The following is a 288,358-nucleotide window of genomic DNA, read 5'->3' as shown; positions in this document are numbered from 1 at the left end:
TGTCTCAGGCTCTCTTTCTTCTAGAAATGGTAAGACTCCATTGACTTTATTAGGCTTTGGATGAGGGTGCTATTGCAGAAAGGAATTCCAGGAATCAGGTCTACTTGGGGAGAAGTTTGGCTGCAAGGTGTGTGTTTGCTTTGAATAAACTGTATCAAAATTTTATGTATATTTATCATGATTTCCTATTTGTATGCAACCAAACCCAGGAAAGGAGGGAACTCACTGGAAACAGGGGGTGTGGAAGTTTAGGGAGTATGGAGAGAGCTACTGAGACTAGGGGAGAGTCAGTTAGCTCGAGGGTGGAAAATGTGGTCTTGATTTTTCCTACCTGCCCCCTGGCTTGATCCCAGGCATTCCTATGGCCACTCCATCCCTCCAACTCTTGCCATTGTCTCCATGGTACCCAACCTTCTGCACGTGTGTTAGTTTACATGGGGACAGAGCCTACACAGGAGTTCCATTGTGGGGGACTTATCTCCCCTGCCATCCCTCATAGTATCACTATCCCTGTGCAAACCCAGTACAGAAGGGTGTCAGAGCCTTAGACGTGGAAAATAATTATATTGAAAATCCTGTCAAGAGTGTAGCTTGTTTGTTTTCTGTAAAGAGAGAGAGAGACAGAGAGATGGTTAGGACACCATGGGTATTAAGGAAGACTTTAAAACTCTTTGTTTATTTTTCATTATTATTATTAACATTTTGTTTAAATGATTTGTAGGCAGTTCAGAGATAAACTTTACTTGTTAAAGATTCAACAGTCCCTCACCCAAGAGTACAGGGTTGGGAAACTTTACAAACATTTCTCTGGGGCCTCCAAAGAGCCTTCCAGCAAAAGAAGGAGGACAAGGCTTGACTTTCCTCATATTTCTAAGGCATAGAATAGAAGAAAAAACAACAACACCCACCAAAAAAAAGAGAACACTTTAAAAAATACTCCACTTCTGGTCTTCTCCTAACTGTAAAGAGATAGAAAAGAACACAGGCCCAATGCTATGGTCTCCTCTACAATGAACCTGCACTAACCTGAGTTAAATATCTACAGTGTGTTAGAAAATGCCTGATCTTGTGTGTAAAGAAGAAAAGACATGTCCTGCTACTAAAGAAAGGGAATTCCTATTTTTCAGAAGATATAGGAGGCTTTAGTCTCTAAGGGGAACTGGTCAGATTTCTAAGATAATGGGAGGAGGAGTGGGCCATCAACCACCCTCCAGAAAGTCAGCCAAGCAATGGGACATCTCCTCAAGATGCTGGGGGGTAAGGGTGGGAGGTGGACAGGCCTCTGCAAGAGCAGAGCACAAAACAAGGAGAAAGCATAGGGGTGTTGGGAAGGAGGGTTCCCTCCTGAGAAGTCTATGGGAAACGAGGTTTGATTGGACACAATGGACACCCATCTTCCTGATGGATGGAGATTTGGGGGCAAGCTAAGGAGATGCCAGTGTATAAGTGAATCTTCCTCAATTTTCACCCAAGAGTCACTCAGGGCCAGCTCTAGATTTTTTGCCGCCTCAAGCAAAAGAAATTTTCTCTGCCCTTCGTTCCAGCCCTAGGCTCCCCCCCGCACCCCCCTGCTGCCCCAGCCCTGGGATCTCCCCCTCCACCCACCCACTCTTCCGTCCCAGCCCGGGCTCCACCCTTCCACACCACTAGTGTCCTACACACACACCCCCTGCTGCCCCAGCCCTGGGCTCTCCCCCTGCCACCTGCACCCTCCTTCCGCCTCAGCCCTGGGTCACTGGTAACTCGCTCCTAGGGTGGGTCATTCAGCAGGAATTTTGGATGTGTAACCCTTCTATCCCTCTGAGTTGGCAGCTACAAGGGCCGGGTTCAGTATCCAGGGGTTCCGTTTCAATAATGCAACACAAAACCGGCTCGAGCCCCCACCCAGTGATCTGGGACAATTACATACCACCCCCTGGGTGCCTCTAGGAGGCAATACTTCCCCTCTCGCAAGCACAGAGTCTGAGTGTAGCAAAATCCTTTTAATAAAGGAGGGAAACAATGTGGCATCACATTGGGGGAACACCACAAATAGGAGTCATAACATAAAGCAAAAGACTCACCAAGTAAGTTTGGCAGTGTCCTTTTCCCCTTAGGGTCTTAAGTCCAATCACCTCAAAGCCCAAAAATGCAAAAGTCTCTGTCCCTGGTCAGTGCTGCCCCAGAGTTTAACAGTTTATCTGCAGAGTTTTAGCCCCCCAGCCTGGGTGGGAATGGGGGGAAGCACACAGGGTGTTAAGGGGCACCTTACGTGGGCTGGGGCTGAGTGCCCCTCCTCTCCGTGGAGTTCTGAAGCCTTCACCAGGACAGGCTCCACTCCACCAGCTGTGCCGCTCCTCCAGCTGACCCATGAACCGCTCCAGCCGTCCCCACAAACCGCTCCACTCAGCTCTGCTCCGCTCACTGTTCCATGGGCCACTCCAACCATCCCACAAACCACTCCGTTCTGTGAACTACTTCAACAATCCCACAAACTGCTCAGCTCCACTCTCTGTTCCATGGGCTGCTCCAACTGCTCTGCTCTGCCAGCCACTTAGCAATAGATCTTCAGGCTCCTCCACTAGTTAGCACAGCACTCAGTGATCTCAGCTCAGTAAGTTTATCTCTTTTAGTGATTTCAGCTTGTAATAGGAGAGCCCCAGTACTGGTACACTATTAGCCCAAAGTGGATTCAGCTTAGCAGCATCTAGATGGATTCCTAATGGAATCAAAATTAGCTCTGCTTTTCAACAGTGGAGAGAGAAAGCAGTGTTCTAAACCCTCAAAAGCAGCCCATACCATCACATACACACACACTCAACTTCTCTCAATTCACTGCATTTTGGCACCCATGTCCCTGGTCTAGTGAGTGCTACTTACTTGATGGTGAGATCCTCTGTCATAAAACCGGTTCATAGTCCCTCATTCACATAATCAGAGTAACAACACTTTATTCCTCCTACCCCAATAACAGAGAAATTGGGGATCCCATAGCTGTCAAAGTGACCATTTTAGGCTGCCGTGGGCTGTGCTAGGCGGGGTGGGTCTGCCTATGCAAACAAGATCAGCCCCTGAAATTCTTTTCCACACTCACCATATCTCACCACCAGATGTCAGGGTAGAGCTCATCCTGACTCTGCTTACGGATGTGCACAAAACACAGACAGGATTGGTTCCCATATGGTTACAGAACTGCAGTAAAGTGGAACAATTTTCAGCTTGTGTGATTGAAGGATATCTGGATGCATATTATAAGACTGTCCTCCAGAAATGAGGAAAAGTTGAGGTGCCTTTATTATTCTTTTATTCCATTCTTTCTTTCTGTGGGGGATTTGCCAATGCAATATCACTGTCTTCCTTTTAAACAATCAAAGAAAAAAAAGGCAATGGCTGTTGAAATAGCAATTTCAGTTCTAATGACCACTGGGAAGCATTTCTTGCTCAATTTTATCCTACTTTTTCTACAGCAAGTTGCAGTGGATCAGTATATTTGATTTGGGAGAAATGAAGTAACAGCTGCTCAAGTTGAGCTTGAGCACTCCTGAATTTTGAGGTGTTCAAATCTGGAAGGCAGGTGCTGTGTGTGTGGGGGGGGGCTGTGGGCTCCGCAGGGAAGCACGGCAGCATGTATGCAGTAGCGTGTCTGGAGCTGTGCGGAGCCAGACACGCTGGTTTGAGTGGCACAGTAAGGGGGCTGGGCGGTTGGAGAAGGGGTAGGAGGTTCTCGAGTGGCAGTCAAGGGACAGGGAGCGGGGGGGTTGGAGGAGGCAGTGGTGCTTAGATAGAGAGTGAGATCCCAAGGGGCAGTTAGAGGCAGGGGTCTCGGGAAGGGGCAATCAGGGGACAAGGACCAGCGGTGCTTAGATATGGGATGGGGTTCTGGGGGGCAGTTAGGGGCAGGGGTCCCAGGAGGAGGTAATCAGGGGACAAGAACCAGAGGCGCTTAGATATGGGATGGGGGTGTGGGGGACAGTTAGGGGTAGGGGTCCTGGGAGGGGGCATTCAGGGTACAAGGACCAGCAGCACTTAGATAGGGGGTGGGTTCTGGGAGGCAGTTAGGGGCAGGGGTCTCGGGAGGGGGCATTCAGGGGACAGGGAGCAGTGACACTTAGATAGGGGGTGGGGTTCTGGGGGGCAGTTAGGGGCAGGGGTCTCGGGAGGGGGCATTCAGGGGACAGGGAGCAGTGACGCTTAGATAGGGGGTGGGGTCCTGGGGGGCAGTTAGGGGCAGGGGTCCAGGGAAGGGGTGATCAGGGGACAGGGAGCGGAGGGGGGGTTGGATGGGTTGGGGTTTCTGCAAGGGGCAGTCAGAGGGAGTGGATGGTGGCAGGTTGGAGCTACCCTCCCTCCCCGTGGAGTGTCCTGTTTTTTTAATGTTAAAATACGATGGCCCTACACACTGCAGATCTCCATTCACAGCAGGCTGCAGCATGAGGTCCCTCTCCTTCCTTTCAAGTTGGTAGTGGCCAAGGGAATTCTGGGAAATGTAGTTCTTTCCCTGCTCCAGGGCTGGCTCTATAGACAGAGAGCTAACCAAGGAACTACAGCTCCCAGAGCCCCCTGTTGGTTCTCAGTTCCCAGGCTGGATACCTGCTGCCCCTGCAAATGGGCTGTCCCAACAGGTGTTTGCTTTGTGGTGCCTAGAGCCGCCTCTGGTACTAAGGTTTTTGCCCAGGGGGACATCCTGTGTTTTAAATTTGTTGTCTGTGAGATCAGCTTGAATGCTGTCTCTCGGGATTTTTTTTCTTTTACTTTTCTTTTCTTTAATTAAAAGCCTTCTTTTTTAGAACCTGATTGATTTTTTCCGTTTTTTAGATCCAAGGGAATTGGATCTGGGCTCACCAGGGATTGGTGGGGCAGGGGGCAGGAAGATGGAAGGAGTAATTCTTCGTTGGATAAAATCCAATGATCAGTGTTCACCAGGGACTTGGTGAAGAAGTCTCTCAAGACTATCCAGAGAAGAGAGTCAGTACTTGGGAGTGGTGGCAAAAAAACCAGATCTAAGCTGGTAGTTAAGCTTAGAAGTGTACATGTAGGTCCTCATATCTGTACTCTAAAGTCCAGAGTGGAGTGAAACCTATGACAGGGAACAAGGAGAATATTGATCCCCCATATCCTCCTGAGGGACGGAGATTTGGGTGCAATGTGCGTGGGCACCACTGAGACAATGAATCTTCCTCAAACTTCTGCAAAGTTTTGCTCCAGTTTCCAATTGGCTGTGAAAAGACGCCAACATGAGTTTGTAGGCAATAGAAGGGGAAGAGTAGGAGGTTTTTGTTATTTTTTGTGCAGGGAGTGAATGTTATTTTATCTAGAACAATTTTGCCCATCCCTACCTCTGACACACACATCCTGCAGCCTTTCCCAATGCCAGGTGGGCTCATCCATGTGTCAGTTGTGCTCGTCCAGTGCCAGTTAAGGGCAGATGCATGGTTTCCAGCCAGCAGCTGAAGGGGACCCATCTGGAGCATCTGCACCTGGGTGAGAGTATGGTGTATTGAAAACTGTATTAAAATTGTAAACTAAACCTTTAAACAAAAACTCAAGGTTTTGTCCCAGTCCTGGTTGCAGCCAAAGGGACTTTGCAGGGAAGCAGGCCCTCTAGTCTCACTACAGTCATTCAACAGCCAGGCAGTCTAGTACATGATGTGGTTAATTGTGCCTTTCTGTTTTAGGGATCAGCCTGTTCTCGCTTTCACTCTCTCTCATTCCATTTTGGGGGTTGTGTATGTTATCGTTCTGAATTCTAAGAAATAAAGAACTGTAATGTTGCAACTGTCCAGAAAAAGTATTTTTGTTCAATCTAATTTCTCTGTGTGTATGGCATGGTCATAACAGGGAAAGAAGGGGAGTAGTGTGGACAGACAAGCTGACGTGCCTGCTCCTTGTGACCCCTCCGGCCAAGGAAACGTCTAGGATTCCTGTTCTGTGTCTGTGGAGAAAGTGGTAGGTGAGGAGACCAGCACCCTTCCTAGAAAGACAACTGAAATAGAGGGCAATGACTGACAGACTAAGGAGTCAGTTCTCTTCTAACTCCTCACTGCCCTATGTATGTTCCTCTCTTCCCCCATCGTGTGACTGCAGAACCCAACCTTCAACTTTTTGTATCTGGTGCTTCCTGCTGGATGGAAATGGGGAAAACAGCAAGGTGATGATGAGGAGGGAGATTTTCAAGAGTGTTGGGAAGATTCACGGAGGTTCATATTTTGTCAGTTCTGGGCTCTGGGTAGAATGAATCCTCCAGAGAATGCTGAGGTGTCAAACTCCTCTATAGAAACCTTAGAAATGGTCCTAAATATTTTGACTGCACTTTAAGCCCTATCACTTTTTGTTCCCCATCCCTGAAAAATGAGACAAATCCTGAGCGGTGCTTAGCACTGGTGAATACCACTGGCTTTTCACTGGTTGGCTAAATCAACACTTAATGTCTGTACTTAGACTGTTATTATTAAGGCTGATACTTGTTATGGGGATTCAAAAGGAAAACTCATGGTTTTCCTGCACCACTAACTTTAAAATTCCTCAGTTTAGATTTACAGGGGAAAAACCCCATAACCATACATTCCTGGCACACAGTATTTTCAACGTGATCCATTTTATTTTTCACTTAAAAGAGGATTTTAGCTCTCTTTGTAATGGGTTTTGATGCATAAAATTAGGAAAATTCCCAAATTACACGTAAAACATTGATGAAAATTGTACAAAATAACTCCAAAAACCTCACCCAGTTGCTTGCCAGGAAAAGCTGTGTTCAGGAATTGTGTTGTACACTAGGACTCTCAACTGACATCAGTGGGAGGCTTTCCACTGACTTCAAAGGGCTTTAGACCAGGCAGGTGATGTTTCCTAGATGTAAATATTCATATTATAACTTCCTGAATGCAGGGAGTTGTCAACTGTATTTCCCTGAAATTGTTCAAGAATTGTTATGGAGCTGTACAAATAAATCTCTTTATAATTAACAGATTGCACCACACATCTTGTAAATGTCACTTGTATCAAAACAAAGATTCAACAGATCAGCATTTCACAATCCCCAGTGCCCTATAAATTGAAAAAGTTTCCCTCTCCTGTCTATCTTGGAGTCTCTTCTCCCAAGTGACATTTAGCTCCTGTCCAAACAGCAGCCATGAAGATATTTTACCTTCTTTTTGCTCTCTTCTTCTTGATGGCACAAAGTGGTGCTCAAGGTAAGATTTTATTGAAATGAATGGGGACTATGGAAGGATATTTGTGAGCGTACTCTAAGTTTCCCTAAAATGCTGTGTCATTTTATTTCCAAATCATTTTCTAAAGAGCTCTAGTGTTTATATGGCTTGCAGCAGACACCTGAAATTTGGCTGTGACATAGTCCTGGCTCAAAAAGGTGCCTTTGCTGTGCCTATGAAAATTCATTCAGATGTGACAAAAGTGTAATACAATGCTGCATAGAAAATCTAGGACATTTTTGGAGAGTGTTGGGGCACCTTCCTGGTGTAAGTGCTGGAGGAACCAACTAAGGGACATGCTCCTCTTGAACTGCTGCTCACAAACAGGGAAGAATTCGTAGGGGAAGTAGACGTGTGTGGCACCCTGGGCAGCAGTGACCATGAAATGGTCGAGTTCAGGATGCTGACAAAAGGAAGAAAGAAGAGCAGCAGAATATGGACCCTGCACTTCAGAAAAGTAGACATTGACTCCCTCAGGGAACTAATAGGCAGTATCCCCTGGGAGGCTAATATGAGAGGGAAAGGAATCCAGGAGAGCTGACTGTATTTTAAAGAAGTCTTATTGAGGCTGCAGGAAAAAACAATCCTGATGTTCAGAAAGAATAGCAAATATGGCAGGTGACCAGCTTGGTTTAACAGAGACATCTTCGGTGAGCTTAAGCACAAAAAAAGAAGCTTACAAGAAGTGGGAACTTGGGCAGATGACTAGGGAGGAGTATAAAAATATTGCTTGAGCATGCAGGGGTGTAATCATCTATGCCAAAGCACAATTGGAGTTGCAGCTAGCAATGGATGTGAAAGGTAACAAGAAAGGTTTCTACAGGTATGTTAGCAACAAGAAGAAGGTCAGGAAAAGTGCGGGATCCTTACGGAATAGGGGAGACAACCTAGTGACAGACGATGTGGAAAAAGCTGAAGTACTCAATGATTTTTTTGCCTCGGTCTTCACAGACAAGGGCAGCTCCCAGACTGCTGCGCTGGGCAGTACAGTATGAGGAGGAGGTGAGCAGCTCTCAGTGGTGAAAGAACAGGTTATGCACTGGAAATGCACTAGTCTATGGTGCTGGATGCAATGCATCCGAGAGTGCTGAGGGGGTTGGCTGACGTGATTGCAGAGCCATTGGCCATTATCTTTGAAAACTTGTGGTGATCTGGGGAGGTCTCAGACAATTGGAAAAAGGCAAATATAGTACCCATCTTTTAAAAAAGGGAAGAAGGATAATACGGGGAACTATAGACTGGTCAGCCTCACCACAGCGCCCGGAAAAATTATGGAGCAGGTCCTCAAGGAATCAGTTGGAGGAGTGGAAGGTGATCAGGAACAGTCAACATGGAATCACCAAGGGCAAGTTATGCCTCACCAGCCTGATTTCCTTCTATGATGAGATAACTGGTTCTGTGGATATGAGGAAAGCAGTGAACATAATATACCTAGCAAAGCTGTTGATATGGTCTCCCACAGTATTCTTGCCAGCAAGAATGGATGAATGGACTATAAGGTGGATAGAAAGCTGGCTAGACCGTTGGGCTCAATGGGTAGTGATTAATGGTACAGTGTCTAGTTGGCAGTTGGTATCAAGTGGAGTGCCCCAGAGGTTGGTCCTGGGAGGGTTTTGTTCAACATCTTTATTAATGATCTGAATGATGGAATGGATTTCACCTTCAGCAAGTTCACGGATGACCGTAAGCTTGGGGAAGAGGTAGATACATTGGAGGGTAGTGATAGGGTTCAGAGTGACCTAGACACATTGGAAGAATTGGGCCAAAAGAAATCTAATGAGGTTCAACAAGGACAAGTGCAGAGTCCTGCACTTAGAATGGAAGAATTCCATGCACTGCTACAGGCTGGAAACCAAATGGATAAGCTGCAGTTCTGCAGAAAAGGACCTGGGGATTATAGTGGACAAGAAGCTGGATATGAGTTAGCAATGTGCCCTTGTTGCCAAGAAGGCAACAGCATATTGGGCTGCATTAGTAGGAGCATTGTCAGCAGATCAGGGGAAGTGATTATTCCCCTCTATTCGGCACTGGTGAGGCTACATCTGGAGTATTGCGTCCAGTTTTGGCTCCCTCACTACAGAAAGGTGTGGACAAATTGGAGAGAGTCCATTGGAGGGCAATGAAAATGATCAGGGGGCTGGGGCACATGACTTGTGAGAAGAGGCTGAGGGAACTTGGCTTATTTAGTCTGTAGAAGAGAAAAGTGAGGGGGGATTTGATAGCAGCCTTCAACTATCTGAAGTGGGATTCCAAAGAGGATGGAGCTAGGCTGTTCTCAGTGGTGGCAGATGACATAACAAGGAGCAAAGGTCTCAAGTTGCAGTGAGGGAGGTCTAGGTTGGATATTAGGAAAAACTATTTCAGTAAAAGAGTGGTGAAGCACTGGAATGGGTTCCCTAGGGAGGTGGTGGACTCTCCATCCTTAGAGGTTTTTAAGGCCCGGCTTGACAAAGTCCTGTCTGGGATGATTTAGTTGAGGTTGATCCTACTTTGAGCAGGGGGTTGAACTATATGACCTCCTGAAGTCCCTTCCAACCCTAATCTTCTATGATTCTATGACCTGGAAATATATCTCCTACATTCTATCTATTTGGGTTCCTCTGAGATTTGTTCTTGGTCCTCCAGTGGGTAACATTTTTAATCAGTGGCCAGGAATAAGACAAACTCACTGATGACACCGAAATTGGGGGAATGGTAAATTCTGAAGAGGATAGATCACTGATATAGAATTACATGAATCACTTTGTCAGCTGAATGCAAGCAAACAATATGCATTTTAAAAAGGCTAAATATAAATGTACACATCTAAGAAGAAAGAGTGTAGGCCTTACTTACAGAATTGGGGCCTCTGTCCTGGGAAGCCGTGACTCAGAAAAGGATTTGGGGGAATGTGCTGAGCAATGAGTTGAACATGAGCCCCAGTGCGATTCTCTGGCCAAAAGGGCAAATGCGACTTTTGATTGCATAAACACGAGAATCTCACGTAGGGGTAGAGAGAGTATTTTATCTCTCTATTACGCAAGGTGTGATCACTGCTGGGATACTGGATATCATTCTGGTGTCCACAAGTAAAGAAGGATGCATGTGGACACTATCTAAAGGATATATTGATTGCACTGCTCACAATCAAATTTAGCCCAGCCATCCCTCCACCATTTCGAGTGCCTTCTCCAAACTTCCTTTTTCATTCCCTCCCCCCATCAAGATATCCCTGAGGCCGAACAGAACTGAACATCTGTGTGGGACACATTCAACATGTGTCCTCTTCGTTTCACCTAATCTGACGAAAATATCCCTTGTTCTAGTGGATGAGGAACCAGGTTGGGAATCAAGAAACCATGAATTAGATTCTAACTTCTTCTGCTCACTAGTGTTAATTATTCAGAGCTTTCATATCTCTTATTATTGATCAAAGTCTCACACGCCAATGGGATAATACACAATCTGGGATGAAACCTGTGATCTTTAATGTGGCACATCATTGTCTCAATGTCTTAGCTACACCGTTCCCCAGGCATAATCTGTCATATTTTTTGTGCTTGGCTTCAATACTGGAGATACCATTGTGCTGGTTTGAAACCGGTTCTACAGAAATGGCTATGCATTTGCTTTATGTATGTATATATGTCATTATTAAGTTATCACCTAGGAACCTCAGTCATGGACTGGCAGCTGATTGTGCCAGGCTCTGTGCTAATGATCAATAGAGGCACACCCCTGCACCAAAGAATTTACACTCTGTGTATAAGACAAGAGAGAAAACGCAGAGAGCAGCAGCACAAGGAAGCAATGAGACAATACTACTTGGGTCTTGGGCTTATGTCTGTGGGGAGTGAATACTTCAATGAAATCACAGCTAAAATTCAGTTTAAAATATACAAATCTAAATATCCCAAAGGGTGCATTTGTACAACATTCTCACTAGGACCTGGCAATTGTCTTCACCTAGCAATTGATCAAGAAGAAACTGAGCAGTGATTCTTCTCAAGAATATTTGAACAGAGTCTAGAGACCATGAGGCATTTGGATTTGAAGGCATTCTGTTTCTAAATTCTGCAGCCATCCAACCCATTGCTGAGCCTGTTCAGCCCTGCTCAGCCAATCAGCATTTGTGATACTGCCTGGTACATCACTGTTAGGAGTCAGAAAGTGTCAAAACCACAACAGCAAACACTAAGAGAAGTTGACAATGCAGGCGACTACCTGCTTTCCTATCTCTTAACTGTGCAGGGCTCTGCAGTGAGTAGCCAAGAAGTCAGGGCCGTCCATAGGCATAGGCAGCATACGGGGCTGTGCAGAGCATCTGAAAATTTGGGACACCTCTGGGTCATAGTGTCCACCTACCCAACTGTTCCTATCCCTATTTTGCCCCTTCTTGCAGGCTCCCACAGCTAGCTGCTGCAGCCAGGTGAGTCTTCCTCTGGAGGGGATCTAGTTCTTAAAAGTGAAAAAGCCTTCCACCTATTAGCACAACACTGAAAGTGCTAAAGAGCCATTCAACGGGTAATGAAGCCATTTAACAGGCATTTTCCAAACCCCATGTATAAACTGTCAGTTACTGAATTTTCTGACAAAAACAGTTGTGCATGACTCAGAACATGTTAGTCTACAGGACCTTAGTTTAAAATTTGCTCTACAAGTATTTCATTAGTGTGTTGCTGCAGCTTATAATATCACATCTCTAAAAAATCCTTGCATAGATTTTTAGATGCTCTCTTCAACAGAGGGGTGAAGGAAGAAAGGGGTGGACAGATAGGACAGGAAAACTTTTTTGCACTATAATAATTAAAATTGAAATGTGTATTTTAGATAAAGGGGGTCTTTTGAAGGATTTATTTAAAAAACAGTATATCTGAAGATCCACGTATTTAAGGCTAAATACGTGGATCTTCAGATATATTGTTTTTTAAATAAATCCTACAAAAGACCCCCCTTATCTAAAATACACATTTCAATTTTAATTATTATAGTGCAAAAAAGTCTTCCTGTCCTATCTGTCCACCCATTTCTTCCTTCACCCCACTGTCGAAGAGAGCCCTTAAAGGGAAAACACCCTTTTCCTTCCAGATAGCTGGAGAAAGGAGTTTCTGTTTCTTTCATACTGACTATTTGATGAACTAGTTTTAAGAGAACCCTCCACCAAAATCAGTACCTTAGTAAGATATAAAATGCTTTGTTATGCCTAAAATCTTTGGAAACATATTTTTTAAAGTTGGAGAATTTTTATAAACATGTGTATTGTTATGGAGATCACACACAATAAATTAGAGTTCCCTTTTTCTAAAAACAATGATCATTGTTATGAACACACTAAACCTCTGTGACTGATTAATTTAAAATTATGTCTTTGTTTCAGTGAGTTAAATCTGTCGGAATCTGGAATGATTGCTTTTTAAGAGAGCATTTAAAATATAAAATCAGCTTAGAAATGCTGATTAAGAAAATGTAAAACAGAGAAGAGCTGCATCATGTATTCCATAATATTTAACGTTGTATTCAGCAGGACAGCTGACTCGCCCTTACTGCAACGTTTTTGCAAATAAATCTCTGACAAACTTCAGGGTATATCAAAAAAACCTGTGACTGGCTTTTTTATTCCCAAATTTAGTTCTTTTAATTAGGTACCTTCTGCATGTCCAGTCTTCACTATCTGGCGTGCAGTGGAAAACATGCTCCATTTTCTTTAGAAAGAAATTGCAGAAGAGTGTTTTTTTTCAAATGTTATTTGCTTCATTTGGGTCAGGGATTTGGCTGGAAGGGGTGAGCGGGGGGGGAGGGAAGAGAGGAGGGAGACAATGGGGAGAGGGCGGGGCCTGTGTAGAGTGGGGGCGGGGCCTTGGGCAGAGCAGGAGTGGAGTATGGGTTGGGCCACAGGCGGAAGAGGTGGGCTGGAGAGCGGGCCTCCCCAAGTGACAGCTTCACCCACTGCCCATGACAGCAGGTAAGAGCGGGTCAGCTCCCGCACTCCCAGCACTCATCATTGCAGTCTCCTTAGGCAGAGGACATATTCGCAGAGCCGAATGCACTGATGCCACCCATTCTGCATGAGGGAAAGGGTGTGGGGGTCTCTGCAAAACTGTGACTATGCTGCCGTCGGGGAGAGGGGAAGGCGGCCATCTCGATATCCTTTGCTGCCTCATCCTTTCCCCTGGGCTGCAAGCCTGGGCTGCTGTTAGGTACAGGGGCACCAGTTTAATAATACAGCATAGGGCCACATAAATCCCAAGGATGGCCCTGCAAAAAGTCAGTGCATCTGCTTAATGAATTCACTCCGTTCTCTTCTTAAGGGCAGTCATTGAATGTGCAGAGCACTACAGCCATTTAAGTGCTATTAAAGATGTTGAAAAATGGTGTTCGGGATGACAATTGGGCTGATGCGTCAAGGTCTCAGTGAATGGGAAATTCATTGAATGAAAAATGCCCATCATAATGCAATCACAATTCTTTTCTCCTGCTGTGTGAATGAAAATCAAGACTCTTTTTTTTTGTTTTGTGCAGAGTCTGACCGTAATATTGGGGCCATCATCCCCGTTGCTGTATGTATCGCTCGTAAGGGTAAATGCTATTTTCGCCGATGTCCTCCCAGGAGGACTCGCATTGGACGCTGCGCTGTTTTTTTTCCTTGCTGTAGATGACGGGTAAGTTCAGGATTCCATAAGGGAGACATTACGGTGTGAATAGAACTATTTGTTTCTCTCCTTTATATATCCAAGCAATTGTTTAATTCTCTCGGAGACTTTGCACACAAGGCACAGCCCAGAGGCAGGAGGCAAAGAAGGCTCCTGTGGCTGCCCTGATACTGGATTGTCTGGGGGCTGGATTGACCCTTGTTGACTTCTTTTACTTGCAGATGCCCCAGTCCACAGCCTGTAGGAGTCTCCTAGTGCTCGGTGCTATAGAGATTGCCCTTGTGAGACCTGATACCCCTTAGCACCATGTCCAGCACCCCCCACCCCCAAGTTAATGTTTGCAAGGTGGGGTGCATAGGGCCACTTATTTCAGCCATGTGTTGCTCAAACATTGGGTTACTCTCCTCCAACCCCTTTTACAGCCCCTCTATGTCACCAGAGCGTCATATGACGGACAGGGGCTGCTGCCAGACTCACCCCCTATGGCTACATTATTGTCTCATTTTAGAAGAGAAAAAACAACAGGGAAGAATAAAAGTGAAGCCTCCAGGAGAGAGCACAGAGGATATGTCTTATTTGTATCAGTCTGAAGCAAGGGTTTGCCATACCCCATTAGAAAATGTTTGAACCTATCGCCGACCAAGTAGAATAACTAGCCATGTGTTGACTTTTAATTGAGGCTACAACTTTTAAATGATTCAGGATTTTTATGTGTCACTTTCCCAGTCACTGATAGAAGGATCCTATTTTCATTAATTAGCTGAGGATAGTTGCAGACACACCATTTTCTTGGTTCTGCCCATAATACGGGCAGCTGTCAATCTTTTTCATAAGAACACCATGTTCTCACATGCTTAGTTATATCTTGAACAGTCTTCTCTTCAGGAGAAACATCCATGCTCAATCTGCAGCCAATGGCAGAATATTTTTTTGAGAGTTTGAGGAAAATTCATTCGGCTATATCTGGTGTGTAATGTTTTTGACACAAGTTCCTCTCACTCATGGGACATGGCATTTGCCTAAAATAGAGGATTTCTGGGTCTTTTAGTCAAGCAATCATGGGAACTGTGGGCTTCTAGCAAAGCTTTCTAGATATGAAAGCCCTGCTGTCCTCAGCCTGAGGGGAATTGTTGTGACTCTCTGCAAGTAGGGTAGCAGGGAAGAGGAATAGGGCCGACCTTGTTAAAAGGAAGATTACTTGAGAATGAAGCTGGCAAAAGCAGCCTGAAGAGGACAGGGTGCTGATACGCAGTGATCTGGATCATTTGGTAAGCTGGGCTAAAGAAAACAATATATGTTTTAAAACAGCTAAACATGAATGTATACGTCTAGGAATGCATGCCATAGTTACAGGATGGGAAGTCTGTCTTGCAAAGCAGTGACTCTGAAGATTTGAGGGTCCTGGTGGATAATCCACTGGACAGGAGCTGCTTGTGTGATACTATGGTTAAAAGGGCTAATGTGATTGGATTGCATTAACAGGGAAATGTCAAGTGAATGGGGACGTTATTTTACCTCTGTATTTGGCAGCAGTGCGCCTGCTGCTGGAATACTGTGTCTCATTCTTGTGCTTTCAATTCAAGAAGGATATTGATATAGTGGAGAGGGTTCAAAGAAGAGTCACAGGAATGATTAAGTATCAGAGGGATAGCCGTGTTAGTCTGGATCTGTAAAAATCGACAAAGAGTCTTGTGGCACCTTATAGGCTAACAAATGTATTTGATCATAAGCTTTCACATGCGTCTGATGAAGTGAGTCTTCAGTTTTAGTCTATAAGGTGCCACAGGACTCCTTGTTGCTTTTTACAGGAATGATTAAAGGATTAGAAAAAACTGGTTTATAGTGATAGACTCAAGGAGCTCAATCTAATTAGTTTACCCAGAAGAAAGTCAAGGGATAACTTGATTACAGTCTATTAGTATCTACTTGGGAATAAAAATTAATTAATTGGCTCTTCAATCAAAGGAGACAAAGGTATAACATGACACAATGGCTGGAAGGTGAAGCTAGAAAATTCAGAATGTAAATAAGGCTGAAGTTGTTAACAGTGATAGTAATTAACCGATTGGAACATTTTCCAAAGATTCTGTTGTATTCTCTGTCACTGACAATTTTTAAATCAAGACTGGGCGATTTACTAAAAAAAAAAAAAAAAAATCTTTTAGAAATTGTTTTGGGGAAGCTCTATGGGCTGCATTATACAGGTGGTCACAGTGATCCACTTTCAGCCTTGGAATGTATGAATCTTGGAAAACTAAAATGTACTACAGTAAACAGCTGTTTAAGCTACAGTTTAAACATGAAGTTTCCTACAGTAAAGTTAACTTGGGGTACGTCACGGCGGGTAGCGATCGATTTATCAGGGCTCGATATATCATGTCTCATCTAGACGCGATATATCGATCCTCAAACGTGCTCCCCGTCGACTCCGGAACTCCACCGGAGTGAGCGGCGGTAGCGGAGTCGGCGGAGTAGCTGTGGACGTCGATCCCGAGCAGTGAGGACGGGAGGTAAGTTGGAATAAGATACTTCAGTTATGGTATTCCTGTAGCTGAAGTTGCGTATCTTACATCGACACCCGCCCCCTCCAGTGTAGACCAAGCCTTGGATGCGCTGCAGATCTACAGGCCTTCATATTCTCATTCTTTTATCTGCTAGATGTTTAATAAATGATACAGAATGCCCAGCATGCTCAAATCAATGATGCAGCAGGAACAGGTCCCAGAGAAGCAATTGGGAGGGTAAGAGACTTTCCCAATCACTAAAACAGCGGAGGAAACTTGAAGGCAGGGCATATGAAACTGAGAGTTCCCTCGTAAGCTCGTTTCCTGAGCATGAACCAGGCAGGCCTCTAGCATGAAACTGCCTCCAGAAGAGGGTCAAGCTTTAGGCTTACATGACCTGGGAGACCGAACTGGTATGTCCATGCATTTGTTAAGAATAAGGTATTGATCATGTAATTAAATATTTGTTGTTTCAGTTTTTACTATGGACATAAGTATGTTTGATAGAAAAACTATATATGGATGTGAGTCATATTGTTCTACACTATTTATGTTTTTGATTTTATTTTTATATGTCATAAAGTTAGACAAACATTTTAAAGTTCACAATTTTGATTAAATCCCTCAATGGAATTTCTAATTTCTGTATTTTCATTTGTATGAGCATTCAAATGAAAAATTATATCATATTTACAGCAGTTCCAATATTTCATTAGCTGTGGTTCTCTTTTTTTTTATGTCCTCGATTAATTTATTTTTTGTGGTTGTTGTTTAACTTTGTAGAATGTTAATAGGAATGCTTTCTTAGAAAAATATAGAATCTGCCTTTTTGACTATAGAGTAAGGGGCAAAAGGAGAAGAAATCCTTATTCAGAAGTTTAGTGTATATAAACGGTAATCCAGGTAGGCAGCCAGCTCACATGTTTAGCTATATATGACTATCTTCATTAAATCTGTGTGGCAGAGTGTTGTCATAGGGAAAATGAATCCCCTGCTCTGGACTCAACCAGGGATACCTGCACTCATCGTTCAGTGAGGGGGAAATTCCTGCTCTGCCTTTGATTGGAAAGTAAATATAACTATGCCCTTCTTTTAATGGGTATAAACACAGAATCTAAGTGTTTCTTTTCTTTTTGTTTTATTAAAAGTGAGCGATGGCATCAGAGAATATCAATGCAGGACCTCTGGGAATCTGGCAGACTACGCTTTGCTTCTAAAATCTAAAAATTGGATCCATTTCCTCTGGGCTGTAAAGAATCTTGTGAGCTGGAAAAAAATCCACAGAGGAGCTCTTACATCACAAATAACTTATTCTTCTCCTTCTAATAAAAGTAACTGGTTGTGGTGGTATACTGCTGAAACACGTGTGTGTGTTTTAATTGGCGCACAGCAACTGTTTTGCTATTTCTTTTCCATAAAAATCCCTTTCTTTTTTTCTTCCAAGGGTGTTCCTAAACCAGGAAACATATATATTTGTATTTTTCAGTGAATGCCTGTGAATAAATCCTTTCCTGTTCCTTACAACTTTTACAAATCCATTTAGTTTATGTTATTGGCAGAGGAGTTGGATCCAGTCACAGTTTGACTTTGTGGTGTGTAACGTCCACATTGGAATTCCAAAGTACCTCGACCTTCTCCCTATTCCCCTCTGCTCGGAAACTGTCCCACAGCCAGGTCCTCTTCTCTTGTGCCAGAGCTTCCAGGCATGGCTATATGCAGCAGGTTCTTTTGCAGGAATGGAAATGACCACAGAAATCCTCCAAATATTTAATTGTGCTTGTGAGAACTCAAGAGCTCTGGGAGATTATCCAAAACAAGTCCATACCAAGCAATGGAAATCAGGCTAGACTGCTTTAAAAGGGTTAAGACCTTAAGGCTAAGGAGGACCTGATTATAATCTATAAGTAGTTACACGGGGAACAACTCTTTAAAAATGCGTTCTTCAGTCTAGCAAAGAAAGGTGTAATCCAAGCCAATGACTTGAAGTTTAAGCTAGACAAATTCTAGAAATAAAGTGTAATTTTTTATCAGTGAAGGTAATTAACCCTTGGAAAAATGTACCAAGAGTTGTGCTGGATTCTCAATCAATAACAATTTTAAAATCCAGATTGTCTGTTTTCCTAAAATATAGGATTTATGAATTATTTTGGGGAAGTTCTATGGCCTGTGTTAAACAGGAGGTCAGACTACATGATCTCTATGATCCTTTCTGGCCTTGGAATCTATGGAAACTCTTGTACGTGAAAAACTGAACGGAAGAGATATCCAATCAGCCCCTGACGAAGCACCTCTAGCCCAGAAAATTTTAGTTATTTTCTTTTTGACTATATTGTTTGTCCCAAAAGGGGAGGTTTTGTTTCAGCCAAGACTAAATCACCACCCAACAGGAGAAACTGAGGCACTGACCAAGTCTGATGAGGATGTTGGAGACAAAAAGAGTTCTCACTCTCAGGTTGGGTGCAGCAAGTCAGATACTTTATTTTCTCTAGAAATTGCATGGAGGGAGAGAGCAGAGCAGGTCTCTCTCCAGGTAAACAATTACAGCAAACATTTATACCTTTTGTTACAAACAATAATGGGTGACAGCTGCATTTTGTTTATACATAGGTCATCCTGATATCTTATTTTCCTCAACAATTTAGACTATAGTCTATATTCCATACTTATCTAACACAAGGTCTCAACAACTTCTCACACAGTTCTTTCCCAGTAGCCTCACACAATCCTCACTTCTACAAATCTCGCGTTATTAGGGTTACAGCTAGCCTGACTCTTGCTCACACAAGGGGACTGTTTGAAAATGAAATCCACTTCGAATCCCTGTCAGTTCTCTCTCTACTTCCACAATGAGAAGATAAGCTGTTCCCAGGGCAAAAAAGTATTTTCAAACCAATTCAGTGAAAAGGGTAGTCAGTGTATGGACTAGTCCTCACACCAGGATCCACCCCTGAATGAACCAGTGTGAAAAATTGGAAATTAACTAAATGATACATGTGTGAAAACTGCAGTGATAGCAGGTGCAATGCAGCATTCTTGGAGATGTGTTATGGAATACTTGGGTACAGATCCTGCAAACATGAGGAGCCGTGTTGAGGATAAAATTACTCGCTTGTTTCTGCAGGATGGAGGTGTTGTCAAACATGAATGTGTGATGACCATTGTGCCTTCTTGGTTTAAACATGAAGGTTCCCACAGTAAAGTTAACTTGGCCACATTGAAAATCTGCAGCCCTTCCCATCTCTGTTCTTCTTGTTACCTGCTGGGTGTACCATAAACAGCAGTGCAAGTAAGGTGGTCTGGTCCAGTACGCCACACCAGCAAGATATTTATAGGTGGTATGGAGTACTGGAAAGAGGTGCAGCAGGAAGAGGGGTAGCTGCTAACCAGATTAGGTGTATGTGGAAGGGTCTAAATGACTTGTAAATTTTCTTTACTTAAGTCAAAATGTATATTTTCTTAAGGAAATCCATGTGGGTGTCTGGAGATTCTTCAAACATAATTACAGAAACCTCCAAACTTCAGGTTTCAGAGTAGCAGCTGTGTTAGTCTGTATCCATAAAAAGTACAGGAGTACTTGTGGCATCTTAGAAACTAACAAGTTTATTTGAGCACAAGCTTTTGTGCGCTACAGCCCACTTCATCGGATGCATAGAATGGAACACATAAGAAGAGTATATATATGCATACAGAGAAGATGCCATACCAGCTCTAAGAGGCTAATTAATTAAGATGACCTATTATCATCAGGAAAAAAACTTTTGTAGTGATAATGAAGATGGTCAATTACAGCCATTTGACAAGAGGTGTAAGGATAGTTATCATATGGAAAAAATAGTGTAATGACTCAGCCATTCCCAGTCTCTGTTCTATCCAAACTTGAGGACATTTAACCCATCTCTCCCCCTCTCTCTCCCTCTCTCCACTTTCTTTCTCCATGAAACACACACACACATACATACATACACACATACACACACACACCCCATCACCCTCCTTTCTACAAGAGGATTCAGTTCCTTTCTTCCAAATATCTTGCGCTGTGATAGGGTCCCCTGGGCTTTTATATCTTCTGATATCGTCAGGTAAACAGCCATCCTTATGACAAATGACCAGATCAACAGACACATACTGTGAGAGATAGAAAGAGAGAAAATTATATGGTTAGGAAACCACAAGTCTAAGGAAGAATTTAAAACTCTTTGTTTATAGTTTCTTTTTATTAACAAATATTTATTTCAAACAATTTTTAAGCAGTTCAGATAAAAACCTTCTTTGTTAAAGATTTAGCAACCGTTCACCCCTTCAGCTCAGTGTTGAGAAACCTCACAGATGTTTCTCTGGGGTCTCCAAAGAGCCTTCCAGAAAAAGGTGGATGACCAGACTTGATTTTCCTGATATTTCTAAGGTGTCAAGGCTGATTCCCCACTCTGGGACATAGAGTGCAGAAGGTGGGGATTCTGAAAATTAATATTGGCCACTGCAGGCTTGTATTAAACTCCCAAGGTTACAGCTTTCTCTGACCTTGGATGGGTAGAGGCTGCCACCACCCAAGTGCAAAAAAACCCTTTGGACCCAGGAAGAAGCACTTTGGAATTCATTCCTGTGGCATACCCTCAAGGCCTTTTACCCTTCCCCCCTCCGGAAAAGAGCTGAGAAGAAAACAAAGGAAATCAGCTGTTGCCACCAGCTAATTAAATAACATATGCACAACCCTCTTAGGACACTAAAAATCCAACCCTGTTCTTATAAAAGGTAAATTTTATTAAAAATAAAAAAAAAGAAAATACATCTGGAACTTTGGCTTTTGCTAGATTTAAAAAAAAACACGTACAAAAACTAAACATCAAGAGTAACCTTCTTGAGGTTCAGCTTAAAGGTTATAAGCAAAACAAAAGCATTTGGGGTTAGCACAGAGGAGTCACAAGCCTTAAAAAAGAAAGGAGATAAACTTAATCATGTTTTCCTAGACATTTTCTGATCTATTTACATATCTGGGGCTTTTAAATAAGTAGTTCTAGGTGCGATCTGATGATTTTTCATACCTGGCTTAAAGCTTCTTATAGCATTGCTGCTCTGTGTCTTATCTCTCTGGAGAACAACCACAGACAGACAAGGGGAAAGGTTTTTTTCTCCAATTTTAAAAAGTTCAAGCCTTCCCATTGGCTCTTTTGGTCAGGTGCCCACCCCCTTCCTTTCACTTGTGGACTTTTTTTAACTCCTTGCAGGTAAAGCAAGTAGAAAACAGCTACTAACATGGATTTTATAGCTAAATGATTGGCTGGGTGTCCATAAAAGGGAGCTACTTCCCCCGTTTCATTTATCACATAAGGTATGCAACAGCAGGAAATAAAACAACAACCACCTCACCCCCCCCAAAAAAAGAAGTGTCATGAACTGCTGCTAAAGGCATTGCTTTATTCAGAAGGTATTAGAGGCTTCAGTCTCTAATGGGAGCTGGCCAGGCCTCTAAGATAGTGGGAGGAGAAGTGGGCCACCTGTGGAAAAGTCAGCAGACCAGAGCAGAGGCCATCTCCTCAAGATGCTGGGAGAGAAGGATAGGAGGTGGCCAGCCTCACCCAAGAACAGGGCACAAAGGAAGGGGGAAGCATATGGCTGGTGGGAGGGAGGATTCTGTAGTGAGAAGCCTCTGGGAGATGGGGTCTGATGGGAAACAAAGGGAATATCTAGAGCACCATCTCCCTGATGGATGGAGGTTTGGTGGCAAGGTAGGTGGGTGCCAGTGGGTGAGTGAATCTTCCTCAGACTTCAGCCAAGGTTTTGAAAAGAGGCCAATGTGAGCTTAATTGGTAGAAGAAGGGGAAGAGGAGGCCTTTTAGATTTTTTTGTGCAGGGAGGTGTTTCTTATTTTATCTGGAGCAGTTCACCCATCCCCACCTCTAACACCCTCATTCTCCAACCTCTCCCAATGCCTGGCATGGTCATCAGTTTAATAACGAAGTGCCAATTAAGGGCAGATCCATTGGTTCTAGTCAACAGCTGAAAGGTACCCAGCTCGAGCATTGCCACCTGTGGGGAATGCATGTTGTGTTGAAAACTGCATTGCAGTTCTTTGCTATTACTTTAAGTGCTCCTGATTGTGTCTGAAGGCCAGGGAAGTATGTGATCTTGGCTTAGTAGCCAGTCTGCAGCAAGCCAGCCTACAGTGAGGTGGGGTGAGTTGTGCCTCCTGTTTCATTCCCACCTTCCCGCAAGTCAATTTCATTTAATTCAACTTTATTAAATGTCTGTTGTGAACACAAAAATAAAACTATGAACAATCTAAAACAATAGCCACATCCATATGTAACCCTTCTGCCCCTCTGAGTTGGCAGCAACAAGGGCCGGGTTCAGTATCCAGAGGTCCCGTTTCAATAACCCAATGCCAAACCAGCTCGAGCCCCCACCCAGTGACCTGGGAAAATCTTACACACCCCTAGGCGCCTCAAAGAGGCAATGCTTCCCCTCTCGCAAGCACAGAGTCTCGGTGTGGCAGAAAAGATTTAATACATGAGATAAACAACAAACACTAAATTGGGAAAAACACCTCTACTAGAGTTCATAGACCAAACCGTGAGCAAAGACCCACCCCAGGAAATTGGGCTGTGTCCTCTTTCCTGGGCTCTTGAGTCCAGCAACCCCCAAATCACCCACAGTCCCAAAAGTCTCTGTCCTGGGTCAGTGCAGCCCAAAGTTCGAGAGTCTATCTGCAGGTCTCCCCCCCCCAGCCTGGTAGAAAGGGGCACCTTACGTGGTCCGGGGCCAACTGCCCTGCCTCTCCGTGGGTTCTGCTCCCGCCTTCTCCACGAACTGCTGCGCTTTACCAACCGCTCCACTCTGCTCCTCCAGCCATTCTCAGAAACTGCTCCGCTCCGCCAGCTGCTCTGCTCCACCAGCTGTCCTGTGAGCTGCTCCAGTTGCCCCTGCAAACTGCTCAGCTCTGCAGGCCGCTCACAGCTACTCCGCTCTGCCAGTCGCTCCGCTGCCACCAGCTGTCCCGTGATCCGCTCCAGCCGTCCCCACAAACTGCTCCACTCCGCCAGCGGCTCTGTTCCACAGTATAGCTTTGGGCTCCCCACTAGTTAGCACTGTACTCAGTGCTCTCAGCTCAGTGATTTTAGCTCTTTAGTGATTTTCAGCTCTTAGTGATTCCAGCTCATAGTAGGGGAGCCCCAGTGCTAGTGCACCATTAGCCCAAAGTGATTTCAGCTCAATAACCTATAATTAAATTCTTAAGGGAACAAAAAAAACAACTCTGACATTCCACAGTGGAGAGAGGAGGAGGTGCAACTAGTGCTTCTGGCTCCACAAGGAGACTGCACCACCAGGCACAAATACCTGTCCCCAGCAGCAGCAGCAGCAGCAGCAGCAGCAGCAGCAGCAGCAGCAGCAGCCGCCGCCGCCGCCGCCGCCGCCGCCGCCGCCGCCGCCGCCGCCCTCTCTCGCCCTCTCTCTCCATTCTCTGGGTTTTGGAACCCATGTCCCATGTCTAGCCAGTACCACCCAACTGAGGGTGAGCAATTTGTCACCAAGCAGTCCCACAGCTTGGCAGTCTGGGATAGGGTGGGCGTGCCTATGCAAATACACTTTCTCACATTCTTTCCACCAGATGTCAGGGTAGAGCTTATCCTGACTCTGCTTACATCATCCCCCCAGCCAAGAATTTGTCGTCCCGACAAATCACATTCCCTACTATACCAACTTATTGGTCCTCTCCAAAAGGCATTAGATAGCCCACTTTAGCTTTCACAAACCTGTGTGCTAAATGTATAGGCTCCTCACTAATCACCCTAGGTGCATTGTAAGTTAACCGTTTCACTGGTCTTATTACCCTGTCTCGCCTATTGAGAATCTCTGTTGCTATGGTAGAGGGGACATCCTCTTGAGTGATGGATGGGGAGGTTTCCTGTGAGTTCCCCTCGGGTACTGGCATAGGCCCCTGCATTTCTAGTTCTAACAGTGGAGGGTCGCAGGTGCTCTGGACATTCTCCATCTGTATGTCACCACTGTCCAATAGTCTGTGTAAGTCATTACACGGGGGTCCCACCAGTGGCTCAGGGGTGTCAGGAATGGGCCTAAATACTTCTGCCATAGGGTTTAGGGCGGAAGAGGATGTGCTCTCTTCTGATTCAGCGGATCGAGACTGAAATCTTGTCTTCATCCCAGGATACACCATGGTTGTGTCTTCCTCCTCAGACTCACTCTCAGATGTGCTGAGTAGGGGTAGGTTAGCTGCAGGGAGCCGGCTGTCCACGTTGGAAGGCGGCTTTGGCACAGCACCTTTGTTCTGACCAGTTGCCCGGTTGTGGCCAATCTCATAAGGGCTGCCTACCAATTCCCTCACAGGGAGCAAAAGGTTTCTGTGCACGGTCTTGGTCTGCCCTGTACCCTCTTCAGGTTTGATCTTATAAACCGGCAGGTCTCCTAGCTTTTCCATCACTAGGTAAGGTATTGCCTTCCACCTGTCAGCTATCTTGTGTTTGCCAGCAATACCCAAATTTCGCAGTAGGACTCTGTCCCCTGGCTGGAGCTCTTGCAGACATACCCTAGCATCATATCGATGTTTGTTGCGGCCTGCATTCTTCTGAGCTGCAGATGTAGCTAAGTGATAAGCATCCTGCAGCTTTTCTCGTAGTCGGGATAGATATTGCTGGTGAGTGTCATAGCTATCTCCATCCTCGGATACACCAAAGCACAGGTCTATGGGTAATCTTGGTTCTCGCCCAAACATTAAGAGATATGGGGTGACTCCCGTAGCGTCGTTCTTTGTGGCGTTGTAGGCGTGCACTAGAAATGCGACATGTTGGCTCCAGGTTGCCTTCTGCTCTGGCCGCAAAGTCCCTAACATATCTAACAGGGTTCGGTTGAACCTCTCTGGCTGCGAATCACCCTGTGGGTGATAAGGCGTTGTCCTTGACTTTTTAATTCCTGCTATCCTCAGCACCTCCTTCAGAAGGTGACTCTCAAAGTCTCGTCCCTGATCCGAGTGTATCCGGGCTGGGAATCCATAAACTGAGAAATATTTTTCCCACAGTACTCGAGCGACGGTAGTGGCCTTCTGATCACGTGTGGGGTATGCCTGCGCATATCACGTATAATGGTCGGTCACTACTAGAATGTTCCCAATATTCCTCTTGTCTACTTCTAAGGACAAGAAATCAATGCAAACCAGCTCCAGAGGTTTGTTGCTGGTGATGTTCTTCAGATATGCGGCCCTTGTGGGCAGAGTTTTCCTTTGAACACATCGAGCACAGGTATCACATTTTCTGCGAACATCTTCGGCCATCCGAGGCCAATAGAACCTACTACGGATAAGTTCCAGGGTCCTCTCCATCCCTAAATGTCCAAAATCATCATGCAGGGCCCTCATGGCCAGGGCTCTGTACTCTTTTGGCAGCACTAGTTGATTCCGTTGCTTTTGTAGAGGGTCTGTGGTCACGCGGTGTAGCACTCCCTGAATCAGTTTCAGTTTGGTCCATTCTCTCAATAGTAGTTTACCCTCTGGGGTAGGTGGGACAACCTCAGCTGGGCCTTGCCCCTCTCTTTTGGCAAGTAGTGTATCACAAATGTCAATATCTTGCAGCTGGGCTTCCTGCCAGTCAGCCGCATTGAGCATGGGCAAGGGAGATTGGTCCAAAGCAATATAGTTCACTGAAGCAGAAGGCACGCATTCAGGGGGCAGGCCCAAAGCTTCAGCAACACATCCATGAAGGCTCTCAGGGGCCTCTGGCTCTCGGCGACTCACACTGCAGATAGCTCTCACGCCATCCGTGGGTATCACAGCAACATCAGGTGCCTGCGGACGTCTGGACAAGGCATCTGCATCTACATTGCTCCTCCCTGATCGGTATTGAATGCTGAACTCATAGCTAGCCAAGGCAGCCACCCATCTCTGGCCTGTAGCATCCAATTTAGCACTTGTTAACACATAGGTCAGTGGGTTGTTGTCTGTCCACACCTGGAACTGAGCACCGTACAAGTAGTCTCGAAATTTCTCAGTGATGGCCCATTTCAAGGCCAAGAACTCCAGCTTGTGGATGGGGTAGCGAGTTTCACTGTCAGACAGTCCTCGGCTGGCAAAGGCTACCGGTTTGCATTTGCCTTCCACTTCCTGATACAGTACTGCTCCCAGACCCTCCAAACTGGCATCAGTATGCAGGATAAACGGTTTGCTTGGGTCAGCAAAGACTAGGATGGGAGCATGAGTTAAGCGAGTAATGATTTCCCGAAAAGCTCTCTCACATCTTTCATCCCACTGCTGCCCAAATGGTTCGAAGGGGCCATAGTGTCTCTGCAAAGGAGTCTTTGGAGGCCTTCGCTTATTCTGGGTCTTAGATTTGTTCTTGTTGGACTGGTATCCCCTGGTAAGATCATTCAGAGGTTTTACAATCGTAGCATAGTTCTTCACAAATCTGCGGTAGTAGCCACTAAATCCAAGAAAAGTCTTGAGTTCTCTGTAGTTAATGGGACGTGGCCAGGTAGTGAGTGCTTCTGTTTTATCGGGGTCAGTACTCACACCCTCTTGGGACACGATGTGACCTACATACTTCACTGAGGTTTGGCAGAACTGGCATTTATCAATTGAAAGCTTCAAACCGTATGCCTCCAACCTATCGAGCACTTTAAGAAGTCTTTCTTCATGTTCCTCCAGGGTTCTTCCAAACACGATCAGGTCATCCAAGTAAACTAACACCTGCAGTAAATTCATGTCTCCCACGACTTTTTCCATAAGTCGTTGAAATGTGGCAGGGGCCCCAGAAATCCCTTGTGGCATGCGTTCGAACTGATAGAACCCTAACGGGCAGATGAAGGCTGTCTTCTCCTTATCCTCTTCTCCCAGAGGGATCTGGTAGTATCCACTCCGAAGATCCAACACAGAGAACCACTGACTACCCAGCAAACAGTCCAAGGCATCTTGTACTCGAGGCATGGTGTATTGATCAACTGTAGTGCGCCTGTTTAGGGTGCGGTAGTCAATACACATCCGGATTTTTCCACTCTTCTTACGAACGACCACAATGGGTGAGGCATAGGGGCTTCGTGACTCTGTGATGATACCATTCACGATCAGCTCTTGAAGATGATGGCGCACGTCTTCCATCTCAGAAAGGGCAATCCTCCTAGACCTCTCCCTGAAGGGTCGGGGATCTTGTAGCCTGATATGGTGTTCCACTCCCTTTGCACATCCCACGTCCCACTCATGTAGTGAGAACACCTTGGATCTCTCGCAAAGCTTCTTCCTCAGGCGATCCTTCCACTCCTCAGACAGCGGTGAGTCCCCGAAGTCAAACTTCGCAGGATCTATCATTGGAACTTCAGCTTCACACTGGGGTCTCACAACGCTTTCAGGCTCAAAGATGTCTGCAATCTTCTGCCCTGGTTTTACAAACACATCACGGCGTGTTTCATTAGCAACCAGTATCGTCACCTCCTCCGGGGCTTCAGCAGGTAGGGTTATGACTCCACTGAGAACCAGCACTCCTTCTGGGAGCCCTCCCTGGGTTGGCTGCTCTACCACAGCTAATGTTCCCTTACTGCCTTTTAGGCAGGTACTCCTGACAATCACCTCCTTTTCTGACATGGCAGGCACCACTAAAGGGACCGGGCCCGCATACCTCAGTGCTCCTACTGGCAAATCAGGCATCACTTTTCTTGTGTCCTCAATTTTTCTGTAAGCCGCGGCACAGTGTGTGTGTATCACCAAGGTGTTCAGATATTGGTCTCCTGCTTGCTGTCTGCAGTAATCGGCCAGTATCCTAAAGAGGCTGGAGTTGGTCCCTATTAGCACAGACACATCAGAGGCTCCTTTGGGGTCAGGGCATATTAAAGCAGCAGTGTCCACCTCCTGTCTTACCCCAGCAATCTCTTCTGGGAATTCCAGGTGTACTATGACATAGCCCTGATAAGGGTATTCATCCATGCTGAGGCCACATAGGCCAAGCCCTGTCAGGGGCCGTATAGGCAGATGCCCAAGCATCTGCTGGTAGAAAGACTGGAATATGATAGTCACCTGGGATCCAGTGTCAAGCACTGCTCTACATTCTGTCCCTTCAACCTTTACAGTGACTTCCGCTCGGGGTCCTATCAATCCTGGGGGGATTCGGGCCGCATGGTTCCTTCCAGGGGAGCGCCGCATCCTGCAGGCCTAGGCGGCTCCCTTCCCAGGCCCTGGGGCTGTAATAACCTTAGTCCCAGATCTGGACCTTAGCGTCCAAAATATGGGGGTTAGCATGAAAACCTCCAAGCTTAGCTACCAGCTTGGACCTGGTACTTGCTGCCACCACCCAAAAAATTAGAGTGTTTTGGGGCACTCTGGTCCCTCTGAAAAACCTTCCCTGGGGACCCCAAGACCCAAATCCCTTGAGTCTCACAACAAAGGGAAATAATCCTTTTTCCCTTCCCCCCTCCAGGTGCTCCTGGAGAGATACACAGACACAAGCTCTGTGAAACTACACAGAGAGACTCCCCCTCTCTGTTCCCAATCCTGGAAACAAAAAGTACTTTCCTATTTCCCCAGAGGGAATGCAAAATCAGGCTAGCAAATTTAACACACAGATCTCCCCATTTCTTCCTCCCACCAATTCCCTGGTGAGTACAGACTTAATTTCCCTGAAGTAAAGAAAAACTCCAACAGGTCTTAAAAGAAAGCTTTATATAAAAAGAAAGAAAAATACATCCAAATGTTTCTCTGTATTAGATGATACAACACAGGGTCAATTGCTTAAAAGAATATTGAATAAACAGCCTTATTCAAAAAGAATACAAATTAAAGCACTCCAGCACTTATATTCATGCAAATACCAAAGAAAAGAAACCATATAACTTACTATCTGATCTCTTTGTCCTTACTCTTAGAAACAGAAGACTAGAAAGTAGAACTACTTCTCCAAAGCTCAGAGAAAGCAGGCAGCCAGAAAACAAAGACTCAGACACTCAAATCCCTCCACCCAAAGTTGAAAAAATCCGGTTTCCTGATTGGTCCTCTGGTCAGGTGCTTCAGGTGAAAGAGACATTAACCCTTAGCTATCTGTTTATGACAGGGGCCGTTTCCCGGCTTTCCCCAGGTGGTCCTCAGCTTTTGATATACCAGCATGGGATTCTCTGCATTCTGACACCTTGCAGCAATGTGCCCACTCTGGCCACACCGGTAGCAGAAGAAGGATTGTCCTTTCCCTTGCTGTCGAGGGGGTGCAGATGTTCTAAACGTAGTCCTCTGGACCATGGTAGCAGAGGGTTCCTTGCACCTTGAAGTCTTTGCTGAATCGAGGGTACTCTCTAGTTCAGTCACTTTCTGTGTTAAGGCCTGCACTCGCTGAGTAAGTTCTTCTTGAGGATTCACCATTAGTGCCTTGGGTGTCCGTGTGGATGTTGTGCCAGATGCTTGGTGTTGCTGCACCTCCCAAACCTCGCCAGCTGCCTGCCTCTCTTCTTCTTCTCGGACCTCTTTTATCAGGCGAGAGTAACTTGGTGGACTATCTTGCCGTTCCCTTAATCGAAGGTGGAGAAGGATTGGGTTCTAATATTGAATTCCTCTCACAATCTGAGCCAATCTAGTCCGGTCCATTTGCTCAACGGCTACTGCTCCCCTCATGATGGCTCTCTGTAATAATTTCTCCAATCTTTGGACATAGGCAGAAACCTTCTCTCCCTTTTGTTGCCTGGCATTGAGGAATTTGCAATAAATATCCTCTGAACCCTCAGTTCTCCCAAAGGCATGGTCCAGGGCCTCTAGGCAGTCCCTCACCTTGACCCCAGGGTTACCGAGTTTCAGGGTGCGAATCACATCTAGAGCTGGCCCCCTGAGACACTCTACTAGTCGCCTTCTCTTTTCAGCCTCAGGCACCGCCCACTCCTGCAGCATCTCTGTGGTGTGCTCCAGCCAGGGTTCAAATGCTTCCTCCCCAGGTATTGGGGTGGGACCCCCAGAAAACAACCTCAGTTTACGATAGGGGCTTGACTCGGGGTGGGGTGGCATGACCTTCCCTAATGCTTGCTCCAAAGCCTTCACCCACTCATAAGGTGAAGGAGCAGTCTCCTGTTGTGGGGCTCTCGGCTTAAGGCCCAACAGACCTGGCATATCAGCCAAAGTTTTTCCCTCTTTCCCCAAAAAGTCTGACATTTTCTTTAAAAACTCTACATCAGCAGTAGGGGCTGGTGAGGGCTGGCTCCCAGTGGTTATTACCTTCCACTCACCATCATCCACTGCTATCGTGCCTGGAACCTGTAGAGGGTCCACAGCCGAGGGCAGCTCACACAATACAGCAAAAGCGCCCTCTTCCCTCACAAAAATGCGCCCACGCATTTTGCACTTACACAAGTACTCAGTGGATGACCTTAAGATAGGTTCTATTGAGCCCTCATCGACTGCCTCCAGCACCCCCGTTACCAGAAGACAGTTCCTGGGGTCAATATTCATCCCCTTGCACCAATCCTCTAACAAGTGTAGAGCCATTATACAAACTCTAATCTTTTCCCAATACAACAGATCAAAAACAACAAGGTAATTAGGGGTTTTCCCAATTCAATGGATCACTCAAAATGTGCTTGCGAGGGGTACTGACCTAGGATATCCCGGACGAGCCCCCAAAATGTAACCCTTCTGCCCCTCTGAGTTGGCAGCAACAAGGGCCGGGTTCAGTATCCAGAGGTTCCGTTTCAATAACCCAATGCCAAACCAGCTCGAGCCCCCACCCAGTGACCTGGGAAAATCTTACACACACCCCTAGGCGCCTCAAAGAGGCAATGCTTCCCCTCTCGCAAGCACAGAGTCTCGGTGTAGCAGAAAAGATTTAATACATGAGATAAACAACAAACACTAAATTGGGAAAAACACCTCTACTAGAGTTCATAGACCAAACCGTGAGCAAAGACCCACCCCAGGAAATTGGGCTGCGTCCTCTTTCCTGGGCTCTTGAGTCCAGCAACCCCCAAATCACCCACAGTCCCAAAAGTCTCTGTCCTGGGTCAGTGCAGCCCAAAGTTCGAGAGTCTATCTGCAGGTCTCCCCCGCCCAGCCTGGTAGAAAGGGGCACCTTACGTGGTCCGGGGCCAACTGCCCTGCCTCTCCGTGGGTTCTGCTCCCGCCTTCTCCACGAACTGCTGCGCTTTACCAGCCGCTCCACTCTGCTCCTCCAGCCATTCTCAGAAACTGCTCCGCTCCGCCAGCTGCTCTGCTCCACCAGCTGTCCTGTGAGCTGCTCCAGTTGTCCCTGCAAACTGCTCAGCTCTGCGGGCCGCTCACAGCTACTCTGCTCTGCCAGTCGCTCCGCTGCCACCAGCTGTCCCGTGATCCGCTCCAGCCGTCCCCACAAACTGCTCCACTCCGCCAGCGGCTCTGTTCCACAGTATAGCTTTGGGCTCCCCACTAGTTAGCACTGTACTCAGTGCTCTCAGCTCAGTGATTTTAGCTCTTTAGTGATTTTCAGCTCTTAGTGATTCCAGCTCATAGTAGGAGAGCCCCAGTGCTAGTGTACCATTAGCCCAAAGTGATTTCAGCTCAGTAACCTGTAATTAAATTCTTAAGGGAATAAAAAAAACTCTGACATTCCACAGTGGAGAGAGGAGGGGGTGCAACTGGTGCTTCTGGCTCCACAAGGAGACTGCCCAGCCAGCCAGCCAGCCAGCCAGCCAGCCAGCCAGCCAGCCAGCCAGCCAGCCAGCCAGCCAGCCAGCCAGCCAGCCAGCCAGCCAGCCAGCCAGCCAGCCAGCCAGCCAGCCAGCCAGCCAGCCAGCCAGCCAGCCAGCCAGCCAGCCAGCCAGCCAGCCAGCCAGCCAGCCAGCCAGCCAGCCAGCCAGCCAGCCAGCCAGCCAGCCAGCCAGCCAGCCAGCCAGCCAGCCAGCCAGCCAGCCAGCCAGCCAGCCAGCCTCCTTTTCTCTCTCCATTCTCTGGGTTTTGGAACCCATGTCCCATGTCTAGCCAGTACCACCCAACTGAGGGTGAGCAATTTGTCACCAAGCAGTCCCACAGCTTGGCAGTCTGGGATAGGGTGGGCGTGCCTATGCAAATATACTCTCTGAAATTCTTTCCACCAGATGTCAGGGTAGAGCTTATCCTGACTCTGCTTACACATATAATACCTTATAATGTCAGAACCTAATAAAAACTCTCTATTGTGAAAAAACATATTAAAAGATTTGGTTATGAACGGAGATTGAGGAAAAAAGTAAAACAAAAACAAAAAAAATTCATTATCCTGGAAAGTTCTACAATCCAAAAGATAACGGGGACTGATCTTCTTACGCTTTGGATTCATATTGGAAAAAATGAAGATGTGTGTAAGGCTGTGTATGTATGTATGTAGGTTCTGTCATATCCCAGTATAAAAAGATCGAATCTATCACAAAAAACTAGAACAACTAGCCACATGCTGGATTCTTATTGAAGCTTTAACTTTTAAACTTTGGTAGGTTGGTAGGGGAAATAGAAGTGGGTGCAAACTTGAGCAGCAGTGACCACGAGATGGTTGAGTTCAGGATGCTGACAAAAGGAAGAAAGGAGAGCAGCAGAATATGGACCCTGGACTCCAGAAAAGCAGACTTTGACTCCCTCAGAGAACTAAGGGCAGGATCCCCTGGGAGGCTAATATGAGGGGGAAAGGAGTCCAGGAGAGCTGGCTGTATTTTAAAGAAGCCTTATTGAGGAACAAACCATCCCGATGTGCAGAAGGATTAGAAAATATGGCAGGCGACCGTCTTGGATTAACAGAGAAATCTTCGGTGAGCTTAAACACAAAAAGGAAGCCTACAAGAAGTGGAAATTTGGACAGGTGACTAGAGAGGAGTATAAAAATATTCCTTGAGCATGCAGGGGTGTAATCAGGAAGACCAAAGCACAACTGGAGATGCAGCTAACAAGTGATGTGAATGCTAATGAGAAGAGTTTCTACAGGTATGTTAGCAACAAGGAGAAGATCAGTGAAAGTGTGGGACGCTTAATGAATGAGTGAGGAAATCTATTGACAGATGAGGTGGAAAAAGCTGAAGAAATCAATGTTTTTTTTTGCCTCAGTCTTCATAGACAAGATTAACTCTCAGACTGCAGCACTGGGCAGCACAGTATGGGGAGGAGGTGAGCAGCCCTCAGTGATGAAAGAATAGATTAAGGACTATTTAGAAAAGCTGGACATGCACAAGTCCCTGGGGCCAGACTGATTTCCTACAGGCTGAGGACTGACTGGCTAAGCAGCAGTTCTACAGAAAAGGACCTAGGGATTACAGTGGACAAGAAGCTGGATATGAGTCAGCAGTTTGCCCTTGTTGCCAAGAAAGCTAATGGCATATTGGGCTGCATTAATAGGAGCATTGCCAGCAGACTGAGGGAAGTGATTATTCTCCTCTATTCAGCACTGGTGAGGCCACATCTGGAGTATTGCATCCAGTTTTGGTCCCCCCACTACAGAAAGGATGTGGCCAAATTGGAGAGAGTCCAGTGGTGGGCAATGAAAATGATCAGGGGGCTGGGGCACATGAATTACAAGAAGAGGCTGAGGGAACTGAGCTTATTTAGTTTGCAGAAGAGAAGTGTGAGGTGGGATTTGATAGAAGCCTTCAACTACCTGAAGGGAGGTTCCAGAGAGGATGGATCTAGGCTGTTCTCAGTAGTAGCAGATGACAGAACAAAGAGCAATGGTCTCAAGTTGCAGCGGGTGAGATCTAGATTGGATATTAGGAAAAAACTATTAAATTAGGAAGGTGGTGAAGCACTGGACTGGGATACCTAAGGAGGTGGTGGAATCTCCTTTCTTAGAGGTTTTTAAGGCCCAGCTTGACAATGCTCTCAGCCACTAGATAACAGGGGCAGCAAAAAGATGCTCCTACTAACTGAACATCAGTGTTGGAAAAGGAACCATCTGTCTCACAGTGCAGCCTGCTGGACTATAGTGACGGTGCAGTTAAAACAATCCTGGAAAGACAATAGCCTCTGCCTAGTTAAGGCTGTGATAAGTTTTCATATTCGGATCCCACACATCTAAAGTGTTAAAAAGAAGCCAACTGAGATGAAAGGTTTGATGTGTGGTACAGTGACTGAGGTCAGTTTCAGGGGCCCTTTAGAGTGGAATCAGATAAGGTTTTGGGAGATCACATGACCATTTTAAATAGCGAAGACATCTCTCTTGTGCAAACTTGTTGCAATCTTTCTATGGAAAATGATGGGTCTGATTCTGATCTCCCTTGTGCTAGTTTCACACCAGTGCAATTCTACGATGGATTCAATGACATCACTCCTCATTTACACCAATAAGCATAACAGGGAACAGAATTACGTCCTAGACCTTAAGAGAGGTTGGCCTCATTTTTTCTCTTCACCAGGATATGGACTTCTGTGGGGAATTTCTCAGAGCTGGGGTCCCATGAGCACAACAATATGCTGTCATTTTAATTTCTGCAAGGGAACATGCTGTTATGTCTGAAAGCTCTGTCAGAAGAGAAGGGAACCTGGAGGTGGGGATGTTGCAGAGCAAAGAAAAAGTCTAGGTACTCTGAAGCTCCAAAATGGGGGTTACACACTGTACGGTCAAGCTGTGACTGGATCCAGCTCCAATAACAACACAAATCAAAATGATTTGCAACAAGCATAAGGACTAAATGCAGATCTGCCCACATGAACTCACTGAAACATACAGAGACATTTAGACTATTGTCTATAAACCGCCTTGTGTGACCTTAACACGTGAAAGGGACTTCTTAGAGTATTTTATTTTAATTTTATAAATATAAAAGAAATAGATTTCTAAGGTGAACAATAGAAACTGTCCCCGACCCCAATCACCCCACCACAATGCACGTTTGCCTGTTTCAGCAATATGATCTCACACCAACTTGCTTTGATTGAAAGAAAAGAGACAAATGGGTGATACAAAGGCTCCCTTCCGGAATTTCTCCAGCTCCCAGGGTTCTTTAGAGCACAGATGAATGACAATTCTGACTTCCTTTGAAGCAAGAGACAATGATTTTAGAAGCAAGGCATCATTTCCCAGATTTTCAGAGATCCTCCCTAGACAGTCAGTTCTGCCTTTGCCTGTGCAAAGAAGAGAAACTTTCATATTTATTGATGTGCATAACAACAGGGATTATATAACATTTGATTTCAAATCAAAGGCACAGCAGGAATTGCCCAGTCAGTCAATGATGAGTGCAGATGTTCCTGGTTAACTCCAGAGTGGAGAATTCATTTTCCCTAATACAATATTAGAGTTTTAATTGGGATAGTCATATGCATCTAAACAAGTGAACTGGCTATCTATCTGGCTTAATGGGTAAATACCTAACTTCTGAACACAGAATCTGCCCTGCACTCATTTCTAACTCTCTAGTAAGGAAAACAGGTCCTTCACTTATTTTAACATTCTTCCCATTAACATTCTGCAAAGTTAAAACAGTGATCACAAAAAATAAATCCAGCTGTTACATGATAGAAAAGAGAACCAAAACTAATTAAACATCAGAGCTGTTCAAAAAATCTAAAACTGTATTTGAAATGGCATGCCTTTTGTTTTTAAAATTCAAAACTCTATTGAAAAATTTAGATGAAATTTGAAATTATATAATGAAATAATAAAAAAAATCTATGCTGTAGAAATATGACGCTCACATCCATGTACAGCTGTTCTATCAAAAACAACTTCGTCTGATGTGCAAACAAAAGTGACAAACGTGTATTTAGGTGTCAAATAGCTAATTCTGAGAGAGCGCAGGTAAACATCAATTCTGCCTCAAGACTGACCCCGTTCTGATGACCACTGAAAACTACCAGCCCTATCTGGTGATAGCACAGATCTGCTCAGTGGTGGCAGATGACAGAACAAGAAGCAATAGTCTTAAGTTGCAGTGAGGGAGGTCTAGGTTGGATATTAGGAAACACTATTTCACTAGGATGGTGGTGAAGTGCTGGAATGGATTACCTAGGGAGGTAATGGAATCTCCATCCTTAGAGGTTTTTAAGGTCAGGCTTGCCAAAGCCCTGTCTGGGATGATTTTGTTGGTATTGGTCCTGCTTTGAGCAGGGGATTGGACTAGATGACTTCCTGAGGTCTCTTGCAACCCTAATCTTCTGTGATTCTATGATTCTATCTCTGTGCATGCTTAGTGAACAAATAGCTACGTGTCTACAGAATGCAGCCGTTCTGTCTCCAAATTACTGCAGACTGAGACGGAGCAGGCACACACATGTATGCGCTGTCTCCAGGACACTTCATTTGTTCTTTCCTGTTGTTTTCCACATTCAGAGATGAAACAACAATACTCTTGCAATATATAGGGAAGGGGGAGAGTTATTTCAATGCTTAACTCTCGTGAACGGGGGTCCACAAACAGGGGAGTTTGAAACGGGCAGAAGGAGATCCCCCTGCTGAACGAACAAGGTGCGAGTACTAACTTTGGAGTGAGTAGGTTTGTTTGACTGTTTGTGTGTTTCTTTCTCTTTCAGGTTATTTCAATTGTTTCAGTTACTGGGTCAGTTGGGATTGTGGGTCTGAGGACTATTTGACACTTTGATCCCTGGATCATTCTTGATCATCTTTGACCAGCCTCAGTCAGCCTTGTGATCACCCTCTCCTTGTGTGATTGATGAGGGGCTAGGGCAGACCTAGAGAGAAGCCCTTTAAAAGCCAGAGGCTAAGCGACCACGGGGAGCTAGCAACAGGGACCGCACACAGAGAGTTTGAAGGGGAGCTTGTTAGAGGGAGTCATAGTATAATCACTATGGTTAGTAAGGGCCACATTGCCAGTACCAGTGCTGCTTCTGTCTCCTTCACTTGCCCCTGTATCTAGACAGACAGCGTAGGCATGGATGCCTCTACCCAGATCCTGGTGTGGACTTGCAGAAACTGTGGCCTGCATTTCCAGCACACAGAAAGCCAGGCTGTGGGGACCATCCAGTGTGAAAGGTGCCTGCTCAGGGAATCTCTCAGGAAGCAGGTGGGAGAGTTGCAGGAGGAGGTGACTAGGTTGAGGAGCATCCATGCCCATGAGGAATTCCTGGACAGTATTCACATGGAGACATCCAAGACTGAGGAAGCTATCCAGCTACAGAGGATTGCTGCCACACCACGGGGGGAGGAGGACATAGCTCTGTCACAGGGAGGACACTGACTGTTGGTTACTTCTGGCAGCAGATAGTATTCCACTCTTACTCCCAACCCAGCCACCATGGTGATGGAAAAACTATATGCTGCCCTGGCAATGAGCGATGAGGAATCACCCCCAAAGGTGGAGGAGGAGAAGCCACTCCCAAGAGGAAATGTAGGGTAGTGGTGGTTGGTGACTCTCTTCTGAGGGAGACTAAGGCACCCATCTGTCTCCCTGACTTGGCATCCTGCGACGTATGTTGCCTGCTGGGGGCCCATATCTGAGACATTACGGAGGGACTGTCGAGGATCATCCAGTCCTCTCACTACTATCCTATGCTACTCATCCATGTGGGTGCTAATGATACTGCAAGTATGACCCTCATCAGATCAGAAGTGACTACAGGGCTTTGGGAGTAAGGGTGAAGGAGTTGGGAGCACATGTGGTGTTCTCTTCAGTCCTTCCAGTCAAAGGTAGGGGCCCAGGCAGAGACAGATAAATCCTGGAGGTGAATGTCTGGCTGCGAGGATGGTGTCTCCAGGAGGGCTTCGGCTTCCTTGACCATAGGGTGCTGTTTCAGGAAGAAGGACTGCTAAACAGAGATGGGGTCCACCTATTGAGGAAGGGGATAAGCATATTTGGATACAGACTGGCTAACCTCGTGAGGAGGGCTTTAAACTGGGTTTGAAGGGGGCAGGTGACCAAAGCCTACAGGTAAGTAAAAAACATGGAGAACTGGAAGAAGGGTCGGAATCTAGGGGGAATCATGGGCTGTTATAGCAGAGATAAAGGAGAGACAAGACAAAACTGGTGGGGGGAAGGAATCAAATCAGTATCTTAGATGTCTGTATACTAATGCAAGAAGTATGGGGAATAAACAGGAAGAACTCAAATGCTAGTAAATAAACACGACTATGACATAGCTGGCATCACAGAGATTTGGGATACTACACATGACTGGAATATTGACATAGAAGGCTACAGCTTACTCAGGAAGGACAAGCAGGGAGCAAGTGTTGCCTTATATATTAAAAATGTACACACTTGGACTGAGGTTGAGATGGGAACAGGAGAGAGACTTGTTGAAAGTCTCTGGGTAAGGATAAAAGGGGCAAAAACAAAAGTGATGTCATGGTAGTGGTCTACTACAGACCACCTAACCAGGAAGAAGAGGTGGATGAGGCTTTTTTGAAACAACTAACAAAATCATCCAAAACACAAGTAGACTTCAACTCAGATACCTGTTGGGAAAATAACACAGCAGGGCACAGATTATCCAACAAGTTCTTGGAATGTACTGGAGACTTTTTTTTTTTAATTTCAGAAAGTGGAGAAAGCTGCTAGGGAAGAGACTGTTCTAGATTTTATTTTGACAAATGGGGAGGAACTGGTTGAAAATGTGAAAGTGGAAGGCAGGTTGGGAGAAAGTGATCATGAAATCATAGGGTTCATGATTCTAAGGAATGGTAGGATGGAGAACAGCAAAATAAAGACAATGGATTTCCACAAGGCAGACTTTAGCAAACGCAGGAAGTTGGTAGGTAAGATCCCATGGGAAGCAAGTCTAATGTGAAAAACAATTGAAGACAGTTGGCAGTTTTTCAGAGATATTATTAGGGGCACAAGAGCAAACTATCCCACTGAGTAGGAAGGATAAGTATGGTAAGAGACCACTCCGGCTTAGCCACCGTGAGGGAGGGTGGCAGAATCTGGCCTCATATCTAGTCATTGTGCCCTGTTCATTTCTTATGCTGCTATTCATGCTGTGGAAACAATCCTACCAAATCACAGCCTCTCCCAAGCCGAGTGGGTGCTGGTAGTCACCAACTTCATATGTCCCAGCTTATTATTCCATATGTCTACAGTGACATTGCTTGGTGCAGTAATATGGGCCAGTGGGCTCTTATCCATTCTGATATCTTCAGGTAAACAGACATTCTCAGACAATGGGACTGGATAGATACAGACATACTGGGACATGGGGTGAAGGGGAGCCACAGAGGCAGGAGAGAGAGAGAATAAGAACTGGTAAGGATATGACATCTACTAAAGAAGAGTTTTAAACTCTTTGTTCAGTGTTTATATATATAATTAGCAAATATAATTAGCAAATGTCTCATTGGAATGCTTTTTGAGCACTTAGAAGAAAAACTTTTATTTTAAAAAAAAGATTCAAGAACTCCACCTCTTCAGCTCAGGGCTAATGAACTTTGCAGACATATCCCTGATGACACCAAAGATAACTCCAACAAACAAGGGAAGGCTAGATTTGATTGTTTTGATATTTCTAAGCTAAATAACAAGCAGAAGGGAAAACAACAACAATAACCCTTCAGATACTTAACACTTTATATAGAGGCAAAAAAAGAGCACAGACCCAATGCTAATTTCTTCTTCGTCCTTAATTTGAAATAACTTGGGTTAAATATCAGTGTGACATGCCTGACCTGGTGCATAAAGAAGAATTACCATGTCCCACTACTACAGGATGAGGAAGGGCATTTCTTCCTCAGAAGATATTGGTAGCTTCAATCTGTGAGGGGGGATGGCTAAACTTCTAAGATGATGGGAGAGGAGAAGTGGGCCACCGACCACCCTCTGGAAAGTCAGGAGGGTGATGGGCCATCTCCTCAAGATACTGGGGTCGGGGAGGTCAGAGATGGATGGTCCTCCCCTCAGAAACAGGGCACCAGCCAGGGGGAAGGGTGGAGTTATTCAGAGGGAGATTTCATTGTGAGAGCCCAACAAGAGAGGACATTTGGTGGGCCACAAAGAGAATATTGACCCCCCCCCAATTCCTCTTGATTTGGGTACAAGGTATGTGGGTGCCACTGAGTAAGTGAATCTTTCTCAAACTTCGGCAAAGTTTTGCTCCAGTTTCCGTTTGGCTGTGAAAAGAGGCCAAGGTGGAGTTTGTTGTCTGTGGAAGGGGAAGAGGAGGAGGTGTGTGTTATTTTATCTGGATTAATTTTGCCCATCCCTACCTCTGACACCCACATTCTGCAGCCTCTCCCAAAGTCAGGTGTGGTCATCTGTGTGGCAGCCAGTGCCAAGTAAGGGCAGATATTTGGGTTCCAGTCAGCAGCTGGAGGGGACCCAGCTGGAACATTGCCACCTGTGGGGAAAGTGTGGTGTATTGAAAACTGTAGTAAAGTTGTAAGCTAAAACTTTTAATACTCAAGGTTTTGTTCTGGTCCTGGCTGCAATCTAGGGGACCTTGCAGGGAAGCATACATGCTAGGCTTAGCAGAATCAGTCAACAGCCAGACAGCCTAGAATAAGGTGAGGTGAATTGTGACTCTCCGTTTTAGGGAGCAGCCTGCTCTCTCTCACTCTCTCTCATTCTATTTTAGGGATTTTTTGTGTTATTGTTCTGAATTCTAAGAAATAAAGGAGTGTAATATTGAAACCTTGCAACAAGAGTATTTCTGTAAAAGCAGTAAAGAATCCTGTGGCACCTTATAGACTAACAGATGTTTTGTAGCATGAGCTTTCGTGGGTGAGTACCCACTTTGTCAGATGCATGTCAGAGTATTTCTGTTTCTATCTAACTTCTCTGTGTGTATGGCATGGACATAACAGGGAAAGAAGGGGAGAAAGGTGGCCATACAAGATGATGTGCCCATTCCTGGTGTCCCCATTGGGTAGGGGTAGCCTTTTGGCTCCCTGACCTGTGTCTGTGGAGAAAGTGGTACGTTAGGAGACCAGGTCCCACCATCTACAGAGAAACAATTGAAATAGAGGGAAGTGACTGGGAGATTAAAGGGACAGGTCTCTTCCAACTCCTCACCACCCAACAGATGTCCCCCACTCCAACATTTTGCATCTGTGTCTGTACTATAGACTGTTATATTTAAGGATGATATTTGTTATGGGAGATTTAGAAGGAAAACTCATGGTTTTCTCCCATTGCTGGCATTAAAATTCCTGTTTAAATTTACAGGGAGGAAAACACCATAACCATACATTCCTGGAACACAGTATTGTGATCCACTTTATTTCTCATTTTGAAAAGGATTTTAACCCTCTTTGTAATGGGTTTTGATGCATGAAAATAGAAAAATTCCCAAAATCCACGTAAAATATTGATAAAAATTGTACAAAATAACTATAGAAACCCATACAGTTGCTTGCCAGGTAGAGCTGTATTCTGGAATTCTGCTCCATACTAGGCCTTTCATCTGACATCAGACTTCAAAGGGTTTTGGACCAGGCAGGCAATGTTTGCTAGATGTTAATATTCATATTGTAACTTCCCGAAGGCAGAGACTTGTCAATTGTATCATTATATAAAGAAGGATCATTATAATTAACAAATTGCAGCACATACCTTATAAATGGTACTTGTATCAAAACAAGGTTTCAGCAGATCAGCATTTCACAATCCCCAGCACCCTATAAATTGAAAGCGTTTCCCTCTCCTGTCTATCTTGGAGTCTCTTCTCCCAAGTAACATTCAGTCCCTGGCCAATCTACAGCCATGAAGATACTTTATCTTCTTTTTGCTCTCTTCTTCTTGGTGGCACAAACTAGTGCTCAAGGTAAGGTTTTAATGAAATGTGAGGAGTCTATAGAAGGATATTTGTGAGCATGCGCTAAGTTTGACTGAAACTTTGTGTCATTTTTTTCCAAAATGTTATCTACAGAGATGCAGTGCTTACATGGCTTGTAGTAGATACTTGAAATTTGGCTGTGAAATAGTCATGCGGTCAAAAAAGTGCCTACATTCAGATGGAGTAGAGTAGGAACAGTAGGAGTAGAGAGGGTATTTTAACTGTGAGGGGCTTTGAAGGAGACCCAGGCTCCTTTTTAAGGTTCTGCAGTGTGCAGACAAGAAGCCAGAGCATCTGGTTCATGAATCACTCTGTTCTCTTCTTAGGGGCAGCCACTGAATATACAGAGAACTACAGCCATTTAAATACTGTTAAAGGTCTAGTAAAATGGTGTACAGGAGGATAATTGGGCTGATTTTTCCAGGTCTCAGTGAATGGGAAATTCATTGAATGAAAAATGCCTGTCATACTGCAATCACAATTCTTTTAAAATCAAGACTTTTTAACTTTATTTTTGTCTAGTTTCTGACCGTGATGTCAACAAAATACTGCGATGTTATCGTCGAAGAGGTAGATGCTACGTGAGCCGATGTCCTCCCAGGACTAGGCGTATTGGACGTTGCACTAGCTTTAGTCTTTGCTGTAGATGATAGGTAAGTTTAAGATTCTACCAAGGGGGACATTACTGTGTGAATAGAACTATTTGTTTCTCTTCTTCATATATGTGAGCTGTCTAATCCTCTTAGAGGCTCTGCACACAAGGCACAGCCCAGAGGTAGGGGGTAAAGGCTGCTCTGATTCTGAGCACTTTGGGAGCTGGCTTGAACCTTGCTGACTTCTCTTACTTGCAGATGCCTTACCCTGCTTACCCTGCTGCCCATGGCCAGTCCACAGCCTGTAGTAGACTCATAGTGCTCAGTGCTATAGAGATTGACTTTCTGAGACCTGATAACCCCAAGCACCATGTCCAGCACCATCCCTAAGACAGTGTTTGCAAGATGGGAAGCATAGGGCCAGATATGTCAGCTGTGTATTGCTGATACATTAGGATAACTCTCCTCCAACCACTTTTACAGGCCTATATGTCACCAGAGCATCATAATAGGGACAGGGGCTGCAGCCAGACTCACCCCCTATGACTACATGGAAATTAGAAGTAAAGCCTCTAGGAAAGAGCACAAGGGATGTGTCTTATTTGTGTCAGTATGCAGCAAGAGTTTGCTGTATACTATTGGAAAATGTTTGAAAGTATCGCTGACCTAGTTGAATAGCTAGCATTGGCTTGTAAGTCAGTCTTATATTTTTAAATGATTCTGGATTTCTATATGTCACTTTCCCAGTCATGGACAGACGGATCCTATTTTCGATAACTAGCTGAGGACAGTTGTAACCATTTTCTTGGTTCCATTTTTTTCCCATAATAACTCCATGTTCTTACATGTTTGCCTATATTTTGAACAGTCTTCTCTTTAGAGGAAACATGTTCAATCTATGGCCAACAGTGGAATATACTCCGATATAATGCTGTCTTTGGGAGCCAAAAAATCTTACCGTGTTATATCAAACTTGTTTGGATCTGCTGAAGTGCCCAGCCCGCCTACCCGGAGCACTGCTTTCCCACGCTATATCCGAATTTGTGTTATATCAGGTCACGTTATATCAGGATAGAGGTGTATATATATAAATTTGATTGTTTGAGGAAAATTCATTCAGCCATATCTGATGTTTAATGTGTTTTACACAAGTTCTCTCCGTCATGGGACATGGCCTCTACCCAAAACAGAGAATTTCTGGCTCTTGTAGTCAAGCAATCATGGGAACTGTTGGCTTCTAACAAAGTTTCTAGATATGAAAGCCCAGCTGTCCTCAGTCTGTGGGGAATTGATAAAACCTGTTGTGACTCTCTTCAAGTACGGTAGCAGGGAAGAGGAGGAGAGCTTGTTACCTGGCGTTCTTGCCACCCAAAGCTCTTGGTAACTTTTACTCTGTGCGAGGCGGTATCAGGAAATAAATCAGGGGAGACACGGTCGTCCAACCAATAGATGGCTGGCACAAACAGGACAACACAAGAGTGCTTTCACTTAAAGCTAAACTGTACTTAGTCTCAAGCACTCACCCTTGTCCGCAATAGGTTAGTAATATATCCCCAACTCTCGATAATTACCAAAGATGAGTGTGGCTCTCGAGTGGCACAGCGGCAGCCCATCTGCCAGTGGGGAACACAAGATGCATCCAGAGGGAGAGAACAGTCCTGACAAGTCCCCCCCATCTCAAGCTTTTGTCCTGTCTTTGTACATTAGTAATAGACTGACATGTCCCTTAAAGAAAACTTGTTAAGTAATTAGTTTCAATGATCAAGCAACAGGTTCCTTCTGATTATTGATTAACCAGGTGTGGGTTTTTCAAGAGTTTACAGCCTTGAGACCCCAATAGACATTCCTGAGACATATCCTACTCTTTTAAAATGCATGTATCAGCAATTTCAACACAATTCTTATCAGAAAGGACATGAGGTCAAGCTGCCCTTTCTGTGGCACCCCAAGCCCCTCTCCCTTCCTGCCATGGTCAAGCTGAAATTGCTGACTGGCCAATTTACAGCTTGCTGACTAGGCCACCTTTAACAAGAAGGCATAGTGGTTTCAAGTACTTTACTGGTTTGCCAAAGTCTCCCCGTACAGGCTGACCTTGTTAAAGGGAAAATTACTTAAGAATGAAGCCAGAAGAACCAGCCTGAAGAGGACAGAGTGCTGATATACAAGGATCTGGATCATTTGGTAGAGCTAAAGAAAACAATATATGTTTTAATACAGCTAAACATAAATATATACATCTAGGAATGCATGCCATACTTACAGGATGAGGAGTCTGTCCTGGGAAACAGAGACTCTGAAAAAGTTTTGAGGGTCCTGGTGGATAATCCACTGAACATTAACTGCCAGTGTGACTCTATGGTCAAAAGAGCTAATGTGACTGGGTTGTATTAACAAGGGAATTTCAAGTAGGCATAGAGAGGTTATTTTACCTCTGTATTTAGCAGCAGTGCGCCTGTTGCTGGAAGAGTGTGTCCAGTTATGGTGCCTTCTATTCAAGAAGGATGTTGATGAATTGGAGAAGGCTCAAAGAAGAGCCACGGGAATGATTAAAGAATGAGAAAAACCTGGTTTAAAGTGATAGACTCAAAGCTCGATCTATTTAACTTAACAAAGAGAAGGTTAAGGGATAACTTGATTACAGTCTATTGGCATCTACTTGGGAAAAAATATTTATCAATGGGTTCTTCAATTTAGCAGACAAAAGTATAAGAATGATACAATAGGTGGAATCTGAAGCTAGAGAATTCAGACTGGAAATCAGGTGAAAATTATTAATAGTGAAGATAATTACCATTTGAAAAATGTACCAACGATTCTGCAGCATTCTCTATCAGTGACAATTTTTAAATCAAAACTGGATGATTTACTAAAAAAAAAAATCCTCTAGAACTTATTTTGGGGCAGCTCTATGCCCTGTGTTATATAGGAGGTCAGACTACATGATCACAGTGATCCCCTTCTGGCCTTGGAATATATGCAAAATAAATTGTGCTACATTAGTTCACTGAAGAGCTGTTTAAATTACAGTTTAAACATGAAGCTTCTTACAGTAAAGTTAATTTGGGAGCAGGCCTGGCTCTAGACCAAATGGTGCCCCAGGCAAGGAGCCTCTTCGATACCCTCCCTCTGCCCCCATTTGTTAAACTTTTGAATGCTTAATTTTTTATTGCATGTGTAGCTAATTCCAAGACTTTGATTCACGTTTGCATGCATGATTTACCCCTGTCATACAAGACAATACATTTACACTCTAGGACATGTAAAACATTTTAGTTCAAACATTCTATTTTCCCTTTTGTTGCTACCACCAAAAACAGTACCCTGAGCCTTGTGCCTGCCAAGTCCAGCACCCCGGGTGGTCATCTGGACCCAGAGGCACCAACGTGATGATTTCACAGGGGGTGCTTGACGCCCCTCTCTACCCTTGCCCTAACTCTTCCTGCCCCATTCCCCATTCCTCTCCTGAGCACACCCCACCCTCACTTTGCCTCTTCCTGCCCAAACTCCTTACCTCTCTCCCAGTGTCTCCTGCCCACCGTTAAACAAATAAATCCACAGCTCTGGAGTTAACAAGGAATATCTACACTCACAATTCAGCGAGGGGAAAATTCCTGCTCTGCCTTTGATTTGAAATTAAATATAACAATGTCTTTCTCTTAATGGATATAAATACAGAATCTCAAAATGTTTCTTTTCTTTTTGCTTTATTGAAAGTGAGCGATGGCATCAGAGATCATCAGTGCAGGACTTCTGGGAATCTGGCAGACGACGTTTTGCTTCTAAAATTGTTGGATCCTTTTCATCTGGGCTGTAAAGAATCTTGTGAACTGGAAAAAATTCACAGAGGAGCCCTTGTATTACTCATAATAGCTTGTTCTTCTCCATTCAATAAAAGTAACTGGTTGTGGTGGTGTATTGCAAATATGTGGAGAGTGTTTTGATTGGTGCCCGGGGGCTGTTTTGCTATTCCTTTTCCATAAAAATCCCTTTCATTTTTCTTTTTAAAATCATAAATAGATAAAATCCAAGATCCTTATAATCTGATAAATAAATCCCAAGGTGTTCCTAGGCCAGGGAACATATGTATTTGTGTGCTTCAGTGAGTGCCCATGAATTAATACTTTCAAATTCCTTATAGCTTTTATAAATCTGTTTGGTTTATGTTATTGTCAGAGGAGTTATGTCCAGTCAGTTTGACTATGTAGTGTGTAACACTCACCTTGGTACTTCACAACACCTCGACCCTCCTTCTTTTCCCCTCTGCTCTGAAACTGTCCCACTGCCAAGTCCTATTATCTTGTGCCAGAGCTTCCAGATATGGCTATGGGCAGCAGGTTCTCTTGCAGGAATGGAAATGATGGCAGAAATCCCCCAAATATTTAAATGTGCATGTGGGACCCCAAGAGCTTGGAGAGATTCGTCAAAACAGGTCCATATTGAGGAGAACAGAGGTAATCCAGCTAGGCTGCTTTAAAAGGACTGAGGTCTTAAGTGTATGGAGGACCTGATTACAATCGTCAAGTAATTAAATGAGGGAACACATCTTTTACAATTAGCTCTTCAATCTCGCAAAAAAAGGTGTAATGCAATCCAATGGCTGGAAATTTAAGCTAGATAAATTCAGACTGGAAATAAAGTGAGAGTAATTGGTAAAAATATACCAAGATTTGTGCTGAATTCTCCATTACTGACAATTTTAAAATCAAGATTGTATGTTTTCCTAAAATATAGGATTTATTAATTCTTTTGGGGCAGTTCTATGGCCTGTGTCAAACAGGAGGTCAGATTATATGATCACTATGATCCTTTCTGGCCTTGGAATCGATGAAAACTGTTGTACATGAAAAACTGAATGGAAATATCCAATCAGCCTCTGAGTAAGCACCTCTAGCCCAGAGAGTTTTGTTGTTTTTCTTTTTAACTATATTGTTTGCCCCAAGTGGGCAAGATTTTGGTTCAGCTGAGACTAAATCACCCACCCAACAGTGGAAACTGAGGCAGTGACCATCTGATGATGAGAAGATAAGCTGCTCCCAGGGTAAAAAAGTCTTTTCAAACCAATTCAATCAAAAAGTCAGAACACTGAAAGTCAATGTGTGGGCTAGTCCTCACACCATGGTCCATTCTGAATGATCCATTGTGAAAAATTGGTGCATGTGTGAAAACTGCAGTGATACCAGGTGCAGTGCAACATTGTTGATGTATTACAGAATACCTAGGTACAGATCCCACAAACATGAAGCACCGCGTTGAGCATAAAATTGCTCCTGTGTTTCTGAAGGATGGAGGTGCTGTCAAGCATGCATGTGTGTTGACCGCTGTGCCTTCTTGGCTAGTATTCTCTGGTTTGAACCAGAGCCCTTTGAAGCTAAAAGTACACGTGTCTATAGCTTGAATAAAAGAGCCATCTTCTACCTGCAGGCTGTAACAGATTCACAACCTGTACCGAGGGGGATGCATAATATACACTGATCAGTGATGACACATGTATATCATCAGAAGTGCTCACTCTTCACATTCCTTGATAATTCTCCACTTCTTTCATACTTCATCAGGTAGCAACATAACTTATTTGACTCATTTACTTTATTTATCGTTAATAATATTGGTAACAAATAATGGAGTACTAAGAAAACAGCTGTAGAAACCTCTCTACCAGTAACTGGTAATTTTGTATACTTCAGATGTAAGTTAATAGGATCATGTGAAATGCTGTTCTATATCTGTAATTGGCAATCAAATTATTGATCAATCTTTTTTTCATTTAGGCTTTATAACATTTCATTGGATTTCACCTTACAGCTTTTCACTTCACACTGGTTTCTCAATATACTAGTTGAATGTGTCACCTTCTGTAGTATTAAACAATCTTGTTATACCTTTAATATGGACAAGTTAATATATATATTAATCACATTTCTATTTAAAGGCTCTTAAGCAAAGTAAGCAGTCATGGGATAAGAGGGAATGTCCTCTCATGGATTGGTAACTGGCTAAAAGATAGGAAACAACGGGTAGGAATAAACTATCAGTTTTCAGAATGGAGAGAGGTAAATAGTGGTGTCCCTCAGGAGTCTGTAATGGGACCAGTCCTATTCAACATATTCATAAATGATCTGAAAAAAGGGTAAACAGTGAGGTGGCAAAATTTTCAAATGATACAAAACTACACAAGATAATTAAGTGCCAAGCAGACTGCGAAGAGCTTCAAAAGGATCTCACAAAACTGAGTGACTGGCTAACAAAATGGCAGATGAAATTCAGTGTTGATAAATGCAAAGTAATTCACATTGGAACACATAATCCCAACTATACATATACAATGATGGGGTCTAAATTAGCTGTTCCCACTAAAGAAAGTGATCTTGGACTCGTTGTGGATAGTTCTCTGAAAACATCCACTCAATGTTCAGCAGCAGTCAAAAAAGTGAACAGAATGATGGGAATCATTAAGAAAGGGATACATAATAAGACAGAAAGTATCATGTTGCCTCTGTATAAATCCATGGTACGCCCACATCTTGAATACTGTGTGCAGATGTGATTGTCTCGTCTCAAAAAAGATATATGAGAATTAGAAAAGGCTCAGAAAAGAGCAACAAAAATTATTAGGGGTATTGAATGGCTGCCATATGAGGAGAAATTTATAAGACTGGGATTTTTCATCTTGGAAAAGAGACAATGAGGAGGAGGGGGGATATGATTGAGGTCTATAAAATCATGACTGGTGTGGAGAAAGTAAATAAAGAAGCGTTATTTACTCCTTATCATAACACAAGAACTAGGGGTCACCGAATGAAATTAATAGGCATCAGGTTTAAAACAAATAAAACGAAGTTTTTTTTTTTTACACAGTGCACAGTCGATCTGTGGAACTCTTTGCCACAGATTGTTGTGAAGTCCAACACTATAACAGGATTCAAAAAGGAACTAGATAAATTCACGGAGGATAGGTCCGTTAATGGCCATTAGCCAGGATGGGCAGAGATAGTGTTCCTAGCCTCTGTTTGCCAGAAGCTGGAGAATGGGCGACAAGATGGATCACTTGATGATTGTCTGTTCTATTCATTCTCTCTGGGGCACCTGGCATTGGCCACTGCCGGAAGACAGGCTATTGGGCTAGATGGACCTTTGGTATGAACCAGTATGGCCGTTCTTATGTTATTATGGTGAGTTGTCTTGCTAAATAAATGCCCTCAAACTACTGGATTCTGTTACAGAATGATCAACGTATTTTTGAGACAAGGTGAGTGAGGTAATATCTTTTATTGGACCAACTTCTGCTGATGAGAGAGACAAGTTTTCAAGCTTACATAGAGTTCTTCTGTAGGTCTGGGAAACTTACTCAAAGTGTGATAGTTAAATACCAGGTGGAAGGAGGGGGAGGAAAGGCAAATGATACGGGTTGTTAGTGGATTATAGATTATGTCGCTCTAACCCACTAACAATGCCCTCAGATTCTTTCTCTCCCTTTCTTTCCCTCCATGACTGTAGGAATGTTAAAGATTTACTTTACTTTGAATGGTCCCTTGGAATATGTGTTAACCACTTAACCACTAAACAATGTCTTCCACTCTGTATTTAGCTATGGCACTAAGTATGTTTTCCAACCTGAAGAAGAGCTCCGTGTAAGTTCAAAAGAGATAGAAGCAGTCCCATCCCCCATCAGAACACACACACTCCCCATTCATCAAACTTATTTCACAACTTGCTTTTATTAAAGGGGAGATGCAGTCTTTCATCTGTGTCGTATACTTTTCTTTTTGGATTTCTCCAACACACATGGTTGTGTACAGCCCAAATGAACAGAATTCACATTTCCTTTGAAGCAGGGTCCAATGATTTTAGAAGTGATGGAACATCTCCCCGATCCCCAGAGATCTTGCCTAGACAATCAGCAGAGCCATCTGTGATGCCTCTTGCAAAAAGGAAAGATACTCTCAGATTGCTTGTTCATATGCGTAAAAATGAAACTATATGATGTTGGATTTCAGATCAAAAGTCACAGGATGAATTTCAGTAATGGGGCCTACAAAAGTACGATCGATAGATAGATAGATAGATAGATAGATAGATATTCATGATTAAATCCAAATGGGGATTGATTCTTTTTGACTATTGCAACATTCTGCTGAAGCATTTTAATGAGAATAGGCATATGTATCTAAACAGGTGAACTGATTATCTCCCTGGCTTATGAAGTAAATTCTACACTTCTGAACATGGATCTCCCCTCAGCTCTCCCCTAACTCTATAATATGGAAGGATGTTTTTTCTATTATCATTTTGCAAAAGATAAAATGATAATGACAAAAATAAATCCAGATGTGACATGAAAAAAACAGAACCACAGCAAAATAAGTATTAAAGCATTTTATGAAAAACGGGGCAAAACTTTTCTAAAAATTTTCATGAAATTTGCATTCCCTTTTAATGACTAAAATTAGCAACTGACATTTTTTCATCAAAGACTGATATGTTAGTGAAAAATTCCATCAACATTTTTAGTTTCAAAAAAAATTCAGACCAGGTTTAGATTTGGTCAAAAAACAAGACAATATTTCCATCAGAATGGCATCCTTTTCTTTTGTTGAAAAGTTACAGCTTCTGTAATTAAAGATGAACTTCTCAGTACAGAACCAAGCGCCTTTGCTATGGGCTTCAATATTGTAAACAAGCCACTTCAAACAAATATTTGTTATCTTCTGAAAATGTATCTGTGTTTGGGGGGTTACATTTTCACTCTTTGTCATGGTTTCCCAACAGTAAAAATACATAAAATCCCCCCTCAGTTTTCCACCCTGCCTGCCCCTCCCTTCTTCTGGGGGAAAAAAGAGAAATTTCTAAAAAAAGAGAGCAGAAGGAAGACAAAAATTCCAAAAAGTGAAAATGGAAAACTAGTTTGTTTCAGTTTCCAAAACCCAACATTAAATAAAAGTTCAACACATTGAAATGTTGTTTTGAAACAAAAAACTTTCCTTTACAAATGTCTCACAGAAAACCAAAACATTGCAAAAGGGAAACTTTCCCAGGAAAATATCACTTGTCCAACCAGCTCCATGTAGGGATATTTGTACCAATGTACTAGGAACTAATGTACTAAGAGCTCTTGCACTGGGGATACGCTTCCTGAGGAGGGAACCCCAGTTACTAGTAACTGCCAGGTAATAGTAATGGAGGATTCAATTATTATAAATATAGATAGTTGGGTTTGTGATAACCAGGAGAACCATATGGTAAATTGCTTGCAGGTTGCGAATCTCATGAGACATCTAGACAGATTTACATGCAGTGCTGGGGTGGAGCTGATGGTCATGGTTCATGGTACGCGTAGGTACCAATGACAGAGAGAAAGGTAGAAGAGAGGTCCTAGAGGCTAAATTTAGGCTGCTAAGAAAGAGATTAATGCTCCATGGTAGCATTCTCTGAAATGCTTCTAGTTCCATGTGCCAGACTTATTAGACAGGCAGAACAGCAGGGTTTCAATGTGAGACGAGACAATGGTGTAGGGATGAGGGTTTTCGGTTTATTAGGAATGGAGGAACCTTTTAGGAAAGGAGGAGCCTGTACAGGAAGAATGGGATCCTCCTAAATCAAAAAGGAACCAGACTGCTGGCATGTTGAATTAAAAATGTTGTGGAGGATTTTTAAGCTAAGGGCCGAGGGAAAGCTGATAGGTGCAGATGAGCACATGGTTCTGGTGGAGATATCCCTGGGAGGTGAGTTGACTCTTCGTGCTAATAAAAAGGATAGAAAAGAAGTTGGTAAAGTACAGGTAGGTGTTAGAGAGGAACGGTTAAACATAAGAGTCCCATTTAAATATAACACATGAAGGCAAGCCATTGAATATTGACAAAATGTACAAGTCTTCTATACAAATACTATCCTTCTAAATACTATCCTTCTAACTACTAAAATGGGTGAATTGCATTGCCTGGCATTAATGATTATGATGATATATAAGCTTCATGGAAACTATTGATATATAACGGTGTTAAAAGATAGAAACACTATTTCATATGTTGAAATCAACTGTTTGTTGGTAGCTGAAGGGGTTTATTTATTTATTTGGTCAGCCTTCTGCACAAATGACCCACCTAGCCTCATAAAATTCTCATATCAGCCCACGGGTAGATCTAATTGTGTATCACTGCCCTGTAGTGTTAAAACTGAGAGGTACTAATGCAGGGGCGGCCAAACCGTGGCTTGTGAGCTGCATGTGGCCCTCTTACAGTTAAAGTGTGGCTTGCAGAGTCCCTCCCCCGCATTCCCTGCCTACCAGACTGTTTGGGGGAAGGTCGGGGCTTCTACCCTGTGGCAGGGCAGTGTGGCTAGGGGTTTCTGTCCAGCAGGAGGAGGGTATCTGGGCTTCAGCCCCATGGGAGGCACCTGCTGGGCTCAGGGCTTCAGTGGGTATGGGGCTTCATCTCAAGCCTTGGCAGGCGTACTCTAGGGGGCTGAAGTTCCAAGACCGCCCCAACCCCGCAGGGCAGTAGCCCTTAGCCACACCAACCAGCTGCAGGCTGAAGCCTGGGCCCCATCAGGCATACCCCGGCTCTCGAACTTCTGAAGATTGTCATATGTGGATCGGAGGGTCAGTAAGTTTGCCCACTCCTGTGCTATTGACTGAATGAATCATACACCTCATTGAATTTGGTAGCTGGGAATTCACCCTTCAGTTACACAATTAATGACAAATTAATGAAAAGCTCTGGCCTAAGACAAAAAGGAATTTTGGAAGGAATGTCTGGGCATTGCTGCAAGTTTGTGAGTCATGGAGAGCAATGTCGTATTCACAGAGTGTAATCATATTCTATGGGAGGGAAACTGAGACCTGTGAATGCCTGATGGGAGGGGAGATGTATTAGGCAGCAGAGGGGTGAGTGCTGGAGAAGAGGGTTGCAGTGAGGGGAGAGAGAAGACTCATAGTGAGGCGGATATATTGGTCTGTATGGAAAGTGACGGGAGAGAGGTAGGAGCTCAGGTGAGGTAAGCGTGAGGCTTAGAGGGAGTGAAGGAGTGGGACACTTGTCATAAACAGATAGCTAATGGTTAATGTCTCTTTCACCTGTAAAGGGTTAACAAACAGTGACCTGAAACACCTGACCAGAGGACTAATCAGGAGACAAGATACTTTCAAATCTGGGTGGAGGAAGTTTTGGGTGTAAGTTCTTTGTTCTTTGTCTGTTCTCTCTCTGGGCTCTGAGAGGGACCACAAGAATCTCCAGGCTCTCTAATCTTCTGTTTCCAATTTGTAAGTACAATGGTAGAAAGACAATAGGCTTTTACATTGTTTTTCTGTATTTGTAAATGTGTAGTCTGCTGGAAATAGTTGAAATTGTATTTTTTCTGGATAAGGCTGTTTATCCACTTTCTATAAGCTAAAAGACCCTGTACTGGTTACCATCTAAATTGCAGAGATAAACCTTTTACTTTTTCTTTCTTTTTTTATTAAAAGTTTTGCTTTTTAAGACCGGTTTGATTTTTTTTCTCCTAGTTAAGGTTCAAGGGAATTGTGTCTGTACTCACCAGGAAATTGGTGGGGAGAAGGGAAGGATAACTTTTCTCTTTGTGTTAGATTCACGCAGCTTGAATCTGCATTGCCTCTGGGTGAGGGGGAAGAAGGGAGGGGGAAGGTAACACTCCTCTCGGTGTGATGATTCAAGAAGATGAATCAGGTGATCTCCTAGTGTTCCCAAAGTGGGAAGGAGCTGGGAGGAAGAAGGGAGGGGGAAGGGAATGGTTTATTTCCCTTTGTTGTGAGACTCAAGGAATTTGGGTCTTGGGACCCCCAGGGAAGGTTTTTGGGGGAGACCAGAGTCTATCAGGCACTCTACTCTAAGTCCTGATTGGTGGCAGCCTATCAGATCTAAGCTGGTAATTAAGCTTAGGGGAATTCATGCTAGTACCCATATTTTGGATGCTAAGGTCCAGAATTGGGAATTATACTATGACAACACTTGGAAAGGGGATGTGGGGGTGAATCATAGAACTGGAAGGGTCCTCGAGAGGTCATCTAGTCCAGTCCCTTGCACTCATGGCAGGACTAAGTATTATCTGGCAGAGGGACTGGGAGACCAGAGGAACAAGGGCACCTATCAGCCCCACATTCTCCCTTCCCATGTGTGCCAGGGTCTGGGACCTGGCTTTCAGAACTTTGAGTTTTGTTCAACTAAGCGTTCTGCAAGGGGATGACATACCACTTTACGACATATCAGCTTTAATGCTGCATTAACATAGCTTTGCTCCATTTAATTCATAGAGCACTAGTGACTGTGCTATATAGAACTGCAGGAGTTTTGTTTGATACAAGTGATATTTATCAGATGTGGGCTGCAATCTCTTAATTATATTATTTTCATTTGGCCAAGACTATAAAAATTCCTGGCACATTTCTGGGAATTACAGGTGGCAAATGCCTGGCTTGAGGAAGCTGCACCTGATAAGTTGTACTACTTGATCTAGTGCCATTTAAAATCAAAGATAAGACTCCCATTGACATCATTAGGGTTTGGATGAAGGCCCAACTGCCAGAGGAATTCCAGGAAACTGGTCTGTCTGGGGAGAGGTATAGCAGCAAGGTATGTGTCTGTGTGTTTGTTCTGAACAAGTTGTACCAATAGTCTATGTGAATTTAGTTTTGTTTTACTGTTGTATGCATTCCAGCCCAGTGAGATAAAGCCTTGCTGCAAATGTGTGTGTATGGGTGTGGGGAATGTGGAGGTGGCAGGACAGCAGGGAGAGCAAGGGTAGCTACTGAAATTCAGCAAGGGGATGGCCAGCCAACTCAAGTGTGGGAATTGGGGTCCCAGCAATTCCTTCCTGCTCCCTAGTCTGATCCTGGGTGCCTCTGCAACTGCTCCACCCACTCTGGGTGTTGCTATAGGCTTCATATCCTCCAACCCCCATCCCCCTCACAAGTGTGGATTAACATGGGGGAAGAGCCCCTGCAACATTTCCATAAATCCAAAATTCTTAAAATGGGAAAGAAACACAGGCAATCTCTCCCTTTTTCTTATGGTTTTGGTTTGTTGCTGTGACAACCAGCTGCCTTCACAATACCAGTGAAAAGGGCAAGACACTTTTGGTGTGTTGAATATGTGAGAGTCAATGGCCCCTGCAGAAACTAAGCACCTGTTAAGGATTTGTCTCATTCACGCTATTCAGAGAGGAGAGACTGAGAAGTGACTGGGCTACAGCTGCAGCCAGGAAAACTGAAGAAGATTGCTAAGACTTCTGTAGTGGAATTGGGCCTATCAATGTAACTAGGTAGTCACGGCTCACTGGGTGCCCAAGTAGGATGAAAGATGTTGAGCAGCTGTGTTCTTGATAACAGTTAGTTTTTCACCTAGTGAAGCAGACCTGCTAGTTTTGAAGGCCTAGATTCTGCCAGACTTATATCTACATTACAAGTGTTAGAGCTGCACAGTGGCAATTCTGGAGGTCTGCCACTGTAGCGTGAATATGAAAGGGGGTTTTCTGTCACTGCACTAAATTCACCCCCCAAAAAGGCATAGCTAGGACAATGGAAGAATTCTGCAATCAACCTAGCAAAGTCCACACCAGGGCTTAACTACACCAGGTCAACTTAACTATGTCTTACGGGGTGAGTTATTCACAACCTTGAGTGATGTAGCTGGGACAACCTATCTTTGAAATCTTTTGAATCTTTGAAAACTCATGGCAATCGGGGAGGGGCGAGGGGAAGATCCCATAAGATTGGAAAAAGGCAAATGTTGTGCCCATCTTTAAAAAAGGGAAGAAGAAGAACCCAGGGAACTAAAGACTGGTCAGCCTCACCTCAGTCCCTAGAAAAATCATGGAGCAGGTCCTCAAGGGAACCCATTTTGAAGCACTGGAGGAGAGGAAGGTGATCAGAAACAATCAACATGGATTCACCAAGGGCAAGTCATGCCTGTCCAACCTGATTGCCTTCTATGATGAGATAACTGGCTCTGTGGATATGGGGAAAGCTGTGGAAATCATATATCTTGACTTTAGCAAAGCTTTTTTTTTGGTCTCCCACAGTATTCTTGCCAGCAAGTTAAGAAATAGTACAGATTGGATGAATGGACTATAAGGTGGATAGAAAGCTGGCTAGATTGTTGGGCTCAATGAGTAGTGATCAAGGGATCTATTTAGTAGCCGGTATCAAGCGGAGTGCCCCAGGGGTCTGTCCTGGGGCCGGTTTTGTTCAACATCTTTATTAATGATCTGGATGATGGGATGAATTGCATCTTCAGCAAGTTAACAAATGACACTAAACTGGGGGGAGTATTAGATATGCTGGAGGTTAGGGATAGGGTCCAGAGTGACCTAGACAAATTGGAGAATTGAGCCAAAAGAAATCTAATAACATTCAACAAGGACAAGTACAGAGTTCTGCACTTAGGACAGAAGAATCCCATGCACTGCTACAGGCTGGGGACCGACTGTATCAGCAGCAGTTCTGCAAAATAGGACCTGGGGAATACAGTGGATGAGAAGCTGGATATAAGTCAGCAATGTGCCCTTGTTGCCAGCAATGGCATATTGGGCTGTATTAGTAGGAGCATTGCCAGTAGATTGAGAGAAGTAATTATTCCCCTCAATTTGGCACTGGTGAGGTCACACCTGGAGTATTGCATGCAGTTTTGGGTCCTCCACTATAGAAAGGATGTGGACAAATTGGAGAGAGTCCAGCGGAGGGCAACAGAAATGATGAGCAGTCTGGGACACCTGATTTATGAGCAGAAGCTGAGGGAACTAGGCTTATTTAGTCTGCAGAAGAGAAGAGTGAGGCAGGAATTGATAGCAGCTTTCAACTACCTGAAGGGGGGGTTCCAAAGTGGATGGAGCTTGGCTGTTCTCAGTGGTGGCAGATGACAGAACCAGGAGCAATGGTCTCAAGTTGCAGTGAGGGAGGTCTAGGATATTACGAAACAGCAGTTTACTAGGAGGGTGAAGCACTGGACTGGGTTACCTACGGAGGTGGTGGAATCTCCATCGTCAGAGGATTTTAAGGCCTGGCTTGACAAAGCCCTGTCTGGGATGATTTAGTTGGTGTTGGTCCTGCTGTCAGCAGGAGGTTGGACTAGATGACTTCTTGAGGTCTCCTCCAACCCTAATCTTCTATGATTCTGTGGTTTAGGTGTAGATCAGCCTTACATTGCATCGTTCCATCATCCAGAAACAGCCCCACTGGTATCAATGTCACAGTTCACAGACCAAACACTACTCTCCGTGAGGGAGGATGACAGACTCCTCATATCTAGTCTTTGTGCATTGTGCATTTTTGGGCTGCACATTGGTGCTCTGGACACAATCCTAGAAAATCCCAACCTGTCCAAAGCACAGTATGTGCTGTTAGCCACCAAAGTCATATTCTCCATAGCCTACCTAATTATTATATGAGATTGCAGTGAAGCTACCTGGTGCAATGTTATTGGCCAGTGGGCTCTTTTCCCTTCTGATATCCTCAGGTGACCAGAGATTCTTATACAATGGGACCAGAGAGATTGATACACAGAGAGAGAGAGATCTAATCAGGTCAAGACACAATGTTTACTAAGGAAGAGTTCAAAACTCTGTGTTTATTTAAAAAAAAAAGCAAATATTTCATGCAAATGCTTTTTAAGCACTTCATAGATTTTTTTTTAAATATTCAAGAACTCCACCTCTTTATTTCAGGTTAATGAACCTCTTAGACATTTCCCGGAGGACTAAAGAGATTTCCAACAAAAGAGGGAAGACCAGACTTGACTTTCTTGATATTTGTAAGCTAAATAACAAGCAGAAGGGGAAAAAAAACCACTTTAAAATACAAAAACCTTTTCAGGTATCTTAATACTTTATAAAGAGACAAAAAAATAGCACAGACCCATTGATATTTTCTTCTTTGCAATTGCCCTACAATAACCTGAGTCAAATATTGACAGTGCATTAGAGTACTAAGACATGCCTGACATGGTACATAAACAAGAGTATCGGTAGATTCAATCTCTGAGCAGGGCTGTCCAGTCCTCTAAGATGATGGGGGCAGGAAGTGGATCACCAATCATCCCCAGCAAAGTCAGGCGGGAGATAGGCTATCTCCTCAAAACGCTGAGGGGAAGATGTAGGAGGCGGACAGACCTCCCCTCAGGAATAGAGCACAAAGCAAGGAGGAAGGATAGGGCCATTAGAAGAGATGGTTCCATTATGAGGGGCCTCCAGGAGAGGAGGTTTGATGGGATGTAAGAAGAATATTTAACTCTCCTATCTCCCTAAGCTATAGAGATGTTGGCTCCATGTGTGTGAGTGTTCCTCTAATGTTGGCAAAGTTTCCCTCAAACTTGTGTTTGGTTCTGCAAGAGGCCAGGGTGGGTTTAATTGGCAGCAGAAGGGGCGAGGAGGCATTTATTATTTTTTGTGCAGAGGGGTGTTTTCTATGTTTTCTGCTGCAGTTTGCCCATCCCTGCTTGTGACACCCACATTCTACAGCCTCTCCCAAACACAGATGTTGTCATCAGTGTGACAGCCAGTATCAATTAGCAGCAGGTCCTTGGGTTCTAATCAACAACTGGAGGGAACTTAGCTGGAGCATTACCACCTGTGAGGAAAAAGTGGTGTGCTGACACCTGTATTAAAAGTGTAAGTTATCACTTTAAATGCTCAAGGTATTGTCGTGGTCCACCTTGAAGGCTAGGGAAGTTTTTGCTCAGGGCTTAGCAGAGTCAGCAGCTAGATAGCCTGAAATAAGTTGGAGTGATTTGTGCATCTCTGCTTAACAGGTGTTGTGTATTGTTGTTCTGAATTCTAAGAAACAAAGGAATGTTAGGATATAACCTTCCAGCAAGAGTGTTTTTGTTTCTGTCTGACTTCTCTGTGGGTATGGCGTGAACATAACAGGGAAAGACGAGTGAGGTGAGCAGCCAGAGTAACATGCCCACTTCTTGTGTCCCCGCTGGGTGGGATAGCATTTCGGTCCGTGTCCTGTCTCTGTGGAGAAAATGGCAGGTGAGAGGACCAGCACCCTACATCTATAGAGACAATTGAAATACAGGGCAAAGACAAGAGGATGAGAGAGACAGGTCCCATCCAACACCTCATTGCCCTGTTTTTGTCTCCGTCTGTGTGGCTGTAGTACTAGTGGATTCTGATACTTGGTCCTCTCCCTTCTCCCCTCAGTATTTTTTTATTTTATTTTTTGCCTACAAATGGGTGAAAATGAAGGAAAAAGGAAGATGAGGACTGGGAGGGAGATTCCAAAGCAGGTTGTTAAAGTTTGTGGTGATGCATTATTTGTCAGCTCTGAGGTTTAGTTAGAGTGAATTCCACATGCAACACTGAGGTGCCAAACTCCCTATAGAACCCTTCAAAATTTTCTTGGCCACAGTTTTAGCCCAATAACTTCTTGTTCTCTCCTCCATGAGAGAATGAGACAAATCCTAAGAGGATCTTAGCACCTGCCAGTGCCTTTGGCTTCCACATGTTTGATTCATCGACAGTTTATGTTTGTACTTTAGTTTGTTATAAATCAGGCTGATGTTTGTTAGGGGCAAAAAATCAGGTAAACTCATGGTTTCTCCAACTACTACCCGAGTTTAGATTCAAAAGAGACAATGCAAAAACATAACAATGCATTTGCTCAAAGTGTCGTCACACCGGCTCTAGGCACCAGCCCTCCAAGTATGTGCCCCCCTCCGTTTTTTGTTTTGTTTTGGTTTGGTTTGTTTTTTCTGCTTGCGGCCTCATTGCTGGGAGCCGGCCCTGGTGCAGCCACTCGCCCGAGCCGGGATCCGCGTCCACTGCCCAGCCCGGCGGCGCCCTGCAGAGCCCACTCGGAAAGGCGGCGCCGCTGGGCGTGGCAGCGGCAGCGGGACCCCTCCTCCCTCCGTCCCCGGCTCCTCACCCAGCCGAGCCCGGGCTGCGGCGGCGGGGAGAGGGGCTCCCGGAGTGTGTGAGGAGCCGGGGAGAGAGCGAGAGGGAGGCGGGGTCCCCTGGAGCCAAGCCCGGGCTGCGGCGGCGGGGAGAAGGGCTGCCCGGGCGGGGCGAAGTGAGGCAATTTTCTCCGGGCCCCTGAGGCCGTGTCGGAGGATCCCCCCGCCTCCATCTTCCCCCATCCCCGGTGTCCCCGCTGGTGGGGGGCGGGGCGGGGCGGGGCGGCGACTTGCAGCGGAACCGCGGGAGCTCAGGGCACCACGCGCTGTAGCGCTGTCGGGGAGAGGGGTAAGCGGCGTGGGGAGGGGCTGGGCCGGAGCCGGGCACCCCCTGACCCCATCCCCCCACAGCCCTGACCCCCAGCTCTGACCCCCAGCTCCGAGCCCAGCCCCTCTGAGCCGGGCACCCCCTCAACCCATCCCCCCCACAGCCCTGACCCCCAGCTCCGAGCCCAGCCCCTCTGAGCCGGGCACCCCCTCACCCCATCCCCCCCAGCCCTGACCCCCAGCCCCTCTGAGCTGGGCACCCCCTCACCCCATCCCCCCCACAGCCCTGACCCCCAGCTCCGAGCCCAGTCCCTCTGAGCCGGGCACCCCCTCACCCCATCCCCCCCAGCCCTGACCCCCAGCCCCTCTGAGCCGGGCACCCCCTAACCCCATCCCCCCACAGCCCTGACCCCCAGCTCCTCTGAGCCGGGCACCCCCTAACCCCATCCCCCCACAGCCCTGACCCCCAGCTCTGAGCCCAGCCCCTCTGAGCCGGGCACCCCCTAACCCCATCCCCCCACAGCCCTGACCCCCAGCTCCGAGCCCAGCCCCTCTGAGCTGGGCACCCCCTGACCCCATCCCCCCACAGCCCTGACCCCCAGCTCCGAGCCCGGCCCCTCTGAGCCGGGCACCCCCCGACCCCATTCCCCCACAGCCCTGACCCCCAGCCCCTCTGAGCCGGGCACCCCCTCACCCCATCCCCCCACAGCCCTGACCCCCAGCCCCTCTGAGCCGGGCACCCCCTCACCCCATCCCCCCCAGCCCTGACCCCCAGCTCTGAGCCCAGCCCCTCTGAGCCGGGCACCCCCTAACCCCATCCCCCCACAGCCCTGACCCCCAGCTCTGAGCCCAGCCCCTCTGAGCCGGGCACCCCCTCACCCCATCCCCCCCAGCCCTGACCCCCAGCCCCTCTGAGCTGGGCACCCCCTCATCCCATCCCCCCACAGCCCTGACCCCCAGCTCTGAGCCCAGCCCCTCTGAGCCGGGCACCCCCTCACCCCATCCCCCCCAGCCCTGACCCCCAGCCCCTCTGAGCCGGGCACCCCCTCACCCCATCCCCCCACAGCCCTGACCCCCAGCTCGGAGCCCAGCCCCTCTGAGCCGGGCACCCCCTCACCCCATCCCCCCCAGCCCTGACCCCCAGCCCCTCTGAGCTGGGCACCCCCTCATCCCATCCCCCCACAGCCCTGACCCCCAGCTCTGAGCCCAGCCTCTCTGAGCCGGGCACCCCCTCACCCCATCCCCCCACAGCCCTGACCCCCAGCTCGGAGCCCTGCCCCTCTGAGCCGGGCACCCCCTCACCCCATCCCCCCCAGCCCTGACCCCCAGCCCCTCTGAGCTGGGCACCCCCTCATCCCATCCCCCCACAGCCCTGACCCCCAGCTCTGAGCCCAGCCTCTCTGAGCCGGGCACCCCCTCATCCCATCCCCCCACAGCCCTGACCCCCAGCTCTGAGCCCAGCCTCTCTGAGCCGGACACCCCCTCACCCCATCCCCCCACAGCCCTGACCCCCAGCTCCGAGCCCAGCCCCTCTGAGCCGGGCACCCCCTCAACCCATCCCCCCACAGCCCTGACCCCCAGCTCCGAGCCCAGCCCCTCTGAGCCGGGCACCCCCTCACCCCATCCCCCCCAGCCCTGACCCCCAGCCCCTCTGAGCTGGGCACCCCCTCATCCCATCCCCCCACAGCCCTGACCCCCAGCTCCGAGCCCAGTCCCTCTGAGCTGGGCACCCCCTGACCCCATCCCCCCACAGCCCTGACCCCCAGCTCCGAGCCCAGCCCCTCTGAGCTGGGCACCCCCCGACCCCATCCCCCCCACAGCCCTGACCCCCAGCTCTGAGCCCAGCCCCTCTGAGCTGGGCACCCCCCGATCCCATCCCTCCCACAGCCCTGACCCCCAGCTCTGAGCCCAGCCCCTCTGAGCCGGGCACCCCCGACCCCAGCCCCCTAGCCCTGACCCCCAGCCCCTCTGAGCTGGGCACAATCCCCTGCCCCGTCCCCCCCACAGCCCTGACCCCCAGCTCTGAGCCCAGCCCCTCTGAGCTGGGCACCCCCCGACCCCATTCCCCCCAGAGCCCTGACCCCCAGCCCCTCTGAGCTGGGCACCCCCTCACCCCATCCCCCCCACAGCCCTGACCCCCAGCTCCGAGCCCAGTCCCTCTGAGCTGGGCACCCCCCGACCCCATCCCCCCCACAGCCCTGACCCCCAGCTCTGAGCCCAGCCCCTCTGAGCTGGGCACCCCCCGACCCCATTCCCCCCAGAGCCCTGACCCCCAGCCCCTCTGAGCTGGGCACCCCCTCACCCCATCCCCCCCACAGCCCTGACCCCCAGCTCCGAGCCCAGTCCCTCTGAGCTGGGCACCCCCCGACCCCATCCCCCCCACAGCCCTGACCCCCAGCTCCGAGCCCAGCCCCTCTGAGCTGGGCACCCCCCGACCCCATCCCCCCCACAGCCCTGACCCCCAGCTCTGAGACCAGCCCCTCTGAGCTGGGCACCCCCCCGACCCCATCCCCCACCCCAGCCCTGACCCCAGCCCCCTAGCCCTGAACCCCAGCTCTGAACCCAGCCCCTCTGAGCCGGGCACCCCCTGACCCCATCCCCCCACAGCCCTGACCCCCAGCTCCGAGCCCAGCCCCTCTGAGCTGGGCACCCCCCGACCCCATCCCCCTAGCCCTGACCCCCAGCTCCGAGCCCAGCCCCTCTGAGCCGGGCACCCCCTCGCCCCATCCCCCTAGCCCTGACCCCCAGCCCCTCTGAGCCGGGCACCTCCTAACCCCATCCCCCCACAGCCCTGACCCCCAGCTCCGAGCCCAGCCCCTCTGAGCCGGGCACCCCCTCACCCCATCCCCCCACAGCCCTGACCCCCAGCTCCGAGCCGAGCCCCTCTGAGCTGGGCACCCCCTGACCCCATCCCCCTAGCCCTGACCCCCAGCTCCGAGCCCAGCCCCTCTGAGCCGGGCACCCCCTCACCCCATCCCCCCACAGCCCTGACCCCCAGCCCTGACCCCAGCCCCTCTGAGCCGGGCACCCCCTCACCCCATCCCCCCGCAGCCCTGACCCCCAGCCCTGACCCCAGCCCCTCTGAGCCGGGCACCCCCTCACCCCATCCCCCCGCAGCCCTGACCCCCAGCCCCAACCCCAGCCCCTCTGAGCCGGGCACCCCCTCACCCCATCCCCCCCACAGCCCTGACCCCCAGCTCCGAGCCCAGCCCCTCTGAGCTGGGCACAATCCCCTGCCCCATCCCCCCCCACAGCCCTGACTCCCAGCTGTGAGACCAGCCCCTCTGAGCTGGGCACCCCCTCACCCCATCCCCCCCCACAGCCCTGACCCCCAGCTCTGAGCCCAGCCCCTCTGAGCTGGGCAGCCCCCACAGCCCTGACCCCCAGCTCTGAGCCCAGCCCCTCTGAGCTGGGCACCCCCTCACCCCATCCCCCCACAGCCCGGACCCCCAGCTCTGAGCCCAGCCCCTCTGAGCTGGGTACCCCCTCACCCCATCCCCCTACAGCCCTGACTCCCAGCTCTGAGACCAACCCCTCTGAGCTGGGCACCCCCTCACCCCATCCCCCCAGAGCCCTGACCCCCAGCTCTGAGCCCAGCCCCTCTGAGCTGGGCACCCCCTAACCCCATCCCCCCACAGCCCTGACCCCCAGCTCTGAGCCCAGCCCCTCTGAGCTGGGCACCCCCTCACCCCATCCCCCCACAGCCCTGACCCCCAGCTCCGAGCCCAGCCCCTCTGAGCTGGGCATAATCCCCTGCACCATCCCCCCCCCACAGCCCTGACTCCCAGCTCTGAGCCCAGCCCTTCTGAGCTGGGCAGCCCCCGACCCCATTCCCCCCACAGCCCTGACCCCCAGCTCTGAGCCCAGCCCCTCTGAGCTGGACAGCCCCCACAGCCCTGACCCCCAGCTCCAAGCCCAGCCCCTCTGAGCTGGGCACAATCCCCTGCCCCATCCCCCCCACAGCCCTGACCCCCAGCTCTGAGCCCAGCCCCTCTGAGCCAGGCACCCCCCGACCCCATTCCCCTCACAGCCCTGACCCCCAGCTCCAAGCCCAGCCCCTCTGAGCTGGGCACAATCCCCTGCCCCATCCCCCCCCCACAGCCCTGACTCCCAGCTCTGAGACCAGCCCCTCTGAGCTGGGCACCCCCTCACCCCATCCCCCCCCCCACAGCCCTGACCCCCAGCTCTGAGCCCAGTCTCTCTGAGCCGGACAACCCCCAACCCCATCTCCCCACAGTCCTGAGCCCAGCCCCTGTGAGCCGGGCACCCCCCAACCTAGAGCCCAGCTCCCCACCCAGCCCTGGGCAACAGCAGCACCGGCCCCAGGCAGTGACAGCCCATTGGCACCAACCATCACCATCACCCAGTAACAGCCCGTTATGTAACTGCAAATATATACATACCAGTAAAGCTTTTAATGTTTTTAAATAATGTATTTGGTGTATTTTCAAATTATTACAAATTAATTTTTGAATGTATTTCACTAGTTATTTTTTACATTTCCAAATACATGTTGTTATAGTATAGTATTGCAACTTTTTTTTATGGAAGGGGCTGTCATAAACAGATAGCTAAGGGTTAATGTCTCTTTCACCTGAAGCACCTGACCAGAGGACCAATCAGAAAACCGGATTTTTTCAACTCTGGGTGGAGGGAAGTTTGTGTCTGAGTCTTTTGTCTGCCTGCCTGCTTTCTCTGAGCTTTGGAGAAACAGTTTCTACTTTCTAGTCTTCTGTTTCTAAGTGTAAGGACAAAGAGATCAGATAGTAAGTTATATGGTTTCTTTTCTTTAGTATTTGCATGAATATAAGTGCTGGAGTGCTTTGATTTGTATTCTTTTTGAATAAGGCTGTTTATTCAATATTCTTTTAAGCAATCGACCCTGTATTGTATCATCTTAATACAGAGAGACCATTTGTACTTATTTTTCTTTCTTTTTATATAAAGCTTTCTTTTAAGACCTGTTGGAGTTTTTCTTTACTTCAGGGAAATTGAGTCTGTACTCACCAGGGAATTGGTGGGAGGAAGAAATCAGGGGAGATCTGTGTGTTGGATTGCTAGCCTGATTTTGCATTCCCTCTGGGGGAATAGGAAAGTACTTTTGTTTCCAGGACTGGGAACAGAGAGGGGGGAAGGGAAAAAGGATTATTTCCCTTTGTTGTGAGACTCAAGGGATTTGGGTCTTGGGGTCCCCAGGGAAGGTTTTTCAGGGGGACCAGAGTGCCCCAAAACACTCTAATTTTTTGGGTGGTGGCAGCAGGTACCAGGTCCAAGCTGGTAACTAAGCTTGGAGGTTTTCATGCTAACCCCCATATTTTGGACGCTAAGGTCCAAATCTGGGACTAAGGTTATGACAGGGGCCCCGACATTGCTTTGCCCCAGGCCCCCTGCATCCTCTGGGCAGCCCTGCCTAGAGTGTGTGAGGAGCCGGGGAGGGAGGGAAACGGGGTCCCCTGGAGCCGAGCCCCGGCTGCGATGGCGGTGAGAGTGGCTCCCAGAGTGTGTGAGGAAGTGAGCAGCTGGCTGGGCTCGTCGGTGCTGGGCAAGTAGCCCCGCAGCCGGAGATCCTCGCCTTCCCTCCCACTGGGGCTGAGCCAGGGCACCATGAGGCTGAAAAGCAGCAGGTCCGGGGGGCTCTCCAGGTCCTCAGCCGCCAGAATGTCGGGGTTGAGGGCGGTGAGCACGAACTGATCCAACTTGGTCACCAGCAGCGCCTCGAAGCCCAGAGAGGGGGCCGTGTTCTCTAAGCTGCCCTGCATCTGCGCCGCCACCTGGAAGTACTCCCACTCCATGCCGCCCAGCAGTTCCACCCACGTGAGGACAGAGTCGCAGCTGGGCCAGGGCTCAGCTTCAGTGTGCTGGTAGCAGATCCCACGTTTGGGGGGAAGCCCAGTGCTGGGGCAGCAGGGGATGTGAGTAGGGGGCCACTGGTGGGCAAGAGGGGGAACTCTTGTCTGGGGGAGTGGGGAGGCAGCCAAAAATTTTTTTGCTTGGGCCAGCAAAAAACCTAGAGCCGGCCTGCCTGGCGCACAGTATTTTCAGTATGATTCACTTTATTTCTCATTTTAAAAAGGATTTTTTAACCTTTTTGTAATGGGTTTTAATGCATGAGTTAGGAAAATTCCTGAAATACATGGAAAATACTGGGAAAAAATGTACAAAAATATACAAACACACACATCCTTCTACCAATTGCTTCTTGAGTACTGCTGTGTTCTAGAATTCCCCTCTGCACTAGGGATCTCATCTGAAGTCAATGGGAGGATTTCCATTGACTTCAAAGGGCTTTGGACCAGGCGATAGATGGTTGCTAGGTGTAAATATTCATACTGCAACTTCATAACAAATCGCCCCCTTCAACTGTATTTCTTTGATGTGCCCTGGGAATTTCTATGCTGCAATACATATAATAATCATTATAATTAAGAGGTTGCAGCACACATTTTATAAATGTCACCTGTAACAAAACATAATTTCCATAGATCAGCATGTCACAATGCCCACTGCTCTATAAATAGAGAAGCTCCCAGTCTCCTGTGTAACCTGGAATTTCTTCTCCTCAGTGACACTGAGTTCCTGGCCAAACGTTAGGCATGAAGATACTTTACCTTCTTTTTGCTGTCTTCTTCCTGGTGGCGCAAAGCACTGAAGGTAAGACTTTGATGAAATGAAGGGAGAATATAGGACATCTGTGAGCCTGTATTAAGGTTGCCTAAATCTTTGTATCAGAGATTTTTTCCAACTCTTCTTCTAAAGAGCTCTAGTGCTCACAGGCTTTGGAGCAGATACTTAAAATTTAGCTGGGGAATAATCCTAGGGTCAGGAAATTTCCTTTATCAAAATCTGTTCAGATGTGGTTGAACTATGAGCTGTAAAAACATCACCTACATTCTGTGTAGTGGAGTGCATCTGGGGTTGGTTCTTGGTCCTGTCCTATTCATTTTTTTTATCAGTGACCTGGAGGAAAACATAAACTCACTGATAAAGTTTGCAGATGACACAGAAATTCAGGGAGTGGTAAATACTGAAGAGGAAAGATCACTGACACAGAGTAATATGGATTGCTTGGTAAGCGCGGTGCAAGCAAACAATATACATTTAAATAAGGCTAAATTTAATGTCTATATCTAGGAAAAATTAATGTAGACATAGTTACAGGAGGTGCTCTGTCCTGGCAAATGGTGACTCTGAAAAAGATTTGGGAGTAAGTGGAGGATAATCAGCTGAACACAAGCTCCCAATGAGAAGCTGAGGCCAAAAGGGCTCATGCAATCCTTGGTTGCATAAACAGGGGACTCCTGAGTAGGAATAGAGAGATTATTTTACCTCTGAATTTGGTACAGGTGAGATTGCTACTGGAAAACTGGGTCTAGTTCTAGTGTCCACAGGTCAAGACTGTTCAACACACTTCATGATTTAAAGGATACATTGGTCAGAATACCAGTTAAATTTGGCCCAGCTGCTCCTCCATCATTTTTGGGGCACCTCTGCAAACTGCCTCTTTCGGTCTACCACACCCCAGGTGGCCCTGAGGAAAGACTGACCTAAATATCTGTGTTGACACATACAAGATGTATCCTCTTCCTTTGGACTGACCCCATGAAAATACAGTTTGGTCTAGAGGAGGGTGAACTAAGTAGGGAACTAGGAGAACATGAATTAGAGTCTAACTTCTTCTGCTCACTAGTGTTAATTATTCAGGGCTTTGATGTCCCTTATAATTAAGTGTTGTCTCACACTCCCAGGAGAGAATACACAATCTGGGACTAAAATCCAAAGCTTTAAAGTGGCAAATCATTTTCTCAGTGTCTTAGCAGCACTGTCTCCCAGAAATAGTCTGCTATATCTGTGTTCTGGGCTACATTACTGGAAACGCCATTGTGCTGAGTTGGAGCAGCTTCTGAAGAAATGACATTGCATCTGCATACATTATTATTATTTTATTAATGAATTAGCACCCAGGAGCCCCAGGAATGGATTTGGACCCCATTGTGTCAGGTGCTAAGACATACTCCCTACAAGAAACATGTATAAGATGAGAGAAATTACATACAGATAGGGGGAGCTCAAGAAAGCAATGAGACATTACTGTTTAGGTCTTGGGTTTATGCCTGTGGGGATTGGATACTTTAATGAAAGCATAGCTAAAATCCAGTTTAAAATATTCTAATCTAAATATCCCAAAGGGTGAGGTGATGGACATTTAGGCTACTTTTTCAGAAGGACTAGCCTGTCCATCATGTCTATACCTGGCAACTTGCCAGGAAGAAACAATTCCTGAGTGCTGTGTTGTCGCAAGAATGTTGCGCAGTGTCTCCCAGACCGCATGGCATTCAGTCTTCAAGGGACTTGCTCAAACCCTTCTGTTCCTAAATGCTGTAACCGTCCATCCCTGTGCTGAGCCAGTTCAACCCTGCTCAGCCAATCAGCATTTAATTTGTGAACCTCACTGTTACAAATAAGAAAGAGTCAGAACCACAGCAGCAGCCACTAAGGGAAGTTGGCGATTCAGGCAGCTACCTGCTTCCTGTCCCTGCAAGGTGTGGCGCTGTAAAGGACACCCATGCTCAGTGCTACAGTTCTGTAGTGTGCAGCCAGGAAGCCAGCACTTCTGCTTAATTAACTTGCTCTGTTCTCTTCCTAGGAGCAGCCATTGAATGTGCAGAGAACTACAGTCATTTAAGTATTATGAAATATCAAGTAAAATGGTGTACAGGCAGATAATTAGGTTGATTTGTCCAGGTCTCAGTGAACGGGAAATTCATTAAATGAGAAATGCCCATCATGCTACAGCCACAGCTCTTATTTCTCTGCCGTGTGAATGAAAATCAAGACTCTTTTTTATTTGTGTGTGTGTGCAGTTTCTAACCGTGGAATCATTGCCACTGCCCGATGTCTACGCCGTAGGGGTGCATGCTTCCTTTTCAATTGTCCCATCTATACGGTGCGCATCGGCCGCTGTGGCGTGTTTTGGCATTGCTGTAGAAGGGTAAGTCCAGGATTGCACAAGGGAGACATTGCACGGTGAACAGAAGTATTTGTTTCTTTCCTTTATATATCCAAGCTGTAGTTTAATGCTCTTGTCGGCAGAGGGCAAAGGAAGCTCCTATACTACCATGATTCTGGACTGTCTGGGTGCCACTTGGACCCTTGTTGACTTCTCTTACTTACAGCTACCATACCCTGCTGGCCATGTTTGGACAACAGGCTGGAGCATCTGTAATGCTCAGTGTTATTGAGGTTGCTTTTCTGAGACCTGATAACATCCAGCACCATCTCCAGCACTACTCTAAGACAGTGCTTGCAAGTAGGGTGTCAGTGGGCCAATTATGTCATATCTGTATTGCTCGTACATTAGGGTAACCCTCCACCAACCTTTTTTATATCCCCTCCATTTAGCCAGAGCATCGTTAAGCGCTCATAATACAGGTAATTTCCAATCTCTTTCCATAATAACTCCATCCTCTCACATGCTTGTCCATTTTTGGAAACACCTCCTTACGGTGTACAGCCATGCTTGTTCTACAAGCAACAGTGGAATTTTTTTTTGTATTTTTGAGCAAAATTAATTCAGACATTTCTGGTGTTGAATGTGTTTGACACAAGTTCTGTTCACTCCTGAGACATGATCCCTGCCAAAATCAGAGGAATTCTTTGACTTGTAGTCAAGGAATTATGAGAACTGTCGGCTTCTAATAAAGAATTCTAAATATGAAAGGCCTGTTTTCCTCAGTCGGATGGGAATTGTTAAGACCTGTTGTGAGTCTCTCTGGCAAGCAGGACAGTGTGGAAGATCAGGAGGGATGATACAGTGATCTGGAACACCTGGTAAGCTGGGGTGAAACACACAATATGGGTTTTAATAGAGCTAAATATATATGTATACATTTAGGAATGTAGGCTATACTTACATAATGGGGTACTCTATCCTGGTTAATGGTGACTCTGAAAAAGATTTGGGGGTCATGGTGGATAAGCAGCTGAACATGAGCCCCCAGTGTGACCCTGCAGTCAAAAGGGCTAATGTGATCATTGGATGAATAAACATGGGAATCTCAAACAGGAGGAGAGAGACTATTTTAACTCTGTATTTGGCAGTGGTGTGGAGTCATTTGTCTGCTTCTGGTGCCTAAAATTCAAGAAGGATGTTGATAAATTGGAGAAGAGCCACAAGAATGATTAAAGAATTAGAAAGCATAGCTTATAGTGATACCTCTAGGAGATAAATCTAGTTTATCAAAGAGACTATTAAAGGGTAACTTGATTACAGTCTATAAATATCGACATGGGACTACATATTTAATAATGGGTCTTCAATCTAGCAGACAGAGGCTAGAAATAGATGCTAGGAAATGTTCCAAAGGCTAGAAATAGAAGCTAGGAAACTCAGACTGGAAATAATGGGGGGGTTAGTTAAGAGTGATGCTAATTAATCACTGAAAATAAATATCGAGTATAGTGCAGGATTCACTATCACTGACAATGTTTAAACCAAGACTGGATGTTTTTCTGAAAAAATATTCTCTAGATATTATTTTTAGGGAAAACTCTTGCCCTTTTTATACAGGAGGTCAGACTAGATAATCATAATGGTCTCTTCTGGCCTTGGAATATAGATCAAGTATTGTGCATGAGAACAGCTGAAGTGAAGAAAAGTCCAATCATCCCCTGAGGAAGCGCTTCTAGCACAGAAAATTTTATATTTTCTTTCTGACTACTTTGTTGGCCCCATATTTGGGAGATTTAGGTTCAGTGTTAATGAGAAGATAAGCTACACCCTCACAGCATGGAAATCATGATGATTTTCCCAAAGTAAAAAAGTATTTTCAAATCAATTCACACAAAAATGGCAGAGCATTGAAACTCAGTGCATGGCCTAGTCCTCACTCCAGGGTCTGTCCAGAACTACTCAATGTGAAAAACTGGAAAATAACAAACTTATAAAGTGGGAAATTTGCAGATCCAGCAGGTGCAGTGCAGCATTCTCAGAACTGTGTTACAGAACATCTGGGTCCAGCTCCTGCAAACATGAGGAGCTGTGTTGAGCATAAAATTGCTTCCACATGTCAGCAGGATGGAGGCACTGTCAAGCACCCATGTGCGATGGCTGCCATACCTTCTTTGTCTGCAGTCTGTGGTTTGTGCAGAGCCCTCCACAGCTAAATGTACAGATGTCAACAGCTTGAACTAAAGAGCTAGCCTCTAGTTGGAGGCAGTAACACTTACAGCTTACGCAAAGGGGGATGTGTAGCACTCACTGACCAGTGGGTGATGGATGTGTATCAGGAAAACCTTCATTCTTCAATGCAATTCAGTAAGCACTAGGATTGATGCTACTTTCATTCCTTAAGGTACCTTAGTACATACTCTGAACTTTTGTCATTCTCATTTCAGAATTCCAGAGCGATTACAAATCTTGGTAATCCAAGTGTTACCATTGCTCAGAATGTCTTTTTAATGCTTTAAACATGACAGTCCCTACAGTAAACTTGGCAACATTGTAGATCTTCAGCCCTTCTTATCCTTGTTCTTCTTGTGAGCTACTGGGTGTACTGTAAAGAACTGTACAGGATGCCCAGCATGATCAAATTAATGTTGCAGCAGGGACAGGGTCCCAGAGAAGCAGTAGGGAGAGGTCAGAGATTTTTCCAACCACAAAGCCAAGAGGGTTGGCTTGAGGACAGGGGTTGTGAAGCTGGGAGCTGCATGCGAGTGACTGCAGTGCTGCTCTCCTGGCTGGTTCACTGGGCATTTTGAGAGCTCCATGTTTTCACCAGGTCAGGCTACTAGCATGGAACTGAGACTAGCATATGGTCAGGCTTTGGGCTTACATGAGCCAGGAGGCAGAATTGGAACTGCCACACATTCATAGAAGATTACAGTTAGAAGGGGCCTCAGGAGGTCATCTAGTCCAACTCCCTGCTCAAAGCATGACCAATTGCCAGACAGATTTTTACCCCAGTTCCGTAAATGGCCTTCTCAAGGATTGAACTTGCAATCCTGGGTTTAGCAGGCCAATGCTCAAACCACCAAGCTATCCCTCCCTCCCCATTTTTGGAGAATAAATAACTGATCATGTAAATAAGTAGTTATTTAATTTTTGCTATAGGCAAACCTGTGTTTGTCAGAAAAACTGTATGTGGATGTGAGATGCATTGTTGTATTTTGGTTTTATTTTTCTATATGTAAAAGAAGCAGTGAAGATTTTTAATGTCACGGTTTTGATTAAATCCCTCAAAGGAACTTCACATGTCTTTTTAATTGTGGTGAACATTTTAATGAAAAATGTATATCATATTTACAGCAGGTCCAATATTTTTGTTGTTGTTTTTTAATGTCCTAGAATAATTTATTTTTCTGGTTGCTGCTTTACCTGTGTAGAATGTTAATAGGAAGGATATATTTTTTAATAAAATTGAGAATCTGCCTGCTTTACTAGAGAGTAAGGGGTAAAAGGAGGGGAAATCCATGTTCAGAGATCTAATGTATTTACCTGGTAAGCCACATAGACAGCTAGTTCACATGCTTAACTAGAGCTGACTATCTTCATTGACACTCTATAGCAGTATGTTGAATACCAAAAAATGAATCTCCTGCTCCTGTGTTAACCAGGAACATCTGCACTCACCGTTCAGTGATGGAGAAATTCTGCTCTACCTTTGATTTGAAAGTAAATGTCATAGTTTCCTTGTTTTAATGGATTTAATCACAGAATCTGAGAGTCTCTTTCCTTTTTTCCTTGTTTAGAGATGAGTGATGGCACCAGAGATTGTCAATGCAGGATCTCTGGGAATCTGACAAACGGTGCCTTGCTTCGAAAATTATTGGAGCCTTTTCATCTGGACTATAAAGAATCTTGTGAGCTGAAGAAAACCCACCAGGGAGCCCTAGTATTACCCATAATGCCTTGTTATTCGCCTTTAATAAATGTAGCTCCTTGTGGCTGTGTGTTGTTAAAACATGTGTGAGTAGTTAGATAGGTGCACAGGGGCTGTGCAGCTATTTCTTTTCTATAAAAATCCATTTCTTTTTTCCTCTTGAAATTAGAAATAAAAAATATAGAGTCACTATTGCATGCTAAATCCACCCAGGTGTGTTCTGAGATCAGGGAATATTAATATTGTTTATGTTTCAGTGAGCTCACATGGATACATCTTGACCTATTCCTTACACCTTTCACAAATCTATTTAATTTGTGGTGGTGTTCGAAGACCTGGGTCCAGTCACAGTTTGATTATGTGGTGCATAATGCCCATCTTGGTACTCCATGGCACCTCCACTATCCCTCTGTTCTCCTTTGTTCTGTAACCTTCCCATCACCTGTTCCCCTTGACTTGTGGCAGAACTTCCAAACATGGCCATGTGCAGCAGGTTCTTTTGCAGGAATGAAAATGACCACACAAATCCTCCAAACATTTCATTGTGCAAGTGGGAGCTGGAGGAGGCTGAAACATTCCCCCCAAAACAAGTCCACTCAGAGAAGAACAGAGGAAATCAGGCCAGGCTGCTTTAAGGGCTGGGGCCTTAAGGCTAAGGGGCAATGTGGTGACTGAATTACAATGTATAAGTACTGTACCTACATGGGGAACAAATAGTTAGCAACAGGGCTGGTGCTTCCATTTAGGCGACCTAGGCGGTCGCCTAGGGCACCAGGATTTGGGAGGGCGGCAGACTGCTCCTGTGGACCTCCCACATTAACGCCTGCGGGAGGTCCACCAGAGCCGTGGGACCAGCGAGCCGGCCCTGCACCTAGGGCACCAAAAACCCTGGCACCGCTCCTGGTTAGCAATGGGATCTTCAGTTTAGCGGACAAAGACAGAACACGATCCAATGGCAGGAAGTTGAAATTAGACAAATTCAAATTGGAAACAGAGCATAAATGTTTATGTTGAGAGTAATTAACAACTGGAACAATTTACCCTGGGTCATGCCAGATTATTCGTCATGGGTGATTTGTAAACCAAAACTGGGTGTTTTTCTAAAAGATCTGTGCTAGGGATAATTTTGGGAAAATTCTATGGTGTGAGTAGCAAGTGAGACTAGATGATCACAGTGAACTTTTCATGCTTTGGAATGTATTAATCTAGGAATTCTGTTCCCTGTTACACTTACAGCTTAGGTGTACTGGTGCAAAACTGGTATAAGAGAAATTGGAATTGGGCCCATGACATTCCACAAAGAATTTAGAATCAGTTTCCTAAAGGGAAATGTCTGTGCTGTTTCAGTCTCAATACCTTAACACCTTATCCGATCCTGCCCCCACAGTGATCAGAAATTAACCGCTGCCATTAGATCATTTACAAGAAGTTTAGCAGTGTGGGCTTCAAATGGAAAATCTCACCCCAGACTTAACTAGGCAGAAGCTATGTCTCTCCATGATTCTTTCTTGCACTGTCACTGAAGTCCAGCAGGCTGCACTGTGCTGGTTCCTATTGCAAGGCTGTTATTCCAGATGGAGGAGCAGCTTTCCTTAGCCACCTCGGACTTGTGGTTAGGACAGAGGACTGACAGCCAGGGGTTAAGTAAAAGGCACTTTAAAAGTGTAGCTAGATTTCCCCTCCCTTGATAAGGAAACCTGAATCTCTCCGTTCCCTAGATGTACAGAACTTCTCAACCTCCACATTGAACTGGGCACACTTGGAAAGAGGAATTATAGAGTTGGCTTATGAATGGGTCATAAAAATTTGTCATTTTTAATTATCCATCTTGGAGGGTGGACAGCTTACCATAGAATAATAGAATATCAGGGTTGGAAGGAACCTCAGGAGGTCATCTAGTCCAACCCCCTGCTCAAAGCAGGACCAATTCCCAACTAAACCATCCAAGCCAGGGCTTTGTCAAGCCTGACCTTAAAAACTTCCTAAGGGAGGAGATTCCACCATCTCCCTAGGTAACCCAGTCCAGTGCTTCACCACCTTCCTAGTGAAAATGTTTTTCCTAATATCCAACCTAAACCTCCCCCACTGCAACTTGAGACCATTACTCCTTGTTCTGCCACCTGCTACCACTGAGAACAGTCTAGATCCATCCTCTTTAGAACCCCCTTTCAGGTAGTTGAAAGCAGCTCTCAAATCCCCACTCATTCTTCTCTTCTGCAGACTAAACCATCCCAGTTTCCTCAGTATCTCCTTAGAGTTCCAGCCCCCTAATCATTTTTGTTGCCCTCCGCTGGACTCTTTCCAATTTTTACACATCCTTCTTGTAGTGTGGGGCCCAAAACTGGACACTGCTCCAGATGAGGCCTCACCAATGTCGAATAGAGGAGAATGATCATGTTCCTCAATCTGCTGGCAGTGCCCCTACGTAAACAGTCCAAAATGCTGTTAGCCTTCTTGGCAACAAGCACACACTGTCAACTCATATCCAGCTTCTCATCCACTGTAATCCCTAGATCCTATGTGAGGATTCTTAACATGAAGAAATAGATTCAATATGTCAATGATCCCAGTCACTCCCAGTCTCTGTTCAAACCCAAGTAAATGGTATCTAGTTTGCAGATTAATTCAAGCTCAGCAGTTGGAGTCCAATGAGAGAGGCTGAGATGGCTGGGTCATTACACACATTGAATCTATTTCCTCATGTTATGTATCCTCACACTTTTGCATCAACTGTCTAAAATGGGCCATCTTGAGTATCACTACAAAGGTTTTTTTTTTTCTCTCCTGCTGATACTAGCTCATCTTTATTAATTAACCTCTTACAGTTCGTATGGCTACTTCCACCTTTTCATGTTCTCTGTATGTATATATATCTTCTTACTATATGTTCTATTCTATGCATCTGATGAAGTGGGCTGTAGCCCATGAAAGCTTATGCTCAAATAAATTTGTTAGTCTCTAAGATGCCACAAGTACTCCTGTTCTTTTTGCGGATACAGACTAATGTGGCTGCTATTCTGAAACCTGTCCTCAGGCTTTCTGTAAACATTTCAGCTGGCCAGGAAGTAAGGGCTGCTATGACTCAGCAAGGGCATGTGACCAGGTCATAGGATACTGAACTCCATTTTGGTACCTCTACTTTTCCACAAACTGAGCTGGGAACTGTTAAAACTATATAAGGGTGTGTGTGACATCATCTAGGAGCCGCACTCCCCACACAAGAGAACTCCTAGAAACACCTGAGGAACAAAGACTGAACTGGGGGCAAGTGTTGATCCCAGGCTAAAAGGATTTCTAGCCTGTGTAGAAGCCTGGTGAACTGCTTGTATCATCAGCCAGGGTGAGAGATTGCTTATTCATATCCAATCTTTCTAGTATTTTAGGCTTACTTTGTGTTTTTGTTTATTTACTAGGTAAACTGCTTTGATCTCTCTGTTATCACATATAATCACTTAAAATCTATCTTTTGTAGTAAATAAACTTGTTTTTTTGCTTTCTCTAAACCAGTGTTCTTTTGACTGAAATGTCTGGGAAAATCTCAGCTTGGTTAACACAAGTTTTTTCATATTCCTCTCCACATTGAGAGAGGGGTGAACTATTAATGATCTTGCTTTGTATAGGTCCCTGTGCAGTGTAAGATGGTATAATTTGGGGTTTATACCCAGCGGGGTGTGGGGATGTGCGTGCCTGGGGAGCTGGGATATTGGCTGGTGTCTGCTGTTTGTACTTGAGTGGTTTAGGCAGAGCACTCTCAGGTAGCTCAGTTGGGTGGGTGGTGCCACCTGTTGTCATATTGAGTGAAAACAGGGCCTGAAGGGGCTGTGAGTCACCAACACAGCACTGTAGGAAAAACCAACCTAAGTGAATTGTTAGGGGACACAGCAGTTCTCTCAGCTCCCAGACTGCACCCCAGGGGTGACAACCCATCACAACATTTCTAAAAATGTTCAGGAAAATAAAAGGGAAGGAAGGGGATTCCTTTTTTGTTCATCACTTCACAGGCGACATGGGGCCTATGATCTTGGAATTTGTGAAAGGTGGAGCCCCAGCTATGTGGTTTGAGTATGCTGAGGATTGGCTTTAGGTGAGAAATTGCCTAAGACCAGGATAGCAATCTTTCAAGTTATAGACACTAGAAAATACATGGCTGGATGACCCTAAGCTGGAGAGGGGAGAGGTAGATAGGCTGGAGGGTAGGGATAGGGTGCAGAGTGACCTAGACAAATTGGAGGATTGGGCCAAAAGAAATCTGATGAGGTTCAACAAGGACAAGTGCAGAGTCCTGCACTTAGGATGGAAGAACCCCATACTCTGGTACAGGCTGGGGACCAACTGGCTAAGTGGTAATTCTGCAGAAAAGGACCTGGGGATTACACTGGATGAGAAGCTGGATATGAGTTGACAGTGTCCTTGTTGTCAAGAAGGCTAATGGCATATTGGGCTGTATTAGTAGGAGCATTGCCAGCAGATAGAGGGAAGTGCTTATTCCCCTCTATTCAGCACTAGTGAGGCCACATCTGGAGTATTGTGTCTAGTTTTGGGCCCCCCACTACAGAAAGGATGTGGACAAATTAGAGAGAGTCCAGCAGAGGGCGACAAAAATTATTAGTAGGCTGGGGCACATGACTTGTGAGGAGAGGCTACGGGAACTTGGCTCATTGAGTCTGCAGAAGAGAAGAGTGCTGGAGGATTTGATAGCAGCCTTCAATTACCTGAAGGGAAGTTCCAAAGAGGATGAAGCCCAGCTGTTCTCGGTGGCAAATGACGGTAAAGAGCAAAGGTCTCAAGTTGTAGTGAGGGAGGTCTAGGTTGGATATTAGAAAACACTATTTCACTAGGAGGGTGGTGAAGCACTGGAATGGGTTACCTAGGGATGTGGTGCAATCTTCATCCTTAGAGGTTTTTAAAGCCCGGCATGACAAAGCCCTGGCTTGGATGATTTAGTTTGTGTTGGTCCTGCTCTGAGCAGAGGGTTGGACTACATGACCTCCTGAGGTCTCTTTCAAACCTAATCTTCTCTGATTCTATGATTACAAACAAAGGACATCAAAAATACATTCACATCTAAGGTACACAAAGTGATCAAGATGCTTGAAAAAGCAAATTGACCAGAAGATAAACAAGCAGTTTGGTGACTGCTCCCCAAAGAACAGCAGCGGGGGAAGGGAACTTTGTCGGTGGCCTGTGTGTACTCAGTCTTTGCTTTCCTGGTCAGAGGACCCTCCCCTTAGGGTCGGAATTTTCACCAGTATCCTTGCTGGGCCTGTCTCCTGGCTGAGTGCTTCCCTCAGCTGGTCCTCCTGCAGCTCTCTCCCTGCCTAGGCTTGGAGCCTCCTCTTTGTTTCACCCTCTCCCAGTCACCTGACAGCACCTGGACCCTTCCCCGGTGGGTCTAATTATCCCAAACACCTGACTGTGCTAACTGAGGGAGAGGTCAGCCTGCCCCCCTGCCCCACTGTACAAGGCTCCTGGTTCCAGGTCCCTTGAGAAGAAATAGCCTGGATTTTCTCTAAACTTTCGCCCTCCCCGATACTAGCTATTCCCCAGGACCATCTTCTGGTCACTCAATAGGCTGTTTTAATTATTTCAGACACCTGGGTAACTAGCATTCCATGCTGCCTTAGAAAGCCAGTCCCCCATTGCACCATGCCAGGGAGTGGAAGAACTCCATGGCTAGTAGGGCTGGAGATGGTGGAGCTCAGCTGCTTGTGAGTCTGGGCTTTTCCTGAAGGGGGGGAGTCTGCATCACTTGCCCTACTGATCTTGGTGCGCTGTGCATTGGGGCCCCAGAAAATGCAGATGGGCATAAGCCAAGGGACAGGGAGGAGATGGAGGCTATTCAAGCTTCTGCTAGAAGATTACTAAGAGCGGAACCAAATCTAAGATTTTGGTGTCTAAGGATGGTGGCAAAGGGTCAGAGAGACATGTGGGGAATGGAGACAGGTGGGTGAGATGGGGAAAGAGTCACATAGAAGGGAAGAGGGATAGGGATCCCCTGAGCAGCTGTAACCTTGTAGGACTAAAAATGCCACAAGCCCTGACATGGGCCTCTGGCAATGAAATGAGCGGAGCAGAGAACTATTGTCTGAGGGAGCTAGAAGTCTGAAAGGAGTGGGGAGGTGGGTGCTGGGGTTTTGGGGAAACCAGATTGAGCTGACACTTTGGCTGGAGCATATAGTGGGGAGCTGGGACTTCGAAGGGGTGTGTGTGTGATCACCTGGTTAGGAAAATAGGAGCTGAGAGACCAGATCCTAGAGAGAACCTGTTTCACAGGGACTAGTGATTTGTTACCCAAGAAACCAAAGACAGGTTAAGGAGGGTGGGTCAGGGATGTTTACTAGGAGAGACGGGACTTCCACTGAATACACAGAAACCCCATCCTTCCCAGGTCTTGGCTATAAATTCTAGAGACTATTCCTTTTTTCTCAATGTCCTCATATAGGTTGGATGCTCTGAGACCGGGGGACGGGGAGGGGAGGGATGGCATGAGTGCCCAGAATGACAGGGTGTGAAGTATACAGGGTTTAAGTGTGCAAAATGATTGTGTAGAGTAAGCTGGTGAGTATGGAGTGGGGGGACAGGTGTACAGAAGTGTGTATATATATTTATGTGAGGTGTATGCAAAATAAGTGTATAGGAAAGTGTGGGTTTCGTGAGGGTAGGCAATGCAGTAAGATGTCTCTTGAGGAGTAGAGTGTAACAACTGTGGGTGGAAAGAAAGGTTGAAGTGAGAGTGGGTGTGGAATAAATGCTAGTGGAGATATATGGAATAAATGCACCGAGTGGGTGTGAGCAGGACAAACAGACAATGTGTCCCCAAATTTACATATATCTTCTTGCAAATCAGGGTCTACTGGTTTTTTGTCTGTATATCTTGGCAGGGATGCTGCTGGGAGTTGGTGCAATCTGTTGGGTTTCTCTTCAGTTGTCTGGGAATGAGCATCTTACTCCTTGGGGGAACTGTCACATTTCTCTCCACAGTGACCTTGCACACCTCAGCTCCACCCCCATCAGGTGCCATGACAAACTGCCTCTCCTTAACTGTTTAGAGGCATGTCTTGAGGCCTAGGCTGGCTTCATACTATCTGAAGAATTTATCCCATTTAGGGCTTCCTGGGAAACTTCTTCCATGTCCAGAAATTCACAAGCGAAAGGAGGGTGTAGAGAGCGATTGTTGTTTATCACATTTCCATGATCTCAAGCTGTGTTTGATTTGCATGCAGGAACATCCTATCGAAAATCCTCAGACTCCTCCACTTTCCCTGGGTGTTTTTTCCCCACAATCACGGATGTGCAGTGGGAAACTGTGTCTCAGAATTGTCCATTGGCATTCGTTGATGTCCGCCATTATGTAATGTTCAGGCCTGAACTCATTGGCAGGTCTAGTACCTTGGTATGGGTATTCTCTATGGACGTGGCCTGAGCTGCCATATTTCCAACATCATTAAATGTCTGCAATGAGGTTGGGGTTACATTCCTTACAGTAATGCTGTGTCTGCACCCAGCTCCTCCAAGAATAACAGAAGGCAAAAGGATTTATTACATGTGCAAGAAATAGGTAAAGAATATATCAATATGAGCTTCTTGATGCATAAATAGATGCATAGAACTTTGTGACCTAAATACCTATGTGCAAATTAACATTCCCTTGGGTTTTAATATTTTATTTAGTTCCAATTTTCAGAAGGAAAAAAGTTGAATTTGATGGAGAAAACAGATAGAAACAGTCCCTGACCCCTCCAAAACATACATACGTCACTTTTCAGCAATGTGATTTCACATCAACTTGCTTTATTAAAAGGAAAAATATAGTCTTTTAACAGTCATAGATGCTCGTCTTTTTTGGATTCCTCTAGCACACACAGTTCTGTACAGCCCAAATGAACAGTGCTTCAGGCTTGGATTGAAGCAAGATCCAGTTATTTTAGAAGTAAGGGGACATCTCCCAGATTCCCGGAGATCTTGCTAGACCAGGGATCGGCAACCTTTGGCATGTGGCCCATCAGGGAAATCTGCTGGCAGGCTGGGGTGGTTAATTTACCTGCAGTGTCCACAAGTTCAGCCGATCGCAGTTCCCACTGGCCATGGTTTATTGTCCCAATAGGGGCTGCGGGAAGCGGATTTAACAGGCAGTATCATAAATGCTAATTGGCTGAGAAAAGTTGAAGCAGGTCAGAATTGAATTGAATGACTGCAAATTTTAAAATTCAAAAAGATTAAATTAGGTCCCTTCTATTTTGAATGTCTGCCTATTTGTAAGTCTCTGTGCAGAAGTCCTTGTGAAGACTCAATGCTTTGGAATAGTTTCCTCATGACCAATAGCCAGCTTTTGGTTATACAAGAAAGGCAGATTCTTTGGAAATGCAGCCCAAATTTCCCCAGCTCTCGTCCTTTAGAATACTTAAGAGCAAATATTTTTAATGGTAGATGCTTTGACAAAACTATCCAATACCCTCAGATCTGAGCCAAAGACCTAAACTGATATATTGGTTTATCTGCATATACTGCCTTATCTGAGGTCACACCATTTCCAGGCCAAAGCCAAGCACATAGTGTGGCAAAGTCTTTCTGAGAAAGTGCTGCTAAGACACTGTAACATGGGTCTGCCACATAGAGATTTGTGTTCTATTCCTAGGTTGAGTAAGCTCTCAGTGGTGCCAGAGGCTTGGTTTTACAATATGGGGTGTGAAGGGCACTGAATTACTAACTCTGTTCAGCAGAAGATTAATTCATGATCTCCTGATTTCCATCTTTTCCAAGAAAAAAGTATTTTTCAAAGGAGCAAAGCTAGAGATAAAAAGTTTATTTTCTGTGTCTCATCCAGATAGTCTGTTCTGAGTGCCATGTCAAAGCAAGGACATAGAATATCTGGGTTGGAAGGGACCTCAGGAGGTCATCTAGTCCAACCCACTGCTCAGAACAGGGCCAATCCCCAGACAGATTTTTGCCCCACATCCCTAAATGGCCTGCTTAAGAATTGAACTCATAACACTGGCTTTAGCAAGCTAATGCTTAAACCACTGACCTATCCCTCCCCCAGTGCTCAATACAACTATAATGTTGGTGTGGGGTTGTAGCAAGGCTCTAGCAAGCTCTACCGAGGAAAACACCGAGGGGAAATGGGGATTTTTGACAGGTCAGAATCCAGTCGTATTTGAATTGATTTTTCAAGGGGACAGCAAAGGCACCACTCTGATCCCAGAATTAGTCTCCTGCCAAAGTCCAAGTTCTGTTACATGCTAAGGAGGCATTCCAGAGTTCTTTAAACAAAAATGTGAGAATTAATTATTATAATGTAATGTATTAATTGGAAATTTTAATACCGGGTGACAAATATCCTTGTATATTATGTTTCTGTTTTATGTACATCTTATCAGGGGCAATCTGGAACATGAAGACAAAAACCACAATATGAAGGTTGTCACATTGTCTGGGATTGGCTCACGACTGTGAGTGCCTACCTCATGGCAGACTGTCAGAAAACTAGGCAACCACCCTGTGGTGGGGCGATGACTCATTGGCTTGGCACCTCCTGCTGGTTGTCTAGGGAATAAGCTCTCTTCCAGCTCCGGAGCACCCTCTACCAGATGATCCTTCACCTGTCACTGGCCCCTGTGTCCCTCCTGGACCCTGGTACCCTTCTATGTCAGGGTTCTGCCTCTGCAGTAATCCACAATCTGGGTATCCCCATTTAGGGGAACCCGCAACCCCCTATCCCCACCTTTCCTCAGTGGCTACTGCCAGTCATCATTGAGCCCCTGCTTCCTGGGGCAGAAGGCAGTGTTTAAACCACTCATCATTGGTAAGGGGGGGTGGACTTAGCTGCCTCTGCCTAGATCTGGGCTGCCCCTCTGCAGCCCCAGTACCTTTGTGGGCCCTTAACTCAGCCTGCAGCCTGAGGTTTTGCTAGGCTGGAGTTCCTCAGCTCCCTCTGCCCTTCCTCAGCACTGCACCGCCTCAGGGTACCCTGCTCAGCTCCCAGGCAGTCAGGTCTTTCCCTCTCAAAAGCTAAAGAGAGAATCTCTGTCTCAGCCTTTGGCCCTCAGCCCTCTTATAGGGCCAGATGTGGCCTGATTGGGGTGTGGCCCTACCTGTGGCTGCTGCCCCCAATCAGCCTGGTTTTTCCTACTGCAGCCCTCTCCAGAGCTGCTTTAAGCCCTTCATGGCAGGAGCGAGGTGACCACCCCGGCATACACCCCAAGCTGATGGTGTGTTCTATTATTAGATTTCACCAAACCAGGAACAAATGTATACTCAGTCTTACCATGGAGTCATAGACAGTCCTCTTAGACCAGTGGTTGGCAACCTGCGGCTCGGAGGCCACGTGCAGCCCATCAGGGTAATTCGCTGGTGGGCCACCAGACACTGTGTTTACATTTTCACACATGCACGCAGCTCCCAGTGGCCTCTGTATGCTAATAAAGAGGATAGAAAAGAAGCTGCTAAAGTACAGGTAGAAGTTAGAGAGGAATAGTTAAACGTAAAAGACACCCGTTTAAATATAACACAGGAAAAGCAAGCAACTGAATATTGACAAAATGTACAAGTGCTTATACACAAATGCTAGCCTTCTAAATCCTAAAGTGGGTGAATTAGAGTGTCTGGTAATAAAAATGCTATTATTGTAATAGGCATTGTAGAAACAATTGATTTATAAGCTGTGTTAAAAGATAGAAACATTAATAGATATGTTGCAATCAAGAACATATTTATTGTCTGAGAAAGTTTGTTTGTTTTGTTTTTTGTCAGCCTCATCTCATAAGATTCTCAAATCGGCCCATAGGTAGATGCAATTGAGCATCACTGCTCTATATCATTAAAATGAGAGGCAGTAATGACTGAATGAATCATAGACCACACGGAGACTGATAGCTGGGTACTCAGCCTTCAATTAACACAACTAAGGATAAGTTAATTACAAGCTCTGACCTAAGACAAAAGATGTTTTGGACTAAATGGCCAGGTATTGCTGCAAGATATTGCCCGAATTAATCATAGTCTACAGGAGGAGAAATTAGATCAGTGAATCTTTACTGGGAGAGGAATTAGGCGGCAGAGAGGTGGGTAATAGGGGGAGAGAGCTTTGGGGTTGCAGTGAGGGGAGAGAGAGGACTTATGGAGGAGGAGATAAATGGGGCTGTGTGGTAGCAGTGGGGACAGAGGTGGGAGCTCAGATGAGTCACATGTGAGACTTTGGAAGAGTGAAGGTGTGGAACACTTGAAAAGAGGATGTGGGGATGAGTGATAGGGGACTGGGAGGGAAGAATGTGGGACTGATAAATGCCCCATTCCTCTTCCTGCCTATGTGTGCCAGAATCTGGGACTTGGCTCTCAAAACTTTGAATTTTGTTCAACTCAACAGACAACATACTGCCGAGCAATCTTACTGCTGCATTAACATAGGTTTTGCCATTGAATTCATAGGGCTCTGGGGATTATGATATATGGAACAGCAGACATTTTGTTTGATGCAAATGGTATTTATCAGATGTGTGCTACAATCTATTAATTATAATTATTTTTATTTGTCCAACACCATAAAAATTCCTGGCACGTTTCAGGGAATTACACGTGACAAATGCCTGGCTTGAGGAAGCTGCACCTGGTAAATTTTACTACCCGCGCCAGTGCCATTTAAAATCAAAGATAAGACGCCTGCTGACATCAGTAGGGTTTGAATGAGGGCCCTATTGTGAGAGGAATGCCAAGAAACTGGTCTATCTAGGAGAGGTATGGCAGCAAGGTGTGTGTCGGTGTGTCTGTTCTGAACAAATTGTACCAATAGCCTATCTGAATTTTGGGTACTTTCCTATTTTTATGCATCTAAATCCAGGGAGATCGAACCTTACTGCAAATATGGGAGGTGGAGGGATAGCAGGGAGAGCAAGTGTAGCTACTGAGATTCAGCAAGGGGATGGTCAACCAACTCCAGGGTGGGAAATGGGATCCTGGCAATTCCTGCCTGCTCCCTAGTCTGATCTTGTGTGCTTCTGCAACTGCTTTCCCCCATCCCTGGTCCTGCTATAGCCTTTGTATCTCCCAACCCCGCACGTGTGTGGGTTAATGGGGGGCAAAGCCTCTGCAACATTTCCACAATTCAAACATTCTGAAAATGAGGGAGAAACACGTGCAATCTCTCCCTCTTTCTTGTGGTTTTGTTTTGTTGCTACAACAACCGGCAGCCTTCACAATAGCAGTGAAAAGGGCAGACACTTTTGATGAATTGAACATATGAGAGCCCATGGCCCCTGCAAGTAACACCTGTTCAGGATTTGTCTCATCCACACTACTGAGAGAGGAGAGAATGAGAAGTGACTGGGGCTGCAAATTTCTAAGCCTTCTGTAGTGGAATTGGACCTATCAATGCAAGTAGGTTCCAACAAGGGGGAGAGAGAGCTCAGTGGTTTGAGCATTGGCTTGCTAAACCCAGAGATGTGAGTTTAATTCTTGAAGGGGCCATTTAGGGTGCAGGGGGGAAGGGAAAAAAACAAAAACCTAGTTAGGGACAGTATTTGGTCCTGCTAATGAAGGCAGGGGACTGGGCTCAATGACTCTTCAAGGTCCTTTCCAGCTCCATGAGATAAGTATGTCTTTAAGCACTGAGTGCTCACTGGGCACCCAACTAAGAGGAAAGAGGTCAAGCACAAAGCAAGGGGGAAGCATAGGGCTGTTAGGATGGATGGTTCCATCACGAGGGGCCTCCAGGAGAAAAAGTTTGATGGGATGTAAGAAAAATATTTAACTCTCTTATCTCCCTAAGGAATAGAAGTGGGGTTAAATTGGCAGCAGAAGGGGAAGAGGAGGAATTTGTTATTCTTCTGTTCACAGGGGTGTTTCCTAAGTTATCTGGAGCAGTTTGCCCATCCCAAGCTGTGACACTCACATTCCACAGCCTCTCCCACACCCAGGCTTCATCAGTATGACAGCCAGTACCAATTAAATGCAAGTCCTTGGGTTCTAGTCAACAGCTGGAGGGAACCTAGCTGGAGCATCTGTGGGGGAAGAAGTGGTGTGCTGACACCTGTATTAAAAGTGTAAGTTATCACTCTAAATGCTCAAGGTATTGTTTTGGTCCGGCTTGAAGGCTAGGGCAGTTTGTGTTCTGGGCTTAGCAGAGTCAGCAGCTAGACAGCCTGGAATCAGTTGGAGTGAGTTGTGCCCCTCTGTTTAAGGAGCAGCTTCTTTCTCTGTCTCTGTTTAACGGGGGTTGTGTATTGTTGTTCTGAATTCTAAGAAACAAAGGAATGTTAGGATATAACCTTCCAGCAAACATGTTTTTGTTTCTGTCTGACTTCTCTGAGGGTATGGCATGAACGTAACAGGGAAAGACGAGTGAGGTGACCAGCCAGAGTGACATGCCCACTCCTTTTGTGTCCCCACTGGGTGGGATAGCATTTCGGGTCCTTGTCCTGTTTCTCCACAGGTGAGAAGACCAGCACTCTACATCTACAGAGACAATTTAAAGACAGGGGAAAGAAGAGGGGATGAGAGGGACAGGTCCCTTCGAATGCCTCATTTCCCTGTTTTTGTCCCCCCTCTGTCTTGCTGTAGGACTAGTGAATTCTGATACTTAATCCTCTCCCCTCTCCCCTTTTCTGTATTTTCTGCCTACAAATGGGTGGAAATGAAGACAGGAAAAGGAAAGTGAGGCCTGGGAAGGACATTACAAAGCAGGTTGTTAAACATTCTGGTGATTCATTGTTTGTCAGCTCTGAAGCTTGGTTAATTCCTCAGGGGACACTGAGGTGTCAACCTCCTCTATGGAACCCTTAGAAATTTTCCTGGACACAATTTCAGCCCAATTGCTTCTTGTTCTCTCCTCCCTTATAGAATGAGATAAATCTAAAAAGGAGCTTAGTACCTACAAGTGCCTTTGGCTTCCACATGTCTGATTCATCGACAGTTTATGTCTGTACTTTAGATTATCATTAAGGCTGATGTTTGTCGGGGGGTGAGGGTGAGGGAATAAGGTAAACTCATGGTTTTCTACTATCACTGCCTGTACAATTCCTTAGTTTAGATTCATGGGGAAACAAACCAAAAACTTAACAATACATTCCTGGCACACAGTATTTTCAGTGTGATTCACTATATTTCTTATTTTCAAAAGAATTTTTAACCTGTTTGTAATGGGTTTTAATGCATGAAGTTTGGAAAATTCACAAAATACATGTAAAATTGAAAAAAAATGTACAAAAAATATAAAAACACACACATTCTTCTGCCAATCGCTTCTTGAGTAGTGCTGTGTTCTAGAATTCCCCTCTGCACTAGGGCTCTCATCTGAAGTCAATGGAAGGATTTCCATTGACTTCAAAGGCTTTGGACCGGGAACTAAATGGTTGCTAGGTGTAAATATTCGTATTGCAACTTCATGAAGGCAGGTATTTGTCAATTGCATTTCCTTGGTGTGCCCTGGGAATTTTTATGCTGCTGTACATATAATAAATAATTATAATTAAGAGGTTGCAGCACACACTTTATAAATGTCACCTGTATCAAAACAAGATTTCCACAAATCAGCATGTCACAATGTCCAGTGCCCTATAAATAGAGACACTCCCAGTCTTATGTATAACTCGGAGTTTCTTCTCTGCAGTGATACTCAGTTCCTGGTCAAACGTTAGCTATGAAGATACTTTATCTCCTTTTTGCTGTCTTCTTCCTTGTGGCGCAAAGCACTGAAGGTAGGATTTGCATTAAATGAAGGGAGAATATAGAAGGACATGTGTGAGCCTGTACTAAGGTTGCCTAAATCCTTGTATCCTAGATTTTTCCAACTCTTCTTCTAAAGAGCTCTAGTGCTTACAGAGCTTGAAGCAGATACTTAAAATTTAGCTGGGGAATAATCCTGGGATCAGGAAGGTGATTTACATGTGCCTATAAAAATCTGTTCAGATGCTGTTGAACTATAACCTGTAAAAACATCACCTGCACTCTATCTAGTGGGGTGCTTCTGGGATTGGTTCTCGGTCCTGTCCTAGTCAATTTTTTTTATCAGTGACCTGGAAGAAAATATAAACTCACTGATAAAGTTTGCAGATGACAAAAGGAATTTGGGCAGTGGTAAATATTGAAGAGGACACATCTCTGATACAGACTGATGTGGATCACGTGATAAGCAGGGTGCAAGCAAACATTTAAATTTAAATACACATTTAAATACGGCTAAATATAAATGCATAAGTTTAAGAAAAAAGAATGTAGACATAGTTACAGAAGGGGGCACTCTATCCTGGGAAGCAGTGACTCTAAAAAAGATTTGGGAGTAAGTGAAAGATAATCAGCTGTGTCTTCATTTATTCACTCTAATTTAAGGTTTCGCGTGCCAGTATTACATTTTAATGTTTTTAGAAGGTCTCTTTCTATAAGTCTATAATATATAACTAAGCTATTGTTGTATGTAAACTAAATAAGGTTTTTAAAATGTTTAAGAAGCTTTATTTAAAATTAAATTAAAATGCAGAGCCCCCCCACACTGGTGGTCGGGAACCAGGCAATGTGAGTGCCACTGAAAATCAGCTCACATGCTGCCTTTGGCATGCGTGCCATAGCTTGCCTACCCCTGGTTTAAAGGATACATTGGTCGGAATGTCTATCAATCAAATTTGGCCCAATTGCCCCTCCATCATTTTGGGGGACATCTGCAAACTGCCTTTTTCGGTCTGTCACAAACCAGGTGGCCCTGAGGAAAGACTAACTTGAATATCTGTGTAGACACATACAAGGTGTATCCTCTTCCTTTGGACTGACCCCATGAAAATACAGTTTGGTCTAGAGGAGGGTGAACTAAGTTGGGAACCAGAAGAACATGAATTAGAGTCTAACTTCTTCTGCTCACTAGTGTTAATTATTCAGGGCTTTGATGTCCCTTATAATTAAGTGTTGCCTCACACTCCCAGGAGAGAATACACAGTCTGGGGCTAAAACCCCAATCTTTAAAGTGGCAAATCATTTTCTCAGTGTCTTAGCAACACTGTCTCCCAGAAATAGTTTGCTATATCTGTGTGCTTGGCTTCATTACTGGAAACGCCATTGTGTTGAGTTGGAGCAGTTTCTGAAGAAATGACATTGCATCTGCATACATTATTATTATTTTATTAATGAATTAGCACCCGGGAGCCCCAGGAATGGATTTGGACCCCATTGTGTCAGGTGCTAAGACATACTCCCTACAAAACATATGCATAAGAAGAGAGAAATTACATACAGATAGGAGGAGCTCAAGGAAGCAATGAGACATTACTGTTTAGGCCTTGGGTTTATGCCTGTGGGGACTGGATACTTTAATGAAAGCATAGCTAAAATCCAGGTTAAAATATTCTAATCTAAATATCCCAAAGGGTGAGGTGATGGACATTTAGGCTACATTTTCAAAAGGACTAGCCTGTCCATCATGTCTATACCTGGCAACTGGCCAGGAAGAAACAATTCCTGAGTGCTGTGTTGTCGCAAGAATGTTGCGCAGTGTCTCCCAGACCGCATGGCATTCAGACTTGAAGGGACTTGCGCAAACCCTTCCGTTCCTAAATGCTGTAACCATCCATCCCCGTGCTGAGCCAGTTCAACCCTGCTCAGCCAATCAGCATTTGTGATGTTGCCTGGAACATCACTGTTACAAATAAGAAAGAGTCAGAACCACAGCAGCAGCCACTAAGGGAAGTTGGCAATTCAGGCAGCTACCTGCTTCCTGTGCCTGCAAGGTGTGGCGCTGTGAAGGACACTCATGCTCAATGCTATGGTTCTGTAGTGTGCAGCCAGGGAGCCAACCCTTCTACTTAATTAACTTGCTCTGTTCTCTTCCTAGGGGCAGCCATTAAAGTATCAAGTTAAATGGTGTACAGGAAGATAATTGGGTTGATTTGTCCAGGTCTCCGTAAACGGGAAATTCATTAAATGAGAAATACCCATCATGCTAAAGTCACAGCTCTTCTTTGCCTACTGTATAACTGAACATCATGATTCTTTTATTTTTTTGTGCAGTTGCTGACCGTGGAATCTTTGGTACTGCCATGTGCCTACATAGGAAAGGTGCCTGCTTCCTTTTCCATTGTCCTCTCTATACAATGCGTATCGGCCGCTGTGGTCTGTTTTGGCATTGCTGTAGGTGGTAAGTTCAGGACTTCACAAAGGAGATATTGCACTGTGAACAGAACTACTTGTCTCTCCTTTTTATGTATCCAAGCAGTTTAATGCTCTTGCAGGCTTCAGACACAAGGCACAGCCCAGAGACAGAGGGCCGTGGAAGCTCCTATACTACCCTGATTCTGGATTGTCTAGGGGTCGCTTTGATCCTCGTTGACTTTTCTTACTTACAGCTGCCTTACTCGGCTTGCCATGGCTGGTCCACAGGCTGGAGCATCTGTAATGCTCAGTGCTATAGAGATTGCTCTGCTGAGACCTAATAATATCCAGCACCATCTCCAGCACTGCCCCTAAGACAGTGCTTGCAAGTAGGGCAGCAGAGAGTCATACATTGGGGTAACTCTTCTCCAAACCCTTTTACAGCCCCTATGTGTTGCCAAAACATTGGTAAACCTCACAATAAAGGCAGATTCCAATCTTTCATTAACTCCATCCTTGCACATGCTTGTCTATTTCTGGAACAGCCTCTTCCTTAGTAGGAATATCCATGAATGTTCTACAAACAATAGTGGGATTTATTTTTTTTAAGTGTTTGAGCACAATTCATTCGGCCATTTCTGGTGTTGAATGTGTTTGACCGAAGTTCTGTTGACTTCTGGGACATGGCTTCTGGCAAAAACAGAGGGAATCTTTGATTTGTAGTCAAGAAATCATGGGAACTGTAGGCTCCTAACAAAGCATTCTAGAAGGCCTGTTTTCCTCAGTCTGAGGGGAAATGGTAGGACTTGTTGTTAGTCTCTCTGGCAAGTAGGAGAGAGGGAAAGAGCAGGATACAGCATGATCCAGGTAAGCTGGGCTGAAGGACACAATATGGGCTTTAATACAGCTAAGTATACATGTATACATCTAGGAATGTAGGCCATACTTATAGGATAGGGTATTCTATCCTGGAACACAGTGATTCTGAAAAAGATATGTGATCATGTGGATAATCAGCCTAGCATATGCTTTCACTGTGATGCTGTGGCCAAAAGAGCTAATGCAATCATTGGATGAATAAGAACATAAGAACGGCCATACTGGGTTAGACCAATGGTCCATCTAGCCCAATATCCTGTCTACCAACAGTGGCCAATGCCAGGTGCCCCAGAGGGAGTGAACCTAACAGGTGAAGATCAAGTGATCTCTCTCCTGCCATCCATCTCCATCCTCTGACAAACAGAGGCTAGGGACACCGTTCCTTACCCATCCTGGCTAATAGCCATTAATGGACGTAACCTCCGTTAAAGTATCCAGTTCTCTTTTAAATGCTGTTATAGTCCTAAACATGAGAATCTCAAGTAGGAATAGAGAGGTTATTTTCCCTCTGTGTTTGGCACTGGTGTGCCTGTTGCTGGAGTCCTGTGTCTGCCTCTTGTGCCCAAAATTCATGAAGGATGATAAATTGGAAAGGATTCAGAAAAAGAGCCACAAGAATAATGAAAAAATTAAGAAGCATAGCTTATAGTGATAGACTGTATGAGAGCAATCTATTTAGTTTATCAAAGAGAAGATTAAGGGGTAACTTGATTATAGTCTATAAGTATCTAAATGGGAATAAATATTTAATAATGGGTTCTTCAACGTAGCAGACAGCAGTATAGCATGATCCAAAAGCTGGAATTTGAATCTAGGAAACTCAGACTGGAAATAAGGTGGACAATGTTGGTGATGGTAATTAGCCACTGGAAAAATTTACCAAGTATTGTGAGGATTCGCCATCACTGACAACATTTAAATCAAGACTGGATGTTTTTCTAAAAAAAATATGCTTTGGATATTATTTTGGGAAAACTCTAAGGTCTGTGTAATACAGGAGGTCAGCATGCTCAAGGTAATGTTGCAGGAGGGACAGGACCCACAGAAGCAGTAAAATGGTGTGAGAGATCTTCCCTGCCACAAAAAAAGCAAGGGAGCCAACTTGCTGGGAGCTACATGCAAGTGACTGCAGTGCTGCTCTCCTGGCTAGTTCACTGAGCATTCTCAGAGCTGCTACAATGGAACGGCCACCAGCATGGTCAGGCTTTGGGCTTACATGAACTGGGAGGCAGAACTGGAATTTCTGTGCCCTCTGAAGAATAACATTGATCATGTAAATAAGTATCTGTTTTTTAAATTTTGCTATAGACAAAGAAGTATTTGTCAGAATTGCTGTTTGTGGATGTGAGACTTTATATATTTTTGTTTTATTTTTCTATAGGTAACAAAATTTGTCTTTTTAATTTTGATGAAATTTGCAATGAAAAAATTGTAGCATCTTTACAGCAGTTCCAATATTTAATTTGATTGTTTTTTTTTAAACGTTGCTTTAACTATGTGGAATGTTAATAGTCAGGATTTTTTAAATACAATTGAGAATCTGCTTTTGCTAGAGAGTCAGGGGTAAAGGGAGGGGAGATCCATATTCAGAAATCTGGTTTATTTACCAGGTAGGCCAGAGAGGGAGCCGTTCACATGTTTAGATATATCTAAAACTTTGTAGCAGAATGTAAAATACAGAAAACACCTGTTCTGGTGTTAACCAGGAATATCTGTACTCATCATTCAGTGCTTGACAAATTTCTGCTGTGCCTTTGATTTGAAAGTAAATGTTATATTTTCCTTTTTTAATGGCTATAAAGAGAGAATCTAAAAGTTTCTTTCATTTTTGCAGTAATAAGATTAACTGATGGCTGCAGAGATTGTGAATGCAGGATCTCTGGGAATCTGGCAGAGGATACCTTGCTTCTGAAATCAACGGATCCTTTTCATCTGTGCTGTAAACAATCTTGTGACCTGGAGAAAACCCACAAAGGAGTCCTAGTATTACCCATAATGACTTTAATAAAAGTAACTTGTTGTGGTTGTGTATTGTTGAAACGTGAGTGGTGTGCAGGGGCTTTTTAGCTATTTCTTTTCCATAAGAATTAATTTCTTTTTTTCCTCTTGAAATTAGAAATAAATGAAATAAAGGGTCACTATTATGCATTAAATCCACCCAAGATGTTCCAAGACTGGGGAACATACATATTTTTATGTTTCCATGAGCTCACATAGATAATCTTTACCTATTCTGTACACCTTTCATAAATCCATTTTGGTTTGTGGTGGTGTCAGAGGAGTTGGGTCCAGTTACAGTTTGACTGTGTGGTGTATGTCCACCTCAGCCCTCCCTCTGCTCTGAAACCTTCCTGTTACCAGTTCCCCTTCACTTGTGGCAGAACTTTCAGACATGGCCATGTGCAGCAGGTTCTCTTGCAGGAATGAAAATGATGGCACAAATCCTCCCAACATTTCACTGTGCAGCTGGGATCTCAAAGAGACTGAGACATTCCCCCATATAAGTCCACACAGAAAAGAACAGAGGACATCAGGCCAGGCTGCTTTAAGGACCGAGGCCTTAAAGTTAAGGGGCAAAGTGGTGACTTGATTACAATATATAAGTACCTACATGGGGAACAAATAATTAAAAAGGGAATCTTCAATCTCACAGACAAAGTTATAGCAGAATCCCATGGCAGGAAGTTGGAGTTAGACAAATTCATATTGGAAATATTGTTTTTAAAGTTGAGAGTAATTAACCACTGGAACAATTTAGCCAGGTCATGGCAGATTCTCCATCACAGGCAATTATTAAATCTAGAATGGATGTTTTCTAAATGATCAGCTCTAAGAATTATTTTGGGGAAATTCTATGGCCTGCATTATACACAGAGCCATAACCAGGGCAGGGCAAGAGTGCAGCTGCCCAAATTCAAAGCCACAAGGGATGAAAAATGGGGTGGAAAAATGCTGAAAAAATCTGGTATGGGGGCGCAAATATGCTTGGTTGCCCCCTGGATGCTAAATGTCTAGTTACAGCTCTGATTATACAGGAAGTCAGACTAGATTATTACAATGGACCTTTCAGGCCTTAGAATCCATGCATCTATGAATCTGAGTTCTGCTCCCCGTTACACTTGAATTGTGGATGTACTGGTGTAAAATTGGCATAAGAGAGATCAGAATTGGGCCCTTGACATTCCACAAAAGAGGTTAGAACAAGTTTACAAAAGAGAAATGGCTATGCTGTTTCAGTCTCAAATCTTAAATGCCTTTCCTGATCCTGTCCCAAGAGTGCTCAGAAATTAACTGCTGCCGTTAGATCATTTATAACAGGGTTTCTCAAACAGGGGTCACCGTTTGTGTAGGAAAAGCCCCTGACTGGCCGGGCTGGTTTGTTTACCTGCCTCATCCACAGGTCTGGCCGATCGCGGCTCCCACTGGCCACAGTTCACCGCGCCAGGCCAATGGGGGCTACAGGAAGTGGCGACCAGTAAGTCCCTCGGCCCACTTCGCTTCCAGCAGCGTCCATTGGTCCAGAGCAGCAAACCGCAGCCAGTGGGACCCGCGACAGGGCAAGTAAACAAATAGTCCTGGCCCACCAGGGGTGTTCCCTACACAAGCAGCGACCCCTGTTTGAGAAACCCTGATTTATAAGAAGTTTAGCAGTGTGGGCTCTAAATGGAAAATATCATCCCAGACTTGGCTAGGCAGAAGCTATGTCTCTCCATGATTCTTTCTTGCACTGTCACTGAAGTCTAGCAGGCTGCGCTGTGCTGGTTCCTACTGCAAGGCTGTTATTCCAGATGGAGGAGCAGCTTGTCTTAGCCACCTCGGTCTTTAGGTTAGCAAACAGGACTGACAGCTGGGGATTAAATAAAAGGCATTTGAGAAAGGTATCTAGTTTCCCCCTCCCTTAATAAGAAGACCTTAATCTCTCCCTTCCACAGATGTACAGAACTTCTCAACCCCCATCCCCCGCCATCGAACTGAACATTCGGAGGGCATGGTGGAAGGGGAGGGGGATAAGAGGGTCTGAGCAGTGGGAAGTGTTTGAGTCCTTTCTTAGGGTTAGGGAGGGTTTGATAGCTAGGAGGTGGGAGTCAGGGGCTTGTCCATGGGGTGAGGACTCAGGAGAAATTTCAGGCCCTGGTTGTGTCAGCTGGAAATTGAGTGACTGATATCTTTCCTAGGGGTTTATGTTGATTGCCAAAAAAGCTGTTGTTTTTTTTTAGCCTGGGATAATTAACGCGTGTGAGCTATCCCAAGGTAAAACACTGTGAACACAAGGCAATATACTTTGACCACAACATACCTTTGGCAAGGTCAACCGGTTGTCTTAATCGGGCCTACAAGTGTTCCTTAACTGTGAACACTACTGCGTAATGTAGGGAAAGTTCATAGTGTCACAATAACATGTAACAATAAATGTTCATAGGAAAAGGTGTAAAAGGGAGATAGACAGTGACTGAATTACTCCAAACAAAAAGACCATTTGATATAACTCAAGGACTATGTTAAGATCGTGCTTGATAAACAAAAGAAGTGTGGGACCAGAAATGAATGAACTGAAATTGGTGTGTTGGAAACTACGTCTAACTGGTGGACAAAATAAAAAGGGCATGGGCTATTCCATGCATCACCATATTGGGTTTTTTAAAAGGCAAAAACTTTTGGAGGAAAATCAGCTGAAGAAAAATCAGCTTTCTGCCAACAGCCGCTGAAGCAAGCTTTCCTATCCTGGCTGCCTACCTCCACCATTTCCTGGAACCATGGGTTCTAGCATGACTCCATCCAGGGCTGGCTCCAGGCCCCAGCGAGCCAAGCGCGTGCTTGGGGCAGCATGCCATGGGGGGAGCTCTACCGGTTGTAGGGAGGGTGGCAGGCGGCTCCGGTGGACCTCCAGCAGGCAGGAGGGTCCATGGGTCCCACGGCTCCAGTGGATCATTCACAGGTACGCCTGCGGGAGGTCCACCGGAGCCGCGGGGCCAGAGAGCGGCAGAGCACCCCCCACGGCATGACGCCGTGCTTGGGGCAGCGAAATGGCTAGAGCCGGCCCTGCACCATTGTTCCTTCTTCATCTTATCCTGAGAGATGTTTTCACCAGACCAGGCCAGAGAGAGTGACTCGGATAACATCACCATCTCCACCAGCTCCAGCTAAATCCCAGCCACCAATTGGGATGAAAGATTTTGTCATCACCACCTCCGTGTTTTTTTTCTTTCCCCTCTTTATTTTTTTCTTTTTTCTAGCCCTCATTTGCCATCTGTTTCATAAGCATCTGGCTTAGCCTGTCAAGACCAAATATTTTGCAACACAGCTTTGAGTGTGTGACCAGAAAGAGGCAGTAAATCAATGCGCTAAACAGCCTGAGGTGGTATAACTTTGCCAGGTTTCTGAGCGGCCGATGAGACCATGAGTTTTGCCTATGTTTCTCTAGCAATGTGGCTGCAAGTGAAAGTGTACACCAGAGACTGCATTTTTTGGCTTTACACTTCTTTGTTTTTTTCCATCTTCCTTGTGCTTGTCTTCTTTTTTTGTTTTTTTCCTTTTAGGAAAAGAGATTGGAATTTAACAACGGTAACAATGACAGCTCCAGCTCAGCTCAACTAACTTCTGCTTTCCCTAAAAGAGCAGGTTTTTTCCATCTTTAATACCATTGAAGAGACTGTCAAACAAGTGTTTTTATTTCCTTTCTATTTACTTTCTCCATCTAAATAGAAAGGGATCAAGAGATGTTGTTAAAATGGAATCTTTACTTAGTGCATTTCATTTCAAATATTTTAACTGTTTTCCTGTCTTTTCAGTATTGTTAATACTGGGTAAAATAAAATAATAATGGTGTGATTGCCATGGTCCTAAGCAGGCTGTGATCTCTGCATGCCAAATCTCAACCTTTGTTTAACATTGTTACATATCGAACAGTTACTGGGTCATGTTAATACCTTTGTCTCTTTGGGCCCATGTATTCCATCTAAATTATCCTTGGCCCTGGTGAGTTTACCTCACAGTAAAATTAAAGTGTTTTGTCTTCACTGTGTTTTTTACCTTGAAAGAGCTCATGTGCCTTAGTCACCCTGAGGTAAGATACAACTCTTTTAGCAATGAAGACGAGCCCTTAGCTATATCTCATGCTGACTTTGGGGGTACGATCAATGAATCCCAGCCCATGCCAGACACAGTGGGTAGAGTTAGGTGATAACTGCATTGTTCTTGTGAGAGTTTGTTCTGTGGGCCTCTGCTAAGGGCCTGCCAGCATGCAGCTTCTTCTGCTCAACGACTGATTTCTGTGCAGCGCCAGAGTCCTTTATGTTACAACTCTGTTTTCAACTATTTCTTCTTCTTCCTTTATTATTTATTATTATTTATTTATTATTTATTACTATTATTATTATTATTATGTTTATGTTTAAAGGCATAAGACTTGATAACAGTGCCATTGTGCTAGGCACCGTACATTGTAAATGAAGGTCTCTTCCACCAAGAGCTTACTCTCAAGATTGACAAGACAGACAAAGATAATATAATTATCCTCCTTCTATAGATAGAGGACAGGGCCCCAGAGAGATGAGGTGACTTGTCCGACACCACAGAAGAAGTCTGTGGCAGAAGTAGGAACTGAACCTGACTTTCTCTGTCCCAGTCTAATGAGTGAACCTTAAGATCATCCTTCCTGACTATACTTGGCATTGTGGCAATTACTGTCCATTATGTCTAACTTCTGCCCTGGCAAATCAAAGAATAAAAGCAGAATCTCTGTAGAGAGGCTAATGGAGCCATGGGTAGGAGCAGCATGTGGGTTTGGACACAACAAGCCTTGCCAGACACACTTGACTGTGTTATTTGCAGAATTATATAATAAGTGGCTGAGCAGAATACAATAGATGTAATGTGGTAGAATTTCTTCAAAGCACTTACTACAGTGAAAAGGACACTGTCTTTTAACTTCAGTAGGTACTGGAACAGATCCAGATTTAGAAGTTGTAGTCAGAGTGTAACTTGCTTAAAGCCAGGATTTGTACAGTGTAATGATGGCACAGAAATTATGGAATTTATTAGTACTAATAATGTTATAGACATCCATGAAGAGGCCAGAATCCTTGGTGTAACTCAGGCCAAAGACTTTAAAACACAGCAAATGGCAGAGATTGCTTTTGAATTTGTCTTTTTTTCTTCCATATTATAAACTTTGTGCCCAGAAGTTCATAATAAAGATACAGCACATCAAGCTCTTACTTGATATGACAGTGTAATTTATCATTTTATTAAAGGGGTTAAAGAGATGTAAATGTCATCAAATAAAATTTAAGAAACTTGATTTGTAAATATTCTGAGGGTTTTGTAAAAAGGGCCTGCAATCTGAGGAAGCCTGAGATTTACCAAAATGGCCAGACGTCCCAGAGTATTGCAAACACTGAGGACAGTTCTGTCTCTTTAAAATACAATTGTGATTAATTAAAATATATATATGTCTGGTTGATAATTAATAAAAGTAGAAAAAGGCCTTTGTTTTATATTGGGGAAGGCAATACACTCAGTTGGTATGGTGAGAAGCCAATGAGAAATGAAAATCTGTAAGATGAATACAACTGAAATGTTAGGAGGTCTAAAGGACCACAAGGCCTGATCATTGCCAATTGCACAGAGTCAGCTAAACATTTGAGTCGAACCTACTAATTTACAATGAAAGTGTAGAGAATTACCAGGTACCAGTAGAGAAGAACATACAGTTGTTTTGTCTTCGTACTCCATTAATTGTTACCCACATAACTGGAGGTGAACCAAGTCAATGAATCAAATGACTTTATGTTGCTGCCTGATGAGTTGTGGGAAAACATGACACAATCATCAAGGAATGTGAAAAAGACTTCACCTAAAGTTTCCCTCCTGCCTTCAGAATGGACGTTTTCACAGACAGCTCAAAATGCTGACAGAGAAACTCCCCACTCGGGGAAGGACAAAGGTGCAGATCTCTAAAGCCAGAGGTCTCACTTTCTTTTTGTTCCTAAAAACTCATGCTTCAGAGTTTCAGCCAGCCATGGGTAGGGGTCAGGAAGGGGTTTCCCCACAGTGTATAGTGTGTGTGGGCGGGGGGAGATTGGTCTCTTTCCTCTGAAACATCAGGGTTGACCACAGCTGGAGATGGGACATTGGGTGGATGGGCCAGAGCTCGGAGGTGGCACTGCTCATTCTCTTGCTCGGGTGCTTAGCCAGCTGGTTCTTGCTCACATGCTCAGGGTCTAATTGTTTGCCATACTTTGGGTCAGGAAGGAATTTTCATGCAGGTCAGATTGGCAGTGACCCTGGGGGATTTCATGTTCCTCTGCAGTGTGGGGGCGAGTCACTTGCCAAGATTAAATGGATATTCCTCACTTAACCATTTCCCTGCCATTGCATGGACCTCAGGCATTGGCGCACCTGTGTCCCACCTATACTCTCCCAGTGGCACATAATACTCTAATCTGCTGTGGGTTGCAATACTTTGATCTGATTTCAGTTGTTGTGGTTAGCTTGCAGGTGCTGAGTTGTGCTGGTGGCCTGTGATATACAGCAGGTCAGACTAGATGATGTAGTGGTCCCTTCTAGCCTTAAACTCTGTGAAGCTTTGATTATTATGCTAGTCCAGGGTTTGTTTGTTTTTTTATAATCAGACCCTATTTTCACCTATTATTATTATGAGAGATTCAGTGTGGCAGTGACATAATATCTTTTCTTGGACTAACTTCTGTTGGAAGGGACAAGCCTTTGAGCATTATACAGCTCTTCCTCAGGTATAGAGGTAAACTCACACCCCACCACCACCACTGTACAATGCTTCTGGACCCAGCCCCCGCTGGGAGAAATGGTCTGGATTTTCCCTATATCTTTGTTCTCCCAGACACTAATTATTCCTCAAGACCATCTTCTGCTCACTCAGTAGGTTGTTTTGATTATTCCAGACACATGGCACTGGGTAACAGACTCTCATGCTGCCTTAGAGAGCCAATTCCCCCATTGCACCTTGCAAGGGGGTGGAAGAACTAGTGGGCTAGTAGGGTTGGAGATTGTGGAAGTCAGTCACCTGCAGGTCTGGGTCTTGACAGAAGGTGGGGAATCTGCATTACTTACCCCTACTGATCCTGGTGCTCTGTGCATTGGGGACCCCAGAGACTGCAGATGGGGGTCATCCAGGAGCTAAGTGGGAGAGGGAGGCTATTGAGGCCTCTGCTAAAAGATTAAGGCAAGAGGGGAATGAAGCCTAAGAGTTTGGTGTCCAGGGAGGGGAGGAAGTGTCACAGCGACATGGAGGGATGGAGACAGGTGAGTAAGATGAGGACAGAATCACATGTAAGGGACAAGGGATTGGGATCCCCTGGCAATCGTCATCTTGGGGGATTGAGGATGCTACAGGCCCTGACCTCAGACAATAAGCAGGGGCCTCCTGGAGGTTGGAACAGGGAGCTGCTGCCTGAGGGAGCTAGGAATGTGGGAGGAGGGTGCTAGAGATCTGGAGGAAACTAGGCTGAGCTGATCCCTTAGTATGGGAATAAAATGAGGAGCTGGGGCTTTGAAGGCGGAGGCATGTGATTGTTTGACAAGGGAAATAGGAGTGAGGTGTTAGAACCGGGCAGGTCTGTTGCCGACAGACCTGTTGCCAACAGCAATTCTGGGCCCCAGGGCCAAACAGTGAATGGCTCCCCTAGAAAGAGATGTCTGAGGTTTACTACCCTACTTTTTACCTTGATAACATATTACAATCCACTCTGCATGAGTTGTGGCATTGCTTGATCTAGTTACTGTTTATACTCGTTCATAAGCCGAATATTTTTGGTAAAAAAGTGATGCATCAAAGAGCGAGAGTCGACTTATAAACGGGTCTACACCAAAATTTGATGATTTTAAACTCTATGTATTCATTGAATTGAATATCTAATACATTGTCATTTTGTTTACCTGGAGCATCTGCAGACACAGAGACCCTCAGTTCCTATTGTCCGCAGTTTGCAGTTCCCAGCCAAGGGGAGCTGCGGGAAGCAGAGCAATAGGAGTTGAGGGGCTCCATGCCAGTGAACACTCCAGATAAACAAAATGTCCCAACCCACCAGCAGCTTACCCTAATGGGCCAGGAGCCAAAGTTTGCCAACCCCTGAAATATAGGGTCGGCTTATGAAAGTGTCACACAGTTTTTGCTCTTTTTACCTAACCATCTTGGGGGATCGGCTTATAAACTAACAGGCTAATGAATGCGTATATACAGGTAACTTTTTTTTTTCCAGTTACTCCACTGATATTAAACAAACTGTGAGCCTCAATATAAGATGTAGCATTTGTTACTTTGAATTATATTTAAAGTAAATAAATACATTATGGAATGAAATGAAATAATATATAAAACATTTAAAGAAGCACAAAGTAAGAAAACACCTAAAGTATCAAGAAGGCTAATTAAACACCTAATCGTGATTCATGTGTAATCTAAAATCAAGGAAAAAAATTGATATACAAGATGTAACTGAATATGATCAGCCAAGTTAAAATATACAATACATGTGCTGCTGGTGCTGTAGTACATTAACACGCAGGGCAATGAGGAGGCAATAGGAATGTGCACCACATCTATCAGGAGATCTCCCAGGAGGTGGTCAGGTGCGAAAGCAGAGGGAAAACTCATGCCTCGTTCTCTGGCTGAGCAGTGGAGGTGGCCCCTCATCTTGCACTCGTTATACCAGCTCGTTAGCCAGTGCTAGTGGCAGCAAAGCGAGGGGAGGGCTAGCCCCGGCTACCTCTCTGCAAAATTAGAGAGGCTTGATTCTTGCTGGCTTGTGTTTGGCGAGGAGCTGCAGCACCGGAGGGAGGAAATCTGGTAGTGCAGAGGGAGCTTGTTCCTCTTTATAGTTTCCCTGTCCTCAGCCGCGCAGCCAGGAGCTAACACAACAAGCACAGCGGCTTCGGAGCAGCCAGGGGAGGAAGCAAGCTCCGCAGTTCCCAGACCAGCAGGATCCAGCTGCACACTGGCAAACTGTTACTGGCACTATGAGGAACGGTGCTTTGTACAGAGCAGCAGGAGGAAACTGAATTTCTTTTTAAAAAAAATCTTAATTTTTATTGAAAAAATGCGTATCTAGCCCATCCGCCTGGCCCTTTTAAATTGCCAGATCCCTGGAAAATTGCCCCCTTTATGCCCCCTGAAGAGAGTCTGTTTCATAAAGTCTTGTGTTGTTCCAGTTTATTGCTCAAGAAACCAAAGACAGAGATAAAGAGGGAGTGGGATGGGCCAGGGATGTTTCACTAGGACAGATGGGCCTTCCACTGAACACATAAAAATCCCATCCTTCTTTAGGATTGACTATAAATGCTAAAGACCATGACTGTTCTCTTCCTGCCCTCATATAGGTTGGATGCTCCTGGCGGGGATGGTATGGGTTCTCAGAACGAGTGGGTATGACATGTAGAAGGGTTAAATATGCAAAATGATTGTGTAGAGTAAGCTGGTGGGTATGGTGAGGAAGGATGGGTGTGTGCAAGCATGTATCTATATTCATGTGGGGCATATGTAGAAAAAGTGAATAGGACAGTGTGGGATTCATGGGGGTAGGTGATGCAGTAAGTTGTCTCTTGAGGAGCAGGGTGTAACGACTGTGGGTGGAAAGAAAGATTGAAGTAGGTGTGGAAGGATAATGGAGATATATGAAATATTTGTGCTGAAGTTGGGTTACATTCCATACAGTAATGTTGTGTCTGCACCCAGACAATAACACAAGCCAAATAGGTAAGGAATATATCAGTATCAGCTCACTGATGCATAAACAGATGTACAGAGGTTGGTGACCTAAACACCGGTGTGCGGATTAACATTCCCTTGGGATTTAGTATGTTATTTACTTCCCATTTTAAAAAGGAAAAAGTGGAATTTGGTGGAGAAAACTGATAGAAACAGACCCTTTACCCACCAGATCACACACACACCTGTCAGCACTGTGATTTCACTACTTGCTTTATTAAAAGGGAAGATAGTCTTTTAACAATGATAGATGCTCTTCTTTTTTGGATTTCTCCAGCACACGTGGTTGCATACAGCCCAAAAGAACAGTGCTTCAGGCTTTCCTTGAAGCAGGATCCAATGATTTTAGAAGCAAGGGGACATCTCCCAGATCCCTAGACTATCAGCAGAACCATCAGGGATGCCTTCTGCAAAAAGAAAAGAGATTCTTGGATTGCTTGTTGATATCCATAAAAATAGGAAGATTTGATGTTTGATTTCAGATGCAAAGGCACAGGAGGAATTTTCCTCTCACTGAATAGTGATTGTGACAGCTAGGATAAGTCACTTAGGGTACGTCTACACAATAAACAGGATGTCACAGCAAGGAGTCTTAGAATTCAGGTCTCCAGACTTGCAGATTTGGCCTTACGAGACTCACACTATGGTATTAAAAATAGCTGTGTAGATATTTGGGCTCGAGGTTTTCCTCTGAAGCTTATCCTTTCACCCCCTTCCCGAGTCTTCAGAGCCCAAGCTCCAGCCTAAGCCCAAATGCCTACACAAGCTCAGATACTCTCTGCTGAAGGATTCTGCTTGCTGTGTAGGCATACCACGAGTTTCTTTTGGCCTTAGTTTCCCTTCTTTAAAATGATGATAATGGCACTGCTCTGCTCCACAGGGGGTTTGAGTCATTAAATACTTAAAGATTTTGAAGCGCTAAGATGCTTCAATAATGAGGACTGCAAAAGTATAATAGACACATAGATATTGGTGATTAAATCCAAAAAATGGGAATTCATTTTGCCCATTGCAATATTCCACTAGAGTGTTTTAATGAGAATGGTCATAAATATTTGAACTGTCTACCTGGCTTAACAGGTAAATACCAAACTTTATAACATGGATCTCACCTGTTATTCTCTAATATGGAAGGCAGGTTCTCTCTCTTTGATTTTGATGTCCTTCCTATTATCATTCTGCAAAGTTAAAATGACAATGACAAAAAATAAATCCAGATGTGCCACAACACAAAATAGAACCACAGCAAATTAAATATCAGAGCAGCCTGAGAACAAAAAAGGTAGGGAATTGTGAACATTTTCATGAAAATTGCATTCCTTTTTATTCATTGAAATTAGAAACGTATAATTTTTCATCAGAGTCTGAAGTGTTGGTGAAAAGTTTCAACAACTTTTAATTTCAAAAAATTTCAGACCAGATTTAGAGCGAGTCAAAAGAGCAAGATAATATTTGCATCAGAATGGCATCCTTTTATTTTGTTGAAATTTTACAGCTTCAGTAATTCAACATGAATTTCACTGTACAGAACCGAGTGTCTTTGTTACTGGTGTCAACATTTTGAAGAAGCCTCTTCAGACCAATATTTATTATCTTCTGAAAATATGTGTATGGGAGGAGGGATTTCTTTTTCACCTTTTTAAAAAAGTTGTCTAATAGTATAAATATGCTGAATTTCCCCTCACTTTCCCAACCTCCTCCCCGGATTGATTCCCATTGGAAAAAAAGATAGCTATTTGTAAAAAGGGAGAGGAAAGACAAAAAAATCCAAAATATGAAAATGCAAAACAAATTTTTCTGTTTCCAAAACCCAAAGTGAAATGAAATTTCATCACACTGAAATGCTGTTTTGAAACAGAACTAGTTCATTTAATGACAGGTTTCAGAGTGCTAGCCGTGTTAGTCTGTATCAGCAAAAACAACAAGGAGTCAATTAATTGAATTGGCCTCCTTAGCACTAACCCCTCCATTTGGTAAGGTAATTCCCATATTTTCATGTGCCGTAATATATATTCTGCTTGCTGTATTTTTTACTCCATGCATCTGATGAAGTGGGTTCTAGCCCACAAAAGCTTATGCCCAAATAAATATGTTAGTCCCTAAGGAGCCACAAGAACTCCTCATTGTTTTAGTTCATTTAGAAATTTCTCACAGAAAACCAAACATTTCTAATTAGAAATTTTCCCAGGGGAAAAAAATGAGTTTCCTGACCAGCTCCATGTGGGGATATTTGTACCAGTTTAGGTACCACAGTGCTGCAGTTGTTCAAACCCCCTGAGTTACAACCCTGCAGTATGGAGTTTCATCCCTATAGAAAGACTGAGAAAAGAAAGATCAGTGCAAACATGCTCTTAGGCTATGTCTATATTCAAATGCTACAGCAGTATAGCTGCAGCTGCACCTCTGTAGCACATCTGTGTAGACACGTCAGTATAGCCATGGGAGGAGTTCTCTTGTTACTGTAGTATTTTCTCCCCCCACAGAGGCAGTAGCAAGGTTCATAGAAAAATACTCTCAATAACTTAGCATTATCTATACAGTGACCTTGGTCGGCATAACCACATCACTTGGGAGTGGGGACTTTTCATATCCCCTAGCCACGTAACTGGGTCGATCTAATTTTCTAACGTAGACAGGCCATTAGTCTTGTCTTCTTGAAACACTTCTTTCTGAAGACATCCAGGTTATGTCTATGCTACATCTGGAGCAAGAGTCCCAGCCAGGGTAGACAAACTCATGCTCACTGGGCTCAAGCTAGAGTGCTACAAATAACAGTGTGGCTGTTGCCTCTAGGGTAGCAGCTCAGGGCAGGTCTACACATAAAACACTGCATCAGCACAGCTGCTCCAATGCAGTTGCACTGCTGTAGTGGTTTAATGAAGACGCTCGACACTGACGAGAGAGAGACCAAGATCTCCCACTCGCATAGTTAATCTATCTCCCCAAACAAAAATAAGGTCTCTAATCTCTAAAATGAGTCTGATCGGCTTGGTCAAATGGTATCTAGGACTCTTTAAACAGGCTCCCCACCATCAGGGAGAAACACATGTCTTCACTCCCTCTGACTTTCCTTTGGATTTGGCATCACTATCCCCACTTAGCGAGTGAGGTTCCATTTGGTGAAAGCTCCTGCCCCACTTAGCGTGTATTAATTAATAATTCTGCTTCTCTTTAGTTATATTATAATGATAACTACATTATATTACTCCTTTGTTTAAGAGCTAAATGAATTTTAACTCCAAGCAAGCAGAATTCTTACTCTCATGTACCTAAGGTCTATCCCATTTCTTCTGTGCCTCCAAGAAGCACAGCACAGACTCTCTCCCTGAGAGCACATATGTTGCTTTTCTGACTGTGGAAACAGGCAATGGCTTCTCTCAACCGCACTCATTCACAGGTTCACCTTCTTCCACCACCACTCCACATCAGAGCTTTATTTTCTTAGTAAACAAACAGGATTAAAAAGCCATTGGTTTATCAAATGGAGAGCAACGAATATTTCTGGCCATGATGCCATGTCCGACTTGTGCAATTTTGCCTTGTGGTTTACAGCAACTGTCCCAACTACTGCAGGTCCCAGTGTTTTCAGAGAAATCAGGTGATCTCCCAGGTTAGCAGGAACCCCTGTTGTGTCTACATTTCAAGACATTGTTCTGAAATGCTGCACAAAGAAAAAAGTCTTAATTTTTGTTCTCAGAGCAGGGTACATAAGATCTGTGATTCCAGCATGACAGGCATTTCCCTTTGCTTGAATTTTCCATTCATTAAGACCCAGCCAAGTCATCCCAATTATCCTCTGGGGCACAACTTGATAATAGCTTTAATATTACAGAAATCACTGCAGTTCTGTGCATTTGCAATGGCACGCTCTATGAAGAGGACAGAGCTAGTTAATTAAACAGGAGTGCTGGCTCCCTGGTTGCAGAGTTCAAGGACCATATTTCTATGCACGGGTATCCTTCATAGACTCATAGACCTAAGGTCAGAAGGGGCCATTATGGTCATCTAGTCTGACCTCCTGCACAACACAGGCCACACTTGTTCCCTCACGTTTAAGGGATGGCAAGCTGGTAATTCCCTGCCTTACCAATTTCCTTTAGTGGCTGCTGCTGTGGTTGTGACTTTTTACATCTCTTGTAACCATTATAAATGCTGACTGGCTGAGTAGAGTTGAAGGAGATTAGAACTTGTTGAATGACTGCAAATTTTAGATTTAGAAAGGGATAAGTTAAGTTCCTTCCACTTCGAAGGTTTGATTTTTTGTGGGACTCTGTGCACATGTCCTTATGAAGACTCAATGCTCTGGAATAGTTTCCATATGACCATATATATATTCTGAAGGAGCAAGACGAGAGATGGCGTATTCATTTTGTTTGTCTCAGCCAGATGCTCAGACTTGTGCATCATGAGCAGGGAAAAGCAAGCTCCGTGTAGACAGAATATAGGAGGGCTTAGTAGCAAACCACCAGAAAGCTCTACCGAGGAAAACCTGGAGGGGAAATGGGGATTTTTTGACAGGTCATAATTCAGCCATATCTGAATTGTTTTTCAAGGGGTAGCAAAGGCGCATCTCTATAACTGGAAGTGGTTTTGCTCCTCTAGGGGAGTCTGAGCCCTCTCCCTTCCCCCCCTTATAAGAGTTTGGATTTGGGGGTGCTTTCTCAGGCCCTTGCCTTGACTGAACCCCTCTCTTTTAGTCCCATGTGTGTGCTAGGATCCTGGGGGCTCCTCCCTGGTTTTCAGAAATTTTAGTTTTGCTCAACTCAGTTTCCTGCAAAGGGATTACATAAAACCAAGCAGCCTTAATGCTGCTTTAACATAGGTTTTTGATATACTGAATTGCAGGTGTTTTGTTTAATGCAAGTGATATTTATCAGGAGTGATCTGCAATCTGTTAATTATCATGTTCTGTTGTTGTACAACACCATCAAAATTCCTGGCACATTTCAGGGAAATACAATTAACTAGTCCCTGCACTGAAGAAGTTGTACCCAATAAACATGTACTGCCTGGTGCAAAGCCAATTCAAATCAGCAATGAGACTTCCACCGAGTTCATTAGCATTGAGATGATCAGTCTATTGCAGAGAGGAATGCAGGAAACAACAGGTCTATCTGGGAAGAGGTGTGGTAGCAAGGTGTATTTGTTTTGAACAAATTGAATCAATATTTTTTATGCATTTAAGGCATTTTCCTATTTGTATTCATCCACACCCAGAGGAGAAAGGCAGAAACTTACAGCACCTAGGGATGGGAAACGGCACAGGGAAAGCAGGGGAAACCAGTGATAGTTAGTGTGGAGAAGAAAGGAGTTTCTTGTTTTGTTGTGACAGCCTTAGCAATAAGAGGGGAAAGTGCAGACTCAGAATGGTGCTGCATCATACATGTGAGAGCCAATGGCCCCTGCAGATACTAAGCATATTTTCAGGATTTGTCTCATTCACACTCTATAAGAGGAGAGAATTAAGTGACTGGGCTGTGGTTGTAGCTAGGAAAACTGATGAAAACGTCTGGTGCTTCCGCTTGAGTTTGGCCCCTCAGTGCTCATTGAGAAATCCAAGTAGAATCAATGAGATAGAGCAGCTGTGCCCTGATAACAGTTCATTTTTCACCTAGTGAAGGAGACCTGCTAGCTTTGAAGTGCTAGAATCTGTCACGCTTACATCTTGTTGTGCTAACTTCACCTACCACCCTATTAATTTCAGCGTCACCGTTCACAGAATAAGAAGTACTCACTGAGAGCCAAGGTGGAAGAATCTGGCCCTGTATCTAGTCCTTGTGGATTGTACATTTCTTGTGCTGCTCTTGGAGGTCTGGGAGCAACCCTAGCAAATCCCAGCCTCCCCTACGCAGAACTGATGCCTTTAGCTACCAAATTTATATGATTTATATCCCAGTTCATGACTGAATGAGCCTGCAGTGACAACACTTGGTGTAGTGATGTGGGCCAGGGGCTCTTATCCCTTCTGATATCTTCAGGTAAACAAATATCAGAGGGGTAGTTATGCTAGTCTGGATCTGTAAAAGCAGCAGAGTCCTGTGGTACCTTATAGACTAACAGATGCATCCAATGAAGTGGGTATTCATCCATGAAAGCTCATGCTCCAATGTGTCTGTTAGTCTATAAGGTGCCACAGGACTCTTTGCTGCTTTTTCAGATAAACAGACATTCTTCTGCAATGGGACCAGAGAGAGAGACCTGATAAGGCCAGGACATGACAGATATTAAGGAATATTTAAAATTCCTCGTTTTTTTATTTTATTTTTAACAAATATGTCATTCAAATGCTTTTTAAGCCATACAGAGAAAAAAATGTTCCTTGTTAAAGGTTCAGGAATTGTTTACCTTCAGTTCTGGGTTGATAAACTTCACAAACATTTCTCTGGGGCTTCACAGATATCTGCAGGAAATGAAAGAAAACTAAACTTGACTTTCCTAATATTTCTAAGATAAATAACAAGCAGAGTAAAAACACTTAAAAAACAAACAAAGAAAAAGCCACCAAACACATCAGGTCTCTTAATACCTTATAGAGAGGCAAAAAAGAGCAGAGGTCCAGAGGTATTTTCTTCTTTGCAACTATCCAGCAATAATGTGGGTTAAATATTGACAGTGAATTACAGTGTTAGGACATATTTGACCTTGTGTATGAAGAATTGCCATGTCCTGCTACTAAAGGAGGAAATGCTTGTTTCTCAGAAGATATCAGTAGATTCAGTCTGTGAGAGAGGCTGGACAGACCTCTAAGATAGTGAGAGCAGAGATTGGGCCACCAACCACCTTCTGGAAAGTCAAAAGTGTGATAGATCATCTCCTCATAATGCTGGAGGGGAGGACTAAAAAGAGGATGGGGTCTCTCTGAGGAACAGAGCACAAAGCAGAGGGGGAGCAGAGTGTTGTTGGGCAAGTTCCATTATGAGGGATCCATAAGACATGAGTTTTGAGGGGACAAAAGGGAAATATTTAAACACCTCTTACCTCTGCCCTGTCTTCCAGAGAAATGGGGATTTGAATGCAGAACAGGAAGGTCTCAGTGGGTAACTGAATCTTCCTTAAATTTTAGCCAAAGAATCATAGAAGATTAGGGTTGGAAGGGACCTCAGGAGGTCCTTTAGTTCAAGTCTCTGCTCAAAGCAGGACCAACACCAACTAAATCATCCCAGCCAGGGCTTTGTCATGCTGGACCTTAAAAACCAATAAGGATGGAGTTTCCACCACCTCCCCAGTAACCCATTCCAGTGCTTCACCACCCTCCTAGTGAAAAAGTTTTTCCTAATATCCAACCTAGACCTCCCCCACTGCAACTTGAGACCATTGCTCCTTGTTATGTCATCTGCCACCACTGAGAACAGCCTAGCTACATCTTCTTTGGAACCCCCCTTCAGGTAGTTGAAGGCTGCTATCAAATCCCACCTCACTCTTCTCTTCTGCAGACTAAATAAGCCCAGTTCCCTCATCTTCTCCTCGTAAATCATGTGACTCAGCCCCCTAATCATTTTTGTTGCCCTCTGCTAGACTCTCTCCAATTTGCCCCTCTGTAGTTGAGGCCCCAAAACTGGATGCAATACTCTAGATGTGGCCTCACCAGTGCCAAATAGAGGGAAATAATCACTTCCCTCAATCTGCTGGCAATGCTCCTACTAATGCAGTCCAATATGTGGTTAGCCTTCTTGGCAACAAGGGCAAACTGTTGGATCATATCCAGCTTCTCGTCTACTGTAATCTCCATGTCATTTTCTGCAGAGCTGCCACTTAGCCAGTCAGGCCCCAGCCTGTGTAGCAGTACATGGGATTCTTTCTTCCTAAGTTCAGAACTCTGCACTCGTCCTTATTGACTCTCATCAGATTTCTTTTGGCCCAATCCTCCAATTTGTCTAGGTCACTCTGAACCCTATCCCTACCCTCCAGCATATCTACCTCTCCTCCTAGTTTCATGTCTTATGCAAACTTGCTGAGGTTGCAATCCATCACATCATCTAGATCATTAATGAAGATGTTGAACAAAACTGGTCTCAGGTCAGACTCCTAGGGCATTCCATTTGTTGCAATAAAAGCAAACATGATTCTGGGATGCATTAACAGATGTGTTGTAAACAAGACACGAAAAGTCATTTTTCCACTTTACTCTGCGCTGGTTAGGCCTCAGCTGGAGTATTGTGTCCAGTTCTGGGCACCACATTTCAAGAAAGATGTGCAGAAATTGGAGAGGGTCCAGAGAAGAGCAACAAGAATGATTAAAGGTCTTGAGAACATGACCTATGAAGGAAGGCTGAAGGAATTGGGTTTCTTTAGTTTGGAAAAGAGAAGTCTGAGAGGGGACATGATAGCAGTTTTCAGGTATCTAAAAGGGTGTTATCAGGAGGAGGGAGAAAACTTGTTCACCTTAGCCTCCAGTGATAGAACAAGAAGCAATGGGCTTAAACTGCAGCAAGGGAGATTTAGGTTGGACATTAGGAAAAAGTTTCTAACTGTCAGGGTAGTTAAACACTGGAATAAATTGCCTAGGGAAGTTGTGGAATCTCCATCTCTGGAGATATTTAAGAGTAGGTTAGATAAATGTCTATTAGGGATGGTCTAGACAGTATTTGGTCCTGCCATGAGGGCAGGGGACTGGACTCGATGACCTCTTGAGGTGCCTTCCAGTCCTAGAGTCTATGAGTCTATATGACCGCCAACTAGACATCGAGCTATTGCTCACTGCCCATTGAGCCTGATGATCTATACAGCTTTCTATCCACCTTATAGTTCATTCATCCAATCCATACTTTTTAAACTTGATGGCAAGAATACTGTGGGAGATCGTATCAAAAGCTTTGCTAAAGTCAAGATATGTCAAGTCCAACACTTTCCCAATATCCACAGGACCAGTTATCTCATCATAGAAGGCAATCAAGTTGATCAGGCATGACTTGCCTTTGGTGAATCCATGTTGACTGTTCCTGATCTCCTTCCTCTCCTCCTTAAGTTCTTCAGAATTGATTCCTTGAGGACCTGCTCCGTGATTTTGCCGGGGACTGAGGTAAGGCTGACTGGTCTGTAGTTCCCCAGAATCTCCTTCTTCCCTTTTTTTTAAAGATAAGCACTATATTTGTCTTTTTCTAATCACCTAGAACTTCCCCAGATGCCACGACTTTTCAAAGATAATGGCCAATGGCTCTGCAATCACATCTGCCAACTCCCTAAACATCCTTGGATACATTGCATCCGGCCCCAGGGACTTGTGCATGTTCAGCTTTTCTAAAGTCTTTAACCTGTTCTTTCACTACTGTGGGCTGCTCACCTCCTCCCCATACTGTGCTGCCCAGTGCAGCAGTCTGAGAGCTAACTTTGTCTGTGAAGACTGAAGCAAAAAAGGCACTGAGTACTTCATGTTTTTCCACCTCATCTGTCACTAGGTTGCCTCACTCATTCAGTAAAGGTCCCACATTTTCCCTGATCTTCTTCTTCTTCTTAACATACCTTTAGAAAGCCTTCTTGTTACCCTTCAAATCCCTTGCTAGCTTCAATTCCAATTGTGCTTTGACCTTCCTGATTACACCTCTGCATTCTCCAGCAATATTTTTATACTCTTCCCTAGTCATCTGTCCAAATTTCTACTTCTTGTAAGCTTCCTTTTTGTGTTTAAGTTCACCAAAGATTTCTCTGTTAAGCCAAGCTGGTTGCCTGCCGTATTTGCTATTCTTTCTGCACATCAGGATGGTTTGTTCCTGCTCCCTCAATAAGGCTTCTTTAAAATACAGCCAGCTTTCCTGGACTCCTTTCCCCCTCATATTAGCCTCTCAGGGGACCCTGCCCATCTGTTCCCTGAAGGTGTCAAAGTCTGCTTTTCTGAAGTCCAGGGTCCATATTATACTGCTCTCCTTTCTTCCTTTTGTCAGAATCCTGAACTCGACCATCTTATGGTCACTGTTGCCCAGGTTGCCACCCACGTCTACTTCTCCTACCAATTCTTCCCTGTTTGTGAGCAGCAGGTCCAGAGAAGCACAGCTCCTAGTTCATTCCTCCAGCACTTGCACCAGGAAGTTGCACCATGTTTCGCTCCAGCTTCCAGTTGGAAGTGAAAAGACGCCAAGGTGGGAATTCCTGGCAGCAGGAGAAGAGGAGGCATTTTTTAATTTTTGTATGGAGGATGGTGTTTATCAAGAACAATCTGCCCATCCACACCTCTGACACCCACATTCTCCTGCCTCTCCCATACCCAGGTGTGGTCATAAATGCAACAGGCAGCTACCATTTAAGGGAAAATCCTTGGGTTCCAGTCAGCAGTTGGAGGGGATCCAGTTGGAGCAGAGCCAACAGGGGGAAAGTGTTGTGAATTGAACAGGATTCAGGGGGTCTGGAGTCTTCGGCAGTGAGACTCCTTCTGCTCCGGGTCTTCAGGGCACTTCAGTGGCAGATCCCGGAGTGAATGAAGAACCCACCACCAAATTGCCGCTGAAAACTCTCATGGGGGCCCCTGTGAGGCCCGGGACCTGGGGCAAATTGTCCCACTTGCCCCTCCCCCGGGCGGCCCTTGAATTGAAAACTGTGTTAAAATTGTAAGCTAAAACTAAGCAGTGTTTAGCCCTTGTCCTGCTTGCAGGCTATGTGGCTCTGAAGGGAATTGTGTGTTCTGGGCTTAGCAGTCAGTCACCGGGCAGATAGGTTAGTATATGGTGAGATGAGTTGTATCTCTCTGATTTACAGAGCAGCCTGCTTTCTCTCTCTCTGTTTTTGTGTTTGTGTGTGTTATCAGCCAAGAAATAAAGGAGTTTAATAATTTAACCTGCCTAGTTTTTATGTAAAATGTCTCTGTGTTTACAGCATGAACATAACAGGAAAAGAAGAGTGAGGTGGCCAACGAGACTGACTTGCCACCTCCTGGTGTCCCAAATGGGTAGAGAAGCATACAGTGTCCCCTGTCCTATCTCTGTGAAGGATACGATAGGTGAGGAAACCAGCACCTTCCATCCTCAGAGAGATGGTTGAAATAGAGGGCATTAATGGGAGGATGAGAAGGAAAGGTTCCTTCCAAATCCTGACTGCCCTGTTGATGTCCGTCTCTTTGCGGCTGCAGGAAACATGGATTCTCATTCTTGATCCCTTCTCCTCAACATTTTGTATTTGGCACCTCCAGATGAGTAGAAATGTAGGGAAGAAGGGAAGTGATAACTAGAAGGAGATTCTGATTGGGGTTATGATGTGTTATGGGCCCTGTTAGAATGAATCCCCCAAAGACTGCTGAGTTGTCAAACTTCTCTATAGCACCTTAGACATTTTTCAAAATTTTCCTACCTTCAGTATAAGCCCAGTCACATCTTGTTCTCTCTGCTTCCTGAGAATATGAGACAAAGCTGAAGAGGAGCTTACCACCTGTGTGTGCCCTTGGTGTTCACATGTTTGATGCATCAGTATTTTATGTCTCTAATTCAGACTGTTATAATGGAAGCTGATGTTTGCTATTGAGGAGGGGGGGATCATGATTTTCTCCAATCACTAACTGTAAAACTCTTCAGTTTATCTTTACAGAAAACAAAACAAAACAAAAAATCCATACATTCTTGTCACAGAGTATTTTCAATGCAATTACATTTATTTCTCACGTCAAAAACAATTAAAAACTCTTTGTAATGGGTATTTGTATATGAAATTAGGAAAATGCCCTATATACACAAAAAGTATTGATTAAAAATTGTTAAAAGCGAACGCTCAAATGCACACACCCCACTACCAATCATTTCCCTGGTAAAGTTGTGTTCTGGAATTCCTCTCTACAGCCCTCTTCTGAAGTCAATGGGACTATTTTGGACAGGCAGTAGATGTTTGCCAGATTTAAATATTCATATTGTAACTTTCTCAAGGTAGGGACTTGTCAATTGTGTTTCCCAGAAAATTGTCCAGGAATTTTTATAGTGCTGTATAACTAACAATCCCTGTAATTGATAGATTACTGCACCCTTTATGAATATCAGTTGCATCAAAACAAGATTTCAACAGATCAGGCCATATTCTAATCCTCAGCACCCTATAAATAGAGAGACTCTCAGTCTCCTGTCTATCTCGGCATCTCTTCTCTACAGTCACATTGAGTTCCCAGCCAAACTTCAGCTATGAAGATCCTTTACCTTCTATTTGCTGTCCTCTTCTTGGTGGTGCAAATCAGTGCACAAGGTAAGGAGACTATAGAAAGATGTTTGTGAGCATATACTAAGATTGCCTAATATTTTGTGTTAATTTTCTTCTCAAATCTTGTTCTAAAGAGCTCTAGTGTTTACAGGGTTAACAGCAGATACTCAAAATTTGGCTGTGACATCGTCCTGGGATCAAGAAGGTGTTTATGATGTGCCTTTGAAAATCCATTCAGAGTTGGCTGAACTATGACCTGTGAAAATATCCCCAACGTTCAATCTAGTGGAGTCCCTCAAGGACTGATTCTTGGCCCTACACTATTCTACATTTTTATCAATGACCTGATCACATGAAATCATCACTGATAAAGTTTGCTATTGAATGTGCACAGAATTACAGCCACTTAAGTACTCTATTATTAAATATCAAATAAAACTGTGTACAGGAAGATAATTGGGCTGACTTGTCTGGGTCTCGGTGAATGGGAAATGCCTGTCATCCTGCAATCACAGCTCTTGTTTACCCTGCTGTGTAAATTAAATTCCAGCCTCTTTTTTCTTTGTGCAGGACCTCGCTGTCCTAGACCTTCACGGAGATGTTTATTGTTGGGGGGTAGGTGCGTCCCTCGTAGATGGTGTCGCTCCCAAAATGTCATTGGACGCTGTGGTGGCCGGTGTGTTTGCTGTAGACGAAACGTAAGTTCAGGATTCCACAAGGGATAAATTATTGTATGAACAGAAATATTTGTTTTCCCACTTTCTATATCCCAGCTGTTGTTTCATTACCTTGGAGGCGTCTCATTCAAAACACTGCCCACGCTTCTGTGTTGCCCTGATTCTGGATTGTCTTGGGGCTGGATTGGCCCTTATGTATATTAGAGCAACCTTATTGACCTCTTTTACTTAGAGCTGCCTTACTCAAGCTACCCACTGCCAGCCCCCAGCTTGAGGAATCCATAGTGCTCGGTGCTATAGAACTGGCCCCTCTGAGGCCTTATAACACTCAGTATCATCTCCAGCACCACCCTTAGGACAGTGCTTGCAAAGGGGGCAGCATACAGCCAATTAGGTCAGCACTGTGTTGCCCATGGATTGGGGAAACTCTCACAGCACTTATATTTTGCCAGAGCATCATAATATAGGTAGAGACTGAGGCCAGACTCACCCGTGTTCTACATTGTTGTTTCATTTTAGAGTAGAGAAAAGAACAGGGAAGAACAGAAATTAAGTCTCCAGGACAGAGTGTGGAGGATGTGTCCTCTTTTTACCAGTCTGCGTAACTCTGCAACCAAAATGGCTGCTCTCCACAGACAGGCAGCATCCTTAGAACTTTAAAGCTTAGTTGACAAAAAAGAAATACCTACAAGTTTCCAGCTATTTTACACTCTGTATGTGTGTGTGTATGTGTCCAACTAGAATAACTAACCACATGTAGGCTTCTGATCAAGGGTTTCACTTCTAAATGTTTCAGGATTTATGTGTGTCCCTTCCCAGGTATCTGACAGAAAGATCCCATTTTCAATCATTAACTCAGGACAAATTCAACTATAGCATTTTCTTGGTAGTGTTCATAATAAAAGACAGCTGCCAATCTATTTCCATAATAACTCCATCTTCTCACATCTTTGTCCATCTCTGGAAATGTATAATGTTGGCCATACTTACATGGGGGCTGCGCTCTGTCCTGGGAAGCAATGACTATGAAAAAAATGTGGGTGAATGATAGATAATCAGCTGAGCATGAGCTCCCAGTGCAACTCTATGACCAAAAGGACTGATGTGATCCTTGGATGCATAAACAGAGGAATCTCTGAATTTGTTGCTGATGCAACCACTGCTGGAATATTGTTTCCACTCCTGGTCCCACGACTCAAGAAGGATGTTGGTAAATTTGGAAGGGTTCAGAAAAAAAGCTATGAGAATGTTTAAACAATTAGAAAGTATGCCTTATAATAACTCAAAGAACTCAATGAAGTTAGATAAATAAAGAGAAGACTGAAGGGTAACTTGATTAAATCTATAAGTACTGCTCCTAAATGGGGAAATTGATAAAGGGTTCTTCAATCTAGCAGACAAAAGTATTCGACTGGTTGCAAGTTGAAACCAGGGTGTAAATCAGATGTAAATTTTTAATGGAAATAGAAAAGGAGTCTGAGGGCAGAGCCCAAATGTCTAAACAACTATTTTAAAACCCTGCTACCCCAACCAAGATCATAAGTCGGCTGACTTGGGTCATGCATGGGTGTTTCATTGCTGTATAGAATTACCTGGAGAGACATGTAAAGCTGGGAGCTACATGCCAGCAACTGCAGTGCTTCTGTCTTGAATGGTTAAATGAGCATGTATAGAGATCTCTGTTATCATCAGGCAGGGCTATAGCATGGAACTGCCACCAGGAAGTGCCAGGCTTTAGGTTTATGTGAGCTAGGAGACAGAACTGGAATTTCCAGGCATTCTTTAAGAATAACTTATTAATCATGTAATTAAGTATTTGTTGTTTTTATAATTTTAGTTTTAGCTACGGACAAAGGTGTGTTGGATAGAAAAACTGTACATGGATATGAATCACAATGTTCTACATTTTATGGATTTTTTTGTTTTAATTTTTCTATTTGTCAAAGAGCTAGTCAACATTTTTAAAGTTCACAATTTTCATAAAATTCCTCAGTGGAATTTCAAATTTCAACATTAAAAAAAAATTGATGAACATTTCAATTTAAATTTTGTATCATATTTCCAGAAGTTCTTATATTTAATTTTCTGTATGTTTTTTCAATGTCACAGAGTAATTTATTTTTTGTGATCATTGGCTTAATTTTCTCTCATGTTTATAGGAAGGAATTTAAAACAAACAAACAAGTAATAAAACAATCTGCCTTCTTTCATAGAAAGACAGATGTAAAAGGAGAGGAAATCCATACTCAGAAGTCTGGTATATTTACCCATTAGACCTTGTAGGCAGCTAGTTCATAAACATAAAATCAAAGAAGGGTAGGGCTGGAAGGAACCTTGAAAAATCATCTTATCCCGTCCCCTGCACTGAGTCAGATGAAGTAAAATTGGACCATCCCTGGCAGGTATTTGTCCAACCTGCTTTTAAAAATCTCTAATATGGGGATAGAATCATAGAACTGGAAGGGACCTCAAGAGATCATCTAGTCTAGTCCCCTGCACTCAAGGCAGGGCTAAGTATTATCTAGACCATCCCTAACAGGTGTTTGTCCAACCTGCTCTTGAAAATCCCCAATTATGGAGATTCCACAACCTCCCTAGGTAATTTATTCCAGTGCTTAACCAACCTGACAGTTAGGGGATTCCACAGTCTTCCTTGGAAGATTATTCCAGAGTTGAATTACGCTTTTAGTTAGAAATACTTTTTCCTAGTATTTATCCTAAATCTCCCTTGCTGCAGAATAAGCCCATTACTTCTTGTCCTACCTTCAGTGATCATGGAGAACAATTGATCACAGTCATCTTTATAACAGTCCTGAACATATTCAAAGGCTGTTCTCAAGTCCCCCTTCAGTCTTTGTTTCTCAGGAGAAAACATGCCCTGTTTTGTAACCTTTCATCACAGGTCAGGTTTTCTAAATGTTTGATCATTTTTGTTCCTCTCCTCTGGACTCTCTTCATTTTGTCCATGTCTCTCCTAAAGTGTGAATCCCAGAAGTTGACAAAGTACTTTAACTGAGGCCTTACCTGTGCCAGCTACAGTGGGACAATTACCACCCATGCCTTACCAACAACACTCCTGCTAATACATCCCAGAATATTAGCCTTTTTTGCAGCTGCATTACATTGTTGCCTCATTTTCACTTTGTGATCCATCCTAACCCTATAGCACTACAACCTCATAGACTCATAGACTCATAGGTCAGAAGGGACCAATCTGATCATCTAGTCTGACCTCCTGCACAAGGCAGGCCACAGAACCCCACCCATCCAATTTTATAACAACCTTTATCCCAGGACCGAGTTATTGAAATCCTCAAAAGTGGTTTGAAGACCTCAAGCTGCAGAGAAACCACCAGCAAGCGACCCGTGCCCCACGCTGCAGGGGAAGGCGAAAAACCTCCAGGGCACCTGCCAATCCGCCCTGGAGGAAAATTCCTTCCCGACCCCAAATATGGCGATCAGCTAAACCCTGAGCATGTGGGCAAGCGTCACCAGCCAGCACCCAAGAAGGAACTCTGCAGCAACTAAGTACCCATCCCATGCAACATCTCCCCGCAGACCATTGAGCAGACCTGTCTGGTGGTAATTCAAGATCAATTGCCAAATTAACGATCCTATCATAACATCCCCTCCATATACTTATCAAGCTTTGTCTTAAAGCCAGGAAAGTCTTTTGCCCCTACTACTTCCCTCGGAAGGCTATTCCAGAACTTCACTCCCCTAATGGTCAGAAACCTTCGTCTAATTTCAAGTCTAAACTTCCTAATATCCAGTTTATACCCATTCGTCCTCGTGCCTACATTAGTACTAAACTTAAATAATTCCTCTCCCTCCCTAACATTAACCCCCTTGATATATTTATATAGAGTGAGCATATCCCCCCTCAGCCTTCTTTTGGCCAGGCTAAACAAGCCAAGCTCTTTGAGTCTCCTTTCATAAGGCAGTTTTTCCATTCCTCGGATCATCCTTGTAGCCCGTCTCTGGACCTGTTCCAGTTTGAATTCATCCTTCTTGAACATGGGACACCAGAACTGCACACAGTATTCCAGATGAGGTCTCACCAACGCCTTATATAACAGTACTAACACATCCTTATCCTTGCAGGAAATACCCCGCCTGATGCATCCCAAAATTGCGTTTGCTTTTTTAACAGCCGTATCACATTGGCGACTCATAGTCATCCTCCTATCAACCAGTACCCCAAGGTCCTTCTCCTCCTCCGTCGCTTCCAACTGATGCGCCCCCAACGTATATCCAAAATTCTTATAATTAATTCCTAAATGCATGACCTTGCACTTTTCACTATTGTATTTCATCCTATTTCTATTACTCCAGTTTACAAGGTGGTTCAGATCTTCCTGAAACCTAGCCAATTTTTCCCCAGTTTGTAGCTTTGCATTTGATTTTTTCCTTTTTTATATGTAGCACTTTTCACTTAATTTTGTTGAGATTCATCTTGTTGAATTCAGACCAGTTCTTCAGTTTGCCTTTTGCAGTCTAATCCTATCCTCCAAAATGCTTACAACCCCTCCCAGCCTGGTTGCATCTGCACATTTTATAAGCATGCTCTAACTATATAATCCAACTTATTAATGAACATATGAAATCATACTGGACCCAGGACGGACCACTGTGCAGCCCCACCATATACACCCTCCCAGTTTGAAAGTGAACCACTGATAACTACGCTTTGAATATAGTCTTTCAACCAGTTGTGCCTCCACTTTATAGTAATATAACCTAGACCACCTTTCCCTAGTTTGCTTGTGAAAATGTCATGTGGAACTATGTCAAATGCCTTACTGAGATATATCATGTCTATGTCTTCCCTCATCTACTAGGCTCGTCATCCTGTTAAAGAAGGAAAATCAATTGGTTTGGCATGATTTATTCTAGACACATCCATGCTGGCTATTATCCTCTAGGTGCTTACATGTTGATTGTTTCATAATTTGTTTCAGTATATTTCCAAGTATTGAAGTTAGGCTGACAGGTTTATAATTCCTTGGGAACTCTTTGTTCCCCTTTTCAAAGATATGTACTAGCCTTGCCCTTCCCCAGTTCTCTGTGACCTTACTTGTCCTCCATGAGCTCTTGCATATATATAACCATTTTTATTAAAACTCTGTGGCGCAATGTTTCATAGGAACCATGAATCCTCTGCTCTTGAGCTAACCAGGAATATCTTCACTTACTATTCAACGATGGGGAAATTCCTGCTCTGCCTTTGATTTGTAATGTAATATCATATTATTCTAGTTTTCTTGGATCTATACACAGTTCCTGGAAGAGTGACAGCATCAGAGATCATCAATTCAGAATTTTTGGGAATCTGGGAGATGACGTCTTGCTTCGAACATCCTTGAGGAAAATCCACAAGGGAGCCTTTCTATCACCAAACAGCATTTCCAGGAACCTGGGAGATGATGTCTTGCTTTGAAAATCCTTGGAGAAAATCCACAAGGGAGCCTTTCTATCACCAGTATAGCATTTATGGGAACCTGGGAGATGATGTCTTGCTTTGAAAATCCTTGGAGAAAATCCACCAGGGAGCCTTTCTGTCATCTTGAATGTCTTCCTACTCTTCTTTTAATAAAAGCAACTGGTTGAGATGGTGTAATGCAAACACGTGTGTGAGTGCTTTGATTGGCACACAGGGGTTGTTTTCATATTTCTTTTCCATCAAAGTCCCTTTCTTCTTTCTCCTGTGCATTTTGATACAGTGCAATGGGGATGATGGCCATGCTTTGAAATGTTTGCAATGCTGAGTTGCTAAAAAGGCCTGTGACAGAAATGTCATCCATGTTCTATGTCCCAGCCTTGACATGGTTCTTATATGGCTGTCACAGTAACTTTAAGCATGTGAGAGAAGACTGGAGTGTCTCTCTCTTACTCCCCCACCTGCCCCATCATTCCCCATAGCATATAGCCCCCTTAGCACTCCACTCTCCCCTTCCCTTCCTATCAGTTAAGCACTTAGCTGGGAGTTTAGAATCCATTTACATGTAAGAAGTTGCTCTCTGCTGTCTACTGTCTTCTCCTGCTGAGCTCACATATCATAAGCAGAAGCTTACACACTATGCTATCCAAAGATTCACACTGAGCTGGGCCCCTCAATCCCACCACCCACTTCCAGCTGGGAATCCTGCCTCTACTTCAGACTGGGTTCCCCAGCCACGTCCACCCAATCCACCCCTCACCCACACACAGCCTCCTCCACCCCCTAGGTGTGATATGCATCTTAACTATCCATTTTCTGGATTTCAAATGTTTAAATTTACATTACTTACAATCCCACTACCTCATCCCACAGCCTAGCTCACATGGAGAGACAGGGAAAGGGGCTCAGACAGCCCAAGAGAAGCAGGCTCCTGGAGATCCAAGGACACACAGCGGGCAGGGAGAATGGCTTGGAGCCCTGCGGAGAGGTTGTGTTCCCACAGGAGGAGAGAATTCAAGGCTGACATTCTCCCACCCATCCTAAACCCTCAACTTCCTCTGCAAGCCCTCCAGTTCTCCAACCCATAACACCTTCTCCCCTCCCCTGTACCTGAGCCCCCTAACTCCTCTTCCCCCTTCCGCTGATTCCCACTCATCCCTCTCCTCATAATTCCCTCATCCCTCTGTGCAGATCCAACCCCCTATTCCCATCTGCTCTTGCTCTCTTAGTCAATCACCTTGCCTGTGTTCTCAAGTGGACTTTTTTTTTTTCAAAAATAGTTTCAATGCTTTCTGAATAGTCTGCTGAGTTCAGATTCCATTTCTTAATAACATAATAATTGATTATAATAATTAATAATAACATCAATGACTGAAGTATTTTCCCCAAAATGTTTAAAGTTCATTCTCATATTTCTGCCCAAGGTGGGTTTCAAACTCCAAAGTTCCAGGCTCAGAGGAGTGATAAAAGGTCCATTAATCGCAATAAGATAGTCTCAGTGGAATGAGAACGTGCTCTGGAGATGATTACAATCTGGAACAATAGCTCTGTGACTTATGAACTCCATTCATGTCCCTGGGTGTTTCCTTCCCGTCTCCAGTGCTGCAGAATTTCTGACGTGTGTCAAACACACCCTTTCTCCGCTCTTTGCATCAGTCTCAGGGGTGTGCTCTTAGTGCATGCTCTGAACATGCCTGTTCTAAGTTCCATACCCAGACAGGCAGGGACTCTCAGATCTCAACTCCGTGGACGGATTACAGGGAGAGAATTCAGATGCCCGAGATACTGGCTCACACAAAGAAAGGAATTTTTCCCCTGCCTCTGACCCATATGTCTCTCCCTCTCCCCCTTACCTGAGTTCCCCAACCATCTCATTTCCCCTACCACCCATCCCTATTTGCCCCCCTCCCAGCTATGAAGCCCCAGGTTCTCTCACCTCATTTCCCCTCCATTTCTCTGCTCCCTAAAGGCTCCTCCCCTGTCCACAAGTATTGGCGTATTTATTTTGTTATTGACCTTGCTTAAATTCTCTCCAAATAAAAATATCCTCTGACAGATTTTAGCAATATACCATCCAGACTTTTCCAAATCACTGTCCCAAGTGGGGTTCAAACCAACACTGGCTACTCCCTAGCTAACACCTCTTTTAACTCCTCTATTCACACATGCTCAGTTGAATCTATTTTGTACATTCTTTGGCACAAGAGGCTTCCGATACACCAATGAAGAGAACGAATATCTTTTTCAAATAAACTTTTAACTTGATTTTCCCCAAAGAGCTGGTGGGTGCGATACCATCTGTAAGAGTATCCCTGGAGTGCAGAACACCCTGGTGCAAAGATCTGAGACCTGGATTCATTGCAATCTGAGGACAGAGAAGTTTTCCATAATCTCTCTACTTTAAGAAAAGCTACAGGGTTTGGGGGGCTGTATCTCAGGAAACCTTTGGTGAAATGGCCACACATTTGGACCACTAACAGAACCCTGATCTCTCATGAGGCATACCGCATTTAAAGGCAATCCATGTACCTGGGTAGCTTTAAGAGCACTTTGAAGAGGCAAGCTTTAAACAGAAATCTGGCCCAAACCTTAACTACAGCAGTGTTCATGCCCTGCCTTAATTTGGAGAAACCAGTCATTGCTACAGTGCGGCTGAAGTGGAGAAACACCTTCATGCCTGTTTCCATTACTATGTAGCAATAATGCATGCATTTTGTGTACTCAGATGAAAAGGTTATTTTAAAGCTAAATGCATCTCAGAAAGTAGGTACCTGCCCTAAAGTCCTGTAAATGAGTGAAATATATAAAGCTCCTATTATTTTAGTGGTTCCCTAACAACATTAAACTTGGTTGTTCAGAAATTATGGTAAATCAATATGTCATTAAGAATAATGAGGCTGAACCAACTCATTACATGAACTAAGCATAGTATTTGATCAGATAAGAAAGTGTGCCTGTTTATTTAACTGGTTCTTGGAAATCACTTTCTAGACTCAGTATTACCAACACAAAGCATCCAAAACTCATGAGATTGGCTTAAAAATCAGGATAGCTTTAAATATAATAACTTTTGGGTTGAGGTTATTTTCCTTCTGGTTTATAAGCATGTAAAGTACACTTGTTTCATGTTGCCAAGTTTCCCTCTGCAATCAGGATGTGCTAAAATATTACATGTGTTCAGAATGATAGCTGAGATTTTCATGCAATTCATAACTCCAGCAGTTGGCACATTAGGAGAAAATCATGAGGGTTGGCACCTCCCCTGGGTTAAAATCCTGCAAATGAGGAAAATGTATAATGTGAACCTGTATTTCACCAACAAGTTGAATTGTAGTTTCCTAGCTGTTACGGTAAGTCAATACATGGTTAAATCATTCCACTAATGAACTTAGTATTATTTGTAATAGGAAGCCATACAAAAGATAGGTCAGAGAAACTCTGTGTGTTTCTCAGTTAGCTTAGATATCATACAGATTTTGTGCTTGGGAGAAATTGTCAGCTTCCTACTCAAAAGAGAAAGAAGATTTGAATTGTAAGATAAAGATTTTTACCACTATTTGAATATAAAGTTAAAGCAGCAAAAGAACCTGCTATACTGGTGAAAGTCCAGAGAAATTAGAATAGTTGAAATCATCAGCTGGCTTTTATGTTTGTGGTTCAAAGTGTGATCATTAATTTAACTGATATTCTTGATTTAATGGGAATTAAGTGTCCAAATAATTTTAAAAATCTGGCCTTAAGTTACTGAACTAAGTTTCTAAATCTAACTTTGGAGCTCTTTGATTAAACTGCCACAGGCTGTCCCATATTCCCACTGGCAAATGTGCTTAATTACAAATTAATAAAAATCTGTAACTAGGATCTATAGTTTCATATTGCTACCAGTGTTACTTGTCCAGTTCAGACCTACAATAAAGCAAGACTACATAATAAGACTGAGATAAAAACTTGAATAAATTAATTTGATATATTAGCTCTTGATAAATGGTAACAATCATATTGAATTCATCCTAATAAGTTTCATAAACCATCTTCCTTTTGCTCTCTCAAATTATTAATTGCTTTCAATTCTATTTTGACTAATAAAAATCATGATTGTGCAATAATTCTCCAGCATGTACTTTGGTTAAGGAATAGAGATGCATAGAACCATGAGAAATATCATGCAAGCAACTAGTTAATCAAACCTATTTACTCAACCTTTGTTTTAAAACATATTTTTTCTCAAAAAATTGCATTTCTTGAAACAATCCCAGGACATCTTTGTTGCCATGTAGAATATAATCATTATTAGTAACAGATTGCAGCCAATGTACAAATGTCATTTGGATCACAAGATTTGTTCAGCTCACTATATTGAAATCCCTAAGGCCTGGTAATTAAAGGGACTTTCTTTCTCCTCGTTGTCTTGGTGTCTCTTCTCTCAGTGGACCTTCAGCCATGAGTCATGACGATCCTTTACCTTCTCTTTGGCATTGTCTTCTTGGATCTCCTGGGTGATCTAGGTAGGATGTCAAGGAAACCACAGAATTATATAGAGGGATATTTGTGTGTATTATACAAAGGTTGACTAACTCTTCCCATTAAATCAAATTTTCCAACTCTTTATAAGCAGCGATCTAATGCTGGCATGGTTTGCAGCAGACACTGGGAATGTGTCAGAAGAACAGTCCTTGGGGTCAAAAAGATGACTTTGTTGTACCAACAAAAATCCATTTAGAATTGTCTGAATTGTGACCTATTGAAAAATCCATATTTCTCCTATATGTTCTCCTCATTACAACTTGCAAGAGGCCTGCTGCTGAACTTCCTCATCATTTTATCTACGAACATGCTCTAGATACAGCATGCCACACGGGATTGAACATCCAGATGGGACACAGACAAAATGAATCCTCCTTCTCTGATCCTACCCTGATGAAAGCATCCTTTGTTTAGGGGATGGGCACTAGGGTGGAAACTCAATCATAAACTAAAGTCTGATGTTCTAATGATGAGTATTGATCATTTGGTACCTTCATGGCATTTACTATAAAGGAAGGTCTCATGCCCTCCTAAAAGATTACACAAATTGGGTAAACAGCACAGATTTTTACTATGGCAGATCCTCAATGTTACCCACACTGTCTTTCAGAAATAATCTGCTGCAGCTATGTGCTTGGCTTCATTCATGGAAAGGTCATCATCATGCATTGGGATAGTATGTCCAGAAATGACAATGCAGCAGTTTAAGGTTTTATATCTGTGGGTTGCCCTAAAAGCAGTGGGAAAGTATATGTTTTTATGATTTTGAGTACATGCAAGAGACCAGTGTGCACGTACCCAACTACATCTTTATACTGTGCTTAAGCACAAAGCAGAACTCATGGAATCTTAAGAGTGAAGAATGTTTTTTTTTGGTTTCTCAACACCATTATGGCTATGTAGTTTCAGAAGTAAGTGTTCATAACACACAGCTCCAAAGGTTATAAAATTTACTGTGTTAGACAATTGTTAATGGGAAAAATGAAAATAGACCTGATGGTTCAGAAAGGTAGATAATGAGTGTGAAGGTTAAAGCCTTGAACAAACATTTTGACTGTTTAAACTTTTTCCTCATGAAGTTCAGTAAGATGCTTCAAACCATGGGTTTTTAGGGTGCCAAAGTCTGTTTTCCACATTTCTTTAACATTTTAAACAAACAAAACTGTTATGGATGTATTGGGGAACAATTGAATACAACTGAATACCCTAAACTAAACTGGAATACTAAGACTTCAAAATCAAAATTACTAACAAGACTTTTAACGATGCCTAACTTGGGTGGACTCGACATATCTCTGGTCTACACTACAGAGTTAGATCAATGTAAGGCAGCTTACATCAACCTAACTCTGTAAGAATCTACACTGAGTTGCTCCTGTCAATGTAACTCACCCGCTACAGTGACTTAAAAGTCCACCACCGCAAGAGGTGTAGCGCTTAAATCAATGTAGTTAAGTTGATGTAGTCTCAGTGTAGACACTGCATTGCTTACATTGATTGTTGCTGCCTTTCAGAAGCTATCCCACAATGCCCTACACTGTCAGTTAAATCCATGCAAGAGCTGCTGATGAGGATATGCACCCCTGACACAAGGTGTGTAGTGTGGACACGAACAATTGATTTAATTTCTGAGGTGGCTGTACATTGACATAACTTAGGTCGACATAATCCTGTAGTGTAGACAAACCCTCAGTTTCCTACTTTACAGGCCTATGGCTAAAGTGGAGAACTATGAGTGTGATTATATGTTCCCTGAGGAGAAAGAAGAATTTCTGAAGTGGTGTCAGTTTAATCAAGGTCACACATTTGACGTACAAAAAAGGTGATACATTATTATTAGCAGGATGTAAAATTTGGAGTCAAGACTGCATCTGCTACAGAAACAAAATTACAGAGATGCCTGTAATAGAAAATCTTAAAGAGCTTCATTTTGGTTAAAGAGTCTATAGATCCACGTGGGACCTCAGTCTGCATGGCTATGTACAGGATTCAATTTTTAAAGCCCTTTACTATAGGACTTCACCCTCCAGACAACTACCATAGGCAGAAAAACAGATAATCTACCCCAGCTGTCTAGTGGCTTATGTATACAGCCCCTAAAGAAAATATATGTATTTGGCATGGCATACATGATGGGCCCCTACTTTCTGGATGGCTATACAATCATAGATGGTAAACCCATGGCTTTTGATTTTAACAGCAGGTTTTTTTTTCCATGGGAGTGCCTTGGGGGTGCCATGGTGTGCAATGGTGCAGAACCCTCAGGTCAGCCAACTTTTGGTCAGCTTTATTAGCAGATTCAGTTTATAGCAGACTTTCTGGAAAGGCCAGAGTATGTAATCAGAACCCTAGGGGAGCACCAGTCGATGGCCATGGTGGAATCAGACAGGGTGTTTGTGGAATTCCTAACCAATACACAGGAGCCTCAACCTCTGGTGCTCAGAGATGCTCTTTTCAGGAGAAGGACTAACACTATCTATCTATATTATAAACCTGAGGCTGGTGAGCAAAGCCACTATTATGAATTTACCAGTCTGTACCTGTGTGTAAATAAGACCAAGGAATACCCTATTGGAACCTCAAAATCCTTTGTGACAAATTTGTCCCAAGCTCAAACTATTTCAGAATTGCCAAGGTAAAAATACCCTCCCAGAGGACCTTGTTTCTCAGTGTTGCCTGTCAGGGCAGAGGGCAAACTCGTGTTCCCTCTGTGCCTGGCATGTGCTGAATCCAAACAGCTGCTGCCTTGCACTCACGGTAATGAGAAGAGGGCCCTCACAGGCTGCTGGCGCACAGTGGAATTGAACCTGGCAATAAAGAAGAGGTACAGGGTGTTCACAAGCTACAAAGTCTGGCATTTTTCTGAAAGTTCAGACAAGTTATTTCCAGAGCACTTTAAATTACACCTCCATCCGAAATAAGAGGTGTCAGGGTTTCCCACCCTGTGTATGGACATAGAAGAGTAGAACCAATACATTAATGATTTCTATAAGAAGGAAGGCACTCTTTTATGCAGAGATGAGATTACTGTGAACCTGGCTAAAATGTAAATTGTTAAATTGGTTCTAATCTCCTAACACCAGTCTTGTTAGATCTTGACAAACATGTTAAGTATGTCTTTTCCCCATTTTATGAGGTTTCTTCCAATGAATTTATCAACAATGAAACAACTTGTGCGTGCTGGAGATATGTAAAAAAGCATTATACATCCTCTGCAGACGCCTGCATTTCCATTGCCGCTTTCGGAACTGCTTGCACAGACCTAGAGCTCTACAAGCTATTAGTCAAGCACTGCCCGTACCTTGACACAGACGGTGAGCTTTGTGAGTCACAAGAAGGAGGAGAAACCTTCTCTGGGTGATTACTTAAGGTTGCTGACAAGAGAGAATCTGACTGATCAGCACAGCACAGGTTTTTTTGTCAGCAAGACCAAAAATTTATGGGTACAAACTCTCCAGGGGAAGCTCTGCATGAAAATTAAAGGGATTAGACAGAATGTGGAGAACAGTGGAAAGATCAGCTTTGAGAGTTTGGACCCCACACCAGAAGTTAAGAACAATGAGAAGGAGTTTTAAAGTATATTAGAACCAAAAAGAATCCTACCAATGGTACTGGTCCATTGCTTGATGGAAATGGTAGAATTATCAGTAATAAGGCAGAAAAGGCAGAAGTGTTCAATAAATATTTCTGTTCTGTATTTGTGGGTGGGGGCAGTCATCTCATATTATAACACTCTTTACATTCCATTAGTATCTCAGGAGGCAGTTACACAATAGCTACTAAAGGTAGACATTTTTAAATCAGCAGGTCCAGATAACTCGCATCCAAGAATTTTAAAAGAGCTCACCGAGGAGCTCTCTTCCAGGAGAATGGAAGAAAGTTAATGTTGTGCCAACATTTTAAAAGGGTTAACTGGATGACCCACTTAATTATAGGTCTATCAGTCTGAAATTGATCCTGGGCAAGATAATGGAGTGGTTGATTAGGAACTTAATTAATAAAGAATTAAAGGAGAGTGTGGAGTCTGGTGGTACCTTAAAGACTAACAGAGACTGGGAGTGGCTGGCTCACCACAAAAGCAATTTTCCCTCTCTTGGTATTGACACCTCCTCATCAATTATTGGGAGTGGACCACATCCACCCTGACTAAATTGGCCTTTAACATTGGTTCTCCATTGTAAGGTAACTCCTTTCTCTTCATGTGCCAATATATATTTATGCCTGTATCTGTAATTTTCACTCCATGCATCTCAAGACCTGGTTTTTTTACCCACAAATGCTTATGCTCTAATAAATCTGTTAGTCTTTAAGAAGTCACCAGACTCTTCATTATTTTTGTGGATACAGGCTAACATGGCTATCCCTCTGATAAAAGAAGGGTGTAATGTTCCTCTCTGGTGTTATCTGGACCAGTGATTTGCTAGTATCCCTCCAGTCCTTGACTCTGGGAGCCAGCCTTACTCTGCTCTGCTGTGAGAACTCCCACTCCTGGGGTGTTCACACACAGCTTCTGGCATGTAAGCTGCTCCTTGGATTGTGCAACCAATGAGTCTAACCAATATCTCCAGTCCCAGACAAAAATCCTAGGAACCTCTGTCTTGCAGGGTCCAGTTATGCCCGCTGAACACTGCAAGCTTAAATGAGTTTGTCAATTTAACAAAGAAATTGATATGTACCAGGGTTGTTATCCCAAGGGAAGTCTCTGACATGCTTCAAACCAAATGCACTGCTTCAAATAGAATAAACAAACAGATTTATTTACTATAAAGATAGATTTTAAGAGATTATGAGTCAAAGCATAACAAGTGAGATTTGGTCAAATGAAATAAAAGTAAAATGCATTCTTAACACTTTCAGTGCCCTTACAAACTTAGATGCTTCTCACCACAGGCTGGCTGATTTCTCTTCAGACAGGCTTTCCCCTTTGATCAGTGCTTCAGTTGCTTGGTGTGGTGTCTGTAGGTGTAGGTGAAAGAGAGAGGAAGACGATGGCAAGTGTCTTTCCCTTTTATCATGTTCTTTCTTCCCTCTTGGCTTTGCCCCTGCCTTCAGAGTCAGGTGAGCATTACGTCATTGCAGTCTCAAACTGACCACAAGAATTGTAGAATAGCAGAGCTAGAAGGGACCTCAGGAGGCCATCTAGTCCAACCCCCTGCTTAAAGCAAGACCACTCCCCAAACAGTTTTTTGCCCCAGACCCCTAAATGGCCCCCTCAAGGATTGGACGCACAACCTTGGGTTTCACAGGCCAATGCTCAAACCACTGAGCTATCCTTCTCCCCCAACTCACTCTAGTGCCCAACTGAGCCTTTTGTTGCTGCCTAGGCCAACATCCTTGTTCCTGTGAGGCTGGGCTGGGTTTGTCTCATACATGCCCTGACGAGGTGTGAACTCCCTCTCTGCTCTTGGAGAGTTTTTGCCTGGGCTTATTTGAAGCCATGAAAACCCATTTTCAGCCTCATAAGTACATACATGAAATTATAACCTATAACATTACTGTAACAACAGTTACTATAATATCACTAAAACAACACTGCTCAGTGCATTATGAGCCTTCCAAAGACACTCAAAAGTACAAACTTTGCATTGGATACCACACAATCATTTTACAAGAATGAATATGGGGGTGCTGCATGTTCCCCCAAGGTACAGAGCATCACAAAGGGCAATAAAATTAATGTTAATCAACATGGACTTATGGATAATTGATCCTGTCTAACTTGATATCTTTTTTTGATGAGCTAATACGTTGGATTGATTTAGGTAATAGTATTGATGTCATATACTTAGAGTTCTCTAGAGCATTTAGTTTGGTATCATAGGACATTTTGATTAAAAATGTCAGCATGCTATAAAATTAACACAGTGTACATTAGAGGGATAAAAACTGGCAAACTGTGTTTCTAATGGGATCTGTTCTTATCCCTTTGCTACCTAACATTTTAATTAATGATTTGGAAGAAAACATAAAATCACTTATAAAAATTGCAGATGACACAAATATTGGAGGAGTGGTAAATAATGAAGAGGACAGTCAGTGATACAGACCATCTGAATCATTTGATAAACAAGCTGCAAGCAAACAATATATGTTTTAACATGGATAAAAGTAAATGCATATGTAACTCTCCTTTCCTCCCTGGGTGACTTGGGAGCAGGCAACACTCACCTGTGTGCCTGGTTGCCTGATGTTGTTGTCAGCAAAGGAGATCCTGAGTATCCCAGTGGTGATGTTGGATAGATGGGAATCCTCTATCCGCTGCAGCTCTTTTACTTATAAAGGAGATTAAAATTGGCATTGCTTCAATCTGGCTGGGTCCTGTACACACTCACTGGCGTGCCTTGGGAGCCCCCAGGAAGAAACCTAAATCTATGTGATTGGTTTAACTCAAAGTACCAATTATAAACAATATACAGCCAGATACACTCAGCTTTGAGTAAACACCCCCTTTACTTAACTTAAGAAAACACGACATAACAGACAGGTTAAATGTCACCACTAATTTAAATCAGCAGGGGGAAGTTCATTAAATTAATTAACAAGTACAGTTTGCAGTAGTAAATGAAACATATCTAACTTTCATTTACATTGTCACCATTTACCCCACCCCCGAGTGTACCCTCCTCTGGACTTCAGAGTTCTGAATGCTCGGGTGGGCACTCTTGAGGATCTTGAAGCAGGCGACAGCACTCTGCTGGTTCAGTGTATCAGTCCAGCCAAGGCCACAAGGGGCAGAACCATTCTAATTTTGGATCATTCCAAGTGTACAGCCTCTCTGAAGATGGGAGTTGTTTTACCCAGAGGTCAGCAACCACGAGTTCTGGTCTGATGCCAAGACCACTCCACCTCTTCTTAGACACAATCTCTTTAAAGCCTCTTTGCTGTCCCCCTTTCCTTGCAAGCATTTTCCCAAACAAGGATGGTGGTTATTGACGCTGCCTTCACTGCAGGTCAACTTCAGTCAGCTCCGGGCACTGCAACAGTCTCTGCCCCGGCTCCATTGAAGCCACCAACAGCCTCTGAAGCTCCCTGCTTGATCAAAGCTCCAGCAAACTCTCAGCAGCAACTTCTGGCTTCCTAGCAGCAGTTTAGCAGCAGCTCCTGGTTTGAATAGAGCTCCATAAAGCACTCTCAGCTCCTCTCCAAAATGGAGCCCACTGCACCCGTAGTCCAGCACAGTGATGGGATGTGTAGTCTCCAAGATTGGATTGCAGCACCCAGGATCTTCCCCATTAAATTCAGTGCCCTTCTAGCAAAGGGTGCCTACATATAGATCTAGGAACAAAGATTGTAGCCCATACTTACACAATGAGTGACTCTATCCTGGGAGGCAGTGACTCTGGAAAAGATTTGGGGGTTGAAGTGGATAATCAGCTGAACATGAGCTCCCAGTGCAATGCTGTGACCGAAAAGCACTAATGAAATCCTGGGATGCATAAACAGGGGACTCTCAAGTATTGATAGAGAGGTTATTTTACCTTTCTATTTGGAATCGGTGCAACCACACCTAGAAAACTGTGCCCATTTGTGGTGTCCACAATTCAAGAAGGATGTTGATAAATTGGAGAGGGTTCAGAGAAGCGCCACAAGAATGGTTAAAGGATGAGAACCATGCCTTATACTGACAGACTCAAAGAGCTCAGTTTAGCTTAACACAGAGAAAGTTAAGGGGTGACTTGATTACACTCTATAGGTACCTACACAGGGAAAAAATATGGACTTTTCAGTCTAGCAGACAAAGATATAATGCAGTCCAATGGCTGGAAGTTAAAGCTAGGCAAATTAAGACAGGAAATAATGCATAAATTTTTAACCATGAGCATAATTAATCACTGAAACAACTTGTGAGAGTCTTGGTGGATTCTCTATCACTGACAATTTTTAAATCAAGATTGGATCTTTTTTCTAAAAGATACCCCCTAAGACTTACTTGGGGGGAATTCTATGGCCTGATTAGATGCTCACACTGGTGCCGTCTGGACTGGCGTTGGAATTGATGTTTCTGTCTACATGACCATTTATGTCAGTATAACTTATGTCACTTGGGGTGTGAATAAGTCACCGCACTGAGTGACATAAATTACTGTGACCTAAGTGACAATTAGGTCAGTGCTATGTTGGCAGGGAAGAGAGTTTCTCCCACTGACATAAGTACCATTGCTTGTTGGAGATGGATTAATTAAGTGGATGGGAAAGTTCTCTCATTGGCTTAGAGCGGCTGCACTAGAGAATTTACAGTGGCACAGCTATAATTCATCCTATACATTTCCACACAGAGACAGATGATAATAAAACAAGATTGAATCCATCATCATCATGTTCTCACTACTCCTCTGGAGTTTAGGGCAGTGACGAAGCTCCTCCACTCCTGTCTGTTTCTGGCAAGTCTTTCAATGGTTCCCCAGTTGTGCCCCAGGTTTTTATAATATAATAAAAATAATGATTGGAGATATACCTATCCCCCAGAACTGGAAGGTACCTTGAAAGGTCATCAAGTCCAGCCCCCTGCCTTCACTAGCAAGACCCAGTACTGATTTTTGCCCCAGATCCCTAAGTGGTCCCCTCAAGGATTGAACTCACAACCCAGGGTTTATAGCAGGTCAATTCTCAGACCACTGAACTATCCCTCCCTTTTCATCTCAGCTGCTACAGCTTTTTGCCATGTTGTTTTTGGGCGGCCTAATTTTCATTTGCCCAAGTATCTGAATGTTTCTACATTGGTGAGAACATGATCCTCTATCAGTACTGGTGATGGTGAGACAATATTAAAGATCATGATATCTGTCTTATTGTGGCTGATTTTCAGTCCAGTTTCCTGGCTAAATGTAAAACTGGATTAGACAGACACACAGCACCACCAATGTTACATGGGACAGTCTCACCTAATTAAGAATAGTATAATTATTTAATAATGGGAATGTTTGAAACTCATTAACACCTTCCCACCAGGAAGATCCAAACTCTTCCTGCAAATGAATTAACCTCACAACATCTCTGGCAGGCAGATAAGCAAAATACCTGCTGTTGTAATTAAGCCATGTGCTGCATCCCAGAATTAATTTCAACCCTATAATTATCAAGTGAAAAAGGAAATTAAAAGCAGATAAATAACAGATCAGAAATAAACACTCATTGCCCAACTTCTGAGAGTCACAAACCTCTCCTTGTATTGTGACCATTCCTTGTTAGGCAGCTGTCATGCAGACCTGAGCATGTAATATCATACGGCAACAAAAAAGGACATTGGAGTGTTGGGGCAGCATTCACAGCAGCATCACATCTTGGTCCCTCCATCTGGAATATTGAGTTCAGGTCTGAACCCTGCCTTACTTGAGAGATATTGACAAACTGGAGAGAGTTGAGAGGTGAATGAAAAATGGCCGAGATGTTGGAGGGGTTGAAATGGAATTTGAAACAGAGACTGTACATGTATCGCTTGGTAAGTTAGCCAGTAAAGCAGGGTGGGGCAATACTAGCAGCCTATAGATATTTAAAGGATGTTAACACCAAGATGGGAGATGGATTATTTAACCCGATACAAAGAGGGGGTCTACTGAGAAGCTGTGAGGTGAAATTAAGAAAGAGAATATTTGGGCTGAATCTCAGGGAGATCTCATTGAGCTTGGTGACATCTGGGAGGAGGGGAAAGAGTCACCACAAGGCAGACCCAGGTACTGGTTCCCTGGCTGTTGTGGCAGCCAGGCCCTGTGGTCTCTCACTTTATGTTTGAGACCTTCCAGCTCTCAGAGCCCTTAGTACTCAATCACTGCTGGATCTTCCTCCATGTGGACAATATTTCTGACAGGACTCTGTTTCTCTACGTATTTAGGCCATGGACAAGTGCCCAGGATCTCATTTCATGCAGCATGGCCCTACCCTGATCTCCAGGCCATTGACAGCCATTGAATATCTAGCTTTAAATGTGCCATATTAACAGGCATTCTCCATTTCCTGGGGGAGGGGAGGGGAAGGCCATGCACCCCCTCAAGAACAGACACAAGGGGAAGGGGAAGCGTGGCCTGTTGGGAAAACTTGAGTGAGTGAGGTGAGCAAGGTTTGGCCCTTTCAGGCCTAGAGAAATTCAAACACATTACGTCTATCATTCGCTGCTCGGCCACTAAGCTTATAATTGTACCACACAAAGCAGTCAGGGGTGTCTGGCAAGGATTGTCCTTTATAAACTTTGTGCTGCTCCTGCCTGGGGTTCCATTATCCTCGCTCTAGATTTTTTTTTTTCTTTTACAATTTGATCTACTGGGGTAGAATTTGCTTCTCGGATACTAATTGCCAGGATCATTTCTCTTTTCTTATCTGTAAAGCTCAACCAGGAAGGATGGTCTCATGCTTCAGTCACTAGACAGGACTTAGAAATCTGGGTTTAGTTCCCGTTCTATCGCAGACTCCATATGTGGACTTGGGCAAGTCACCTCTTCTCTGTTGATCTTGGCTACTCGTTTGTACTAGTGGGTTAATAGTACCTTTTTTATTTTGTCTGTCCCATTTCAATTGTAAACTCTTTGGGTCTGGGACCATCCTTTACTATGTACAGTGCCTAGTCCAGGGGTCGGCAACCTTTCAGAAGTGGTGCACTAAGTCTTCATTTATTCACTCTAATTAAAGGTTTTGTGTGCTGGTAATACATTTTAAAGTTTTAGAAGGTCTTTTTCTATCAGTCTATAATATAGAACTGAGCTATTGTTGTGTGTAAAGTAAATAAGGTTTTTAAAATGTTTAAGAAGCTTCATTCAAAATTAAATTAAAATGCAGAGCCCCCAGACCGGTGGTCAGGACCTGGGCAGTGTGAGTGCCACTGAAAATCAGCTCGCGTGCCGCCTTCGGCACACGTGCCATAGGTTGCCTACCCCTGGCCTAGTCCTATGGGGGTCTCTTCTAGGCTGAAGCCTGTAACCATGACCATAATAGCAATAATAGAAAACAGGGTTTGATTATAATAATAATTGATAATAATCAGCCAATGACTATGACAGTCTGCACCATGGGAGGCCCTGAGCCAACATAACAAGATCGTGCACGAAAAATGTGAACTTATTAATTGACTTCATCCCTTGGCAGAAGAGGGAATTTGCTGATGTTGTTCCAAAGCCTTCAAGGCACTTGCACGTTTCAGCAATATGTTCTCAAGCCAGCTTGCTTTCATTCAAAGGAAAGTAACAAATCTTTTACAGGTGATACAAGGGCTTCCTTCAGGAATTTCTCCAGCTGACGAGATACTTTACAGGAAAAATTAACAGCACTTCAGGCTTCTCCTGAAGCAGAAGCAAATGATTTCAGAAGCAAGGGATGTCTCCCAGATTCCCAGAGCTCCTGCCTACACAATCAGTCATGCCTTCGCCTGCACAAAGGAAAGAATAAAGGCTTTATTGATGTACTTAAGAAGAGGGATAATATAACATTTGATTTGAAAGGAAAGGCACAGCAAGAATTGCCCAGTCACTGAAAGGTGAGTACAGATTTTCCTGGTCAACTCCAGAGCAGGGAATTCATTTTCCTGACTGCAATATTCTGCTACAGAGTTTTCGTGAAGATGGCCGTATGTATCCAAACAGGTGAACTGGCTGCCTATCTGGCTTAACAGGTAAATAGCAGGCTTCTGAACATGGGATATCCTCTGTTCTCCCCTCTAACTTTCTAAAAAGGAAAACTAGTCTTCTGTTTTTGTTTTAACATCCTTCCTGTTACCAGGCTGCAAAGCTAAAACAACGATCACAAAAAAATAAACCCAGTTGTCATATGATAGAAAAAATAACCACAACTAATTAAATATTGTATTCTGCACAATATTTTTGAGTCCCAGGGAGAAACAATTAATGATCCATGGGAGCCTGAGGTGCAGACATTTGCTCGGTAGTTCGAACAGTCAGCAAGACGCTCCATAGAAAACACAAACACCTGGGGAATTATTGTTTGGGATGGTAATTGTTCTTATTTTGGGTCTCAGGCCTGAAAATAAAGGACTGTCCGTACAGCTGTAAGCCTGTGGAGAGCAGTGTCTGGGTTCATTGTGAGCTGTATGATAAAGTCTATGGAAGTTGGAAGTGCCTGTGCAGGTACAGTGGGGAGGAGTTACTGATCTCCTTAGCTTATATTGTCCAGGGGTTGAAGAACCTGACCAGCAGCATGGGATGAAGCAGTGTATTTCGGCTTAATGTAGCCTCAGTGAGCAGCCTCTTCATCTCTCTGTCCTTCTCCAGGCTCTCTTTGCTTATGGCAATGTTTTCCACGGCGACCTCTACACTGTCCTCAGCCACTGCCACAATCTTCTTTGAGAGAACCATTCCTTTCTTTCTCTGGGTCCTTCAATTGTGCCTCCACCTTTCTCTCATTTTGGATTTTTCACAGGATTCCGTAATGAGTTCTGCAAACATCTCATCCTGAGGCTTCCTTATTTGCCCCCTCAGGGTGGTCAGGTGCTCTGCTGTTGATAGAGGCCTTGTCTTTGATAGTCTGACCACTGCAGGGGCCGTAGCTGTGGAGTATAATAATAAAAAAAAAAAGTTTATTTTTCATTATCTAGACAGGTCATGATAGCATTTCCTCAATGTGTATTTGTGCCTTTACCTCCCTGAGAATCTTCCCTGTATTGGGGGAACCTCAGAGATGGTAAGTGATGTGAGTGTGGGAAAGGTATTGGGCGCATTGAGATTTATGTGTGTGCAGTATATGCTGTGTTGCTTGCCTGCTGAGCTTCAGAGGGCTGGGGGAAGGGAATTATATTCCTGGCCTGGTCCAGTTTTGTATGTGTGTTTTAGGCAGTTCTATGCTGCCGAAGGTATTATGGTGGGCATCAGTGTGCTGGCTGGATAATAATCTCCTCCTTAGGCTGTCCTGACTCTCCATGATGTTCCACTGAGGCAGCTGACTAGAAGGCAGAGAATGGCCTTTTTCAAAAAGGCAAAGGGTAGACTAGTGAGATATGCTGTGAGGTTATTTGCCACGATGGTCTCCCCAGAAGTGCTGCACAAGAGGAAGGGACTTGCAAGCTATACTCAGGGAAAAGACTCCCAGCCATCCCCTGTAATGTGAGAACCAAAATCGAGCAATTTATCAGTCTTAAGTTCTGCTTTCTCTCTCCTGCAGACATAGGGACAATGCAGAGAAAAATCAAAAGGGTCCTGCGCTGATTTTATGGCAGAATGTGTCTTACAGGGCATTTATACCTCAGCAGGAGCAACACTTTTTGTACCTGTGCTGGACATACATTATGCATTTTTACCTCATGTAAATGATGAATACCAACCAAACTTCTTTCCCTGTAACCACTGTCTCAGTGAACAGTTGATTTTTAGGAAGTAAATTATTTCCTTATTTGAATCTGCCATGAGAGAGGGCAGTGTACAGGCTGTGGTTACGTCATGCTGCCAGCTCCCATTCTGAGACGGCAAATGAGTGCCGGTGGGGGGTGCAGAGAGAGGCAGTTACCCAGTGTTACATGGCGGTCACTGCTTGTGCACCCTGTTGTGGCCAGGGGTGCTCTGCAGTGCCCTACTTCTTGTTTACCCTTCTTCAGAGCTCTAACAAATCTTCCATCCATCCTTAAGGTTAGCCTGGGTCCCTCTTCCCTGAGGTACTGTCCCTTCCTACTCCATTTATTTAGTAAATGGAAGAAAGCATTAGAGAAAATTATTTTAAAACAACAGCCAACAGACATGTTTAGACTCATCTAACCTTATGCTTCATTGCATGTTAAATTAGATGGGCTTCAGTCCAAGCTTCAGGAGTAGAACAGGCACAGGTACCAGCTTGCAATGTGTGGAAATCTACTGTATAACAATACCAGGAGCATATTGCTGTAGTTACACGGGATTAATTATATCTTTGTAATTACACTGGAGCTACCCCCCATGTGGAAACTTTTGCTCCCTAATAAGACTGTTGTTTCCAACCTGTCCCTTCCATCCCCCACTCATTGCAGCCTATTTTAATTGTCTGCTGTGGGTGGAGGGAGGCCGCGGAGACAGTGACCTCTTCTGCTGCATTCTACAGAAACAGGGACACAAGGAGCAGACATGTCAGCCTGGCTGGCCACCTCCGCACTCTTCTTTCCCCACAGATGTTGATGCTCCAGCTGTGTTCCTGCCAGCTGCTAACTGGAACTCAAGCATATGCCCTTAATTAGCACCTAGCTGTCTCACTGGTGACCCCACCTGGGTTTGGGAGGAGCTGGCGAATGTAGGTGTCACAGTTGAGGATGGGCACACTGCCCCAGATAAAAAAAATCACCTTCCACACAAACAATAAGAAACACTTCCTCTTCTCCTTCTGCTGCTAAACAAACCCCACCTTGGCCTCCTTTCTGAACCAACTGGAAGCTGGAGTGAAACTTGATCAATGTTTGAGGAAGATTCACTTACGCTCCTAATGCTCTAATGCCCTGAAGATATTTAACCCAGGTTATTGCCAGTTAATTGCAACAAAGGGGAAAAAAAACTCTGCATCTGCTCCTTTTTGGCTCTTTATAAGATATGAAGATACCTGAAGATTTTTTTGTTTTTTAAAGTACTTTTTCTCTGCTTGTGATTTATCTTAGAAATATCAGGAAAGTCAAGTCTGGATGTCCCTCTTTTGCTGGAGATCTCTTTGGAGATCCCAACGAAATGCCTGCCAGAGTCTTCAGCCCTCAACTGAAAGAGTCTGTGGAATCTTTAACAAAGAAAGATTTTCTTCCAACTACTTTAAATCATCGAAGAAAATAGGTGTTAATAATAACAACAATTAAGAAAGAATTTTAAACACTTCGTTGGTACCTGTTGTGTCCTACCTTACAAGTTTTCTTTCTCTGTACTTGTGTCAAATCTATCTGGTATCACAGCATAAGCCTGGTTGTTTACCTGAAGATAACAGAAAGGGAAAAAGCCCACTGGACCATATCACAAAACAAAGTATTTGGTCTAAATGAGCTCTCTCCTGTCATCTATTGATGAACTGGAGGAACAGACCCCCTGAGAAGACCTTATTTGCATAGACACACCTACTTTGCCAAAGTGCTCAATTTTGGCTGATTTAGATTAAAAGTCACTTACATCTTGGGTATAGGGGTCATGAAATCACAATGATCCCTTCTTGTCTTGGAATGTATGAAATGTTGTTATTCCTATTGTATGGCTAAACGGCAGCGGAATTGTATTTAATATGCCTTAATTAAAAGGTAACCATAACTGAAAGCTCACTCTCTAGTTGTGGGAAAGTGAGCCAATTATACAGGAAAGAGAGAGGGGGAGGGGGGAAAAAGAGATGTTTCTAGCTGGCAAGGAGGAGTCTGTTGAAGGGTTCTAGAAACCATTTGCTCTTTCCCCTTCTGTGTTTAAAGACAAAATTAAATATACTCAACTAAGAGTTTTTGTTAAACCTTATGTTCTCTGGGATTTACAGCTCTGTGGAAGTGGGCCTGCTAAAGTCCTGGATAGAGCTAGGTTTTTCTTGAGTGCTAAGTTCCCTTCTCTGTGCTATAGCAGCAGTGCTCAGAACCCTGGCTAAAACTAGGACTTTTGGAGCTGCTAGGCTCCAAACTCTGCCACTGGCCCCAAGAGAATCCTTGAAGACCTGACTGGAAGTGGGGCTTTCAGGGCTAGCTAGGCTCCTTGCTCTACAACAAGCACCAAAGCAGCCTTAAAAGGCCTGGGAGAGTTGAGGCCTTCAGCCCTGGCTAGGCTATTTACTCTACAAAATTTCACTGAGAAATTTTGACAAATTTGGTTTTGTAGCATGAACTCAAATTCCAAAGACACAAAATGTCTTGCAAACCCCAAATCTTGAATTTTGGCCAGCTCTAGGACAGAGATCTCTGCCACAGATACAGATGTGGGAAACAGAGCCAATGGCAGAGGGTGTGCAGTGAGTGAGTGACTAGGAAGCATTGATGGGAAGAGGGACCAAACTGAACCCAACAGATAGTGTGAGATATCAAGCTAAAAGATCTGGCCACACACCTCCCCCTTAACAAATTAAAACATTGCACAAAGCAGACACATAACTCATCTAAAATCAGCAAACCTTCTGAGGCTTACAACCTGCCCCCCTCCCTGCATCCTGCCCTATGAGAAAGACGGTGTTTTTCTGTAGAAAATACATTTCATTACTTAGTAGCCATTACACAGACCTGGAGTTTGCAATACAATACATCAGCCAAAACAACCAATGTATGACACAACATATGAGCAAAATTTCCAAGCAGCTTCTGTTATTTGCCTGCTTCTGATCAGTGGCACACTGCACCAAGCAGTGTCATTGAAGGCTCATGAAATAATAAGCTAGGATATGGAGGCTATGAATTTGGTGGTTAATGGCATCCCCTCTGCTCGGACAAGCTGGGATTTTCTATGATTGCTCAGAATTAGTTATTCATCACCTAAATAAGTATTTGTCATTTTAGCTTCAGCTGTGGCCAAAGGGATGGGGATCTTGTTCTTCTAAAGTGTCCGTTTTATCATATTTTTCATATATAATTTCAAATGTCAATGTCCTTTTAATAGATTTTTTAATGTTGATTTCAATAAGTATTGGAGCACTGGGGAAGTAAGCTAAGGTTGTGTCAATTGAAAAAAAAAAAGGAAATGGGATCACCTGGGCAATTACAGTCCTGTCAGCCTGACATCAGTCTTGGGCAAGATAATGGAGTGGATGATAAGGAAGTCAATTAAAGGAAGATAATATAATTAATTCAAATCAACCTGAGTTTATGGGAAATAGATCCTGCCAAACTATCTTGATAGCTTTTTCTGATGAGATTAAAAGTTTGTCTGACAAAATGTATAGCGCTGATGCAAGATACTTAGACTTCTGAAAGGCGTTTGACTTGGTACCACACAACATTTTGATGAAAAAACTAGAACGATATAAACTTCCCACAGTACGCGTTAAACGGATGAAAAACTGGCAAACGGATAAGTCTCAAAATGTAGTTGTAAACAAGGAATTTCCATTGAGTGGTTGTGTTTCCAGTGGGATCCCACCGGGATCTGTTCTTGGACCTGTGATATTTAACATTTTGATCAATGACCTAGAAGAAAACATAAACTCATCACTGATAAAGTTTGGAGGTGACACAAAAATGAAGAGAGTGGTAAATAATGAAAAGGACAGTTCAGTGCTTAAGATCAGTCTGGATTACTTAGTCAACTGGGTGCAAGCAAAAATATGCATATTAATATGGCAAAATTTAAATGTATGTCTCTTGGAACAAGTAATGTGAGACATACTTTCAAAATGGGCACTCAATCCTGAGAAGCAGTGACTCCAGAAAAGATTTGAGGGTTGTGGTTGACAAGAAGCTGAACATCAGTTGCCAGTGTGATTCTGGAATCTCGAGTAGGAGTAGAGAAGTTATTATGCCCCTTTCTTTGGCATTGGTGTGACTGCTGCAGGAATAGTGTGTCCCATTATGGATTCCACAATTCAAGAACAATGTTGATAAATTGGAGAGGGTGCAGAGAAGAGCCATGAGAACAATTAAAGGACTAGAAAATCTGCCTTATAATGATAGACTCAAAGACTACAATCTGTTTACCTTTAAAAAAGAGAAGATTATGGGGTGACTTGATCATAGTCTATAAGTATCTACATGGGCAACAAATATTTAATAATGGGTTCTTCAATCTAGCAGAGAAATGTATACCATGATCTAATTGCTGGAAGCAAGACAAATTCATATGGGAAATAAGGTGTACATTTTGAACAGTGAGGGGAATTAACCATTGGAGCAATTTACCAGGAGTCATGGTGGATTGTCCATCACAGATTATTATTATATCAAGTTTGGATGTTTCTTCTAAAATATCTGTTCTAGGAAATTTGGGGAAGTTCTATGGCCTGTGTTAGTACAGGTGGTTAGACTCAATCATCTAAATGGTCCTTTCTGACCTGGAAATCTAGGTACATCCACAAAGACAATGGATAACATTGAAATGACAATTTTGGATTGTATTTAGACCAACTCTCATATTTAATTACCCGTGGTTCTTTCTGGCATTATGGCATAGATAGATTTATTGTTTTGTGATGTGAATTTTAATGTTGCAGACTGTTAATGGGAATGACATTAAAAAATAGAGTGAAACTGCCTTTTCTGCTACACAGAGATGGTGATGGGAAGGGAGATCCATGTTCAGATGTCTAGTATTTACCAGGTGAAACAGTAGGCAGGTACTTGCTTAGATACATATGAATATTCCCATTAAAACTCTGTAGCAGAACGTTGCAATCAGGAAAATGAATCCCCTGCTATGAAGTTAATCAAGAATATCTGCACTTACTAGTCAGTGACTGGGTGATTCCTGCTTTGCTTTTCATTTGTAATCAAATGTTTTATTATCCCTGTTCTTACGGTTGCCCATAAAAAATCTGAGTCTCTTTTCTTTCAATGGCTGGGGGCATTGCTGATTGTTTTGCTGGCTGTCTGAGAATCTGGGAGTCATCTTTTCACGTCTAATATCTTTGAGTCCTGCCTCAATGGAAGTCAGAAACTCTGCTCATTTGGGCCATTCAGAACCTTGTGAGCAGGAGAAATGCCCAATAGGGGCCTTTGTACCACCCACAGAGGATTTGTTACTCTCCGTACACAAGTGTGTTGGGAGGGATGGAGAAGGGATGGACAAATGATTCTATCATTTGTCTCCTTAGAAATCCATTTATTTTATTTTGTTAAGATTAGAAATAAAACACACCCTTAAAAAGTCCCTGTTACTTGTTAATACCACGCATGACTGTTTATAGACCATGCTCAATATTTCTCAGTATGTTTCAGCAAGCTCATGGGCAGATCTTTATCTATCCCTTATACCTGGTTACCAATCCCTTTGGTTTGTGTGGTTATCAGAGCTGGGTTCGGTCACAGCCTGACCATATGGTGTTTAGCCTTCCCCTCAGTGCTGCATGGTACCTAGACTCTCCTCACTGCTCTGCACTCGCCCTACCCCCAGGACTCCTTGTCTTGTGACAACGCCTCCAGACATAGATAGATCCATCAGCTTCCCTTGCAGAACCTAACGTACAGCAAAAAACCTCCAAATATTTCACTGTGTGTATGGGACCCCAGCAAGATCTGAGACATTTCCCCTGAACATGGCCACATTGAAGAGAACAGAAGGATTCAGAGCAAGTTTCTTTAAGATCTAAGGCCTGAATTTGCTCTCTGTTATCCTGACTGGCATAAACCCGGAATGATTCCTCTGAAGACATCATCATTACACTGGTGTGAAACTGTCATGTGGGAGATGAGACTCAGGTACATAACTTTTAATTAGTGTGACCAGTCAGAAAGTGTGAAAAATCAGGACAGGGGGTGGGGGTAATAGGAGACTATATAAGGAAAAGACCCTAAAATCAGGATTGTCCCTATAATATCAGGACATCTGGTCACCTTACTTTTAATGAAGAGAGCAAAACAAGTTTACACAAGGAAAATGTTTCAGCTATTTTGGTGGGTCACTTGATCTCCCAAAAACCTTATCCAATCCCATCTTGTGCAAGTTTGAGATGTGGGCCTGTCCCAGGTGTCTGCCTCTGTGCCAAAGGGAAAAGCCTGAATGTCTAAGGGGAGCAGGGTTTGACTCTTTCAGAGTAAGATTTCACACAATGTTGTCCTAAGTGCTTTGTTGAAATCCCAACAGGTTATCTCAATGATGAGCCACTCAACCACTCATTGTATAATTCTATCACACAGAGCAGTCAGGTGTGTCTGGCAAGGAGTGTTATCTCCAAACCTACCTGGTGTTCCATGACTCAAACTCTTTTCTTGTAGATTATGTACCAGAGTAAAATTTAATTCTCACTCAGTAATTCCCAGCATCACTCTGTTTTCCATTGTTATAAACCTCAGGCAGGAAGGATGGTTTATAGTTCAGTCACTAGAGGGCACTGACATAGTCAGGGCTTTGTTCTTAGCTCTCCCACAGACTCTGTGTGTAACCTTGGGAAAGTCCCATGGGACAGAGTTGTAAAGGTATTTAGGCACCTAAAGATGTGGTTGACACAGGGTAAACTTCATAGATGTTGCTCTAAAGTTCTCACACCAGCAAAAGACACCTAAGAGGTAACCTACAGAAGAAGTCAATTTCAACCTGACATGCCCACAACCTCAGAGCACCCTCTGATGTATGACCCCCACCACCCCACGGAACAAACTCTTCTTATACTCTAAGAATAGCCTCAACCACTCCCGGTTGCCCAAATCTTCTTAACTCCTTCTCCACCTCCCCATAATTTCAAGTGACCCTAAGTCTATGACTACACTGGAAGTGGAGATGTAATTTTGGCTAGCCACTCTGAGTAAGTGTCCAGAGTATCAGATGGGATCCGACTCGGGGTGGCTAGCCAGTTCCACCACTAGCACTGCCATAGCTACATTTCTATTTTTAGTGCACAACCTGAAGCAGAACTGCAGTGGGTATGTCTAGTCAAGCTGAAGATGATACCTCAAGCCCCAGAGTAAAGATACCCTTAGAGGATGTGAGAGTTGATAAGCTCTTCATGGTTGGGGAAGAGAGAAGTCATGGGCTTATCACCCATGATCTATCTACCTTTCTGAAGTGTCTTTCACTGACATTCCTCGATCTCAACCACTCCACAACAGCAGCATCAGAAAGATGCTCTTTCTAATTGAGCATCGTCTTTGAAATTGGAACCTGCTGTCTTACAGTGCAACCTGCTGGACTTTAGTGACACTACAATGAATACAATGATGGAAAGATGACAACCTCTGCCTAATTAAGGCGAGGATAAAAAATTTCAAATGTAGATTTCTTCACATCAAGTGGATTAAAAAAAAATCTGCCTCAAATTTCTGATATGTAGTCCAATGGTAAATTGTTGTTTCAGGGAACCATTGGGATGCGATGAGAAATGAATTTTGAAGGATCATGTTCCCTTGAAATAATCAAAAACTTTTCCTTTAGCAAATTTTGTATTTTCCTTTTGTGCACAAAAGTGTATGTGATTCTGATCTCAGTTATGCCAGTTTTATGCCATTGCAAGTATAACAGTGGCTTCAGTGGAGTTACCATTGATTTACAGCAGTCTGTGTAACAGGAAGGAGAATAAGGCCTTACACCGGAATCCAGACCGGCCTGATTTCCTCTATTCTCCTCAGTGTGGATGATGAGTTTTGGAACACAGGGAGGGGGTCTAGAGGCCATGCAGCTCCACGGTCAGTCTGTGATGGGACCCAGCTCCTCTGACACCACAAACTGAAAGGATTTGTACAAGTTGTAAAAATTAAAGATCTACCCATAGGAGCTCACAGAAACCGACAGAGATGTGGAGACCACGGTCTATAAACACCCAGGTGAGGAAATAACATGCAACAGGGAGATTTTTTAGGGATTTTTATTTTATTTTAAATTTAAAAAAAAAATAGATGGAATTCTAAAGGAGATGAATGATAGAAACAGCTCCCTTGCCTCCCACCAATACACACTTCAGCAATATTATCTGAAACCAACTTGCTTTTATTAAAAGGAGAGTAACAAATCTTATATGAGTGATACAATGAATCCCTTCTGGAATTTCTCCAACTCACAAGATTTTTTACAGCCCAAATAAACAGCATGTCAGTGTTTCATTGAAGCAGGATCTGATGATTTTAGAAGTAAGTGACTGTGTGCCACATTCCCAGAGATCCTTCCTAGACAATCAGTCAAAAAGTTGCCTGTATGAAGGAAAGAGAATCAGATTTTTGGATGTTTTCCTTTAGAACAGAAATACTATGATGCTTGATTTCCAATCGAAAGGCAGCGAAGGAATTGCCTTGTCACTCTATGGTGAGTGAAGGGATCCCTGGTTAACTCCAGCACAGAGAAGCCATTTTCCCTACTGCAGCATTCTATTACAGAGTTTTAAGAGGGATAGTCGTATGTATCCTAAACAGGTGAACTGGCTGCCTATAAGAACTACAGTGGAGAAAAGCACAATGCTCATCCAGGCACAGTTATTCTATTAAACACACCTTAGGCACAGCTGAAGCTAAAAGGATAGATAATTATTTAGGTGATAAATAACTTACTCTTCAAGAAAAAGAGAAATTTCACTTCTATCAATGGTTAACATTGTTCTGAAGGCAATGCCATATTAGCAGCCTGGGCTGATAATAGCATGGATATCTGAGCATGCTCAGTGAATCTGCCAGAAGGGTTGCCGAGCAGATGCAAGCCTGGATACTCCAGCCTAGTTCCCTGATTCTCATTCTGTAGACTAAAGGGGCTCCCAGCTTCACATTGCTTGCTCCCGACCTGCGTATTTGGTGTTTTAGTAGATGGGGAAATCTCCCACCCTCCCAATTGCTCCTCAGGGCCCTGTACATTAATAGGACCAGACAGTGTTTCCTGTATAGTTTATAACAGATAATGTCTGAAACAAGCAGAGCAGAAATAAAAAAGCTTAGAGATTTACAATGTGGCCAGTCTAATTTTAATTGGAACTTTGATGTTTAAACCATTCATAAAAAATATGTATAGCGTTCACATTGACATCACCAAGATTTTTACAGCTACCTCCCTTGGTTAAGGGCTAAGACTCTGAACTGAGCTGCGTTATGGATGGAAGGAATCATGAGCCCTTAAATGGTTTTAAATCCTTTATAGACTGGTGCTGTTTTAATTATATAGAAGAGTGAGCACTCTGATAATATGCCTGGGTCACCCACTGGTCAGCATGTGTTACGTGTCCCCTTTGGTCCCCTTTGTGCATAATCTACAGAGAATGGGAGTCTGTTACAGCCACAGCTAGATAGCCTGGACCTTCGATCTGTAGAGACCCAAGAGCTTCCTTCTGGAGATATCTGCTTCATTCCCCAATCTGTTGAACAAGATAGTGCCTAGCACACTGATGTGTTACAGCATGCCCAGTCTGTAAGCTCTCATACACAGGCTACTGTATTTTAACATAGTTCCTCATACGCATTAACATTAGCAGCATCTGGACCCACATATACTGTAAGGAAGCCCAGTGACATGCTGCACGGTGCTGGTCGGACACAATTTTAATGAATTTGACAATTTCCACTCAAATATTCTTCACACTAGGTCTGTCTGGATGGATCCTTGAGGGAGGACCAGGACATGTGTCCAGTTACAATATTCTGACAGTTGTGATTTAACTAGTTTGAAAATACTTCACCTTATTTACTTTTTTACCCTCCTCACACACACACAAACTGACACCCACCCTCAGGTGTCAGTAAACTCCAAACTCTTCTGCTTCTCTTTTTTTATTAAGCTGTAGCTTTAGAGTTTGCAAGCTGTATAAATAACAACTCTCAGCTGACAACACCTATTTGTTCCCAGAATTTCATAGCTTTTAAGGCCAGAAGGGACCAATAAATCATCTAGCCTGACCTCCTGTAAGACAGGCCATATAATTTTCCCCAGTTACCCCTATATTGAGCCCAGCAACTTGTATTTGATTATCTTCCACAAAGGCATCCATCCTTGATTTGAAGACATCAAGAGATGGAGAATACCTCATTTCCTTCGTAGCTTGTTGCAATGGTGAAACACTCTCACTATAAACATTTTTCTACTATTTCTAACTTGATTTGTCTGGCTTCACTATCAGCCAGTGCTTTTTGTTTTGCCTTCTCTGCTAGATTGAAAAGCCCTTGAGAATCTGGTATTTTCTCCCTGTAAATATACTTAAACACTTTAATCAAATCACTGGAGACACCCACATTAGATGATGATTCCTCATTGACAAGTATATATTATATTATATTATATTATATTATATTATATTATATTATATTATATTATATTAATTAAAAGTGTGCTCTACTGAGATTGTAAGGTATTAGGTTTTCAGTCAGATTCTTGAGCAGTGCTAAGTCAAACTCTTTGCAATAATATATTTATGTTACATCCTGGCAGTTATATTTATCAATTAACCTTGAAAGTCACCAAAAAAATTAATTAAGTTTCTTTAGCAAGACCTAATAGGCTAAAATCCATGTTCACTGGTCTTAACTATATTCCTAATCTTTAATTCTTTATTGATTGAGTCATTTTTTTTCTATTATTTTGCCAGGGATTGATGCCAAACTCACTGGCCTCTAGTTTCCTGGGTCATCTTGCCTGTCCTTTGTGCCTATTGGCATAACATTATCACTCTTCCCATCTTCTGGAATTTCCCCAACATTCCAAAATGTCTCAGAAAGGATCAGTGGAACAAAGATCTCCTCACCTAACTCTTTGAGGATTCTCTGACAGAAGTTATCTAGGTCTGCTGATTTAAAAATGTTTATCCCTAGTAGATGCTAACATCCTCCTTAGTTACTAATGGACTAGATAGAAGTCACCATCCTCTTGTAATATCAGTACATCAACCTGCTGATTTCCAAATACAGAACAGAAATATGTATTGAACACTTCTGCCTTTTCTGCCTCGTTATGAAGATTTTTTTCAACATCTGGGAATGGGTCTATACCATTATAAGCATTTCTTTTCTTCCTGAAAATTTAAAAAAATGCTTTCTTGTCCTTACACCTGTCAGCTGAGGATTCTTCCCTTTTCATATTGCTGCACTTCATTACTTCCAGTTTTAGATTGATTGCTATTTCCTCTGTATCCCATTTGTTATAGATAAGATTCTATTTCTAACAGTTGCCTTCACTTCTCCTGCAGACTCCTACAGAGTAGACACAGCCCCCACACTCTCTTTTCCAGACTTTTGTTTTTCCTGCTTGATTTCTATATTCTAAAATATAAAAGCAATGTAAACAATGGTATATTTGGGCTTCAATGCCTGCCCGTATATGAAGCTATGACAGAACATGGAGTTTGTAAAAGGGGCCCGGGGAGCGGGGGGCAGAGGGGGAATTCTCCCAAAGCATGAGCAACACACGGCTGCCATAATAGATCTATTCTGTCCCTGTTACAAGCCCTGGAACTGGATGGTGCTGGAGATGTTGCTGGAGGTTGTCAGGTCTCTGGGGGCAATCCCAGTAGCACTGAGCATGGCAGAAAATCTGGGTCTGCTCCCGGCTGTGGAATAGCCCATGTGCAGCCTGGGTTGGGCTGTTCTATGTAACAGAAGCCACTGGGATGGTTCTAATACATGCTGGGACCACTCCAGCCCTCAGGTGGCCTATAATATTAGCAGCACAAAAGTGGCTTAAAGCCTCCCTTTGGCCCTGCCCTTGGGCCACATGTGCTGAGCCTCTGAGAGCATTAAACAACAGCTCAGATGTGTGAAGGAGAGGAACAGGCATTTCTGTTCACACTGCAATATCTGCCTTGTGCAGTGCTGAACTTACCTCTGACAGCAGAAATGAAGTCTGTCACATATGCCAAGGATTTTAGAATTGAAGAGACATCTCTTAAAGTAACAATTACCCCCACGGAGTCTACACTGCAGGAAAGGATCCTTAGCCTGGGAGAATTCTGCACACAGAAAAAAAGTCAGTCATCATTCTTCAGGGCTAAATAGGCACTGTGATCCCAAGAGGACAGGCATTTCTTATTCACTTATACCTGACCGTATCAGCCCAAAAGTTCAAGCCCAAATATTTATCACAGGGTTAGTGCTATTGAAATGGATGCAGTTCTGTGATCATTCCATGGCTGCCACTAAGAAGAGAATGCAGCAAGTTAATTAAGCAGGGGCACTGGCCCTTGGGCTGCAGAGTTGAGAACTGTAGCTCTCAGCATGGGGTGCTTTGCTGCCCTCTGCCTTTAAGCAATGGAAAGGAAGCAGCTGCTCAGATCACCATGTTGCCTAGGTGGCTGCTGCTCTGGGTTTGATTCCCTCTGCCTCTAGCAGTGACGAGCCAGAAAGTATCATAAATGCAATTTGGTGAAATAGGATAGAACTGGGTTGGATGGCTACAAACTTTTTAAATAGAAAAGCTTGAAAAAGTCCCTTCCCATTTCAAATCGTGCCTGTCTGTGAGACTCTGTACAGATTTTTTTTTCTCTGAAATCTCAGTTGGAAATCATGTCTTCATGACCAGTTGCCAGATTTTGGTTACATATGAAAGGCCTGTTATTTTGAAAATGCAGCCGCAGTGTGCACACCCAAAGCTTGTAGACTCTTTAGGTTAGAACATTTTTAACTGAAGGTTATTGTGCAATCTAAACAGATATATTGTCATGTCTGCAAACACAATCCCACTTTCAGATAATATAATTTCTTAGAAAGCAGCAGCCAAGTACACAATAGTGACAGATTCTTAAAGAGAGTGGGGCTAAGACACTAAGATGAAGGGCTGCCACTTTAAGGATCTGTCTTCTGTTTCCAGCTGTGTAACCTCTCAGTTGGACATGAGGCCTGACTTTATAATAGAGGTTGTGAAAGGCACAGATTTACCAACACTAGGCAGCCGCAGAAGTTATATTTTAACTCCCAATTCTACGCACTTTGCCTTTCACCAATGGGCGCATTGAACAAAAGTTGGCCACACCTCAATTTCTTTACCAATTTCTTCACCATTCTGATGTTCAGTTCTGTGATTGCCTGTTAGAGGAAGAGTATGCGCAGTGCAGAGAGAATATAGGGTTGTTTAAGCAGCAAGTCTCAGAAAGATCTGAGGAAAACATTATGGCAATACTTTTTTCACTGGTCATAATTCAGTCAAATCTTTCTGTATTTTCTTGGGGGCAGCAAAGACACACTCCTGACATCCAGACAATTCCACTGCCAAATTTCACATATTGTCTGCAAACTTCAGAGGTGCTAGAGCTCCTAAGCGAAAAGTCAGAAACACATTTCTGATAGACGGTATTAGACAATCTTAGTATAGATGCCCTTATATCCCTCTGTATCATGCATCATTTTCATTTACCTCTTACCTGGTGCACCCTGGAGCACTAGAAGGAAAACAGCAAACAGCAGATAAAGGATCTTCATTGCTGAAGGTCAGCCGGCAACTCAGCGTAACTGGAGAGAAGAGCCAGAAAGACAGGGAGGAGGCAAAAAGTCCCTATATTTACAGGGCAGTGGGGATATGCTGAGCTGTAGAAACAGAAGAAGATTAAAATTTACTGGGGCCCAGGGCACAAAGAACATTTTGAGACTCCCACAGACAACCCCTCACCACACGGCCCCGCCTCCTGCTCCTTCACTTCCTCCCAAGGTCCTGCCTTTCGGCCAGGCTGGAAGCCAGACCTGGGCTGTGGTCAGGGTCACTGTGGGGGGGCCACAGACCCTCCACCTGCCCTGGGTGGCACATTCTGGGTGGCTGGGACATGAGTTAGGGGCTGCTCTTGGGCATCCTGGCCCCCCGCCCAGGGCAGGTAGAGAGTCCGGGGCTCCCCAGAGCGGCTCAGGATCCCTGGGTGCCTCTTAATGTGGCTTGGCTCCAGCTTCTGGCCTGGCCAGGGGGTAGGATCCCCAGGAAAGAGGAGGAGCAGGGGATGGGGCCACAGTTCCAGTGGACCCCGCACTTCTACACTGGTTCTGGTGCTCCTACAGGGGCCCCCAAATTGGGCAGGGCCCCTGGGCATGGGCCCGATAGACCGGTGCATTAATCTGCCACTGTGTAGAAATATTATTTTCATCCAAATGGCATTTATAATATGTGTTCTGTAGTCTCATAATAATAATAATGATTTTATCTCTACAGCTGAATAGCTCCTAGGAATATTTCAGGGAAATATGATTGTGTGATGCAAAATATATTTAAAAAAAACAGATTTTGTGTAATGTTAACTGAGTGTCTTAAATTGGGTTTCTCTTGCTAATCTCTTTTTCCTAAGCCAAAATAAGAATTATTGGAGAATTATTGCACAATTATATATTTTATTAGCCAAGATACAATTGAAAGCAATTAAGAAATTACAGAAAGTAATAGAAAGGTGGTTGGATGTTCATGTTTATGAAATGTGTAATAATGAATGCTACAAGGTAATAAGTCACATAAACTCATTCAAGGCCTTATCACAGTTGTGTTACATAAGCAAACTTTACCCTAGTTCTTTACTATGTTGGGCAACTGACTTAGGTACTAACAGGAACTATGAATTCTTTAGTGCAGATTCTTATCCATTTCTAATCAAAATGTTCCCCAGTGGAATTAAGGCAGCATCCTCTGGCAGTTTTAACAAATAGCTCTAAAGTTACTATTTAGAAAATCAGACAAATTACTTAAGTACTAAGAATTAATTCACAATTTGTTTTCACACTTTGTGTAGATAATGATTCAAACTATTTGAATTTCTCTGGAATTTTACCAGTATTCTTTGTTCTTAGTCCACTTGAACTAAATATTCAAGGTTAACTCAATATTCAGATAGTGGGAACAATCTTTAGTTTACCAGCCAATTCAAAGTTTCTTCCTCCTTTTGGAAAGAAGCTATGAATTTCCTGACTTCAACACTCAGAATCACATACTTACCCTAATTTCTAGACAACAAAGATTCAGTTTGTTAGTGAAATATATGTATACATCACACATTCTATTACATCACACTCCCATTTATCTGACCAGCCTGGGCAACATCCAGACTTTCAGATAACTGGGCATTTCAACAAACGGAAGAAGTGTTAGAGAATTTAGTGCTTGAAGCAGAAAGAGTAGGAGGAGGGGAGGGGGCTGAGCTAATCTTCGTTTCCGCATGCTAAGATGATGGTGGTCTCCAAGGTGCTGCATGGACAGAGCCCAGGGGAGGCAGAGAGGAGGGTGGAGGAGGGAAAGGGGGAAGGAAGGATGGATGAAAAAGGAAAGGATGGCAGAGGGGCTGCAGGAGACGGAAGCCTCCTTGATGTTGCTTGAGCATTTCCCAGCACTGACAGATCCAAGGGAGTGAGACAGCCCTACCCCTCACTATTTGTACTAGTGTTGTGAAGCCCAGAGCATCAGTGCCGGGATGCCCTCATGAAGCACAAAGGTGGCTGTGGTGTCAGGTGGCTAATTAACCTCTTCCTGCATCTTTTTTCTTTCCACTTTTCTCTCCTCTATCCTCCTCTCTACCTCCCTTCTCTCCCCTCCCTCCTGCCCTGTTCTCTTTCCCTTAATTTCTCTTCTGTCTGAGCCTGTGGTTCTCTCCCTGAACCCTTCTCTTTTCAATCTCCACCTTAATCTTTACATCTGTTTTCTTTTTGCCAGTTCTCTCTCTCTCACTCACATCACTTCTTCTCTCCTCCCCTACTTTCTCCCGGTTTTCTCGCTGCCATCATTCCTAACTTCAAAAATCCTCCCAAATCTCAGTTCCCAGAGCCCTACGGTTAGCTAATCAGTGGGTGATTAGCTAACACACCACTACGGGGGGACATACTGTGCATTCAGATAACTAGGATTTCTGGATACAGGGAATTTTGATAACTGGAATTAACCTGTAGATGGTTTTAATTCAAGTATCTTTACAAAAACCAAGTCTTCATTGGGGCAAACAAAATGCATGTAATTTTACCACTTATCCGCTAAACTGGCATAAAGGCGTGTTCTCCAGTTCTGCATCACAGTGACCCTGAGTAGTCTCTTGAGCTCGCTAGAAAGTTCATTTAGATAGTTCACTCACTCAAGGGGTTATGACAGCTGTGTTCGTCTTCTCTTTTTAGATCTCACAGACGTCTCCCTAGATGGAACATTAAAGGATGTGTTAATAGGGTGAGCATAAAGGAAGTGACTTTAGTAGTTACCAGACTGGGGGTGCTCTCAGTAGCCAGGTGATGATAGTCCCACTCGCTGTGTCTCTTATCCAGATATATGAGTGTCACATGGACGCTTTGACCCAAACTGCTTGTTTTATACAGATTGTCAGGGCTTGGTTTCTTCTTGGCAAAGCTGCTGTGGGCCAATCAGAAAGTGACCCCTGCTTCTGGGGAAGATTTGAACTGTCCAATCACAGTCTGGATCCTGGAATTCTTGCAACTCTGTCTCTGCAAAATTCCATGGTCTTTGTGCAAAACATCTTGTGCCCTCCCAGATTGTGTAAGACACATTAGGCCACCGTGTCTTGTGCAAAACATCTTGGGACATATAACGAACACCTGCTGATTTAGCTCTGCTCAACAACTTATTTCTGCAAGCTATTTCCCACAGGCCTCCTTGCGGTGGGGACCTTGGCCAACTTGACACAACTCTGAGACCTTCCTCAAGTGGCAGTTTCTCTGTCAGCACTTTGAGCTGCCAGCAGAAATACCGACTCTGAAGGAGAGATACTTTGCACAAAGCTCTTTCACATTTCTTGATGATTCTGTATGTTTTTTCATAACTTATAATGCTGCAATATAGAGTCATTTGACTCATTTGCCTGGTGTATTACTGATAATGTTGGCCACAGTTAAATCAATATATAAAACAAATTGCTCTTCATGACTCTGCACCAGTAGCTCGATAATCTCTACATTTGATTTCTAAAATGGTAGGCTTGACTCATGTGTTTATATATAGTCATAAATAATACTTATACTTATTAGTAATAATAATGTTAAAATTAATCAGGCATTGTGGTTGTTTAATTCATATTACATTTTAATTGAGTTCACTTTACAGATTTCCACTTCCCATTGGTTTTGAATGTATCACTTTGTAGAATATAAACCACACACTTTCTTCCCTTTGTTAAAATTAGTTAAACATTATAGGTGCCGCTGCAGGGAGTAACACCTTAATTTGAGATTGGCCGACGCATTCTTTTATATGCCCCTGTTTTCAATTACTTCGAAATTTACCATATTTAAAGTGTTTAAAGTTCTCTGTGCCATGCAGCGAACAGAGAATGTTTGGGTTGCTTTTGATTTGGTTTTGTTTGTTTTTAGTAACATTGTATCAAGTTCTACTGAGGAAAACACATCTGTGAAATGGGCTTTTTGATCTTTTATCATTTAACCAAATCTGAATGGCTTTCCACAGACACAGAAAAGAACCTCCCTGGCTGTTTGCCTACCAAATATTACATTTCTACTGCAATCCATGAAAGCTTTAGAATGTTTCAGAAAAAAAAAGCTGGAAAAAATATTATAATAGAAAGAATTAAGCAACCCAACCCTAGCCTCAAAAATATCCCTCTATACTATCCCTGGATTTTATTTAATTCTTACCTGAAGCAATCTGGTGCACAAAAACAGCAAGGAGAAGGTAAATTTAACAGCCTTAGTAGAACTTTTATCAACTTTTTTATATATAGGATTTCTTCCCTGCAATCTTATGCATCCAAGCAATTACAGGAAATTATAACATCCTTGTAAAGACTAAAAATAACATTTATAACAAGACAATCCTGTGAGCCATGAATGAAGGAGGTTATTGTAAATCTAACATGATACATTCAACAGCTTTTGCCAGGACCAAGCTGTGATTTTTCCCCATTATTTTTGCCCTCACTAACCACCATCATTAACAATAACAGTTAAAAGTATAGATATAAACTGTTGATGAGTTAAGCCAGACAAAGCCCAAGGGGGCTGGTTGTGCTAAGCACCTCATAGACTCATTGACTTGAAGGCCAGAAGGGATCATCCTGTTACCTAGTCTGATGTCCTGTGCATTGCAAGCCAGAGAACTTCACACACCCACTCCTGTAATAGGCTCAGAACCTCTGGCTGAGTTACTGAAATCCTCAAATCTTGGTGTATAGACTTCAAATTATAGAAAATCCACCATTTACTCTAGTTCAAACCAGCAAGTGACACCTGGCCTCTGGTTCCTCTTATTCACATAATTCAAGAGGCCAAGAACGAGAAGAAATTGGGTTACACACTTGCCAGGAAAATATAAAACGAATTCTAAGGGGTTTTAGGGTGGATGCCCTGGTTATTGGACTGATTGCACCTCTGTCTCATTACTGACGTCTCAGTGCCCTCCTTACATATAAGGCCTCGGGCCCTGATTGGTCATGGCATAGAATTATGAAACTGTCTGATACATCTCTCCTTCTATGCTAACTGCTTATTGCCATGTTTGTCTGACTGGAAACCTGCATCTCTTCCCTTTGGGGGCCTATCACCAGAGCTATCCAGGGACAAAGGGCCTTCTGAGAACAATTGAGTTTATGTAGCAAATGGAAGAGGGAATTAGAGAAAATGATTTTAAAACAATAAACAGCCGACACGTATTTAGACCCAATTCACTTTATGCTTTGCAGCTAGTTAAGCTAGATGGGCTTCCTTTCTGAGTTACAGGAGCAGAAAAGGCTGAAATAAAGGCTAATCTACATAGGGAAATCTACGGGTATAACTACACTGGTGTAATTATACCATGATAGTTATACTAGAACAAATCTGTGTGGAAACTTAGTCCCTAAAAAGAGTGCTGTTTCCCAGTTTAGCTTATGTCTCTTTGGAAATGGATAGGAGCAAGGGTGACATATAGATCTAATCTCCCACTCATTGCATCTTATTTCAGTTGTCCGCTGTGGGTGGAAGGAGGCTGCAGTGGTGCTAACCTCTCCTGCCAATTTCTCCACAAAGACAGGACAGGGACACAGGATGCTTCCCTGCCCAGTGGAGACACAAAGAACAGCCACAACAGCCTGGCTGGCCAGCTCAGTCCTCTTCTTTCCCAAGAGGGGCTGATGCTCCAGTGGGGTCCCTTCCAGCTGCTGATTGGTGCCTCAGCACCTCTCTTTCATTGGCATCCAGCTGTTGCACTGTTGACCACAGCTGACTTTATGAGAGGCTGGGGTTTGTGGTGTCCCAGGCATGGATGAGTGAACTGCGACAGATAAAATAACAGTCAGTCCCTGCACAAATAATAATGCTTCCTCTTGCCCTTCCTCTGCCAATAAACCCTACCGTGGCCTCTTTTCAGAACCAACTGGAAGTTGGGGCAAAACTTAACTGAAGTTTGAGGAAGATTCATTTACGCTCCTACTGGCAGCTTTTAGAATTGATCTGAATTCAGCAAGATTCAATTCTATAACAACAGGTGCAAAGTACTTCACTAAGGAAGAAAAAACCAACTGCACAGCTACAAAATGAGGAATAACTGGCTAGCTGGTAGCACTGCTAAAAAGGAGTGAGGGGTTATAGTGGACCAGACACTGAATATGAGTCGTCATTGTGAGGCAACTGCAAAAATGGCTAATATGATCCTTGGTCCTAGGCCCCCAAAGGGAAGAGATGCAGGTGTCTTGTCAAAGCTGCACAGTAATAAGCAGTTTGCATAGACATGATGTTGCACCCAGGTACTTACATGGTTCTATATTAACAGGAATGTTGTATGTACAACACCGGAGTTAACTGTCCTGCTCTACTCAGCACTGATCAGGTCCCAGCAGGAGTACTGTGTCCAATTCTGGACACCACTATTTAGGAAAAATGTGGACAAATTGGAAGCAGTCCAGAGGAGAGCAACAAAAATGGTAAAGGCTTTAGAAAACCTGACCTGAAAGGTTAAAAAAAATGGGAATGTTTAGTCTTGAGAAAAGAAGACCGAGTGGGGACCTGATAACAGTCTTCCAACATGTTAAGGTCTGTTATAAAGTGGACATCTCCGTGTCCACTTAAGGTAGAACAAAAAGTAATGAACTTAATCTGCAATAAGGGAGATTTAGGTTAGATATTAGAAAAAACTTTCTAGCCATAAGGATAGTTAAGCTATAGGCTCCCAAGAGAAGCTGTGGAATCCCCATCATCGGAAGCTTTTAAAAACAAGTGGGACAAACACCTGTCAGGGATGGTTTAGATTTATTTGGTCCTGCCACCATGCAGGGGGCTAGACTTGATGACTTCTTGAGGTTCTTTCCAGTCCCATATTTGAATGATTCTATGATTCTAATACTCAAATGCACTGTAGATATTTAACCCATGTTATTGCAGGTTAATTGCAAACAGAAAATAACATAGACCCTGTGCTTCCTTTTGCCTGAAGAGGTGTTGTTTATTAAAGTGGTGTTTTTCTGCTCTTGGTATCCCTTATAAATAATAAGAAAGTCATGTCAGGTTTGCTTTCATTTGTTGGAGATCTCCTTGGAGGCCCTAAAGAAATGTCTGTAATGTTCCTTCTCCGTGAACTGAAGAAGTTAGTTTGTGGAGTCTTTAAAATAGAAAGATTTTCTCCTAACTACCTAAAAAGCATTTGAATTAAAGAGTTCTTAATAATGAAAATAATAAACAGGAAGTTTTAAATACTTCCTTGGTACCTGCATTGTCCCAATGTTAACAGTTCCCTCTTTCTGGACATGTGTCTATCTATCTGGTCATACAGCATAAGAATGGCCTTGTACCTGAAGATAATAGAAGGGCTAAAAACCCAAAGAACCTCATCACAGTACTAAATATTGAGAAGCAAGTGAGAGCCATTGGACTGAATGAGCTCTTACCTGTCACCTGTTGATGAACTGGAGGAACAGACCTCCTGAGCAGACCTTAGTTGCATAGACACACCTATTTTGCAAGTGTGATCAACTTTGGCTGATTGGGTTTAAAATTCATTTATGTATTGGATGCAGGGGTAATGAAATCACATTCATTCCTTCTGGCCTTGGGATCTATGAATTCATTAATTTGTGGCATGTTGTTATCCTTATTATGTGACTAAAGGACAGCAGAAGTGTACTTACTATGCCCTATCATGGGGAACTGAAACCGCACACTGTCAGCATGGAGTAGTGAGTCAACTCCAAGTGAAAGAGAAGGGAGGAGCGTTGGGTGGGAAAAAAGTGTTCCCAGCTGGCGGTCAGGCCTTTGCTTAAGGGTCTAGAGGCCTTTTGACCCTTTCCTCCAGTGTTTAAAGATAGATCTAGACATATTCAGTTGAGAATGGTTGTCACTTCTCAGTGACCACTAGGGCTGAAATCCCTGATAAATGGGCCAAGGGACTTAACTATTAAAGATTTCACAAAACTTGTGTCAAAACACAGGCACTTTGCTTGGTAACCTTCTGGTGCCTTAGGGTCCACAGATGTGGAATGAGGTAGGGGGGCTGCCAGAGCCGTGGATGGAGTCTTGGCTAGAACTTGGGTTCTTGGGGGAGCTTAGGGCAACAAGGAGTGTCAGATCCAACTAGAGGAGTAAAAGCAGCAGAGTCCTGTGGCACCTTATAGACTAACAGAGGTATTGGAACATGAGCTTTTGTGGGTGAATACCCACTTCGTCAGACATGCATCTGACGAAGTGGGTATTCACCCACGAAAGCTCATGCTCCAATACCTCTGTTAGTCTATAAGGTGCCACAGGACTCTTTGCTGCTTTTACAGATCCAGACTGACACGGCTACCCCTCTGATACTCGACAACTAGAGGAGTGGTTTTCAGGGCTGGCCAGGCTCCTCACACTGTGAAATTTCATCAAGAAAGTTTAGCAAATTTGGTTTTGCAGAATGAACCATAATTCAAAAGACCCCAGATTTCTCACAAACTGAAAACTGTGACTTTTAGCCAGCTCTAGTGCAAAGCCCTCTCCCACCGACGCAGAACAGGAGTGGAGACCAGGGACGCAGACCCAAAAGCAGAGGGTGAGCAGTAAGTGAGCAACTCTGTGGCACTGATGGGAGGAGGGACAAAGTGGGACCAACTCCAGCAAGTATTACATGATATCAAGCTAAAAAGTCTGACCTTGCAGCCCATTGGAAGAACAGCTCCATATACTTCCATTAGGACTGCCAACCAACCTGAGACTAATCACTAACAGTGAGTAATTAAATTATATTCAATTAAATATATTGGGCACCAATTAGCACCTTCATTCCAGGAATATTCAATTTCTTCCCACAATTAATTAGCCTCACACCATCCCTGAAAGGCAGACAAGTAGTTACTGGCTGTTCTAATTAAGCCATAAGCTGCATCACAGAATTAACCTTAACCTTTTAATTATTAAATTAAAATGTTACACAAAGCAGACAAATAGCACATCTGAAATTAACATGCATTGCAAATTGTCTGAGGTTCTCAACCCCCTCCTTGCATCCTGTCCTTCCCTGTGAGCTTCCACAAAAAACACTAATGTGCTTCTGTAACAAATGCAAAGTTCATAGGGGTATTTTGCAATTTTTACAAAGATTTGAATCCTCTCTCAAGCGGGTGGATGCATAAAAATAGGAAAATGAACTCAAATATATATAGAATATTGATCAAAGGTATATAAAAGAGATACACAACCCCCCCCCACACACACACACGCATAGTCTGGTCCCAAGACACTTCCCAGAGGGATCTGTTTCCTTAATTCTTCTCTGTACCATGGAGCCTTGTTTAATACTCACTGCAGTCAATGAGATCCTTTCCATTCACTTCAATCCATTTTCTATCAGAGTGATGATGTTTAATCGATGTAGATGTTCAGGATGTGATGCTGGCCCCAAGGAAGTCAATGAGAAAACTTCCATTGACTTCCCTGGGGACAGTATTTCACTCTAGACCGTAATTTCCTCCAGATAAGAATTTTTCAACTGTAATGATGACTCTGAAAACATGGAATATATTATTAATAATAGTGTCACATACATCCAGGCATAGCCCATAATCCTTGGCATCATTTCAGCCTAAATTCTTAAAACATCTCAAATATCACATGCTGCATCTGTGGTTCACACAGGAGTTAGACTGAATAACAGCAAAAGTTGCTAGCAAAGCTAGCCACAAACTATTAGTAAGTTCTGAAGCAATTTCATCTTTTATTAGTTTTTTCTATATTATTTTCTTTATGCCTAGATGTTCATAATAGAGATACAGTAGATCAACTCTTACTTGATATGGCTGCATAACCTATTATTTGGTAAACTATATAAAATATTAAAATCTATCTTGAGAATTTGGCAACAGAGCTCTGCAGTCTGAGGATGTTGCATTGCCAAGGTGATCTAATTAAAAGGAGTACTGTAAGCATTTTAGACAATGTTGTTTATTTTATATATATATATATATATATATATATATATATATGTAACTAATTAACAAAGGTATAACAAGGCATTTTTTATTATAAAGAAGATGATAGTTTATCAGTTTTCAGTTGATATGTTCTGAAAACAATGAAAAGTGTAAATCTGTAAAAAACCTGTAGGACACTTGGCCTGATAATCTGTTGGACAGCCAGTTCCAAAGAGATCTCATAACAAATATAGCCATCCTTCTAACTATCCAATGAAATGTACAGAATAAACAGGTGAGGGTACAGCTGTTTTTTTCTTATACTCCAATAATTGTTAGCAATATTATTTGTGGTGAACCAAGCAATTGCATCAAATTACTTTCTTAAAATGTGACTAATATAACTCTTAGCCATGCAATAATTCTCCAGACTGTATTTTGGCAATAGAACAGAGGTCCAAAGAACCAAGAGAAATTCTCTAGGCTTGAACTCACCCATGGAAATGCCATTATCTGATCATGGGACAGTATGGACAGAAATGACAATGTATCAGTTTAAATTTTGGGCTCCTATCTGTGGTTTGGGGTTAGTTTTGTGAAAACACTTCTACCTCAAGTTTCAAAAATATCAGCTCTTCTGTCCCAGGAATCCATGAATCTCCGCAAAGAAAATGGATCAAATTTAAATAACAATTTTAGATTGTATTTAGCCCAGCTCTCACATTTAATTAGCCGTGGTTCTTTCTGGTATTATGCCACAGCTAGATTTATTGTTTTGTGATGTGAATTTTAACATTGCCGACTGTTAATAGGAATGACATTAAACAACTGCCTTTTCTGCTAGACAGGGATGGGTGATGGGAAGGGAGATCCATGTTCAGAGGTCTGGTATTTACCTGGTGAAACAGTAAGCAAGTACCTGTTTAGATACATTTGAATATCTCCATTAAAACTCTATAGCAGAACATTGCAATCAGGAAAATGAATTCCATGATCTAACATTAACCAGGAATATCTGCACTCACTAGTCAGTGATTGGGCAATTCCTGCTGAGTCTTTCATTTGTAATCAAATGTTTTATTATCCCTGTTCTTGTGGATGTCCACAAAAAATCTCAGTGTGTCTTTTCTTTCAATGTGACTAAATGTCCTGGCAGTATGTCTGGGAATCTGGGAGTCATCCCTTCACTTCTAAAATCTCTGAGTTCTGCCTCAATGGAAGTCAGAAGCACTGACTCATTTGGGATGTAGAGAACCTTGTACGTTGGAGAATGTCCTGATGGGGGCCCTTGTACCCATCATAGAGGATTTGTTACACTCCTTTTAATAAAAGGAAGTTGGTGTAAGATCACATTGCTGAAATATGTACACTTGTGTTGTTATGAGTGGAGGAGGTGGAGGGTGGGGCTGTTTCTAGCAATTGTCTCCCTAGACATCCATTTGTTTTATATTTTTAAGATTAGAAATGAAATAAAATACCCTTAAAAAGTCCCTCTTCCTTGTTAATGCCACACATGGGTGTTTATAGACCATGCTCTGTACATCTCTATATGATTCAATGAGCTCATCTGGCAGATCTTTACCTATGCCTTACACCTGTTACAAATCCCTGCGGTTTGTATGGTTATCAGCCACACCCTGACCATATGGTGTTTAGCCTTTCCCTCAGTGCTGCGTGATACCTAGACTCCCCCCACTGCTCTGTAATGGCCTTACACCCAGGACTCCTTGTCATGGATAGATCCATCTGCTTCCTTTGCAGAATTTAAGGTACAGCATAAAACCTCTAAATGTTTTGCTGTGCAAGTTGTACCCCAGGGAGCTTTGAGAGATTCCCCAGAAAGGAGTCTAAATTGAAGAGAATAGAAGGATTTAGGCAAAGTTTCTTTAAGATCTAAGACTTGAATTTGCTCCGTTACCCTGACTGGCGTAAACCAGGAGTGACTCCACTGAAGCCATCATCATTACTCTGGTGCGTAACTGTCATGAGGAAGAAGAGATTCAGGTGCATAACTTTTAATGAAAAGAGCAAAACGAGTTAACACAAGGGAAATGTTTCAGCTATTTCTGTGGGCCATCTGATATCCCAGAAAACCTTATACAATACCATCTTGCATGAGCCTGAGCTGTGGGCCTGTCCCAGAGGTCTGCCACTGTGCCAAAGGGAAAACCTAAGTGAGTGAGGTGAGCAGCATTTGGCCCTTTAGGGTAAAATTTCACACAATGCTGCCCTAAGTGCTGTGCTGAAATCCCAACATGTTACATTAATGATGTGCTGCTGAGCCACTTGTTTTATTATTCCATCACACAGAGCAGTCAGGTGTGTCTGGCAAGGATTGTCATCTTCAAACCCACGTCCTGCTCCCATCCAGTTTTCCATTATTCCCTCCATCCAGACTCTTTTCTTTAATGCTTTGATCTACGAGGTAGAATTTAATTCTCTCATAGTAATTCTCAGCATCACTCCGTTTTCCTTTCTTATAATTCTTAGACAGGAAGAATGGTTCATAGTTCAGTCTCTAGAACAGATTGAGAAAGTCAGGGGTTAGTTCCTTGCTTTGCCATAGAATACATGTCTGACCTTGGTCATGTCATTTTGGGACAGATTTGTAAACGTATTTAGGTACCTAAAGATGGAGCCATGTGCCCGGTGAAATTTCAAAAATCTATGCACTTGAGATGACTAAATAACTTTACAAATCTGGCCTTTTTGTCTTTCTGGCCCTCTGCTCCTCACCTGCTAAATAGGGTTAATAATATTTCATCTGTCTTGTCTCTTCTGGTTGCAATCTGATTAGATAGGGCACAGTATTTGACTAGGAATATGTGCAGTACTTTGAAGAATGAGGCTCTAATCTAGAGGCCTCTAAGTATAACCATTGAAGGTATGGTTTGAACAAAAAGTTCCCTGGTGCTGCATAATAACAATCACTCATTGATTACAACAATCTGCATCTTGGCAGATCCTTAGGACAGGCTAGAATGAGCTCACTCAAGAAAGCTTCCTAGATAATGCACTCAGTGTGTGGCGTAGGGTAGAATTCATGGATGTTGCTCTAAAGTTCTCAAGCCAGCAAGAGACATGTCAGATAAAATCTACAGAAGTCAATTTCAACCTGACATGTCCACAGACTCAGAGCATCCTCTGGAGTCTGACCCCTAGCGCCCCAGTGATCAAACTCTCCCTACACCCTCAGAATGGCCAGTTCCACCACTACATTTCTATTTTTAGATCACTAACTGAAGCAGAACTAGTGTGGGTACATCTACTTGAGCCGGAAATGCCACTTCAATCCCCAGTGTAAAGACATCCTTAGAGGATGTGAGAATTGATAAGCTCAGCACAGCAGGGGAAGGGAGAGATCAAGGGCTCACTATACATGATATGACAAAGTTCCTCCTCTGCTTTGCTGGGTCCTGCACTTATTGGCAGATTTGCTCACCTGAGAAATTCACGGTGGCCCTCAGTTTGCCAATTTTGTGGCTCAAATCTGCTGTTCACTTAGCTAACTGCATCACTGGCCACATGGGAGAAAGGAAGAACAATCCTCGCAGTCTCTGCTGATCCACCAAGTGGGTCAGGGAACAGACCAGAGACCTTCTCCTCTGATGGAATCCACAGTCCAGGTGAATTCCTCCTGTATCTGATCAGAAGTTGGGAGGTTTGGGAGGAACCCGGGCCCGCCTTCTACTCCAGGTTCCAGCCCAGAGCCCCGTGGACTGCAGCTGTCTAGAGTATCTCCTGTAACAGCTGTGTGACAGCTACAACTCCGTGGGTTACTTCCCCATGGCCTCTTCCCAACAGCTTCTTTATCTTCACCATAGGACCTTCCTCCTGGTGTCTGATAATGCTTGTACTCCTCAGTTCTCCAGCAGTATGCCTTCCCACTCTCAGCTCCTAGTGCCTCTTGCTCCCAGCTCCTTGCACACATGCCTTACTAACTAAAGGGAGGTCCTTCTTAAACTCAGGTGCCCTGATTAGCCAGCCCGTCCTAACTGATACTAGGAGCTTCTTAATTGTCTCCAGGTGTCCTAATTAGCCTGCCTGCCTTAATTGGTTCCAGCAAGTTCCTGCTTGTTCTGGAACTGCCCCTGTTATCTTGCCCAGGGAAAAGGGACCTGCTTAATCTGGGACTAATATATCTTCTGTAGTCATCTAGCCTGACCCTGTCACAATGATTACTGTAATTTCAAAAGTGTCTTACACTGGCACTCCTGGCTGTCAACCACTCCAGCACAGCAATGTCAGAAAGATGCTTCTTCTAACTTAGCATCATGCTTCAAGTAGGAATCTGATGTTTCAAAGTGCAGCCTGCTGGACCTTTGTGACACTACAATGAATACAATGATGGAAGGATGACAAGCTCTGCCTAATTAAGGCGAGGATAAAAAATGTCAAATGTAGATTTCTTCACATCAAGTGAATTAAAAAAAAAATCTGCCTGAAATTTCTGATGTGTGTTACAATGGTAAATTGTTGTTTCAGAGAACCATTGGGATGGGATGAGAAATGCATTTTGAAGGATCATGTTCCCTTGAAATAATCAAAAACTTTTCCTTTAGCAAATTTCGTATTGGCCTTTTGTGCACAAAAATGTATGTGATTCTGATCTCAGTTAGGCCAGTTTTATGCCATTGCAAGTATTATGGTGGCTTCAGTGGAGTTACCACTGATTTAGAGCAGTCTATGTAACAGAAAGGAGAAACAGACCTTACACCAGAGTCCAAATTGGGCTGATTTCCTCTGTTCTCCTCAGTGTGGATGATGAGTTTTGGAACATAGGGAAGGGGTCTAGATGCTGTGCCACTCCACAGTGGGTGTTACACACTGTACGGTCAGTCTGTGACTGAACCCAGCTCCTCTGACACCACAGATTGAAAGGATTTCTACACGTTGTAAAAATTAAAGATCTACCCACAGGAGTTCACTGAAACCTACAGAGCTGTGCGGACAGACCATGATCTATAAACAGCCAGGTGAGGAAATAACATGATAGGACAGTTTTCAGGGTATTTTATTTTATTTTATTTTAAGTTAAAAAAAAGTTAAACAAGAGGGATTTCTAAGGGCGAGGAAGAATAGAAACAGCCCTCTGGCCTCCCATCTACCCATCAGCAAGATTATTTCAAACCAAATGTTTTTTGTTAAAAGGAGAGTAGCAAATCTTATAGGGGTGATACAAGGGTCCCTTCTGGGATTTCTCCACTCAGGAGGTTCTTTCCAGTCCAAATGAATGCCACCACAGGGTTCCATTGAAGCAGGATCTGATGAATTTAGAAACAAGTGTCTGGCTGCCGGATTCCCAGAGATCCTGCCTAGATAATCAGTCAAAAAATCACTTGTACAAAGAAAAGAGAATCAGATTTTGTGATGATTTCCCATAGAACAGGAATAATATGATGTCTAATTTTTCTAATCGAAAGGCACAGGAGGAATCCCAAGTAACTCTATGGGGACAGAAGGGGTTCCTGGTTAACTCCAGCACAGGGAATTCATTTTCCATACTGCAACATTCCGTTACAGAGTTTTAATGAGGGTGCCTGTATGTATTGTGACAGACCCAGACCAGTGGGGTACAGGAGTCTGGTAGAGGGCAAATATACTGGTCCTATTGGCATCCAGCGGGGGTGGGCAGGCGAAGCCCGCCCACTTCTAAAGGGCCTCCCCCCAGCCTAAGGGGAGGACCCACAGGTCTGGGACACCAAATAATTACGGGGGACAACTAATGAAAAAACCAGGATCGGGAGTGAGGTCATAGGGCTAAACGAAGGGAACCCCGGACAACGCCCACTGCTCCTCGAAGACGTCAAGGGAGCCAGTGGACGCCGCCCAGAGGAACTCTGCCCGGATGCGTGAGCAGACGGAGTAACGGAAATAGGCCCTACAGTCGCAGGAAATCCCGTCGGCCAACCTCCTCTCCCTGGTGTTGTAGATGGTCAGTTTGGCCAGGGCCAAGAGGAGGTTGAGAAGGAGATCCCGCGACTCCGTGGGGCCACGGATGGGGAGCGAGTAGATAAAAAGGTGAGGGGAAAAGTGCAACCAAAAACGCAGGAAAATATTCAGGAGGAGCCGGAACAGGGGCTGCAACCTGGCGCACTCCAAATAAACGTGCGCCAAGGTCTCCTTCTCACCACAGAAAGGGCAGGTGCTAGGGACAGATGTGAACCGCGCCAAGTACACGCCCGTGCTCACGGCTCCGTGAAGGAGCCGCCAACTGATATCCCCGGCGGGCCTCGGGACCAGGGCAGAGTACAAGCTGGCCCACCGGGGCTCCTCACCCTCGAGAGGCGGCAGGAGGTCCCGCCATTTGGTATCGGGGCGGGATGCGAGGGTGAGGTAGTGAAGGGTATGGAGCACGAGCGAGTACAGATGTTTCCGTGGCGCGGTCTGGAACAAAACCGGCTGCAGATCATGCAGCCGGCTGGCAGTGAAAGGGTGAGGGGGCCGATTGGGTCCACGGGGCAGGGGCCCGATAAAAATGTCCACGGGGCCTGGGGTGGAGGGTGGGCGGGGCGTGCCCTCTCGCAGGACCCGGTCGAGGTAAGCCCGAGCAGCGGGCAGTAAAGCGGCCTTCACCTCCTGAAGTACGCGCTGGGGAGTACGAGGTCTGGAGAGCCCCATGCGCTGAGCGAGCGTCAGGGGATCCAGCCAGTCTCCCCGGTCGTAGTCCAGGAGGTCTCCGACCCTGGTGACTCCCGCCGAGACCAACCTCTGGCACACCGTGGGGGACTCCGCCACCTGCACACGAAGCTGGGGATTGTGTAGCAGGGGCTCCGCGAGGAGGTCAACCCCCACGGTGGCCGCCACAGACCTGGTCGTTGAAAAGAGCTTCCAGGTCCGGAGGAGGTCTTGGTAGAAGACCGGCAGCCCGGAGAGGTCTCGCGGAAGACCTCTTGGATGGAGGTAAAAGAGCTGCCGGTCGTATCGGAGCCCTCGGAAGCGGCGGAGGAAGGCGTGCGCCAATACGCTCCACGCCGGACTACCCGCACCAAACAGGAGCCTCTGCAGGGCCTGGAGGCGGAAGACATGGACCTGAGCGCGTAAGCACTTCAGGCCCTGCCCCCCCTCCTCCAGGGGCAGGTGGAGGACCCCTGCAGAGACCCAGTGCGTCCCTGGCCAAAAGAACTCCAGAATCACCGTCCGGAGGTTGGCCAGGAAACCCGGGGCCGGGACCAGGGTGTTGAGTCGGTACCAGAGCATGGACAGGACCAGTTGATTAAGCACCAGTGCCCTCCCCCGAAGGGAGAGGCACCGGAGTAGTCCTGTCCATTTCCGGAGCCGCTCCGTCACCCTGCCCTGCAAATCCTGCCAGTTCTCCGGCGGAGACGGATGCGTGGCAGAAAGGTAAACGCCGAGATAGAGCAGCGGACCCGCGCTCCACCTGATGGCCTGAAGCGCAGGTGGGAGGGAGCTCGCCTGCCACCCGTCCCCGACCACCAGGCCAGAGCTCTTGACCCAGTTGACCCGGGCGGAGGAGGCCGCCGAGTACACAGCCTGGCAAGCCTCCACCCGCGCCAAGTCGCCCGGGTCCTGGACCATGAGGAGCACATCGTCAGCGTATGCCGACAGGACCAGCCGCAGCCCCAGCTCCCGAAGCACCAACCCCATCAACCTCTTGCGGAGGAGACAGAGGAAGGGCTCGATCGCCAGAGTGTACAGCTGGCCCGAGAGGGGGCACCCCTGCCGCACTCCCCGCCCGAAGCTGACCGGCTCGGTCAGGGTCCAGTTGAGCCTGACCAGACACTCCGCAGAAGCGTACAGCACCTGGAGAAAACCCACAAACAGGGGTCCGAAGCCGAACGCTCGCAGAGTGCCCAGGAGATACCCGTGATCCATCCGGTCGAACGCCTTCTCCTGATCCAGGGACAAGAGGGCGAACGACAGACCATCCCTACACCCCAATTCCAGAAGGTCCCGGACCAGATACAAGTTATCAAAGATGGTGCGGCCCAGGACGGTGTAGGTCTGGTCTGGATGGACCACGTCCCCCAGCACGGACCCTAGCCGCATCGAGATGGCCTTCGCAACAATTTTGTAGTCCGTGCTGAGGAGCGAGACGGGACGCCAATTCTGTAAGTCGCGGAGGTCCCCCCTCTTCGGCAATAAGGCCAGCACGGCTCGCCTGCACGAGAGAGGGAGGACCCCGCTCTGCAAAGCCTCGGCCCAGACAGTGACCAGGTCTGGGCCGAGGACGTCCCAGAACACGCGGTAGAACTCCACGGTCAGCCCGTCCAAGCCCGGAGATTTATTGGTGGGCATGTGACGGAGGGCCTCCGAGAACTTGGCCAGAGTGAGAGGCAGCTCCAGCCGGTCCCGGTCGCCCGTGCTGACCGTCGGGAGCCCGTCCCAGAGCACTCGGCAAGCGTTAGGATCGGTCGGATCCGGGGAGAAAAGAGTGGCGTAGAAGGCCCTGGCCCTCTGGCACATCTCCGCCGGATCCGTGAGGGGGGTGCCGTCCTCCGCCAGGAGGCAGGTGACGTGCTTCTTGGCCCCCCTCCTTTTCTCCAGGGCGTAGAAGAAGCGGGAGCCGCGATCCATCTCCCGAAGGAGGTGGATGCGGGATCGAACAAAAGCACCCCGGGCCCGATGGTCATCGAGGGCCCGGAGCTCCTCCCGCTTCTCCCGGCACGCTCCGCAGAGGGATGGATCCGCGGGGTTGACGGCCAGACGCCTCTCCAGCTCCAAGACCTCCCGCTCCAACTGCCCTATCGCCGCATCCCTCCGTCGGCTGGCACCCCGAGTGTAGTCACGGCAGAAGAGCCGGGCGCGCACCTTCCCCAGATCCCACCACCGCCGCGCCGAGGAAAAGGCGCGCCTCTGCCCTCGCCAGGCCAGCCAGAACTCCCGGAAGGACGCCACGAAGCCCGCATCCTCCAGCAAACTATTATTAAAGTGCCAATAGGCCGGCCCCGGCCTCTCCGCGCAGAGAGAGGCCGTCACGGTGGCAAGGTGGTGATCCGAAAAGGGGGCCGGCCGAACGCTGGAGGAGTGGGCCCGTGAAAGGTGGAAACGTGACAGGTAAATACGGTCCAGCCGGGAGTGGCACGACCGATGGGCCTCCACCCGGACGAAGGTGAACGTCGAGACGTCGTCTGGGTGGTGGTCGCGCCAGACGTCCACCAGGGAGTGGCGGTCGACAATCTCCCGGAGGACGTCCACAGCTGCCGGGCACTGCTCGGTCCCCGAGCGGTCCCGTTCCTCGAGAGTGGTGTTAAAATCCCCTCCCAGGACCAAGCACTCACGAGGATCCAGGGAGCCAAGGAAGGCGGATGCCTGCTGATAAAAATGTAGCCTCTCCGGGGCCGATGTCGGGGCGTAAACGTTGACGAGATTAACCACAAGCCCCTCCACACGGACCCGGAGGTGCAGCAGGCGACCCGGCACAGCCTCAGCGACACCTAGCACCTCGGGCCGTAGGTCGGGGGAGAACAGGGTCGCCACTCCAGCCGCGCAGACAGAGAAGTGGCTAAAGTAGGCCCCGTCCCCCCACTCCAGCCGCCAGCTAGCTTCAGCGGCAGGATCCGTATGGGTCTCCTGCAGGAAAACCACAGAGTACCCCCCCTCCCGGAGGAAGGAGAGCACCTGGCTCCTGCGGAGACCCATCCTACAGCCTCGGGTGTTTAAGGTGGCAAGGATGATCGGCGCCATGAGGAGGGCTGGGGGGGATCCTCGCTGGCAGACACGCCCACGGCCTCCGGCAGGCCGCGCAGCAATCCGTGACCAACCCCGAAGGTGAGTAAGGAGTCACGGAAGACACGGACCCGCCGGTAGGCCGCGGCGGCCTGCTTCCCGGTCCTCTTACCCTCCCCCATGAGGGCCCTCGCGGCCCGGAGGACCTGATGGAAATCCCCCCACCGCTGGAGCGCAAGATGGACTTTGTTCCGGGAGCCACGGACGTCCTCGAGGAACACCCGCAGCTCCTCCCTCAGCGCATGGGGGGGTGGGGTCACAGATCGATGACTGGCCCCCAGTGGGGCCCCCGTCACAGCCCCGTGGCCCACCAAGGTGGGTAGGCAGGGGGCAGATCCCCAACGTGGCAGCAGATGGACCAACTCCACACGACCCGCCCCGCTCCCAGAATCAAGAAGGGGCGGTGGAAGGGGAACAGCAGCCCCTGGGGGGTCGGGACAGGAAAGAACTAGTGAACTCGCTCCCTGGGAAGGATTGCCAGGGGCGGCACTGGCATCACAGGAAGTGGGGGGGACAAGGACAGAGCCAACAGGAGTAGGGCAGGGATCAGGGAGAGAATCCGGGAAGGAGGTAGAGGCAGGATCCGGAGCCTCCATAGGTGAGACGCCGGAAGGTGGCTCCTCCTGGCCAGGCTCAAGGATCTGGGAAATGGGCAGGGGACCCCTAACGATGCCGGGCTCAGCCACTGTGGCACGTGCGGCAGCCTCGGCATCCAGAGAGAGATGGTGGTCAATGGGGTCCCCGCTGGGGAAGGAGGGCGGGTCCTCCACACCAAAGAGGGACACCACCTGGGAAGCGGGGCTCGGCAGCGAGGCACTGGCCGTCGCCCCAAGGGGCTCGGCGGCCGTCAACAGAGTGCCACCCGCAGCCAGGTCGATAGAACATTCCAGGGGACCCTCAGAGGTGGGAGCAGAAACAGCGGGTAGGGGAAGGGAACCCAGGGACAGGGGGGATGTAGGGAGGTCACCCAGATCGAGGCCTGCCGGCAGAGGGTTGTCCTCTCCCTGCGTGACCGGGGTCAAGCCCAGGGCCTCGATCTCCGCGTAGATGGGAGGGAGATCACCGTTCACCACCCCAGGGCCCTCCCCATCAGCACCCGAGGCGATACCCACCGCGGCACTCTCAGAGGTGTCAAGTGGGAAGGGGGCGAGAGAGGCTCCCTCGGGGGCTTCCACGGGAAGGGACCCCGGAGGAGGGGCGGTGTTACCTTCCGGTGCTGCCACAGCATCCCCAGCCAGCTCTATACAACGGGAGTCATCAGGGGGCAAGGCAGAAGACTCGTCATCGGTGCCCCCCTTCCTGCTCTTCCGGGGGGCCTCCGAATCCGAAGGATGTAAGGAAACTCGAGCCTTCTGCTTGCCCCGCTTCCCCTGCACTAAGGACCAGCCCTCCATGGCATCATCCGGGGGCCGGCTAACAGGGGTCGGCTCGGGGGGCAAGGGCAATGGCTCAGGGACTCGGGGAGGCAGTGGTGGGACAGCAGAAACCAGAGAGGATTCCCCCTGGGATGAGCCCTCTCCCACGTCCGGCGGTAGCCCCGCCACACCCTCCTCCACAGAGGTGGATCGAGAAGGAGGAGGAGGGGCAGCTTCGGGTGCTGGGCAGCCAGGGGCACCGGCGATGACAGGGCCGGCGCCTTGCCGGGGCTCGGGGGTCCCCGACACTCCTCCGTGCTGGGCCAAGGGACAGTCCCTCCGGACGTGCCCCATCGCCCTGCAGAGGTAGCACCGAGCCTCCCCCGTTGAGTAATGCACCCGGTAGTGGGCTCCCTGGTAGGGGACCAGAAAGGACCCCTCGAGCGCCTCTCCGCCACGCGCCGCCGGCGGCAGTAGAAGCTGCACTTGCCGGCGGAACGAGAGAACATGACGGAGGGCGGGGTCCTTGCAGCCCAAGGGGAGAGGGCTGATGACAGAGACGGGGCGTCCCAGGGCAGAAAGAGCGGGCAGCAGGACGGCATTGGGCAGGAAGGGAGGGACGGAGGTCAAGATTAAGCGGACCCCCAGGTCTTCCAACGGCTCCAGGGGGACGAACACGCCCCCCACCGCCAGGCCTGTCTCTACCGCTTCCTGGGCGGCGGCCTCTGATGCCAGGAAGAAGACCACCTTCCCGTACATTTTGGAGGCCGCCACGATGGCCGTGGGCCCCACCACCCTCGCCAACGCCCGCACGTAGGTCTCCACGTGGGGCGAGGCGGGCACCAGGAGGCAACGGACGCCGTGCTTCCTGGTCAAAGTGGGAAAGGGGCCCCGGCCGCTGTAGATGTTGGCGGAAGCAGCAGTCGGAGGAGCAGCAGCAGGCGGGGGGGGCCGCCGCCACCTGGGCGTACGCCCTGGGGGCCGGGGGAGGGACACCTGCAGAGCTGGTGGAGGGAACAGCGGGGAGGGATGCCGCAGCCGGTAGCGGGGCTGCGGCAGCGGGGGCAGTCTCCGCCATGGAGGGCCTGGCCTTTCTAGCGGGGCCCTTACCCTTCTTCCCACCCCGACCCTTCCCACCGGCTGGGGGGGCTCCCCCCGAATCAGAAGGGGCGAGAGAAGTGGCAGCAACGGAGGTCTCCCCAGTACTCGCCGCCGCCGGTGCCCCAGCAGGGGCGGTGGTAGGTGGATCGGCAGCGGCGGTCGAGGTAGAGGCTTGGGCAGTGGACACGGGGGCAGGTGGAGGAGGGGTAGTGGGAGCATCGCGAGGGGTCTCCCCCGCCGCATCCCCCGCCATAACGAGAGCGGGGAGGGGGACAAACAGCGAGGGGAGGGGAAGGAGAGGAGGCGGCCACCCTTCCCCGCTAGGCTGCAGGCAGGGGAGGAGGGCGCCAGAAGGGGAAGGCTAAAGGGGCGTAGGGAGCAACCAAGGACTAAGGGTGGGATTGTTTCAGGGCACCAACGCAGAGGGGGGTTCCGGCTCCTCCAGTTGCACTAGGGGAGCGGGGGGGCAACGGCAGAGGGGGGAGTGCAGTGAACAAGGGGAAACCAAATGGGGAAGGGCACAAGCGCCTGAGAGGGGGCGTGGGTGCATGGGGGGGAACCGATCAGGGCTGGGGGAGCACAGGGTGGGGGGAAAGGGCGAGCTGAGATTGGGGTAGAGGGACTACGGGGACAGCTACAGGGCCGGGGCAGAACTATCAGGCAGCAGAGGGAAATAGGTGGGGTGGACAAATGTGGCAAAGGGGAGGGGGTCAGTCCAGTATGAGGGGGGAGGTGGTGCACCCACAGGCACTTGTGCCAAAAAGTCAATGGTTGGCTGCTGCTGCTGCAGGCCCAAATGGTGGAAGTGGGCGTGGTGAGCCAGGCGAGCAGCTCAGTCCCAGAGGCAGGAGTCCAAAGCAGAAGGAAAACAGCCAGCGGGGGTGGTGGAGGGGGCAACGATGGTGGTGGGGGCGAAGGGGGACACGGATGGACTGGGGACAGGCTCCACGCCACACCCCCGGTGCCCCAGCAGACACAGTCCAAACCCCCACCACAAGAGCACAGTTTGAAAAAGACTCAGTCCAGAAAAGCCCCCTCCACAGTGGTCTTCATACTGTCTCCAGCAGCGGGTGGTCGACTCCTCCTTCTTCTTCTCCTCCGGGCACCAACAGCTCCCCAGCAACAGCCACAGTAGGCCCAGCAGCTCCAGGTGGTGGTGGTCTGGCGTCCAGGCAGGAGGGACCCCGCTCAGATGGTGGTGTCCCCAGCAACAAGAGCTGGGGTCCCTCATTCCCCTCCTCTCTGGGAAGCAGGCCAGCAGCCCCCCCCCCAAGGGGCTGTAGGTGGAATAACAGCAGTAACTGAGGTGGGGGGGAACCACCAGCCAGCCAGCAAACAGACAGCAGAGAGAGGGGTAGGTGGTGGTGTCTAGCCCAGCCAGGGAAGCAGCAGGAGCAGGAACAGCAGCAGAAACAGCAGCAGCGAGGGCCCAGCGCCCAGCAGGAACAGCAGCAGCAGCAGCAGCAGCAGCAGCAGCCCTCTCTCTCCTTCCTCTACAGCAGAGTGGTAGAAGGAAGAATCAGTACTGGCCACAGGAGAAGCAGGCTTCTGTGCCCTGAGGGACCAGAGCAGGGGCTGCACTAGAGTAATCAGGAACCTGCTAGAACCAGTTAAGGCAGACAGGCTGATTAGATCACCTGCAGCCAATCAAGGCAGGCTATTCAGGGCACCTGGGTTTAAAAAGGAGCTCACTCCAGTTAGGAGAGGGGGAGCCAGAGGAGAGGAAGTGTGTGTGAGGAGCTGGGAGCAAGAAGCACAAGGAGCTGAGAGTGAGAGGCTGTGCTGCTGGAGGACTAAGGAGTGCAAGCATTATCAGACACCAGGAGACAGGTCCTGTGGTGAGGCTAAAGAAGGTGTTTGGAGGAGGCCATGGGGAAATAGGCCAGGGAGTTGTAGCTATCATGCAGCTGTTACAGTAGGCACTATAGACAGCTGTGATCCACAGGGCCCTGGGCTGGAACCTGGAGTAGAGGGCGGGCCTGGGTTCCCCCCCAAACCTCCAAACTCCTGATCAGACACAGGAGGAATTGACCTGGACTGTGGGTTCCATCAGAGGGGAAGATCTCTGGTCTCTGGTCTGTTCCCTGACCCACTTGGTGGATCAGCAGAGACTGCAAGGATCATTCTTCCTTTTTCCCATCAGACACAGGAGGAGTTGACCCAGACTGTGGGGAAGATCACTGAGGTGAGCAAATCTGCCAATAAGCACGGGACCCACCAAGGTAGAGGAGGAACTTTGTCACAGTATCTAAACAGGTGAACTGACTGCCAATGAAAACTATACAGCGGAAAAGGACAACTCTCATCCAGGTTCGGTTGTTCAATCACACTCACCTTGGGCACAGCTGAAGCTAAAATGATGGATAATTACTTAGGTGATAAATAAGTTACTCTTAAAAAATGAAGGGAAATTCCAGATCTATATGAAAGCTGGCTCCATTCTGGTGGTAGTTGCACATTAGCAGCCCAACCTGATGATAGCGTGGGTCTCTGGGCATACTCAGTGAATCGACCAGGAGAGTTGGCGAGCAGCTGCTAGCATGGTCACTCCAGCCTACTTCCGTGACTTTCACTCTGAGGCCCAGGGGGCTTCCAGCTTGACATTGCCTGCCCTTGACTTGTGTCTCTGGTGTTTTAGGAGATAGGAAAACCTCTCACCCTCCCAACTGCTTCTTGGGGAGCTGTACTTGATGCAACATTAATATGTTCCAACTGGGTGACCTGAATAGTTTATGGTTAATAGTGTTGAAACAGTCAGAACATGAATACAAAGGGGTAGAGATATACAATATGGCCAGTCTAACTTTACATAGGAACCTTGATGTTTAAACTATTCAAAAACCTTCTGAATCATGTTCACATTGACGTCACCAGGCTTTTTACAACTACCTCCCTTGGTTAAGGGCTAAGACTCTGTACTGAGACGCTTCAATGAGCTCTTAAATGGCTTTAAATCCATTGTGAACTGGTGCTGTTTAATTAGAAGAGTGAGTGGTTCTGATAATATGCCTGTGTAACCCACTGCTCAGTGTGTGTTACGTGTCCCCTCTGTGCCTGAAATACAGAAAATGGGAGTCTGTTACAGCCCCAGCTAGAAAGCCTGGACCTTCGGTGTATAGAGACCCATGAACTTCATTCTGGAGTTGGCTGCTTCATTCCCCAATCTGCTGGGCAAGATAGTGCCTAGCACACTGATGTGTTACAGCATGCTCAGTCTGTGAGCTCTCATACACAAGCTACTGTATTTTAATGTAGCTCCTTATATGTATTAATATTAGCAGCATCAGGACCCCATATACTGTAAGGAAGCCCAGTGACATGCTGCACGGTGCTGGTCTGACTGCAATTTTAATGAGTTTGTCAGTTTCCACTCAAATATTCTTCACACCAGGTCTGTCTGGAAGGACCCTTGAGGGAGGACCAAGACATGTGTCCAGTTACAATATTTTAAGATAACTTGTTTGAAAATACTTTACCTTATTAACTTTTTTACCTTCTCTTCACACACACAAACTTACACCTACCCTCAGGTGTCAGTAACTCCAAACTCTTAGACTTTTCTTTATTATAAAGCTGTAGCTTTACAGTTTGAAAGCTTTATAAATATCAAGTTCCTGCAGACAGCAACCATTTTTTCCCCAGAATTTCACAGATTTTAATGCTAGAAGGGACCAATAAATGATCTTGTCTGACCTCCTGTAAGACATAGCCCATAGAATTTCCCCGCAGTTACTCCTATATTGAGCCCAGCAACTTGTATTTGATTATCTTCCACAAAGGCAGCCATCCTTGATTTGAAGACACCAAGAGATGGAGAATACCTCATTTCCTTGGTATATTGTACCAGTGGTTAAACACCCTCACCGTAAACCTTTTTCTGTTATTTCTTGTCCGAGACAAATTCAGGTTCGAATAAGTATTTGATTGAGAGAGGAAAATCAAAATGTGACAGATTGAAATTCAAACCACGTGGCCATTTATTAATGAGGGATAAGTTACAACTTGGGCTGGGGAGAAGCACCTTTACCAACTAGCAATACTATCAGAACAGGAATACACACACACAACTTGAAAGAGCCTATTTACATCCAACAACAAGAAACCAAACGATCTATGATTAACTGCTCACTAAAATCCAGAATAGGTACACAAAACTTATCAAACTGTACACACGTTAACCGAATATTGTAAAATACATCAACTAACCACAACAGCAATCAATACAACAATTTGGCTCTCATATACTATATACACAACTTTGCACCAAGTAAGGGAGGGGAAAAAAAGGGAAAAGGCTAAGCAAACAGAGTATTTACAGAAATTAAAATGCACATACCACACTCCAGGCGCAGCTGACCAGCAGTACGGACACCAAGGGCATGACGAATTGGGGAAAATAATCCAAAAAATGACACGACATGAGCCGGCAAAATCCGGAGGACACCGTGGCTGAAAGGGTGATCAGGCCTTTCAGCTAACACGCGGATACTCCTGCCACTTTTGGCATGAGACATAGTTTTATTTGAAGACTCTTACTCGTGTCAGCGTCTGATTGGTCCCTAGCTCCTTCACCTTCCAGGTTCCGAGCAGGTGCCCTTTACGTAAACAGGATCTATACCCGGCACACTACTCTTTTGCACACAATACCCTACTCTTTTGCACATGGCACTAACTTGACCCACAATTGACCAGATAGAAGGTTCAGAGTAGACACACGGCACTATAATGTTGTACACCACACCATGGTGTTGCACACGGCACCAGTGTGACCCCTGACCGACAATTGGCCATACAGATGCCATGTTTGAGCATAGATTTAGGGTTGTGACATTTCTAAATTGATTTGTCTGGCGTCAGCTTTCAGCCAGTGGTTCTTGATCTGCCTTCTCTGCTAGATTAAAGAGTCCTTGAGAATCTGGTATTTTCTCCCTGTAATATACTTAAACACTTTAATCAAATCACCCACATTAGATGACACCCACATTAGATGATGATTCCCCATTGGCAAGTATATTCTATTCTATTCTATTCTATTCTATTCTATTTATTAATGATTTATTAATGTGTGCTTTACTGAGATTGTATGGTGCTAGTTTTTTAATTCAGAATCTTGTGCAATGTAAGTCAAGTTTTTGCAATAATATAATTATGTTACCTCCAGGCAGTTATCTTTATCAACTAACTTTAAAGTCATCTAAAAATAAAGTAGGTTTTTTTAGCAAGACTTAATATTCTAAAAACCCTGTTCACTGGCATTAACTATATTTCTAATCTTTAATTATTTATTGATTGAGTCACCTTTTCTATTATTTTGCCAGGGATTGATGTCAAACTCACTGGCCTATAGTTTCTTGAGTCTTGATGCCTGTTCTTCATGTTATGCCTGGGCAGAGGTATATTAGTACTGTCACTTCTCCATGGCAACGGAGACTTGTCAATTTTATTTTGCTAACACAGTGTGGTGCAGGATAGATAATAGTCACTAATATTATTATTATTATTACTATTATTACTATTATTATTAAGAAGCAGGGGTGGCCAAAATTACTGACCCTGCTCCTGCTGAAGCCCCAAGCCCCTGCAGGCTGTGCCCTATGGGATTGAAGCCCCAAGACCCCTCTCCCTGCTGGGCAGAAGAAGTCCTTAGCCCCATTACCTCATCACAGGGAAGAAGCCCTGAGCTCTTCCTCCCCTCCCCCAAGTGAGGTATGCAAAGAAGGGGGGTGGCTCCATGAGCCATATTTGAACTGTAAAAGAGCCACATGCAGCTCGTGAGCCATGGTTTGGCCACCCTTGTTATAAAAGGTATAAGGAGGTTTTAGAACAGAGGGAAGGTCTAGGTGTATTGGAGCACCATATTCAGGGTTACACTCTGTACAGTCCAGCGGGGACTGAACCCAGCTCCTCTGACACCACTAATTCATTGGATATGTAACAACTGTAAGAAATAAAGATCTACTCAAAGAAGCTAATTGAAAAACATACAGATGTGTGTGGACCATGGTCTATAAATACTCTTGTGTGGTGTTAATGTGATAGGGCCTGTTTTATTTCATTTTATTTTATTTTTAATTTTAAAAAGATAAACGAGATGGATTTCTAATGCAGAAGAATGATAGAAACAGCCACATTATCACCTGTATAAAGAAAAGATCATCAGAGTTTTTGATGTTTTTCCATAGAAAAAGAACGAGAGGAACCTCCCAGTCACTGAATGGTGAGTGAAGAGGTTCTTTGTTCACCCCAGCACAGGGAATCCATTATCTGCACCGTAACATTCAGTTACAGACTTTTAATGGGGATAGTTATATCATGTGTTTCTAAACTGCTTAACTGACTGCCTATCAGAAAATCTAGAAAAAGCACGACTCACACCCACGTATGGTTGTTCTATCAAACACACCTTGTCTACAGCTGAAGCTAAAATGACAGATAGTTATTTAGTTGTAACTAATTCTTAAAGAACGCAGGAAAACTCTAATTCCACCTCAACCCTGCCTCTGTTCTGTTGGAAATCCAGTGCTAGCAGCCCTGCCTGGTGAGAACATGGATCTCTGGGCATGCTCAGTGAATTGGCTAGGAGAGCAGCCCAGCAGTTGGTAGCAAAAGTGCTCCAGCCTAGGTCCCTGGCTTCTGCTCTGCAGAAGCAAGGAGCTCCCAGCATCACATCTCTTACCCCCATTCTGCCTCTCTGGTGTTTTAGTGAGTGGGGAAAATTCTCATCCTCTCAAATGCTTCTCTAGGTCCTTTTTTTTCTGCTACATTAATGTGACCATACTGGGCTTCGTCTACATTTTATGGTACATACAATCAGAAAGAAGCAGAACAAGAATGGAAAGAGCTGCAGATTTGCAATGCCTCTCAGTTAACTTAATGGAGAAAACTTCTTCCTGCTTAAACCATTAAAATTCATTCTGAACAATGGTCACACTAACGTCACCAAGATTTTTATAATTACCTCCCCTGGCTTGCAAAAGAGGGAAAATAAAGGGGCAAGACTGAAGCTGCTTTAAGGATGGAAGAGTCCATCAGCTCTTAAATGGAAAGAAAGTAATGAACAGTTCTGTTCACACTGAAGGATCTCTCTTGTGTAATGTCGAGTTTACCTTCGGCAGCACCTGCCACCATCAACGCAGTTTCCAATGGTCTTATAAAACTTGAGACACATAGGGTAACATTCACCACCTCTGTGTTCACATTCCCTTCGGGACATCTTAGCTTGGGAGAATTCTGACAAAGAAAAAGAGTCTTAATCAACATTCTGCAGAGCAGAGTAAATAAGGGCTGTGATTCCAGGATGCCAGGCATTTCCCATTCACTGGCATCTGGCCAAATCAGCCCAATTGTCATCCAGTGTGAAAGTTTATCACAGCATTAGTGCTCTTTAAATGGTTGCAGTTCTATCCACATTCAGTGGCAGCCTCCTGAGAATGGAGTGCTTTAATTAAACAGGGGCACTGACTCTCCAGCTGCAGATTTTGGAACTAGATCTGAGCACAGGCGTCCTTCACTGCCTCACACAATTGAGGGATGAGAAGCAAGTGGCTGCCTGCATTGTTGACTTTCCTTTGTGGCTGGGGTGTGGTTTTGATTCCCTCTGGTTCTTACAGTGATGTGCCAGCCAGTATCATCAATACAATTTGACTAAGTAAGTTTGAACTGGCTCAGTGCTCAGTTGGATGACTACAACGTTTTGAAAGTGAAGAGCTTGAAAAAGTCTCTTCGGGGCTGAATGTCTGCAGATCTTTGAGACTCTGCTCAGATTTCTTTGCAAGATTCAATTGAGAATAGTTTCTTCATGACCAGTTGCCAATTTTTGGTTTACCTAAGTGGCCTGTCATTTTGAAAAGGCATCCAAATCTTTTAGAGTACTGAATTTAGAACATTTGTTGTGTTTTCACAAAACTGTCTACAACCAACAGACAGAAACCAAAACCCTACCTGATTCATTGTTATGTCTGCAAACAATGTCCCACCCCCAAATGACATCATTTCTCAAAACAAAGTGAAGCTCATTGTTGTGGCAGGTTTTGAGACCCAGTAGGGCTAAGACTCTGCGATGAGCGGCTGCCGTTTTAGAGATTTCAATTCTGTACCCAGCTGTGTAACCTCTCAGTGGGGTATGCTGCCTATTTTATAATGCAGGTTGTGAAAGGCAGAATAATTAACAATAGTCATCAGGAGAAGTTATATTTTAAGTCATGGTCTCCTGGCTCCTAGCCCTATGCACCATCTCCCAAACCCAAGGGTATATTGAGAGGGGTTCACCAGACTTCATTTGTCAGTATTGCATCCAGATGTTCAGTTCTGTGATTGCCCATTATAGGAAGAGTTTGTGCCATGATGACAGAACATGGGGTGGCTTAAGCAGCAAACCTCAGCAAGATCTGAGGAAAACTCTTTGAGCGGGGCATGGATATTTTTTGACTGTTCATAATTAAGTCAAATCTCAATGGCTTTTCTTGGGGGTAGGGCTAGAGCTCATAAGAAAAAAAAAGTCTAATGGAAAGCATTAGGTCACCTCTGTAGAGGCTCCCAAATATCCCTTTATATCATTGATTATGTTCATTGACATCTTACCTGGTGCATCCATGAGCACCAAGAAGACAACAGCAAAGAGCAGGAAAAGGATCTTCATGGCTGAAGGTTGGCCAGGAACTCAGAGTCACTGGAAAGAAGAAACACCAAGACATAGAGGACACAGAGGACAATAGGATTCTGGGGATTGTGACATGCTGACCTATAGAAATATTGCTTTAATCCAAATGACATTTTTAATAAGTGTTTTACAATCTCTTATGAATCCAGCACCATAAATGTCTGAGGAGAATTTCAAAGAAATACAATTTTGTGAGGCAAGTTATCTTTCAAAAAGAGATGTTTTGTAAATAACTTATATTAACCAATTATTCACATGAAGTTTCTCATGGAAATCTCTTTTTCCTTAGCCAAAGTACAGGCTAGAGAATTATCACACATTTTTATGTGTTTTATTGCCTGAAATAGATTTGAAAGCAATTAAGAAATCGCGAAAAGCAAAAGAAAGGTGGTCGGCTGCTCACGTTTCTGAAATTTCTAAAAATGAATTCACTATGTGATTTACCAAGAAATAATAAATCATGAGTAATACGGAGCCCCAAATTTGAGTGTGTGGCCTTGTTACCAGGCACCCAGGAGCTCCACATCACTCACTCAAGTTTGATACAGCCACCCTGTCATAAACAGATAGCTAAGGGTCAATGTCTCTTTCACCTAAAGCACCTGACCAGAGGACCAATCAGGAAACCGGATTTTTGCAACTTTGGGTGGAGGGAATTGTGTGTCTGAGGTCTTTGTTTTCTGTCTGCCTGTTTTCTCTGAGCTTTGGAGAAGTAGTTTCTACTTTCTAGTCTTCTGTTTCTAAGTGTAAGGACAAAGAGATCAGATAGTAAGTTATATGGTTTCTTTTCTTTGGTATTTGCATGAATATAAGTGCTGGAGTGCTTTGATTTGTATTCTTTTTGAATAAGGCTGTTTATTCAATATTCTTTTAAGCAATCGACCCTGTGTTGTGTCATCTTAATACAGAGAGACCCTTTGTATGTATTTTTCTTTCTTTTTATATAAAGCTTTCTTTTAAGACCTGTTGGAGTTTTTCTTTACTTCAGGGAAATTGAGTCTGTACTCACCAGGGAATTGGTGGGAGGAAGAGATCGGGGAGATCGGTGTGTGTTGAATTGGCTAGCCTGATTTTGCATTCCCTCTGGGGAAATAGGAAAGTCCTTTTTGTTTCCAGGATTGGGAAGAGAGAGGGGGAGTCACTCTGTGTAGTTTCACAGAGCTTGTGTCTGTGTATCTCTCCAGGAGCACCTGGAGGGGGGAAGGGAAAAAGGATTATTTCCCTTTGTTGTGAGACTCAAGGGATTTGGGTCTTGGGGTCCCCAGGGAAGGTTTTTCAGGGGGACCAGAGTGCCCCAAAACACTCTAATTTTTTGGGTGGTGGCAGCAAGTACCAGGTCCAAGCTGGTAGCTAAGCTTGGAGGTTTTCATGCTAACCCCCATATTTTGGACGCTAAGGTCCAGATCTGGGACTTAGGTTTTGACATGAGTGGCAGCGGGTGGGAGATAGACAGTATCCAGAAGCCAGTAGGAATATTATATTTTTCTTTTCTCTGCTAAGGGCTTTTTAGCAGAGAGAAACAGTTTGGTTTTAAAAGGGAACCAGAGAGAATTTTTTTTTCTGCTCTCTCTGGCAGTTTGTGGCTTGCATGTTAAGCAAGAAGTCGTTAAGGTGCTATCACGAGTCTTTTGTCACACAATAGCACTCCCATTGAGAGTCATACCAGCACTATATAAATGCAAATAAAGTGGTTTTTCAGGTTTACTTAACATTGAAGATTCGCTAAAGGCACTGTTGCTAGGCAGACTTCAGGAGGCAACAGAGAGCCTGCAGTTCAGAAGAGAAACACCGGAGGGCACCCCAACACAAGAAAACAGGAACCATGTCTACCAAGGCAAAAATTGAGGCCGAAGACCAATTCAGAGAAGCTGAACACAGGCGACAACTGGAAATAAAACAAACAGAGATGGAAATAAGAGAGAGAGAAAGAGAGGCGGCCCACCGCCGAGAAATGGAAAAACACCAAAAAGAAATGGAAAAACAACAAAAAGAGAATGAAGAGAAGGAAAAACAGAGAAAACATGAACTGGAGTTGGCAAAAGCTGGGCTGCATGTGCCAGCCAACCCTAACAACCCGGCGCCAACTATTGCTCCACAGCACAGGAAATTTCCCACCTACAAGGCAGGTGATGACACCGAGGCCTTCTTGGAAAATTTTGAAAGAGCCTGTCTTGGGTACAACATCCCTGACGACCAGTACATGGTAGAATTAAGGCCACAACTCAGTGGACCTTTAGCAGAGGTGGCAGCTGAAATGCCTAAGCAGCAAATGAATGACTATAAACTTTTTCAAACCAAGGCCAGATACAGGATGGGGATAACCCCAGATCATGCCCGTCGGCGCTTCAGAACCCAAAAGTGGAAACCAGAGGTGTCATTTCCCAAACACGCCTACTACATTGCAAAAAACTATGAGGCCTGGATAACAGGAAACAACATTCAAACCTTGGAAGAACTGAACCTCCTCATACAAATGGAGCAGTTCTTGGATGGTGTTCCTGAAGACATCACACGGTACATACAAGATGGAAAACCCAAAGATCTCGCTGAGGCGGGGGAGATTGGAGCCAAATGGATGGAACTGGCAGAAAGCAAGAAAGCTACTGTCAAGGGGAACGATTACCCCAGGGGGCACACAGACCATAAACCCTACAACCGAGGACAGCCAAAGACCCCACATACCACCCTAGTAAAGCCACAGACACCCTACCCTTCCACCTCACCAGTCTCCAGTAACTCACCTCGGCCCAGTGACCCATCAGATGGAAGATGCTTTAAGTGTAATGAACTGGGACATATCAAGGCCAACTGTCCAAAGAACACCATGCGAGTGCAATTCATTACACCACCATCACACCAAAAATCCTCAGGCCCAGATGCCTCTCAAATACCCTTGGAGCGAAGGGAAAATTTGAGAGTGGGCGGAAAGAATGTTACTGCGTGGAGAGACACGGGGGCACAAGTGTCAGCTATCCACCAATCCTTCGTTGACCCCAAATTCATCAACCCAAAGGCCAAAGTTACAATTTACCCCTTCATGTCACAAGCTGTAGACTTGCCTACAGCTCAACTGCCTGTCCAGTACAAAGGCTGGTCAGGAATGTGGACTTTTGCAGTCTATGACAATTATCCTATCCCCATGCTACTGGGGGAAGACTTGGCCAACCAGGTGAGGCGGGCCAAGAGAGTGGGAATGGTTACACGTAGCCAAACCAGGCAAGCTTCCAGACCCATTCCTGTTCCTGAGCCGTCCACAGAGGCCCCGTCTGTGTTACCAGAAACCCAGACAGAGGTAGTGGACCCGGATTCCATGCCTACTACTGAAACAGCCACAGCATCTCCAGTCCCAGGCCCGGAACTGGAACAGCAACCAGCACCAGCAAGTGCAACCACATCTTCAAACTCAACGCCAGAGGGCGCCAGCGAGCCAGAACTGGCAGAAGCAAAAGACAGCCATACCCAAAAGGCTCAGCCAGAGCCTGAAATACCCTCAGGTGCACCAGCGGAGAGCGGTTCACCAGCACCAGAACAACCCCATCACCTACATCGCTTCCAAAGGGACCAAGCCCAAGTCCACAGTCTGAGGAAGAACTGGTGACCCCAGCCTCAAGGGAACAGTTCCAGACTGAGCAGGAAGCAGATGACAGCCTTCAGAAAGCGTGGGCGGCGGCACAGAGCACCCCACTGCCTCTCAGCTCTTCTAATCGATCCCGGTTTGTTATAGACCAAGGACTTTTATACAAGGAAATTCTTTCTGGTGGACACCGGAAAGAATGGCAGCCGCAAAAACAGTTGGTGGTTCCAACTAAGTACCGGGGGAAGCTCTTAAGCTTAGCCCTAGATCATCCCAGCGGCCATGCTGGGGTGAACAGAACCAAAGACAGGTTGGGGAAGTCCTTCCACTGGGAGGGGATGGGCAAGGATGTTGCCAAGTATGTCCGGTCTTGTGAGGTATGCCAAATAGTGGGTAAGCCTCAAGACCAGGTCAAGGCCCCTCTCCAGCCACTCCCCATAATTGAGGTCCCATTTCAGCGAGTAGCTGTGGATATTCTGGGCCCTTTCCCAAAAAAGACGCCCAGAGGAAAGCAGTACGTACTGACTTTCGTGGACTTTGCTACCCGATGGCCGGAAGCAGTAGCTCTAGGCAACACCAGGGCTAACACTGTGTGCCTGGCCTTAACAGACATCTTTGCCAGGGTAGGTTGGCCCTCCGACATCCTTACAGATTCAGGGTCTAATTTCCTGGCAGGGACCATGGAAAAACTGTGGGAAACTCATGGGGTGAATCACTTGGTTGCCACCCCGTACCACCATCAAACCAATGGCCTGGTGGAAAGGTTCAATGGAACTTTGGGGGCCATGATACGAAAATTCATCAACGAATTCTCCAATAATTGGGACCTAGTGTTGCAGCAGTTGCTGTTTGCCTACAGGGCTGTACCACATCCCAGTTTAGGGTTTTCACCATTTGAACTTGTGTATGGTCACGAGGTTAAGGGACCATTACAGTTGGTGAAGCAGCAATGGGAGGGGTTTACGCCTTCTCCAGGAACTAACATTCTGGACTTTGTAAGCAACCTACAAAGCACCCTCCGACACTCTTTAGCCCTTGCTAGAGAGAACCTAAAGAATGCTCAGGAAGAGCAAAAGGCCTGGTATGACAGACATGCCAGAGAACGTTCTTTCAAGGTAGGAGACCAGGTTATGGTCTTGAAGGCGCAACAGGCCCATAAGATGGAAGCATCATGGGAAGGGCCATTCACGGTCCAAGAGCGCCTGGGAACTGTAAACTACCTCATAGCATTTCCCAATTCCTCACTAAAGCCTAAAGTGTACCATGTTAATTCTCTCAAGCCTTTTTATTCCAGAGACTTACAGGTTTGTCAGTTTACAGTCCAGGGAGATGATGCTGAGTGGCCTGACGGTGTCTACTACGACGGGAAAAAAGACGGTGGCGAGGAAGAGGTGAACCTCTCAACCACCCTGGAACTTCTGCAGCGGCAACAAATCAAGGAGCTGTGCACTAGCTTCGCCCCATTGTTCTCAGCCACCCCAGGACGGACTGAACGGGCATACCACTCCATTGATACAGGTAATGCTCACCCAATCAGAACCCCACCCTACCGGGTGTCTCCTCATGCCCAAGCTGCTATAGAACGGGAGATCCAGAACATGCTACAGATGGGTATAATCCGCCCATCTACCAGTGCATGGGCATCTCCAGTGGTTCTGGTACCCAAACCAGATGGGGAAATACGCTTTTGCGTGGACTACCGTAAGCTAAATGCTGTAACTCGTCCGGACAACTATCCAATGCCACGCACTGATGAGCTATTGGAGAAGTTGGGACGTGCCCAGTTCATCTCTACAATAGACTTAACCAAGGGGTACTGGCAAGTACCGCTAGATGAACCTGCCAAGGAGAGGTCAGCATTCATCACCCATGCGGGGGTGTATGAATTCAATGTCCTTCCTTTCGGCCTTCGAAATGCACCCGCCACCTTCCAGAGGCTGGTAGATGGTCTACTAGCTGGACTGGGAGAATTTGCAGTTGCCTACCTCGATGATGTGGCCATTTTTTCAGACTCCTGGCCCGAACACCTACTACACCTGGAAAAGGTCTTTGAGCGCATCAGGCAGGCAGGACTAACTGTTAAGGCCAAAAAGTGTCAAATAGGCCAAAACAGAGTGACTTACCTGGGGCACCAGGTGGGTCGAGGAACCATAAACCCCCTACAGGCCAAGGTGGATGCTATCCAAAAGTGGCCTGTCCCAAGGTCAAAGAAACAGGTCCAATCCTTCTTAGGCTTGGCCGGATACTACAGGCGATTTGTACCACACTACAGCCAAATCGCTGCCCCACTGACCGACCTGACCAAAAAGACCCAGCCAAATGCAGTTAAGTGGACTGATGAGTGTCAAAAGGCCTTTACCCAGCTTAAGGCGATGCTCATGTCTGACCCTGTCCTCAGGGCCCCGGATTTTGACAAACCATTCCTAGTAACCACAGATGCATCTGAGCGTGGTATAGGAGCAGTGCTCATGCAGGAAGCAACAGATCACAACTTCCATCCTGTCGTATTTCTCAGCAAGAAACTGTCTGAGAGGGAAAGTCACTGGTCAGTCAGTGAAAAGGAATGCTATGCCATTGTGTACGCCCTGGAAAAGCTACGCCCATATGTTTGGGGACGGCGGTTCCAACTACAAACTGACCATGCTGCACTAAAGTGGCTTCATACTGCCAAGGGGAACAACAAGAAACTTCTTCGTTGGAGTTTAGCTCTCCAAGATTTTGATTTTCAAATTCAACACATCACAGGAGCTTCTAACAAAGTAGCTGATGCACTCTCCCGTGAGAGTTTCCCAGAATTCAGTAGTTAAAAAGTATTCTTAAAATGTAGAAGTCTGTTAGTTATATACTTAGGGGTATATGTAAAGGTGCATGTGTTGTATTAATCTGTTTATTTTCAAGTTCTAGAAGGAAATCGCCGCCAGTGAGCTTCCCCACTGTCTGCAATTTGGGGGGCGTGTCATAAACAGATAGCTAAGGGTTAATGTCTCTTTCACCTAAAGCACCTGACCAGAGGACCAATCAGGAAACCGGATTTTTGCAACTTTGGGTGGAGGGAATTGTGTGTCTGAGGTCTTTGTTTTCTGTCTGCCTGTTTTCTCTGAGCTTTGGAGAAGTAGTTTCTACTTTCTAGTCTTCTGTTTCTAAGTGTAAGGACAAAGAGATCAGATAGTAAGTTATATGGTTTCTTTTCTTTGGTATTTGCATGAATATAAGTCCACAGTGCCATTCAAATACGGCCCAGTTGCTCCTCCGTCGTGATGAGGAAGACCAGCAGTGTCAAATTTGAGTGAGTGGCATTGCGACACTATGTAGTGACTGGATTACTAGAAGGTTCAATGCTCTGCCCTTAGAAAGTGTGACAATCCCCTCCCCCAGGCTAAGAACTTCTCATTGAAACTATTCCAATTTTTCTGGAATTTTACCAGAAACCTTTGGTCTTAGGCCACTTTTACTAAGTATTCCAATGGTGAAACAATGTTTTACTTACCAGACAATTCAAAGCTTCTTCCTCGTTTTGTCAAAGTGCAGAGTGGGGAATTATTACACATTTACATACTTTAATGCATCCATAGTTTGTGCAAAACGTCTTGCGACATATAACGAATACCTACTGATTTAGCTCTGATCAACAACTTACTGCTTCAGACCACTTCCCAGGGCCTCCCTGCAGTGTGATGCTTGGCCAGCTTGTCATGACTCTGTGTGAAGCAATACTAGTGAACAGTATAGACACAAATTGTTGATGTGCCAAGCCTGGCAAAGTCAATGGTGCTTGCTGGTGCTAAACACCTCTCAGAGTTCATCTCATTCACATGATCCACGTAGGAGAGAAGGAGAAAGGATTGGGCTTATACTCTGCCTAGGAAAATGTAAGAAAAATCAAAGGATTCTATGCTGGATGTTAAGATAAGAGCTGCTTGCACCTCTGTCCCCTCACTGGTCTCTAGTGTTTCTCTTACGCATTAGGACTTGAGCACTGACCTGCCCTGAGTTCAATTTCACAAGTCTCCCACTCTCAGGATATGTCTATACTGGAATCAGTGTTGTGACTGCAGCACATGGACTCACATCTGAACTAGCTTTGATCTTGCCAGCTGAGGAACCAATAGCAGCAATGCCACAGAAGTACAGGTAAGCAATTCTAGTACATATCCAGGGTCCTGCGTGGACTTTTACAGTATTTGCTACTGCCTGAGCTGCCAGGACTTCACTGATATTGTTATTCCAACTATCTAAACAAAGCTAGCTTGAGTACCTCTAAATAGGCTGCAGACACACCTCTGACTGCAGTTCTGACATACCTGTGATTGGGTTTGGGTACAGCGCCCCATCTATGTCAACCTCTTATTATCATACAGGTCGGTCTGGCTTCTGCCTCTTACCTTCAAGAGCTTGTGATAACAGCTAGTGTCATAAACAGATAGCTAAGGGTTAATGTCTCTTTCACCTGAAAAAAAAGTATCTGAAGCACCTGACCAGAGGACCAATCAGGAAACAGGATTTTTTCAACTTTGGGTGGAGGGAAGTTTGTGTGTGAGTCCTTTGTTCTTGTCTTCTGTCTGCCTGTATGCTCTCTCAGCTATGAGGGGATTTCTATTTCCTGCTTTCTAATCTTCTGTTTCCCAGTTGTAAGTACCAAAGATCAGATAGGGATTTATATGTTCTTTTGTATTTACATGTCTATAGTTGCTGGAGTTCTTTAAATTGTATTCTTTTTTAATAAGGTTGTTTATTCATATTTCTTTTAAGCAATTGACCCTGTATTTGTCACCTTAATAGAGAGAGACCATTTGTATGTATTTTTCTTTCTTTTTTATATAAAGCTTTCTTTTAAGACCTGTTGGAGTTTTTCTTTAGTGAGGAACTCCAGGGAATTGAGTCTGCAGCTCACCAAGAAATTGGTGGGAGGAAGAAGTCAGGGGGAGATCTGTGTGTGTTAGATTTACTAGCTTGACTTTGCATACCCTCTGGGTGAAGAGGGGAGTGCTTTTGTTTCCAGGACTGGAATTAGAGAGGGTGAACTCCCTCTGCTTAGATTCACGGAGGTTGCTTCTGTGTATCTCTCCAGGAGCACCAGGAGGGGGGAAGGGAAAAGGTTTATTTCCCTTTGTTGTGAGACTCAAGGGATTTGGGTCTTGGGGTCCCCAGGGAAGGTTTTTGGGGGGACCAGAGTGCCCCAAAACACTCTAATTTTTTGGGTGGTGGCAGCTTACCAGGTCCAAGCTGGTAACTAAGCTTGGACGTTTTCATGCTAACCCCCATATTTTGTACGCTAAGGTCCAAATCTGGGACTAGGTTTTGACAGCTAGTGACAAACAACCTTGTGAGAACAAGGGGGTAGATCTAGCAAACAGAAGCAAGCATTAGAGAAATTGATTTTGAGAGAACAAAGAGCCGACACACAGGTTCAGACTTATTTAACTTTACACTTCACTGCATGTTACTGATGGGCTTCTCCGGTGAGTTACAGGAGCAGAACAGGGCGAGCCAGTGGCTTATGTGGGAAATTCTCCTGATATAACTATACCAGTACAATTATAACTCTGTAGTTATGCTGGAGCAACCCTTCATCTGGACACTCTTATCCCTTTTCCTGGTTTATTTTATGTCTCTTTGGTTGGGGTTTAGAGTAGGGGTGATCTGTCCATCTAATCCCCCAATCATTGCATCCTATTGCAGTTGTCTGGTATGGGTGGAGGGAGGCAGCAGTGGTGATCACCTCTCCTGCCACTTTCTCCACAGAGACAGGACGGGGACACTGGACACTTCCCTGCCAGTGGGGAAAAAAGAAACAGACATGTTGGCCTGGCTGGCCAGCTCAGGCCTATTCTTTCCCCACAGGTGCTCATACTCCAGCTGTGTCCCTTCCAGCTGTAGATTGAAACCAAAGCATCTGCCCTTAATTGGCATCTGACTGTAGCACTGACGACCACACCTAGGATGCTCCATTTTGCCTCTGTATGGCACCAGTGAATCTGAAAGTTTGTGTTTTTCAATGTTTTTTTCTTTTCTGCTTGCTTGTGATTTACCTTAGAAATATCAGGAAAGTCAAGTCTGGTACCTTTGGTGGCCTAACCTTATCTGTTTTCTTTCTCTGTGCCTGTGTCTATCTATCTGGTCCCACCCCATAAGCCTGGCCATTTGCCTAAGGATAACGGAATGAGCTCTCTCCTATCCTGTATTGATGAGCTGGAGGAACAGACCTTCTGAGCGGTGGCTGCAGCAGACATCTTGTGGGCACAAGTACATATTTCTTTGTTTAACAATACACATTTAACCATGTATGTGGTTCATCTATGTGGCCTATTTATGTGGTTCATCTATGTGGCCTATACATCTATGTATCTATTTCATCTATGTGGCCTGGTCCACACTACGCTGTTAAACCAATTTTAACAGTGTTAAATCGATTTAACGCTGCACCCGTCCACACTACACTGCTCTTTATATCGATTTAAAGGGCTCTTTAAATCGATTTCTGTACTCCTACAAAACGAGAGGAGTAATGCTAAAATCGATATTACTATATCGATTTAGGGTCAGTGTGGATGCAAATCGACGTTATTGGCCTCATTATTTTACAGTAGCTACCCACAGTGCACCACTCCAGAAATCTACGCTAGCCTCGGACCACGGACGCACACCACCGAATTAATGTGCCTAGTGTGGACGTGCACAATTGACTTTATAATATCTGTTTTATAAAATTGGTTTAAGCTAATTCGAATTTATCCTGTAATGTAGACGTACCCTGTGTGACAATGCACCTCATAAGGCTTTAGGGAAATATGCTTATGAACGTATATATGACATAACTGGAATATGTTTCATGCTACATATGCCATGTAACATATCTCTGTAAAGGTTATAATCTACTGAATCTATTCATCCTATTTGTATGCATGTATCATTTTTGTATTCAAAATTATGATTATTGGCTGTGTACTTGCTTGATTTTTAAGTAGCCTTAGTAAAGCATTGGTCAACTTCTTGAGAAAGGAATGTTCAAATTAAGTGCCCAATGAAGAAACACTTAACGAACAATGGATCTTGGAAGGCTCCAATTCACATTAGAAGTCTTCCTGGAGACTTTCAAGATAGCATGTGGACAATGGCTGCTGCCTGCAATAACTGAGTCATGCATGGACATGTGACTTGCCCATGTGCCTTCAAAACTTTGTCTTGGAGCTGGACTTTGCATAGGAGAGATGAGAGAGGAGGGGGTCTCCACCCACAAAGAAAGTCTGTTTAAGCCCGTGGGAGACCCCTCCATTTTGTCTTCAGCTGGTTCAAGAGATAGCCACACCCCCTCACGGATACCTGAGAGAAACTGGAACAAAGGACAGTAACTGTGAGGGGTGTGAGTTATTGCTGGACCCAGACTAGAAGGAGATTAGTCTGTAAAAAGAACACCTCTGAGGGTGAGGTTTTATCTGTATTCAGTTTTCCTACTGTATTAGGCATAGACTAGCGTGTTTTGTTTTATTTTGCTTGGTGATTCACTTTGATCTGTCTGCTATTACTTGGGACCACTTAAATTATACGTTCTGTATTTAATAAAATCACTCTTTACTTATTAATTAACCAGAGTATGTATTAATACCCGGGGGAGGACAAACAGTTGTGCATATCTCTCTAACAGTGTTATAGAGGGCGAACAATTTATGAGTTTACCCTGTTTACCCAAATGGATCTATTTGGAGGTTGGACCCATTGGGAGTTGGGATCTGAGCGTTAAAGACCGGAACACTTCCTAAGTTGCTTTCAATTAAGCCTACATCTGAAGGGGACATGGTTCAGACCTGGGTCTGGGTTTGCAGCAGGCTAGTGGGTCTGGCTTAAAGCAGGCAGGGCACTGAAGTCCCAAGCTGCCAGGGCAGGAAAGCAGGGGCAGAAGTAGTCTTGGCACATCAGTTGGCAGCCCCAAAGGGGTTTCTGTGATCCAACCTGTCACACTATGTTTTCCTCAACAGGAGAATACAAATATATACAGACAGACAGGTTTTAAACTTCATCCATGGCAGCTCACTGCAGCACTATTTATTCACAGAAAATTAGCAGGGAAAAAAACTTAAGTCAATAAATAAATAAACTATTAATACTAATAATATTAACAATAATAACAATAAACAAATGCAAACTTCTGGAAAAAATTACAGGTTAAATAATACTAACAGCTAATTACCTTAAATTGGAGAAAGTAATGTATTATATTTTAAAATTAGCTATGTGCTCACACAAAGAAAACAAAACAATCTACATGCACTACTATTTAAAGCAAAATAAACAATTGACCATAACTAAGTACCCTTTCCCCCACTAGCCGATCAAGCCTGGATTTCCATTCTAATCAAATCAAAATCCAATCAAATACATACAACCTGAAAATCCAAACCATGTTTAAAGCTGCTGTGGTTTTTTTTCCAGGGGAGGGGGGTCACTTTTCCTGTGACTGTTGTGCAGGCACATGAGATGCTGGCTTTGTGAAAGTAACTAAAGCGATTTGGCTCTTAACGAAATAAACTGCCAATTAATACAAAGACACCAAAAACACACAAATAAAGCCCTGCCAAATAGGGCACAGTGTGTGAGGGACACTGCATGTGTGTGTGAAAGAGAGTGTACTGGGGGAGTGTTGGGGGGGAGGTTATGTGTGTGCCTGAGTGTCTGTGCACACTTTAAGCCCAGCATTCAGGGGCTGAACACTTGTTCAGTGCAGAAGCAGCCGTAGCTCCCACTCCTGAGCCAGAGGTACCAAGGGGGACACACTCCTGTCCCCTCACCCCAGCTTAGCGGAAACCCACTTGGGCATGGGTTTGTTCTTCTCCTGTAATTTAGGAATGAATTCCATATAGCTTAACTAGAAGTGAAGCATAACATGAGAAGAGTCTAAACGAATGTTGGCTGCTTGGTGTTTTAAAATTATATTCTTTAATGCTTTCTACCATTTGCAAAATAAACCCAGTTGTTCTCAGACGGCTGTTTGTCACTGTACTGCTCTGGCCTCAGGCTGCCAAAGGGAAGAGACGCAGGTGCCTGGTCAGAGCTCTATAGCAATAAAGAATTGGCATGGATGAGTGTTATACCCAGATCCTGATCAAAGAGTGGAATAATTGTGTGACTCCACTCCTGGACAGCTCAGAGTCTGAGGCCTAATGCCTGAGGGGAGTGGAGGGGCAGACTAAAGACCACTGAAGGGTCACAGAGATGCCAGCAGCCCCATAACTGTAACATCTATCATAGAACCTTTTCAATACTTCTCACATTTTTCTAGCCATAGTGTGAGCCCCATCACTTCTGGTTCTTTCCTCTCTTAATTGTGGGAACCAAGCGAACCTTGAGAGGTGATTTGCAGCAGCAGCCCGGCTTGCCACATCAACAGGCTGTGTGTTTAGTTTTGCCTGTTATAGTGAAGGTGAGGATTTGCCTGGCAAAAAATAATGGAAAAGTTCTAGTAAAAGCTGTTAAAATTATCATATTAGATTTACAAGAACACCCATAGATTCATGGCACACAGTGGTTGTCTATGGCAGTAACTTTATTTTCAGTGTTTAGAATTATATGAAACGTCCATGTCATTATAGAAAAACAGGAAGAAAACCCCAAACCCTAAATAAACAAACAAACAATCAAACCAACCAACCAAGCAACCCCCCGACCCCCCCCCCACACACAGAGGCCTGGTCCACACTACACAGTTAAACCGATTTTAACAGCGTTAAATCAATTTAACGCTGTACCTGTCCACACTACAATGCACTTTATATCGATTTAAAGGGCTCTTTAAATCGATTTCTGTACTTCTCCCCAACGAGAGGAGTAACGCTAAAATCGATATTAACATATCGATTTAGGGTTAGTGTGGCCGCAAATCGAAGTTATTGGCCTCCGGGCAGTATCCCACAGTGCACCACTGGCCGCTCTCGATAGGAATCTGAACTCTAATGCACTGGCCAGGTATACAGGAAAAGCCCCGCGAACTTTTGAATTGCATTTCCTGTTTGACCAGCGTGGAGCTCTCATCAGCACAGGTGACCACGCAGAGCTCATCAGCACAGGTAACAATGCAGTCTCCTGAGAACAGAAAAAGAGCACCAGCATGGACCGCATGGGAGGTACTGGATCTTATCGCTATATGGGGAGAGGATTCAGTGCTAACAGAACTGCATTCCAAAAGACAAAATGAAAAAACTTTTGAAAAAATTTCCAAGACCATGATGGAGAGAGGCCACAGCAGGGACTCAGTGCAGTGCAGAGTGAAAGTTAAGGAGCTCAGACAAGCCTACCAGAAAACCAAAGCAGCAAACGGAAGATCAGGGTCAGGGCCAAAAACATGCCGGATCTACGCTGAGCTGCATGCAATTTTAGGGGGCTGCGCCACCACTACCCCCCCGCTTGTCTGTGGATTCCGAGGTGGGGGTTATAATCTCAACCATGGATGAGGATTCAGCGGAGGGGGAAGATGAGGAGGAGGAAGAGGAAGATGAGCTTTCAGAGAGCACACAGCACTCCATTCTCCCCAACAGCCAGGAGCTTTTTGTGACCCAGACGGAATTACCCTCCCAGCCCTCCCAAGCCACTAGCCCAGACAGTGAAGCCATGGAAGCGACCTCTGGTGAGTGTACCTTTGTAAATATAAAACATGGTTTAAAAGCAAGCGTTTTTTAATGATTGATTTGCCATAAGGGCTTGGGATGCATTCGCGGTCAGTAAAGTTACTGGAAAAGTTTGTTAACATGTCTGGGGATGGAGCGGAAATCCTCCAGGGACATCTCCATGAAGCGCTCCTGGAGGTACTCCAAAAGCCTTTGCAGAAGATTTCTGGGCAAGGCAGCCTTGTTCCGTCCACCATGGTAGGACACTTTACCACGCCATGCATGTAGCAAGTAATCGGGTATCATTGCATGACAAAGCCTAGCTGCATATGGTCCCGGTGATTGCTGGCATTCAAGAAACATCCGTTTTTATCTCGCTCTGTTATCCTCAGCAGAGTGATATCGTTCATGGTAACCTGGTTGAAATTAAGGAATTTAAGCAAGGGGACAGAGAGATGGGGGAGGGGAGGAAGGATAGCACTGAGCTTTTTAGCGTTTGGCCAGCAGGAATCTTCCCAGCTACCAGCCACGCGATGGGGGGGAGAAAGGAGGGTGATTAGCAGTGATCTTCCCAGCTACCAGCCACGCGGTGGGGGGGGAGAAAGGGGGGTGATTAGCAGTGATCTTCCCAGCTACCAGCCACGCGGTGGGGGGGGAGAAAGGGGGGTGATTAGCAGTGATCTTCCCAGCTACCAGCCACGCGGTGGGGGGGGGGTGAAAGGGGGGTGATTAGCAGTGATCTTCCATGATACCAGCCATGCGGTGGGGGGAGGGGTAAAGCAATTCTAGAGAATTGGATTGGGAAGGGGAGGGGTTGACGTTTGCTGCTCCTTGTTAACAGGAAAGAAGCAGCAAAGGGAATTGTCTGAAGGCTGGAGAAGCTGTGCCTTACCATGACCGCATGCAAGGTGAATTGTGATGCCCAGGCCTGTGTCTGCGAGATCTGTAAGACCAGAGCCGCAGGCACAATATTAAAAGTTTCCAAATGCGACCTTGTAGTGAAATCACATGTGCTATGTAAGGTGAATAGTGTTGTTCACTGTGAAAGAGTATAACCATTGTTCTGTAAAATGTATCTTTTTAAATCCTTCTCTCCCTATTTTCCCCCCCTCATGCAGCTGCACATTTTTCAAGCCTCCCTACTCCATCCCGAAGGCTAGCTCAGATAAGGCAGAGGAAGAAGAGCACGCAAGATGAAATGTTCTCAGAAATCATGGAAGTAACCTGCAATGAAAGAGCTCATCTGAGGGAGTGGAAGGACATGGTAGCAAAGTACAGGAAAGATGCCAGTGAACGTGATGATAGGAGAGACGCTCGAGATGAGAGGTGGCGGCAGGAGGATCAGAGGTGTAGGCAGGAAGATCAGCAGTGGCGGGATGCAACGCTAGAGCTGCTGCGTGATCAAACTGACATCCTCCGACATCTGGTGGATCTTCAGGAGGAGCAGCGGGGTCACAGAGTGCCGCTGCAGCCCATGTTTAACCACCCTCAGTACTCACCATGTTCCATGTCTTCCTCACCCAGACGTGTAAGAATGCATGGGGGAAGGCTTTGTGCACCAGCCCACTCCACCCCCGTGGACAGTCCGACCAAAAGGCTGTCATTACATTGAAATGTGCTTAATGGCCTTTTCCTTCCCTCCTATCCTCCTCCCAAACCACTCCTGGGATACCTTGTTAATTCTCTTCCTCTTTTTATAATTACATGCTTTTTAAACGAAGGGGGAGGGTGGGTTGCTTACAGGGAATGACTTTTAATAAAGAATACATGCTTTTTAAATGATAGTGACTTTATTTCCTTAAGCAAGCTGTAATCGAAGGGGGAGGGTGGGTTGCTTACAAGGAATGACTTTTAATAAAGAATACATGCTTTTTAAATGATAGTGACTTTATTTCCTTAAGCAAGCTGTAATCGAAGAGGGAGGGTGGGTTGCTTACAGGAGGAGTCAATAAAGGGGGGGAGGTTCATGAAGGGGAAACAAACACAGCAGTCACACTGTACCCTGGCCCGTGATGAAACTCATTTTCAAGGCTTCTCTGATGCACACCGCTTCCTGGTGAGCTCTTCTAATCGCCCTGGTGTCTGGCTGCGCATAATCAGCAGCCAGGTGATTTGCCTCAGCCTCCTACCCCGCCATAAAGGTCTCCCCCTTACTTTCACAGAGATTGTGGAGCACACAGCAAGCAGCAATAGCAAAGGAGACATTGGTTTGGCTGAGGTCTGAGCGAGTGAGTAATGTTCGCCAGCGAGCCTTTAAATGGCCAGATGCACATTCTGCCACCATCCTCCACTTGCTCAGCCTGTAGTTGAACAGCTCTTGACCACTGTCCAGGCTGCCTGTGTATGGCTTCATGAGCCATGGCATCAGGGGGTAGGCTGGGTCACCCAGGATAACGACAGGCATTTCAACATCCCCAACTGTTATTTTCTGGTCCGGGAAGTAAGTCCCTTGCTGCAGCCATTTAAACAGAACGGTGCTTCTGAAGACGCGAGCGTCATGAACCCTTCCTGGCCATCCCACGTGAATGTTGGTGAAACGTCCCCTGTGATCCACCAGTGCTTGCAGCACCATTGAAAAGTATCCCTTGCGGTTTATGTACTGGGTGCCCTGGTGCTCCGGTGCCAAGATAGGGATATGGGTTCCATCTGTCGCCCCCCCACAGTTAGGGAATCCCACTGCAGCAAAGCCATCCACTATGACCTGCACGTTTCCCAGAGTCACAACCTTTCGTAGCAGCAGCTTAGTGATTGCTTTGGCTACTTGCATCACAGCAGCCCCCACAGTAGATTTTCCCACTCCAAATTGATTCCCGACTGACCAGTAGCTGTCTGGCGTTGCAAGCTTCCAGAGGGCTATTGCCACTCGCTTCTCCACTGTGAGGGCTGCTCTCATCTTGGTATTATGGCATTTCAGGGCAGGGGAAAGCAAGTCACAAAGTTCAAAGAAAGTCCTCTTACGCATGCGAAAGTTTCGCAGCCACTGCGAATCGTCCCACACCTGCAAAACTATACGGTCCCACCAGTCTGTGCTTGTTTTCCGGACCCAAAATCGGCGTTCAATGGGTAGAACCTCCTCCATTACCAGCAGGAGCTCCAAAGCGCGGGGGCCCGCAGTTAGGGAGAAATCAGAGTCCATGTCCTCATCACTCTCGTCGCCGCGCTGCCATAGCTGCCTCCTCCTCGCCTGCCTTTGCAGTTCATGGTTCACCATAGGCTGCACAAGAATGCGCGAGGTGTTTACAACATCCACGATTGCACTATTGATCTGAGCAGGGTCCATGCTTGCTGTGCTATGGCATTTGCTTTCAGTTCACCCAGGAAAAAAGGTGCAAAATGGTTGTCTGCTGCTTTCAGGAAGGGAGGGGTGAGGCTGTACCCGGAACCACCCGCGACAATGATTTTTGCCCCATCAGGCACTGGGATCTCAACCCAGAATTCCAAGGGGCGGGGGAGACTGCGGGAACTATGGGATAGCTATGGAATAGCTACCCACAGTGCAACGCTCCAGAAATGGATGCTAGCCTCGGACCATGGATGCACACCGCTGAATTAATGTGCCTAGTGTGGCCACATGCAATCAATTTTATTATATCTGTTTTATAAAACCGGTTTATGTTAATTCAAAATTACCCTGTAGTATAGACGTACCCACAGAATATTGATAAAAATGCTATAAAATAGAAACATCCACCGCTTTCTTCCTAGTCATTCTCCAGGCAGTGCTGTTTGTTCCAACTTCAGTCTGTACTAGGCACCTCTCCAAAGCCCGTTGATGCCAACAGGAGCCTTTCCATTGACTACAAAGGGCTTTGGACCAGGCTGTAGATGTTTGCCAGGTGGAAACATTCATATTGCAACTTCTTCATGGCAGCGAGGACTTGTCAATTTCATTTCTCTAACAAACTCAGCGCTGGATAGATAATAATCACTATTATTTATTATTATTATTATTAGGAAGCAGGGGTGGCCAACCTTACTGACCCTCCGAGCTGCATACAACAATCTTCAAGAGCCAAGAAGCATATGCTGGAAACCTCTAAAATCCAAAAATGGGGCCAACAGTGCAGCAGCAGTTTAAAATATTTTTAAAAACCAAAAACATAATAAGCAATTGGGTCAACTACAAAAAGCTACCGGCCTTATTTCTAAAGCTCAGCTAACCCCAAATACAAGCTAAAATAAATAAGTTACATGTCATTTCCACCCTTAGTTCTATAACCCAAAAGTTACTAAAAAAAATAATATTAAATATCACTAAGGCTAAAAAGGCATTGCAGTAAAATCTAGCATGTTCAAAAATTCCTAAATAACCAGCTAATGGCCATTCAAAATAATTTTAAGCACCAGGCTTGGCCCACGGCCCTTACAAAAACATCAAAAATATCATCTAATCTGTGGCCATAAAAACATACTTAGAAAATTTCTAAGTAAAAATATAAACATTCACAGTGCTCCTTCCAAGCATATAAACCAATTAAAAAAGTATGGGCTCCCACGTACCAAATCCTACCAAGTCCATAAAAAAAATGCTTATAAAATTAAATAATTCATCAAAATATCTAAAAAATTAAACCATCTAATTTGCCTAATCAATCTTTAATTAGTGCTCCTAAAATTTCAACTAATATTTAAATAAAATTAAAAAATCAATAAACATTTTGGCCATTAAAACCACGACAGCTTCAATATATACAAAAACTAAAACCAAAAAAAATTGTCACTATTTAGCATTTGCTAAAAAAATAAAAAACAAAAAACTACCCTAACAAAACACCCACTTTTTCAAGCTAATAATAGCTGTGTATATATCAAAGCCACCACATTGCAAAATATACACATTAATCTTACCTCTGCTGCAAGCAATCATATAATTTATTGGCCTGCAAATAAAATGTTGCAAGTAGCTCTTAAGTTTCAAGTATCATTTAATTAAATTAAAGTAATGCCTAATCAATTTCAAAATTTGCTTTCATTATTACCAAAAATTCAAAAAAATCTCTAAATTACAAAAACAAATTCACATACTTCAAAATATATATCAAGCTAAAAAAAATGCCTTTCATACAGCTAACAAAGTATCTACTTTATGTACTAAGTATAATGTATTATGCTTTGTAACCAAAATTGTACAACAACCTCATCATATGCTTACTCTAAATATATTATTGCTTGCATTGCTATTAGTTAATTTAAAATTATGTTATTGTTGTTATGAAAAATATAATAATAATAATACCTTTCATGTCCATGCTAATCATGCATTGTCATTTCATCCAATAAAAACCCCTAAAATTAAAACATCTAATGTAAAATAAAAAATCCATAGCTTAATGCAAATAAAAATTTAAAAATATCTATTGTACTAAAAGTACAAAAAAATTTAAAAAAAAAAATTAACGAAAATTTGTAAAAAATCTTAATGCATGTCAATTTGTTAACAAAAATTAGGCCAGCTATAACCCTAATAACATAAAACTTATAAAAACAAAAATTATATAAAACAAGCAAAAAAAACTATATAAAAAATTATTACAACCTTACACTAATAATTAAATACATAAGCTAGCGCCCAAAAGCTAAAAAAAATAAAATAGCAAAATGGCCTATGCGTAAACAAAATGCATCTGTTGCTCATCATTGTCTGTAATATTGCTTGCTATTATTTATAACAAAAGTATAAATGCTTGCTGTAATTATTTACCTATTAAAAAACCTGTCCAAAACTAAAACAACCCAGTGTCCTAGGGCACTCCCTCCCTCAATTAATATTGCTTAAAAAATAATAAAGTATTTAATTTTGCTGCACCCAAACTAAAAGCAAAAACTAAGTTTTTCTCCAACAACAGGAAGGATGAAATAGAGGAGAGAGTGGGGGAGAGAATCGGCTTTCCAGAGGAGAGTCAGGAAGCAGGGGAGATCCACATTCAGAAATCTGGTACTCACTCTGTAAACTGGGTAGGCAGCCAGTTCACCTTTTTACATACATTGGACTATCCCTATTAAATCTCTGTAGCAGACTGTTGCATTAGGGTGCCAGGCAAGAGTTAAAATTCAGCTAACAGCTAAGATAGAAACCACAGATCAAGCTGGAATGCTTCAGTAGCCCAAGGACACTGACAACTGTAAACACCTGATAAACTTATATGGTCAAATGTCCACCCAGTAACTCAGCTCTTAGAACAGAACAAATACTCCCTTCAGAGCCTACCAGATATCTGTAAGCACTCATCTCTAACGCCCCCACCCCGCCTCTTTCCCACACAAGGTAGCCATAGATATTTGATGTACTCAGGATGATCTCTACACGTACGTACTGTTCCTATTTTTATCTTTGTTCAGAGTTCTTGGTTGACTTGTAACAATGTCTGTCTCTGTATGTACAGATAAATGCAAATGAATTGATTAGAGAATGTATATAACTGGCCACGGTGGCACCATATTTTTGAAGCTGTTTATCAGTCTTCCCAATACCGTGAAAAAAAACCCCTTCAATATTGTCTGTGTAACTTTAGCGCCCTCGTGGCCAAGATGGAGTCTGCTTTGCAGGCAGCTCTGGCCAAGAGAAAGCACATGCAGGAATGCAGCTGGGAAAATCCCTTCCACCCCAGGGGCACCTGTTCCAACCCCCCCAGAGTGAACACACACCCACTGGAAAAGTACAGTGGATATAAGAAAGGGAGATATTTATTGACAGAGGGATGAAAGGAGAAAAAGAATAAGGGGAAATATAGGAGGAGCAGTAAAACAGGGCTGCATTCAAGCCAAGGCCCCACAGGCCCAGTGGTAGCACAGTCTGGAAGGGCAGACACTGAGCAATGTGCCTGCACACAGAGTTCAGGAGTCTTGAGCAAAGTTCCAGTCCAGTGGTGAGTCTTGGGGACTTCTGGTCATCTTCAGCGCCAGTTAACTTTTCCCCAACAAACCCTCCGGTGCCCTCTTCTGCCACTCTCTGAAAAGCCACACAGAGTGACCACCTCCCTCACTTAACTAGCCAGCAGCCTCCCTCCTTGTTCCCAATGAAGTGTCACAAGCCCCAGTACTCACAGCCCCATGGAGCTCTGGGCAGAAGTGATACTGGATCCAGCTCCAGCCTGTCCTTCTCAGGCGATTCCTCCCTGGCACAGTGCTCTTCCTGGCTCCTGTCCTGGAGGGTCCCTGATTGGCCACCCTGTCCTTCCCAGGCTTCAGACAAGTTCTCTCTGCTCTTCCTTTGCAGGGCCTGAGGGCTGCTCCCTCTCTCTCTCTCCCTCTCTGCTCCAGAGAGCTCCCTGGACTTTCCCTCCTTTTTTCTCACTCTTCTCCTCCCATCTAGGAAAAAGAAGTAAAGGGGCCATGGTGTCTAAACCCGAAAGGGGTTACATCTGTGCCTGCCTGATTCTTGAGGAAAAGAATTTTTTTGCCTAACAGTTTTGACGCAGCGAGCAGGGTGTGATCAGGAATCCTCGGAGAGTTTCTCACAACCAGGGATACATGTGAGTACCCTTTTACTTAGCATCTCTAGTGCACACCTTGGTTTGGGACTCCCCAATACACCCCTTTGCACCCCTTTTTTAATACGAACCACATATAGGACGCTCAGACAAAAGGACTGAATGGGACTGTGTTTGCGGCCAAGTTTTTGGGGTGAACGGATTGCTGGAAGGATAGGCTGCACTGCCAAGGTTTTTGGGGTGTAGAGATCACTCTAGGTGAAGGCTACATAACCAGGTACTGAGCCCCAGAGTATGTGCTCCAGTAGATTGAGTACATGGGTGTGCTCATTCGGTCTCCTGTGAAGTGCTGCTTAGGTAGGTATCAGGAAGCTGGGAAACAATGTCATATGAGTTGCCCCACAATGTGTCAATGATTCCCTCTACGGAAGGGGGACTCGCTGGCATTCCCCAGGGTGCACGAACGATACCCTCTACAGGAGGAAGACTCATTGACTGGTCCCAGAGAACATCAATGATGCCCTCTTCGGAAAGGAGACTCATTGATTTTATAAAAGGGAAACATGAGAAGGTTCAAAAGACAATGGCAAAGATGGATGGGATGAGGGTATGATTACGATGGACAGCGTGTTGTGGTGGTCTGGTCAGACGAAAGGAAGATTAGAAGAGGGGATTGTAATAATATATTGCAAATATGGAAGGAAATTACAAGAGTTGGAAATACTCCAAAAGGCTCTTATATCAGAGCTGAATCAAAAGGTAGATTTCAACCGCAAGCTAAGTGAGGTTGAAGCAGAAAACAAGGCTTTACAAGCAAAACTGAAAGAAACCAACTCCTCTGCATGCCGTATTGTTGCTAGCATACAACGAAAAGGTAATTTCACCAATTTTCATTTAGGCAGCGATACTGATAAAGACCAAAATGAAATTAATTGGAAACACATTGAGACACAAATTCAGAATTGGAACCTGGCACACACTGGGGAAGATTGAGATAATTGGCTCCCTCTTCCTCCCCCAGCCTTTTAACCCAGAATTAAGTGCCATTGCTCCCTTGGCCCCTCTCCAAGTGACCACTCTGTGCTCAGGGACAGGTGAAAACAGAGTGACTCATAATACTTATAAGTACACTCCTCTCAGCACAGAGGAAAGGAGGGGCTTACTGAAAGATCTCCCTGATCTAAAGCCCAAAGACCCAAATTTGATATTCTGGAAAAAAATAAGCCAGATGGTTACCACCTATACATTACATACATCCCAGAGATCTTTATATCTTGACAAAAGCTAAATGCCCCGCTCTATCATGGGCCAAGAACCCTACAGAAGAACACCAAAATGGCGTTTGGGCCTCTGTTAAATTTGAATCTGAAAATGATATGACCCATAACTGCACTGAGCTTAAGGAAACCATCCAAGAAGTCTTGGGGAATGGAGCCGGTAATTGGGGACTGATCGTGGGCAGCGTACAAGGCAAGGACGAGCCTGCTTCTCAGTAGTGTGAGAGAAAATGGGAGATATATTCCAGAGATGCAGGCATTGCGGACCCAAAAAAACCTGATCAGTTGTTTCTAAAAATGTTAAAGGAAGTTTTAACTCCCACCTGAAAACAGTCCTTAATTTGGGAATAAACCCAGGCTCTGATTATGAATCCATCTCGAAGCCAGACAAGCTAAACAGATAAAAAGCAAGTCAGCTCGCATTGCTGTGGTAACAGCAAAAGATAGTGTAATTTGCTATAACTGTGGGTGTCTGGGACATACCCAAAAAAACTGCAGGTGCAAGGCCCAAAAGCTTAGTCAGGGACAGAATCACGGCCAGTTGAATCCCTGCAGTACCTCACTGCCCTTTCAATCTGGTCCCGTCCCCTCACCCCCCACACCTCACTGTGTTTTGTTATGTGAGGAGACTGGACACTGGGAAGCGGGATGCCCAAGCCAAGTAACCTTGGGCAACCAGCCCCAACCGGTATCTCAATCAGCTGCCAACCCTTCCTCATACCTAAACAAAGAGAAAATGGCCAGGCTTTTAAATTCCATGATCTGCTAGGATCTAACGCCCCCTCCGCACTTTGCTCATCAGTACTGTTCATGCAGATATAAATGTCTCAAGACTACATTTACAAGCATGAATAAGGGGTTGGCCATGCTCAATTCTCATGTACATAGGAGCGTCTATTCCCATTACTGACCTCCCCATCCCCACTATTAAACAGTGTATTACTATTTCAGGGGTAGGAGGTGCACAACTCATGACTTATAAAAGCTACCCTGTTCTTGTAAAATCTAATCTATTCTTCCTGACTCTGTCTTTTTATGTTGCTCCAAATGCAGAAAGAACTATTTTGGGCATGGACGTCCTCTGCGACCTTGCAGCAACTCTTAACCTCGCTCAGAATACAGTTACATTTACTAATAAACTTATGCATACTCATGCCATTCCTCTCCTCTCCGTAATAATACATTTCTCTCTTCTCTCTTCTGTTGCAACTGCCAATACGTGGTTCTCACTTGGGACAGCTCTACCCTTTTTCAAGAATTATGTTCCAGGTTCCCCTCTGGGCAGAAAATAAGCTGTCTTGCAGTTTGGTGCCTGCTCATCTCTTTCCATCCATCCAGGTTACCAGTCCACTCCCTTCACCTACCAAGCAATACCCTCCCAAACCTGAGGTCATGGATGTGGTAGGTAACATTATTCACTCTTTACTTCAACAAGGCATATTGGTTCCTTGTAAAAGTGTACCCTCTTAAGCCCACACATTACAATTGCACACTTAAATCTTCTTAATCCTGCTACTTTGATGCTGACTACAGGGGACCTCATCTGTGCCCTCTTTCTGAGGATACTATTGTTAAGGAACCAACTGGGTAGCACAATTACCTGCTGCCCTTCTTTCCATGAGGGCAACCCCTAACGCTAGTACAGGAGTTTCACCCTTTCAAACTCATTACTGAAATAACTATGTCATTGGGGGAAGGATGTGTAGCCCCAGCTCCCCTCCCCCTGATCTCTGACACTGCACAGGAATATATCAAACGCCTACATGAAGTCTTGCACCCCCTGAGACTAACTTTCCAAGACAGGCCTGCGTTTACATTGTCATAAATATAAATGGAAGGGTAACCACCCTTATCTATGTAGTAACATAAAATTCCTCCTGGCCAGAGGTACAGAATCACTTACCTGTAAGGGGTTAATCAGTTCAATTAACCTAGATGGCACCTGACCAGAAGGACCAATGGGAAAATAAGATACTTTCAAATCGGGGAGGGGGGGTGGGGGGAGGTTTGTTGGTGCTCTCTTTGTTGGTTCCCTCTCAGGACAAATTGAGAGACCAAGCAGGTAAATCAACTCCTAAAAAGATCCTGAAATGATACATTTAAAATTGCAGAAATTGTTTAAGTAATAGCAAGGAAATGCATTAGATTATCTTTTGCTTTACCTTGTGAATTTTCCCTATGCTAAGAGGTAATTTTATTCCTGTTTTGTAACTGGGAAGCAGAGTCAGAGGGAAATCCCCTGTGTTTAAAATCTTTTTATTTACCCTGTAAAGTTACCTTCCATCCTGATTTTGCAGGTGTGATTCTTTTACTTTTTTAAAAAATAAAATTCTTCTTCTAAGAACCCGATTGATTTTCAGTGTCCTAAAAAACAGGGATTTTGTCTATCAGTTAAAATCACCACCCCCTGTGGAAAATGGTGCCAGTGTTCAGTGCCAGTGCCCTATATTCACAGTTTTATGGAACCGAACAGTTCCCACATCATTTCCCTGACCCCGGCATACTGCAGTTTTGTGTTTAGAGGAGTGCCTATCAATTCAGCAAAGAAATCACAGTCTGGATACACATCAAACTACACACCTGAGACAGGACACCAGTGATCATTTAGAATCACAAGAATCATAAGAACTGTACTGCTAGAGTTCCTGTGGTCCAGTTACTGGTCCAGTACAACCCTTGTAGTGGAGATACTGTTCTCTTGAGATTAAGGGGCTTATTAGAGCTGGTCAGAAATCTTCTGATAAAACTGTGTGAAGCACACTGATCTCTGGGGGTGCAAAGAACCTCATGATCTGGAGAAATCTAAACAGGAGCCTTTCATCACCCAGAAAGAGATTGGCTTGTCCCCTTTTAATAAAATCTAGTTGGTGTGAAATCACAATGCTGACAAGTGCACATGTGTCATGGTGGAACGTCTGTGTGTGTGTGTGTGTGTGCTGTTTCTATTCTGTTCATTAGAAATTCATTGTTTTAAAGGAAAGAACAATATAAATGAATGAAAACACACTTATCCCTATGGAATGTTAAAGCCACACATGGTATGTATGTCATCCTGGTCTATTCAGCTGTCTGTATTTCTAAGACCTTACGTCAATTGATCTGAATCTATTTCGTGTATATGCTGAAAATCCTTTTCATTTCTTGGTTTCAAGAGGAGTTGGTTCTGGCAAAGCTTATCTGTATGGTCTATGACCTCCCAAGTCATTGGTCCATGGGATTATGTTCATGGCACACAAATTGAGAAGTGAGATAAAAAACATAAAATACTGTTGCTGAAAGTTTGCAGCGTACCCCGATTTCATTTCTTAGAATTCAGAACGATAACACACAAGAACCCCAAAACTGAGAGAGACAATGCAGGCTGTTCCCTAAAACAAAGGGGTCCACACACCCCACCTTACTCTGAGCTGGCTCTCTGCAGACTGACTGATGAGGACACAGATTGCACGTTTCCTTCCAAGCCTGCCAGCCTGAAAGCAGGATCAGGATATGTCAGACAAATTTCAAAGTACAGCTTGTAATTTTAACCCAGTTTTCAATACATCACACACAGCAGCCAGATTTCCAGTTTCATTACTGTAATGAAGAACTACAGAAAAACACCATGGGGCACCGTCATAAACAGATAGCTAAGGGTTAATGTTCTTTTACCTGGAAAGGAGTAACCTGAAACACCTGACCAGAGGACCAATCAGGAAACAAGACTTTTTTCAAATCTGGGTGGAGGGAAGTTTGTGTCTGAGTTCTTTGTTTTTGTCTTCTGCCTGTACTCTCTCTCGGCTATGAGAGGATTTCTGTCTCCTGCTTTCTAATCTTCTGTTTCCCAGTTGTAAGTACAGAAAGGACAGTGGTTTATATGTTTTTTTTTTTGTATTTACATGTGTGTAGTTGCTGGAGTGTTTTAAATTGAATTTTTTTTTGAATAAGGCTGTTTATTCATATTTCTTTTAAGCAATTGACCCTGTATTTGTCACCTTAATACAGAGAGACCATTTTTATGTACTTTTTCTTTCTTTTTATATAAAGCTTTCTTTTTAAGACCTGTTGGAGTTTTCTTTAGTGGGAAACTCCAGGGAATTGAGTCTGTAGCTCACCAGGGAATTGGTGGGAGGAAGAAGTCAGGGGGAAATCTGTGTGTGTTAGATTTACTAGCCTGACTTTGCATACCCTCTGGGTGAAGAGGGAAGTACTTCTGTTTCCAGGACTGGAAATAGAGAGGGTGGAATCCCTCTGTTTAGATTCACGGAGCACCTGTGCTGGGTCCTCTGTGCTGTATGCCAGGCCCTGCTCAGTGCAGCCCAGACTGCCCCTCTCCATGCTGTCAGTAGGTTCACTGCCAGCACCTTCACCACACAGCCCTTCCCATTGACTTCCATACGGGTCTCTGTACAGCTCTGAGACAGTTATTTGCTGCAGAGTGGCACCTTCCATGCTTCAGCAACGTTTGAACAGTTATTATGGTTGTTTTGCTATTTTACTCCCATTTGTATCCTCTCTGTATAGGGTGGGTGCATGAGATCAGAAATGAAGTAAATATATTAAATATTGGTTAATGGTGTACAAAAGAGATACAGAACCTTCACACACAGTCTGGTGTGAAACCACTTCTCAGGGGAGCTGTTTTCTGAATTACTCTGTGTACCATGTGCCTTATCCAAAGCCCACTGAAGACAGTGGGACTTTTTCCCTTCACTTCAGTCAGTTTTGTACCAGGCTGATGATGTCTAATGTGTATAGATCAGAGGTGGGCAAACTATGGCCCGTGGGCCACATCCGGCCCACGGGACTGTCCAGTCCGGTCCTGGAGCTCCCAGTTGGGGATGCTAATCCCCGGTCCCTTCCCTGCTATCCCCACTCCCCTGCAGCCTCACCTGTGCCGTCAGCCCTCTGGCCTGCCGCTCCTGCTGGGCAGCATGGTGGCATGGCTGACTCTGGCTGGGTGGCGGGGCTGCGAGCTCCTACTGCTCTTAGCAGCATGGTAAGGGAGCGGGGGATGGGGAGGTTGAATAAGGGGCAGAAGGTCCTGGGGGACAGTCAGGGGACAGGGAGCAGGGGGCGGTTGGATGGGGCAGAGGTTCAGGGGAGTGGTCACGGAATGGGGAACTGGTGGGGGGGAGTTGGATAGGTGTGGAGGTCCTGGGAGAGGGGTCTGTCAGGGGAGGAGGTGTGGATAGGGGTCAGGGCAGTCAGGGGACAAGGAGAAAGGGGAGTTGGATGCAGGCCCGGGGGGGCGGTTAGGGGACAAGGAGCAGGGTGTGTGTGGATGTGTCGGGGGTTCTGAGGGTGTCAGTCAGGGGGAAGGAAGTGGGAGGCGACAGATGGGGGCAGGGCCAGGCTGTTTGGGGAGGCACAGACTTCTCCACTCGGTCCTCCGTACAGTTTTGCAACCCCGATGTGGCCCTTGGGCCAAAAAGTTTGCCCACTGCTGCACTAGCAGAGGCTGTTTAACATCCTCCTTAGTTATTAAGGGACAGCAGTCACCACCCTCATGTAATGGTGCAGTCAGGAAAGCAACAAATACTTTCCTCATGAATTATGTTTTCTAAATAGACAACCAACCTAATTCTCAATTACCGAGGGACAATCTCCACTCATTGATATATTTTGCTTTCCGCAACCAAATCTCTGTACAACTTTTCATGAGTGATATACCCAAGTATTCAGATTCTAATATCTAAACTGTATTGTTAAATCTATTCACCTAAACTTGGGTTACTGCTAATTAAGTACTGTAAGTATCATATGTCTTTTAAAAACAAACTTTGTATTTTTGGATAATCTAAGCACTATACTCAGATGTACAGATACTCTTTTTCCAACCTATGTATTATATAAATATATTTTAACATTTGCTTTAATAACATTTTAAAATCAGTACAACAACCTTCTTCTTTCCAAATACAGAAGAGAAATATTTAGTGAACACATCTGCCTTTTCTTATAGACTCATGGACTTAAGGTCAGAAGGGGCCATTATGATCATCTAGTCTGACCTCCTGCACAATGCAAGCCACAGAATCTCACCCACCTACAACTGTAACAAACCCCTAACCTATGTCTGAGTTAATGAAGTCCTCACATTGTGGTTTGAAGACCTCAAGGTGCAGTGAATCGTCCAGCAAGTGACCTGTGCCCCATACTGCAGAGGAAGGCGAAAAACCTCCAGGGCCTCTGCCAGTCTGCCCTGGAGGAAAATTCCTTCCCAACTCCAAATATGGGGATCAGTTAAACCCTGAGCATGTGGGCAAGACTCACCAGCCAGCACCCAGGAAAGAATTCTCTGTAGTAACTCAGATCCCACCCCACCCCATCTAACATCCCATCACAGACCATTGGGCCTATTTACCTGTTAATAATCAAAGATCAATTAATTGCCAAAATTAGGCTATGCCATCATACCATCCCCTCCATAAACTTCTCAAGCTTAGTCTTGAAGCCAGATATGTCTTTTGCCCCCACTACTCCCTTTGGAAGGCTGTTCCAGAACTTCACTCCTCTAATGGTTAGAAACTTTCATCTAATTTCAAGTCTAAACTTCCTAGTGTCCAGTTTATATTCATTTGTTCTTGTGTTTACATTGGTACTAAGCTTAAATAATTCCTCTCCCTCTCTGATATTTATCCCTCTGATATATTTATAAAGAGCAATCTCCCCTCAGCCTTCTTTTGGTTAGGCTAAACAAGCCAAGCTCTTTGAGTCTCCTTTCAAAAGACACTTTTTCAGTTCCTCGGATTCGCTATTCACAATTCTTTCACCATCTAGGAATGGGTTTATACCATTGTTAGGATTTCTTTTCTTCCTGATAGCTTTAAAAAATTCCGTGTCCTTATCTCTGCCAGACATAGATTCTTCTCTGATGTCCTCAGCTTCCCTTACCGTATTGTTGCATTTCTTTCTATACAGTTCACAGTGATTGCGATCTATTACTTCTGTTTCCTGTTGGCTATAGATATTATTGTATTTCTAATTGTTGCCTTCACTTCTCCTTCAGACTGAGGGAGCAGGCACAGCCCCTGCACTCTCTCCTCCAGACTTTTGAATTTCCTGCTTGATTCTCCTATTCTGAAATATAAAAGCAATGTCGACAATGGGATGTTTGAGCCCCAACCCCTGAAGATATATGAAGCTTTGGCAGGATATGGAGGCTGTAAAAGCTCCATAAAGAGATTGGTGGGAACTGTCCCAAAGCATGAGCTGCACATGGCTGCCATATTAGGGCTATCCTGTCCCTGTTGCAAAGACTGGAGTTGAGGTGGTGCTGGAGATGTTGCTGGAGGCTGTCAGGTCTAAGGGGACAATCCTTGTACCACTGAGCACTGCAGAGAATATTTTGCAAAAACCTCTGTGGCCTAACATGTCTTACACAATCTGGGATGGCACAAGACATTTTGCACAGTGGTTTTTTCCAGAGACAGAGTTGCAAGAATTCCAATGTCCAAATTGTGGTTGGATATTTCAAATCTTTCTGAGGTGTGTGTGTGGGGGGATCACTTTCTGATTGGCCCACAGCAGTGTTGCCAAGAGGAAACCAAGAATTCAAAAACTGTATAAAACAGGCAGTACGAGTCAAAGAATAACTACCTGAAGCTCATATATCTGGATGAGAGAGACAGTGAGCGGGATTGTCATCACCAGGCTACTGAGAGCATCTCCTGTTTGATAATTACTAAAGTTGCTTCCCTTTTTTTCAAGCTATTAACACTTTCTTTAAAGTCCTAATTAGGGTGATGATTGTGAGATCCAGAGAGAAACAAGCACACAGCTGTGGAGTTACCCCTGGGCAGCCTGGGTAACGCTGCTGTATGTAAGAGAAGCCACGGTTGGCCTAGCATGTGAGCGGCAGAAAAGTGGCACTGCAAGGCAGGAAAGGAACCTTCGTGGCTTCAGGCCTCCTTTGCCTTCTGCCCCTGGGCTGAGCCATGTGTGCGTAGCCTCCAAGAGCATTAAACAACAGCTTGGATGTAAGAAGGAGAGGAACAGTTGTGTCTGCTACAATTAATAACAATGAACATTATCTATGCACCATAGTATGTTAGGGAAGTGAAATTTAAAAGTCCTTGCTTTTTTGAGGAAGGAATGCTATCAGTATTAACATCTGACAAATAGCTATGGTCCAAATTATTTGTAACTAATGGAGAGACCTCCAATGGTATCAGCTGAGTTTGGAAAAGTTGGGTTTGGAAAGGTCCCTAGTGCAGACTGAAACTCCAGTCAACAGCTCCCTCTGGAATATGACTTTCAAGAAGGGGTTTTGCGTGTATCTGAGTGTTTCTGTTTTACAAATTTATCAACATTGACAGAGAGACTACAAAACTCCTGGTCCTAGACCTTAAAGAAATAGCCTGGTTCCCCCCAAGGTACTCAACTATCCCTCCCTGGGACCACTTCCTCTCTCCCAGCACCTGCTACTCCCAATTTTCATCCCTTTATTTACTTCATAATTCATGGAATGGAATAGCCTCATGTTAAAGGACTGGTGTACTCCCATTATATCCCTACTTCTCCCCATTGCAAGGCGGTATTATATTAATCTCCCCAGAGAAGTGAAATCCCAACACCTGGCATCATTGAAGGTTGATTTTCAGTGGCTGAACATGATCTGGAGTTCTGGGCTGGAACACGCATGTGGAAATGTTGACCTGCATGCCCTGCTGTGTTGCAAAGGCAGGCAGAAAACAGAAGCTGTTTGGAAATTTTGCTCATATGCTGTGTCAAAATTACATTGGTTTGTTTGGCTGCCATATTGCGTTAAAAACTCAGGTCTGTGTTATGGCTACTTAGCAATGCAATGTATTTGCAACAGAAAGACATCAGCTTTGAGAAGGGTTTGCAAACATCAGAAACTCTGCAATGAGTATTCATTTCTGATGTGTTATTTATGTGGTTTGTGAAATGTTTTAATTTGGTATAGTACCATAGAATCATAGGGTATATCTACACTATGGGATTATTCCGATTTTACAGAAACCGATTTTGGAAACAGATTGTATAAAATTGAGTGCATGTGGCCACACTTAGCACATTAATTCAGCAGTGTGCCTCCATGTACTGAGGCTAGCATCGATTTCCGGAGTGTTGCACTGTGGGTAGCTATCCCATAGCTATCCCATAGTTCCCGCAGTCTCCGCCTCCCATTGGAATTCTGGGTTGAGATCCCAATGAATGATGGGGCAAAAAGTGTCACGAGTGATTCTGGGTAAATGTTGTCAGTCAATCCTCCCTCCATGAACGCAACGGCAGACAATCATTTCATACCCTTTTCCCTGGATTGCCCAGGCAGACTCCATAGCACGGCAACCATAGAGCCCATTTAGCCTTTTTTCACTGCCACCGTATGTCTACAGGATGTTACTAACAGACGCGGTACCTCACCACTACACAGCACCATCCCCTTGCCTTTTGCAAGTTAGCAAAGATGGTTACCAGCCATACTGTACCATCTGCTGCTTTGCACGTTGACAGTGATGGTTAACGGTTATACTGTACCGTCTGCTGCTGTCATGGGTGCTCCTGGCCTGCCTCGGTGAGGTCGGCCGGGGCTGCATGGACAAAAATGAGAATGACTCCCAGTCATTCCCCTCTTTAAATTTTGTCTAAAGGGAGAGTCAGTCCTGCCTAGACTATCAGGCAAGCCTACTAAAGAACCAGAGAGGCAAACGGCTGCTCTGGGTCAGAGCCCCAGACATCCAGCAGAAATGATGAGCTGCATGCCATTCTAGGGGGTGCCCCTGAAACAACGCCACCCGTTGTTTCTCTCCACTCCCACTCCTCCTGGGCTACCGTGGCAGTTATAGCTCCATTTTTGTAATGAAGTAATAAATAACGCATGAATTTGAAACAACACTGACTTTATTGCTTCTGCAAGCAGAGATCAAAGGGGGGAGGGGAGGGCAGCCTCCAGCTGCTATGGTATTCCAGGCACGACTGAATCTCCATTAGACAAAGCTTAAAGAAGAGAATGACCTGGGAGTCATTCCCATTTTTGCCCAAGTGCCCCCGGCCGACCTCACCGAGGCCAGCAAGGAGCACTCACGGGATGATAATGATGAATTTCAGTCATACTGTACCTTCTGCTGTACACAAGGGAAGGGAAGGGAAGGGGATGCTGCTGTGTAGCACTGCAGCACTGCGTCTGCCAGCAGCATCCAGTAGACATATGGTAACATTGAAAAAAGACGAGAAAGGATTTTTTCACCTTTGCTTTCACAGAGGTGGCGGGGGGAGACAACACATATCCTGAACCACCCGCGACAATGTTTTTGACCCTTCAGACTTTGGGAACTCAGCCAAGAATTCAAATGGTTTTCGGAGAGTGTGGGAATTGTGGGATAGCTGCAGTCGTCAGTCGCTCCTCCCTCCGTGAGCTTCCATTTCATTCTTTGGCTTTCTGGTACACTTATCTCAGCTCCTTAAGTTTCAAGCAGCACTGTGTTGAGCCCTGTTGTGGCCTCTGTCCATCATAGCCTTGGAGATTTTTTCAAATGTTTTGGCATTTCGTCTATTGGAACGGAGTTCTGATAGAACAGATTCATCTCCCCATTCAGAGATCAGCTTCAGTATCTCCTGTTCGGTCCATGCTGGAGTTCTTTTTTGATTCTGGGACTGCATGGTCACCTGTGCTATTCAGCGCTCCATGCTGAGCAAACAGGAAATTAAATTCAAAAGTTTGCGGGGCTTTTTCTGTCTACCTGGCCATTGCATCCGAGTTCAGATTGCTGTCCAGAGCAGTCACAATGGTGCATTGTGGGATAGCTCCTGGAGGCCAATACCATTGAATTGCAGGCACACTAACAAAATGGCAATAACAATTTCAGTGCTACTCCCCTCATCAGAGAGGAGTATGGATATTGATATTACGAACCCTTTATATCGAAATAAAGGGCTTCATTGTGTGGATGGGTGCAGCATTAATTTGGTTTAACGCTGCTAAATTCGAAATAAACTCGTAGTGTAGACCAGGCCATAGGGTTAGAAGAAACTGCAAGGGTCATCTAGCTTAACTCCCTGCCAAGATGCAGGATTTGTTGTGTCTAAGCCATCCAATACAGATAACAATACAGCCTCGTTTTGAAAAACTCTAGTGAAGGATATTCCATGACTTCCCTGGGCTATTTGTTCCATTGTCCTACTGTTTTCAGAGTTAGGATGTTTTTCCTGCTAGAGTTTGAACCCATTCCCTCTTGTCCTGTCCTCTCTGGCAAGAAAGAACTTTTTTTTCTCCATCTTATTTTATGGAGGTCTTTCAAGCATTTGAAGACTGCTATCATGTACCCCCTTAATCTCCTCATTTCCAAACTAAACATACCCAGTTCCATCAGCCTCTGCTCAACTCCAGCAGAATTCTGGTGGCTACAGCAGTAGGAGTCACAGAAGCCCACTAGAGCAGCATTTCTCAAACTAGAGTTCCCAGGGGGTCTCTGCGCGCTGTCCCCACCCCAAATGCCAACTCCGCAGCTCCCATTGGCTGGGAACTGCATTCAATGGGAGCTGCGGGGGTGGTGCCTGAGGGTGGAGGCAGCATGCAGAGACCCACTGCCTCACCTCTACCCCCCGGCCAAGACCGCTGCCAGAGGGATGCGCTTTTGGGAGCCATCGCAGCCCAAAGCCCACATCCTGCACCCAAACTCCCTCCCAGAGCTTGCACCCAAATTCCCTACCAGATCCCACACCCCACATCACCTTCTGCATCCAAACTTCTTCTCAGAGCCCAGAGCCTGCACCCAAACTCCCTCCATGAGTCTGCACCCCACACCCTCTCCTGCCCCCCAACCCCCTTCCCCAGCCTGGTGAAAGTGAGTGAGGGTGGACGAGAGCAAGCAATGGAGGGAGGGGGGATGGAGTGAGCAGGGGGCAGGGCCTCAGAGAAAGCCGGGCAGGGGTGGGTCCTCAGGGAAGGGAGAAGAGCAATGGCTGAGCAAGGGAGCTTGGAGGTCCCTGAAATTTTTTAACCCAAAATGGGGGTTCTTGGGTTGCTAACATTTGAGAAACGCTGCATTAGAATGCTCTCCACTCTTTAAAGGGATACTACCCAATTCCTATACACCACATAACACCACCCTCCCCATACACATATATTCATGACTCACAGTATCCTCCTAATTGTGAGGGATATTTTGAGTTTTTACCAGGATTTAAAACCTCTCTGTAAGGGGAAGGCTGCACAAAAATAGGAAAATAACTTTATATACACATAGAATATTTATCAATAGTACAGGAAAGAGATATACAACCTATACACACAAACAGTTGTATGCTAAGTCACTTCCGGGGGAGCTCCTCATTGGAAGCCCACTACAGTTACCGAGACTCTTTCCATTCACTTCGGTCACTTTTGGATCAGGCCAATGATGTTTAATTGGTTTAGGTGATCAGGATGTAATCCTGGCCCCAATGAAGTCAATGACAAAACTCCCATTGACTTCCCTGAGGCCAGAATTTCACTTGAGATTGTAATATCCTTCTGGCAAGGACATGTCAGCACTATTAATGACACAGAAAATATGGAATGTATTATTAATAACAATGTCATAAACATCCAGGCCTGGGGCATAATCCCTGGCATATTTTAGGACTAAGCCATTAAAGCATGTCTAATAGTAGATGCTGAGTCTGTGGTTCCCAGAGGAGTTACACTGAGTAACAGTAACAGTCCCTAGCTAAGCTGACCACAGTCTCTTACTAAGTTCTGAAGTAACTTAATCTTTTATCAGTTTCTTCTATATTATATGCTTTATGCCTAGAAGTTCATAATAGAACTATTGTAGATCAAGCTGTGCCTTGATATGGCAGTATAACCTATTATTTTAGAAACTACATAGAAAATTAAAATTTCTCTTGAGCATTCTGCAACAGAACCATTGGTTTAAGGACGTTTAATTGACACGGTGCTTTCACTAGAAAAAGTATTGCATTCATTTTGGAGAAAGTCAAAACTTTTAAATAGAAACCGTGTGTGTGTGTGTGTGTGTGTGTGTGTGTGCGTGCACCTAAGTAGTCATGAGCAAAGGTATAACACTGCATTGCTTTCTAATAAAGAAGCTGATACACTCAGTTGTTATGCTGTGAAGCCAATGAAAAGTGAAAATCTGTAAAGTGAATCCCACTGAAATATTACTAGGCCTGTATGACACTTGGTTTGATCTTCTATTTGACTGTCAGTTCCACAGAGATCTCATAACATATGTAGTCATCCTCCTAATTATCAAACAAAGTGTAGAGAATAACCAGGTATGGGTACAGAGAGGACAGCTATTTTGTCTTATAGTCTGGTAAATGTTAGCAATATTATTTGTGCTGAACCAAGCAATTGCATCAAATTACTTGTAGCATGATGACCTATGAAACAGGAATAGAACAATTAAGGAATGGGAAAAGAGTTTAATAAATCTCTCTGGACTTCAAAATAGACATTTCCATAGACAGCTTAATGTGTTGACAGAGAAACTGCCATCTGGGGAAGGACATGGAGTAGAGCCAAGCTGGACAAGGGCCGCACCATGGTGAGGACTACAGGAAGAGGCTTGCACAAAAGGCCTGCAGAGGGAGACTAATAATCAGAACTAAACCAGAAGGGAATCAGCATGTGTCTCAAGGCATTTTGCAAAAAACAGTATGACTTGATGTGTCTTACACAAACTGGGATGGCTCAAGATGGTGTGCATGAAGAGGAATTTTATAGAGACAAGGTTGCAAGAACACAAAAGAGATGCCTCATTTTCTCATTGGACGGTGGAAAGGAACAGCTCATATTCTGAATGGACATTTCTAGTCCTTGCCAGAAACACGGTCATTTTCTGATTAGCCCACAGCAGCTTTGACAAGAAGAAAGCAAGCCCTCGGAAACTGGATAAAACTATCTGTTTTGGTAAAAATGTCATTCCCTGAAGCTAAAATATCTGGGTCAAAGAGACAGAGAATGCGTGGCATTTTATGGAGGCTGAAACTGCCCTTTGTCTGGTAACAGTTAAAGCATCTTCCTCAATAAGCACCTTATTTGCTGTCCTTTAAAGATATACCTAGGGTAACAGCAACAAAATCTAGACTGAGTACAGAGTTGTCATAACCACTTGAGGAAATTAACTCCCTGAATTAACTTTTTAACGTGTATCAAGAAAACAGTCAGTGCAACTGATGTGAGGAAAATGGCTTCATGCCAATTTCAATCAATACCAAGTGAAAACTTGTTACTTTAAAGCTAAATACTTCCTTGAAAATATGTACCTGAGTTAAAATCATCTGAATGTTTAAAATGTATGATATTTACTTATTTTCCCATAACAAATTGAATCTCAATTGTTTAGAAATTGCAGCAATTTACTACATAATTAAGACTGTTGATGTCTAGAAAATATATATGCAGTACACTGCACTTATCAAAAGTAAAGATATCCAAGATAAACCTCGAGTGTTTCAGAGTTTAGCCTAGAAATCGTATGGATACTGTGGTCAAGAGAAATTCAGAGCTTCATTACAAAAAGAGGAAGAAGCTTTGAATTGACATGTAAGCTAAAGTTCCTCACCACTATTTATTGTATAGTTTGTTACTTAAAAGCAGACAATACTGATAAAAAAGCAGAGAAATTGGAATAGTTTAAATCATTATCTGCATACTATGTTAGGAGATTAATGTATGATAATTAATCAAATTCTCATTTTTAGTGTTTAATAACTTATCTGATTTTCTAAATTGTAATTTTAGAGCTGTTTGGTTGAGCTGTCACATGCAGTCCCATCGGCAAACACGTTTAATTAGAAATGGATACAAATCTGCATTTAAGCACCATTTTAATATCAAAGTGAACTGCATAGTATAGTATAAAATTAGAATAAAGTTTGCCTTGTAACAAACTTTATTTGATCAAGGGCTCATCATACATGATTATTGTAATTTCAAAAGTTTTTTAAACTGGCAATCCTGGCTCTCAACCACTCCGGGACAGCAGCGGCAGAAAGATGCTTCTTCTAACTTAGCATCATGCTTCAAGTAGGAATCTGATGTTTCAAAGTGCAGCCTGCTGGACCTTTGTGACACTACAATGAATACAATGATGGAAGGATGACAAGCTCTGCCTAATCAAGGCGAGGATAAAAAATGTCAAATGTAGATTTCTTCACATCAAGTGGGTTAAAATAAATCTGCCTGAAATTTCTGATGTGTGGTACAATGGTAAATTGTTGTTTCAGGGAACCATTGGGATGGGATGAGAAATGAATTTGGAGGGATCGTGTTCCATTGAAATAATCAAAAAAATTTTCCTTTAGCAAATTTCGTATTGGCCTTTTGTGCACAAAAGTGTGCTTGATTCTGATCTCAGCTATGCCAATTTTATGCCATTGTAACTACGATGGTGGCTTCAGTGGAGTTACCATTGATTTACAGCAGTCTGTGTAACAGGAAGGAGAACCAGACCTTACACTGGAATCCAGACTGGCCTGATTTCCTTTGTTCTCCTCAGTGTGGACGATGAGTTTTGGAACATAGGGAGACGGCCTACAGGCCATGCAGCTCCACGATGGGTGTTACGCATCGTACAGTCAGTCTGTGACTGGACCCAGCCCCTCTGACGCTACAAACTGAAAGGATTTCTACAAGTTGTAAAAACTAAAAATCAACCCACAGGAATTGACTGAAACCTACAGACATGTGTGGACCATGGTCTATAAACAGCCAGGTGAGGAAATAACATGTGATAGGGCAGTTTTCAGGGTATTTTATTTTAAATTTTAAAACATTAAACAAGATGGATTTGTAAGGATGACAAATGATAGAAACAGACCCCCTTGCCTCCCATCGACACACCAGCAAGATTATTTCAAACCAGATTTTTTTTTGTTAAAAGGAGAGTTACAAATCTTATAGGGGTGATACAAGGCTCCCTTCTGGAATTTCTCCAGCTCAGGAGGTTCTTTCCAGTCCACATGAATGCCACCGCAGGGTTCCATTGAAGCAGGATCTGATGAATTTAGAAACAAGTGTCTGGCTGCCGGATTCCCAGAGATCCTGCCTAAACAATTAGTCAAAAAATCGCCTGTACAAAGAAAAGAGAATCAGATTTTGTGATGATTTCCCATAGAAGAGCAATAATATGATGTTTGATTTCAAAGGAAATTCCCAAGTAACACTATGGTCAGTGAAGGGGTTCCTGGTTAACTCCAGCACATGGAATTCATTTGTAGAGATTTACAGTGTGGCCAGTCTAACTTTACATAGGAACCTTGATGTTTAAACCTATTGGAAAACCTTCTGAATCATGTTCACATTGACGTCACCAAGATTTTTACAACTACCTCCCCTGGTTTTCAAAGAGGAACAATAAAGGGTTAAGACTATACACTGAACTCTTAGGCTTTTCTTTATTATAAAGCTGTAGCTTTACAGTTTGAAAGCTTTATAAATATCAAGTTCCTGCAGACAGCAGCCACTTTGTTCCCAGAATGTCATAGATTGTAATGCCAGAAGGGACCAATAAATCATCTAGTCTGACCTCCTGTAAGACATAGCCCATAGAATTTCCCTGCAGTTACCCCTATATTGAGCCCAGCATCTTGTATTTGATTATCTTCCACAAAGGCATGCATCCTTGATTTGAAGACACCAAGAGATGGAGAATACCTCATTTCCTTGATAGCTTGTCCCAATGGTTAAACATCCTCATTGTAAACATTTTTCTGTTATTTCTAACTTGATTTGTCTGGCTTCAGCTTTCAGCCAGTGGTTCTTGTTCTGCCTTCTCTGCTAGATTAAAGAGCCCTTGAGAATCTGGTATTTTCTCCCTGTAAATATACTGAAACACTTTAATCAAATCTCTGGAGGCACCCACATTAGATAATGATTCCCCATTGACAAGTATATTATATTATTTATTAATGTGCATTTTACTGAGATTGCATGGTGCTAGTTTTTTACTCAGAATCTTGTGCAGTACAAGCCACGCTTTTTGCAATAATATAATTATGTTACATCCTGGCAGTTAACTTTAAATACTAACTTCAAAGTAATCTAAACATAAAATAGTTTTTTTAGCAAGACTGAATATGCTAAAATCCCTGTTCACTGACATTAACTATATTCTTAATTTTTAATTCTTTATTGATTGAGTCATCTTTTCTATTATTTTGCCAGGGATTGATGTCAAGATCACTGGCCTCTAGTTTCCTGGGTCATCTTGCCTGTCCTTTGTGCCTATTGGCATAACATTATCAGTCTTCCCATCTTCTGGAATTTCCCCAACATTCCAAAATGTCTCAGAAAGGATTAGTGGAACAAAGATCTCCCCACCTAACTCTTTGAGGATTCTGTGACAGAAATTATCTAGGTCTTCTGATTTAAAAATGTTTATCCCTAATAGATGCTAACATCCTCCTTAGTTACTAAGGGACTAGATAGAAGCACCATCCTCTTGTAATATCAGTACATCAACCTGCTTCTTTTTGCATACAGAACAGAAATATTTAGTGAACGCTTCTGCTGTCTGTGCCTCATTATTCACATTTTTTCCTACTATCTAGAAATGGATCCGTAAAGTTGTAAAGATTTATTTTCTTTCTGTTATTTTAATAAAATGCTTTCTAGTCCTTAGCCCTCCCAGCTATGGTTTCTTCCCTCTTGTCCTTAGCTTCCCTTTTCATATTGCTGCATTTCATTACTTCCAATTTCCTCTGTATCTCATTTGTGGTAGATATTGTTTTATTTCTAACTTTTGCCTTCACTTCTCCTGCATGCTGATACACAGTAGGCATAGCCTCTACATGCTCTCCTCCAGAGTTTTGTTTTTCCTGCTTGATTTCTGATTCGAAAATTTAAAAGCAATGTAGACAATGGTACGTTTGGGCTCCAATTCCTTTGTATACATGAAGCTTTGACAGCATATGGAGGCTTTAAAAGTGCCATTAAGAGGTTTGCGGAAAATTCTTCCAAAGCATGAGCAGCGCATGGTTGCCATAATAGGTCTATGCTGTCCCTGTTGCAAATGATGGGGTGGTGCTAGAGATATTGCTGGGAGCTGTCAGGTATAAGGGGACACTCCCAGTAGCACTAAGCACCGCAGAGAATCTAAGCTGCTGCAGGCTGTCCAGGAGCCCAGGTAAAGGTGCTATATGAAATAGAAGCCAATGGGATGTTCTAATACAGGGTTTCTCAAATTGGGGGTTGGGACCTCTCAAGGGGTCACGAGGTTATTGCCTGGGGGGGTCACGAGCTGTCAACCTCCACCCCAAACCCCACTTTTCTTCAGCAGTTAGAATGATGTTAAATATACAAAAATGTGTTTTTAATTTATACACACAGAGGCTTACTATGCGAAAGGGATCACCAGTACAACGGTTTATGAAACACTGTTCTAATACATGCTGAGGCCACTCCTGCTCCCAGGTGGCCTAGAATGTGAGCAGCACAAAATATGCTTGAAGCCTTCTTTGACCCCTGCCCGTGGCCCATATCTGCTGAGCCTCCAAGAGCATTAAACAACAGCTCAGATGTAGAAAGGAGAGGAACAGGCATTTCTGTTCACACTGCAATGTCTGCCTTGCGGAATCTTGAACTTACCTGCGACAGCACAAAAAGCGTCCACCACATATGCCAACGACTTTAGAATTGAAGGAACATCTCTTATAGGAGCAGGTACCCCCTCGGTATTTACAGAGCTTGAAGGGATCCTGAGCCTCAGAGAATTCTGCAGAAAGAGAAAGAGTCAGTCATCATTCTGCAGAGCCAGGTAAATAAGCATGGTGATTCCAAGAGGACAGGCATTTCCCATTCACTGACGCTTGGCCATGTCAGCCCAAAAGTTCAAGTCCAAAAATGTATCACAGCTTTAGTGCTGTTGAGATGGGTGTAGTTCTGTGACCTTTCATTGGCTGCCACTAAGAAGAGAATGGAGAAAGTTAATTAAAGAGGGGTGCTGGCCCTTGGGCCGCAGAGTTGAGAACTGTAGCTCTCAGCATGGTGTCCTGTGCTGCCCTGGGCCTTTAAGTGATGGAAAGCATTTAGCTGCTCAGACCTCCAAGTTCTCTGAGTGGCTGCTGCTGTTCCCTCTGATTCCCTCTGTCTCTAGCAGTGATGTGCCAGGCAGTATCACAAATGCAATTTGGTGAAGTAGGGTTGAACTGGCTCAGCACCAGGTTGGAAGAGAAGGGCTTGAAAAAATCCCTTCCAGTTTCAATGCATGCCTGTCTATGTTTTTTTCTAAAAATTAGCTTTGAAATAATGTCTTCATGACCAGTTGTCAGGTTTTGGTTACATTCGAAGGGCCTGTTATTCTGAAAATCCAGCCCCAATGTGCACACCCAAATCTTGTAGAATATTTAGGTTAGAACATTTTGAACTGAAGGTTGTTGGGCAACCTAAACCAGTGGTTCTCAGGACAAATTTATTGGTGGCCTCAGAGTCCGGCCACCAACTCTTGCTGGTGGCCGCTCTCACACTTTTTCCTAAAATACTTAATTAGCTTTAGGAAAACCAAATAAATATGCACATAGACATGGCCAAATCATTTCAATTTATTTATTGCTAGCTAGTAAGTCTGTTATGAAAAGTAATATTAACAAACATATAAGTATCACTTTTACAGCTGGCTTACTCAGCCCCGGCAAGCCTCGGGACAAATTAAGCCCGAAGCCCTGTGTCCAGAACCCAAAGCCACTGAAGGACCAGGTCCAGGGATGGAGACTGAAGCCACATGGCTGGAGCCTGGGGCCTGCCATTCTGCAGCCATAGCCCAGGGCTGAAGCCCAAAGCCCCTCAGCCAGAGCTTGCTGCCCTACCACCCCAGGGTTAACACCCAAAGCCTGAGCCCAACCGCCCCTGGAAAGGTGGGGAACTCGCTGGCTGCCTGCTCCTCCAGTGTTGTGTCCCAGGTGTCTTCAGAGGGAGACAGGGCCCAACTCCTGCTGCTGGCCCCAGCAACCAACACTAGTGCAGTGCATCCAGGAGCTACAGGGAGGGGCAGGGGCTGCTACTTTGCACTCCCCCCTCATCACGGCCTAGGTGACTGTGGCCACAAGAAAAGCCCCTGGTGGCCACATGTAGACATGGTGGCCGTATTTAAGAAACTCTGACCTAAACAGATACATTGTCATGATTGAAGACACTCTCCCACCCTCAGATTATATAATTTCTTAGAAAGCAGCCAAGCACATAGTAATGATAGATTCTTAGAGACAGTGGGGTTAAGACACTGAGATGAGGGGCTGCCATTTTAAAGGTCTGGGTTCTGTTCCCAGCTGTGTAACCTGCCAGTGGGCTATGAGACCTGACTTTATAATACAGTTTGTGGCAGGCACAGAATTATGAACACTAGCTTGCTGCAGAAGTTAATTCACAATCTCCTGGCTCCGAACTCCATGTACTTTATCCTAAACCAAAGTGTATATGTAATGAGATTGGTCACACTTCATTTTATTTACATCCCATTCTGATAGTCAGTTTTGTTATTTTTAGAGTAGCAACTGTGTTAGTCTGTATCCACAAAAAGAACAGGAGTACTTGTGACACCTTAGAGACTAACAAATTTATTTGAGCACAAGCTTTTGTCATTGCCTGTTAGAGGAAGAGTATGTGCAACGCAGGTATAATGTGGAGCGGCTTAAGCAGCAAGCCTCAGAAAGATTTGAGAAAAACACTATGGATTTTTTTTTCCACTGGGCATAATTCAGTCAAACATTTTTTTCTTTGGGGGCAGCAAAGACATAACCCAGATCTCTGAACAATTACCCTTCCAAATTTCATGTAAACTGCAGAGGTACTAGTGCTCCTAAGAAAAAGGTCAGAAACTTGTTTCTAATGGAAAGCATTAGGAAATCTTAGGCTCCCAGAGATCTCTCTTCATCATCCCTCACTTACATTTATATCTTACCTGGCATGCCCTGAAGCACCAGAAAGAAAACAGCAAAGAGCAGATAAAGGATCTTCATGTCTGAAGGTCAGCTGGGAACTCAGTAACTGGACACAGGAGACACCAAGACAAAGAGGAGTCAGAATCCTTATATATACAGATCATGGGCATATGCTGAGTTCTAGAAATATTATTTTAATCCAAATGACATTTTTATGTTCTGTAATCTCTTACTAATAATGATTGTTATCTATACAGTTCTCTGAAGATGTCCACGCAGTGTTCAGAGGCGGTCAAAAAAGCAAACAGGATGTTAGGAATCATTAAAAAGGGGATAGAGAATAAGACCGAGAATATATTATTGCCCTTATATAAATTCATGGTACGCCCACATCTCAAAACTGCGTACAGATGAGGTTTCCACACCTCAAAAATGATATACTGGCATTAGAAAAGGTTCAGAAAATGGCAACTAAAATGATTAGGGGTTTGGAGAGGGTCGCATATGAGGAAAGCTTGGAAAAGAGGAGACTAATGGGGGATATGATAGAGGTATATAAAATCATGAGTGATGTGGAGAAAGTGGATAAGGAAAAGTTATTTACTTATTCCCATAATACAAGAACTAGGGGTCATCAAATGAAATTAATAGGCAGCAGGTTTAAAACAAATAAAAGGAATTCTTCTTCACGCAGCGCACAGTCAACTTGTGGAACTCCTTACCTGAGGAGGTTGTGAAAGCCAGGACTATAACAGTGTTTAAAAGAGAATTGGATAAATTCATGGTGGTTAAGTCCATAAATGGCTATTAGCCAGGATGGGTAAGGAATGGTGTCCCTAGCCTCTGTTTGTCAGAGGGTGGAGATGGATGGCAGGAGAGTGATCACTTGATCATTGCCTGTTAGGTTCACTCTCTCTGGGGCACCTGGCATTGGCCACTGTTGGTAGACAGATGCTGGGCTAGATGGACCTTTGGTCTGACCCGGTACTGCCATTCTTATGTTCTTATGTACAGTTCCAAAGAAATCATAGAAGGATTTCAGAGAGATACAGTTGTGTAAGGCAAAATACATTTCACAAACATGTTTTGTAACTAATTTTCCGGTGTCTTAAATTAGGTTTCTTGTGGTAATCTCTTTCTCCTTAGCTAAAGTAGAGACTGGAGAATTATCACGCATTTACATATTTTATTAGCCAAGGCAAAATTGAAAGCAATTTAAAAACTGCAGAAAGCACAAGAAAGATGACTGTCTATTCATTTTTATGAAATTTATAACAATGAATTCCTGATTTCATGTTACAATTTACTAAAAAGTAACAGATCACATCAATTCATTCAAAGCCTTATCACAGTTGTGTTACATAGACAAACTTTACCCTAGTTCTGCATTGTGTTGGGCAGGTAACTTTGATACCAGCAGAATCTATGAATCCTTTAGGGCAGATTCTTATCCATTGCTAATCAAAAGTGCTCCCTAGCAGAATTATGGGAGCACCTCTGACAGTTCTAAAAAACAGTTCTAAAGTTACAGTTTAGAAAATCAGACAAGTTACTTAAGATTAAGAATTACAATTCAATTAATTTTCACACTTCATGCTGATAATTATTAAAACAATCTGAATTTCTCTAGAATTTTACCAGTATTCATTGCTCTTTGGCTACTTGAACTAAACATTCATGGTTAACTAAAGAGTCAGATAGTGGGAACAATCATTAGCTTGCCAGCCAATTCAAAGCTTCTTCCTGGTTTTTGGGAAAAAAGCTGTCAATTTTTCTCAATTACAAACTCTATATGATATCTAGGTTAAACTCTGAAACACTAAGGGTGTCTCTCAGCTATCGTCTATGGAGGAGACATTCCCTTCTACAAATATTTCTGGACTTCAACACTCATAATTGCATACTGAGCTACCTTAAATTTCTAGACAACTAAGATTCAGTTTGCTAGTGAAAGACATGCATACATCACACATTCTATTACAGCACACTCCTGTTTATCCAACTGGCCTGAGGGATATTGAAAATTTGGATAATCAGGCATTTGGGTAAACATAAGAAGGGCTAGTGAATTTAGTGCTAGAAGCCAGAGGTAGCAGAAGAGGAAGGGGTTGCACTTATTTCCATTTTGCCCCTGCATGCTGTGGTGATGGAGGTTCCCAAGTTGCTGCACGGACAGAGCACAAAGGGAGGCAGAGAGTAGAGGATAGAAAAGGGGAAGAAAAGACAGAGGAGAGAGGGAGAAAGAGGGTGAAGAACTCCAGGAGACAAGAGCCTCCGTGGTGCTGCTTGAGCGATTCCTAGCTCTGACAATCCCAGGGGAGTGAGCCAGCCCTACCCCACACTATTTTTACTAGCACTTGTGAAGCCAAGGCCTATCAGTGTCCTGACACCCTCAGGAAGCAACAAAAAAGTCTCTTGTTTCTTGTGACTACTCCCCCTCTCCTACTTCTTTCCTTGCCTTTTTCATCTCCTTTACTCTCCTCTGCCTCTCTTTGTTCCTCTCCCTCCTGCCCTGGTCTCTTTGCCATGACTCCTGTCCTGTCTCCCTTTGTCCTTTCTCTCCTTGAACTCTTCTCCTTTCAGTCTTTATCTTAACCCACTTCATCTGTTTCTTTCTTCCATGTTTACGTTTTTTCTCTTCCTCCCTACCTATTCTCTCCCTAATTCTTCCTTTTTTTTCTTGTCCTCATTTCTAACTCTGGAAATCCTCCCAAATCTCAGCTCTCACAGCCCTAAGGTTAGTTCATCAGTGGATGATTAGCTAACACACCACTACACGGGGATCACACTGTGCATTCGGATAAGTAATATTTCTGGATAAAGGGAATTCAGATAACTGGATTTATCCTGTAAATGATATCATCTCAGATAGCTTTAAAATAACTAAGTTTTTTGGGGGGTAAACACAATGAGTGGAATTTTGCTCCTAATCTGCTAAAACTGGCATGAAGAAGCCATGTTCTCCAGCTCTCCATGACAGTGGCCCAGGCCAGAATAGTTTCTTCAGATTACTAGAAAGTTTGTTCAGGTGGGTCGTTCACTCAAGGGGTTATGAGAGCTGTGTTCTTCTTCTCTTTTTGGATCTCATAGCGATCCCCCTAGATAGAACTTTAAAAGAGGAGTTAATAGGTTGAGTACAAGGGAAGAGAATTTAGCAGTTACCAGACTAGGGACGTTCTCTGTGGCCAGGTGATGTCAATCCCACTCGCCGTCTCTCTCAGCTTCAGGAAGTGAGGCTTTGGCACAAACAGCCTGTTTTATACAGGCTGTGAAGACTTGGATTCTTCTTGACAAAGCTGCTGTGGACCAATCAGAAAGTGACCCCTGCACGTGGGAAAGATCTGAAGTATCCAACCACAATCTGGAGGCTGGAATTCTTGCAATTTCTTTCTGTGTTGGGAAAACTCCATGGTCTTTGTGCAAAATATATTGTGCCACCCCAGATTGTGTAAGACATGTTAGGCCACAGAGGTTTGTATAAAATATATTGGGACATATAACGGACACCTGCTGATTTAGCTCTGATCAGCAACTTACTTCTGCAGGCCACTTTCCATAGGCTTTTCTGCCGTGTGGTCCTTGGCCAACTTGACACAACTCTGTGTCCTTCCTCAAGTGGCAGTTTCTCTGTTAGCACTTTGAGCTGCCAGCAGAATTGTCTATTTTGAAGGTTGGAGAGTTTCTTCATGTAAAGCCATTTTACATTCCTTGGTGATTCTATACATTTTTTCAAACCTTATAATGCTGCAACATAAAGTCATTTGACTCATTTGCTTGGTTTATTACTGATAATATTGTCCACAATTAAATCAATATTAAGACATAAAAACATAAGAACTATCATACTGGGTCAGACCAAAGGTCCATCTAGCCCAGTAACTAGCCCACTTATTTGCACTGTAATTCCCTGAAGTGGATTTCTTATGTGGACTTGTCCAGGCTGAAGTTGATGGTGGGTTAGAAATTGTTGAAATCCAGATGAATTCTTCAAGGGCCTCCTTTCCATGAGTCAATATGATGAGGATGTCATCAATGTAGCACAAGTATAGGAGGGGTGCTAGGGGACGGGAGAGCTGAGGAAGCGTTGTTCTAAGTCAGCCATAAAAATGTTGGCATGCTGTGGGTCCATGCGGGTACCAATGGCAGTGACACAAATTGACGTCCAGAATAGTAACATCCAAAAGCCAGTAGGAGAACACTTCAATCTCCCTGGATAGTCTGTAACAGATTTAAAAGTAGCCATACTTGAACAAAAAAACCTCAAAAATTGACTTCAAAGAGAAACTGCAGGACTAAAATTCATTTGCAAATTTAACACCATTAATTTAGGCTTTAATAGGGACTGAGAGTGGCTGACTCACTACAAAAGCAACTTTCCCTCTCGTGGCATTGACACCTTCTCATCAATTATTGGGAATGGACCACATCCACCCTGATTGAATTGGCTCTGTCAGCACTAGTCCTTCACTTGTTAGGTAATTCCCTTCTCTTCATGTGTCAGTATAATAATGCCTACCAACCGCTATGCCTACCTTCATGACTCCAGCTTCCATCCTGGGCACATCACACAATCCATTGTCTACAGCCAAGCACTGAGGTACAACTGCATCTTCTCCAACCCCTCAGACAGATACCAACACCTACAAAATCTCCACCAAGCATTCTCAAAACTATAATACCCGCACAAGGAAATAAGACAGAGCCAGACGTGTACCCAGAAGCCTCCTACTGCAAGACAAACCCAAGAAAGAAACCAACAGGACTCCACAGGCCATCACATACAGTCCCCAGCTAAAACCCCTCCAACGCATCATCAGGGATCTACAACCCATCCTGGACAATGATCCCACACTTTCACAGGCCTTGGGTGGCAGGCCAGTCCTCGCCCACAGACAACCTGCCAATTTAAAGAATATTCTCACCAGTAACTGCACACTACACCATAGTAACTCTACCTCAGGAACCAAACCATGCAACAAACCTCAATGCCAACTCTGCCCACATATCTACACCAGTGACACCATCACAGGACCTAACCAGATCACCCACACCATCACCGGTTCATTCACCTGCACGTCCACCAATGTAATATACACCATTATATGCCAGCAATGCCCCTCTGCTATGTACATCGGCCAAACTGGACAGTCTCTCCGGAAAAGGATAAATGGACACAAATCAGATATTAGGAATGGCAATATACAAAAACCTGTAGCAGAACACTTCAGCCTCCCTGGCCACACAATAGTAGATCTTAAGGTGGCCATCCTTCAGCAAAAAAACTTCAGGACCAGACTTCAGAGAGAAACTGCTGAGCTTCAGTTCATCTGCAAATTTGACACCATCAGCTCAGGATTAAACAAAGACTGTGAATAGCTTGCCAGCTACAAAACCAGTTTCTCCTCCCTTGGTTTTCACACCTCAACTGCTAGAACAGGGTCTCATCCTCCTTGACTGAACTAACCTCGTTATCTCTAGCTTGCTTCTTGCTTGCATATATATATCTATCCCTGGAAATTTCCACTACATGCATCCGAAGAAGTGGGTATTCGCCCAGGAAAGCTCATGCTCCAAAACGTCTGTTAGTCTATAAGGTGCCACATGATTCTTTGGTGCCTGCATTTCTAATTTTCACTTCACTGAAGAAGTGTTTTTTTTACCCGCAAAGGCTTATGCCCAAATAAATCTGTTAGTCTTTAAGGTGCCACCGAATCCCTTGTTGTTTTCGTCTTCTGACAGTGACCAGTGCGAGGTAGCCCTATCTTTTAACTAGTTACCAGTCCATGAGAGGACCTTTCCACTTATCCCATGACTGCTTACTTTGCTTAATAGCTTTTGGGAGTGAGGTTTTGTAAAAATCTAAATACACTATATTCACTGGATCCCCCTTGTCCACATGCTTGTTGATCCCCTCAAAGAATTCTAGTAGATTATTGAGGCATAATTTCCCTTTACAAAAACCATCTTGACTATTCCCCAACAAATTATGTTCATCTATGTGTCTGACAATTTAGTTCTTTACTATAGTTTCAACTAGTTTGCCCGGTACTGAAGTCAGGCTTACCGGCCTGTAATTGTTGGGTCACTTCTGATGTCCTTTTTAAAAATTGACATCACATTAGCTATCCTCCAGTCATTTGGTACAGAAGCTCATTTAAATGATGAGTTACAAACGACAGTTAGTAGTCCTGCAATTTCACATTTGAGATTCTTCAGAACTCTTGGGTGAATACCATCTGGTCCTGGTGACTTATTACTGTTTAGTTTATCAATTTGTTCCAAAACCTCCTCTAATGAAACCTCAGCCTGAGACAGTTCCTCAAATTTTTCACCTAAAGAGTATGGCTCAGGTTTGGGAATTTCCCTCCCATCTTCAACTGTGAAGACCGATGCAAAGAATTAATTTAGTTTCTCTGCAATGGGCTTAACGTCTTTGAGTGCTCCTTTAGCATCTCAATGGTCCAGTGGCCCCACTGGTTGTTTAGCAGGCTTCCTTCTTCTGATGCACTTACAAAAATGTTTGTTATTTCTTTTTGAGTCTTTGGCTAGCTGTTCTTCAAATTCTTTTTTGGCCTTCCTAATGATATTTTTACACTTCATTTGCCAGAGTTTATGCTCCTTTCTATTTTCCTCACTGGTTTTAACTTCCACTTTTTACAGGATGCCTTTTTGTGTCTCACTGCTTCTTTTACTTTGTTGTTTAGCCACAGTGGCTCTTTTTTGGTTAGGACTAAAACAAGAATTGCCTCTCCGCTTGTGGGTTCCAGGACTAGCTGCTCCAAGAAGCAGTCATTTAAGGTCTGAAGAAACTTTATCTCTGTATCCTGCCCTAAGGTGATATGCACCCAGTCAATATGGGGATAGTTGAAATCCCCCATTATTATTGAGGTTTTTTATTTTAATAGCCTCTCTAATCTCTCTGAGCATTTCACAGTCACTATCACCATCCTGGTCAGGTGGTCTGTAATATATCCCTACTGCTATATTCTTATTATTCAAAGAATTACTATCTAGAGAGATTCTAGATACAGTTTGGTTCATTTAAGATTCTTACTTCATTTGATTCTATGCTTTCTTTCACATATAGTGCCACTCCCCCACTAGCATGACCTGTTCTGTCCTTCTGATATATTTTGTACCTTGGTATTACTGTGTCTCATTGATTATACTCATTCCACCACATTTCTGTGATGCCTGTTATATCAATATCCTCATTTAATAGGAAGCACTCTAGTTCTTATTATTTAGACGTCTAGCACTGGTATATGAGCGCTTTAAAAACATCACTTTTTTGCTGTCTCCCATTACATGATGCAATTGACTGAGACTTTTTTTCATTTGACTGTTTCTCATCAGATCCTATCTGTATTTTATCTTCTTACATCCTCCCCTCCTTACTAGGACATAGACAATCTCCATTAGTAGATCTTCTCCTCAGGGATGTCTCTGTCTGTACCACGTGCTCCTCCGCACCTGTCAGCTGTCCCACAGCCCTTAGATTAAAAACTGCTCTGCGACCTTTTTTAATTTTAAGTGTCAGCAGTCTGGTTCCATTTTGATTTAGGTAGAGCCCATCCTTCCTGTATAGGCTCCTCCTTTCCCAAAAGTTTCCTTAGTTCCTAATAAATCTAAACCCCTTCTTCCTACACCATTGTCTCATCCCCACATTGAGACCCTGCAGTTCTGCCTGTCTAACTGGCCCTGTGTTTGGAACTGGAAACATTTCAAAGAAGGCTACCATGGAGGTCATGGACTTCAATTTCTTACCTACTAGCCTAAATTTGGCTTCCAGGGCCTCTCTTCTATCTCTCCCTATGTCATTGGTACCTACATGTGCCATGACAACTGCCTCCTCCCCAGCACTACACATAAGTCTATATAGATATCTCGAGAGATCCGCAACTTTGGCACCAGGAAGGCAAGTCACTATGCTGTTCTCCTGGTAACTGCAATCCCATCTATCTGTGTTTCCAGTGATTGAATCAGCCATTACTAATACCTGTCTCTTCTTAATAACTGGAGTTCCCTCATCCAGGAGAGGTATCCTCAGTGTGAGACGATACTACACATCACCTGGAAGGAGGGTCACAACTAGGCCGTCATCTGTCCTGGGGTGGAATTTCACTATCCTCCCACTCACTGACTGGGATCTGAGTACAACACCCCAACTATGCACACCCATTATTACTGTGCAGTTGCGACTGGACACCTGCAACTCTTCCCTTCGGGAGCTTGTGACCAGAGCTCTGCAGTGACAAATAGCCTTCTGAGAACAAATGGGTGTATTTAGAAAAAGGAAGAAAGTGTTGGAGAAACAACAATCAGCCAACATACTTGTTTAAATCCATTGTACTTACTCTTCACTGCCAGCTAAGTTAGATGGGCTTCATTCCTGAGTTACAGAAGCAGAACAGACCCAACCAAGGGCCTGTCTACAGGGGGAAATTTACTGAGATAACTATTCCAGTACAATTATACCATAATAAGCCTGGTCTACACTTAAAATTTGGGTTGACACAGCTCCAACAATCTGGGGTGTGAAAAATCCACACCAATGAATGCTGTAACTAGGACAGTCTAACCCCCAGTGCAGACACAGTGTTTCCATCAACCTAGCCATCATTGCTCAGGAGGTGGTGTTCTTATCGGGAACAGTCAGCATGGATTCACCAAGGGCAAGTCATGCCTGGCTAACCTAATTGCCTTCTATGATGAGATAACTGGGTCTGTGGATGAGGGGAAAGCAGTGGACGTGTTATTCCTTAACGTTAGCAAAGTTTTTGATATGGTATCCCACAGTATTCTTGCCAGCAAGTTAAAGTATGCACTGGATCAATGGACTACAAGGTGGATAGAAAGCTGGCTAAATCATCGGGCTCAATGGGTACTGATCAATGGCTCCATGTATAGTTGGCAGCTGGTTTCAAGCTGAGTGCCCCAAGGGTCTGTCCTGGGGCGGGTTTTGTTCAATAGCTCCATTAATGATCTGGAGGATGGCGTGGACTGCAGCATCAGCAAGTTTGCAGGCGACACTAAACTGGGAAGAGTAGTAGATATGCTGGAGGGTAGAGACTGAATACAGTGGGACCTAGGTAAATTAGAAGATTGGGCCAAAAAAAATCTGATAAGGTTCAACAAGGACAAGTGCAGAGTCCTGCACTTAGGATGCAAGAATCCTATGCACTGCTACAGACTAAGGACCGAATAGCTAGGCAGTAATTCTGCAGAAAAGGACCTAGGGGTTACAGTGTATGAGAAACTGGATATGAGTCAACATTGTGCCCTTGTTGCCAAGAAGGCTAATGGTATTTTGGGCTGTATAAGTAGGAGCATTGCCAGCCGATCGAGGGACATGATCATTCCCCTCTATTCGGCATTGGTGAGGCCTCATCTGGAGTACTGTGTCCAGTTTTGGGCCCCACACTACAGGAAGGATGTGGAAAAATTAGAAAGAGTCCAGAGAAGGGCAACAAAAATGGTTGGGGGCTGGAGCACATGACTTATGAGGAGAGGCTGAGGAAACTGGGATTGTTTAGTTTGCAGAAGAGAAGAATTAGGGGGGGGATTTGATAGCTGCTTTCAACTACCTGAAAGGGGATTCCAAAGAGGATGGATCTAGACTGTTCTCAGTGGCAGCAGATAACAAAACAAGAAGTAATGGTCTCAAGTTGCAGTGGGGAAGGTTTAGGTTGGATAATAGGAAAAACTTTTTCACTAGGAGGGTGGTGAAGCACTGGACTGGGTTACCTAGGGAAATGGTGGAATCTCCTTCCTTAGAGGTTTTTAAGGTCAGGCTTGCAGAGCCCTGGCTGGGATGATTTCATTGGGGTTGGTCCTGCTTTGAGCAAGGGTTGGACTAGATGACCTCCTGAGGTCCCTTCCAACCCTGATATTCTATGATTCTATGATTCTTTGAAAAACCTCTTTGATTGGTTAGGATGTGTCTAGACTATGGAGCTTTGCTGGCACAACTATAGTTGTGCTTGTATAGTCACCATAGTGTACACATAACTACAGTCCTATAGTTCTACTGGTAAAACAACCAGTGTATATACTTTTGTTTCACAAAAATAGTGCTGTTTCCCATCTCAGCTTATGTCCTCTGGAAGGGGTTTAAGAAAAACTGGAAAAAAGCCCTATAATTGCACAACAGGAGTGTCCACCCGGGAAACTATACCCTATTACTATAGCAATATAATTCCACCAATATAGTTACTCCAGTAAATTTCTCAGTGTAGACAAGCCCTTATGTTCTTTTTGAAAGCACCACAATGCTAAAGACAAAGCCTGGGCTCAGTTTCCCTTTCAGAGAAAGTGATTCCCAGTCTATTTTCCCCTTCTCAGGGAAACTCTCTGTTTTTGGAGAATGACCCACCCCATGCATGCCTGAGCTCAGTTATCACACTGTCCAGTGCCTTTTTGTTAGCTGGACCGGGGCTGAATCTTCCTGTGGCTGAGATTACTGTCTGGGCAAAACCAGTCAGGCCATCTAAGAGTACCCTCCATGATGTTTTTTCCATTGTTTGGCTGTTGCACTAACTCAGCCTTAATGGCTTGCACTCAGAGGCACTGTGGCTGCGGGGAGTGTGCTGAGATTCCCACCCTCCATCTCAAGAAATCCTAAACAGAAAACACATTTTAGAGACCAGAAAAATGTTCTGTGCCAGGCACCCCCACACTCATCACCATAGAGTTTAAACCTCCCATTGACTTCCATGGGGACAGTATTTCAACCAAGGTTGTAATTTCCTCCAGGCAAGGTTTGGCAGCTGTAATGATAACAGGAAATAAGGAATTTATTTTTAATAATGTCTTATATATTCAGGGACAAGCAAGAATCCTTTGCAGAACTTAGGGCCAAGCCCTTAAAACATGTCAAAAAGCAGATGCTGCGTCTGTGGCTCACAGAGGAGTTAGTTTGAGTAACAGCAACAGTCATTAGGGAAGCTAACCACAAACTCTTTCTAAACTGTGAAGTAACTTCACCTTTTATCAATTTCTTCTATATTATTTGCTTTATGCTAGAAGTTCATAACAGACATACAAGATCAAGATGGGACTTGATATGTCAGCATAATATACAATTTTAGAAACTATATAGAAAATTAGTCTATCTGGCACATTCTGCAACAGAGCCCTTCAGTTTGAGGAAGTTTCAATGACAAAATGATTTCACTAGAAGAGTACTGAAAGCATTTTGGAGAAAGTTGTATATTTTAAAAGAGCTGGCTGAGAAGCTGGCTGACTGGACCATTAATGTTGGTTTTCAATAAATCTCAAACACCAGGGAAATTCCAGAAGGCTGGAAGAAAGCTATTCTTGTGCCAGTATTTAAAATGGATGAATGGGAGGCTCTGGGTTATTATGGGCCTGTCAGTCTGACATCAATCCCAGGAAAGATACTGGAGCAGTTGATACAGGACACAATTAATAATAGAATTATTGCCAATCAACATGGGTTTACAGAAAAGAGATCCTGTCAAACTAATTTGATATATTTTTGATGAGCTTATCTGTTTGGTTGCTAAAGGTAATAGTGTTGAAATAATATACTTAGACTTCTGTAAGGCATTTAACTTGGTACCCCATGACGTTTTAATTAAAAACTAAAACTGTATAAAACTAACATGGCATACATTCAATGGATTAAAAGATGGCTAACTGATAGGTCTCAAAATGTAATTGTAAACAGGAAATCATCATTGAAAGGGTATGTTTCTAGTAAGGTTTGGCAGGGATCAGTAAATTTTAAAGAGAAAACATTATATATATATACATATATATATATATATATGTATATATATATATATATATATATATATATATATATATATATATATATGTCTAATTAATCGCTGATAAAGTATAACAAGGCATTTCTTTGTAATAAAGAAGCTGCTATTTTGTGAAACCAATAAAAAGTGAAAATCTGTAAAGTGAAATCTCATAAGGCCTACATGGCCATATGTCCCGATGATCCATTGGACTGGCAGTTCTGAAGAAAGCTCATAACATAGGTAGCCATTCTTCTAACCATCAGATGAAGTTTAGAGAATAACCAGGATGGGTACAGAGAGGACAGCTGTGCCATTATTTTGTATCAGTATTATTAGTGGTGAACCAAGCAATCTGAGTTAAATGACTTTAGTTATCTTTCAGTGTTTAGTGAAAGTGGCCTAAGACTATAGGACATTGGAAAAATTTCAGAGAAATTGGAATAGTTTTAATGAGCGGGTTCTCAGCCTGGGGGAGGGTCATGTCAAACTTTTTAAGAGGGAGTGTTGAGCCTTCTGGTAATTGTACAGCGCCGCTCACTCAAATTTGGCCCACACCAGTGATGATCTTATAGACCTCACATCACATGTAACATCAGAAGATTAACTCATTCTTAGAAATTTCATAAACATGAGCATCTAACCACCTTTATTTTGCTTTCAGTCATTTCTTAATTGCTTTAAATTCTATTTTGATTAATAAAATACATAAATGTGTGATAATTACCATGACAAACCTAATTTAAAAAACTAATTAATTAATATTATTTACAAAACATGACTGCTGTAAATCAGGTGTGACTCAATTGAAGGCATCATAGTTATACCGGTGTGAAACTGCTGTAAGAGAGAGCAGAATCAGACCTGTGACTTTCCATAAAAGGACAAGAACAAGTTTACAACACTGAAAGAGCTGAGACATTTCTAACGATCAGGTGATCTCCCAAAAGCTCATCAGATGTGGGCCCATTCCAAGTATCTTCCAGAGTGCCTACAGGAACATTCAGTGAGCTGAGCAGCATTTGGCCCTCTTAGGGTAAGGTTTCATGAGATGCTGCAGTAAGTGCTTTGCTGAAATCCCAACACTTTACATCAATGATGAGCAGCTCAGCCACTCATTTTATAATTCCATCACACAAAGCCGTCAGGTGCATCTGGCAAAGAGTGTTCTCTGCAAAACCACATCCTGCTCCTGCCTAAGGCTCCATTATCCCCTCCATAGGGATTCTTATTTTTTACTCTGTGAAGTACCAGAATGAAATTGAGTTTTTGAGTAGTAATTCTCAGGATCACTCTGTTATCCTTTTTTACAGTGTTAGCCAGGTAGGATGGTTTATAGATCAGTCACTAGAGGGATGGTAAAAATCATGGCTCAGCTCCAAGTTCTGCCACTGTGTCTATATGTGCTGCAGGCAAGTCATTTGGGGCCAGGTTTTTAAAGGTATTTAGCCACATGAAAATGCAGCAAGATGCCTAATGGACTTTCAGAAGTCTGGGTGCTTGAGGTGCCTAAATAACTTTACAAATCTGGCCTTTGTCTCTCTGTCTTTCAGCTCTTCAAGTGTAAGAGAGTGTTAATAATATATCAGCTGGCTTGTCTATTTTGATTGTAAGCCAACTGGAGCAGGGACTGTCTCTTACTAGGTAACTGTACATTCAGCCTAGCACAGAGATTCCCAAACCGTAGTACATGTACCCCTGGGGGTACATGAGACATCTCTCGGGGGAACACAGGAGAAACTGTGTAATGCTGGATTTTATTTATTGAAGTTTCATAACAGGCTACTCGGACAAAACTTTAGAACTCTTATGGGGATTTGTTATATAAAATACGGTAGTTAACTGACTTCAAATTGTACCAATAAGAACACAGAGATGCTAATATACAGACCCCTCATCTCTAGTCACTGTACAGCATGGGTTCAGTTGCCCAGCGACTGGCTAGTCAACTGAGCTTGTACCCACACAGCTGGTAGATCTGGAAGGGGATACGCTGTAAGAAAAATTTGGGAACCTCTGGCCTAGCACGATGGGACTCTGATCTAGATTGAGGCCTCTGAGCACGACCATAAGAATAATATTTGATGGTTTGGTGTGAGCAAAAAGGACCCGGTTGCTACATAATAACAACCAGACATTGAATACAACAGCCTGCATCATTTCAGACCCTTGGGATAGGCCCATACAATAAGCTCATACAAGAAAACTTATCAGATAATGTGCACTGGGGACTACTCCAAAGCCTTTTAAATCAAGTAGGGGTCTCTCCATTGGCTACAAAGTATTTGGGCCAGGCCTAGATGTTTCTCAAGTGTAAATCTTCATATAGTTACTTCCTCACAGAAGCAAGGACTTGAAAATGTTATTTCCCAAATATACTCTGGTGCTGTATAGATAATATCCACTATGTTTAATGGCAGGAGATGTACTTTAAATATTCTTGTATCAAAACAAGATTTCTGCATCTCATCATCCCCAGCGCCCTAAATACAGAAACTGTCTGTCTCCTCTATAATTGTTGGGTCTTTTGTCTCTAGTGATCCTGAATGACCTTCTTCCATAAAAATTCTTTAACTTCTCCCTGCTGATTTTGGTTCCCCAGATTGTTTCAGGCAAGAAGTAAGTAAAATCCAGGGATAGTTGTGACCCTAGAGTTCAGTTGCTTATTTATTTTTATATTAATAAACTTGTCCCAAGTCTTTTTTTTTTCTGAAGCATTCTAAAGCCTTCATGGGTTGCAGCAGAAATATGATATTTGATAGGAAGGGAGATTCCTTTGCTGCCTTCATGGACATCTATAGAGATCTGACTAAATTATTTAAAAATCCCATTTTTCCAGTTGTTTTCTTCATCAGAGCTAGATACAGGCTTATTGCTTAAAAAAAACCCATCCCGAATATTCTCCGTGCAATGCATATGCCCTTGCTTCAGCCTGACACAGGAAACTTTAAATACTTTTAGCTCTGGCAAAGTCCTAAGTAACAGAAAACAGAGGCATATATCAAAGAAAGTGTTGAGCAACTTCAACTTAAGATGTCGCTTCTTGTGCCACCTATAATTTCTAACTAATTTTAACAAAGATAACAAAACATTTGGTTCATATTCAAGATAGTGATACATTTGATGTGAAAATCTGAAAGGAGAACTCAGATAATATGTTATAAGGCATAAACAACCACAAGGCCCAATGAACCTTATCATCATCATTCTTAACAATCACTAGTAATATTTGTTGTTATTTTTAAATGTATGATGCAATCCGACTATCTCACAAATAAAATGTAGAGATTACACAACTACTGGTACCTAACCATGAAGAGAAGAATGTCTTAATATTGATTTAATAGTTATCAACATTATTAGTAATAAACAAAGCAAATGAATCAAATGACTTTGTTGCAACATGATGAACTATAAAAACTATACAGTGCCATCAAGGAATGCAAAAGGACTACACATAAAAGGACATTTTTACCAGTAGCTCAAAGTGCTGACAGAGAAAGCTGCTGATCAGAGCTAAAGCAGCAGGTGTTCGTTATATGTCTCAAGATAATTTACATAAACCACTGTGGCCTAATATGTCTTACACAGTCTGGGATGGCACAAGATGGTTTGCACAAAGACCATGAATATTCCAGAGAAAGTAGCAAGAATGCCAACGTCCAAATTGTGGAAGGACAGTTCCATTTTTCCCCACAAGCAGCGTTGTTTCCGAGTGTCTCACAGCAACTTTGCCAAGAAGAAAGCAAGCCTTCAAAAACTTTATAAAACAGGCACTTTGGGTCAAAACATCACTCCCTGAAGCACATATAACTGGATGACAGAGACTGCAAGTGGGACTGTCATCACCTAGCTACTGAGAGTGCCCATAGTCTGATAACTACTAATATTGCTTCCCTTATACTCACTCTATTAACCCTTCTTTTCAAGTCCTGTCTAGGGAGATAGTTGTGAGATGCAGAAAGAGAAGAAGGTGACAGCTCTGATAACTCCTTGAGTGAATGAACTACCTGAATGAACTTTCTAGCTATCTCAAGAAACCACTAAGGGCCACTGTGATGCAGCCCTGGAGAATACGCTTTCATGCCCGCTATATGGATAAGTAGCAAAAGTTCATGCATTTTGTTTACTCAAATAAAAATTTGGTTATTTTAAAGCTAGGATAATTCCAGTTATCTGAATTCCCTCTATGAAGAAATTCCAGTTTTCCAAATACACAGTGGGTCCCCCCTGTAGAGCTGTATTAGTTAATCACCGACTGATGAACTAACTTGAGGGCTGTGGGAGCTGCAATTTGGGAAAATTTCCAGAGTTAGAGATGAAGACAAGGAAAAAAGGGAAGAAATAGAGAGAAGGTGAGGCAGAGAGAATAGGTGAGAGGGACAGAAAAAGCAAACAAGCAAGAAAGAAACAGATGAAGAGATTAAGGTGAAGACTGAAAAAGGAGGAGAGAAAAATAGAAGGAGAGGGGGAGTAGCAACAGGAAACAGCAGCCTCTGTCAGTAGGAAACTGGGCTCCACCAGCACCAGTTCTAATAGAGAGAGATAGGGCCGGCTTGCTCCCTCAAAGGTGTCAGTGATGGGAAACATTCAAGCAGCACCAAGGAAGCAGCTCCTCCCCCTCTCCTTCCCTTTCTCCTCCCTTCTTCCTTCTCCTTTTCTCTCCTCCACCCTTCTATCTGCCAACCTTTGGGCTCCGTCCATGCATCACCTTGGGGACCACCATCACCACAGCATGTAGGGATGAAGCACAGCTCAGCTCGACCTCTTCCTCCTCCTCCTCCTTCTTGTTCCCTCTGGCTTCTAGCACTATATTCTCATGCACATTTGTGTGACCAAAAGCCTGGGTATCCAAGTTTTTGGATGTCTCCCAGGCCAGTCATATAAACAGGAGTGTGTTGTAATAGAATTTATCTTGGCTAATAAAATAAGTGAATGTGCAATAATCCATTCTTTAATTTGGCTAAGGAAAAAGCGATTACTATGAGTAACATGAGTTTGGCCAGGCATGGGGCCAGTCTGGCAATGACACAAGAAACTCCAACCCCCAAGCCAGTTTGAGCCCACTGACTGCCTGCCTATGTCACATGACTGGAATTTGGGTAGTACGGCTGGGAACAAGCAGGAACTATCGCAACCATGGGCAAGTGCTTTGAGCAGCCACTGAACTGCTCCTGCTGCTGGGCTTAGGATCCGGTGGGCTGACTCTTCCTACAAGTCAGGTGGGGCAGTCAATACAGCACCTACTACAGGTTACCTGGAGACCGGCCTTGCTGCAGGCCCTGATTCCTGACAGTCTGGGGCACTTGCACTCCTCCTGGGGAAGAAGAAGCAATTGGAGCTGTAGCAGACAGAGATCTCTCCCTCTCCCGCAGCAACCTGAACCTGTTCTCACAGGAGGGGTGGGAGGGAGGAAGGAGCTAATAAGCCCAGCAGCTGATGGTGGCTCCCACATTCCTTCTGAGAGCAAAGGGAATGGGGCACTATCTGTACACCTGACCTTCCCCGTGCAACACCCAGGCTGGGAAAGGACAGAGGGGGTGAGAGTCTATAGCTGGCATCTCCCCAGCATGAAATGGGGTGAGGGGACCCTGCTTTAGTCTACCAAGGCCTGGCAGACAGGATCAAGATGCCCTGGGAGAGCAGAGGTGAGGCTGAAATAAGATGTGGCTGAACTAATGAGCAGGGATTCAACTGATTAGATGGGGCCTGTGTGGGGATAGAATTAACTGCCGGACAGGGGACAATCAGCTGTGGGAGTGAGAGCTCCTGTAGCAGGGGTCAACATCTGAGGCAAGATCGTGATATCTTGGGGGTTCGCTCACAATTTTCTGATTTTGTAAGTGAGTAAAACACATAATTTTAAATCTCTTGAGGCTGGCGTTACTGCAAATACTGTGGTTCTATCTGTCCTCAACAAGCTATTGAAAATAAGTTGCTGGGAAACTGAAATGTAAAGATCCTAAAGCATGTGAAAGGTGTAACCCTCTATCAGCCGCCAACATGTGGCTAGTTACACCAATAACAAATTCAATCATTTTACACTGGGATGTGGTTCACATTCACATGTGTGAGATCATGTTCCTGGGGTCATTGCTGTACAGACTGTCCCACCTTCAGAGAGTGGCATTTCCAGGAGTGATACCAAGCACATAGATGTGGCAAATTCTTTCTGAGAGACAATAGAGAGCTAAGTCACTGAAATGAGGCACTGCCATTTGACAGACTGGGTTTCATTCCTAGCTATGTAACCTCTCAGTGGGACATGAGGCCTGACTTTATAAGTCAGGTTGTGAAGGGCACAGAATTGTTAACACTAGTGAGTAGCAGAAGTTATATTTTAATTTCATGGCCTTCTCCTTCCCAGCTGAGTGTTCCTGCCCCTGGAACAGAGGGTGTTGTGAAAGGGGTTGGCCAGACTTCATTTTGTCTGCGTCCCATCCAGATATTCAGTTCTGTGTGGCTTGTGACAGGAAGAACATGTCCAGGGCAGATCGGACCTTGGGTGGTTGAAACAGCAAGTCACAGCAATATGCAATGAGGAAAAGAATTAATGGGAAATGGTGATTTTTGACTGCTCCCAATTCACTCAAATGAATTTTCATAGGGGCAGGAAAGGCCCACTCCTGACTCAGAACTATTCCCCTGCCCAATGTCATGTATAGCAGCAAATCAGGGAGGTGCCAGAGCTCATTATTTAAGTCAGAAATATGTTTGCAGTGGAAAGCTCTGGGCAAATTTAGTATCAGCTCATAGATATCCCTCTATCTCATCCCTTGTTTTCAGTTATAGCTTACCTGAGCATATTAGAATACCAGGAAGACAAGAGCATAGAGCAGGTGAAGCATCTTCATGGCTGAAGTCTGGACAGGAACTCAGTATTGCTGGAGAGCAGGGACACCAAGACAGAGAAGAGATAGAGAGTCCTTATATATATATAGATCACTGGGATTTGGGATTTACTGACCTCTAGAAATATTGTTTTAATCCAGATGACATTTATTTATCATATGTGTTCTGCAATTTCTTAACAATAGTAATAACGATTATTATTTGTGAAGTACCATAGACGTCCTGGGAGCAGTAAATGTGGGAAATGCAACAGCATGAAGCAAAATATATATTTCTAAACAGACGTTTTGTAAGTAATTTTAATTGACCAGTTACTTATATTAGGTTTCTCACTATTCTTTGGATCTTTATTTCTTAGTCTAAGTACAGTGTGGAGAATTATTGCTCAAGTATGATTTGTATTGGCCAAATAGAAAGTACAAAAAAAAAAACCCAAGGTGGTTAGATACTTTAGAACTTTACAAAAACAAATTCTTCATGTGAAGTTACAATTTATGAAGTAATAACAAATCAAATCAATTTTGCAATGCCTTTTCACAGTCTTGTAATGTATACAAATTTTACCATAGGTCTCAGAGTAGCAGCCGTGTTAGTCTGTATCCGCAAAAAGAACAGGAGTACTTGTGGCACCTTAAAGACTAAAAAATTTATTTCAGCATAAGCTTTCGTGAGCTACTGCTCACTTCATCTGAAGAAGTGAGCTGCAGCTCACGAAAGCTCATGCTGAAATAAACTTTACCATAGTTCTCTATGTAAGTAGGGTCTGAACGAGCTCTCTCCTGACATCTGGTGATGAGCTGGGAAAATGACTTCAGGAGCAGATTGTAGTTGCTTTTCCAAAGTGATCGATTTTGGCTGGTTTGTGGTTACAAGTCACTTTAGTATTTGAACACACCAGTACTGAAATATTGTCTTTACTGTGTGAGTAAAGGGCAGCAAAACTGTACTTAGCATGGCCTGAGTGAGGGGGTCACCCTAAACTGAACCTCACTGGCTAAGCAGGATAAGGTTGCTAAATGCCAGTGAAACCAATATAGGATGGGGCTAGATATTCCTATGTGGTCTTGGCATAGCATTTTTTAGGTACTTTTTCATCTTCTGTTTTCTAGTGTTTAAAGACAGAGCTGATTGGACTCAATTAAGAGTCCTTTTTTCTGTTCAGTGGTTACACAAGCTGATATGACTTGATGAGGAGGTCTAGGGACAAAGCGTTAGACCTGGTGTAGGGATGATGTTGTACTGAAAAATAACACAGCCATTGCACTAGCAGTGAGGTTCCCTTTTATCTGCTGAAACTACTTACAACTGGCTTAAGTACAGAGTTTCAGAACATGATGTTGCAGAAGTAGCAATGCGTGTCTGGCAGCAGCAGAAAAAACAATGGTAACAGCACCTCAGGTGTTGTTCTATGTCCCCCAGCTACCAAGAGTGGTAGGTGAACCCATGTGTGAGCATGCCTCTGACCTCTGGATTTTTGCTAATATAACCCTTCTTCCAGGTAGAGTCGGCAGCGATCAGGCACACATTCAATGTCTAGGAGGTTCTTTTCAACAAAGAACAGAACTGGTTGAAGCCCCCACCCAGTCACCTGGGAAAATTACATGCCACCCCCTGAGTGCCTCTAAGAGGCAATCTTTCCCCTCTGGCAGGCACAGAGTGTGAGTGTAGAAAAGAGAATGTTTAACAAAAGAGGGGAAGTCACCCAGAATTAATTTGGGAAAATAGTGCAAGCAGATTTCATAAACAAAAAACCATGAGCAAATCACCTACCTCAGAGTGCACTGGGCAGTGTCTTGTGCCTCAGGTTTTTGAATCCAAAAACCAAAGTTCCTTTAAACTGCCCTTCCCTTCTCTCTCCCCCACACCCCACTCCCAGTTGTTGTCCTTGGCCAGTGAAGATCCAGAGTTCAGCGGTGACTCTGTGTGAATTCACCTTTCACTGTGGCAGGGCGGAGGGGGGCTCTTGCTTGCTCTCCCATCCAGGCACTTGTTCTCGCATCAGTCACTCCATGGGCCACTCTACCAGCTGTCACCTTCTGCGGCCACTTGCATTTCTGCTGGGACCTCTGTGGGTAAGTCTCTTGAAGTTCCACACAACTCTCAGTGATTTTTAGCACCTAGTGGGGGAGCCTCAGTGCTGAAGCAGGATAGGTACAATCACTATCCCACAGGATATAGCAATGGTCTCAAGTTGCAGTGGGGGAGGTCTTGGTTGGATATTAGGAAAAACTATTTCACTAGGAAGGTGGTGAGGCACTGGAATGGGTTACCTAGGGAGGTGATGGAATCTCCTTCCTTAGATGTTTTTAAGATCTGGCTTGAGAAAACCCTGGCTGGGATGATTTACTAGATGACCTCCTGAGCTCCATTCCAACCCCAATATTCTATGATTTCACTTCTAGGGATCACTTAAAAAAATGGAAGACTCCCAATGCCTAAGACTCTTAGGCAGAAACTATGCCTTCAGGGAAAACCACCTCTCCCCTAATCCTTTTCACTTTTCATAAAGGGCTGGCATCTGAGCCCCCCGCTTAGCAGGTTCAGTTGAGTGTGACCCCCACAACCAAGACAGGCAGCTGCCCTTTATGCATACAGTCAGAATAACAACATTTCATTATCCCTGCATTTGATACTGAAATGATTTGTAACCCAACACCAGCTAGAATTGGTCACTTTGGCAGCACAGCTCTGTCTGCTCCTACCTAGTCAAAAGTGGGTGTGTTCATGTATATACAGTCTCGCCCTGAATCCTTTACTCCTCTCCAGCCCATCACTAGTGGTCAGGGGAGAGTTCATTCATACCCTGCATAGATTTTTTTCGATATTCTCAACCCTTAAGGGTGGAGGATGAACCTATGTGAGCATGCCTCTGAACTCTAGGTGTTTGCTAACAAAGGATAGCTAACTGGAGTGCAGTGCAGTGGAGGGAGGGGGGAGTGGCATATTAAAGGAACATTCATTCATTGGACTTTCACACCACAAGGTGAAAAACTGCAGCAAAGGATACTGCACAGTGTACTGTGGGTTGGGCATTTGCTTATAATCATATATACATATATATATACACATACACATACCCAGTACCCAGATATATATATATATACACACACAAAAAGTTGTCCAAACTGGTTTCTATACTCTGTAGTTAGATCAACTTGGCTATGAAAGATCCTCGGAATGTAGGGTTCTGTTGCAGAATTCTCAAGATAGATTTTATTTTTTTATAATCGCTAATATTATATATTATACTTCTTCGTAAACCTTGATTTACTCTATCTTTGTTACAAATTTTGAAATATAAAGCATATAACATAGAAGAACCAGATAAAAGGTGAAGTTACTTCACAACTTAGAAAAAATTTGTGGTTCGCTAATGACTGTTGTTGTTACTCAATCTAACCCCATTGTGAACCGCAGATGCAGCACTTGCTGTTTGACATATTTTAAGGGTTTAGGCCTAAATTACATCAATGATTATGTCTATGCCTGTATGTATGTGACATCATTAGTAGTAATAAATTCCATATTTTCTGTGTCATTGTTACAGTTGACAAATCCTTGTCTAGAGGAAATTACAATCTAGGGCGATATATTCATCCCATGGAAGTCAATGGGATTTTTTGTTGAGTTCCATGGGGCCAGGGTTACATTCTGAACCACTACACCAATTAATTAAACATCCTCAGACTGATATGAAGCTAACCAAAGTGAACAGAGTCTCATTGACCAGTGGGTTTTGGACAAGACAATATTGTTCATAGAGATATTCAAGAAACAACTCCCTTCGACAAGTGGCTTGGCACCAGATTGTGTGTGTGTAGGTTGTCCATCCCTTTTATACGCTATTGAGCTATACTCTTTGTGTAGTTAGTTGATTTTCCTGTTTTTATGCATTCACCCCCATATTTCTAATCCTTCTGAAATCGTAAAATAACCCCAATAATATTGAAGATATGTGAGCCATGACTATATGTGTGCGGACATGGGGGCATTAAGTGGTGTATAAGAATTGGAAAATTTCCATTTAAACAGTAGGGTAATGGCCTTCAGAGTCTTCTGTTGCAGCATCCAGCAGAACTATGCTGATGCCAAAATGTTTATGGGTAACCTGGCCTAGTATTTTTGTACTAGAAATGGACACAGTTCTTTGGAATCCAGCGGTGCCTGTGTGAATTTCCCATGTGTTTAATGCTGTGTAGACAGCAAGATCTCAAAGGGTCCTTCTGCAGGAATACGACAGACTTTGCCATGACAAAGACATCTATCCTTTGTTTTTAGTTATATATTACTTGGGCACCCTGACGTATCAAGAAGACAAGAGCAAAGAGAAGGTAAAGAATGTTCGTGAATGAAAGTGGTCCTGGAACTCGATGTCACTGGAATAACCAAACACCAAGACAGAAAGGAGACCAAGCCCATGTATTTATAGGACTCTTAGAATTGTGATGTGCTGAGTTCTAGAAATATTGTTTTAAGCCAAATTACATTTCTAATATGTATTGTGCTAACTCCAATTATTAATAATTATAACAATCATAGATCATCAACATTATTTATTTATTTATTTATTTACACAGCACTATGTATGTCCTAGGAGGATTTCAGGGAGTGCAATGGTATGAAGTGAGAAATATTTTATAAAATGATGCTTTCTAAATAATTTTAATTCACTAGTTACTTATATTGGGTTTCTTGCTGTTATTAGGATCTCTTTTACTTAGCCAAAGTACAGAGTGGAGAACTAGTATCCAATTATGATTTTTATTAGCCAAACTAAAATTGTAAGCAATTAAGAAATTACAGAAAGGAAAACAAACGTGATTTATTATTTACCAAGAAATAATAAATCAAATTAACTTATCCAAGATTTTATCACAGTCTTGTTATATAGGGAAACTTTATCCTAGTATCATGCTATACTGTGCAGGTCATAATATGGATTCTTAAATGCAGATTTTATTCATTATTAATAAAGTGTGTTAGCCAAAGTGCTATAGAAGTGCATGTGAAAGCTTCTGTCTCTTTCTGAGCAAGAAGCTGTATATTTGTCTTGACTACAAAATCTGTACAATTTCTAGGCTAAACTCTGAAACACTCAGGGTTTCTCTCAGCTACCTTTTGGTCTAATTTTTTGAATTCTTTAAGAATATTGAAGTACTAAGACAAAACAGCTATACCCTCTGTGCCCATACCTGGTTTTTCTGTACATCTCACTCAGTAGTTACAAGGATGGCTACGCATGTTAGGAGATGTGTTTGGACCTAACCTTCCAACAGAGGATCAGGCCCAATATTCATATAGGCCTTATAATATTTCACTTTACAGATAGTTTCACAACATATCATCATAGTGTGTCACCTTCTTTGTCATAAAAGAATGCCTTTTATACATTTCTTAGCAATTACTTTGACATACATGTATATAAGATGCAGGGCTCTGTTGCAAAACTGCGATATCCATCATAGAATCTTTTGAATTTTTCTTAAATTTTCCTGGCCAGAGTGTAAGCCCAAACACTTCTCTTTCTTGCCTCCCTGAATCATGGCAATGAGAGGAACCGAGAGGGCACAGGTCACTTGCTGGTTTGAATGAGAGTAAATGATGGATTCTCTGTAACCTGAAGTCTTTAAATAAAGATGTGGGTATTTCAGTAATTCAGCCAGAGGTAACGGACCTTTTACAAGAGTGGGTGGGGGAGGTTGTGTGGCCTGCATTGTACAGGACAGACTAGATCCTTACCTCAAATCTATGAGGTAATTAGCACCAGCAGCCTCCATTGGCTTTGCCAGGCTTGACTCATCAACACTTTGTGTCTATACTTTTGATTGTTATTGTTAACACTGGGGATTTGTCATGGCAAAAAATAATGGGAAGGATCACAGCTTGGTCCTCGCCAAAACTGTTAAATGTATCATATTAAATTGACAATAACCCTCAAATTCATGGCACACAAGATTGCCTAAGGTATCAACGTTACTTTTATTCTTTACAAAGATATTATACCTCCCTGTAGTCATACAGATACATAAAAAAAAATTATACAGAAAAATATTGATAAAATTGTATAAAAGAGATATGTTGAGATGCAGACAAATCCCCCTCTCGCAAATCACAGTCCAAGGAAAGTTGTGGGCTGCAGTTTCATTCAGCACTGAGGATCTCCTCCAAAGCCTTTTAATGACAATGGGAGTCTTTCCACTGGCTACAAAGGATTTGGACCAGGCCAGAGATGTTTCCCAGGTGCAAATATACATATAGTTGCTTCCTCATGGAAGAAAGGACTTGAAAATGTAATTTCTCTAATATACTCTGGTGCCATATGGATAATCATTACATTTAATTTCAGGAGATGGACTTTAAATATATTTTGGATCAAAACAAGATTTCTGCAACTCAAAATCCCCAGCACCGTAAATACAGGAACTGTCTGTCTCCTCTCTGTATTTGTGTCTCTTGTCTCTAGTGATGCTGAGAACCTAATTGGCCTTCTTCCATAACAATTCTTTACCTTCTTTGTGCTGTTTATGATGCATCAGATTGCTTTGGGTAAGAAATAAGTGAAATCCAAGGAATAGTATAGCGGGATATTAGTGACTCTATATTTCAGTTGCCTATTTTTTTCTATAATTAAACTTTTTCCAAATCTTTTTTATCTGAAGAGGTCTAAATCCTCCAGGGGTTGCAGCAGAAATATGATATTTGGTAGGAAAGGAGATTCCTTTGCTGCCTCTATAGAAATCCATTCTGATATGGCTAAATCATCAAAAAGCCCATTTTCCAGTTGTTTACCTCAACAGAGCTTGATACAGGGTTGTTGCTTTAAAAAATACTACCCCAAGCATTCTTTCTGCACTGCAAATGACCTTGCTTCAGCTTGGCACAGGAAACTTTAAATACTTCAACTATGACAAAGTTCTAAGTAACGGAAAACAGGGACATATAAAAGAAAGTGTTGAGTAACCTCAGTCTTAGAAGTTGTTCCCTGTGCCACCTATAATCTAACTAACTTTAACAAAGGTAACAAAATATTTCATTTCTATTAAAGAAGGTAATACATTTGGAATGAAAATCTGAAAGGTGAAATAAGAGAATATGTTATAATGCATAAACAGCCATAAGGTCTGATCAACCGTAACATTATTATTATTAGCAATTCTTAGTATTATTTATTAGTATGTTCAAACATATGATGCAATCCAACTATCCCACAAATAAAATGTAGCGATTGCACCACTGCTGATACAGAACCATGTAGAGCAGTCTGTCTTAATATTGATTTAATAGTTATCGACGTTATTAGTAATAAATTAAGCAAGTGACTCAAATGACAATGGCAGTATGATGAACTATGAAAAATATACAGTATCATCAAAGAATGTGAGAGGACTTTACATAAATGGACATTTCTGCTGGCAGCTCAAAATGCTGACAGAGAAATAGCTAATTGCAGATGGGCACAGAGTTGTGTTAAATTGGCCAAGGACCACACAACAGGGAGGGCTATGGAGAATGGCCTGCAGAAGTAAGTTCCTGATCAGAGCTAAATCAGCAGCTGTTCATTATGTGTCCCAAGATATTTTATACAAACCACTGCGGCTTAAGGCGTCTTACACAATCTGGGATGGCACAAGATGTTTTGCGCAAAGACCATGACTATTCCAGAGAGAAAGAGTTGAAAGAATTCCAACTTCCAAATTGTGGTAGGACAGATCAGATTTTCCCCACAAGCAGGGTTCTTTCCAATTGGCCCACAGCAGCCTTCAGAAACTTTATAAAATGGGCAGTTTGGGTCAAAACATCACTTCCAGAAGCTCATATTTCTGCGTGAGAGAGAAAGCAACTGGGGCTGTTATCACCTGACTACTGAGAGCACCTCCAATCCGGTAACTACTAATGTTGCATCCCTTATACTCACCCTATTAACTCTTGCTTTAAAGTTCTATCTAGGGAGATGGTTATGAGACGCAGAGAGAAAAGAAGAAATCAACTCTGATAACCCTTTGAGTATGTAAACTACCTGAATGAACTTTCTTACTATGTCAAGAAACCACCTGGGGCGACAGTGGTGCAGAGCTGGAAAACACACCTTCATGCCCATTTTAATTGGATAAGTAGCAAATTCCATGCATTTTGTTTACTCCAATAAAAACTTGGCTATTTTAAAGCTACCTGAGTTAAAACTACCTTCAAGATAATTTCAGTTATCAGAATTCCCTTTATCCAGAAATCCTAGTTATCCAAATGCACAGTGGGTCCCCTGTGTAGTGCTATGTTAGTTCATCACCCTGTGATGAACTAACTCGAGGGCTGTGGGAGCTGCGATTGGCGAGGATTTCCAGAGTTAGAGGTGAGGACACGGAAAAAAGGGAAGAATTAGGGAGAAGGTGGGGAGAATATAATAGGTGGGGATGGAGAGAAAAGCAAACAGGCAAGAAAGAAAAAGATGAAGGAGTTAAGGTTATGACTGAAAGGAGAAGGGGTCAGGGAGAGAAAGGACAAAGGGAGAGACAGGACAGCGGTTAAGGGAAAGAGAACAGGGCAGGAGGGAGGGGAATGAAGAGAGACAGAGAAGGATGGAGGAGAGAAAAAGCTCAGTATTTCCCCATGACCTATAAATATAGGGACTCTATCTCCTCTCCATCTTTGTGTCTCTTCTCTCCAGTGGCACTGAGGTCCTGGCCAACCTTCAGCCATGAAGATCCTTTATCTGCTCTTTGCTGTCTTCCTTCTGGTGCTCCACTGTGTGCCAGGTAAGACGTAAATGAAAATGGACGATACAGAGGGATATCTCGGAGCCTTCACTAAGGTTGTCTAACTCTTTCTATTAGAAACATGGTTCTGACTTTTTTAATGAGCTCTAGCAACTCTTCATTTTGCAGAAGTACAGGAAATTTGAAAGGAATAGCCCTAAGATCAGGGATGTGTCTTCGCTGCCTCCAGTAAAAATCATTGAGATTTGACTGAATTATGACCAGTGGAAAAAAATATTCCCATAGTGTTTTCCTCAGATCTTTCTGAGGCTTGCTGCTTAAACCACCCCACACTCTACCAGCACTGCATGTACCCTTCCTGAAACAGGCAATCACAGAACTGATCAACCAGATGGGATACAGACAAAATGAACTCATGCCAATGCCATTTAAGGAGAAGGTGCATAGGGCTGGGAGCTGAAAGACTGTAACTTACAATGTAACTTCTGCTGCTGGCTAGTGTTAGTGATTCTGTGCCCTTCAGAGCCTGTATTAGAAAGTCAGACTTCATGTCCCGGTGACAGGTTACAGAGCTGGGAACAGAACCCACATCTGTAAAATGACAGCCCCTCATCTCAGTATCTTAGGCCTACTTTCTCTAGAACAAATATGTGCCTAGCTTTGTTCCTAAAAAGGATATCATCTGGATGGGACAGGGTTTGCAGCCCTGGCAATATATCCATTTTGGTTGCGCATGACCCTACAATTAAAAATCTTCTAATCTTCTAAACCTAAATCTTCTAAACCTAAATATGCTACAAGCTTTGGCTGTGCACATTTGGGCTGCATTTTCAAAACAACCAGTCCTAAAGGTATAACCAAAAAGGGGCAATTGGTCATCAAGAAACTATTCCTGAATGAATCTTCAGAAAAAATATCTGCGCAGAGTCTAACAGACTTTCAAACCAGAAGGGATTTTTTCAAGCCCTTCTCTTTCAAATGTTGTAGTCATGCAACCCAGTGCAGAGCCAGTTCAACTCTACGTAGCCAAATTGCATTGATGATATTGCCTGGCACATCATGGGCAGAGCCAGGGGGAATCACACCCACAGCAGCACCCACTAAAGGAAGGTGGAGATGCGGGCAGCTACTTGCTTTCCACTCCTTAAAGGCATGGGCAGGAAAGGATGCGCATACTCAGGATGCACAAGTGAGAAGTGTACCTCTGAAATCCAGCAGCCCAGTTCACTTAACTTGCTCTGTTCCCTTCTTAGAATCAGCCACTGAATTTTCACAGAACCACAACCATATAAGTAATACTAAAGCTGTGATAAATGTCTGTACTGGAAAATAATTGGGCTGATTTGGCTAAGTGCAAGTGAATATGAAATGCCTGTTATCCTGGAATCACAGTCCTTATTAGCCCTGCTCTGCAGACTGATGATGACTCTTTCTTTTTGCAGCATTCTCCCAGGCTTATGATCTCAGCAGAAATTGTAGACTGCGTGGGGGTACTTGTTACATTGGGAAATGTCCTCGTAGAGCAGTACGCAGTGGAATATGCTCTAGAGGGAACGTTTGCTGTCTAACGTAAGTTCAGCATTTCACAAGGGAGACATTGCAGTGTGAATGGAAATATTTGTTCCTCTCCTTCTGACATGTAAGTTTAATACTCTTGAAGGCTCAACACACATGACCCAGGCCAGAGGCAAAGGAGGCTTCAAGTCACATATGTGCTGCCCACATTCTGGGCTACGTGGGAGCTGGAGTGGCCCCAAACATTTATGAGAACCATTCCTCTGGCTGCTCTTACATACAACAGCCTTACCCAGGCTGCCTGTGGGCTTTTCCTGAGCTTGGAGCAGCCCAGATTCTCTGCAGTGCTCAGTGCAACAGGGACTGCTCCTGGAGACATGAGCCTCCAGCAACTTCTGGAACACCACTCCAGCTCCAGTGCTTGTAACGGGGACAGCAGAGACCTATTATGGCAGCCGTGAGCTGTTCATGGGCTCTGAAAGTCAAGTAAGAAAAATAAAAATTTGGAAGAGTGAGTGCAGAGTCTGGTCCACTTTGTATCAGTCTACAGGAGAAGCCAAGGCAACAGTTAGAAATAAAACAGTATCTGTACCAAATGGGAAACAGGGGAAATAGATAACAATCAATCTAAATTACAAGTGATGAAGTTTAGCCATGTAAAAGTGAAAGTTAAGTACATCTGTAGCTAGTAGAGCTAAGGATAAGAAGGCTTTTAAAAATATATATAATAATCTAGCAGAGAAGGCCTTTATATATATAAAAGAGCAAGAAAAGAGGGCCCTTTTGTAGATACTGATATAATAGTTAATAATGAAGCAGAAGTGTTCACCAAATATTTCTGGTCTATATTTGGAATGAAGCAGGATAATGTACTGATATTGCATGAGCATATTACATGAGTTACTGCGATCTATCCATTAGGAAATAAGGAGGATGTTAAATAACATCTGCTAGGGCTAGACATTTTTTAATTGGCAGAGCAGGATGATTTCCATTATGGAATCCTCAAAGAATTGGCTGAGGGGAGCTTTGTTCCATTGATCATTAATAACTAATTTTGGAACGTTGAGGAGATTCCAGAAGACTAGGAGAGTGTTAATGTTCAGCCAATAGGCAACAAGGACAGGTGGGATGACCCAGCTAACAATTAGCCTGACATCAATACCCAGCCAAATCAGGGGAAAAAACGTGAAAAATCATGGAAAAAATGACTTAATCAGTAAAGAATTAAAGGTTAAGAATACAGTCAATGCCACTCAGCAGGGCTTTTAGGACATTGATAAACAAACCTAATTTAATTTTTAGATGACATTACAAGTTTAGTTGAGAAGTGCTACTCTGTGGGTGTAACAATTATTATTCCAAATACTTTGAATTAGCACTGCACAAGGTTCTGATTAGAAACCTAGCACTATACAACTCCAGGAAAGCATGCATATAATAAAATTTAAAACATAAATAGTTATAAATGGGGAATCATCATTGTATGTGAGTTTCTGCAGTGACTTGATGGAAGTGTAAAACTATATTCAGGAGGGGAAATTCCAGGTTCTCGAGGACTCTTTAATCTAGCAGAGAAGGAGGAATAAGAACCAGTGGCTGAAAGCTGATGTCAGAGAACTTTAAGTCAGAAATAAGGCACAGATTTTTAACAGTGAGTGTGATTAATGATTGAAACAAACTACCAAAGGAAATAACATGATCTCCATCCCTTGGTATCTTCGAATCAAGGCTCGATGCCTTTCTGGAAGATAATCCAGTTATACACGTTATTGAGCTCAATACAGGGGTAACTCGGGAAAATTCTTTGGCACGAGATCAGACAGATAATCAGATGATTTCTTCTCATCTTAAAATCTATTAAATTCTGGGAACAAAATGGCTGCTGTCTACAGAGACTCAATGTTCATAACGCTTTAACATTGTACAGCAGCAGCTTTATGACAAAGAAAAACTTTTTTGAGTTTTGAGATTACTGACACAACTATACTGGGGTGTGAGTTGTGCTTTTCTGCAGTATAGATTTTATAGGCAGCCTGAGGGTGTAAATTTGTGTTTGTGTGCTAGGAGGGTCAAAAGTATATACAGTAAAGTATTGTCACACTAGTTAACTCAAAGCTGGGAGAACACTGTAATGTGTGTCCAAGTCCTCACACAAGGGTCCTTCCAGACCAAGCCAGAGTGAAAAATATTGTAGTGGAAACTAACAAATTCGTTAAAACTGCAGTTAGACCAGCACTGTGCAGCATTTCACCGGGCTTCGTTACAGTGTATATGGGTCCAGACATTGAAAATATTTGTGCACATGAGGAGATGGATTAAAAGGGGTATGAGTTTGCAGACTGGAGGTGCTTTAGAACACAGAAGTGTGGTAGGTGCTATCTTGCCCAACAGATTGGAGATTAAAGCAGAAACCTCTTGAGTAAAGCACACGAGTTTCTACAGCTTGAGCTATAGGGCCAGGCTCTCTAGCTGGGGCTGTAACAGACTCTCATTCTCTGTAGAGCAGACACAGACCGGACACATAATACACAATGACCAGTGATTACATCTGCGTGTTATCAGAAGCACTCACTCTTCCATATAATTAAAACACCACTAAGGATTTAAAGCCATTTAAGGGCTCCTTACAGCAGCTATGTACAGACATTAGCCTGTGGTTTCCACCCTTTTTAAAGCCTGTGGGCAGTAATTATAAAAATCTTGGTGATGTCAATGTGAACATTATTCAGAAGGTTTATTAATGGTTTAAGAATAAAGGTTCCTATGGAAAGTTAGTCTGGACACATTCCATATCTCTAGGCTGTTTCGCAAAGTATGTCATAAACTATACAGGATGCCTAGCATGCTCAGATAATTTTGCAGCAGGGCAAGTCCCAGAGAAGCACTTTGGAGAGTGAGAGATTTTTCGCACCTACTAAAGATGCAGGTTAAGGGCAGGAGATGTGAAGCTGGGAGCCCCTTGGGATTGCAGAGTGAGAGCTAGGGGACTCGGCCACAGTGGCCATGCCAGCAGCTTCTCAGAAGCAAGCGCTACCAGAACAGAATCAGCCTTCAGAGAGAATTGAAATTTCCCTTCCTTCTATAAGAGTAAGTGATTTATCACCTAAGTAATTACCTGTCAGTTTAGCTTCAGCTGTGCACAAGCTATATGATAGAACAACTATACTGGGGTGTGAGTTGTGCTTTTCTGCACTATAGATTTTATAGGCAGCCAGTTCACCCATTTAGATACATATGACTATTCCCTTTAAAACTCTGTTGCAGTAGGGACAAGGGATTCCCTGTGACGGAGTTAACTAGGAACCTCTTCAGTCACCATTCAGTGACTATGCAATTCCTCTTGTATCTTTTGTTTTGAATTCAAATATGATATTAGCCCTGTTTTAATGGAAATCAACAAAAAATCTGAGTTTCCTTTCTTTGTTCACGTATAGATTTAGAGGCTAATTGTCTAAGCAGGATCTCTTGGAATCTGGGAGACAGCCGCTTGCTTCTACAGTCATCAGATCCTGCTTCAATGGAACCTGAAGTGCTCTTTATCTGGGCTATAAAGAACCTGTGAGCTCAAGATATTCCAGAAGGGAGTCCTTGTATAACTCCAAGATTTGTTACTTTCCTTTTAATAAAAGCAAGTTGGTTTGAGAAAATCTTGCTGAAGTTTGTGTGTTGGTGGAAGGCAAGAGCTGTTTCCGTTACAAAGCCAATTATTTTATTTTATTTTATTTTATTTTAATTAAAAATAAAATACCCTAAAAACATCCCTATTACATGTTATTTCCACACCTGAGTGTTTGTAGCCCAGGGTCCACACATCTCTGTAGATTTCAGTGAGCTCTTGGGTAAAAATGTATTTCTTATAATTGTTACAAAGCCTTTCAGTTTCTTGTGTCAGAGGGATGGGGTTCAGTCACAGACAGACTCTACAATCGAGGTGCTCCATGGCACCTAGACTCCTCCTGGCTCCAAAGCTTCATTTTCCACACTGAAGAGAAAAAGGAAATCAGACCAAATTGTGTTCAAGTCTCATGCCTGATTCTCTTCCCTGTTACACTGACTGCTGTAAATCAGGAGTAACTCCACTGAAGCCATCAGAGTTACACTAGCATAAAACTGGTGTAATTAAGATCAGAATCAAGCTGTGAGTGTATTCCCCTTGTAAAAACCTGGCTTGTAAGTCCACCTGGGGTTTGAACAGCACATATCCTCCCTGAGAGCACCTTCAAGTGTCTTTGTTATAATTTCTTGCCTTATGCTCCTGGTACAGCACAATGTATATAGAAGGGACCTTGCCTGCTTCTTGGTCAGCATTTTATACTGCTTGCTTTCTTCTGCGAGCTAGCCAGCAGGTGAGCTAATTACCTCATTAGCTGATCAGACTCCATGCAGGTGCAAATGAGCCTCACTAAACTTCCAAATTCAGACTGCTGCCTCCCTCCTACTCTAACTACACTCTGCACATTCTACGTGACCAGAGTGCTGGCTCCCAGAAGGCTTGTGGGGGGGTAGAATTAACTGCTGGACAGTGGACAGTCTGCTGTGGGGGTGAGAACTCCTGTAGCAGAGGCCAACATCACCTTTCCCAATAAATAAGAACATAAGATTGGCCATACTGGGTCAGATCAAAGATCTATCTAGCCCAGTGTCTGTCTTCCAACAGTTGCCAATACCAAGTGCCCCAGAAGGAATGAACACATCAGGTAATCATCAAGTGATCCATCCCCTGTTGCCCATTCCCAATTTGGGACAAGATCATGATTTTGTGGGGTCTCGCTTACAAATTTTTGATCTCATAAGTGGGTAAAACACATGATTTTTGATCTCTTGAGGCTGGCGTTAATGCAAATATTGTGGTTCTATCTGTTCTCAGCAAGCTATTGAAAATAAGTTGCTTCCTTCAGTTGATGAGAAAGTAACATGTAAAGATCCTGAAGCATGTGAAAGGTGTAATCCTCTATCAGCCGCCAACATGTGGCTAGTTACACCAATAACAAATTCAATCATTTTACACTGGGATGTGGTTCACATACACATGTGTGAGCTCATGTTCCTGGGGTCATTGCAGTACAGATTGTCCCACCTTCAGAAAGTGGCATTTCCAGGAGTGATACCAAGCACATAGATGTGGCAAATTCTTTCTGAGAGACAATAGGGAGCTAAGTCACTAAGATGAGGCACTGCCATTTGACAGACTGGGTTCCATGCCTAGCCATGTAACCTCTCAGTGGGACATGAGACCTGATCTTATTAGTCAGCGTTGTGAAGGGCACAGAATTGTTAACACTAGTGAGTAGCAGAAGTTATATTTCAATTTCATGGTCTTCTCCTTCCCAGCTGAGTGTTCCTGCCCTTGGAACAAAGGGTTTTGTGAAAGGGGTTGGCCAGACTTCATTTTGTCTGTGTCCCATCCAGATATTCAGTTCTGTGTGGCTTGTGACAGGAAGAGCATGTTCAGGGCAGATCGGACCTTGGCTGGTTTAAACAGCAAGCAGCAGCAATATGCAATGAGGAAAACTCTATTAGGAAACAGAGATTTTTGACTGCTCCCAATTATGTCAAATAAGAATTGATTTTCATAGGGACAAGAAAGGCACCTCCCTGACCTCAGAACTATTCCTTTGCCCAATGTCATGTATAGCAGCTAATCAGGGAGGTATTAAAGCTCAGAAAATGAGTCAGAAATATGTTTCCAATGGAAATCTGTTGGCAACCTTAATATAAGCTCACAGATATACCTGTGTATCGTAGGTTCTCAAACTTCATTGCACCCTGACCCCTTTCTGACAACAAAAATTACTACATGCCCCAGGAATGGGGACCAAAGCCTGAGCTTGCTGCCTTGGGTTGGATGGTCCGAAGCCCAAGCCCCACTGCCCCAGGTGAGGGGGCCAAAGACAAAGGCCAAGGACTTCAGCCCTGGCCAGGAGGCCTGTAACCTGAGCCCTGCTGCCCAGGGCTGAAGCCCTCAGGCTTTGGCAGCAGGCGGTGGGGCTCAGGCTTCACCTTCAGCCCCAAATGGTAGGCCTCAGTCTTCAGCTTCAGCCCTGGGCCCCAGCTAGTCTAATGCCAGCCCTGGTGAACCCATTACAATGGTGCCATGACCCACTTTGGGGTCGGAACCTAGAGTTTGAGAACCCCTGCTCTATATTATCAATTGCTTTCATTTATATCTTACCTGGAGCATATTAGAGTACCAGGAAGACAAGAGCATAGAGCAGGTGAAAGATCTTCATGGCTGAAGTCTTCCAGGAACTCAGTATTGCTGGAGAATAGGGACGCCAAGACAGAGAGGAGACAGAGAGCCCCTATATTTATAGAACACTGGGATTTGTGATTTGCTGAGCTCTAGTCCCCCAAGCCTCACACATATAGTCATGGCTCACAGTATCCTCAATGTTATTAGGGAATTTCTGAGTATGAGGTTGGTGCATAAAAATAGGAAAATTAACTAAATACACATAGAATATAAATCAATAGTGTATAAAAGAGATACACAACCCTCACACACACAGTCTGGTGCTAAGCCACTTCTCAGAGGGAGTTGTTACTTGAATTCTTTTCTGAACCATGTTGTCTTGTCCAAAGCCCACTGGTCAATGAGATTCTGTCTAGTCACTTTGGCTAGCTTTGTACCAGACTGATGATGTTTAATTAGTGTAGGTATTTATGATGCAATCTTGGCCCCATGGAAATCAACACAAAACTCCCCGGGGCGAGCATATCACCCTAGATTGCAATTTCCTCCAGACAAGGACTGGTTAACTGTAACGATGACACAGAAAATATGGAATTTCTTACTAATAATAATGTCACATACATCCAGGCATAGTACATAATCCTTGACATAATATAGGCCTTGGCCCTTAAAACATGTCAAACAGCACGTGCTGCATCTGTGGTTCACAATGGAGTTAGACTAAGTAACAACAGCAGTCAGTAGTGAGCCACAAACTCTTTCTAAATTGTGAAGTAACTTCATCTTTGATCTGGTTCTTCTGCATTATATGCTTTACATTTAGACATTTGTAAGAGAGTTATAGTAAATCAAGGTGTAACGAGGCAATGTAATATATAATTTATTTTATATAATTTTAGGGATAATAAAAAAATAAATCTGTCTTGAGTGTTCTGCAACAGAACCCTGCAGTCTGAGAAAGTTTCATAGCCAAGTTGTTCTAACTACAGAGTATAGAAATGAGTTTGGACAACTTTCTATCTATCTGTCTATCTATCTATCTATCTATCTATCTATCTATCTATCTATCTATCTATCTATCTATCTATCTATCTACAGATATAAAATATCTCACTAATCATTAACAAAGATATAACAAGATATTCTTTTCATAATGTTGAATCTGTAATAGCTAACCCCCTAGACTCATTTATCAGGGATTTCAGCCCTAGTGGTCACTGTGGGGAAGTGACAATCATTCTCAACTGAGTATGTCTGGTTCTGTCTTTAAACACCAAAGGAAAGAGTCAAAAGACCTTCCACCAGCTATGAACACCTTTCCCCGCCACCACTATCCCCCCTCTCTTTCTTTTACTTGTTGTTGTCTGACTACTACATTATTACTGTGGTTTTGGTTAATTTGACACCCCTCCCACAATTAGCCATATTAAATCCACTTCTGCATCCCTTTAGTCACACTATAAGGATAACAACACTTAATGAATGAATGAATTCATAGATTTCAAGTCCAGAAAGGACCACTGTGTCTTCATGACCCCTGCATTTAAGTGAATTTTAATTAGGGCTGTCAAGAGATTTAAAAAATTATTCGCAAGTAATCAGTTCCTTAAACAATAATAGAATACCATTTATTGAAATATTTTTCGATGTTTACTATGTTTTCAAATATATTGATTTCAATTACAACACAGAATTTATATTTATTTTTATAACAAATATTTGCACTGTGAAAAAGAAACAAAAGAAATAGTATTTTTCAATTCACCTAATACAAGTACCGTAGTGCAATCTCTTCATCATGAAAGTTGAACCTACAAATGTAGAATTATGTTAAAAAAAACCCCTGCACTCAAAAAAAATAAAAACAATGGAAAACTTTAGAGCCTAAAGTCCACTCAGTCCTACTTCTTGTTTAGCCAATTGCTCAGACAAATAAGTTTGTTTACATTTTCAGGAGATAATGCTGCCCACTTCTTGGCTACAATGTCACCTGAAAGTGAGAACTCACATTCTCAAGGCACTGTTGTAGCCGGCGTTGCAAGATATTTACATGCCAGATGCACTAAAGATTCATATGTCCCTTCATGCTTCACCCACCATTCCAGAGGACATTTCCATGCTGGTTCTGCTTGATAACAATCCAAAGCAGTGTGGGTCGATGCATGTACATTTTCATCACCTGAGTCAGATGCCACCAACAAAATTGATTTTCTTTTTTGGTGGTGTGGGTTCTTTAGTTTCTGCATGGAACTGTTGTTCTTTTAAGACTTCTGAAAACATGCTCCACCCCTCGTCCATCTCAGATTTTGGAAGGCATTTCAAATTCTTAAACCTTGGATTGAGTGCTGTAGCTACTTTTAAAAATCTCACATTGGTACCTTCTTTGTGTTTTGTCAAATCTGCAGTGAAAGTGTTCTTAAAATAAACAACGTGCTGGGTGGTCATCTGAGACTGCCATAACCCAAGGTATATGGCAAAATGCAGGTAAAAGAAAGCAGAAGACATACAATTCTTCCCTCAAGGAATTCTGTCACAAATTTAATTAATGCATTATTTTTGTAACAAGCAGCATCGGCATGGAAGCATGTTCTCTGGAATGGCGGCCAAACATGAAGGGGCATACGAATGTTTAGCATACTTGCCATGTAAATTCCTAGCAATGCCAGGTACAACAGTGCCATGTGAACACCTGTTCTCACTTTCAGGTGACATTGTAAATAAGAAGTGGGCAGCATTATCTCCCATAAATGTAAACAAACTTGTTTGTCTTAGCAATTGGCTGAACAAGAAGTAGGATTGAGTGGACTTGTAGGCTTTAAAGTTTTGCATTGTTTTGTTTTTGAGTGCAGTTATATAATAAAAAATCTACATTTTTAAATTGCACTTTCACCATAAAGAGATTGCACGCCAGTACTTGTATAAGGTGAATTGAAAAATACTATTTCTTTTCTTTATCACTTTTACAGTGCAAATGTTTGTAATAAAAATAATAATATTAAGTGAGCACTATATACTTTGCTGAAATCAAATATCTGAAAATGTAGAAAGACATAGAAAAATATTTAATAAATTTCAGTTGGTATTCTATCGTTTAACAGTGTGATTAAAACTGTGATTGTTTAATCATGATTTTTTTTAGTTACTTGTGTGAGTTACGTGTGATTAATTGACAGCCCTATTTTTAGCCCAAACCAGCCAAAATTGATCACAGTGGCAAAGTAGGTATGTCTATGCAAATAAGGTCTGCTCAGGAGGTCTGTTCATCCAGTTCAGAAAGTTATGACAGGAGAGAGTTCATTCAGACCAATGGCTCACACTTCCTTCTCCCCAAACACCCTTCAGGTCTCTTGATGCCTTATGACAGGGTTTCTCAAACAGGAGTCACCGCTTGGGTAGAGAAAGCCCCTGGCGGGCCAGATCGGTTTGTTTACCTGCCCCGTCTGCAGGTCCGGCCGATCATGGCTCCCACTGGCTGTGGATCGCTGCTCCAGGCCAATGGGAGCTGCTGGAAGCGGTGCGGGCTGAGAGACTTACTGGCCGTCACTTCCAGCAGCTCTCATTGGCCTGGAGCAGCGATCTGCAGCCAGTGAGAGCTGCGACCAGCCGGACCTGCAGACTGAGCAGGTAAACATACCAGCCCGGCCCGCCAGGGGCTTTCCCTATACAAGTGGCAACCCATGTTTGGGAAACCCTGCCTTATAAAGAGGCAAAATGGAACAGCAGCCCAATGTTATTTTCTCCTTTGCAATTAATCTGCAATGACCTGGGTTAAATATCTAGAGAGCTGTAAAGCATTAGGAATGTAGATGAATCTTCCTTATACTTTGATCACGTTTCACTCCAATGTCCAGTTGGTTTTGAACAGAGGCCAATGTGGGGTTTGTTGGAAGAGGAAAGGGGAGAGAAGGCATTTGTTGGTTTGCTTGTTTTTGTGTGTGTGTGCAGGGGGTGATTGTTCTGGTGATTTATCTGGTGCTGTTCGCCCATCCATACCTGTGACATCTTTATTGTCCATCCTCTCTCAAACCCAGCTGTGGTCATCAGTGCAACAGCTGAGTGCTAATTAAGGGGAAGTGCTAGTGCAGTGATCCTCAACCTTTCCAGACCACTGTATCCCTGTTAGGAGTCTGCTTTGTCTTGTGTACCCCCAAGTTACTCCTCACTTAAAAACTCCGTGCTTACAAAATCAGACATAAAATACAAAAGTCTCTCAGCATACTGTTGCTGAATAATTGCGTGCTTTCTCATTTTTACCCATCTAACTTAACCTGCTGTTAATATCCATTGTGTTTATCTATGGTTACGTCTACACTACAGGATAAATTCGAATTAGCTTAAACCGATTGTATAAAACAGATATTATAAAGTCGATTGTGCGCGTCCACACTAGGCACATTAATTTGGTGGTGTGCATCCATGGTCCAAGGCTAGCATCGATTTCTGGAGCAGTGCACTGTGGGTAGCTACTGTAAAATAATTAGGCCAATAACGTCGATTTGCGTCCACAGTAACCCTAATCCGGTATAGTAATATTGATTTTAGCGTTACTCCTCTCGTTTTGTAGGAGTACAGAAATCGATTTAAAGAGCCCTTTAAATCGATATAAAGAGCAGTGTAGTGTGGATAGGTGCAACGTTAAATCGATTTAACGCTGTTAAAATTGGTTTAACAGCGTAGTGTAGACCAGGCCTATACAGCACCAGAGTAAAATTGGGAGGCAGACAGCTCCCTTTAGATGGGTAAAAATTAACAAGTCCTTGATTCTGTGAGGAACTAAATATGCGAATATTTGCACTTTAGAAACATCTATGGCCTGGTCCAAATCCTTTGTAGTCAATATAAAGATCCCCTTTGTCTTTTAAAGGCTTTAGAGAGGTTCTCAGTGACAACTGAAACTGCAGGCAATGGTTAGATGGGTGTAAATATGTGTTGACTGTTTGTTCCCTGTGCCACCTAAAAAGTCTAATTAATTTTAACAAAGGTAACAAAATACTTGGTTTCTAATAAAGAAGATGATACACTTGAAGTGAAAATCTGAAAGGTGAATTCAGATATGTTATAAGGCATAAACAACCACAGGGCCAGATGCACCTTAATTTTATTATTCTTAACAATTACTAGTATTATTTATTAGTATTTTTAAACATATTAACCAATCTATCTCACAAATAAAATGTAGAAATTACACAACTGCTGGTACACAACCATGTAGAGCAGTCTGCCTTAACATTGATTTAATAGTTATCAACATTATTAGTAATAAATTAAGCAAATTAGTCAAACAACTTTCTTGCAGCATGATGAACTATGAAAACCATACAGAATCATCAAAGAATGTGAAAGGATTTTACATAAATGGTCAAAGTGCTGACAGAAAAACTGCCTGGGAGAAGGACATAGAGTTGTGTCAAGTTGGCCCAGAGTTGTGTCAAGTTGGCCAAGGACTTCAACCCAGAGTGACCTATAGAGGTGGCCCACGGAAGTAAGTTGTTGATCAGAGCTAAACCAGCAGGTGTTCATTATATGTCCCAAGATATTTCACACAAACCTATGTGGCCTAACATGTCTTACACAATCTGGGATGGCACAAGATGTTTACCACAAAGACCATGAATATTCCAGAGAGGTTTGCAAGGTTTCCAACGTCCAAATTGTGGTAGGACAGTTCAGATTTCCCCTCAGGCAGGGTTCTTTCCTATTGGCCCACAGCAGCTTTGCCAAGAAGAAACCAAGCCTTCAGAAACTTCATTAAACAGGCAGCTTGGGTCAAAGCATCACTCGCTGTAGATCTAATATCTGGATGAGAGAGACAGCAACTGTGATTATCATCAACTGTCTACTGAGAGTACCTCAAATCTGGTAACTAGTAAAGTCACTTTCCTTATAATCCCCCTATTAATTCTTCCTTTAAAGTTCTATCTAGGGAGATGGTTGTGAGATGCAGAAAGAGAAGAAGATGACAGCTCTGATAACCCCTTGAGTCAATTAACTACCTGGATGAACTTTCTAGCTATTTCGAGAATCCATTTCAGGCCATTGTGTTGCAGGGCTGGAGAACATGCCTTCATGCTAGTTTTAATGGATAAGTATCAAATTCCATGCATTTTGTTTACTCCAAAAAAACTTGATTATTTTAAAGCTACCTGAGTTAAACCCATCTGCAGGATAATTTCACTTATCTGAATTCCCTTTATCTAGAAATCCTAATTATCAGAATGCACAATGTGCCCCCCGTGTTGAGCTGTGTTAGTTAATCACCCTCTGATGAACTAACCTTAGGGCGGTGGGAGCTGCGATTTGGGAGGCTTTCCAGAGTTAGAGATGAGGACAAAGAGAAAAGGAAAGAATTAGGGAGAAGGTGGGGAGCAGAGAATAGGTGGGGAGGGAGAGAAAAGCAAACAGGCAAGAAAGAAACAAATGAAGGGGTTAAGATGAAGACTGAAAGGAGAAAGGGTCAGGGAGAGAAAGGAGAAAGGAAAAGACAGGACAGCAGTTAAGGGAAAGAGAACTGGGCAGGAGGGAGGAGAATGAAAAGAGACAAAGGAGGGTGGAGGAGAGAAAAAGCTCAGTATTTCCCCATGACCTATGAATATAGGGACTCTGTCTCCTCTCTGCCTTTGTGTCTCCTCTCTCCAGTGGCACTGAGTTCCTGGCCAACCTTCAGCCATGAAGATCCTTTATCTGCTCTTTGCTGTCTTCTTTCTGGTGCACCAGGGTGCAACAGGTAAGATGAAAATGCAGGATGATACAGTGGGATATCTGGGAGCACATACTAAGGTTGTCTAACACTTTCTATTAGAAAAACATTTCTGATGTTTTCTTAAGAGCTCTAGCACCCCTTCAATTTGCAGACAATACATGACATTTGAGAGGAATTATTCTGAGGTCAGGGTGGTGTCTTTCCTGCCCCCAGTAAAAATAATTGAGATTTGACCGAATTATGACCAATGGGGAGAAAAATATTTCCATCGTGTTTTCCTCAGATCTTTTGGAGGCTTGCTGCTTTTATTACTCCACAATCTGCCAGCACTGCATGCACTCTTCCTGAAACAGGAAACTATGCAGTTGTGTAACTGGATGGGATACAGACAAAATGAACTCATGCCAACCCTGCTCAATATACCTTTGATCTAGGAGAAGGTGCATAGGGCTGGGAGCTAGAAGACTAATTTACAATGTAACTTCTGCTGACTTATGTTAATAATTCTGTGCCTTTCACAACCTGTGTTATGAAGTCAGGCCCAGGGCTGGTGCAAGGATGTTTCACTCCCTAGGTGAAACTTCCACCTTGCTCCCTCCCCACGCCGTGCCCCTGCCCTGAGGTGCCCTCCCCACCTATGGCAGGTCACTTCCTCTGCCCTGACGTGCCCCCTTTGTGCAGCTCCTCACCTCACACTCTTCGCTCTGAGGCACTCCTCCTGCCCCAGCTCACCCTGCTCCGTGCATGAGCACAAGCACCCCAAGCACGCCGTGGCTGCTTCACTTCTCCCACCTCCTGGGCTTGTGGCCAATCAGCTTAGGTGCCAAAAGCCTGGGAGGCAGGAGAAGTGAAGCAGCCATGGCGTGCTCGGTGAGGAGGTGGGGCAGGGGTGCGCTGGGGCGAGGAGGTCCCCTGCTTGCCGTCCTCACCCTCCAACTTGTTGCAGGCGGCCCTCCCCACGCTCCCCTGCCCCAGTTCTCTCCGCCTAAATGCCAGTGGCGACTGCGGCAGCCAAAGATCTGGCCGCCACGGTCGTTGCCGAAGAAAATGGCACCCCCCAAATCCTATCACCCTAGGCAACCACCTAGATTGCCTAAATGGTTGCACCGGCCCTGGTCAGGCCTCATGTGCCACTCAAAGGTTACAAACTAGGAACAGAACCAAAGTCTAAAAAATGGCAGCTCTTCATCTCAGTGTGTAAGCCCCACACTCTCTCAGAACCTAACACAACTATGTGCTTAGCTTTGTTCCTAGAAACAGGGCCGGTGCTACCATTAAGGTGAACTAGGCTGTTGCCTAGGGAGCCAAGATTTGAGGGCGCCAAAAAGCGGTGCCTCCAATTTTTTTTTTACAGCGGTTCCTCCCCGAGCGCGCAGTCTCTGCTCCACTTCTCCCATCTCCCAGGCTTGCAGTGCCAATCAGCTGTTTGGCACCACAAGCCTGGGAGGGGAGGAGAATTAGAGCAGGGGCGGTGTGTTTAAGGAGGACACGGAGCAGAGGTGAGCTGGGGTGGGGAGGTGATGCATGGTTTCCAAAGAGGGAGGGAGAGTTGCCGCGGCGGGGGGGCACCTCAGGGCAGGGGACGGAGCTGCCACTGGGGGGACACCTCAGGGTGGAGGGGGGCGGGGAGCTGCCGCAGGGCTGTGTGGGGGCGCAAGGTGGCCCTGTCTAGAAATGATATCATCAGCGTGGGACAGTGTTTGCAGCTGTAACAATGTCAACACCCATTTTGGTTGCCCAGTGACCTCCAATTAAAAATGTTCTAACCTAACTATTCTACAAGCTTTGGCTGTGCACATTGGGGCTGCATTTTCAAAACAGGCCCTACAGGTACAACCGGAGAGTGGCAATTGGTCATCAACAAACTATTCCAGAGTGACTCTTCAGGAAAAAAAATCTACAGTCTTACAGACAGTCAGACTTTCACATGAGAAGGCCCTTCTCTTTCAAAAAGCTGTAGTCATCCAACCCAGTGCAGAGCCAATTTAACCCTACTTAGCCAGATTTCACTGATGATACTGCCTGGCACATCATGGTCAGAACGAGGGGGAATCACACCCACAGCAACAGCCACTAAAAGACGGTAGAGTTGTGGGCAGCTACTTGCTTTCTGCTCATTAAAGGCATGGGCAGCAAAGGATGCCCATGCTCAGGCTGTGGATTTGAGAACTATACCTCTGAAAGCCCGCGGCCCATTTAATTACTTACTCTGTTCCCTTCTTAGAGTCAGCCACTGAATTTACACAGAACTACAAACATTTAAGGAGTAATAAAGCTGTGATGAACTTTTGCATTGGCAAATGATTGGGCTGACTTGTCCAGGTGTAAGTGAATGGGAAATGCCTGGCATCCTGGAAATAAAGCCCTTCTTTACCCTGCTCTGGAGAATGATGATGACTCTTTTTCTGTCTGCAGAATTCTCCCAGGCTCAGAATTTCAACAGGAGATGTGTACTCCTGGGGGGTACCTGTTTCTATCGGAGATGTCCTCCCTTTATTAGGACAGTCCTTGGAAGATGCTACAAAGGTGATGTTTGCTGTGGAAGGTAAGTTCAGCATTCTGCAAGGCAGACATTGCAGTGTGAACAGAAATATTTGTGCCACTCCTTGCATCCAAGCTGTTAAATACTCTTGAAGACTCAGCACACATGGCCCAGCCCAGAGGCAAAGGAGGCTTCAAGCCACATCTGTGCTGCCCACATTCCAGGCCACCTGCGGGCTAGACTGGCCCCAACATGTATGATAACCACTCTTCTGGCTTCTCTTACATACAACAGCCTTACCTAGGCTGCCTGTGGGATACTCCACAGCCTGGAGCAGCCCAGAGTCTCTGCAGTGCTCAGTGATTTACCTCAGAGACCTGACAGCCTCCACCAACTTCTACAGTGCTGTAACAGGACAGCAGCGACTTATTATGGCAGCTGTGAGCTGCCCATGCTTTGGGAAAGTTTCCCACCTCCAAGGCCCTTTATGGTTCTTGTATAGTCTCCATATACTGCTGAAGTTTTATATCTGTGCAGGGGTTGGTGCCCAAACACCTCACTGTCTACATTGCTTTTATATTTTAGAATAGGCAAGTTACATAGAAAAAACACAATTTCAAGTTAGAAATAAGACACAGATTGTTAACAGTGAGCGAACAAACTACCAGAGGAAATAGTGTATTCTCCATCTCTTGGTATCTTCATAGTGTGCCTGGATGCCTTTCTGGAAGATAATCAAATACATGTTACTGGGATGAATACAGGGAGTAATGGAGGAAATTCTATGGCATGAGGTCAGACTAGACGATGAAATGGTCCAAATTCTGGGAACAAAATGGCTGCTGTCTGCAGCCACAGAATATTTATAAGGTTTTAAAACTGTAAAACTGCAGCTTTATGACAAAGCAAAGCCTAAGAGTTTGGGAGGTTACTGACACCTGAGGGTGAATGTAAGTTTGTGTGTGTGCAGGAAAGGTAAAACATTAAATAAGGTGAAGTGTTTTCAAACTAGTTAACTCAAAACTGGCAGAACACTGTAACTGGACAGTGTCTTAATCTTCACTCAAGGGCCCTTCCAGACCAACCCAGTGTGAAAAATATTCAAGTGGAAGCTAACACATGAATTAAAAGTGCAGCCAGACAGGCACAATGCAGCATTTCACTGGGCTTCCCTATGTGGGTCTAAATTCACATGAGGAGTTGGATTAAGAGTATCATTGTTCATGGGTGTGAGCTTGTAGATTGGGGGTGATGTAGAACACAGAGGGCGCTAGGTGCTATCTTGCCCAACAGATTGGGGATTAAAGCAGAAACCTCTGAAGAAAAGCACAAGAGGGGCTCTCTAACTGATCCTGTAACAGACTCCCATTCTCTGTAGATCAGGCACAGAGGGGACATGTAACACACACTGACCAGTGGTTGAGACCTGCATGTTATTGGAAGTGCTCATTGTTCCGCATAAGTAAAACAGCACCAATCCACCCAGGATTTAAAGTCATTTAAGAACACATGAATCTTTCAGTCCTTAAAGCAGCTCAGTACAGATTCCTAGCCCGTGATTCCCCCCCTTATGAAGACCAAGAGAGATAATTATAAAAATCTTAGTGATGTCAATGTGAACACTATTCATAAGGTTTTTTTTAATGTTTTAAACATCAAAGTTTAGATGGCATAGAGAAAGTAGATAAGGAAGTGTTGTTTACTACTTCTCATGACACAAGAACTAGGGTTCATCAAATGAAATTAATAGGAGGCAGGTTTAAAACAAATAAAAGGAAGTATTTCTTCACACAATGCACAGTCAACCTGTGGAACTCCTTGCCAGAGGATGTTGTGAAGGCCAAGACCGTAACAGCACTAAAAAAAAAAACTAGATAAATTCATGGAGGATAAGTCCATCAATGGCTATTAGCCAGGATGGGCAGGAATGGTGTCCCTAGCCTCTGTTTGCCAGAAGCTGGGAATAGATGACACAGGATGGATCACTTGATGATTACATGTTGTGTTCATTCCCTCTGGGGGATCTGGCACTACCCACTGTCGGAAGACAGGATATTGGGCTAGATGGACTCTTGGTCTGACTCAGTAGGGCCGTTCTGATGTTCTTATGTTAAGGTTGCTATGGAAAGTTACTTTGGGGACTTTCCTTTTCTCTAACCCTTTCTATTCATGCTCCCTTTGTTTTAGAGCATATCTGTCATAAACTCTACAGGAGGCCTAGTTTGGTCATATTATTACATCAAGTACAGCTCCCAAAGAAGGAGTTGGAAGGGTGAGAGGTTCTCTCTACCTACTAAAACACCAGAGACACAGATTTAGGGCAGGAGATGTGAAGCTGGGAGTCCCTTGGGGTTGCAGAGTGAGAACCAGAGAACTAGGCTGGAGTGGCCCTAGTATGCAACTGTCTCCTGAACAGAGTCAGCCTTCAGTGAGACTTGGAATTTCCCTTTCTCTTAAAGAATGAAGTTATTTAGCACTGAATTAATTAACTCTCATTTTAGCTTCACTTGTGCTCAAGGTGTCTTTGATAGAACAAATGTACTTGGATGTGAGTTGTGTAACAGTATGTTGTAGTAGGGAAATTAATTCCCTATGCCAGAGTTAACCAGGAACCCCTTCACTCACCTCACAGCGACTGGGGGATTCCACTTGTGCCTCTTGATTTGAAATCAAACTTCATATTATACCTGTTCTACAGGAAAACATTAACAAAATCTGATTTTTTTTTCCTACAGGGGACTGTGGTTCTAATTGTCTAGGCAGGATCTCTGGGAATCTGGGCGACAACCACTTGCTTCTAAAATCATTGGATCGTGCTTCAAAGGAACTCTGAAGTGCTGTTTGATTAGGCTTTAAAGAACCTTGTGAGCTGGAGAAATTCCAGAAGGGAGCCCTTGTATCCCCCATATAAGATTTGTTACCTTCCTTTTAATAAAAGTAAGTTGGTTTGAGATAATCTTGCTGAAGTGCATGTGGGGGGGGGCGGATGTTTAAAGACCATGGTCTATACATCTCCAAGACACTTCTTCAGATGCATGGAGTGAAAGTTACAGATGCAGGCATTATATAATGACACATGAAGAGAAGGGAGTTACCTCACAAGTGGAGAACCAGTGTTGACAGGGCCAATTCGACCAGGGTGGATGTAGTCCACTCCCAATAATAGATGAGGAAGTGTCAATTCCAGGAGAGGAAAAGCTGCTTTTGTAATGAGCCAGCCACTCCCAGTCCCTATTCAAGCCCAAATTAATGATGTTAAACTTGCAAATGAATTTTAATTCTGCTGTTTCTTTTTGAAGTCTGTTTCTGAATATTTTTGTTCAAGAATAGTGACTTTTAAATCTATTATAGAATGTCCAGGGAGGTTGAAGTGTTCACCTATTGGCTTTTGTATGTTACCATTCCTGATGTCCTATTTGTGTCCATTTATTCTTTTACGTAGGGACTGTTCGGTTTGGCCAACGTACATGGCAGAGGGGCATTGCTGGGACATGATGGCATATATAACATTAGTAGACGTGCAGGTGAATGAGCCCTTGATGGTGTGGCTGATGAGGTTGGGACCTCAGATGGTGTTGCTAGAGTAGATATGGGGACAGAGTAGGCAACGAGGTTTGCTACAGGGATTGGTTCTAGGTTGGTGTTTCTGTGGTGTTGTGTGTAGTTGCTTGTGAGTATTTGCTTCAGGTTGAGGGGTTGTCTGTAAGCAAGGACTGGCCTGCCTCCCAAGGTCAAAAGAATAAATGGACACAAATCAGACATCAGGAATGGTAACATACAAAATCCAGTAGGTGAAGACTTCATCTAATAGTATATATTATACTGCTTTGTAACACCTTGATTTACTTTATCTCTTTTACAAACTTTGAAATATAAAGCACATAATATAGAAGAATCCAATAAAAGATAAAGTTACTTCACAACTTAGAAAGAGTTTGTGGTTCGCTATTGACTGTTGTTGTTACTCAGTCTAACTCCATTGTGAACCATAGATGCAGCACTTGCTGCTTGACATGTTTTAAGGGCTCAGGCCTAAATTACATGGAGGATTATGTCCTATGCCTGTATGTATGTGACATTATTAGTAGAAATAAATTCCATATTTTCTGTGTCACCTTTACAGTTGAGAAACCCTTATCTAGAGAAAATTACAATCTAGGATGATATATTCGCCCCATGGAAGTCAAAGGGAGTTTTGTATTGATTTCCATGGGGCCAGGATTACATCCTTAACATCTACACTAATTAAACATCATTGGTCTGGTACAAAGCTGACTAAAGTAAATAGATAGAGTCTTATTGACCAGTGGGCTTTGGACGAGACAACATGGATCAGAGAGAAAGTCAGGAAACAATTTCCTCTCGGCTGCCCTGAAATAGGCATACTGCGTAGAGCAGTGTTTCTCAACCAGGGGTATGTGTAGCTCTGGGGGTAAATAGAGGTCTTCCAGGGGGTACATCAACTCATCTAGATATTTGTCTAGTTTTATAACAGGCTGCATAAAAAGCACTAGCAAAGGCAGCACAAACTAAAATTTCATATGGACAATGACTGTTTATACTGCTCTATATACCATACACTGAACTGTAAGTACAAGATTTTTATTTCAATTGATTTATTTTATCAAATGTGATGTTCAAGTAAAAATAAGAAAGTAAGTAATTTGTGAGAGACAGTGGGCTGTGACACTTTTGTATTTTTAGGTCTGATTTTGTAAGCAAGTCATTTTTAAGTGAGTTGAATCCTGGGGTATGCAAGACAAACCAGACTCCTGAAAGGGGTACAGTAGTCTGGAAAGGTTGAGAACCACTGGCAAAGAAGGCCCAGTACAGATGTCCCATGAGCACAACAGCATGGAGTTACAGACCAAACAGTCAAGTTGTGACAGAACCAAATCCTCTTCAAAACAACAAACTAAAATAATTAGCAGCAGGTGTAAGAAATAAATACAGATCTAGCCACATGCGCTCATAGAAACAAAAACAGCTGCATAAACTATGGAGACCTAAACACTTATGTGTATATTTAACATTCAATAGGGATGAATGTATTTTCTGTTGTTATCAGAGCTGGGTTCAGTCACGGCTTGGCTGTATGTGTATAAACCCCACTTTGGTTCGCCATGACTCCTAGACCCTCCCTCTCCTTTGAAACCTCCCCAGTTCCAGAGCCTCTGGACATGGCCATATCCAGCAAGTTCCCTTACAGAAATTAAAATGACAGCACAAACCCCTAAACCTTTCCCTGAGCACATGGAACCAGGGAGCTCTGAGAGAGCCCCCAAAACAAGGCCACACTGAGGAGAACAGAAGAAAACAGGCCAAACAGCTTTAAGACTCAGGCCTGATTCTTTTCTCTGTTAAAGCGACTTGTGTAAATCAGGAATAACTGCACTGAAACCATCATCGTTACACCGGTGTTACACTAACATAAGGGAGATCAGAATGAGATCCATGACTTTCAATAAAAATACGAGAAGTCACATTCCTCCAAAAGCCTTAACTGATCCCATGTCAAATTTTCCAGGAACACTGCCATGGGACCAGGAATCAGAAATTTCAGGCTGATGGCTTTTTAAAAAAAGCTTTTAGCTATGGGAAGTCTAAATTTGAAAACCTAGCCCAGTCTTAATTCACAGTCCATCTAAACCCTTAGCATCAGCCTTAATACTTCTTGTGCATATGTGGTGTGCACATCATATACATATCTCAAGGCTCTTATCAACCTCCCACCATGCTGATATGGTTGACTTGCCATGAGCAGTCTATATTTCAAATCTCATTTCAACTCCTCTCCCTGCACTGTGTTCATTTCTCATCGATCTCTGACCTCTCTCCAGTTTGTCAATATCCATCAGGTAAGTCAGAGTTCAGAAATCACCGCAATATTTCAGATGGAAGGGCACCAGAGCAGAGTGAGGAGGGACTATTCTCTCCTTGTTCTGTGATGTGATGCCCTTTCATAGGGAGCCACAATGCTACAATGGCCTTCTTTGATGCCATGCCAAAAGCAAACTCAGGTCTATGTGAGGGCTGCTTAGCAAGGGAATTTATTTTCTAGAGAAAGGCACCAGCCTTCTTTTCAGAAGCTCACAGTGCAGGAGAGGGTTGGGAACTTCTGAAGGTTTGCAATGCACATTGATTTCAGATGCATTATTTGTACATTTTGTGCAACATTTTAATTTAATAATTAAAGGGCTAACTATAATGTTATGATGCAGCAGGTGGCTTAATTAGAACAGCAGATAACTGCTTGCCATCCCCCCAGGGATGTTCTGAGGCTAATTAAGTGTGGGAAGAACTTGGATATTCCTTGAAGGAAGTTACTAATGGGTGCCTAATAATTTTTAATTGACTATAATATAATTAGTTATTAGTCTTGGGTTGGCCGGCCAATGGAAGTACATGAAGCTGACTCCAAAGCTGTCTCCAGGGTGCTGGATCACCAGATATTTTACCTTAATATTGTGCAATATCTGATGGAGTTAGTCCCACTTGGACCCTCCTCCCATCAGTGCCACAAAGTTGCTCACTGACTGCTTGTCCTCCACTAGTGGGTCTGCCTCATGGTTCTCCATGCATGTTCTGCATCTGAAGGAGGGGGCTCTGCCCTATAGTTGGCCAAAACTCAGTTTTTGGCTGAAAGAAATTTTAGGTGTTTCGAATTTGAGTTCATTCCAAAAAACCAAATTTGCTTAAATTTCTTGACCATGTTTGAAAGAATGAGGATCCCAGCCAGCCCTGAGAGTTTCTGTTCCTGCTGGGTCTGCCAGTGCTCCCGGAGTTTATGTTGCCCTGTGCTTCCCCAAGGCTCCCACTATGGAGCAGGGAGCTTAGCAGTAAAGAAATCCCCAGCTCCTATCAGAGCTCCAGCATTCCCCGTGTTGTGCAGCTGCGGACACTGGAGCACCAGGAGGTTACCAAGCAAAGTGACTAGATTTTTACAAAAGTCCTGTTGAATCTGTAATAGATGAACTCCTAGACTCATTTATCAGGGATTTCAGCCCTAGTGGTCTCTGTGGGGAAGTGACAATCATTCTCAATTGAGTATGTCTAGTTCTGTCTTTAAACATTAGAGAAAGAAGTCAAAGGGCCTCTCCATCAGCTATGAGCAACATCAACCTTAGATGTTGCTACCTGTGCAGGTAACAAAGGTAACAAAATATTTGTTGTTTTTTTTTAAAGGAGGTGATATATTTGAAGGGAAAATCTGAAAGGTGAAATCAGATAATGTTATTAGGCATAAACAACCACAGGGCCCAATGCACCTTAATTTTATTATTCTTAACAATTACTAGTATTATTTATTAGTATTTTTAAACATATGATGCAATCTATCTCACAAATAAAATGTAGAGATTACACAACTACTAGTACAGAACCATGTAGAGTAGTTTCTCTTAATACTGATAGTTATCAATGATATTAGTAGTAAATGAAGCAAATGAATCAAAAATGATTTTCTTGCAGCATTGATTAACTATGAAAAACAGAATCATCAAAGAATATGAAAGGGCTTTACATAAATTGACCTTTCTGACAGTAGCTCAAAGTGTTGACAGAGAAACTGGGGAAAGGACAGAGTCATGCCAAGCTGGCCAAGAACCGCACTGCAGTGAAGGCTATTGGAAGTGGCCTGCAGAAGTAAGTTGCTTATCAGAGCTAAATCAGCAGACGTTGGTTATATGTCCCAAGATATTTTATACAAACCTCTCTGGCCTAATATATCTTACACAATCTCAGATGGCACAAGACATTTTGCACAAAGACCATGGAATTTTCCCAACACAAAAATAAATTGCAAGAATTCCAATGTCCAGTTTGTGGTTGGACATTCCAAATCTTTCCCAGGTTCAGGGGTCACTTTCTGATTGGTCCACAGCAGCTATGCCAAGAAGAAAACAAGCCCCCAGAAACACTATAAAACAAGCTGTTTGGGTCAAATCACCATTCTCTGAAGCTTATGTATCTGGAAGAGAGAGACAGTGAGCAGGACTGTCATCACCTGGCTACTGAAAGTGTCCTCAGTCTGGTAAATACTAAAGTCATTTCCCTTATAATCCCCCTATTAACTCTTCCTTTAAAGTTCTATAGAGGGAGATTGTTGTGAGATCCATAAAGAGAATAAGAGCACAGCTGTCATAACCCCTTCAATGAATGAACTACCTGAATGAATTTTCTAGCTATCTTGAGAAACCACCTGGGGCCACTGTGATGCAGAGCTGGAGAACACGCCTCATGCCTGTTTTAATGGATAAGTAGCAAAATTCCATGCATTTTGTTTTCCCAAATAAAAATTTGGTTATTTTAAAATTACCTGAGTTAAAAACAACTCAACAATAATTCTACTTATCTGAATTCCTTATATCCAGCAATCTTAGTTTTCCGAATGCCCAGTGTGTGTCTCACTCCCTGTAGTGCTGTGTTAGTTAATCACCCACTGAGGAATTAAGCTTAGGACTGTGGGTGCTGTGATTTGGGAGGATTTCCAGAGTTAGAGATGAGGACAAGGAGAAAAGGTGGGGATAGTGATTAAAAGCAAAGAAGAAAGAAACAGATGAAGGGGGTTAAGGTGAATATTGAAAGGAGAAGTGTTCAAGGTGAGAAAGGACACAGGGAGACACATGCGAGGAGTAAAGGGAAAGAGACAGGGCAGGAAGGAGGGGAAAAAAGAGAGGTAGAGGAGAGAGAAAGGGAAGGAAATAAAAGAGTAGGGTGGAATCACAGGAGACAGGAGGCTCTTTGTTACTTCTTGAGGTCATCCTGACACTGACAGCCCTGGCATCCACAAGCACCAGTACAAACAGTGAGAGATTAGGGTCAACTCACTCCCCCAGGGTTGTCAATGATGGGAAACGCTCAAGTAGCAAGACTCCCATCTCCTGCAGCTTCTCCCCCCTTCTTCCCTGTCTCCTCTGTTGTTCCTTCCCCTTTTCTCTCCTCCACCCTCCTCTCTGCCTCTCTTTTTGGGCTCTGTCCATGCAGCATTGTGGGGACAGCCATCACGAGGCAGTATTCAGGGGCGAAGCACAGCTTTGTACTGCCCCACCACCTCCTTTTCTTGTTCCCCCTTGCTCCTAGCACTAAATTCTCTGGCACATTTGTTAGTCCAAATGGCCAGTTATCCAAAATTCTGGATATTGTATGAACAGGATTGTGCTGTAATAAACTATTTGATGTATACTTGTATTTCGCTAATAAACTGATATTTAGTTGTCTAGAAATTAGACTAGCTCAGCATGTGATTATGAAAGTTAAAGTTGAAAAATATTTCTAAAAGAAAATGTCTCGTCCATAGACGATAACTGAGAGAAACCTTCAGTGTTTCTGAATGTAGCCTAGAAATCATATGGAGTTTGTGTTTGAGAGAAATTGTCCGCTTCTTTTACGAGAGGCAGAAGTAGATTTAATTGGCTGGTAAGCTATTTGAATATTAAGTTATCCTAGAATATTTAGTTAATGTAGCCTAAGAACTTAGAATACTGGTAAAATTCTGGAGAAGTTGGAATAGTTTAAATCAGTATCTGCATTATGTGTTTGTGCTTTAAGGAGTGATAACTAATTGAATTGTTATTCTTAGTGCTTCAGTATCTTGTCTGATTTTCAGAATTGTAACTTTACAGCTGTTTGTTAGAACTGCCACAGGTGTTCCCTTAATTCCACTGATGAACACCTTTGCTTAGAAATGCATTAAAGTCTTCATACTTCCATTTTGGAACCAAAGTCACCTGCCCAGCATAGTACAGAACAAGGGTAAAATTTGCCTATGTAATAAGACTGATGAGGACTTGGATGACTTAATGTGACCTGTTATTTCTTGATAAATCGAAACATCACATCATTAATTCATTGTTAGAAATTTCATAAACAGGAAAATCCAATCACCTTTATTTTGCTCTCTGTAATTTCTGAATTGCTTTCAATTCTATCTTGATGAATATAAAATGTGAATGTGTGATAATTCTCCAGTCTATATCTTGCCTAAGGAAAAAGAGATTACCACGAGAAACCTAATTTAAGACATAGGAAAATTGAAATTAGTTACAAAACATGATTGTAAAATATACTTTGCCTCACAATCTTTTTTCTCTGAAATCTTCCTTGTACAGATAACAATCAGTATTATTAAGAGATTACGGAATACATAAATGTCATTTTGATTAAAATAATATTTCTAGAGATCAGTATTTTCCTATAACCTATAAATATAGGGACTCAATAGCCTCTGTCTTGGTGTCCCTTCTCTCCCGTGACTCTGCATTCCTGGCCCACCCTCAGCCATGAAGATTATTTATCTGCTCTTTGCTGTTGTCTTTCTGGTGCTCCAGGGTGTGCCAGGTAAGAAGTAAATGAAAACAAGAGATGATACAGAGGGATATATAGGAGCTTATACTAACATTGTCTAACCATTTCTATTAGAAACATGATTCTGACTTTTTTTCTTAAGAGTTCTAGCATGTCTTCAGTTGGCAGATGATACATGACATTGAAGAGGAATTATTCTGAGGTCAGAGAGGTGTCTTTGCTGCCCCCAGTAAAACTCCCTGAGATTTGACTGAATTATGATCACTGGGGTAAAAAATTCCAGTAATGTTTTCCTCAGATCTTTCTGAGGCTTGCTGCTTAAATCACCCCACAATCTACTTGCACAGCACATACTCTTCCTTAAACAGGAAATCACAGAATTGAAGAACCGGATGGGATACAGACATAATGAACTCACGCCAACTCCATTCGATATGGCTCTGGTCTAGGAGAAGGTGCATAGGGCTGGGAGGTGGAAGAAGGCAACTTAAGATGTAACTTCTGCTGCTCACTAGTGTTGGTAATTCTGTGTCTTTCACAGTCTGTATTATAAAGTCAGGCCTCATGTGCCACTAACAGGTTACACAGCTGGGAATAGAACCTGGGTCTATAAAATGACATCTCCTGATCTCAGTGTCTTATCCCCTACTCTCTCTCAAAACCTATCACTATATGTTTGGCTACTTTTCTAGAAATGATATCATCAGGATGGGACAGTGTTTGCAGCGGTGACAATGGATCTCTTTCAGTTGCTCAGCGACTTCCAACTAAAAATGTTCTAACCTAAATATTCTGCAGGCTGTGCACATTAGGGTGTCATCTTCAAAATAACAGGTCCTTCAGGTATAACCAAAGAATGACAATTAGTCATCAAGAAACTAGTCCTGAGTGAGTCTTCAGAAAAAAATATGCCCAGTCTCCAAGACAGGCAGGCGTTCATACCAGAAGGGACTTTTTCAAGCCCATCTCTGTCGAAAAGTTGTAGTCATACAACTCAGTACTGAGCCAGTTCAACCCTACGTAGCCAGTTTGCACTGATGATACTGCCTTGCACATTACTGTGAGAGCCCGAGGGAATCACACCCACAGCAGCAAAGGATGTTCGTGCTCAGAGCTACAGTTCTGAACTCTGCAGCCTGAAAGCCAGCGCCTCTGTTTAATTAACTCGCTCTGTTCCCTTCTTAAAGTCAACCACGGAATATGCACAGAACTACACCCATTTGAGGAGTGGTACTAAAGCTGTGATAAGTTTTTGCACTTGAAGATAATTGGACTGTCTTAGCCAAGTGTAAGTGAATAGGAAAGATAGATAGAATAGATACGTTCATGGAGGATAGGTCCATCCATTGCTATTAGCCAGGATGGACAGAAATGCTGTCCCTACATCTGTTTGCCAGAAGCTGGGAATGACCAACAGGGGATGGATCACTTGATGATTATTTGTTCTTTTAGTTCCCTCTGGGGCACCTGGCATTGGCCACTGTCAGAAGACAGGACACTGGGCTAGATGGATCTTTGATTTGACCCAGTATGGCTGTGCTTCTGGGCTTAAATGACTGTCATCTGCTAATCACGTCACTTACTAACCCCGTTCTGCAGACTGAAGATGACTCTTTTTCTTTCTATGCAATTCTCCAAGGCCCAGAAACTCAGCAAGAGATGTAGACTGCGTGGGGGTTATTGTTCCATTGGGAGATGTCCTCCTAAAACAACACGTGTTGGAAGATGCTCTCCACTCAGGCTGTTTTTTTTGCTGTCAGAGGTAAGTTTAGCATTCCAAGGCAGACATTGCAGTGTGAACAGAAATATTTGTTCCTCTCCTTCTTACATCCAAGTGGTTCTTTAATATTCTCAGAGGCTCCGCACACATGGCCCAGCCCAGAGGCAAAAGAGGCTTCAAGCCACATCTGTGCTGCCCATATGGGCCACCTGGGGACTGGACTGGCCCCACCATGTATGAGAACCACTCCTCTGGCTGCTCTTACTTACAACAGCCTTACTCAGACTGCATGTGGGACACTCCACAGCCTGGAGCAGCCCAGAGTCTCTGCAGTGCTCAGAGCTACAGGGATTGCCCCCAGAGACCTGAAAGCCTCCACCAACTTTTCCAGCACCACCCCAGCTCCAGTGCTTGCAGCAGGGACTGCATAGCCCTATTATGGCAGCCGTGTGCTGCTCACGCTTTGGGAGAATCTCCCAAAGTCTCTTTTTGGTCCTTTTACAGCCTCCATATGCTGCCGAAGCTTTATATATAGCAGCGGATGGGGCCCAAAAACCCCATTGTCCACATGACTTTTATATTTTGAAATAGGGAAATAAAGTAGGAAAAACAAAATCTGGAGGAGTGAGTGCAGAGGCTCAGCCTGCTCCATATCCGTCTGCAGGGGAAGTGAAGGCAACAATTAGAAATAAAACAATATCTGTAACAAATGGGAAACAGGGGGAATAGATAACAGTCAGTCTAAATTATAAATGATGAAGTTTAGCTATATGAAAGGGGAAGCTAAGGATATCAGGGAAGAATGCATGGCTCACAGTGCTAAGGACAAGAAAGCATTTTTTTTAAATATCATGAAAAAAAGACACCCTAACAATGGTACAGGCCCATTCATAGGTGGTGATAAAATTGTTAATAACGAGGCAGAAAAAGGCAAAATATTCAATAAATATTTCTGTTCTGTATTTGGGAAGAAGCAAGTTGATGTACTGATATTACATGATGATGGTGACTACTATCTATGCATTAGAAAATAAGGAGGATGTTAAAGAACATCTACTAGGGTTAGACATTTTGAAATCAGCAGACATGGAAAACTTCTATTAAAGAATCGTCAAAGAATTGACTGAGGAGATCTCTGTTCCACTTACAATTCTGAATACATTCTGGAATGTTGGGGAGATTCCAGAAGACCAGAAGAGAGTTAATGTTCTGCCAATAGGTAACAAGGGCAGGTAGGATGACCTGGGTAATGATAGGCATCTTAGCCTGACAGGGACTTATCACAGCACAAGGTTCTGATTAGAAACCTAGCACCATAGAACCTCATTGAAGCACACATATAATATCATGTAAAACCTAAAATAGTTGTCAATGGGGAATCATTATTGTATGTGGGCATCTCCAATGACTTGATTAAAGTGTATAAGTACGTTCACAGGGAGATAATACCAGGTTCTCAAGGACTCTTTAATCTAGCAGAGAAGGCAGAACAAGAACCAGTGGCTGAAAGCTGAAGGCAGAGAATTTAGAAATAAGATTAACATTTTTAACAGTGAGAGTGACTAACCATTAGAACAAACTACCAAAGGAAATGTCCTATTCTCCATCTCTTGGTGTCTTCAAATCAAGGCTGGATGCCTTTCTGGAAGATAATCCAGTTATACAATTTACTGGGCTCAATACAGGGGTAACTCGGGGGAAGTCTATGGCAAGAGGTCAGACTAGATAATCAAATGATTCCTTCTGGCCTTAGAACCTGTAAAATTCTGGGAACAAAATGGCTGCCATCTGCAGAGACTCAATATTTATAAGGATTTAAAACTGTAAAGCTACAGCTTGATGACAAAGAAAAGCCTAAGAGTTTAGAGATTACTGACACCTGAGGCTGGATGTAAGTTTGAGTGTGTGCAGGGAAGGTAAAAAATTAAATATGGTGAAGTATTTTCAAACTAGTTAACTCAAAACTAGCAGAATATTGTAACCAGACACGTGTCCTAGTCATCACACAAGGGTTCTTCCTGCCAAGCCAGTGTGAAAAATATTTGAGTGGAAACTAACAAACTCATTAAAATTGCAGACAGACTAGCACAGTGCAGCCTTTCACTGGGCTTTCTTACAGTGTATGTGGGTCCAGAGGCTGCAAATGCTAGAGCACATGAGGAGCTGCATTAAGAGTTGCTCATGGGTGTGAGCTTGTAGATTGGGGGTAACGTAGAACACAGAGGGTGCTAGGCGCTATCTTGCCCAAGAGGTTGGGGATTAATGCAGAAACCTCTCGAGTAAAGCACAAGTCTCTACAGCTTGAACTATGGGGCCATGCTCTCTAGCTGGGGATGTAACTGATTCTCCTTCTCTGTAGCTCAGGCACATAAGGTACAAATAACACACACTGACCAGTGGGTGACACCTGCATGTAATCAGAAGTGCTCATTCTTCAGTATAACAAAATCAGCACCAATACACCAAAGATTTAAAGCCATTTAAGAGCTGATGAATCCTTCAGTCCTTACAGCAGCTATGTACAGACATTCACCTGTGATTTCTACACTTTTTGAAGGCTAGGGACAGTAATTATAAAAATCTTGGTGACAGCAATGTGAGCACTATTCAGTAGGTTTTTTAATGTTTTAAACAACAAGGTTCCCATGGAATGTTAGCTTGGCCACATTCCATATCTCTGGAGGCCTTTCTATTCCTGCTCTGCCTGTTTCGCACAGTATCTGTCATAAACTATACAGGATGCCCAGCATGGTCAGATTAATTTTGCAGCAGAGCAGGTCCAAGAGAAGCACTTTGGAAGGTGAGATATTTTTCCCACCTACTAAAGATGGAGGATGAGGGAAGAGATGTGAAGCTGGGAGCCCCTTGGGGTTGCAGAGTGAGAGCCAGGGAACTCAGCCAGAGTGGCCATGCCAGCAGCTGTTGATATGCAACTGCAACCCCAATGGTGTCAGCTTTCAGAGATGGTTGGAATTTCCTTTCATTCTTTAAAAGTAAGTGATTTATCACTTAAGTAATTATCTGTCATTTTAGCTTCAGCTGTGCACAAGGTATGTGTGGTAGAACTGTACCTGGATGTGAGTCGTGGTTTTCTGCAGTATAGATTTTTTTGGCAGCCATACATACGACTATCCTCCTTAAAACTCTGCAACAGAATATTGCAGTAGAGAAAATGAATTCCCTGTGCTGGAGTTAACCAGAAACCCCTTCACTCACCACAGGGTGAATGGACAATTCTTCCTTTTGATTTCAAATTAAACTTCATATTAGCCCTGTTTTATGGAAAAACATCCACAAATCCGATTCTCTTTTCTTTGTACAGGCGAATTATTTACTGATTGTCTAGGGAATGTGGGAAACAGCCACTTGCTTCTAAAATCATCATATCCTGCTTCAATGGAACCCTGAACTGCTGTTTATTTGGACTGTAAAGAACCTTGTGAGCTGGAGAAATTCCAGAAGGGAGCTTTGTATCACCATATACTTTTTGTTACTGTCCTTTCAATAAAAGCAAGTTGGTTTGAGATAATCTTGATGAAGTGTGTGTGTGTTGGTGGGAGGCAAGGAGGCTGTTTCTATCATTAGTCTCCTTGAGAAATTTAGATTATTTTTTAAAAAATTAAAAACATCCTAAAAGCATCCCTATCACATGTTAGTTCAGGCCTGCACAACTCGTAAAGCGGTGCAGGCCACATTACTCCAAAGAAAACAGCTGAGGGCCGAAATCACCCTGCCCAGCAGAAACACCTCACCCCAGCACTGCCCAGCCCTGCAGAAACAAACCCTCCTTCCCCAGCGCAGCACCATCAAAACAGCTGTGGGCCAAAAAGGAAGGTTGGGGATGAGGAGGTGATACTTGATTTTAAATCAACCAGGGGCTCCCAGCTGAAAAGGTGGCTGGGAGCTATCAGGGGCAAATTAAAGGGCCTGGGGCTCCAGCAGCTGGGGGAACCCGGAGCTTTGTGGGGCTGGGGCAGGGATTTAAAGGGCAAGGAGCTTCTGCCACTGAGGGGAGCCCAACCCTTTAAATCCCAGCCCCAACCCAGCCACTGGAGCCGCGGCCAAGATTCAAAGGGCTCTGGGTTGCCTGCGGAGAGCCCAGAGCCCTTTGAATCCTGGCTGCGGGCCGCACAGTGAGCCTCCACGGGCCACATGTTGTGCAGGCCTGTGTTAGTTCAACATCTGGGGTTTGCAGACCATGGTCCACATATCTCTGTAGGTTTCAGTGGGCTCCTATGGGTTGATCTCTATTTCTTATAATTCTTACAAATCTTTTCACTTTGTGATGTCAGAGGGGCTGGGTTCAGTCACAGCTTGACTGTAGGGTGGAGCTCCCTGGCACCTAGACCCTCCCCTCACCTCTGTTCAAAAACCTTGTCTTCTACGTTGAGGAGAAAAGGGAAATCATGCCAAACTGCATTCAGATCTCATGCCTGATTCACTTCCCTGTTACACTGACTCCTGTAAATCAGGAGTGACACCACTGAACCATCATAGTTACACTAGTATAAAACGTGTAATTCACATCAGAATTAAGCACAACATTGTCCATAAAAAGATGAGACTGAATTTCCAAAAGGTAAATGTTTCTGCTATTTCAATTGGTTACATGATATCCCACAATTCATTTCTGATCCCATCTTTTAAGTTTCCCTGAAACTCACCTCTGCAATTGGACCATAGATCAGAAATCTCAGGCAGATTTTTTAAGAACATAAGAATTTAACCCTTTAGATGTGCGGGAATTACAGTTTGAAAATTGATCAGGAGCCTTAATTCATCTGAGACTGTCGCCATTCTGTGGTTGTCTACATTGTTCTGTCACTAAAATCCAGTAGGCTGAGCTGTGAGACAGCAGGTTCCCACTTGAAGGATGATGCTCAGCTAGA

At 44.0% G+C, this 288,358-nt stretch overlaps 1 protein-coding gene and 1 long non-coding RNA gene across 2 annotated transcripts; one reads left to right on the top strand and one right to left on the bottom strand.

Annotated features, from left to right (window-relative positions):
- Nucleotides 1-65,656: 65,656 nt before the first annotated feature.
- LOC127048816 (uncharacterized) lies at nucleotides 65,657-187,200 on the top strand. Its single transcript, XM_050948823.1, has 2 exons — nucleotides 65,657-65,739; nucleotides 184,548-187,200. The coding sequence occupies exon 2, from the start codon at nucleotides 185,329-185,331 to the stop codon at nucleotides 187,102-187,104; it is 1,776 nt and encodes a 591-aa protein (XP_050804780.1). The 5' UTR covers nucleotides 65,657-65,739; nucleotides 184,548-185,328; the 3' UTR covers nucleotides 187,105-187,200.
- Nucleotides 187,201-222,077: 34,877 nt separating this feature from the next.
- LOC127048904 (uncharacterized) lies at nucleotides 222,078-230,435 on the bottom strand. The gene is made up of 4 exons (XR_007773805.1): nucleotides 230,377-230,435; nucleotides 227,235-227,320; nucleotides 224,927-225,053; nucleotides 222,078-222,410 (listed from the first exon to the last, which is right to left on the bottom strand). It is a non-coding gene; the product is annotated as an uncharacterized LOC127048904 (long non-coding RNA).
- Between the last annotated feature and the right edge of the window lie 57,923 nt (nucleotides 230,436-288,358).

This window comes from Gopherus flavomarginatus, chromosome 4, assembly GCF_025201925.1.
Source record: "Gopherus flavomarginatus isolate rGopFla2 chromosome 4, rGopFla2.mat.asm, whole genome shotgun sequence".
In the NCBI taxonomy this organism is placed as follows: domain Eukaryota; kingdom Metazoa; phylum Chordata; order Testudines; family Testudinidae; genus Gopherus; species Gopherus flavomarginatus.
This window is presented reverse-complemented; position numbering and strand designations above follow the sequence as displayed.

Bases quoted from the DNA above. Each gene is read 5' to 3' on its own strand.
- LOC127048816 (XM_050948823.1), top strand. From the start codon at position 185,329: ATGTCTACCAAGGCAAAAATTGAGGCCGAAGACCAATTCAGAGAAGCT.